Here is a 288,358-nt window from a genome sequence, read left to right on the forward strand (position 1 = left end):
ACTTGCTGATGTAATATGATGAAGTCCTTTTAATAAAAATGCATAGCAAAACTTTCACAGATCATTTAGGGATTCTTTAAAAACATCATATGTGAATTCATTCTTCCCTACATCGATCAGATAAGCTATGGATAAAGCATGGTTCAAATGTACTTAACCTAGTGTTAACTATGAGGATATTGTGCAGCTTTTATGGCTGCAGAGTATAAAGTCACAGTGTTTTTCATAAATCAAAACTTGTTTAAAAACAATGATTCTATGACACATATATTGGTCAACTGTGCTCAGATATGTTAAATATTTTGTCCAATAACTTATTTGAAATTAGTTACCAAATGAAATTAAAATGCTAGATTGATTTCAAAGTACACATTCAGAAAACTAATTGAATATCATTGTGCTGTGTAGAATAAAGCTTTCCTTTATTAACACATTTTTCCTTTATTTTTAAATGAAAAAATATTTTGTTTACCTTTCCTCCAACTAATATTTTACTTTTCTTCCTAAATAATATGAATTCAGTCATCCTGAAATATCCATTGCTCACAATGTCAGCCTGGATTTTGATGGTGTTAGTTTGTTCTAGTAATTTTGCAAGGCAGAATCTAGTATGATGTCTCTATTAGAAACATTCCTTCTAGAGGACATTTTTCATTATAGGCCATTCATTCACTAAATTACTTTATATTGATTAGAGCTCATGGATTTGTTATAATTAATCTTGACTGTCAACTTGTTTGGACTCAAAGATACCAAAGAGAATAGAAAGCCACACTTCTGGGTGTATCCGAGTGGGTCTTGGAAGTGTGCTCTTGGGGAATATATCTGACCCCTAGCCCTCTCTCAGGTCCTTCACATGCAGTTTGCCTATGAGATGTCATGATTTGAACAGTTTTCTTCCACAAGACCTTTCTGCTATTAACCTCTTATTCCTTTCATTATATGATTTCTGACTTGGAACCAGCTAACCATGGACTGAAACCTTTGAAATCATGAGACAAAATTAATTTCTTCTGTAAATTGTGTATGTCAACTATTTTGTTCCAAAAACTAAAAGCTGACTAACACAGAAAGCAGGTACTGTGAAATACAGTGGTTGCTGTGACTATACCTGACCGTATGTATAGTTCAGAAGTCTTTGGATTCTGTTTGTGGGAGTAGTTTGGAATGGTTTGAAGATGGAGCACTGGAAAAGCCATAAAATGTAGTTTGATGATTCTTGTGGGAGCTCAGAAAACCAGAATGTTGATAGGAACATAGATTTACGAGATTTCAAATGGAAATGAGGAATATACTGGGAATTAGACTAAAGATCATGCATGTTACATTATAGAAACAGTTGTTTACTTTTTTTCCATGTGCTGAGACTTTGTGAAACCTGAGCACAGTGGCAAGGGACAAATTCATCTGGCACAGGAAATTTCACAACAGCATAGGGTTCGGGCTGTGACACAGATATTGCTGGCTTCTTTGAGTCACATTTACACTAAGATTGAGAAGCAAAATGCAGAGCTAAAGAACTTGAAAATCTTAAAATTTGTTCAAGAAAGAAGCATGGTTTAACTTGAGGCCAAGGAAAGTGTGGTGAAAGACAAAATTAGTATGATTATAAAGCAGGAAATATTTCATACTGGAAAATATATTAAGAAGCTTTGATGGCATCTCAAAAATCAACAAAATCCCACTAATATGCAGAATCAAAGATGTGAAAGTGTAAACATTTCCTTTGAGAAGAGAGTCCCTGTGTTCTTGGTTTGAGAAAGGCAACTATAGAATTGGCTTCTTCACATTCACTTTACTATGTTCAGCCATCCAGGCACGTAGAACACACTCTGCAGCCATGGGCCGAAGACCTCAGAAATGGCTCAAGGTATTAACAAACCTTGATGTTGTACTCATGTTGCTGGTTTGGCAGCCATGCAGAATGCTAGAGCTATGGTGTAAAATTGCCTTCTATTCATTCAAAGAAAAGACTGGAAGCCCAGGCAATGTGTGACAGGGCCACAGTCCCCGACAAGAGGCCCTGAATGAGCAGTGGATTATGCTGTGGAAATGAGACTTTAGCTCCGATGGAGACTCCAGGAAGTTGGAGTTGTAATGGTTGTGGAACGGATGCTGAGCAAATGTACAGATAGCAAATGAAAATAGTCAAAGACAAAGGCTTAGGTTGCAATCAGCAAGGCTTAGCTCCCTGTATGTCACATCTCAGCACCATGGGCACTGGAATCAGAACATGGAACTACAGGATTTAATATTTGCCCTACTTGGTTTCAGTCTTGATTTGGCCCAATTCTGTTCTAGTCTCCTATTTCTCTCTGTGTGAAAAAAAAGGATTCTATCTCCCTATTCCTCTTTTTTCAAGTGGGAATATTTAGCCTATCTCACTGTGTCTTGGGAGCATGTTTCTTGTTTTTAAAAATTTTATAAGGAATACACAACTAAGATGTAGTTTTGAGTCTCAGAGAACACTTTGAAATTTGAATTTTGGACAATGCAAGAATAGCTACAATTTTGGGAAAGTAATTAGTGAGATCTTGGTTGTACACAGGATAGTTTTATCTCATTAGATGGAATTGAGACATTGTTATAATCTGTATTTGGAGACTAAATACAATTTTAAAAAATGTGTTTGGATGTCAAGTTGATAAGGGGTGGACTTGTGATGGATAAATGTGATTATCAACATGATTGATTGGCTTGAGAGATGCCAAGGTATTAGTGAAATACATTTCTAGGTGTGTCTGGGTGAGTCTTTCAGGCATGACCTTGGGAACTACATTTGGTCCCTGACCTTTAATTCTAATTTCTTCCCTTGTCTTTACTTCCGAAGTGGCATGAGTTGAACAGCTGTCTTCTACCCTACAATTCTGACATGATGTTTCTGACTTGGACCCAGGCAACCAAGGGCTAAAACTTTTGAAATCATGAACCATCAACATAAATCTTTTCTCCTTTAAGTTGCATATATCAGATATTTTGTCCCAGCAGTTAAAAGCTAATTCATGGCTCGACCTGAGGCACATGATAACCACAATTATATTTAATATCAGATATCCCTTATTTTTTTATTTCAGTGATGTCTTTTTTGTTTTTATTTTACGGAAGTATGGTGTTAATATTTCCTTGTGTTTTTTTATGTTAGGTTGTTTTCAAGCTGTTCTTACTTCTTTCGTGGAAAATATTTTTGTATTGTTAGCAAACCAAAATTATACATATTTTAGAAATAAAATAATTGAATAAGAATATTTATTGTCCGGAAATTGTAAAACTAAATTGTATCAGATGAATCTTCATTTTACCTTCAATATACTCTATATAAATTCTAGTATTATGAAAATGTAATATAAACTATGAAATGTATTCCTAAAGCACAACTGGTCCTCTTCCCAGATCCAATGTTTGATACAATTTTTAGATATTGATTTTCCAAACACGTCCTACAATATTGCTTTATTTTCCTTGTACTTTCACCCCTTATTCAAATGGCAATATCCTGTTGGACTCAAATATTCCAGCTATGTTGTAAAATAAACTCAAATTGTACATCTCTCATCACAGTTTATATTGTCCTGGTAGAAAAATATTTTTCATTGGCACTTGTCCTAGCCCTGTATGGAACACTTTATTCAGGAATTTCACAATAGCGATAGAAATCGCTGCAGCAGGTTTGTCCTTATAGGTGGGGAGAGAGATTAAGTCCAACTCTGAGTACAGCACCAACAGGAGCAGGTAGAAATTAACAGGAAGGAATTAACAGCAATGGCGTTAGTAGATGAAAAAATAATGAAAGAAAACTTCAGCAGTAGGGAGAATTCTGGTTTAGCTAAACTACAAGTGTGCTTGCTGAAAACAAACCAGAGTAATGAGACATTGACTGAGGGACCGTGGAAATGAGAAATACAACTGATATTGAGACTGATTAGATATGGAAGTTGGAGGATTCTTACTAAACTAACTTAACAAAAATCTTTGCAAAAACTGAATTTAAAAATTATTTGCTGCTGTGCTTGGTGTCTAACCCCTGCAACCCCAGGATTTGGGGGGCTGAACTGCAAGTTCAGGTTCAGCCTGGGCTAACAGTGGGTTTAAGGTCAGCCTGAATTTCATATCTAGACCTTGTCTCAAAACATTTTTTAAAAATTTACTTAAATTACATTTATGTATAACAGACACACAAAATTGTTGATTATATATAATGTAATTGGGTAAGGTGATGTTTTGAGGCAAGTATACATTCAAATCAGGTTAAAAATCTCTAGATCAATATTTATCATTTTCTATGGTGAAACTTTCAGAAGACTTTCTTACACCTTTTTGAAATTTATGATACCCTATTGTAACAAATTTAACAGGAATTGCACAGAGACCTAGCAGAAGATGCTAAATCCTGAATAAAGTTTGGTCAAGCCAAAAAAAAAAATATTTGTCAGTACTCACCTGAATTATTTGACATTTGTTTACATGAATTATATTCCCTACAAAATTTTCAGTATATTGTTGGCCACATTATTTCTTTATCCTTTCTTGTCTCTAAAAGTCCATATATTAATTTGATAAAGAGAAATCAACTAAATGAAGAGAAGTAAAATTTCTTCACTAATGGTCATGGAAAAAAATTCAAACCTAAATGTCTGATCAAGTATGATAAATTAGTATACATTGACTTAGGCACAAATTTACCTAATATATACTGTATAACATTTAACTTTATTTCTTCATTTGAATTTCATTCTATGAAAATTTCCCAGGGCATTTTAATTCATAAAAATAAAAACAATCATTTTTATGGTTCTGAAAATGGTTTATAGGTGATTACATCAATATATTTATATTGAAAAAAATCTAGGGATTTAATTTAGGTTAAATTACAATCCATTGTTAAACCCTTAGTGTCTCTCAACCAAACAGCCACATAGGGGAGCTCTAACACAGCAAAAGAATACTTCACCTGTTAACTAGATCATAAAATATTTTTCCTCTTTCACAAGAAAACTAAAGAGAATTTTAGCCTTTCAATATATTTCGAGTGCACTTTTTGCATGCCTCTCCGAAATATGTTTCTCAGAAGATTATATGTTACATTCAAAATAATTTATAGCAAAAGGCAATTTTTACTTCTCTTCTTTCCAGCTAACAGTTTTTACTTCAAAACGATTGTATTTAATGTAAATGACTGTGGATTCAAGCGGCTTCATTCATAGGCTGCAGTAATGATAAAAGGAATTGCTCGTAAATCAAATAAAGATGAAAGTATCAGAGAACATCTTTAATAATGCATATTTAATTCCCTTGGTAACAATTACTATTTTTAACCCTACACTACATGGAATTTATATTTTATCATTTCCTGTCTTACTGGTAATTTTAACTCAACTAAAATATTTGTTTTTATATTATAATATATACAATAAAAAGATACAAAATATTATTAATATATTTATTTTAGGTGACAGAAAATCATCTTTTAGTAATACAAAATTTCTAAAAATTTGTATTAGTTTCAACTCATTTCATAAGTGATTCTATACAATTTCAGCAAAAAGTACATACAGCTATGCTATTGGAAAATATTTTCTTAATAACAACGGAGGAATTATACAGCCTCTCTCAATGAAATAAGCTGAAACCACCACACAATTAAAAAAAATAATAAAGAAATTAGCTTTTAAATTACCTGAATTTTTTTCTAAAAATATGGAAAAAAAGAAGAAACATTTATTCAAGGTACATATAATAAATCTTGGTAAGAACAGTGAAGTCTACAGTTCTTCTGTCATAGTGCCTAGCTGAGGTCAAGATTAACAAGTCTACTCAGGTGATGTGTGGATTCCTCTCCTGCCCCCGCCTTCCAGTTGAGGGATGCAGTATCACAATGAGAAGAGAAGTAGATTACCATCATTTTTCAATATCCTCAACTTCACATTTCAAGAGTTAACTCCAGGTGAGTACAGCCAAGGAGCTGGGGCTCCAGTCATCTACCTAGCTCCAAGCTGTATAGGGCTGAGACTTCATCTTGGGTATAAAATACTGGAGCCCCTATTTTATAAGTCAGCTCAGTAATAAGATGGAGCTTCAATGGCCAGAATAAAAGCTTAGAATACCAGTAGCTATATATAAATAGACAAACAACAACAATAAGCCCTAAAGACAGAAGAGACCATTTTCTGGAATCCACACAATGCATTACCTAGTTTTCAACAATGGCAAAAAGGAAGATGAAGGTGAATATAGTCAGGAAACAAGGCACGGATAGAAATTACCTGTGTAAAGATTGCTTTGTGGGACTTAGAAGAAAAAAATATATAAAAATTAAAGATTCTATGATGACAATATCTCATGAAACACTAAATCTTAATAAAGAAATTATTTTTGAAAAATTGAAATTCTGGATTTGAATATTATTGTGTGTCAAAATTGAATTACTAGAAGTGTCAGTGAACTTTATGTTAAAGATTATACAATATGAATAATACAGACAACATAATAAAGAAAAATAAACCGAACGCTAGCGAGATGAGAGTTTTTATCTATAACACTAATGAGAATGATGTGAGGACCTGGAGGAGAGAAACAGATAAAGGAAAAAATATGTTTGATGAATTGCTGAAAACCCCCACAACATGATCAGTACAATAATCTTCCATAGTTTAAGGAACTATAAATCAGATACATACACATCGATCAAGTACAGATTTTTTTTTAAAGATTAAAACTACCAAAAGCCAAGATAAAAAGAAATTCCTTAAGGCACCAAGAAAAATTATTTATTACCTGTAATGGACCACTGACTAGATTAACTATTGTCTTCTTATTAAAATAAAGGAGGCCTGGACATGGTATGACCTATTCAAAATTCAGAATGAAAATATAACAAATGAAGAAATAAATTCTTTCCACTAAATATATTATATGACCCAAAGTCCTTAACAAATAAAGTTGACATTTACAGATAAACAAACATTGAGAAAATTTGCTCCTGGAGAATCAAACAAGAAATGCAAAAGAGAATTCTTCCAACTCATAGAAAGTAAATGACTCTAAATAGTTATTTACTCATTTATACACATAGACATACATATACACCGAGAACAATAAAAACCAATTAAAAATATGTATTTTCTTAACAGGTTTAAAAGGCAGCTTTACAAACAACATTAATATAATTAACAAATAACATTAACATAATTGTATAACTTATAGAAAGGGACCAGGTGGTAAAGCAGGTACAAAGCTAATGTAAAATAAGGAAATGATGTCAGACAGTCAAATACATAAGGAAAAATGAAGACAAATAAAAATGGTAAAATGACTACAACCAAATATATATATTCTTCTCTCAATCCAAAGGACAATAAACTCCATGAAGTAATAAATATAGCAATGTATTAGTTGGTATGTAATTTAATAAAAATGTTGTTTTAAAAGCTCAAAAAGGAGAAAAAATACAGAGCAATATAAGAACAATATATTTTATCTACTGGAATTAAATTACTGTACTCATGTACATTTTGATAAATTAAAATATATAGGGAGGAAATACAATAACCATTTAACCAAGTAATGCAGAAATATAGTGAATATCATTAAAGTAATTAAAATTTTAAACTAAATATTTGCTAATGCAAAAGAAAGTAGTGAAAAGGAGACAAAGGAAAATAAGAATGAGATATGAAGAAAAATATCATCAATCATATTGTCTACTAGAGACACACATTGAATTCAAATACGTAGAAACTAAAATTATGGAAAAGTATATAATACAGACAACAACTAAAGAAGAATGGGGGCTCTTCTACCAATAGAAAGAAAAACATTTAAAACAAATAAAAGGGACCAGGTATTTAACTCAGTGAATCTGCCGCCTGCCTCACAAGCATAAAAAGGTCCTGAGTTCGATCCCTTGTACCAAAAAAAAAAAAAAAAAAAAAAATCTGGAGGCAACATATTATAATACTAAAACATATATCCTTAAATATATAGCAATGATACACAAATATGGATCTAAAAAGAAAGCCAAGTTATAGGAAACAAAATAAAAAGCATTGAAGGAATATGTAATTCGAAACAATAGTTGTCTACTTTAAAACTGCATATTAAACAATGGGTACTTCAGGTTACCAGAAGAAAATGAAGAAAAAACATGATTAGAATACCTCTCAAACTCAAGGAATCTTAACAGGCATCTCCAGAACTTTTGATCCAACATCAATGCAAATTCTCTCTTACTCCTGAAACATTTCTCAGAATAGAGCATTTATTTATTTATTTATTTATTTTAAATTTCATTTTATTTTTTCATTTTATTTTATTTTTATTTATTTTTATTTATTTTATTTTTATTTATTTTTATTTATTTTATTTTATTTATTTTATTTTTATTTATTTCATTTTATTTTTTGGTTCCAGGGATCAAACTCTGGTCCTTGAAAATAGAGCACTTATTAAGCTATAAAGCAAACTTAAATGTATTCAAAACAATGAAAATCCTAGAAAAGTATTTTCTTTCTTAGTGAAATAACAGTTCTATAACAAAAAAAATTTGAAAAATTCATTAATATGTGTAAATTAAGATGAAAAGAAACAATATTCCTAAATAACAAATGAGTCAATAAAAGAATCATCAAAGAACTTAGAAATACTTTGAAGTGAATGAACAGCATATCATAACAAAATTTATGGGAAACAATTTGGTCAGTGAGAAAGTTGTAGCTGTAACTAGCATATTTTTAAAAAGAAAAAAGGAATCTCTAAAGTTAATAATCTAAACTTCATAAATTCATAAAATATGCTAGAAACAAAAATAAGCAAAAGCTCAAATACAGGAAAAAAAATAAGAAAGAGTGCCAAAGAAATAAAATGAATACAAAATAAAGAAATCAATCAAATCAAACTCTGGAATGTGAAAAAAATAGGGAAAATTTGTAGCTAACAAGATTGAGAAAAATATAGGTTTGTTGAGAAGTAGGAATGTGTTGATTTGAAACGCAAACAATTAGGCTTATGTTAATCTGCTTTCCATTGCTATGAGAAAATCAACTTAAAGAAAGAAGGATTTACATTACTTCCCAATAATGCCATCAAATTGTGAATATAGTTAAGGAGATTGAGAAAAGGATACTCAAATTACTTGAATTAGTTGATTTCAATTTCATAGGAATGTCTGGCATAGGGAAATGTATAGAAACAAATTTGATTATATGCCTGGAATCAGAGGTGGGAAGCATAAGGAGAAATGGAAAAGGACTAGTATTGTGTATGAGAATTTTTTTCTTTTTGTTTTGGAGGTTAGGAAGTAATATTAATACTCTGAAACCATTTGCGATGATGATGTGCAATTTTCAGTGACTTATTTATATATGAACTATGTCTCAGAACAACATAAAAACAGCATGTGTAATTATGCATCAGAAAAAGGAGATCACAGGCAGAGATAATGAAAGTTGTATAATTTCTGTCAAGATATACCTGCAATTCAGTAGAGGAACAGAACTTTATTCCAATAAAGACAAAAATTAAAGATTTAGTGATAGAAAATAATACATTTAAATATTGATATTTTATCACTGTAGCATTTAGAATAACAACCACAAACTGGATTTGCTCATAGAGGTAAAACTTAGCCATAGTATTTGGTTGTAGTCAGGGTTTGCAAGGGAATAGATTAAATATAGGACACATAATTTATAGGATTATTTTATAATAGTCACCCAAAAAGTCAAATGCAGAGGAGTGCAAGAGACCTGTCTGCCCACTAGAGACTTGAAGAATCCACCTGAGGGCCTGGATCCCACTGCAATGTCCTTCACAATTCCAGCTGAGAGCCTAGGGTCCAAAGCAATGTCCTCCATGAGTCCAACCAGCCTAAAACCTAAAACAGTGTTCTATGTTTGCCTGTATCAAAGATCTGCACCAGGAAGGCACAAAGGCCAGTGATGGAAGCTAGAAAGCCTGCACTGGTGGGAAAAAGCATCTGTGCCACCAGGCTGGGGAATTCACACTGGAACCAGGAAGCAATGCTCAAGGCAAAGATCAGGGCTCTCCTGACAAGAATAGCAGCCGTTCTCAAGGACAGTGAGGACCCGAGCTTCTCCAATGATGAAAACAGCCAAGTTCACACTAGGAAAACCAGCCACCACAAGATTTTCCAAGAAAATCAACAGTAAACAATCTTCTCCTCTAGTTCTCTAATTATGCTGTTTGCATCAATTCTTAGGTGTGTCTTCCACACCAGAAGCACACTGATTCAGTTTAGCTGGCCGTTCAAAGTTGGCCATTAGTTAATCCACCACAGAGTACATCAACTATTTAAATTAAAGAAACCAAATTGTTTGATGGTTGCAATTTTAGAAATTCATTTGAAAGAGAAGACACAGATCTTTCAATTCTGAAAGGCTAAGATCAAAATGGTATGCCATGTTTTATATGGACATTATAGGAAAGGAGATTAAGCTCAGGGATTTTTCCCTCACCAAATATGCATTGGGCTCTAGTTTCAATCCCCAACACTGCAAAAAGTAATAGAAAAATGCATATTATGGCTCCTCATTCATTAAATAATTGTAAATACATACCAGTTTAATGGGGCAATACTTTTTCACAATATTTGAAATCCAAACTAAATTATCATCAATATATTTGACAAAATCAGTTGTAGTGTAATAGATTATTAATTTTTAAAAGGGTTGTGTGTTGGATCTCGAATGTTCCCCACATATGCTGGAGACCTGGTCATCAGTTGAGGATTTGGGATGGTGAATGGATCATTAGGTCTCTGACTTCACTAGAGGATTAATCTATATATTCATCTAATCATCTGCTGCCATTGTTGGGAGGTGATGGAAAACTGGAGAGAGTGGCTACACTGAGGGATGGTTCACAGGAGGATGAGCCTGACTTCCATTCTTTCCTCTCTTTTTCTTTCCTTCCCTCTGCTTCCTACCCCCACCAGGTGAGCAGCTTTCCTCTGACATGCCCTCCTCCTATGCTGCTCTGCCTCACCTGGGCCTAAGAACACTGAAGCCACCTGATCGTGGATGAAAACCATTCTCCAAACTAATCCCTTTGTTACATCTGGTGAGTCTGGGATCTACGGGTCCCCAGACTCACCCTTGCCGGGATTCTCTCTCTCCGATGTAGAAAGAGGAAGAGGAGTAAGAACAGAAGACCAGTGAAAAGGGAAAGTAATTTTATTGTAAGTATTGGAAGAGGAAGTAGTGAAGAGACATTCCGGAGGAGTGGCTGGGCCCAGGCAGCCAGCCAACACCGCTGAATTTGGGGCTGTTATCTTGTTTTACTGGGTATGGGTCCCGTCTCCAGCCCTTTGAGGGTGAACACTTGATTAACTGGATATTGGGCTTGTTGCTAGGGGTGTGGCCTTGTTGACTAATAGGGAAATGTGGGTAGGCATGGCAACCTGCACTAGGAGAGACAGTGTCACCTCCAGGCATGAAAACCACAGACTTCAGCTCAGAATAACTGCGCGGAAGCAGGTCTCCAAGCATTCGGCTGTCAGCTCCACTGCTTGCTGAAATGCAGAAGCTACTTCCTTTCTCCTTAGAGGAGCCCAGTTCCCTAATCTAATCCTACCTAAGGGTCTCAACTGTCCATATACTTTTTTCCTTTAAATTGATTTTCTCATAGCAATGAAAATTAGAGTAACACAAGCCTATTTGCTTTGTAATATCAAAACCATCTAACTTCTCTCTCTCTCTCTCTCTCTCTCTCTATATATATATATATATGAAATTCCTATATATCATATATGTCTATTTATATGAAGTGGAAAAAAGAATTGAGATATGTTATGTATGTTATGTACTACGGGGGACAGGGACAAGTTTGGGGAAAATTATATGCAGTTTTTATTATCAACTGGATTCTAGCTCTTTTCGGCCAATGGAAATCCTAGAAGATTAGACTTCAGATGAAGTAATTCTAGCAATTCCTACTTCTGTCTTTCTTGGAATTATCTTTGCATCAACAGGAGAGGCATGGCCTATGGCAGTAACAGCAGTAGTTTCAGCTCCTGCAGTGCATACCCTCTTTCTTGGTCCCCCAGGAGAAAAGCTGTCCCACCTGCTGACGAGTAGCCCCCAAGGAAAGCCCTGGCAGTAAAGCAGCTGCATTGCTCTGTCATGAATGATGCTCTTGGTGATTCTGGCACCCCATGAGTGGTGCCTTCTCTTGAGATTTTAGCAATGCCTAGGCAGGCTTTTTTGGACCATCAACAGGGTCCAGTGTGATTTCAGGGGAATATCTCTGATCTCTTTTAATACAAACACTCACCTTTTGCTTTTCAGAACCAGAGCTACCAGATGTTTCTCAGGGTCATATCGCAATTCTCCTAGGGACATCGTCTTCCTTTCTATGTTTCTTCAACCTGCTAGACATTTTGTGTCCATACAGTATCACTCTAGTAAACCCTCCTATCCAAAACAACTGGACTGTATGTTTTGACCTTTCCAGGCTTGACTCCAGACTGGTAATTGATAAACCATTTTAGTGCCAAAACAATTTGAAAAACATTAAATATTTATTTTGTTAAAACATATCTAGGAAAAAAAAAGATTTTTAGAGTATGGCAAGTGGAACAATAAATACTTAATACTTTAGAATGATAAAAATAATTCAGGGTTGAGTTTACTTGATACACATCAGATAATGGAGAACTCTAGTTACACACTGTGGCATGTCTCAAGGTTCTTTGGTACAGAATATGTTTGTGAATACCACTCACTTGAAAACTGAAATCCCACTTCAAATATTTCATTATCAAGTTACTATTTTTACTATTGAAAACACCACTCTTAATATACAGAGCCCTTGGTTTTCAGCCAAGTTTAAGGTTACAGAAACATGTTTACAAAATACCTCTGATATATGAAATTTCTAATCAGAATGTTGGCTAATCAGCTCAAAATGTTTGGTTTCTGCTTAGAATAACTATTGAAATATATGGAATATGATATTATATATGTCTAAGCATATCAAGAGTAATAATAGATTTATAGTAAAAAATAATATCTGAATGTTTCACCATTTGTGCTTTTAATGCAACCCATAAGATACAATGTATTCAATAATATTAATACTTTATATTATTTTCATTTATGTGGATATGCTTGATTTGACAGTTTTTACATGCTGATTATTGACTTTAGTTTTTTAACCAAAATTACTATGATAGATAATGCTATTAAAGAAGTGGACAATAAACATGATTATTGAGACTTGTTTGTCTTTATGAGAAATATTTAAAAATTTTAAAAGAAATTCAAATAAATATAAAATTTTAATTTATGCATACCTTATATCCAGAAATATCTGTTGTAAAAATCTTATAGAGTTAAAGGTATCTATATATTAGAATATATGTTCAATCCTATGCATATTGATTGTAATATGTTTTTACTGGCATAAAAATGTATAGCAGTTATGTCTATAAATATGGTATTGATGACTAAAATCATATGAAATATTATTTATTATCTTATACAATATGTAACTATTTAATAATGTTCAGTAACTGTCTATCCATCTAGCTATATAGCCTGCTAGCTAGCTTTTTATAACTTTAAAATTATGTTTCAAGAAAGGAAGGGGTGTTATCAGCATTTATTTAATGCTCAATATTATTTGTTGAGGTAAAATCAATTGTTATCATATAATTCAGAAAATAAACTAAAATATGTTACATTAGTTTTTAAAAGTGTTGAAATATCTAATAAATAATTTAGGAATATTCTGGATTATTGCATTTCAAAGGAGAAATTATACTGAAAATAGGTTAAATAGTATTCGAGTTTCTGAGAATATTTCTAAATTATTAAAATTATTAAAATTAACCTCTTAGTGTCTTTGGGAGATATAATATTTTTCTTAAATCTGAAGCAAGCCTCTGTTATCAGGAAAGATAATTCTGTGCTAGTATTATTCATGGAATCAAATCAAATTGATGATGATCAATCTTCTATAATTACCACTAACCAATATTTCTTGAGTGAAGAAGCTGAACATTGTCTTTGTATACTACTTAATGTATCAAGAAAAACTTCTCTATAAACTGTTTTATGAGTGATTCCATCACTCTCACATAATGACCAAAATCATTGACACAAAAATGTTTACTATACTGCAATATCAATAAAAAACACATTTCCCCTGAACCCATACATCCATTATATTGTAACCTTAGGAATGTAAAGGAGAGATAAATTAGATAAAGACTGAAAACTCTTTCTGATAAGTTCTGGTTCACTTATTCAAGTGTGATTATATCAGTCAAATCAGAACAGGACAAAAATGGGATTTTACCTTTATTATTTGTCATTTCAGTATTTTTAAAAATTTTCTTTTAGGAATAAATAGGAAGTTGTGACATATCACATGCTGTATTGCCTGGGGTGTGTTATACTCAAAGGCCTCTGTTTTAATATAAAATGAACATTTTCTTTGAAGAGGAAATTTAAATGTACATATAAAAACTAATATTGGCATAACACATAAAGGTGCCATCTGCATATAAATGAAAGTAATCTTTCCAATAATTTTTAAATCAATATTTTCTGCAAACATTGCTAAATTTTAAGTCAAAACATTACCATGATTTTTCCATAAAGCAAGACTAGATTGAAATTTCCTCAGAATGGCCAAATTTTGCTTTGAGTTTAGCAAAGCTATAGTCTTGAACAACTAAATACATGAAATAAGAATTATGATACTCTCAAAATAGGGTGTTGTTAATTTTTATATAATGAGCTTTTGTAGGGTGTCTAATCATCACAACGGGAGTGTTTACATGTCTACATGACAAATATCTTTATTTCTTTCTAAGGTAAAAAATTCAAATCTCAGTCTTCACTATGAGCAAAAGAAGGTTCTTATATTTAATATTTTGAAATGCTGAAATATTGAAAAAATATGCACTTTTTACTGTAAGCATAAGCATTTGCAATCATAACCAAGAACACTGTTAATTTTTCATTAAAATATTAAGAAATCACAACTAATTAAGTAAATTAGAAAATAGACTGCTGATATGAATATTGTCTACCTAGACAACTGAATACCTCTAAGAATTTTATTATGTTATAGATCATGTTTCATGTAAAGCAAAGGCAGAGACCAAAATTGAGGGCTAATACTTTTTGAAGTTTATCATTCCAGAAAAGAAGACTGAAGCTACAGGAAGGAGGAGACAGATGGAGAGAACTCTGTGGTTGTTCTTTTGGTTGTTTCTATTCTAGGGACCTTATTTTTGCTATTCCAAATTTTTCATCTGAAGCATTCATTTCCATTCTCCCAGGTGATTTTGTTAAACATGTCCTGTTCTCCATTAATATTAAGCACTTCATAGTCTGATCAATATTTCTAGGTAGATAAGTACATTCCTGTGATTTCAGTGAAAGCATGTCAGCAGAAATTGGAAAAATATGTGACACCGATATGTTGTGGAAAGCTCTCAGTTGAATATGAAGTGTCCAAAACTGTTCAATGAAGTTCAATTTGAAATTAGAAGTAGGAACCAAGATACCTTGTTACCTTTCATATTATTTTTCTAAGAAATATTTACATTTGTATGATAGTGCTTTTTACAACTGATATGTACATATTGTGTCCTTTCCATATTTTTCTTTTCAATCTACTCCTTTTATATTTAAAGCGAATTTCTTTTAGTCAGAATAAGTTAGGGCATGTTTTCTAATTCATCTTACCAAGCTCTGCTTTAATTACTGATTTAAAACATATGTGTTTAAAAGAGTTAAAGATAGACGAATCTCTAATTTTATTTTTTCTTTTGTGTTCTCTTGACTGTGCTATCTGTTTTTCAGGACAGAGTCACCTACTTAAGTTGATTAAACCTATAATTTTTTGACTTTACAACAGTGTTAAAGCAATACAGGTTCAGTGGAAAACATATCTTAAACCTCGAGCACAGATCTATTCCTTGGTTAGTGCTAGCAGCCCAAGGGTTACTTTCTGGTGCTGCTGGGTCTTGGCTGTGGGCCAGGGCTCATAGGCAGCCACATGATCTTGGAGTATAAACACCTGACACTGCAATGCACTCTATGTTTCCAGAAATTTTAGGTACTGTGTTTGGTGTTTTCACATTTTATCATGTTCTGAATAAATTACATGAGTTACTGAACATTTTATTATGTATTAAATAATGTTGCTCAACTGTAAATTAATGTGAGTGTTCTGAGAATTTTTTAAGTTAAGCTTAGCTATGCTGTTTAATAGGTTGTATTAAAAGCACTTTCAACTTATGATACTTAAATCTTACAAGGGATTTATTGGGACTTAGTCCATTTGTAAGCTGAGTATCTGTACATTTTCTCTGTTTTTCAGATTTTATTACATTGCTCTATCTTCAGATTCATTCATTATTCCTCTGCCCTATTGTGTTGTTTAGCCCATTTACTCAGATTTTGAGTTATTTGATTTTTTAGTTCTAGCATTATCTTCTGGTTTCCTTGACAAACTAGATTTATTACAACACACCGTCCTAGTTTTTTTTAGCTATAATCACTATAAGAAACTAGAAAAATTCCAGGGTTCTCTTTGGATCATTTTCTATGATTGCATGTACATCTGCAATGATCCCAATATAGTTAATAAAAAAATAAATAATAAGAAGAAAGCAAATATTTGTACATTTTTGTATTATAATATTTATATGTAATTTTTTGTTTCTGAAATTGATTACTATAATACTGACTATAAACAATACCCTAAACAACAATTTATGGAAACTTTGAATTCATTATATTTCAAAATTTCATTTGGTAAGAAAATTAGGAAAGCCTCAGCTGCAAGATTTTTGCTTGGATTCGCTGCTGGATTTGCAATAAGATGGCACCTGGGACCACAATCAAGGATGGCTTGAATGAAAAGTAGGGGTTCAGTCTCATCTCTGGCAAACTGTTTTTTATTCTAGACTAAACTTTTCCTCTACATTTGTTCCCTCTATTCGGATTCTTGGCTTTGTTTTTGCTTGTTTTAATTGATGGTGTCTAACTTTCTCCAGAACCACCAATCCAACAATCAGGTTGGATGGATGCAATAATACCTTTTGGACCTGGTATAAGACATCATACATCAAAATTTCTTTAGTATTCTGTTCATCAGAGTAGGGAAATCCCAGTATTTCATGGGACAAGATGATAGAAGTCTATGACTATCAGGGACAAAAAGCTATTACTGTTATTTTAAATTCCCTCAATTAAAAGATTATAATTTCATTCAAAAATAAAATAATTCTATATCCATAGTTGTTTTAAGGATTTACCAAGATATTAGATCTTTTTTATATATAAAATTTACTATGCAAAAGTCACCAGAAGATTCCAGAAGGATACTGTATGTAAGAATTATATATGTAATGCCAAAATTAACATTGGTAAATGGGTATAGCATAACGCTTGGCTGACTCTTAGACTTAGAAAATTTATCACCAATAATAATTATGAATATGATTTAAAATAGAAAATCCATACTATTGGGAACGTAACATGTCTCATATTCTGAGTCTCACTTTTTAGGAGAAAATATATACAACATTTTAAAAAAATATTCAAATAACTATTTATAAACAGGTATGAATTAAATAGGTAGTTTCAAAATAGAATTCTCATTCCACATGTTAATGCTGTCTGGATTTTATGTTACTGGTTTCAGAATAAAAGGGTACACTTCCTGAAATAAATATATATGGGATATAATTGAAATGCATAGTGACTATTTCAATTAAGTCTTTATTACAGTAAGACACACATTGTCATTAATCCCCCTTGCTTCATATACACTTATCCCATCATTGCCAATTTCTGAAGTAGTCCTGAAAGTTCTGTTTTGTGAGTGTCTTTACCAGATGGAATTAAATACAGCGAGTGCTGTTGCAGAATGCTTTTTGAAAGGAAAGACAGGCTCATAAAAATGCTACAACTGTTCACGTGCACTTTATTCACAGTATCTGGGATGGTAGGACTTCTTGATATTCCCCAAAGTCAAAATCACCTTGAGATGTAAACATTTTGAATGGATTCAGGACATGCAGGCAGCTGTGAGGGAACAACTAAAGGTAAGAAAATGGATTTCCAGAACTGCTTCAGAAAGTATCAAGAATGACAGGGAAAGTGTGTTTAAAGTGATAGGGGTAAAGTAAGGAGGCTTCATTACAAAGTATCTCTTAATGTAATGATTTTTAAAATTTAAATATTCACTGTATTTTTTAAATCACATCTAGTGTACATACACTGACACAAAAGAAAAAGAAAATTAACCTGAAATTCTAAGTTAACAAAAGTGTGATTAAATTTCAGATTTTTCTGGAAATTATAGAGTTTATATCAAGGTCTTGAACATAATAGTTTGTTTTTCAAAGTATTGGTTCCCAGATACCTCAAAAATTAGTAACTGGGATATATTTATGAACAAACAATTCGGATATTTATTTAAATGTATATTAAATTATGTGATCCAATATAGTAACATTATGTAATTTGAAATTACAAAACAGCCACGATGCAATGTATTGTTGTTAATATACAAACATTATTATTCAGTACCTAATTATACATAAACGTCTATTCAAAGTTATTGGTATATATAGCACATTGAAATACAAATGACTGTAGCAAAGAATCATAATTAAGTTTCTGGTGTATGAAGAAAATTTTATTAAGTTCTTCCTACAAAAAATGATTTCTGCAAGGCCCCTTAGAAAAGAAACCAGCTCATATTCTAAAAGTTGAATTGTTAATTATCAGATACAGTCCTCTGCCATAATGCTAATTGCTTTCTTAGTGGCTGAATAACTAGGCTCAGAGTTGTCATCGTGCAAATAAACCAGAAATACTGTGATATTTTATGTTCTTTTCGTGCAGCACTGCAGAAGAATAGTGAAAACAAAGATTGCTGAATGGCGATTGACAATTCTAAACCAGATATTTTGTCTCTTTCCCTCCATTAAAATCTTTGACACTGTCTAAGTCTATACAAACTTCAAAAATGCCTCTAGAAAAGAATTCAGAAAGTTATGATAATTTTGACTTTTATGGTACTTAGATTTTTGGTTTTCTTCTTACATTTTAAAAGTAATTTCCTTTCATTATTCAAGAAATACATCTTACACAACAAGCTTCACAGGCTTCTATAATTTCACTTGATAATATGAACCTAAAATATGCTTATCTACCTGTTTATTTGGAACACATTACATAAAAATTAGGATAAATGTTTTCTAATTATTGAGCAGATCACAGAATTAGACATTCAAAAATGAGCCATTTATACTCAAATAGAATTATGGACTCTTTAGATTTTTACATATTATTAACAATGTTAGTAAGTTAATAAGTATAATTCATATAGGGAGACATAACAATGGTGATAATGAAGAAGGAAGTGTCTACTTCAGTTCTGCACTAACCACTGAAATGAAATCTAATTTATTTGGTCACCATTGAAGCCCAAAGTGATAACACTTTTCTTCTCTAACCTTAAAATTTTCTCCATAATTTTAGTGATACTCAGTATTTTAGTTATTAGTTTGCATATCTATATAATTATATCTATAATCCCAATGATTACACTTTCTAAATTTTATTATTTAGCTGGTATACTCATGCACGATTATATATACATGTAATTCCAAAATAAATATTAATATCTATATCAAAATAGAAAAACTGATAGAACATTTCTAAATATTTTAAATTTGGGGGCTCTTTTCATGTGATGTTATCTCAATAAACATATATGTAAGTAAAATGGGATCTGTTTCCTGATCCAGGGTTTTTATATTTCCTTTCAGAATTTCTGTCTATACATGATTATCCAACACTTGAAATCATCCTTAAATTATTCACGTTATAATTTTTTTTCTGTTCCATCACATGAATCTTTAATGACCATGTCAAACAGGTAGGTTAATTATTGATCTCCCCACTTGGTGTGAAGTAACTGAGGCCAAGAGAAGAAAAATTTCATTGGCTCCTCCTTCATCACAAAGCTAATAGAAGCAAAGATGAGGCCCAAAAGACAGTCTGATATCTAATGTAGCTCTCCAGCACAATGGTAGTAAAAGGTGCATAAAGTAGTGTTTTAGTCACTTTTCCATCGCTGGGACAAGATCCTTGACATACATAACTTAAAGGAGCAGAGATTTCTTTAGGTTCAGGTTTCAGTCCATAGACAGTGGCTCTAAGACAAAAACGGCTTGGCACAGGAGTCACGCATTAGGAGCTGCCTTTGGAAATCTTACCTCAGTAGAAGAGAGAGGGGAAGAGGCCAGAATTCCAATCAGTTATGATATTTTTAAGAAAAACAGTTCTTTTGTTTCTCTCTAGATATCTGTGTTTTATCTATGAAAGCTTTAATATTTTATATCACTTATGTTTTTAAACTTCAGTGGCATTGTCTAATATTTATAGAATTGCTTTTGTACATCATGAACGTTCATTATCTCAGACCATGAGTCTTTCTATTTACTCCACCATTGGAATATATGTTAAAAATTTTACATCTTTATCACTGTCTGATCATATCTGTGAATATGTGTGCTCACTCATATTTCAGGATTTTATTATTCCAATCAGACTATATAGCTATTTTTTTGTTGTTGTTATTGTTCTGGTTTGTATAGTAAATGTTCCCTAATAGCTCATGTGTTGAAAGCTTGCCCCCCAGCTCATGATGCAATCAGAAGGTGGTAGAGATTCTAGGAGGTGCTGCCTCATTGGTGGAAAATCACTTGGGGCATGCCTTTGAAAGTTGTAATTTCTCTCTCTCTCTCTCTCTATCTCTCCTTCCCTCCTTCTCTCTCCTTTCTGGCTCTCATGACTTGAACAGCCTTCTCTACCATATTCTCCTGCCACCATAACATTCCTGCCTTACTTCAGACCCAAACTCAGACCCACAGGCAGCTGATCCTGGACTGAAACCTCGAAACAATGAGCCAAACTAAACCTTTCCTCTTTTAAGTTGATTTCCTCAGGTACTTTGTCATTGCTTCAAAAAGCTAGCACAGTGGCCAATATTTTCATTTAATACTTCTACAAAACTAACTCTTTGCTTTTGTTTCCATTGATCATGCCATCTTTTAAATTGTAAAATAATAATTTGCATTCATATTTAATCAATTCGATCCCTTTCAGGAATATGGATGTTTATTATTTTGTTCATTTTATCCTACTCATTTTCTTGTCTTCTTCTGATGTCCTCAAATTTTTCCCTTTTAAATTTATCTTGACCTGCTTGGCATCCTCATTGCTTAGGCTAGTGATATCTTCCTGTAGCTATAAAGAGAAGACATCTAAGTTAGATTCTAAAATGTGCCATTCACATGACAAAAGGTGTGTGAATTTAGAATTTCTATATGAGCTAATCATTTCATGTAAATCTTGCTTCATAGTACTTCCAAAGTGATGCATCATAGACCTTGTTCTTAGCTGTAAGTATAGCTAGGCTCCTAATAATTCCCTACACTATAGGTTTGGTAAAATAGAATTTAAAAGCTTGCACTCCAGCCCCTTTCTTGTTCTTGACAATTCAGAATAATGACTGCACCAAACCTCTTTCATATTGTGCTTTCATTATACTGCTTTGTGGACTCTTGGTGTGAATGAATCTGGCAAGATTTGAGGATACTAGATCTGTTTCAATAGCCTAATGCGGGATATAATACTGAAACAGTTTTTTATGATTTTATAATGATATTTAAAGTTATCTGGTATCTATAATGCAGAATGATCAATATATATAGTGAATTTTAATTTAAAAATTCACATAGTAAAAGAATATATTTTCAAAATTTTCTCAAAATACTCACACTTGCCTCAAACATACTCACTCCATCATCCTTGTCACCTTGTGAACCAGTCTGAAAGTCTTCCTTTGTGAGTATTTTTGGGAGATGTTATAAAACTCAGCGAATAGTGCAGCTGAGTATCGACTATTGGAAAGTCAGGCTCAAAAACATTACACTATGTGCTCCTACACTTTCACTGCGTTTGGCACCCTGTGATTTCTGGCTCTTCTCCAAAGTCAAAATTATGATGAAAGGTAAACATTTTAAATAGATTAAGGCCATCAAGTCAGCCAGGACAGCACAATGCATGAAGGAGAACTTCCAGAGCTGCTTCAGTGTCAAGAATGTTGGGGTAGGGGCTGAGGATTTAGCTCACTGGTGCCACTGCCTGCCTCGCAAGCACAAGGTCCTGAGTACAAAAAAAAAAAAAAAGAGAGAGAGAGAGAGAAAGAAAGAATGATAGGGTATGTGTGTGTGTGTGTGTTTGAAATGAGGGTGGATATTTGGAGGGGATAGTAACGACAATGTATCTTTTCCTCTAGTAGATTTAAAAAAACTAAACATTCACCTTATTTTTTCATTGCACCTCATACACCTTTTACTGAGTGAAAAATACAAGCTGATATTTGCCAGTGAAACCTTGGACAGGTTTTCTGGTTTAAATTCACATCATTTTCTCATACTTTTAGATATTGGCACTCAGAGATACACTATGAAGGACACAAAGAGCAAAGTCTGCACATTTCTTCCCAAGATTATTCCTAGCATTTTAGCTGCTTGCTTCTTTCCAGCTCCAATCTGCTCTCGGGACTTGGCTATGCTCTCATTTTCATATTTGCAATCATTTGGATTTCATTTACTTATTTTCCATCTTTTGTAGTCTACTAAAACTTTCAATTTTGAGTGAACTGAAAAGGAACTGAAAACTGTTGCCTTTGCTGTTGCTAAGAATTAAATCAGAGCTTAAAAGCTATGTAGTGACTGGTAGACCACTGCATTTCTAATAAACGTTATGTCTACCACTAAATCTCAGGAACTGGTGTTTCTGGGAGCTATTATGCACTGCTCTGTGAGAGTTAATAAAATAGACAAATTTCTCACTTTTTTTGTCCTTTGAGTAACTATAGATCTGAAATTCTCTTCCTTAGTTCTAAGTTCTTTTTTTTTTTTTTTTTTTGTACCGGGGATCTCACTTGGGACCTTGCGCTTGCAAGGCAGGCGCCAGAACCACTGAGCTAAATCTGGCCCACTTCTAAGTTCTTTCTTCTTGCTCTTTCTTGAATATTGTATTTCAGTCTTCATAAAGCTTATCTTTAAATCAATATGGTTGATTCTTATAAAACATATTTGTGCTGTGTTCTTCATACAGGAAAAATGAAGTGTCATACCTGCTTTAATACCTCACTTGTATCTGCATTAATAATTTTCAACTTATTGGTCTAAGTTTGGATTCTCTTATGGCTTCACAAAATTATTTATCTTTTAAAGTAAACTTCTGTTCTATTTGATAAATATTTTAGTTAATTTCACTAGAGTTAAACAAGGCAAGTTGACCTAGATCATGAGTATTAGTGACCAGGGAAAATGAAGAACTGAATTATTTGTCTAATAAAGGTTCTAAAGAAAGTGGAATAGTTAACAGGTTTTACATAAGAGTACTCAGATGGTTGATTAGAATAAAGGAGTATGTTTTAGTTTCTCTGCTTCTTGAAACATACATACATGCATACATACATACCACTATTCAGAAAAGAAAACACTGCAGTTAAATATTGTATAGACTAAGCTTTGGAGAGACTCAGGAACTCTGGTTTTTGGAAGAGAGATAATCATCACCGAAAAGTGTGCATTATCATGGCAGAATGAGAGAGGAGAGGGGTGATGCAAATAGAAAGGAGATACATAGTTGATAAGAATTAACATGGAAACAGATCTGGAACAGAAAGGCATTCTGAACATTGTTAATTCAGGAACTATATTGTAAGATCGTAATTGACAAATTCTCCATGTTTCTAGTCATGGAAGTGTCTTGTTGTAAAGGGGAGACATTTTGTGAAGGTGGCACCTAGCGCGCTGCTTTCAGAAACAATACCTGTAATTTCCTTTCCCCTGGAAATCATAGAAAATATAGCCACACTGTTCTCACCATCATCTTTCATTGCAGCCCAAGGTAGCAAGCCCATTGAAAAATATATGCAGTAGGGCTGGGGATTTAGCTCAGTGATTCCGCTGCCCGCCTTGCAAGCGCAAGGACCCAAGTTCGATCCCCGGTACCAAAAAACAAAAAAGAACAAAAAAGTATATGCAGTGGTATTCAAATTGGAGTCCGAAGAAAATGGAGTTCGTTTTCCCTTTAAGACTAGTAGCTTTCATGGTCAGCTGAGGAGGGTAGGAAGAAAGCACAGGTGTGTGTGATTGGGGACAGGACTTAAAAGCCAGTCATTTGCAGAGTTTTGTGCTCTGCTCTCTTGAATGATCTTCTCAAAGGATGTGCAGAATCCAATGTCTGACTGGGTGCAGTGTCTGCCAGGGAATGGGATTGCCTTAAGCTAATCCATCCAGCTGATCTGCAACTGACTAAACTTGCCATTCCATGCTTACTGTACTGGCAAGTAGAGAAATTGACAGTTATTCAGCTGCTCCAATCCCACGTCACTGAAACCGTCAGCTTGGATAAGCCACACAAAATAACACACAGCTTTATTCTCTCTCCTCGAAGGGACACAAAAGCAGTGCACATTGGCATAAGTAGTGAATACTCACATTTGTCCACATGCTCAGCCATCCCAACAAGGACAATATTTTCATTTTTCATTAAGATATTTTTATATTCGCTCCTTGGTTTGGGAAGATACATATAATCATATATTTTTTCTTTTCATTCTTTTCTTTTAAATATTCTTATCTTTCAATAAATCCTTTTTCTTACTTTCTACCTTTTCTTCTCTTGGTAATATTCAAATTATTTTATACTCTTTTACATTTGTTTATTATGGCCTTCAATTCCAACTTTTCTCTTGTTTTCTGTATTTTCATCTTTTCGATATTGTAATGTTACTTTGGCTTTCATTTCACCGTTTTCTTCTTTCTTAATCAATTTTACTTTTATTTTCTTTAAAATGCTTTAGTTTATATTATTTCTGCTCCTATCATAATTGTGGTGATTGTTGATAGTGTTGTGGATTTGATACTAATTGTTCATTTTATTGATGTATCTGATAGAAAATAGGAAGTAGGAAGGTAGATCTTTTGCCAATGGAAAGGGCACAAGGAAATGGAAGAAGGAGAGGGGAAGAAAGAGAAAGGGAATAAAAAAGAATTAAGATGTGTGCTGTATATGTACCAACTCCCCATGAGAAACGTGATCTTTATGTCCCACAAATATGTACTAATAAAAATTTAAAATTGAAAAAAGTTAATAAGTGAAATAAAAATCTCAATGGAAATCCTCAGTAAAAGACTTCATCCAACAGAAGAGAGAATTTCAGAGCCTGAAGACAAGATTGATGAATTATTACATCCAGGCTATTATAAAAGAAAAATAAATTTTGAACAGAACATACAAAACCTCTGGTACATGATTAAGAGAGTAATTTTATGATGTTTTTGAAAAGGTAACCATACTGAGTTATAGCACAAAGACACAGAAAATATATTCAGTGAAATAATATCAGAAAGTTTCCTAAATATTGGGAAAGATGTGGACATCCAAGCAAAGGAGGGAAACAGAAGCTAAAAATACCTCCAAGCATCATACAGTAAGTAAAATGCCACTCATTCAGGAAAATCATATTAAGAGCTGTAAGAATGAAGTGTTGTCAGTAATAAAAGGAAATCAATCAAGTAACTGATGATCTATCAGCAGAAATTTTAAAAAGACAGGAGGGCAAGGAAAGATATACAGTATCTCAAGCTCTGAGATAAAATTACTGCCAAGCTATATTACTATAGTGACAAAGCTACTCTTTAGAATAAGATAAATTTTTAAAAAACAGGTATGGAAGTATATTAAAGATATTTATGACCACTAAGCAAAAATTACATGAGCTATTTTTAAAAATTTGGCTCTCAAGAGATAAAACAACCACAAAAACATATGAAAGAACAAGTCTTCTTAGAAAGTAGATAAACAAAGAATTAGAAAATATTCAAAAATAACATTTCAAAAATAACAAAATACAGCTAAGGATATAGCTCAGTGCTAAAAGACTAGCTAACACTTACAAGGCCCTGGGTTTGATTACTAGTATCAAAAATGATGGGCATACAGGTACATGCCTGTAATCCCAGAACTCGGAGAGATTGAGGCTGAAGAACTTCAAGTTTCAGCTATGTCTCGGCAATGAAGGAAGTTAGCAAGACCTAGTCTCAAAATAAAATTTTAAAACTTTCAATGCCACAAAAAAGAAAAGAAATGACAAAGTATTAAGTATTTTTCATTAATAACCTTACATGTAAGTGGTCTTAATTCTCTAATGAAAAGATAAACTGTCAGATTGAATTAAAAGAAAACTAACTCCACTGCCTTCAAAATGAACATCACCAGCAAAAGTATACACAAATAAAAAGCAACGGTATAAAAACTGATATTTCATAAAATGCAGTTTAATGCAAGCGTATCAGACAGGACAGATAAGCTACAATTAATTATAAGAAATATCTATATCTATATCTATATATCTCCAATATCTGATACCAATACTTTGTTCTCATCAATGGAATGATTACAAAGATAAAAATTCAACAAAGATACATTGTGATTATATAAATCTATAAAGTGACACCATAGCTCAAATGGAGTTAACAGACATCTGAACGATGTGTCAATGAATAACTGCAGACCACACAGTTTTTTCTGTAGCTCATGGAACTTTCTCCCAAACTGGTCATATTTTAAGAAATAAAGTAATGCTTAACAAGTACAAAAAATCAACAGCAGAAGAAACTACAAAAATTATAAAAATTGAAAAATATATACATTTGATAAATCACTGGGCCACTGAAGAAATTAGTGAAGGTTAAAAAATCCCAGGCTTCAAATAAATATGAAAATGCAGTACATCAGAATCTATGGAAAGTAATTTTAACAGGGAAATTTAGTTAGGATAACCTACATTAAAAATTTGAAAGATCTTAGACAATCTACTGAAGCATCTAAATGTATTTGGAAAATAATACCAAGGCAAAACCAAATTAGTAGAAAAAATAAAATAATAAATCAAAGTTGAAGTTAATGAATTAGACACTGGAAAGCATTAAAAGAATCAATGAAACATGCAGTTGGTTCTTTGAAAAGATAAACAATATTGAAAAATCCTTAGCCACACTAACTAAATGAAAGAGACTAATCAATTTCTAAGTACAAGAGGTGAAAGAGGAGATATTATTAGACATACCACTTAAATCCAGAGGACAGTTAGGGAGTATTTTTGAAATTTACATTCCCATAAACTGGAAAATCTATAAAATGGATAAATTTCTAGGCAGATATCAAAACAAGAGGAAATAAAATTAATCTAAATAGAAAAATATAAAGCAAGAGGAAATAAAATAAACCTAAATAGACCAGTATAGAACAAGCATTTAAAGGAATAATAAAGCATCTCTCTACAACAAAAGGTCAGACTGGACAGATTTACTGTTGAATTTTATCAGACCTTAAAGAAAAACTAACATCAATGCTCTTCAAAATAGTCCAGGAAATAAATAAGGAAGGAATCTTTCCAAACTTGTGTATAAATCCAGTATCATCCTGCATATGGACACAAAAACAACAAAAATGTAGATCAGTTTTCTTGATGAAAATGGACATTAAAATAAAAATTCAAAAACATGATATTACAGCTTCTGACCAGATGTCCCCCCAAAGCTCCATGTGGGCATAGGTGGGGCTGGATCCAGAGTGTGTGATGCTGGGTTTAAGTGTGTGATCTAGGATTGTGTGATATTGGGATTCAGGGTGTGTGATTACTAAATCAGTCCAATGAATGGTTTGGCATAATTCTGAGTGTAGATAATGGGAAGGCCCACCCTGGGTGTGAGTGCTACAGGCTTTAACAGCTTGTAATGTGTATAGAATATAAGGGACAGAAAAAGCGCTGCTGTCATCACTTGTTGCTTCCTTGCTATTTTGCTGCTTTGCTGCCTTCCTGCCTTCTGTGCACCATGAACCATTTCTCCTCTGTGATGTCCCTTTTCTATGCTGTCCCACCTTGGAGTCAAGTACCTATAAACTAAAGCCTCTACAAATTGTGAGCCAAAATAAATCTTTTCTCCTTTAACTTGGGTGTTGAGTATTTTGTCTCAGCAGTGAAAAAAATAATTCATACAAATATTAAAAAGCTCATAAACCATAATCAATTAAATTTCATTCTAAGGAAGTAAAGAGGGTTCAATATATACATCAATAAATATGTGACATAAATGGTATCAAGGGAAAAAATTACATGATTAACTCAATAGATGTTCTGCTCTTAGGGTGGAGTTTCATTTGGATTAATTTTGAGATCTCCCCCAGAGATTGGTAGAATACCTTTCTAAGTGTGTTGGTGGGGAAAGAGGCTTAGCATTGGAGTCTATGTCTTGTCCCTTGCCTATTCCTCTCTGGCACTTTTTGGCTCTGCTTCTTGGGTCTCAAAAAATAAGCATCTTTGCTCCACCCTGTCCTCTGCCATGATGTAGCCAGCCAACCATGGATTAAAACCAAAAGTCAAATTATACAATCTTGTTTAAATTGTAGGTGTTTAGAGTTGTGCCCAGCAATGGGAAATCTTACTGAGAGAATGGCTTTGACAAAATTCCACAACCCTTTATTTAACTTTTAATTGTGATGTATCAACTTAACTGGATTATGAAATGCTTAGCAGATTGTTAAAGCACAGGTCTGGGTGTGTCTGTGTGGTGTTTCCAGAGATGACTGACATTTAGACCAACAAACAGTGTGGAAGAGTCATCATAGTTGTAAGGGGCACCAACCAACAAGGCTTGCATGGACTAAAAGGGAAAGAAGGAGGATGTTGTTGCACCTTTTTAAAGAGCTCCAGTCTGCTCAAATGGGAACATCTTTTGCTGGATTTTGTTTGGACATCAGTCTCCAGTTTGCTTAGCTTTCCAACTCATACCAGTACCTTTCCAGTAGGCTTCCATGCCTTCCACTGTGGGCTGCTGCACCCTTGATTCTTCTTGTTCTAGAACTTCCATCTTTTTGTGTTCAGCAGCTACTGGATCACTTGGGTCTCCAGTGCAGAGACAACTGCTGCAGACTCTTCTGTGTCTGATTCTGTAAGCCTACATAATAAATCTCCCTGTGTAATTATATACATGTTTTCTATTATATTCTTTTAGAGAACTCTAACCATACACTTTATGATAACAGCCCTTAAGAGACTAGGCATACCTTGATATATAATAAAAGCTATATATTGCAAAATCATAGGTAACATTACACTGAATTTGGGACAATTAAAAGTATTTCCTCAGGGCTGAATGAAGAAACAGCCTACAGAATGGGATAAAATCATTCCCACCTATTCATCTGATAGAGGGTTAATTTCAAAAATATGTGGAGAACTCAAATAATTTAACATTGAAGAACAAGTGACCCAATAAATAGTTGGCAAACAGACTGAACAGAAAGTTCTCAAAACAGGAACAAATGGCCCATATTTACAAGAAAAAGTGTTCAACATCTGTAGCTATCAGGGGAATGCAGGACAAAACTATCCTGAGATTCTATCTCTTCCCAGACAGAATAGCTATTGTCAAGAAAAAACAATGCTGGAAAGGATACAAGTATCAATAAATCCTCATATACTATTGGTGAAAATGTATGTTAGTCCAGTCACTACATAAACCACTGTGGAGTTTCCTCAAAAAACTAAAAATAGAACTACAACATGATCCAGCTCTACCATTCTTCCATAGAGTCTTGAAGTTATCAAATTAACATACTATGAAGATATCTGGACATCCACCTTGATTGTGGTACAACTGACAATTGCCAAGTTATGGAATCAATGTACATGCCAATTAATGAATCAATGGTTAAAGAAAATGTAGTATAATTACACAAGGTTTGTTTAGTCATAAACAAGGATAAATCATGTCATTCACAGAAAACTTGTTGCAATTAGACAGTATGACGTGAAATCACATGTTTTATCCTGTAAGTTGAACTTACTGTAAGTTGAAAATATGTTGGCATGAAAGTTGAAAGGAAACAATTGGGAAGAGATAAGAAACGGGGGGAGATGGAAGACAGGGTAATGGGGTCTGAATGTAATAAAAATATATGGATCTATGAAGATATAATGAATCCCATTATTTTGGACAAATAATACACACTAATAAAATATTGGAATAATGAAAAAGAAAGCTTATACTTCACTGAGTAAAAAAATTAATAAAATTTACAATGCATATTTCATAGTATCAATAGTGTGGATGAACTAAAAAAATTATGCAATTTTCCTTCTTTCAAGGACTAGAGTTGATATTTCCACTTTAGATTTTCTCATGGCTGAGACATAGTTGTAATTTATAGATTTGATTATCATATTTCTATCACATCTGCCTAAGATAGTGAACAAAATATGGATAAATTGAAGTAGTGAGGATATTTAATCCAGAAAAGGAATGTCATGTAAAACAAAATGTAATGTAAAATAAACTGTGTGTAAATGAATGAATCATTGTTTGGTAACAATGACTTTTTTTGAACTCAGTGTAAATACTCAGAAAAGTGTAAGAATTGTCTAAGAAGCAGGTGTAATGATTCATACTTGTAATTTTAGTAACTGGGAGATTGGATCAGGAAGATCACACGTTCAAGGCCTGTGCTACAAAAAAAAACTCGGGCAACTGAACTACATGGTGAAACACTACTAGATATATAGATAGATAGATAGATAGGTAGATAGAGAGATAGAAATATTTCTGCATTGTTTATGAATATATCTGAAAATTAGACTACTATGAATAAAAGCAAACAAATCAATAATTTAATCCTACAAAATGGAGTAACATACATAGAAATCAAATATAAAAATCCCAAACATGAAATAGGCTCAGTGCATTCAGGTGCAATGACTACTGGCTACTGATTAGCAATATGTTAGCAAACAAATATGTGAAAATATGGCTAAAGAAAGTAAACATTTTATCAATGGCATCACATGAGAAAAATAATCTATGACACAAGAACCATGGTTATATGAAATCTATTAAGGTCAACATAAATGACAATAGTTTTTCAAATAGAAAGGACAAAAAAAAAACCCTACTTAATCACCTTAGGAATGTGCATTCTTTATTCCTGGTTGAGAGAAGAGGAAAGGAGAACAAAGTTTCATTAATAACCAAAAGCAAACAGATCCTTTGTGGGGCTTTAGCAACCCTACTTGGAAAATACATGAAGCTAAGCAAAGCAAGAGGAAGCTGTTGATTTTAAACTTATCATTAAAAACACACCATAGAATTTCAATATATTGTGATAGCCTCTTACATGCAGCCAAAAAGACAGTAATCTGATAATTTACTTCCCTGACAATTACTTCTCCCAAATAGTTTGAGCTACAGATTGACACTGTTATTTCATTGACTAACCTGCCATCATCCTTCAGGCTGTCAAGAGCTGTAAATAAACTATTAAAACAAGGTCACATAAACACTTGAAATCATCCACTCCCAGCAATTTCAAACCTATTCCACTTTGACTTCTACCCCATTGCCACACCAATATATTGTCATGGCCTGGAAACACACAGTCTCTGAAATCTTAAACTGTGATATTCTATTAGACTTAATATTTTTATCTGTTAAATTAATTTCTGACATATTCTCATTCCTATAAAGTAATTAAAAATAGAACATACACTAAAATATGTATAATTTAACATGCATTGACAATTAAAATATAACATGGCAACTTCAGCACCCAAGAACTAAGATGCAACTCAAGCACACAAAGATAACATGCACACAGACCTCCTGCCTCAGCCTCGCTGCATCAGCAGTGTTTTCAACTCATTCAATATTAAAGCTACATAAATATTATAAAAAAAGATTCAAGCACAAAAATGGATTCACACTGTTATGGTTTATATCCATGTCTCCTCAAAGTTTCATGCACTCATAGGTGGAGCTTTTGAGAGGTAACTAGTTCATGGGTGTGTGATGCTGGATTTTGGATGCCTGGTAACTAGATTATTTCACTAATAGGTTTAGCATGGCTGTGGATGATGGAATTACTGAAGAGGCAAGCCCCACCTAGGTGTGAGTGCCATCAACCAACATTTATATTCCTGTATGAATATAAGTGAGGGAAGGCAGATTAGCTGCTTTCTGCCTGCCATGCCTTGGAGTGTTTCTCCTCTGCCATGCTGAGGAGCTAGCCAACTATGGACTAAAGCCTTTATCAACTGTGAGATAACATAAACCTTTCCTCCTTATACTTGTGGGTGATGGGTATTTTGTCCCAGAAGACTCACATATAAATGCTTATCTCCAGTATTTTACATATGAATATATATCTCTACATAAATCAATACATTTTCTATACTCAATACACATTAACATATGATGTATAAATATTATGTACATAATGTTTGTGTTTATCTACACACATGTGTATTTCCAATGCTTTGGAAAATACCTCTATGTTATGTCTAATCCCAAACCCTTCCCAGGAATAGTAATTAATTTATACCACATTTTCTGTGTTCTAAGCACCATTGTAGATAAAAAGGAAAAGATAGAAATGTGTAACAATATTTGTTGCGATTACGATGATTTATATGGATTTTGGAAAAAGGAAAGCCCACAAAAATTACATAAAATGTTTTTTTTCCTATAAGGCAATGGCTCTTATGCAGAAAAGAAAGCAGGGGAGCTCCATAAGGAGTATTGTTTGTGAATGACTTGTGATTTTACAGAGACACTTCGCTGACAAATATAACATGTCCACGGGGACTTAGAGGCTGGACTTGCGGATGCCCCGTGAGTAACTGATAGCAGGATAAAGCTTTGCATCTCTGCCTTTATTTAGATCTGTCACCTTTTTCACCTTAAAACGTCAAGTCAGATCCCTGCTCAACTCTACATACAGGCCTGTTAATCACTTAGGGAATCCTTGTTTAAAACCTGGTAATGTATAGTTTATTAGTTCTAAAATTTCCTATTCTACCTTTTTTCTCTTAAAGATGAAGGACACCAAGACAAGAGTTATTAAGGCATTTTCCAGACTTGCAGGCACATTAAATGCCAATTTTTATAATTTTCTTTTCCAGGTCCCCTGGAGCTGCACCTACAAGTGTCTAGTAATTGTCCTAACGGCGCAGTCTCCTCGGGTTCCAGGAAAAGCAGAACTTCAGAGAGCAGATCACTTCATGACACAACTACACCATCAAGTGCAACCAATACCTTGTGAAGGAACAGAGGCTACTGCCACCACTGAGCAGGAACAATGTTGTCATAGGAACGGGATTGTTCCCTCAATCCAAAAGCTTTCTCTAGAGCCTCTTTGCAGAACTAGTGCTGATATAGTCTAAATCTGAAGAAACCCTGAACTGGATTATTATGTTGCCAGCTATGCTAAATCCCCAGCTATGTAATTACATAACCCTTGCCTTGTTCCCCTTTCCTATTGAACCTCCATGATCCCTTAGGCCCCATGAATACTTTGTAACTTTTTATCTGTCCTCCTAGGATGGCCATGCAGGTTAAAAATTCTCTCCTGCTCTTCAAGACTGTTCATCTCCTTAATTGTTATTTTGGCGTGGATGACCAAACCAGATCGGTCAAAACACCCTAAAAAGAAAGAAACAATCTTTCATAAGAATTAAAAAAAGAAAAACTTGGCAATTCCTGACTTCATAATAATCCTTGTCTTTGCACAAAATCACAGCAAATTTGAATGGTGGTGAAGAAAACTTCCATATTAGAATGACTACTATTGTAAGACAAGATGGCATACCTATCATTGGAGAACAATTACAGATAAATGAAGTCAGTATCAGTTTTTGATGATAAATTATGCCACTTAAATTTAAAACTGTCTATTAATAAGAAGATTGGGACAAATATTTGTGATATAAAGTACAATGGAAAAAAATTAAGATAAACTTTTCTTCATGGATTAAAAAAGAGATAGAAACATTTACAAAGAAAAATTACTTACTGTGCTTTGATTTTATTTACCCAATCAAAATTTCCTATGTGCTCCATTTAACCTTAATGAATTTAATTTTTCTGCTTCGTAGCTTTTCTTTCCAGCACATCATGAAATTTTTGAGCTACAGAACATCTCATAATTCCTATAGAAAGCAATAAATAAGTCATTAAATTGAAAATAAATGGATGAACATGCTTGCATTAATGATCCAAGGGAACCAGGCTTCAACCATATCATCTTTGTGATATAAGAAAAATATAACTTCCAAAGTGTTATATGTCAGATGTGCCAAGTTCCTGTTCTCACAACATTGAGTAATGAAGTTGCAGACCAAAGGTGGAAGTTAGGAGAATTTCATTGTAAATTAGGAAAAGAATAGCTCCTGGATTTGCTGGAGGGCTCCCAAGTGTGTGGCTGCCAAGACTCTGTCAGGGGTAATGTATTCTGCAAATCAGAAAATAGGTGCAATGTGGGTCAAACTACAATTAGCCCATAAGGTAACAACCACAGCCATGTAGCTAATATTGATCCAATAAAGATCCGAGTCATGTAACAGAGGCAGATGGAAAGAACAGAGGCATGCTGGGGCAAGGAAGGGAGTATGGGTCCAGATGTTCTGGTCCCCACCTCTGGGTCCGATGCCTGTGTGGGCCCAGTGGATCAGCTGGTGGTAATTACAGTATAAACTCAAGTTGTTGTTGTCTCACAGGCCTGGCAACTGCATGTCCATCCAGAGGCCTGTCTTTCTTCAGGTTTGGATCCAGCCATAATACTGCTGCCTTTGTTTTTTTGTTCTGACATACTGGAGAGCCCAATCCCTCTTTGACTACATATTAATTTCTATCTAACTTAGCTGCCTATGATAGTTTCACATTTTTTGAAATGATAAAACAATAAACACGGGGTTAATTTTCAGTTGTGTGTATGTGTGATGATACAAAACTTCAAAACTAAAAAAAAAAACTAAAAAAAAAACCTTGAAAACTATTTATATTTATTTTGTCAAGTCTTCAAATTTAATAAAAGAAATTCTCCTTATATATGTGTTATGTAAATTATTAGATTTTCACTTGTTTAAAATTTTTACTTTCTGTAATTCAAACAAATTTTGGTTAGTCAAGTATTAAAATATGTTGTCAAAGTTATTTGTCATATATTCATTACTTTCAAAGAAAGTAAATAAAATAAAAAAGAAAAGAAAAAGAAGATAACTGCTTCCCTTTGACATGTGAGCAGAAATTACTCTGACCACTCAGTGACACAAAATGCAATTGCTGAAACATTAACAATAAGAGAGCAGCTGAGAAAATTACTAGAATGAACAGTTACAAAATGCGTTTCCAGTCCATTTGAGGATGGCACATCCAGCTAGATTTTAGCAGATGTTCTGAGATTCTTATAAAATATTAAAATGCTTTTTAATTTGATTATAGGATTTCAGCTGAAGAAATGTCTAATTTACTGCACCTTTTTTTAGCTCACACTGAAGGTCCATTGAGGAAACAGTGAAAACACAAGGAAGGCTAGGCAGCTTGCCTTCTTTGGCTGCAGGCCAGTGCCCGCTAGCTTGCAGCCTGTTGTTACTGCAATGCAAATGGCTGGAAGCTGAGCACTCACTACATGTAAATGAATGGAGAAGAAAAACAAAAATAACAACAGCAAAAACCCACACTACCAGAATTACCATTTCGAAAACAAAGCCTGACAGGTTCGATTGTTTTTGGAGATTCTAAATAAGGTTTCAGTAGTGCGAAAGAAAAAACAACATACTGAATATACCTGAAGGATTTTGTAAGGCTGTAATGACTTAAAAACAGATTTAAAGAATAAAGTAATCTTTATAGTTTCCTTAACCCTACAGGCTATGTGATATATTTATGCATATATACGGTATTTTTAAGAATTAAGAGTTAAAGAATATGTTGATGAGATGCATTTGAAAATTCAAGAGCCAGGCAAATAAATGAAAATGAGATTATCTTAATTATTCAAGAAGATTGGTTACTATTTTCAGAGTAAATTGTACATTGATAACCTTAAAAATAATAAACCATTATTTATAATGCTAAGCTATTAAAAGTTAATTCTACATCTCAAGAGAAAATATGTCATTACTTACTATTTTACAAATTTCTAACATTATCTGAGCTTTATTATATATGGACAAAAATGAATTCTTTTAAATGTTCAACTCTTTAATCTTCAAATACTCTGTATAATAATATTAAATTTGAAAATACTTCTATATTTTAAACATTTGCAATAAAAGAAAATATGTGTTATGAAATAAAAACCCTAGATTCAGGGGGAGTTAGCTCTAAATTTCTCTTCATTCTTCATGTATTAGTTTTATTTTACTTTGTGGTACTTGTACCAAACCCTGATACAGTCATTACAGCAGTCACCAAGGATTTCTCGGTCAGCTCTTCATTTACTAGCACTGTTTTTGGTTCCCCCAGAAGTTAGGAATTCACCCATGACTTGTTTGGACCAATAGATTGATAGTTGAAGAGATGGGCAGCATTTCTGTGCAGCAACATTAAAAGCCATTAAACTATTTTTCCTAGTCCTCTTTTCATCATCTTGGAGGCATTGTCCCCTGGGAGGATAATATTGAGCAAAGCTTTTCACGTTGGACAAATATTGTGAACAAACAAAGTTTTGTTTTCCTAAGTAACTGAAATATGGAAGCAGTCTACTTACCAGCATGGCAGACCTCATCCTACCAAAAGAGTGGTGCCAGTACAAACCATTAGATACAAATACAAACAATGACTTTACAAACAATTAGAATATTTTGAAAGCCCTGCAGTGTGCAGAAAGTGAGAGAATATGTTAGTTTGGCCTGAGAAAAAATAGTGATTTAAAGATAGTGTGAAACAGAAACTGATAAAAACCATTATTTTTGATTATATGGAAGACAGATCAATTTAATGACCTTATTACTCTTAGGGAAAATTTCAGAAAAAATATTACTAATAATATCTATTTTATAGTGACTGTAAAAAAAGTCAGATATTAATTTTTATGTTTTCGAAGAAAGAAAAGAAATAGTCACCGAACTTGAAGATTTGAAGAAATGCTTGCTTTTTCATATTCTTTCTGAAATAAAAGTCAAAGAAATTCCTTGGAGGATAAAAGCATTTAAAACTGATCCTTATACCGATGATGAAGTTAATTGTATTCATGTCACATTTATTGTTTAAACCTCTATGAATAAAGAATTCTCAGATTAATGAACTAATCATTTTGTTTTCAACCAATTCTTTGTTTCCAACAGACAAAAATATCTTAGGGGAAAAGAAGACAATCATTCATACCATGCTAGCATTGCAGGCTCGAGTTATCTGTGACTGATTCTGAAAGAGAATTTGCAGAGTTTAAAGAGGAAAAAACAAGGACATATATACATAACTATGAAAAGAAGTTTATGAAAATGATCATGAATGTGACTACTGGCTTGTAATGCTGTCTATAGTTGAAATAAAAATAAAAGTAAAATAAGTTTTTATTTTTTTTCTATGTGGAAATCAAGTCTAGGGCTTCATGAATGCTAAGCAACGATCCTACCATTTAGTTACATTCCCAGCCTCCGACTGAGTTTTAAGCAAAGTTATGTTTGATTATCTGCATTAATGAGGATGCTAATCAGTTTTGAGATTTAATGGCCTCTACATCTATTAACTAGAAAAAAACAAAACAAAACATGTTCTTCACATTTTCAAGCACCTATAGGGCAAAAGAGCAATGTAAAGGAAGATTTTCCCAGAAGGTAGCAATAGTGATTATGGAGAAAAATAGACATGAAATCTAGGAAACAGCAAAGGGCTCATCACTTCCCCTTTCAATCAGAGATCCTGCATTCTGAGCTCAGGATCAAGAATGAATGAGGATTTTGTGTCATTAAGGAGATAACATAGCCTTGGATGGGGTAACCTAAACTAAATATTAACTGTCCAGAATTAAGTACTGTTCATAGTCATTCAACTATGATAATAGTCTGTTTGCAATCTTTTTTATGATAGCTATGTATGAGATCTCTTTGATGAAATGAAATGTGAGTAGATGTGGTAACTCCCAGATTTGACAGAACTCTAAGAGGAAGTATGCAGTTTCCTATCGTCCTTCGCCAAACTGTACATACTTGCAAGCATATGTTGAGTGTCTACTAGTCTGTGTTCTGGATAGAAGACCATGAACAGACACCCTCATCAATCCCATACATCAAGTAGAATGAACAGGACTTAGAAGACTTACTCCTTAGGTGTGTTATGTTGCTCTGATTTTGGACATTCTATGTTTAATCTTGACAATCACAGACAATATTTTATACAAAAACAAACATTCCTCTTTAATTCTTTAAGAAAAAATATAAATAACTGTATGCATTAAGTACATATATGTATATCTACATGTACAGTTATTGTATAAAAAGGCTAATAGCCAAAGAAAAACAAAATTGGGCAAAGTGAGTTACCCTTTTAGTTCTTCTCCTTAATTCATGTACTAAAATGGTTTTAGACAGCCTGCTTTCTCTCAGATGGTTAGTACACAAGAATGAAAGAGGTGCATAATACAGTTACCAAGCTACAGAAACATATCATGATAATCACTTTCTGTGCTACTCTCCTGGATGGTCTCTGCTCTTGTTTCTAACAATATAACATAATAGACACTCTGAAATTCCTCTTACTAAAAAATACAGGTAAAATTTTGAAGTAAAATAACTAAACAGAGTCATACATATACATACTCGTTTTCAAGAAAATAAAAGAAAACCATGAAGTGAAACAAAAACAAAACTCCAAACTTCAAATATATACTTTCATGATGTGGTACCCTAGGAAGTTCTTCTACCATAGCACTAGGTTGTTAGTGTTCACTTATTTATGCCTGACCTGTGTTTTGGGGAGGGGGTGTATATCAGGAGATAAACATGGAGCCTTCCATTATAAAGAATTACTTAATTGGGACTAGGAATAATAAGGGTTAACTCTGTATTGAAGAGTAGTCTAGACAAAGGAAACTTGCCTGTTTTTTTTCCTGAATTCCATGTGGAAAAATAAAGTGCACTTCAGAATTATGTACTTGAGCAGGCATGTAGATTCAATCTTTTTATTTCAATTGTATATATTGTTATTATATAACATGATATACATAGTTTGATATACATAGTTCATTAAAAGATTATAACAGTGAAGTAGATTAATATATCTGTCATGTCTTGTAGTTATTTCTCTTTGTGTTTACTTCGTTTTGTAGTATTGGTCTTCAAAATGAGAAGTTAATATATAAAGGGGCTTTATACTTGTGATACCTTTGATGTATTGGTAAAGGCTGTCACAGAAATGCTCTTGAGTAAAATATTAAGCAACTTATGATAAATGAATCCATTTGTACAAAAATCAGTCTTATAAGTAGAAATAAATAAAAATATAAAAAGGAAAATAGAAACATTTAGACAAATGAAGAATAAAATATATATTCTTAAAATATGTGAGGTATTGAAAGAAGAATGACACAAGAAAATGTCTATCTGAAATAATAATGTGTGACTTGAGAAAGACCAAACTGAAATTGAATGTGCAATGATGCGCTAAACAGCGAATCAGAAATGTTAACTAGGAAACTGGTCTAAGGACTACACATAAGCAGTAAGTAATGGATAATGCAAAGAAAGTTTATAAGATGTAGAATGTTAAAAATGTTCCATCAAAAAATGAATGTGACTGAGTACTTAAACCAATAATGCTAGAAATAATTCAGATAAAATAGAGCACATATATTTTTTTAATTCATAAAACACAATGATTCTTGACCAGAAAAAAAAAAGGGAGTAACTCTTCACCTGGACACTGTCAATATTAAATAGCAGAAACACAATTGAAATAAATATGCTTACATTTGTGCAAATTAAATACATAAAATACACATTACTTCTGATGTGTTAACTTTATTGACAATTTTCTTTAAAACAAAAACAAGAGCCGAAATGCAAGAAAAAATTTCAAATTTCTAGAAGAAATTTACTCATATTTCATAATTGTATAACAAGATGATCTTTAAATAAGAAAAAATGTGAAATAATAACATGTTAGATCAATATAGAAGGCTTACCACTGGCAAATCATTGTAAAAACTAGTAAACAAAGTACATTCATAAAAACAAATGGCAGTGAATATAGCTAGAAAACTAAATGTTTCCCTTATAAAGTGAAAGTTGAAGAGTGCATGAATAAAAGATTGTGTTAGACACATGGAAAGAAAGTGTAGAGATTCAATAACCAGTACTTCAGGCATATGAAAGGTCTTCATGAGCTGTAGGAAAAAGATCATGGTACAGAACTAGACTGTATTAATGCTAAGTCTGTATAAAACACTTCATAACAGTGAGAGAATAATGTCTTACATGTGAGTCCAGGAAAGTGTACCATCATGAACCACTCAATGGAAGAAGTAATGAAGGTCTTAAGGAGATTGCTGACATTTGGATTGTGTTTCAGAAGTGCAGATGTCACAGCCATTTTGGGGCTGTATTGTAAAAGGAGTCAATCAGACATGAAAGGAAGTTTTGAACAAGTCCTATATAAGAACAATGCTAAATGAGAGTGTTTTATATAGTGGGGACAATTTTTATAGAGTGGGGAAATTTTTCTTAACAAATATGTCAACGAGGAAAACTATTTAAAAAATTTAAAAATTTGAGTACTGGTAGGATGTTGATCAAATTTATCATAGTAGAAAATAAGCAAAGGGAAAAATAGGGTAAATGTGGATGAAAAATTCTTAAGTGCCTTAGGTGTGAGTGAGTATATTAGAATAACACAATCTTAGTTTCCAAGTAAAAATATAAATACAAGATATTATGCCATCAAGGATGGAGGGGTAATTGTTTTGTGCAAAAGAGACAATGGCTAGAGGAGATAGTAGGTCTGATAATAACAATGGAACAAGGTGATGCCTAATCAAATTTATTTTATTAGAAATATTGAGACCTCAAGGATTCCTATTCTCCCACACATGTAATCTTGGAAAAATCTAAATATAATGACATTTTTCATATTTTCTTATTAAAATTAGCACCAGTTGTATTATATAGAATAATATTTCATACATGAAGGAAAAATTACAGTATTAAGATTATTTCCTTCTATGTATGTAACAGATGAGAAAAATAACTTTTTAAGAAACATTTAGTCCAGGATTATGTCTCTTCAGGTTTGTAGAATGTCCCCATAAGGCTCCTATCTTCAAAGGTTGTAACTTAGGAAGGTGATCGGTTCATGGTGGCTCAATAGCTGACTTCCTGTTGGGTTGGGGGGAGGTGGATCACCAGGGGCTTGTCCTGAAACAATGGATTAATGTCCCCAGCTCCTTCCCTGCATTTTGCTTCTTGGCTGCCATGGATTGAGCACTTTTTCCTCCACTCTGCATCTCTGCAAACCTGTTTTTGCCTTGGGACCAGCTCTCTATGTCCTGAAATTGTTAGCCAAAATAAATTTCTCCTTCTTTATGTTGTGTTGAGCATTGTGTCCCAGCAATGGGAAAGTAATTAAGACTGTCAAAGAATTCAAACACAGAAATCATCAAAAGAGCACAACTTAATGTTTCAGTGGTTATGTATGTTCTTTAGCTACCTCTACTTTATGTCATTCTGCCCCTCGTGGGTGTCCAAACTTTGACTTGTCTAGGCCATATTGAGATGAGAGATTGCCTTTGGGCACATGTAAAACAATATAATATTATTAATATGTATAAGTAAAAATATTTCTCTTAATATTTTTATTATAATACTTAAAAATAAGGCATGCAGCCCACAGACCACAATGGGACACGCCTGCAGTGAAACTAAGGATAACCTCTTCCAAAGATGCAACCCAGCATTAAATACATAATGGGTGTTCAGCATTTACAAACATCTTTTAATAGTTGTCTCTAGGGCTGGAGATTTAGCTCAGTGGTTCCACTGCCTGCCTAGCAGGCGAAAGGTCCTGAGTTCTATTACTGGTACCAAAAAATAATAATAATAATAATAATAGTTGTCTCCAGCCCCACTGAGTTTCAATTGGCTAGGCTTTCACTTCCTTATTCTTAGTGACTGTGGAGCAAAAGATTATGTTGGTGCTTTGCACCCAAAATGAAGAAGTTGTAGTGAAGCATCAGAAATGTTGCTGGATGGAGTCAGCTCTGTGAGCTGAGCTGTTGCTTTCCTGCCCTGACCCTATTTACCAGCCTGTATTCCTCTAGCTCTGCTGTAACCCTCCTGTAATCCTCCAGCCCTGCTAACATCACCTGATACCATCTCAGAGCTTCCATCTTCTCTTGAAAATTGACTGTGACCAAACTGCAAGTTGTCCTTACACTGAATTCATCTAAGGCCCTGCAAATATGCAGATATCAGATCAGGACCCTCTTCCCTGGATGCTCCAGGCCTTGCCTGTGTTTCTCCAGCAGAACCTACATTTTTACTAATTTTTCTTCCGTTTTGTCTTGCTTTTCTAATCCTTTCTCTATCCTGCATTTCTTCCCTAGGTTCCACTCTCTTGAGTATATTTCCCAGAAAAATCAAATGAAAAAAATTTCCGCTTGAGGACATACTCTCAGATCAATACTGAGTTAAGCTGGCCATTTTTTTTTTTTTTTCTAGCATGAGCGATTCCATTCTGCTGCATTACAAAAATGTGAAAAGTTCTCTCAACCAAATGTGCCAGGATCTTCCAAATTAAATCTCTTGAATTTTCTCATCCAAACTCTTTCGTAGAGATTTATATTTCTCTGGATCATTGTCATTTCATTTAGGGAAGTAGAGCAGAGACTGTACCATGATTCAGAGATAGAGTAGTGACTGAATTTCTGAAATAAAGTTAATATTTAAGGGAGATAAAGTGATCCACATGGCTACTAGCTAACTGCAAAATTATACATGCAAGCCTTAATCTGATGATAATGATGTCACTTTATGTAACCAACATGATGTGGAGTTAAATGCTGGCCACTGAAATTTTCTGATGTTGTAAGAAAACCCTCTTTCATCAGTTTCTTAGGGTGGATTTCTAGTTTCTAATGGATTCCATTTTATATTTTTAAAGTTTTAGCTATCAAACAATCAGGTCTCACAAAAATGTAATTCTGATTTACCATTGATTCTCATTTCTCTCCAGTTATGTCACTGCAACATGTTCAATAGTAGACATATCATTTTCACACATACTTTAAATACTCTGATTTTTTTTTTTTTTTGAGACAGTCTTGCTATGTAGTTCAGGCTGGCCTCAAATTCACTATGTAGCCGGGTCCAGGCTTGAACTCACAGTGATCCTCCTGCTTCAGCCTCCCAACTGCTGGGATTATAGGCATGCACCACCTCATCTGGCTAAAGTTTTTTCTTGCTTTTCTTTTTTGGTACTGGGGATTGAACTCAGGATTTTGTGCTTGCAAGGCAAGGCAGGCATGGTGCCACTGAGATAATTCCCAGGCCCTGATTGATTTTTTAAAAGTACAGTGATACAAGAGTAGAAGGACAATGAACAGGTAAAAGATAGCATGTACTGATTAAAAAAAAGATGATTGAATTCCTTTAGATGAAAGGTGATGATGTTGTAGACTTTGAAATTAGTAGTAGATATATTATAAATGGTAATATAAATGAATTGCTATGCTGTTGAACCCGTTAGAGAACACAGGAAAATTAACAATCAGTAAAAATATGGGGTCAGTTCCAAGGGTGCAGTGTTTTCTATGTGAACACTGAGAAGACTACTCAACAATTAAAGATTAGCAAACAGTATTACACATACGAGTCTGTAGCTCATAGAAAGGCTATTTCTGATTGTAAATAAAATATTGGCTTTTAGATATTTAGACATGTTACAGAAAGCAAGGATGCTGTACAAAATGTGTAGGAAGTGACTGCAGACCAAAGGGTCAATGCAAGACTTGGGCTATTAAGGATTCAGATTTGGGGAAAGGTATCAAAAGACTGTATGTAGGAGATCATTTTCAAAAACTTTTAGAGAAGTTTTAAAACTTAGAAAAAAGGTATGTGTTGAAGGATAGCAACTGTAAAAGCAATAGAAATTTTACCAAAGCCATAATTCATCTGAAAGTCATTTAAATGCCTTGTAAAAATAATTGAGTTGGAAATGCTACTAGGGACTATACTTGCTCAAGTGAAAACATTTACTATTTTGGCCATGCTAGGAATGTGAGTTTCCTATTTAGTTTCAGATATTATGGCTCTTTCTTTCCCAGGTTCTTTTGAAAACAGTAGAGAAGGGATGAGTGAAAATTGTATAAAGCCTAAAATATAAAATAGGATTTCAAGGCTATGTAAGTCAAAATGAAGGAAAGTTTCAATCAGAGTAAAATTAGTATTACAGCTTTTAGTGTTTAGATAACATAGTATAAAACAGACATAGCAAGATGTATGGTAAAAGTGTAGCAAGAATCAAATATAAGGCATAAGGCAATATTATAAGACAGTATCACAATAATGAATATAAAATATTTGTCTTATTTAAAAATATTTTTGATTACGTACTTTTTCCAAAACATTATTGTGGAAAAAAATAAAAGGTCAAAAATGAGTTCTTCTCAACTTAATTTGGAGGAATCATATTTTTGAGTAAATAACTTTTTCATCAAAAATAAAAGTTGAATTTCAAACAGAACTACTTTCTTGTTTTTACATTAACACATTGTGAGAAATAATTTTGTAAGAACATTATTTTATAATTGTTTGAATAAATTATTCCACAAAGGTGAATAATATCAATTTGAAGTGTATGACCTTAACTTTAGGTTACTGATTATTTTTTGGTGTTAATTTTTCCTTGATAATTACAATATTCATTAAAAGTTTACAGTTCTGTTTTGTAATCACAACTAATTATTAAATTATTTTAAATCATTCTGCCTTTTATAATTTCCAAGGATCAAATATTAAACATGGAAACTTAATAAGCATTTGGTAAGCAAAGAAAATTAAGACCTTAGCTGCAAAGCTGTATTGTAAAGGTGGACATGACATGCAGCTCTTCATATTTTTGTCTGAAATTCTATCAGTTGAGTTAGTAAGAAAATAGTGATACCTCTATAACCTACCTCTATTTACATAGTATATAATTTAACTAGGGCAGATCTAAAGAATATTAAATAATTATTTTGTATAAAACATTTGAAAAGCCTCCTTGTTTGCAATGCCTGAGTTTAAATTTAATGTGGACTTATGCCTTCTGTTGATTGAAACATTTCCTATTAGCATTCTAATTACATCAATGATCCATACTGAATCTGTTATTTTGTACTTATTTCTATATAGAATAAATTGTAAATTATGTATAACATATTATCTCAGAGGTGTTCTAGGTCATGATATTAAGTACTTTAAAATCAGAGTTATATTTTTATACATTAACCACATCAAATATCTTGTATGGCTTATCTTTTAAAAAGTTAATTTCTTGAAATATGTATTTTTCTATATTAGTAAGCTTTGAATTCTAGAAAAGATTTTGCTTCAATACATAAAAATTAAACCAAGGCTGTTTCTTTCAATTTCTAATAGAATACAGATTATCCATTAAAATGCATAGCTTTCATTTAATAAGTTGAGCAGAAATATAATTGAAAAGAATTATAATCTTTAAAAGTAAATTACATGGAAAACTTAAGTGTAAATAGTATTTTTATTTAATTTTAAATTGGGGATATTTTCACTTAACTGTTTAATGTTTTATTGTCTTCCCTTAAACCTGGGTTTGACAATTCTGCATTAAGCCTATAATTTTTTTTTAGACTAGAACAGCAGTTACCAGAGGTGGGAAGTAGAAGTGGAAAGAAAAATTGGAGACTTTGGTCAATGAGGACAAAGTTATAGTTAGAAGAAAGGAATAATTTCTGTTGTTGTAATGCATATCAGGTTCACTATATTAATAATGTATATTTTAAAATAACTATTAAAGAAAAATTTATATCTTCTGATAATGAAGAAATGATAAATACTTTAGGTAATGGTCTTACTAGTTATCCTAATTTAAAAATTTCACAAGGTATACAGATATTAAAATATCACATTGTACTACATGTATCTGTGTATGTATATATATATAAATAAAAATTTAAAATGATAAATATATTCTGAAATTGTACTAATTTTAGATATAGAATGCAGCTTCAATAGCCATCAAAGCTAAATCCCATATAAGAAACACTGATCCATATACTTTGCTATCAAATCAATGTTTTCATAAATGGCACTAATAAATAAAAGGGGCTAATAAATGTCACTGCTTTGTGAAGCAAAAGATCATTTGTGAAGCAAGAAAAGAACGCAGTGAAGCAATTTATGTTTTGAAAGATAAACAAGTAATAATAACAACCACAACAAATAAAAAAATCAAGAACAAACCTAAAATTCTGTGCCTGGCATTAATGTCCTTAAAAAGTATAGGAGAAATATTTTTCTGATAAAATTCTAGGAAATTTAAAGCTAGGTTACTTATATTGAGGGAATGTAAAAAAAAATTTAAAAAGAATAAAATGATATGCATTATGAATGTGGTTCTACATAAAGCAAGGAAGAGTGTTAAAGTAGAAATATATAAAAATACATAAAATGTTTAATTTTCCTTCTTCTTGAGATAACTTTTTCAACGTAGTAAGAACAATTGCAGTTGGTTATCATAGAATGTGGATAAATGAAATAAATTATAGCAATGTTATAAGAAACAAATGAAAGGGATTGAGAATATGTGGTTGTAAATTACATGCACTACTTGGGAAGCAATATAATACTATTTGACAGGAGTAGCAGTCAAATTCACCTTACTATCAGAAAATACCCGAGGCAAATATCCTATAGTGAGGAAAAGTTTATTTACCCCATAGTTAGGAGTTTCAAGTTCCAGATTAGTTTTCCCCACTGGTTTGAGTTTATGGTGAGACATATGTCAGAGTAAGAGGTCACGTCTCAGGCCAGGCAGGGGAGAGAGAAGGGAAGAGTGGGAGAGGGAGAGAAAGAAGGAGGAGCAGAGAGGGGCAGGGATGTGGGGGTGGAGGAAGAGGAGGAGAAAGGGGAAGCTGAGAGGTACAGAATGAGAGCTGATTCCTACAGCCTTCTTTGAAGGCACGCCCTATCTAACTGAGGACTTCCCACTAGGCCCTATCTCCTAAAGGAGCCACCATCTCCCTGTAGTGTCACCCCAGAAATCAAGGCTTTAACTTTGATTATATATTTAGACACACTCAAATTATACTCTAACTATAGCTTTCTGAGCCTGGCCCAGAAGCTGATGCCATATCACATGCAAAATGAGTTTATTCCTCCCCCAAGAGTCCCAAAAGTCTTAATTTTTTCAATATTATTTCAGTCCAGTTGAAACTTTCCAGTTTCAAGGAAAACTGTACCGTCAACTCCACTAAAATGAAACAAAACAAAACAAAGTAAGTTATAGTCTTCCAAGACACAATGTTGGTATGGACACACGGTAAAACTATCTATTCCCAAAGGGGAAAACAGTGAAAGAGAAGGGAAAAGTCAGCCTAAAGGAAGACCAATACCAGCAGAGTAAACATGTCATCCTACATTTCCATGTCTAAGACACTGCTGAGCACACTATGGCAGCAAGAAGATTAAAATAAATAAACCAATACAGTAAATGGATGAGAGCTCCCAGTACACTCTTGAAGTCTACAGGTGGACATCTGCAGCTTTCTGAGTCTCATGCAGCATGTTACTGGTAATTAAATATTCCTAGAGTCTCCACTTCGTCTCTGACTTCTCTCCCACAGATCCATGAGGCAGCACCTCACCAGGAGCTCAAATCACACCTTTATCTGGCCTTCTAGCCTTACTTTGAAACCTCTAAGGAAGCCAACATGATCCTATAACTCTTTCTGCACATTGGCAAACTAGGATCACATGGAGAATTCCAAGATCTGCGAGAGCAGGAGATATACCTGGGCCTACTTGAAGCACAACTGTGGGCTCAATGTCCTTGATCAGCTAGACACATTCTGTGAGCGGTCTTGAACATACAGGGTACCCCAGAGCTCTTTCTTGAAACAAAGACCTGAAAGATCTTTGAAACAAATATACACTTCTATACCTCAGATGGAACTATGATGGCAAGGGTACCCTTGCAGTCTTTCGAGATGCTCTCTAAAAGTCTTTCCAATTTTTTGATGTAAAGTACTTGACTACTTTAGCAATTGCACTTTTCTTCACTACAGCCTTCTTACATTTTTGTTTTCTTCTTGGTTATACCGAAACACTTTCAAATATTTCCTCTTTTCTACCTTTTGTTCTGTGTAAATGTGAATAAAAAAGAGTGAATCATTCCCATGCCATAAACTGAATGATTTGGTGACTTGATATCTTCCCCCACCAAGTAAACTAGTAGATTACCTTTATACTTGCTCTTGTTACAGATGAATGGGCCAAAATAGTCCACGTTCTTGTGAAGACAAGGAAAGAATTGCCAAGCTTTCACCTTATAGTAAGCAGTAAGTAGCTATGTTTATTGAAGATCACCAGGTGGTAGCGGCAGGAACAGGCAGAAGGCCAAAGAGAAAAGGGAAGAGGAAGAGAAACTCATGGTCTTAGATGAACCTGCTGTTGGTGGTGGAGAAGATCTTGGTGAAGAAGTTGTGATGGTATTGACAGTATGTAAGTGGTCATGCTCTGGGTCTGATATGTGGGCTCGGGGCTGTGCTGGGCCCTGAGAGGAGGAGAAAAAGGAATTCTCCATGAAAACTAACAAACTTAGGTTTCCAGTATTTAAAGGGTCAGACCCTTCTGATTCCATATGATTCCCATTTGATCTCTCACTGGTGTTGGAACTAATGATCTGCTGCCTTGGGTATCATGACCTCCTAAGCTTAAACCTGGATAATCACCAGAGCTGTGATGTGCCACAACTGAATGAAGCAAAGGGAGAAGCTCACTCAGCTCCTCCATTTCTAATGGCATCAGTCCCTCACAAACCTCATATCACGAATAAGAGTTATTTCAATTCTTTATCAGGGCTTAACAATGGTAGCCTCTACATAATACAATCCTTGGTGCCTTCCAAAACCTAATCCCAATGACTTTTAACCATCCATTTATATTAACTTGTCTTCTGATCATTAAAATCTCTCGTAATGCTGTGTTTACAGCATGTAGACTTTCTGTAGCTGTTCCCCTAAACTTTGCAACCTCTTCCCATATACCACTTCCAAAGATCCTCCACACTTTTGGATTCATTTATAGAAATAACACTTCATTCATACATATTTTCTGTAAACCATTACATTTCTCCAAGGAAATACCAAAAGCAGTTTACTTATGAAAAAGTTTTTGTTAGCTATAATTTTGGATGTTCAAGTGAAAAATGAGCAGGTTCATTGATTTGGGCCTCTGGTAGGGTGTGGGATGGGAATTACAGCGATGTGTTTCAGAGCAAACACATCACAAGTCAGAAAGCAGAAAGAATCCTTCGATTCCTCTGGACAGTCACTCAGTCACCTAGGTCTCCTACTATTTTCCACCTCTTAAAGTTTCCATCAATATCCAAAGGTCTCTCTCTCTGGAGGATAACTCTTGAATAAATGTGCCTTTGGGGAGCATTTGAATAGCTTACAAAAAATATCATAGGAAGGCTCATATTATACAAAAAGGAATTATACAAAAAGTCTTAGGGAAAAGACTAACAATTAAAAAAATAAGTATAATTAGTTTTCTAATAGAAGAGACAAAATGCAATCATTAAAGATGATCAATAAATGTTAGAGAAGGTTGAAGAAAGAGGGTGGCATTGAAGCAAAGAACAAGGACAATGCATAGAACACAGTTACAAAATTTTAGATATTAATACATCTATGTCAATTATCATCTTAAGCTTGAATGGTGAGAACAAATTACTTAAGAGATAGAAACAAAAAATAACAAAAACAAAACAAAACAAAATAAAGAGATAAAAACAGCCAGAGTGGATAAAATGTAGAGATCCACCTGCAATTTTTTTCCCCAAGAGAGACTCAGTTTTAATTTAGTATAAAGATTAAAAATAAAGAGATGAAGAAGGCTATCCCATGCTAACATTAATAAATAGAAAACTTGGCAGGTGTATTCATTTCCTAGGGCAATTATAATATATGTACAACGGATCCTTTGATTTTTGCATAAGGAAAAAATCACCTATTGATGCATTTCTCATAACATATCCAGACTGTTAAATGATGCATGAATGTGCATGATATTCTAGAAAATCCAAAACTAAGGAAAGTAAAAAATCATTGATTTTAAGAGTGTCGGGAGAGGAAGAGAGGGATGAATAGCAATTTTAAAGCAATGAAACAATTCTGCATATTTTAATGCTGTATAGATAACATCTTACATCCATCAAAAACCTTAAAATTGCATAGGACAAAGAATGAGTATTAATGAAAAATGTATACTTTAGTTAATAATACTGTATTACATTGTTCTGTGATGATAACAAATGTAGCATATAAATGCAAGAATTAAATAATAGAAAAATATTATGTGTCATATATGGTATAGTAAGCTAAATGACAACTCTCTGTAATTTCAGTTTCTAATAAGTAGTTTATTGTCTTCATTTTTGATGAATTTCTTTTGGATTTTTCACCAAAAACCAAAAAATAAAAAAACAAAACAAAAGCCCTGTGCCTTCTACAAATAAAGAGAATTTTACTATTTAATTTCCATTTTATGTATTTTATTTTACTTCATTAATCATGTTATTATATTAAGTTATATTTCTTAGATATCTTTTAACATTTTGAGACAGTTTGACTCTATTTAGAGGTTGTGGAAAATTTTGTTTTGTTTTGTTTTGTCTTTTTAAAATAATACCTAATACTTCATTTGGGCTAATTCTTGCATCTATTGAGATAATCGTGTATGGGTGTTTTGTTTGTTTGCTTGTTTTCTTTATTGTATGTTTTGTTCCTTATTATTCTACTGCAGTGTTTTATGTTCATTGGTCTTCAGAATTTAATCCAGAAAACTTTCCTTGAATAAATCTTCTTGATCATGGTTCCTATATGTTACTGAGTTCAATTTATTCATATTTTTAAAAATTATTCAGCCTGTGTATATTTTGATGGATGTCAGTCTGTGTTTTCATTTCATATGATATCTTTGACTTGTATCCTGGCCTACTATAATGATCTGGTAGCCTATAATGAATGGGGAATTAAAAAAAAAAGAATGGGCAATTAGTTCTAGCATCAATATTTAATAAAATTATCTTGACTTTTCTTGTGGGAAAATATTTAATTATTGATTTAATTTTATTACCTGAGATAAATCTGTCCTCAAATTGTATTTGTTCATGAGTGAATTTTGGTAGTTTCCTATGTACTCAATTTTAAAAGCAGTATAGGTAGAGAGTAAATATATATCTTCCTCAAACCTCTATTAGAAATATTCAGAATTAACCTATTATGTGAAAATAAGCTACTTTTTATATCAAACTCAAAATAGGGTTCTTTATTTTTGTATTAAATTCTTTTACTGGTACATTGTAGGTATACAACACAATTACATTTCTCATTGGGAATTGTACCTTTATATAATGCATCTTGGTTCTTATTTTTTCCCCATTCCTAGCCCTCCCTTCGCGTCCTCCACCCTTCCCTATTTACAAAGACTTTATTTCTATTTTTTCCATTTCTCATCATTTTTTCCTTTCCCTTCTTTCCTTTCCCCTGTGCCTCCCACTGCCTCTACCCCTTTGGACCTTTTATTCCTATTTTACATTATCAATTATTCATTCTAATAATTGGTACATTTTAGGTATACATTATAATGACATTCATCATTGGAAATTTGCACCTTTACATAGCCTCTCTTGGTTCTTGTTTTTCACCCTTGCCCAGCCCTCCCTTCAACCCCTCCAGCCCTCCCTATTTGCAAAAATTTTGTTCCTATTTTTCCATTTTCTCATATTAATCCCATTCCCTTCTATCCTTTCCCTCACCTGCTCTTCCTCAGACAAAGTCTACTATCTCAAATGTATAAAGAACTTAAAAAGATCAGACCTCCCAAATTTAAAGACCCAATCCAAAAATGGGCATCTGAAATGAACAGACATTTCTCAGACAAAGAAGTAGAAATAGCAAATAAATACATGAAAAAGTGTTCAACGTCACTGGTCATTCGAGAGATTCAAATGAAAACAATGCTGAGATTCCACTTCACTCCAGAAAGAATGGCTGCTATCATGAAATCAACCAATAGCAAATGCTGGCGGGGCTGTTGGGAAAGAGGAACCCTGCTCCACTGCTGGTGGGAGTGTAGACTGTTGCAAGCACTGTGGAAATCAGTATGGAGATATCTCAAAGAACTAGGACTGGAAATCCCATTGACCCTACTATTCCACTGCTGGGGATCTTCCCCAAAGAATTAAAAGAATCATACCACAGTGACATATGTGTGCCCATGTTCATAGCAGTGCAGTTTGTAATAGCTAAAACTTGGAAACAGCCCAAATGCCCATCAACTGGAGACTGGATAAAGAAAATGTGGTCTTTTAAAAAATGGAGTACTACTCAGCCATAAAAAATGAGAAATTAGAGATATTTATAGCTAAGTGGATGCACATTGAGGCAATACTCTTAAGTGAAATAAATAGGACACAGATGTGTAAATACGTAATAGTTTCTCTGGTGTGAGAAACTGAAAGTGTAAATAAGGACTAAATGTATAATAGGTCATGTGAAATAGGAAGAAAAGGGGCAAAGGGGAAGGAAGTGAGAGGGCTAAAATAGGGTCCTTTAATCTTCAAAATATCCTCGGAAGATTTCTTCTCTTTTGAAAAATTTTTATGCCCTTTTCTGTATTTCAAAATAACACCAAAACAACTTAACTGATTCAATCACACTCAAATTTTTAGTCCTTTGAAAATATGGAGGATGAGTGAAATATAGAGATAAACACAAAATGCGATCGCTAAAGTTCCTCATTACATGCAGAATTCTCAATCTTTTAAAGACCCTGGTGTTTTTAAGGATAATTCACAATTCATCCCAGGCCTCCTCTTCCTATTCTGTGATCTATGTCATATAGGGTACTGCATAATCTCATGTGGCATGATGCTGCTTCTCCAGCTGAATCTTCTCAGGAACCCTGCCTCCACAGGGATCTGAACTCAACGTTTATGGGTACTTTCTCGTGACTGTACTGCAAGTGTTCGAAGTAGTCTTAGAGAGCACTGGTCAGGGGACCAAGAGTTGCTGATGTCAGCAAACAAAGTGTTTCCTTTCATTATTGTATCTGAGTAAAAGCTACTAAGCACTACTTTACACCGTCAAGCAAGTGTTTGATAAATACTAATTGACGTAACATCACCATCAGACTGAATTTGCATTTTGATCTTTCTACATTTTATGTAGTTTTCTCTTGTTTAATCACAATAAATATAACATTTAATATGAAAATAGAGAATTTCCCAAGGTAATATGGTGTTCAAGAGACTGTAGTAGAGTAGTATAACTTTCCAGATAAAATTTAGGTACACTTGACTTTGGTATATGTACATTTGTTTATGCGTACACCTTGCCTGTCATACACCCCTCATACATCAAAAATATAGATTTTATTTCACTCTATAATTGCACCTAATCTGCGTTTCAATCTTAAGCTGTCATTTCTATAAACTAAATTTCAATAACCTGGTGTTTCTGTTTAGTGCTTTCTCAGCTTGATTTTTGTCCAGAAATTGTAAATAAATTCCTAGATACATTTCCTACTAAATATTAACTTGAGATGTAACAATTAAAGCAATAATGAAATATCTATAAAAATAATGGACCTTAATATTTCAGAACTGGAAATATTTCATTATTTCTAGATTGCCAAACTATCATGTGATATACATAACAAATATATAATGTATAATATTATATAGAGTATTTAGATTAATATCTGTCCCAATATACCTATGCTCTGTTTCCCAAAACTTGTGAATATGTAAACTTACATGGGAAGCAGGGCTTTTTAGATGTCATTTAGACCTTAATTTAGGATTATTGCAAACACAAGGGTCCTAGAAGTGGAAATAACTGTAGAAATGAAAGACAGGGAACTGTGAGTTCTCAAGAGTGGTCAGAGAGGTGAGTTGTTGGCTTTCAAGATGAAGAGAAGAAAAATGAACACAAGAAGAATATTTAATCTAGGGAAGTTGAACAAATGGCTTGTACCCTAAAGTATCCAGAAATAAACTCTTTCAAACACCACTGTTATTTGCAGTAAACCTCTCTCCTATACAAGTAAGGTAATGAATTTGTGCTGGATTAAGTGCTACCTTAGGTAGCAAAAGACAAATGTCAAAGATTCTGTAGATACTTCTACAGAAGTAAACTTTGTGGGACACTAGAATGGGTTGTAAATGTTGTCACAGGTCACCATTTTAAAATGTTCAAGTGAAATGGAATTTGGACAAGTATTAAAACACAAAACTAATTGAGCGAATATACACAGACATGTAAAGTTACATGCTTTTATTTACTAGGCATTATAAGCAAGATCTATTTAAACTAAGTTTGAATATACTCATTACACCTTATTCTTAGAAGTATTTTTAATCAGTAAGTATACTAGTGAGAATAATATGAGTTTTTTTACTTCAGATATAAATATGTACTAACATAGTCTCCAAAGTAAGAAGTTCATTTTACATTTCATGAATTTTAAAACCTGTGAGAATGTTGTTACTATTCCAAATCTTATTGCTAATTATTATGTTTTGAGGATTTTAATGACTCATGCATGAATGGTGCAATTACTCTGCAAGTATTACCTATTTTAATATTTTCAAAGATAGTATGTTATACATTATACCACTCCAGTGTTAAGTAGTGAAACGCTATGAAAGAGAATACTTTGCGGATTATCCCAAATTCATATTTACTAAGCCTTATAGTTGTGAATCAGGTTCAAATGAACCATATATCTAGTACTGAATCAACACACTCCATATGAATTTTAATCCCACTTCTGCATCTTGTATTACTTTACTTCTCCTTCCTACTCTCATTACTCAATGTACTTGAAATTGCTTCTTGATTTACTGAATGTAAATTCTCTCTGGACACCTTTTTTAGTTATTATGAAAAACATTCAAATCTCCTTAAAGTACACAATTCTACAAATAATACTAAAGAAGTTAGGACAGTGGTAAAAGATCATAAAATATGTTTAGGTACAGCTAAAGGAAACATGGATATACACTGAATTATAGCTTTGATCATTTTGGTACTCTTTTACTAGAAAATTATCCTGAGCATCACCTGATTATTTTAAATTTTTTTACCTTTATTGAAGAGAGTATAGAAAGCACTGCCATTCTATTATTAAAAACAGATCATTTCTCTTTATTTGCCAGCAGGTGGCAGCACAGTCTTACTATTGGAAGTTAATTTTGCAATTCTAATTGGCAAAAATGATACAAGTACAAAAATACAAAATATTTGTAAACAATTTTAGGGAAGCAAAACACCTTCCTTCATAAAAACAGTGTTAATCATAGGAAGAAAACACTCCCTTTTATGACAGTAAATATATCTAAGTATAGTAAAAGTCAAATTAAAGATTGAAATTAGTTATACTTCAAATTACAGCATCCAGAATTCTCTTTGGGGTGCTGAATGAAGTTTTTCTTAAGATATTACTAAAATAATCTTTAGAAATCTATTTGCTAAATTAATGACATAGACATTATTTACTATAATTCCACAATTTACTGTGAATCCAAAATTTACCTTGGATGTTTAATTAATAAAATATAGCATTAGAATTCTTTTCAGAATGTCTAGTAAATCACAAAACAGAAAAAAAAAATCTTCCCTATCCAAAATAGCTTTTCTATTCTTTTCTCTAATTTAATTGTATCACTGTCAAACTGATTGTGTCAATCCAGTAAACTCAATTCTTTTCCACCTGGCCATTTGCTATTTCCTCGTTCCATGTATCCACTTCTCCTCTGCCTTGCCAATTTTGCCACTTAAATATTTATGGGATCTGTCTAGTCCTTTCTATTCCCCTGTCACTTCCCTGGTGTGGCCCACCATATCACCAGAACAAACTTATTGCCTCATAAGACATCTCCCAGATGCAATATTCCCATGTTAATATACCTCAGTAACAAAAGAAATCCATTGTCCAAATTGTGACCTACTATTTTCTTTTTAAATTCATTAAGAACTTCATTATTGCTCCTGAAATGAATACATTTAAAAATCTGTGTTCAATTAATTAAGATAATTTTAGGTGCTTAATACCAAATAATGATTAAAATAGAAATTGGTCTCAAGTATAGAGGGAAGGTATTTCAGATGACATGTCCTACTTACTTCCCTTATCATTGGACACAGTACTGGACACTCACAATGTAAGGAGGAAGCGTTCATTGGCTTGCAGTTAGTAGAGGCCTCAGTTCATAGTCAGCTGGCCCCAAGGCAGGGCACCATGGCAGAGAGGCATCATGAAGCAGAACTAGCTCATGGTGTGGAGGGGGAAGCAGAAAGAGATTGAGGGAGGAAGGAGGGAAATGGACCTTTCCAGGTCACGGCCGCAGTGACCCACTTGCTTCCACCAGGCTCCTTCTCCCAAATCACACCAAGCTATAAACTCATCAGTGGACTACTCCTGATGATTATCTCTCCTATAATTCAATCACCTCTCCAAAACTCCACCTATGACCGATGAGGCTTGGGGAGGAGCAGCTTGATATAAGCTTTAACATGAAATAAACAGCAAACAAATATAAAATAAATTTTACAACTTGAATGTGTTGGAGAATTTCAGGGTATCATGAGAGCACAAAAAATTGTAGAACTGTATGCAACTATACATTCTCCCAGGCTTTTGAGAAATATTCTGAACAGCTTCTAACTCATACCGTATTTGAACTTTATAGCCATTGTAAAATTTATGTGTGGAGAATTTCCTAATGAGTTTGTATTTTTTGAACAGAGGTTTGCTTTATGTGATTGAAGCTGAGCACAGTGAAGTACAAAGCAAAGAGATAGGTGAATAAACTAAACACAAGAGGAAGATGTTTCTAAACCCACAGTAGGAAATTGTGGAAACAGCACTAACAAGAAAAAGGTGAAAGAGGGCCGGGGATTTAGCTCAGTGTCATAGTGCCTGCCTTGAAAGCACAAGGTCCTGAGTTGTTCTATCCCCAGTACCTAAAAAAAGAAAAAGAAAGAAAAAGGTGAAAGAATTACAAAGTTTTCCAGAAAGAAGAGAGAGGACTCTGACATCAGTTCTGAATTAATAAGCTATGTAACTTGTGAAATTCTAATGCTATTTACCAAACTAATAAATATAGAACAGGACATATGTGTGTATTTGTGTGTGTTTGTGTACCTGACCATGACTCATGTTGCTATAACAGAATACCACAGTTTCCATTAATTATAAACAACAGACGTTTATTTTGCCTAGAGTTCTCGAGGCTGGGGAGTCCAGGACTGAGGCTCAGCATCTGGTAAGTGATGTCATGCTGTGTAATAACATGGCAAAGTCATCACATCGAAAGATAGAGCAAGCTTGCCAGCTCCAGGCTCTCCCATTCTTATAAATCAACTAATTTTATTGCCGGGCATGTAATTCCAGCACCCTGGAGAACCAGGCAAGAGGATTGCTGAGAGTTCGAGGCAAGACTGGGGTACATAGTGAATTCAAGTCCAGCCTGGACTACTAGAGACAGCCAATCTCTAAACAAACACCCAAACAAACCAATAAACACAGCTAATTTCATCATGTTGGCCTTGTCATTGAGACTTCATTCAATGCTAATTAGATTCTAAGGATTTTACATCCAAAGTCTATCAGCATATACATTTACAGGCTGCTCCCAAAACCTGAATTTTGGGGATATACACTTCAGTATAGCAACATGTACGTGTATGTTTGTCCCTGTGTGTGGGGGGAGGGCGTGAGGTTATGAGCTCAGGCTTATGGGTATAAAAAACTGAAAGAGATGATGTGAGTAATTTCAGGGGTGAGGAGGACTGATTAACAAATTAATTTTGGATATTTTGATGTTGAGTATCCCATGATGCTGCCACTTGGTTATCATGAATAGAGTTTGGATAAGAGTTTGAATGGCGGGCTACCGGAAGAAGGAGGAGGGTGAAGCTCACGACAGGGGAAACAGAGTTGTACAAATGTTGTAGAAGTAAAAATAATATGCTTAGTGTACTCTATCAAGAAATCTGGTCTTGAAAATATTGAAAGTATAGGACAGAAACAATGTGCAAAACTTTTGTTTCATGTTTTTAAAAAATTAATTTTAGTGGTACATTCTAGATATACAATATAATGACATTCATCATTAGAGATTTGTACCTTTACAAAATATACCTTGATTCTTATTTTTTCCCCATTCCTCTGGCCTCCCTTCAACCCCTCCACCTGTCTCTATTTACAAAGACTTGGAAGTAAAGTCTTTTGTTTTATGTTTTAAGATGGACAAGTTTAAATCCCAAAAGTTGAGATCAAAATGAAAATAAAGAATAATGGCTAAAGGATCTCCTCAAGGATTTATGTAATTGATGGAGCAACTTCTCACAGATAGGGAGGAGACTGAGGTGACCAGGAACCCAGGAACCACTGTTACACAGAGTACGAGAAAGTATGAGAAAACAGGCCTGGCCTTCACACGTGGTTGAGAGATATGTTAATATTTTTGTAAGCGAAGAATGAGGTAACTTTTGGTTCTCATTTCATCTGTTAAAATAAAAAGTAAATCTGAGAAAAAATAAGTAAAGCAGAAAAAAAGATAAGATGAATACGAGCTTGGGGCACAGTAGTAAACACATTAAAATTTAAAATATCTATGTCAGGGTAAGGAAGTGATCCAATTAAAAACATAAGGAAAAACTCAAAAGTAACTAGACAAATTATTTGCAATTTACATTTTAAAGCATTTAGAGGGGAAAAAAGTCAGCATTTGACACCCTAAGAGACACTGAGTTTATACAGTGGAACAAGAGGTGTTCAGAGTTTCAGTGGTAAGACATCTTTGAGTCACTATGATCATTTGAGAATAATGATAAGTTTAAAAAATAGATAAATGTTACTACCCACTAGAAAAGAACTAGTAAGAATAAAACTAGGAATTTTACTTAAAAATTTACCAGCCAAAATTGAACATTATGTTGAAACAATATCCCCATAAATTAGCATGACTGTGATGTAACAGTTGCAAGCTAACACTATTTGGGAAAAGTACTGCGCACTTCGAAACAGACTGCAAAATCCTACTGGTATCAAGATGAATGTAAAGGACAATAAAGCAGAGGAAGGAACATAAAAGTCTAAGTGGTTGCAAGAGGGCTTAGTTCTTGCAAAAAAGTTATGGAGTGAAAATAGCTAAATGCTGAGGAATGGACTAAAAATTCTCCTTCCTTCTGTCCTTTTGACGACTTTACTCCTTCCACTTTCTTGCAGTTTTTATTTCTCCTTTCAGCTTTCCTTTTTTTTAGCATCCTAGCTCCAAGTGTTCTTTTCCTTTTAAATTTGTACCATTTTTCCTTCTTTTTCTTTTTCTTTTTCTTTTGTTTCCAAGTATCTTCACATACAATCTACTTTGTTGTCAGTATTGTGCCTATTTTCAATGTACAATAATACAGAATATTATTTTAACTACAGAAATACCATTGATTATTTTATGCCTATATATTCTGAAGCTCAGGAATGTATGCTTTTTAAAAAAAAATCACTTTTATACCACAATAACTTCTCATACAACTATGGAATAAAAGAAAATAATTTAAAATTTTCATGCTAAGTAAAATTCATTTCTTCTTACTGAAGTCTATTTAATCATTGGAGATATGCACCTGGTTAGCTAAAAAAAGTCTTACACAGGAATAAAGGGAATATGTGCAGTTGTACTCCCAAGCAAAATCACAGGTTTCATACTCCTTTTCTATAGCCTGATATATTAACTGTTGAAGAAAATGTATCTGTAGAAACCAGTCTCAAAATTCTCAGCAATATACAGTAAATATAAAGCTAGTTCTTGAAGTCAACTGCCTGGATTCGTGACCTAAGTTCTGCCTGCACATTTATCTCTGTTGTGTTCACATGTTCCTATCTGGCTATCATTTGCCTAAGTGGCCTGAGTTCAGCTAAGCATGGATATTCTGCAGGAACTTCTCATGAGTAGAATACCCTAGATCCCTGAACTAACCAATGCATATTTTCCTTATAGCAGTGGCAGAAGGAGCCATATGCAGATAGAAATAGCAAGACCCCAGAAGAATATGTTCAAAATCACCCCATCCCTGTTTTTTGGTCACTCTGTTGGTAGAAACAAGTTGTATGGCTGAACTCAGTGTCAAGAGGTAGGAAAGTACATACTGTTCACACTTGAAGAAATTTTCAAGAGGCATAATCTATGGGAAAGTGAAGGTTGGTGCCAATAAGATAATCCACTGTACTGGCCAAACAAGAAATGGAGCTATATTTAGAGAATGAATATCCTGAGTCACACTTTGTTTGTTCTTCACTATAAATTAAGCTGAAGACTATCCCAACTAACTTAGGCTTTTTTCTATTAAAAATTTAATTGCTTCTGTGAAAGTTATCATAAATGGAAGATATAAAAATGACATATAAGATGATGCATATGAATTTTCATTCAGCAAAGTTTGTCTTCAATTGAGTCTGTTCTCTATATTCTAAAAATGAGTTATGAGTCTACTTCTTATTGAAAAACTGTGAATATTACTGATACTTTTCCATCAACCCTCCATTCTATATTCAGTCCATGATCTAAGCTTTATCTTAGTCCATGATCTAAGCTTTATCCATCCACTGATGTACATTATATACACTAATTACACTTTCGTGATGCAAGGAATTAAAGATTACATTGTGGCGGTGTTGTGGTTTATATCTACATGTCTCCCCAAAGCCTTATGTGCTCATAAGTGGGGCTTTGGGGAGGTGATTGATCATGGGGGTGTGATATTGATCAGTTAATTAGCCCACTGATGAGTTTTTAGCTAAATGTAATTTGCGAGGTGAACCCTACAACATGAAAGTAACTAACACAGGCAGCAGCAACTACATTCCGTTTCTGTTTCTGCAGTTGTAGTAGATTAAGATGGAGCATCAATACTCTGAGTCTGTGGCATCAGTGATGTAGTTGGTAGCGTCTATTCCAAAAGAAGCCTAGAAAAAGGAAACTATTTTAAACCCAAAAGAAACCCACAAGACATCACAATCTGGCAATACCTTTCTTGGACCTTTTACATAGTCTGATTTCTAAAAGTCAGTACCTGCATTACTGAGACAGAGGGCCATTTTTCCTTGAGTTTTGGAAAGGCTAATTTTCTACAATTTTTTGGCAGCAGGAGGGACATGTCAAAAAATGATAACATTTAGGAGCAGCCTTCAATTAATGACCCTCTGAAGTTGGAGTATTAAAAAAGTACTTTTCCTGTCACAAGTAAAATGGTAGTATGCATTTTCACTGTGTGCATGTTTCCCTAATGGATAAAGCCCCAGCATCACTTTAGAGTAGTTGGCTAATACCACATTCTTTGTTGATAATTTTCATTCTTTAATACCCAACTTTCTTTATCATTTTACTTTCTAAATAAACTACTTGAAACTAAAATTCTTGACTCTGAGCCAACTTCTTGAAGAATGAATAGCAAGACACTGGATTTACATTTTTGATGGTAAAGAGCAACATATAACTTAGAAAATGTATTTGTACCAATTTGTTATGAAGAATCCATGTATTATTCATTGAAAATATGTACTAAAATTAAATGTAATAAAAAAGAAAAATATAGTCACCATACAGGAAGAACCTTGAAAGTTTGAAATTCATTAAGAATCTGTAAAGCAAAATGTGATATCACCTAGCATTTGTAGAATGGTTATTTCTAAATGATAGCATGAGTTAGTGAAGATATGGAGAAGAACACTTGTGCAGTACTTTTGGCTCTGTAAATATTTTAGCCATTAAGGAAAACAGTATAGAGATTACACAAAAAGTTAAAGATGAAACTACTTTATGATCCAGTAATCCCAGTTCTACTTAAATATTCAAAGAAATTGAAATTAGTTTCTGAAGAGATATTCCCATTCCTCTGTTCACTCCAGCTAAGACATAGAAAAAACTTAAATGTCCATTGAAAGATAACTATATAAATAAATAGCAATGTGCATGTGTGTGCGATATCATTCAGCTCTAATAAGGAAATCTTGCCATTTAAAACAATATTGATAAACTTGAAGGACATTATATTAAAGGGAATAAACCAGCCAGGGATTTAGCTCAGTGGCACCTCTCCAGTCTTGCAAGTGCAAGGTCCTGAGTTTGATCCCCACTACCAAAAAAAGGAATAAACCAGACTATATGTAAATATATATGTATATGTGTATATATGTATGTGTATATGCATAATGTGTACTGTACATATTTAAGATTAGCTAAGGTGATTTATTAGATGAGGCTTACAGGACCGTCCACAATGGCTGTCTATAGACTGGAGAGCTAATGGCTCCAGTAGTTAGCTGCCAAGTCCTCAAAGTTGAGTCTCAGCACATGAGGGACCAAATGTGTTTTACTAATAATACCTTAGGCACTTCTCAATATAGTCACATTGGTAGTCAAGACTAAACTTCATGATGTAGATATAAAATTCATGTTAATAGATGATAGCGACCATGGAAATATTTTAATAATACATAATTTTAGGTCATGAAAATATTTTAATAATATATAAATATATATTCTATATTTAAAATATATTTAAATATATATTATATACTTAATAATATATAATTTGAGGGTATTTGTGGAGGAATAATGTAATTGGCTTTAAAATTAGAAATGAGGCTAAAAAAAAGATTTTTGTAACATTCATTTGTAGCAAGGTTAGGAAGAAAAGATTTCTGAGATATAGTGAAAGTTTTGAAGTGACAATATCCTTGGTTGAGATCCAGGTCTATTTGATAGAGAGGTTAATAATTATAGACTTTTCTGAAGATGGATAGTGAGTTCTAAATTATGTATTAGCAATATTTTCAAATTTAGGAAACATAAGAGAACAAGAAATAAATTCGATGCAGAAATAATATTAAAAATACAGATAATTTTGGACTATAAGTGGAAGTAAGAAATCATTAAAAACAATTCTGAGGCCTCTTGGGGTGATTTTCATAAACAAGGATAAAGTGTAGATAGCAGTCATGATACATTGAAGAATTATAATGGTGACAGTAATTCCTGCTGCCCTGCACCAGGAAATATGCTACCCTAGCCCATGTGTGGGCAAACTGATTTTACTTACTTTCAAAAGGCTTAGAATTTGGTTAGGGTGATACCAAAGTACAAGATTTGTTGGTAGTGAATACTGCTTATTGTTTTTTACTATAGAATTCACCAGCTTTACTATAAATTATCAAAATAAAGAAATAAAGGGTTCAAGTTCAAGGTAGCTTTCTGTATACCTTTGCTGAATAAAAAGCCTCATAATTTAGAATTCTGGCAGTATGTTTGCCGGTTTTCTTCTTTTGTGTTGCATTAAAAGTCCACATACTTGACCTTTCTGGAGAAGCAGATCTTGATGTGTTTTGCGGGGTGTGGTGGTTGGCTAATGAAAAGGCATTTTAAAGCAAGGAACACCACCATTCCCTTCTTTAAATAGCCAATGAGAACAGAACAAAATACACATTCATAATCTTCAAGTATTTGCTATACAGCTTACTGGATTTTTGTGATGATTCTTGGCACTTTCTCTAGAGAGTAAACTGGAAGGCATGGGGCCCAGGATGTAGAAAGCACAATTTCTAAATCTGCAACTGGATTTCTGAGGTGTTCTATATTAAAGATTTTGCTTGTTTTGCAAAGATCAGTAAAAATCAATCAGTCATCTGGACATAAACCAAATGAAGAAGATAAATATGTCAACTTGTAAATAGAGATTACTGGGGTATATGATTTTCAACACATCACTTAGTATGGCGAGATTGTTTATTATTATTTTATTATACCCCAAAAATTTAACTGTCATCACCCAGGGGGAATGTATTTCATGATTGGCAAATAAATTGCATAAGTATTTCCTAAGTATTCCTAAGTATTTCCTGAAAGTTGTTTGTCATCTAAATCATTCTTTGCTCTGGATCATTTGATATATTTCTTTCTAATTTACTTCCTGAGATTGAGATTTATACTTGAACCTTTCATGTTTCTAACTATGGAAAATAGAAACACAGAGCACTCTTTTAAGTGGAAACAAGTTATATTGATTATGAAGTTTCAGTATATAATAAAGCACTAAGCTTCAATTTTTAAGAAAACACTCATTCTTCCCTTCCTTCTCTTTCAAGACCATTCCTTATTTTCCAGTGAGTACCCATGAAGTCCAGGCTGCACTACATGTAAGGGGGTCCTCTAATACCTGGTGGATCTACACTTCTTAAATTATATGCATTTTAATTAATTGTGTTAAGTTCTACCAAGAACACTAAGTAATAACTTTTATATCTTGTTTAAATATTCATAAAAATGTACCATACCAAAAACAAGGTTCATATAAATTATAGCTCCTATATTTGAAATAACAGTTGAATAGCACCACTAAAATTACTAGTCAACACTTTTCAGGACTCAATTTAAACATTATTAGTGTGCAGACATGTGAGTATGGGTTGTGTTTTTAAGAAACAAACCTTGAGGTGATAATTTAAATTTGATATTTGGTTTATTGTTCCCTATCATTTATAAGGACTCAATCTGGCATTATGCCATTTTATTTCATGACTACAAATTTTTTCTGAGCAGTCTCCTATTCAGAACTCTAATGCTTCCTTTGGTTGGGATTTGAGAAACCAACTTTTCATTCTTGGTCTAAACCTTATAGAAAACATGCACAAGTGTTTGTTCGAGTTTTTTGTTTTCAACATGTTTATTTATTGTCTCTTAGGGCACACTTTTATAACTTTTAGTCTTTCTGAATGCTATAATAATGCTAACTCAACTTTTCATAATAAGTTGTTGATTGTGGATCAGTGAAAGACATCTACTAAATATATTTATTAACTCTTATATGGCTGCACAGCTAAACTTTCTGAGCTATTTAATTTCAAGTTACCAGTGCTTAGTATTCAACTATTTATTACGAGAAAGACCTAAGAGACCTAGCATGAGGAAGTGGATAAGAAGGTGGTAACCTGGCAGATCGACCATGCTGCCATGCAAGTTCAACACTAGGTAAAACTGAGAGAGGAGAGGGATGTATGTGAGAGCCCTAAACTGAGTCTCAGTCTAACAAACTTTGGCAGAGAAATTTGCAAGTTCTTAACAAAAAAATGCCTGTCAGAGGAGTTCTCTGTTTTTCAATAACAGGCCAGTTGGGAGTTCTTGCCGCTCTAAGTCATTGACTATGTGTGGTCAGTGAAAATTTTGGCTTACAGTGCAGCTGTGGGGGATTGATTTCAGAGTACAGCAGCAAGGGCTCCTGGTCAATGATGTCCCCTTTCCTGTGTCAACAGAGTTAATCCGTTTTTGCTGTACAGATCAGGATCTTGACATAACACGAGAAAACAACACCTGCATGTTTCTCTGAAGCACATTTCCTCAAGAAAAACATGTAAAAATGTATATGTAATATGACTGCAATTGTCATTGACATAATTGATTGAGAATATACTGTATCACTGAAACATAGACAATCCTTCTACCACTGTCCCTTTTAAAATCCTCCCCATCTCAGTTATTTTATCAGAAATGACTTGCTTGGTAGAGTGAGCTTCACCTTCATTCCTGAGAGGTGTCTTGCACAGGGATTTAACATGTGTCTCTTCACAGGTAAATGTGACTAAGGAGTACTAGTGGGGAAGGGTACTCCAATGGACCACCTGGATTCCATACATAGTCATACCCACTCCACTGCGTAAGACCAACCAGGCTTGCCTCCACAGAAAACATCCATTACCCTCAAAAATCTGGTAATTCCTCCTGTTGCTTAACGATCCCATGACACATAGATTTTGAAGTCATCTATTGGCAACCATGACATTTAGTTAAATGGTACATTTTCTGAGTTTCCTGCTTTTCCATTTTTCCTGCACCCTGTATGGAATTCCAAGACCATGAATCAAGCATTGTTCAAGCTTCTATGTGTAGTCCTAATTGAAATTTTTTGTGTAAAATAATCATATGAATGTGTGCAAAAGAAACTATTGATTTTTGAAGAAAGACTTCTTGTCTTTTCAGGAACCTACTTTGGAGTCCCTGGAGAAACAGGAAAGACCTGAGAATTGAAAGAACAGGAAAAGACCAACAGATTGTAACATGGGTCTGACCCTCTTGATGATGATAGCAAAAGAAGGTCAATGGAGGCTTTCTAAAAAATTAAAGTAATCTGAGAAAATTTCATCAAGGCTGTGGATGAATTCTAGAGTCAAACATGAGTATCAGAGGAGACGTATTGTTTCTGAAAAACATGTTTGTTCTTTGTATCAATACCACACTCCATCATTGGCTGGGAGACAGTTGTAGAAGAATGGCTTTGGAGCACAGCTGGAAATAAATTTTAGAGCATAGCAACTGGGGTTCTGGTCATTGATGCTTTCTTGGTTGGAAAGTAGCTCAGCCTATTCTCATTATTGCAGTACTTCTGTTCTTATTCAGTAATCAAGTAGTTCATGACAGATGATCAATAACTTTTAAAAAGTAATAAATAAAAAAGCATTAACTGAAATTGTTACAAAATTTTATTTGAATACTTTTTGGAACTGCATTTGGAGTCCATTTATCAAATGTGAAACAAATGTACAATTTTATTTTATAAGGATTTATTTTAATGTCTTATTCAGCTCCTATAGCTCTTCTATTGTCTGGGGTAAAAATTAAACTTTCTGTTATTGTTGTTTTAAAGACATTATTCAAAAAAGGTGATACATTTTCATCACTGAAAATGTTCTAAACCATTATAAGAGCATTTGTGGCAGGGCTTGGTGATGCACACCTGTCATCCTAGCACTCGGGTGGCTGAGGGAAGATTGCCGTGAGTTCCAGGTCAGCCTGGGCTATATAGTGAGTTCAAAGGTATGCTGAATTGCATAGCGAGACTCTGTCTCGAAATAAAAAAATAAATAGATAAATTAATTAATTTCTGCAATATATAGACTACACATGGATGAACTCCATGTGAGAAAGAAACTAACATAAAAAGAAACTAACTGAAAGAAATCAATATAAGAAATGAGGTACACTCTAACAATTCTATATATTTTATTTTAATATATTTGCATATTTAATATTTTATAAAAGGTATATTTTGTTGACTAAAATATTAAACATTTTGTAGAAATTTTCATAATTGATCAGTTTTTACTGCATGAAAATCCATACATTGTTATAAACACTTATTAGAAAAATTTTTATACAGAAAATTCTTTGAAGCACATTTGTGGATTACATAGATCATGCTCCTGTACCTTTATCCTTACACTTATCACTTTACCTTCATAAATTGATATTGACTGTTTACAGGTTACATTTTCAAATAAAGCATTCATAAACAACAAATCCTTGTTTATTTCATGAAAAGAGAACATTTTACTGATTTTATACTTACATATAAACATAAAACGATGTTTCTAAACTGTGAAATATCTATATTTATACAGATATTTATCTACTCACCTAAATCTCTTTGTATACACAGGAATGCACACTTATATAATTATTTATTATTTGGGAAATTCCTGGAAGAAATTTAAATGTGAAATAATTCAATGAATTGCTCTCTAAAATGTGCAGTGATGTTTTGTCTTGCATTCAACTCATTAAACGTTTCCCTAAATTCTCACTAGATGGTGCTGTAGAATAAAATTAGTAATTGCTAGTTATATTTATTATAGGATAGATCATCTTAATGAACTATCTCTTTTATTATCTTTTTATTATATTTAAGACTATAAAACAGAAGCCTAGAATTATATGACTTTGTAATGTCATTTTTGGAGAACATAATTGCCACAAATGATGAGAAGGCAGACTCAGAAAGTACAGATAGCATTACCTTGACAGGACTGTTAAGGTTGGTTAATGGTGCGTAAGACCAAGAGCTTATCAAATTCATCATGCTTCACACTCACCTTCTCTGTTATCATTGCTCTTTATTGATGACTAATTAAGTCATAATTTATAAATCCCACATAATTCTTCTCTTTTAAATGTGCAGTAATTATTGATATACACTAATTGACCATGCAGAATGGATCTGATGAACCATAAAAAATTGCAGGCTTTTCCTTTCAAATTACATATCACAGGTGTTATCAAGCTGAGTTATTGAGATCTCTGCCTGCGAAGGTCAAATGCAAATCTTTGAAAATCATAGAAGCATAAATATGACTTTTGAAAAAGAATTGTGTCACATTGATATCACTAAGTCATTTTTCAAATTAATAGAACTCAGATATTTTTGAGGATTCTGGCAAACATGTCACTACATATCAAAATCTTTAATTGCTGTAAGTATTTAAAAACTATTGGTTCCTGAGCCACATTATCTCCTAAAAATTGAAGCAGTTACTAATCTAGAATGCTTGCAGAAGATGATCAGTCCTCCCAAATCACAGAGGACCTGAACTTTATTTCACTTATGATTTAGGTATCCAAGCTATTTAAAATATATATATAAAGGAAAAAGTGGCTGTGTCCTTCATTTGTACTATTCTATTGACTATTTTATTTCCCCTATGACTTATCTTGGACTGTCTCCCTCAACTCAATTGCTACTGGTTTTCTTGGTTTCTCACTCTGTCCTCTGTGTGTTGAATGTTTATACCAGTATGTCAGATGTAATTGGGAACCATGGTGAATACTTACACATTAAAAAATAATTACCACCATAAAAGATACATTGCTGTTAGGCTCTCTCAAAATACTCTGCCATGATTCAAACACACTTTCTTCAATCATTCTTGCCACTTTCTGAAGCAGTTCTGGAAGTCCTTTTCCTGAGAGCCTTTGTGAGATTTGATGAAACACAGTGAATGCTGTTGCCAAGTGCAAATTCAACCAAAGATACTTACAAGTAAGAACTTGACCTTCTTTATAAGGTGATTGTAACAATGGAAAAATGAGTTCAAAAAGAGGGAGAGTACTTTGAGTGAGATATTTTTATTGTAATATATATTTTTAAAATTGAAATATTCACCACATTTTACCATAACACCTCCTATCAGTGTTAAACGTGTTTTTCTTCATTTCTATGAATTTTTGTTTCTTCCTTGAATACTTTTTTCAGATGACCTCATGTGTGGGTACTCCTTATCTAGTCAAGTTTTACTTGTCACTTTCACCCCCCAAAAATTGTTTTTTTTCTCTAAAACAAAGCCATTACACTAGTCCCTATACATGATCCAGTTTTATATGCTTCAAACATTAATAATTCTCAAAAAATAATTAAAGCCTAAAATTATTTTGAGTGCTTATGAATTTGCTATTTATTACTGTTAAGGTTTTCCAGAATTTAAGCTCCAAAAAGAAGGAGTATTTTGTGTTTTGTCCCAAGATTTATTTTCTGAAAACAGAGTACTGAGCCTTAGTCTTTTGTGATTGAAAGAATGAATGTATTAGCTAAAACCAAAGGCTCTTGTCATATAAGGTGTATTGAAATTATAGTAAATTGAGTTTAAATTAGGAAATACTGTTCAAAAATACATCTGGTTCTTTGTCATGTAAGTAGAGGCTTATGATTTTGTTTTGTTTGTTTTTGCATTAGAAATATTATATGATGATCAGCTGAGTTTCTAAATCCATCTTATTTTTAATATCATGTATTCTACAGTAATTTCTTGAGAGGAGAAGGAATGAAAGAAGATAGAAAGGAAGAGAGAGAGAAAAAGCAAAATAGAAAGTATGATCATTTCATTTGACATTGTTATGCCTTGTATCTAGTTGTTCCCCAATGCCCTACGTGGTCATAGGTGGAGCTTCTTGGAGGTGGCTGACTCTAGAGTGTGTGATGCTGGGATTAAGGATGTAATTTTATAATATATATATATATATATATATATATATATATATGGTAGAATTCTTAACCACAATTTTATAGAAAAGGTGCAGTAGTTTGTACCTGTATCCTTCTTTATTAGTTACAGTTTGTTTATGAATTTAACAGAAAGGGCAAAAGGAAGGTCTCTTCATAAGCAGTGATCTTACTGACTCTTGTTTTGCATGTGTCACAGGGACTTCTAGCCACCCAAAGCATTTTCTTGGCCAACTAAGGTAACTGGTCATATACAGTATTAATCTCATTTTTACACAGCCTCTAGGGAAATAGAAATTTACATTTTTCTCCCAAGGGCCCTAAGGAAGAGGCAAATGTCTCTCTCTTTGTACCGCTCTAAGCATAAATTACAAATGATATCACATTTCTCTGGGTATCATTACTGCTCATCAAGATCTCCATCAATATATAGATGGGTTCTACACCCAAATTTTTTTTTTTTGGTACCAGGGATTGAACTCAGAACCTTGTGCTTGCGAGGCAGGCACTGGCAACACTGAGCTAAATCCCCAGCTCTATACCCAAATTTTTAATTTGATTATTTCTAACTCACAATGCATTTATTGTATTAGAAATGGGTATAACTTTAAAATTGTCTCATTCCAAATGAAGTTAAATTACTGTTCTTTTAAGATTCTACAGATTGCAGTAAACTAGGGTTGCAGAGTTTCATGTGAATATGGGTTATTTACGTTAGGTGTTTAGAATTTGAATCTCTGTTGCTAATCTTTCAATGTTAATAAATTGATCAGAAAGATCATTTTATGGAATTTATATTTACACTCAAAGCTAAACTTTACAGTGGGGGCTTACATGTAATAAATGGTGCCTGTATAGTTATAAAAGATATTTCAAAACAGTAATTATAGAAAATAAAGTGAAATACAGGGTTTTTTTCAGTTAACTAGAAATTCCTCTTATGACTTATTTTATTATTAGGATGTCATAATGAGCATATCAGATTGCAGATTTTTATAGTTTTACTTAAGTAAACTTTATTTTGTTTGTTTGTTTGGTACTGGGGATTGACCTCAGTACCTTGCACTTGCAAGGTAGGCCACAGAACCACGGAGCTAAATCCCCACCTCTAAGAAAACTTTATTTTGAATCAGCTATTCTCAAGTTTACCTCAATTCTTTTTGTGTCTGATAATTTTGAGAACTCAGAAAAAGAAAGATTTATTTACCTTAGATCTAGATCCTTTGAACAAAATTTCCTTCACAACTGCTGGTAATGTGTTATTGAAGTCAATAATCGTGATACAACTTGCATAACACTGTTGACAGGTAATATAAAAATAAATTAATTTTATCTGTTTTTTTTCTCATATTTAATTTTAAAATACTGTACTTTAGCTATTGTGACTGAATGCATCATTATGAAAATTGAGCAAGCTTTATTTATTTATCCTCAATTCAGAAAACCTTTAATTATATATTTTCATTTCAAAGAGAAAACTTGTGCTAATTTAATGAGAAAGTATGCCTTTGCAATTTGAAGAATTAATAAAATAGCAGCTTTTGAGAATGTAGGCTAAGTACATGAAATTAATACTCTGTTAATATTTTACAATGAAATACATTTTGTATTAAAAAATCTCAAAAATGTCATTTTATTTCAAAGGTATCTATCTTTTAGAAGAGGTACATATGTAAATAGAAAAAAGTTGTTATATTTAATCCATAATTACATAATTCTCAGTTGATTTATAACTTGATATATCAAAAATTTCCACAATTAATTTATAATTGCCACCATTATCTAAGTAAAAGCAGGTTCTATGGTATTGTATTTATGGCCAGTGTTAATTCATTTAATTCACAAATGATATTTGTAAAATATTTTCTAACTTAGATAAACACAGTTATAAATATGGATTAATTCAATCAAACAACATTTTATAAAATGTTCCTGTTACACACTTAAGTATAACTGGATCGATCAACAAAGTAACTTGCACAGAAGGTGTAGACTTTCACAGGAAAATTATACTTGTTTTACACTTAATGAGAATGCCTGAAAACATTTTGGAAAAGACTAATGGTCTTAACTATTAGTGGTAACAACTTATTGCATTTTTTCTGCCTTATTTTTCAATTTTGTTAAGTAGTTGAGGGTTAAATTCTACTTTTCCTTTTATCTTCGGACTCTTCAGCATATAAACTTGAATGGCTGACACCACCACCCTGACAACTGAATTAACCACAGACCAGAAATTGACTCTATTAAAGTTGCTTTCTTGTATGTTTCGATCACGAGCTTCAAATGCTCTAAGCAGAGTTTGTATATGAACACTTTTGCTTACTCTGGACTTGATGCTGTTGATGGATTCCAGGATGTCGTCCAGTTTCATCTCCAACATATCTGTACCGGGAATATATTTTTTCCAGTCTTCTTGTTCTTGTGCCTATTCTCCCATATTATCCAGGATTAATTCAAAGAAAATTACTTTGTCAGAAATGGTGCTGAATGTATTGCCAAAGCAGAACATGTAATCACCAACTTCAGTTTCCACAGTGTGAACTCCATCTGATTTTCTTTGTTCAAAAGCTAAAGTTTTGCTTTCTGGAGAAGCAAGATGGAAATCAATATCTAATCCTGCTCCATCTAAAACTTGGTACTCAATCTCCAGGGAGGCCTTCAGCGGCATGGGCCGGTAGAAACACTTCTTCCGGAAGGGTAAAGGTAAAGTCGCTGTCTAAGGAAGGCATGAAGCCGGGCGCCCCATGACAGGAGCCTTAGGGGCAAAGCGACCAGGAGGAGCAAGGGGAAAGGCAGCCAGATTTTGTCGCCCATACTAGCTGGGACAATATCGTGCTGAAGGCCGGGTGGAGACGTGGGACACTGGCGCTTTGGCTCAGCTTTTCCACCCTGAAATCCTAGCGGGAGGGAAGGCCTGAGTCTAAGAAAACTTAAGGTGACGGCCGCAATAGCAATGGCGGGGGTGGCAAGTGGTGTCCTCCGAAGGGCAGAGACTGAGGGCGAGGCCAGCGGTCCCTTTCCGCACCCTTCTCAGGCTTGCAGCATGTTTTAATTTAAAGCATAAAGTATACAGAAAGAAATGATTTTGTGTTTTACATCTTCTTTTTACCTACATAAATAATGATATTGATGACAGGGTAAAATGTGGATACTGAAAAGTGCAAACAGACAAAATTTAGGAGAATGGCAGGATCCAAATGAGTAATACATTTTTGGTTTATTGATTCAAATGTGATTGCAATTATGAATATAAATGCAATCTAATTCAAGTCTATACTGATTAGATCTGCATAAATTTTCTGAAATTATTCAATGGTGTGTTGTAGAGAACAACTATATATGTAGATCCTTACTGTTAGCAAACTTGGGTGTAAAATAGGATGGTACACTTATGTTTTCTGAAAATCGAATTTTAATGTATGAGTCTTTGATGGTTTACTTATTGGAAATTAGTTGCTTTTGAAGGGTCTGTCATACGTTCTTCTACAAATCGCGTTCTGGGAATAATGTCCTCTGCCAGGACAATAATGACAATAACAAATCGCATTCTGACAATAATGTCCTCTGTTATCATTTCTTAGTGGCCTTATCTAGCGCTGCACCCTGACACTGGAGTCGGGGAATGTGCTCACTCCTCTCTGTGCTTGCTGGTGAGAGTAGATTCAAGAGCCAAAATTTCAGACTGTTTACTATTTCTGCCTTAAGTATGTATTTCTTAAATTCATGCAAGACTTATCAGTAGTACTGGGAGTGTTACTAATGTCATTAACACCAACAAAGGAATTGCTTGGCTTTGCTGTTTCTGTGTAATTGACTTCCACTTTGCCAAAAGAACTTGTAGAATTCTTAGGACTGTCAAAACATTATCTAAACACTCATCCCAATCTTCTAAATTATTAGACTCTAGTCTATAGATAATTCTTAGTTGTCTCCAGCATTCTAACACTGACAGATAATTTAGTTGTTATGAAATGAGAATACTCATTTCATCTCTTACAATTCATAACAGTCAGCCATATGAACAATTTGAAAATATTTAGAAATTAAAACAATTCTGAATAACTTGTGAGGCACAAAATTTTGAGAGAAATTATAAAATATCTTTATAAAAATGAAAACACAACATATCAAAAGTTGGAAAATCAGCTAAAGCAGTGCTGAAGCAGAAACATATAACATGGTATTTATATTTTAGTATAGAATATAGTTCCAAATAAATGATCCAATTATAAACCTTAGAAAAATATATAACAAAATATAAACTAATCCCAAAGCAAGTGGGAAGGAAAAATATGAGAAAGCAGGAGAAATCTCTTAAATTGAAAATGGACCCCAAAAAGACTAGTGGGGAAAAAAAAACCTTCTGTTTTGAAAAAAGTGGTAGAACTGTAGCAAAACTTACCACATATGCAGAGCACAAAATCCTGATGTCAGGAATGAAAAAGAGTATTCTGACTAAACATATATACATAAAAAATATGATAGATAAATATTATGAAAAACTTCACGACCATAAATTTGATAACTTTGAAGAAACGAGGCAAATCCTTTAAAGCCACAAGGTAATAAAACATACTTAGGTAGAAATACATTATATAAAATCTGTTACAGTTGTCTTAGTTACTTTTTTGTTGCTGGGACAAAATATTTGACACCCACAAGTTAAAGCAGGAAAGGTTTATTTTAGCCCACAATTTGTAGAGGTTTCAGTCCATAGTCAGCTGGCTCCAAGGCAGGGCAGCATGATACGGGGACACTGCAAAGAAGAAATGGTGCGTGGAGTGCCAGGCAGGTAGCAAAACTTCTTTCGTTTTCTCTTTTTATTCCACCCAAGCTACAAGCCTATTGAGTGGTGACGCCCACATCCAGGATGGATCTTCCCTCTTTAGTAAATCCATCATCCACACTCAATACTGTGTTAAGCCAGTCAGTGGACCAATCCAGTATCACATATCCATGATACAGTCACCTCCCTGAAGTTCCACCTATGAATGCATGAGGCTTTAGGACAGTGTTGGTGAACCTAGAACAAATGTGCTCAGTGGGCTGTTTGTATTATTGAAAGCTCTAAAAGGTTCACATCATGGCTTTAGGGGATCATCTCTAGATCTTGTCAATTTGCCTGGATTAAGAAACACCTAGGAAATTAGTGAAAGAAATTTCTTGGTGTGTTTGTGAGGATGTTTCCAGAGATAATTCACATACAGAATGGTAAACTGATGGGGGCGTGGCTGAATCAAAAGTGGCTAAAGAAGGAAGCCCATCACCTGCTCAGCTCTTTTCCTTCTACCTGTGATGTGAACTTCTTAGCCACATCACACGCTCCCATCCTGATTATCTGCCTCATCATGGACCCAGAACCAACACAGCAAAGGGACCGTGCATTGACACCTCTGAAACCAGGAGTCAAGATAAAATTATTTTCTCAGGTATTTTATCACTGTGATAAAAGCTGACCAATAAAATCACATAAATTAAATTCTTATTCAGAATTGTTAAGCGAGCTCAACAGTACACCCATAAGGGTTCACTGTTAAATTCTACAAATATAATTTTAAAATATTTTGAAAAATGATAAAGAGGAATATTTTTCAATTTATTTTATGTCAGTCCTAACTCATATCTCCAAATTAAAAAGCAAAGAAAATCACTAACCTATTAATAAAATAATAAATCAATCTAAAGTAGACATACATACATATATGAAAAATCATGTATAGATATAAGGGCTGAAAGACTAATGAGATATTTAAAATTCAATGGTATTCACCATAATGACAGAATTCAGAATAATAAGTATATCACTTCAATAGATTTGGACAAAGACTGGCTAGTCTCTGATCTTCATAATAACACCAAAAAAATTGCAAATATAATTTTAGTTCCTTACCTGGTACTATTAGATAATTAAAGACTGAGAAGTTGCTCTGAAAGGTCAGGAACGAGAAGGAGACCAACAGTTGGAAGGAGCGGGGAGGGAGAGGAAGGGTAGAAGATGAAAACCCAACAAACAAACTAAAAAAAAGAGAGAAAGAATTGAGATGTCTTACTACATGTACCTTTTTTGCAAAATAATCATGATCATCATGCACTGAAAACATGTACTAAGAAAAAACTTAGATAAAATAACCAAAGTTATCTCACCACCTCCACTGATTATTATAGAAAATGTCTTAGTTAATAAAAAAGGGAGGAAAAAATGTGGTTGGAAGGAGAAAAATAAAAATTTCAATAACTAATGACAACTTGAGTGTCAATAAATTCAATACAATCTACCCCAAATATCCCAAACATAATGGCAGTTTAGCAGATATAAGAGATAAGGAGTTTAGCAAAAGCAGATATGAAGTCCATATAGAAATAGCAACTGATTTGTAAATATTACTTGTGAAAAGTTAGTTTTCAAATTTATAAAAAGGTAAAGAGCTGGATACAGTGGACATAACTATAACCCCAGTTACTCAGGAGGCTAAAGCAAGGTTGAAGTTTAAGTCCAGCTTGTCCAATTTAGTGAGACAATGTGTCTATGTAAAATAAAGTGGAAGGGAAAGTAGCTGGGTGGTAGAATAGTTGCCTAGCATGCATGAGGAGCTGTATTTAATCTCCACCATCACACAGGAAAACACACACACACACGCACGCACACACACACACACACCCAAGCCCCAAAACAAACAAAAAAAGTAAAGAAATTTGAAAAGACAGAGAATAGTAAAAATAGTTTCTTAAGAGGAAAATACAGTTGAAGGACTGTATGATTTTCAGACTACAATAATGAGGGTAGTGTGTGTGCAGAAAAAAACATCCAAAGAGCTCCACTGAATATGCAATAGAGAATCTTCAAACCAACACTCGTAAAATGGTCCATTTACCTTCAAGGGTGCAAAAGCAGCTCGGTAAAAGAAAGATTAACTTCTTTAAAAAAATAGTACTATGCTTGTACATCTGGATGGAAAGAGAAAAATCTAAACAAATAAAACATTCATTTGTTATAAGACTTCAATATATTAGAAATAGACCACAGACATAGATGTGACCTTTAGAAGTGTGGAAATATTCAAAACTAAATTCAGGAGATATTTTGTGGTTTGATGTTTCTAACTTTGCAATCTATGAGTATAGATGAATAATTTCCTTACTGTTCACCCATGATCCCTATGTTTTTCTTCAGTTTGGGATTATTACAAATGACACTGCTTTGAATATCAGTATCTAAATTTTCTGTGACTACTTTCCATACCTCAGAACAAATGCCTAAGTGTACAATTTCTGGGATAAAAGTGATTTTAATCTTATAAAACTTATTCAACGATTTTGCTAGGTGGGCACTGAAGTTTGCTTTTCCATCAGCAAGGCATGAAAAATCAAGTTATTCTGTCACCACATCAGTATTTTGTATTTTAATTTTTAATTATCTTTTTAAAGGGTATATAGTAATATCTCATACTTTTAAATTTGGTAATGCCTTATTTATTTAAACATCTCTGGAGGGTTTATTTCCCATCTTGAAATTTTCTGCAGTCAAATATCAGGTCAAATCACTTGACCACTTCAGAGTTACACGAGTTGTCCCTGGGAACACAGAAAGGTTTCCTGAGATCTGAACAGCTCTTTATAAACTCTGTGCCCATGATTTCCAAAGACAAACACTAAAGCCTGAGCTACTCCCTCCTGCACCTCACTCTTGCTTGTCAACACATATCAAATTATGTATCCCAGAGCTGATAGCACCCCAGCCTCCATCACATAAAGCATAAATTTAAACTGAAAGTTTCAAAAGAGCAGGCAAAGTAAATAGTGTGTATATTTTAAAAGTCAAGGATTTATTACTTCCTGCTTTCTTTTTCTACAGTGCTGAGCTAATACATTGTTTATAAACATTATGAAAATCTCTGGAAACATCCTGTTCAGTGTTTGCTAGAGAAAAACTGGATGAAAGCTAAAATTTACTTAATGTGCTAGATATAAAGCTCCTAGATTTATGCAAGAAGCACTTTTAGAGTAATATTTTATCATAAAAACCAAGAGACTGTGGTACAAAATATGGGTTTCTTTCTCCGAATATAAATAATAGACTTTTGCATAGAAAAGTAATTCATTTAAGATGTTAATTTTTAAAATTTTTTTTAAAAAATATAATTTTATTATCAAACACACATATATACAAAAATTAAAGTTATTCAAAGAAAAACAATTCAATGGAAAAAACCTATAATAATATTCAAATATAGTAGAACTCAACCAAAACAAAATTGAGAAGTACTTAAAGATTTTTCCATATAATATAAAAAAAATCTCAAGCATTAACAAGACACCAGAGGATGTGATTTGCTTTAAAAACATTTTCAAAACCAATATTGAATAAATAGTGGTCTGGAAAACAAATTCTAGTTAGCTAGTAGACTCCACATAGGCCAATTTTTTAAAATTTAAATTTCAATACAGTCATATGACACATGATGGAAATATAATCAGAGAAATATGTTATTAGACAATTTCATCCGTGTGTATCACAAAACACCACACAGAGTGCCAACTTCTAAGTGCAAACTGAAAAGCTGTACGTCAGTCATCTGTGATGGCCTCTTGATATTATCCAATATGCAGTTAAGCACGAGATACATGAGGCTACCACTGGCATAGCAGCACACTGTTTTACAGTAAACTCTATTATATAAGTAGAGTTATGCTCTAAAAGATGAAAAGCACAGCATGTTATGATAAGTACTTAAAACAGTAACAGTAATTTATCACACTATCAAATACTATGTACTGTACATAGTTGTATGTGCTTCTTCTGGAAACACACCCTTCTCTCCTTTGATCTCAGTGACTCTTCCTTCCCAACCCGCTGATGAGCTCCAGCCTAGTCTCTAGCTGCATCTCTTCCTGTAATTTTAGACACAATCTATATATGGATTCTTTCCAGATTCCAGCCTGTAACTCTCATCTCTCCCCTTCCCCTCTTGCCATCCCTACCCCTTTGAACCTTTTCTTCATATTTCAGATTAATCAATTATTCGTTTTAATCATTTTAATCCTTAATTACACTTTCAGTTTCTCACACTAGAGAAACTATTCGGTATTTACACGTGTGTGTCCTATTTATTTCACTTAAGAGGATAGCCTCAATATGCATACATTTAGCTATAAATGTCTCTAGTCTCTAAGACGTTAATTTTTGGTACCTTTTTTTGTACCTTTTTTTGGTATCGGGGATCAAACTCCGAACCTTGCGCTTGCGAGGCAGGCGGCTGAACTACTGAGCTAAACCCAAGGCAAGATGTTAATTTTTAATATTGATTTTAACTTAATAATATGAAATACCCAATCTCAAATTCAAAGGACACTGTACATCAATAATTTACCATGAAATATTCCTTTATTCCATACCTACGTTTATCATAGCATCTGATCTCTGAAAAAAAATTGTTGCGTTTATTTACTTTCTTTACTCGATAAAGCTTTTCTTAATATAGAAAGTATATGTTTAATGTTAGAATTGGTGTTAGCTATCATACATTTTGCATTTAACAAGTACTTGATAAATAAGATTTGTATAATTCATAAAAAATATTATGAAACAAACGGCACTCGAGATAAAAAGTATATAAATTCAAGAAATACATAATTTAACTGAGTACAGTTACATAGTCTCAATGAGTTAACGTTCTTACCTTTGCTTCTTTCTGAGCACTTGAAAATTTTGATGATTATTTTCTTATTGGAATTCGAATAGCAAACACAAATGCATCAACTGTAATACTGTTTTTATAATGCCAGAAGAGAAATGGCTGTTTTCTAAAGAGCAAATCTGAAATACTTGATAAGAAAGGGGGGTTCATAAGTTGTGTTCATTAATCCCAAGAGAAAGTTTGCCTTATTTTTTCCACAAGTTTTATTAAAATTAGAAATTTATGAAGATGAGCATGAAATAATACACAATTATTTTTCATATATGAGAGAAATCATATTTTTCATCCCAGTTTTAGCTTTGGTTCAAGATAATTTATTTCCCTTTGATTCACTCTTAGTGAACTAATACACAGTGACATGCATTCTAATATATTTAATGGGGATGAAAAAGTAATTTAAGCTAATAGAAGACAAGACACTGAATTTAATCTGTTTAATTCTTGCTGTGCCCTAATGACTTTAACTTGTATCTTAATACCTAAAAAAGTTACATATGCATGCTAACTTGCAAATCTACAATAAGGTTACTTAAATAATTGTGATGATTTATATAATAGTATTTTACTACTTGTTTTCTATTTTTGAAATCAGTGCTTAATATTAATCTTGAAAAAAAGCATTTGACATTAAAATTTTTTTTAAATTCTTGTTGGTGTTCTTTTATTTTAAGGAAGCAATTTTTTAATGGTAAGTAAATTTTATGACAAAATTAAAAGCCTGAGTTACAGATACAAGCAAACGTGACTGAATTAGTTTTTTAATAGTATGTAGTCAAATTATGGTTATGTGTAAAGGAGGATTAATTCAAATTTCAAATGTATATTAAGAACTATAATTTTCTGCATGTAATGCTGAATCCTCTTCTGCTTTTCTCAATTTTATTTGGATAAATGATCCTGTAAACCAACTCCCAAGTTTAAAATATTAATCTTCAAATCTTCTGTAGTAAAAAAGGCCAAGATTAGTCAGTGATTTTAATTACATTTTGTCAGTGGACTTATGTTGAGCTTTGTTGTTCACTACCATGGAAAACTGAAATTACAATGACCTCTGAAAAACTTTGATCATGGTAAAAATTATAGAAATAAAACCTAAGAACATGCAGTCTAGGAAATGGAATTATATTAATGAACCACTGCATCTGACCTATTGATATGTAAGGGGACACAATTGATGAACACTTGCAGTTGTAAGAAACTGTCAGAATCTTGGTTTTTCTATTGCAATTTTATTTACAAATTAAACATGAGTTCCACTTGTAATTGGTGAGAATAAGAGTCTGAGAGTCCCATTTTGAAAGCTTCTTGAAAATATGATATGTGAGTCACCTTTCTATGGGTGAAGGTTTTAAGCAGAGTAACCTGAAGGTATGCTTATACAATGAACCAAGAGTGGATGTTAGTTATTGCTCATAAATCTCTATCATTTACATGGCAGAAAGATAGATCAAACTGAAGCTTAAATTCTTATGAAGTGTTACCACACATACATATCATTCTGAAAACATTTCTTTGGCAACACTGTCATGAAATATGCTTTATCAATTTATTCTCTCTTTTATCAGAATGGGCCAAAATGCTTTTGTTGTGCAATTTTCTTTAAATAGAATACCTTACCTCTAATTGTATCAGGGGTTGATTATTATTTTTTTGTTAAAAGAGCAACTGATTTGTTCTTAAAATCTTGACAATATAATATGCTGCTGCTGATGAGTTGGCAACTTACTTTTTAATTATTTACAATTTAAACTTTCACTTTCACCTAAATTTTAGTTTTTTCACCAAAACAAGGTGAGTAAAGGAAAGACAAAAAGGTTAATTGATGGGCAGTAATGGCAGGGTCTAAAATGAGGAACAAAGCTTTTTACATATCAACTTGACAGACTTCAAAGATATTCCATTCTTAAGTACTTATTAGGTAGATGACTGTAATTTGGGTGGAATTAAGTTTAAAGAAATTGAAAGTTACTGACATTATGTTTACAGAATTTTCAAGGATTTGAAAAGTGTTTAAAAAATTACAAATTTCTCCTTTCAAATTTTGCTGAAACTTGTTTATTAAGAAAAGAAAAAAGAAAAAAAGCAAGCTCTAAGGTAACTTTCTACTTACCTATGAATCTTTTCCTTTTATCTTTGCATATTGCCTAATTGCCTGAAGAAATGGAAAGTGTAAAAATGTATCTGTCATTAAAATACCTTTAAACTGAAAGGAACAAATCTGTGTTTTTCATTTAGGTGGCAGAAGAAAAGTAAAATCCTATATACTTACTATTCAAAAGTGAATTTAATGATTTGAGAAGATCTATCCTAAGATCTTCAGAGAGAGAATGAGAATACTTGGAAATAATAACAAAAACTATGCAAATTGTGTTTGAAAAATACGAACCAATCTAGTATAAAATTATTATTATTTGTATTATTATGACTGCTGTTTTTTTGTTTGGAGACAAGGGCTCAGTGTGTAGCTCAGGCCAGACTTGAAATTGTAGCAATCTTCCTGTCTCTGCTTCCCCAGTGCTGGGATTACAGACCTGCACCACCAGGCTGGGCTGTAAAACTAATATTAATGTAATCATATATCTCCCAAGTGTGCTCAATAATGGAAAATGTTGGCAATAAAAATTTCTAAAGAAAATCTACAAATTTGTTACTGATTTAATAAAAAACGGTAACAAAAGTGCGATGTCTGAATCTAAACATAAGATAATGTACCTGGAAAGCAATCACAATTAAAAGAGTAATTTTTTTTTTTTTGTACTGGGGATCGAACTCGGAACCTGATCAAACTCGGAACCTTGCGCTTGCGCGGCAGGTGCCGGAACCACTGATCTCTATCCCCGGCCCCTAAAAGAGTAATTTTTACTACTCAGATCACTAGAATGATAGAATTTTTAAATATGTTTATTACGATTTGTTCTGTTTCCTACTCCTTTAAACAATAGCTTTATTGAGACTAATTACCCACATTCAACTCAAGGGTTTTAGTACATTCACAATGTTGCACTACTCTCCACTGTTTAATTTTAGAGTATTTCATCACTCCACAAAGAAATTACACACACATTAGTAGTCACTCCGCACTCATTACTTCCTTTTTCTCTCAACATTTAGCAACCACTAATCTAATTTCCATCTTTCTGAATTTGACAATATATTTTTTTTTTTTAAAAAATGGTATCCTAGATATGTGATTTTGTATCTGGATTTGCCCATTAATATAATATTTCTAAAGTTGTTCCATATTGTAGTATGGATCGTATTTCATGTATTTCAACCCAAAACATTATTGTATTCCATGGATAAATGACTTTTCACTTGTAGATTCAGAGTTGTTCTGCTTTTATTATTAAATAAAAAGTTACTGCACATTTGAAAATTGTTCATTCTCACTGTTGTATAATTCCTCTTGTGAAGATACCAATATGTTCATTTCACTGTCGATTGACATTTAGGTTAGTTTAAATTTTGTTCTTAATAACAACGTTGCTAAAAACCTTCTGCTTCATTTTTTGATGAACACATCCCAGTGTTTTCCAGGCATTTGGTTAGGGATGGAATGATTAAGTCGTATGTATAGGATGTGTTTATTTTCGTTAATGTGGCCAAAGCTGTATCATGAAATCAGTGTTTGTGACAAGCCTTATTTCTATGTTCTTGTACAATGTGAAATATTTCCTGTGCAAACAATTTAGTTATATGAATAGTTTTATGTTGCATAGCAACCTATGTTTTCTACTTTCTTTTCATTTGAGAATATAGATTCAGAACTACTCATGATACCGGTAGGAATATCAAGTCAGTTATTTCCAATTTCAAATCATCATCTGATGCATAAGGCTATTTCTGATATAATAATATTTGGAAAAATTAATATTTTAGAAAAGGATAGAATTTGTGACTCAAATTTTATTTTAGAAAAGGATACAATTTATGGCTCAAATTTTACTTTAAAACATTATCTGAAAGGAGTATACCAGAGATAAACAGTGTTGAGGGGGCATTTTTCTCCCTTATATTTTTCTGTATTCTGGAGCCTATTATACCAGCAGATATGTTGATGAAATTTAATAAAACTACTTTCATTTAATTTTTACTGTTTCATACAAATCAAGATATTTAGTTTTGTCTATAATGACATCATAGAAGCTGTTTTCAGTGATATTGGATTTGTTATCAATACCTCTAAAAAACTTGGCAAGTGGGCTGTATCTGTAGCATCACTGTGCTCATCTGTCACTGAAGCAGAAATTGAAATTAGCAAATTCACTGTGCAACTCTTTTTGATAGAGCTTTCTATTTTTTTCTGTTTTGTCTTGGTATAATCTGGTTAGACAAACTGATTTTAGAAAGCATCTATTTTTTCTGGACAAATTACATTTGAAATGCATTACACACATTGCTTAATATACTCCCCATTATTAAATAAGTTTTGATATTTTTGGAATGAGAATCACTACCACATAACTAGCTTTCATAATGGTACATTTGAGGTGTAACTTTAAAATAATTTTGTTGAGATGACAAACTTGCTTTCAAGTTCTGTTATTTTGTGTTTACAAAATATTTCATGATATCCATCAAATTTGGCAGTATGATTTTTCATATAATGTCTTTCAAATTGTGATCTTTAAAAATTGATACAAATTCCTTACAATTTGAGCATAGTCCCTTAATTCTTTATCTAAACACAAAACTACTCACCAATCTAATTTTTCTTGAACGTTCTTCTCTCACCCATGATTTGTTTTGAGTCTTGGAAGTACGAAAGGGAGGTAATGTAAGACCAATATATTCTCAACCCAAGAGCACAAGAAAATATACATTCTAACTCAAATACTGTATCACATACATCTCTTTAAAAGCCAAAGAAGATCATAGGAAGACAACTGTTACATGTATACTGATTTAAACCTCCATACTCCCAGCTTTGTACTGGTGATTCCTTGCTTCGTTAGTAACCCTTAGTGTTTTCAGGGGCATAACGTGAATGTATTCATAACTCCCCAAGCAACAATGTGAATTTCGTTCAGTTCAGGCTGCTCATATCCTTTCCGTCACCATTTTTCATTAGTATCTAAGTGTTACTGTTCATTTTATCTCGCTGATAAGATCTGTTCTTGCTTGTGTGATTGCCAGTTGCAAATTTTGTTCCCTCCAAAATTTAACACTTCGCAAATCTTTGCAGCTCATCACAGGTAGTTTTATTCCCGAGGGCATTTTCTTTTCACTCTGCATATAAATTTTATCACATATATGTATCCCTCAACAGGCTATGAAGACACCCAAGACTTCAGAACAAACAGGACATTAGGATTGGTATTTGATTCAGAAGAATCTTGGTCCTGTTATATTAGTTGAAACTACATACCTATGTGAATAAGCAGAGATTAGAAATTGTTTAATTCCACATTACAGGCATACGTGGATCTCAGAGGTAGGCAAGCCACCATAGGGAGCCTACAATTCATACGTGTTAAGCAATAGTAATTTTTGCTATGGTGATTAGTCTGAAGATGATAAAAATAGAATAACGTCTGTGTTACTCTGAGAATATACAAAAACTTTTGTAAAACCTCACACTGTTTAACATTTTACATTGCTTTTAAAATTTGTCCAGTAAAATTATTTAAAATATTTTCGTATATAAATTTTAGAGAGTATATTACATGCTCTTAACATTGATTAGTATGAATGGAATTACTGGTGCCAATATATGATGTTAATGACATTGTCAGAAAATTTTAAACATGATATATAATACCAGGCACCTCTTATTAAAGCTTTGCTAAGACTTGATGGACTAAAACTATGTACTATCTTTTTGTCATTTATGGTTACCATTTCATGTGACTACTGTATTCTTTTCTACTAACCATTAGTTTTTCTGTAATGATTCGTTTTTTCATCTCTGTTTTGTACTTTGTGTAATTTTTATTCTTCTCTGTGGTGAGATACAGTTTTTCATGTATACACATCATTAATTTTTATTATTGTAAATGCATACATAAAATTGACAATTTTTATGTTCAGTTATTTATAAAATGAATTTAATTTTGGTATTATGTCTAACTTTTCACAGAAATTCTTCAAAATTTCATTTTAATCTTTTTTCATGGTGTTTTCTGCTCCAGTTCTTTAGAGCCACTGGCTCTTTTGTGCGACAGAAATGTCTAAATCATTCTCCACTTTTTACAAAATGAAATATTCAGAGTGATGCTTTGCTATGATTATGTAAGATGGTTACACCTTTGCCTGGTTCTAAAGTATGTTTTTCCAGCGATCAATTCTCAGTCCTTGTTTTATTTAATCACTCTACAGTGTTTAATCACATGAGCTTCTCTGTGCATTATCTTGCTTATTTTCTCTCACAAGACAATCAAGCAGTGTCTCTAGTGCTAGCTCTTCCTCTTTTATAGCCCTCAAAATGTTGATGTTTCCCAGGCCTGAGGATGACATCCTATTTTCCTAGTCTACGTTTAAGACTCTATTTATGACATAATCTATTGATGGTTTAAATAACTTTTTTCTTTCTCTCCTTCCTTCCTTCCTTCCTTCCTTCCTTCCTTCCTTCCTTCCTGTCTGTCTCTGTCTCTCTGTCTCTCTCTCTTTTTCTCTCTTTTCCTTCTTTGTAGTGCTGGATATTGTATGCAAGGCCTTTGCAATAGGCTACATTCCCAGTACCTTTTTAGTTATTTATAATTTTCAGACAGGGTCTCACTAAGTCAATAAGTTGCCCAGGGTAGGCTCAAACTTACAATCTTCCTGCCTCACACTTCTGTCTCAGAGTTCTGGGATTACAGGAATCCACCAGCACAACTGGCAACAATGCTCATATTTTCTATGTTTGTCTTTATAGCCTAGCTTTTCCTATTAATTTCAGCCTTAGATTCTGTACAGTAGAGCCTGAATGAGGGATTCCCATGCAAGGGACTTACTAAGGGAATACTGTCATGAGTAATCTCAAAGAGCTTTAGGAGTAGGATTAGAGAAAAGAAAAATTTAAGCAAGTGTTTGTAGCTCTAGCCTGATGGTGTAAATTGAAACTGAAACATAAAGTTTGCTTTTCTTGGAGGAAAGAGAAGGTGGCTATTGATTTTGATTTGTCCTTGCCCCAGAAGAAATTGTCTAATGTGAGGGTCTACAGTACCCCAGGGAATTTATAGAAGGTACAGGCAATGCATGCAGCAGCTAGAAAAATAGTAGCCCTTGGTCAGGAAGGAGAATCTTAGAACTCTTGGTGGTACAGCAGCAGGTTCCGCCTCTATTCCACCCTGCTTATGGATATCTCTGTTTTAATGTATAGGAGTCAGAAATAAAGCAATCAGTTTTAAAATGGAATTTTGTTCCTTTAATTCACTCTCTAAGTTTTAAGATTACCCACTCTTTGGTAACGCATAAATGGTATGATGTTTCACTCACTTATCCAGACGAGATAATTAAGAGATGTATTTTGTTTATTTTACCAATTTTTTTATGTTCAAGGTTCTTGTGAGACCTGTCACTCAACATGTAAAGTTTTCTTGATTGTCACATTATTTTATGATCTGAAGGGAAAGTAAGGATAAGTATTGTAAAAGTACGTAATTTTTGTCAATCCATGCAAATATATATTCACTTTCTGGTTATAGTAATATATTACAATGGCAAAGAGATAAAAGGAAAAATAAAAGAAAGCAAGCACTTCAAAGCAGAGTGTTACATTATGAATATGTGTTTGATAGGTGGGTTACCTTGTTCACTGCACCTAATAATTGTCACTTTCCTGCATAGAGAACATAATTGCCATTTGTCAAAAAAAAAAAGACATCAATAGGAAAGCATGGACACTTAAGCGAATACACTCATTATTTTGACAAATTAACACTATATTTCAGTGTCTCTTTTCCTTCTTTTTTGCAGCTGAATCATCTTTCAGAGGTATCTGAAAAAGAATTAGGAGGGAAAATGTTTCTAGTCAAATTTTATAGTTTTTGTTGATTTAGACCTATGAACTCATCAGGTGTTAAATTATCACAGGTAAATGGTAACTTTTCAAACTTTAACAGTTCTCTCTGCATAGGAGTAAATTCATGCAACTCCTCTGACTTTTTCTGTTTCTTTAACTGATGCTGGAACATCTAAATAATACAAGAGTTTTATCTAATGAATCAATGATTACATAAAAAATACATGAGTGGTACACAGATAGATACAGAAAAGAATCATAATCACAATTTGAATTTATCCAGTCAGAAATTCAAACCCAAAATCCAAGAACTTATTAAATAGAGCAATATAACATTCATTACTAAAAGCATATTTTCATTTGAAGAAGACAAAAAAGACACACAGCTATCTTCTTGGCTACGCTTTTTGCATGTTTTGGAAGTAGGACAAAAGAACAGAGTTTTTAGTTCCCTAAGACTTTTTCTCAGTTGGCTGCTTCAAAGTAGCCTATTTATTTTTAATGATTCAATATTCTGTCTTCACTGGTTTTAGAAGGTTAAGTTACTTTTACTTTTATATTACTAAAAATACTGTTGAGCTTAAAGGACTAGTCTCAAGAGCTGCACATATAAGCAGAATTAATGAGTGGCAGTGCTTTCCCACCTTTAGTCCACCCTGGAATGCAGAGAGAAGCTTTTAAGGGTCATAAGAACTGCTGCCACCATGGGGTCCCTACACAGATCTGCCCCTTGGTAGATCTCAGCAGGATGACAAAATGTGTGTTCAGGTTAAAAACTAAGACTTCAAAGTCTCTAACACAAAGACATAATGATGAACTTTTTTTCCTTTGTGGCTGGTGACATTCTTTTTTTATAAAGGAAATCAATAAAGGCCAATGTTGTTAAGTAGAAAATCCACCTTGAAGCTACCTTTTCTTCAATAAATACATTGAGTGATTGGTTATTTATTATTTTTATTTGGGATACCAAAAGAATCTCAAATTTATGCTACTAAATCATTCCTTGACCTGCCTCATTTTATATATAGAGAGAACAAGTTTGAGAATTTAACTGAAACTGAATTTTCGTTAAAATCTACATTTGTCTTTTTTTCAGAAATGTAAATGTTAAAGGAATGTATTATAAATTATTTTAAGAGATAACCCCCAAGCTCAGAAATGACAATCATGTGTATTATTTCTATTAGTTTTTGAATGTTCCAAAATAGTAAATATAGCTCAAATTTATTAATGATCATATATCCATTATCCTATTCTAAAAATGTAGTCAGTGGTATGAATGCAGCCTTATTCCTTTAGTCAAATGTTTTAATTTTTACTCAAACACAAGATAAATATTTTTATAAAATACAAAACAGCATATTTTAAATGAATTATGAAAGTTTTATATCTAATTGGTATCCTATTTTCCACTGATGACTATATTTGGTGATGTAATTTTATTTTTATAATTATAAATTATATAATTTTAATAATTATTTTTATAATTTGTAATTATAAAGTATATGTTTCAAATGGTAAGAATTCCATTGTGTAAATAGGAAACATTTTATATAGTAGTTCTTCCTTTAAAAACTTGGGCTTCCTCCCTATTGTTTCCACTATCACAATATTTTTAGTGTCACCCAGTAAACCCTCAGGCCTATGTGTCTTGTACTCCTGACACAAATTAAAAAGGGCATTCAACTAAGAGTGAAATGGTGAGTCAGAAGTGGTGTACCTTTTCAGCTTAATTAGATGCTGACAAATTTCTCTCAAAATATTATAAATTTAATCTAACAGAAGCATTGAAGGAAAATAACTTTGTCTTCATTATTACTATGATCTTCGTCTGTCATACTCTATTTATTTTTGCCAAAATTCTAGTGTGAAATAATAGTTTTGCATTGCTTTAGTTTATATTTGCATGATAGCTTGTATGATTGAACTCATTTTCTATGTTTACTTACCCAATACATTTTTAATTGTAGGAGATTTCAATTTCTTATGATCTTTTTCACAACTCTGTAAGTTGCTTATTTTTATATATTTGGGGTATTAAATTGTGTATTACAATGCAGTTTTCTCAAAATGTGTGGCTTTTGTCTTCAATGTTTTTCCCTTACTTTTAATCTTTTCTCTTTTTCCTTGATAAGAGACTTAGCAACTACTTGTATCATGTATCTCCAGTTAAGCAAAGTATGAAGTGATTTACACATTTCTGTAAATTTTTCACTAATATTAGGCTAATTATATTAGGCTAATTATATTAGCCTTCATAAATATGTTTTTATTGTAGATATATTTGCTTGATATCCTTTTATTCTTTTAAAAAAACTTTTCAATGTTTTCTTATTCTGTTTTTATTTTGCTGTGCTTTTATTTGAACAATTTTTTGCTATTGGTTTTTGCAATTCATTAACTTCACTTTAAAAAGTTTAGATATAACTTATTTTTTAATTTATTCTAGTTGATTTTATTTTGTTTTCTATTCTTGTTAAATAATCTTACATTGCTGTTTTTAGAATATTATCAAATATCTTTCCAACTTTTCTATGCACAGTTTTTGTTTGTTTATTCAGTCTTTCAATGATTCAAATGCCAATTCCCTGGTAATGTCTTGAACATAGTGATAGAGTAAATAGGTAAGAAGATAAGAAAGTCCTTGTCCGGTATTCTAATTGCATGTGATTACTTGAGAATTATTCCATTTGTTGATTATACACATTACTTTTTCATTATTATACATTCTACTATTTCACAATTTTAAACAAGACTATGACAAATGTTTCATTTGATATTTTCTCCAGGAAGTAAGTGCTTAAGGATGTGGAAATATCCTTGGGGGTACGCTTTTCCTTAGTTCCATAAACAAATTACAAAGAATAAAGATCTGTTATGTATATGTACCAACTCTCTACACTGAATATAATCTTTATATACTATAAACATGTACTAAAAAATTTGACAGAAAAAATTGTGGAATAAATTTAAAGAAACTATTTCCCTTAACATTTTCATGGTTTAAAATTACAGCAAATGCAAAACCGCTATATGGTCAATTTTTCCTCGTCTAGATGATCAGAATTTATTTCTTTACATCAATTCAAAATGTCATACACATTACTCTGTATCATTAGATTATGGTGAAATCTGTATATTTAAAAGCAAATTAGCTCTCCTAAAATTCCCAAACAAAAGTATTATTTGGCCTGGCTGGGTAGCACACACCTGTAACCCCAGCATGCTTGGAGGCTGAAGCAGGTGGATCAGCAGTCTGAGATTAGCCTGAGGAATTTAAAGACTTAGTGAGATGCTATCTCAAAATAAATATAACCAAAAGAGTTGGAGATATAGCTCATTGGTAACCTCTAATATTGCAAGGAACAGCAAAATATATCATTTGTACAGAAGTAATCCCAACCTACATTTAGTGAAAATTACATGGATAAATAATATCTTTTGTTAGAGTTAATAATTTTTTTCATAATTTTTCATTATCAACATCAAAATGTTTTATTTCGTTCTTTAAATAGCATTACTTTAAATATAATTTTGACATGCATTTGTTTTAAATGTGTGTAAAATATTAAATAATGAAGCCTTAAGATTTGATTAAGCCATGGGTAGGATTGACCCTTTTTTCTAATGTAATTATATTTTCAACAACAGAAAGTATGTTTTTGTTTGTAAGTAATAAAAATTATCAATACAATAAAATGGTTAAAATTTATTTTAAATTAAATTTTAAAATGTAATGAAAACTATCAGTCCTAAAGCAGGTTTAGTGTTCAATAATATTTAGATATTAAAAATTCAACTCATGATTCTAAAATAAAAATATAAAGATTCAAAATTTAAATGTTTCAAATATTTAAAGCAAAATATAAAATGAATTCAAATATTTATATATATTTATATATATTTCCCCATGGTTCTGTCTATGCGATTAATCTACCTATTGCATTTCTGTGATATTTCGTGACCTAACTACATCTTTAATTTCTGTTCTAATTTAGTGGTAATAGAGAACATTATGGTAATAGTAATTTTATTAGTTAGTATGAATTCAATGGTCTCCACCTGGGTTAGTGATTATAAACACATGATTAATGTGATAGAAGCAACTCCCTTTATCAGAAAGTGGCATTTTTGCTGGCACTGACACTTCATTTTGCCAGTCATCTCCAAACATAAGGTCACAGCTGTTCTGTGGCATTTTTACACAATGGAAAACATATTGTTCCGTGGAGAAATAAAAAGAAATTTAATAGCCTGACATTTGAAGGAAGAAATAAGCTATTTCAAATACAAGTAATTTTACATGGATGTTATGTGAAAACATCATTCTAAAAGAAATATAAAGGAATATTTTCTTAGGCCACGTATAAGACATGAACTTAACAAGGCCATCATTGTTAGTGATTTTCCTGTGTGCAAGACTGATATGCTCATGACACCCTGCCAACATCTTACAACTATGCAGCCTTCTGCGGGTGAAATCTACTATTTATTTATAAAAGTGCTTTCCAATATGTTCTGTAACTATCCTGCCAGAGTTGACATAAATAGGTGGATCTTAACAAAACTACAAATTTTACCTGCAATAAAATATGACAGCGATTATGACAGTATTGGATCTGGTACTGACTGTTTTCCAATCTATGGATTTGCCTGTTCTATTACCATCATCATGCAGTTTTGATTATTTTGAATTTTTCTTCCGACTTAATTTCTAACTTGCATATATTATATTTGCTGAATGTATATTATTGCTATTTTGTAAGTTGCTTAATAATTACTAAACTATAAAACTGCATCATTAAATTTCATATGGATTTTAATATTGCTTCTATTTTGTGAAAATATTTGTACCTCAAAAACTGTAGTTCATATTATAATAATGATATATTTGGGATATGACTTTTGATCTAACTTGAATATTTATTCATGTTAGGTATGACTTTCTTAAAAGGGAATGTAGTAAGTTATTAATCAATAATTGATGGTTTTAAAAATATTTTGCCCCTATTTGACTTTTTATTCTGTAAGATATTGAAAGCCATGGATTAACATCTTTTTTAAATCTTTTGGTTTTATTTGATCATGTCTGAAACACATATGAAGAAGAAAAGCAGTAAAACATACCTTCTTGTTTCAGGATATAATCCAGTGCACTACATGTGACTAATGACAGGTGGTGTAATATTATCTCTAATTCCATCTTTTCTACCTTTTTTCAGTCTGAATTATTTTGAAAAGGCTACATAAAAGTCTCTTAATTTGTTTGTCTGTTTTTATTTTTGCCTGTCATTATTAGATAACAGCCTGAGAACTACTTCTCAACCCTAAATCATATAACACAATTTCTACTTCTAAAATATTCGGATAAATTCCATTATAACTTTCTCCATGTGAAATATTCTGATAAATTGTTATTATAATCATAATTAAAATAAAAATAGTTTACCTTGTCTTCTTGGGTATTATATGACTTGGATTAAATCTGCCACTATAACTTCATGTGCTGTAGCTACCCAACTGGTGTTCAGAATTCCCTGGCTACTTTTCGTGCTCTTACAAACACCAACCTCACTTAAGTTTAAAATTCTACATGGAAACTTTGCCCTAGACTTAGAATTACATTACCTATATTCAAATACTGTTTCTTTTATATTGTATAGGTTTAAATTCAAATGTCATTTCATCAGAGAACTTTTCTCTATTAATTCCAGCTAAGCCTCCATTAATATCTGCTGCAACACCACTTTGTTTTATTTATAATAGACTGGTATGAAAAATTAGTTTATTACTTTTTGCCAGTCTTTTCAATAAGATAGCATTTTCCTTGAGTTCAAGAATTCAAATTATGACTACATTGTATTCCTCAGAAAGAAACTGCAGTAATACAGGAGTTGTTCATCACACATTTGTCAATTTACCAATATAATCTAGGAAAGTAGCCGTTATTCTGTACACATTGCTTGGCTAACCAAGCAAAGTGGTAATTAGGGACAGAAATATTTCTCAAAGATATTTCAGGGTACTTATTTCACTATTGCAGCATTCACTCTTTTTCAATATTTGTAGATGATTTTCTGGTGTGTGTCTGTAAATTTTTTTTTTGATACCATGGAATAGCAACCAGTGACATTTTTAAACAAAACTAATTGGTATAAATTTTTGTGAACTAGGAGGATTCAATAATCACTTTCCATTTATTTACTATAAATTCATGAAATATTATTTATGATGTTGATAACCATAAGACAGACAGTGTCCAAGGTGCTGGTGGTCTAACAATGAATAGCAGAGACAAAATATCTGTCTTCATGAGTTTTCTGCTGAAATGAGAAAACCTCAATTAATAAAGAATTCAATATATTCATATGATAAATGAGGTAAAGTATCATGCACAAAATAAGTATGATAAATAATATGTAGAGTTTTCTAAGAAAATGTTTAGGGCATCTGGCGATACACTTATTTATATAATAAATTTTAAGTGCTGAAATCTTGGTATTGGGGCCATGACTCCTATTATATTTACAGAAAAAAAATGTCCACGTAAAGAGAAAAAGGAAGGACCTGATAAAAGAAGATAGTCTCTCCTACGAAGAACAAAGATTCCAGTGTTGTTGTGCCATATCATTATCAATATCCTTTGATGGCTCCTTAGTATCTTACCACCTGTAAGTTATAACACACCCCAGGGATCATAACTAGAATGTGCCTTGTTTTTCTTTCTTCATATGTAATCATTCCAACCCTCAACATGTTTCATCATTTTTTTTCATATAATCATTGCTCCAATTTCCAAATTTCAGTCTTGTACATGAAGCTATTTACTTGATTTTTCCAGTTGGATATCTAATAAGCATACAAATAGATCTAATCCAAAATGTGATTTCTAATCTCTCCCACTTATCCTTGGTTCAAACTTTACAATATCTCCCTCCTGGATTATTATAATAATCTTCTAACTGCTTCTCTTACTTCCACTTGGATACAAACGGGGCTTTTGAAGTATATTTCAGATTATGTTAGTTCTCTGCATAGACTCTTCTAAATGGTTGCTCATCTCACTAAAAATAAATACCTAAGTCCTTTCTTTGGATCATAAAACTCAGCATGACTCAAACTACTCTCACCACTACTGGCTCTTCTTTTTACTCACCAAGGTTATTTGGTTCAGTAATGGTGTTGAAAGTAGCCAGTTATGAAAATTTCAGTTTTTGTTTTTATTTGTTTTGTTGATTGTTTAAGGATAAGTGGGAGAGATTAGAAATCACATTTTGGATTAGATCTATTTGCATGCTTATTAGATATCCAACTGGAAAAATCATGTATAAATCAAATACCTGCTTTAAATTGAAAGTCTGGGTAATGAGTATATGAAAAAATTGATGAAACATGTTAAGGCTTGGAAAGATTACGTATGAAAAAAGAAAAACAAGAGACATTCTAGTTATGATCTCTGGGGTGAGTTATAACTTACAGATGGTAAGATATTAAGGAGCCATCAAAGGATATTGATAATGAAATGGTCCAGTAACTGTGGGAATTAAGAAGCAATACTATTTGAAAGCTAAGTAAGGAGATGTTTTATAAGTGAACATTTGCAATGAGATTCCTGCTTCTGGCTATATCAGAGGAAGTGGTACTAACTTTGGTAAAAACAAGTATGAAACAAGAAGCAGCTTTTTTCAGGATTACACAGGTTCAGACATTAGAGCTTTTAGGGAAGAAGAGAGAGAAAGCATAAAATGAGACTGATTGTTAAATTATGATTACCCACTAGAACCCTGTTCTTCCTCCTGCGAACATTTAATTGTCAGTGTGTTGGAAGAGGGAACCCAAGTTTAGCAGTGGTCTTGTTACACTAAGGAAGTGAAGGATTGCTTCCATGATTGTACTCTGTCAAGAGAGTGTAGCACAAAGAAGAGGACCAGTCATCGTTCTCCAAGGTCTTACCTGGAGCCTGGGCTGGATATGTCCAGAGTAAAACTCCATTAAACTGAATTTTGTGCCTGGCTCAGGTGGCAAAACAGTGATCACGTGTACCTGACCACTGGACAAAAACAGGCAGAATTGGGAATATCTTCAGAAGATCACTCGAGTATTCAAATTACAGACCAGTATATAATTTTGAGAAATTTCTCCAAGGAAGAGTAATGAGCCATACAAAGTATTAAAAGGAAAAGTCCCTGAGCTCACCTGAAGCTCAGACTAGACAATGTGGTAAGCTTCATGATACAAGAAAATTAATCAGCATGCAAATAAATCTCTTGTCTTTTTCCTGGAAAAATTAATCTTAGAATAAACAAATCTTCATTGATGTACAGCAAATATTAAAAATTCCCTTTCTGCTGTATAAAATATTAATCAGTTTTTTATGTTATGACTGACCTGCAAATGTGCAAAAAATCCCTTTATTTTTCCACAAAAATAGTCTTTTGATGATGTTACGTGTTTCCTTTTAGCATTTATACCTAATTTTGTTTCTACTATTTATTCATGAACATTTCTAGTGAATTATTGAAGAAAATTTTGATAGAAAATATTCATTGCTTGTATCTGAATTTAAAGATAATACTTTTAACTTTCACCGTTTTCTCTGTTTATGGAATCACAGATTACAAAATTTGTGTCAAAAAATTTTACTAATGACTGAGTTGTTACTCAGAGAACAAACTGGAAGTAAAAGAAAAATAATGATAAAATCTTTAATTAGAAATAAGTAGACATTAGTACATACCACATATCCTCTAGAATAGCCATAAGCTGAGAGGTGTGAGGGCAAGGAGGCACTACAATGAATGGAAGAGTGCCTAGGGTTGGTGGATTAGAGCATTAACAGATTCAGATAACCAGCACCAAAGGACTTTTTAATTTACATGTTTTAGCTTATTAAATCACCACTTTATAGAATTTAACCATGATCATGTGGTCTTTGAAGCCAGATCTCATTAATATCATAGTAATGAAATAAGTATTTAACTATTCAGAACTAAGTAATTCAAATCAAGAGTTTGTTTTTTAAATTAATTTGTTTAGTTTCTACAGTGCTGGGCATTGAGCCCAGGACCTTTTGCTAAAAAGGATTTTTCCTTTTGTGTGTGTGTATTTATTTTCAATATAATTTGATAAAAAGCACAGTAATGTACTTGGTAATCTTTTATGTAAATGCTAGCTTATCATACTGGTATGTAATAATAACTGAAATGGATGTTATGCATCATAATGTCAATATATAATAGACTTGCTAATAATGTATTTGTGAGGTATATGTTTAAAGTATCTTATGACCTTTTAAAATTCATGTGTCAACAAGCATAATAGAAAGTTAAAATACGCGAAATTAAAATGCAAGAATGTTTGCATTTACAATTCCTCTTTCCCTTGTTTTTGATTTTGTGTTTTACTGAAATTAAAAAATATAGTCCCTCAGACAAAAAAGGACAATGTGGCCATATTCATACTTTTTGAATTTTAATAGCATCTAGTAATTTGGATTCTTTCTCATGTTTGCAACTTTAACTGCAAGTTTTGCCTTAGGTAAGACACAGTATGGATTTACTGATCCTACATTTTTGGAGTAAAAGAGAATAGTTGAATTCCATTTATCTATGATACTATCATATTAAGTATATCGAAATATTTGGGTTTGGTATTATTCCACATCCACATTTTGAAATATATTTTTTGAATTTTGAAAACTTTTGGAGACCTCCAGTTATTTGTGTTCTAGTTATTTAGTCATTCTTGTGTCATTAGAGATTATAAGCAAGCCATAACTCCAAGTTTGTCATAAAAGCACATTGTTTATGCTTTAGAATCTTTCTACTGATGAATTATTAATTTTAATTTTATGAGTTTTATTATATTAAACAATGAGTACTTATCAGGAAACTATCAAGAAATAAAGTATTGAATTTTTAGCATTTATTGATTGTTTATATAAAAACAAAATTTTCAACATTGACTGTGTTTTGGTGTATAAAGTCTAGAACATAACACCAGAAATAAGTTTCTATATGAACTATAATGAAAATGTTCCATGCACTAGTGTTGCTTACACTGATAGCACATATATTTTGTTTTTCTGTCCTTTTTGAGGGGCACAGTTGACATCTTTTTGGATTTCCAGTTGTCATAGTAGGTCTTTGTGATGTTGTACCTGCCTATATACCTGTCAACTCACCAGTGTGCTCCACAATTTTTTTGTGTAGTTCCCTGGGCAGACACATTCTGTTCTTCCTCTGTGGTAAATGATCTCTTACGAGTTCCAGTCCCAAACCTGTAAGAAAATTTCTCCATGGTATTTTGCATGTATTATTTTCTTTCTAAACTATCAAATTATTTATGCCACACATGTTTAAAATTGAGTAAAACAACCATTGACCAATGCTCTGTGTTTTTAGTGACATCATAGTTGCTACATAACTCAACAATATCTACTCTGTGTTTGGTTTTGTTGTAAAAAGTTAGAATCTCAGTCTTCAGTTTTGTCATGGTTTTAGTATAGATAGAAACAAAAGAACTGAGTCATTTCCTTCCCTTTGTTTAACTATAAATACCACACCAACCCACACTACCTTAATATACTGCCTAAAGCTATAGAACCGATGCTGTAAGATGTTAATAGTCATGTACTCAGACTGTGTACAAATTTCTTGACCTTTTGAAACAAAACTCTTGAACAAGGAGTGGATAGCATCCAGATTATCAGTTCTTTTTCTTTCTTGTCAGGAGGTTTTGTCAGCAAATTTAAGGCAAATTTGAAGAAAACAAAATCTCAGTATTATTGTCATTCTACAAGCCTCAAGCCATGGGAGTCAGTCTAACGAAGAAAGTAAAAAAACTTTTACATTGAAAACTACCATACTCTGAAAAAGGTGATCTAAGAGGGTATCAGAAAATGAAAAGATGTCCCTTGTTTTTGCGTAGGAAGAACCAATATAATGAAAATAGCCATAATTCCAAAATTGTTACAGAGATTTAACATAATCCTGATCAAAATACTAATCACATATTTCACAGAGTTTGAGAAAACAATCCTAAAATTTATTTGAAATCAGAAGAAACCCAGAATACCAAAAGTAATTCTAGACAGCAAATATAAGGTAAGGAGCATCACAATCCCTGACTTGAAATTACACTACAAAGCTACTGTGAAAAAAACAGCATGGTACTGGCAAAAAAAAAAAAAAAAATCAAACCCAAGGATCACTACAATAGATTAGAAGATGCAGAAACAACTATAAACACACTCAGCTGTCTTACCATTAACAAACAAGCTGAATAGCTTCACTGGAAGAAAGTTGGCCTCTTTAATAAAAGGTGTTGGAAAAACTGGCTTTCCATAAGCTGAAGATTAAAACTAGACCCATATCTTGCACCATGCACTAAACTAAAATAAAAATGAATCAAAGATCTAAATATTGAAAAAGAAACACTAAATCTGCTGGAAGATAGAACAGGTAGAACTATTGAACACATTGGTGTAGGAAAAGACTTCATGAACAAAAATCTGATCACACAGGAAATATCACCAAGAATCACCAACTGGGATCTCATATAATTAAAAACATTTTGCAAAGCAAAAGAAACCATTAATAGAGTTCAGAGACAACCCACAGTGTGGGAAAAATTTTCCCAGCTTTTCCTCAGACAAAGGACTAATATCTGGAATATATGAAGAACTCAAAAAATTGGATTCTCCAATTTTACAGGCCCAATTCAAAAATGGACATGTGAAATGACTAGACAGTTCTCAGACAAAGAAGTAGAAATGACAAATAATTATAGGAAATAATTTCAACTTCACTGATCATTCAAGAGATGCAAATCAAAACAATGCTGTGATCCCATCTCACTCCAGAAAGATGCCTATTTTCTAGAAATCAATCAATAACAAATGCTGGTGTGGTTGTGGGGAAAAAGGAATCCTTCTCCACCACTGGTGGTAGTGTAGACTGGTGCAACCACTGTAGTAATCAGTGTGGAGATTCCTCAGAAAACTATAACAGATGTTCCATTTGACCCAACTATTCTCCTTCTTGGTATCATCCCCAAAGAATTAAAAGCATCATACCACAGCAATATATGAACAGACAATCTTATAGGGGCACAGTTTGTAATAGTTAAATCTTGGATAAAGCTCAAATGCCCATCAACAGATGAGTGGATAAAGAAGCTATATATATAGTAGAGTACACACACACACACACACACACACACACACACACACACACACACATATATATATATATATATAACAGTAGAGTACCACTCTGCCTTATATAAGGAAGGATACATTTGAGACATTTCTAGCTAAATAGATGCATCTTGAGACCATACTCTTAAATGAAATAAATCTGACACACATGTTTAAATACTGCATTGTTTCTCTGGTGTGAGAAACTGAAAGCATTAATAAGGACCAAAATGCATAATATGTATTGGGAAATGAGAATAAAATTTTCAAATGAGAAAGGAAGCAAGAGAGGGGGGAGGAGGAAAAGAAGAAAAAAGAGAATAGAAGGAAAAAATGGAAACAAAGCTTTTATAAGTAAAGAAGAGAAGAAGGTTTAAAGGGTGTAGAGGAAAAGGGGAAAAAAAAAGAATCAAGACATTATCATGTACAGGTACAAGGTCCCTATAATGAATGTGATCATTATGTATGTCTAAAATGTAACAATAAAAAATAAATTTGAAAAGATAAGTTGTTCATTAAGTTAGCCAAATAATATATCATGTATATTGCTCCAGTTGTTTTAAAGACTGTTAAATTTAATATCTTAGCTAGATTGAAGTCATAGCTCACTGGAATTATAAAGTAAAGTTTTAAATTAATACTCATTTTCTCTTTTTCTATAAAGATCTAGTAATGAGCTTTGCCTATTGAAGAAAAATAATTCATTCTTAGTGATCTAAAAGTTATAAATGAATCTCAAAAATCATTACACACATATTTTAGGTTGTGTCATACACATTATGATAGGTTTTTCAAGACATAAAGTATTCCATAGCTTTGTTTGGACAAGTGAAGAAAATAATATATGGACATAAACATAGAACTGGAAAACTGATAAATGATTACGCATAGTATGCTCTGTCTATTAATGAAATTATAATCAAGTCAAGCAACTACTCTAAGGAAAATATGATTTAGAAATCTTGAGAAATGCAAGTTGAGCACTTAGAATTTGTTAAAAATGAAACAGATAAAAACTAAATAGTAAAAATAAATGTCTAAAGTACAACAGTTTCCTTCTCTGGACGTCGGCCGGGCAGGCTGAAGCTCCTCGGCTGTGTTCCAGTTTCTACCCACGGCACTGTGAGGTCCCTGGAGTGGGTTGGAGCCCTGCCTTTATCAGGTGCTTCTCTCTGCTGGTGGGCCAAGCGTCCTGAGGCTCCTTGGCTATGCTCTGGTTCCTGCCCACTGCACTGTGAGGTCCTGGGAGTGGCTTGGAGCCCCACCTTCATTCAGTGCTCTGCTTAGCCATGCAGGTGCCTGCAAGGCCCAATTCCATCCCCCACCCTTAAAGCTCTTTTGCTACCTGGTTCCACACTATGGAGGCACAGGGGGTTATACTTCAAATAGTTAAATGTGATAGATTAATAACTACCACAAATTGTCATTTTCTAAGCTGTGCTTGATGCTGTGGTATTGCTGATTGTAACATTTGGCCTAACATGTTGTGATTGATCTAATCAGTTTTCCTTCCTGGTATAAGGAAAATAAAATAACCTCAGAGTCATTAGAGCCTCAAAACCTAAACACAAGCCATATCTGGAAGACACCTCTGAAAAGCAATCATTCCACAAGGTTTTTAAACACAAGCAATAAAGATACCTGCATTAAGCAATTTTGAAATATCAACCTAGGAATTAAACCAAGGACAGTACCAAAAACAAAAATCAGAGGACATTTAAGCAAGGCACAAAGGCAGGCTTCCACATCACAGAAAGGAAATTCTGGGGGAAATGAGGTGGAAAAGTCAGATAATCAACCACTTGGACACCCTGAACTGATAGCACAGGAAGTAACAAAGCAGATACGTGAGGCTCTAGAAAAATTCAAAGCAGAAATAATCTCCCAGATAAATACAGAGATGGTGAGTAGAGTGAAAAGACATGATTAGAGGCTCTAGAGCAGAAACATATAAGAAAATAGATGAGATCAGAAACATGCTGGAAGCCACGAATGCCCAGCATAAGAAAGAAAAGGAAACCATTATCATCCAACATAAGAAAGAAATGGAATCCATGAAACAGATTCAAACAGATATTTAGGAGGTGAAAAACTCCATTGAAAGCATGCAGAGCAGACTAAGAGAATCTAAAGACAGAATATCAGATATAGAAGACAGGATCACAGTTAAGGACCATGAAAACAGAGATTTCTTAAAGATAGTAAGGGTCCATGAGATATCAATCCAACAGCTGCAAGATGATGCAAAGAAGAGAAACATAAGACTGATAGGATTACATGAAAAAACAGGAGAAAGTAAAATTGACATAAAAAACTGTTCACAGAAGTAATAGTAGAAAACTTCCTAGACAAAGGTGGAGAATTGGACACACAGATAAGTGAGGCATATAGAACTCCACCCAGCCACAATAAAAAAAAATCTACACCTAGACATGTAATAGTCAAGATCCCAGAAACCCAACAGAAGAACAAAATTCTACAGGCAGTTAGAGAAAAGAAACAAATTACCTACAAAGGAAAACCCATCAGAATCACAGCAGACTTCTCAACACAAACCCTCAAATCAAGGAGAGCCTAGAGTGAAGTATTTCAAGTCCTAAAAGAAAATAACTTGCAACCTACACTGTTGTATCCGGTAAAATGATAGTTCAAAATCAATGGGGAAATTAGATACTTTCATGACAAAGAACACCTGAGAAATTTCATGAACACCAATCCAGCACTCCAAACAATTTTATGCAATATCCTAGAAAAAGACAATGAAGATCACAACTCCATGAGGAACAACAGAGAGAAGACACCATGCAAGGTAAGGCACTAAAGGGAAAGGGGGAAAAATAAGAAAAGAGCCAACAACAATAAAACATCATGGCAAGAATGAGTCAATATCTCTCAATTATAACTATCAATGTTAATGGCCTCAATTCACCAATCAAAAGAAACAGACTGGCAGAATGGATTAAGAAGCAAAACTCAGCAATATGTTGAATACAAGAAACACCTAACTCAAAAGGAAATTCATAGCCTGAAAGTAAAAGGATGGAAAACAGTTCTACATATGACAGGATCCCCCCCAAAAAAGCAAGGGTAGCAATTTTATTTGCAGACAAGGTAGATTTCAAACCAAAACTAATTAAGAGAGACAAAGATGGTCATTACATCCTTGTGAAGGGAACCATCCAAGAGGAAGAGATGACAATCCTGAATATTTATTCACCAAATACAAATGCCCCCAACTATACAAAACAAATATTAATGGACATGAAAAACCAAATAAATAATAACACAATTGTAGTGGGGGACCTCAACAACCCTCTATCACAAATAGACAGATCATCTAGGAAAAAAAATTAACAATGAAATTGTAGAACTGAAACAAGCTATTGAACAAATGGACTTAATAGATGTTTATAGATTGTTCCACCCCACAATATCAGGATACACATTCTTTTCAGCTGTACATGGGTCATTCTCCAAAATAGATCACATGCTAGCTCATAGGGCAAATCTAAGTAAATGTAAAACAATTCCAGTTATCCCCTGTATATTATCAGACCATAGTGCAATAAAATTGGAGATCAATAACATAAGAAACTGCAAAACACCCACAAACACATTGAAATTGAATAACACCCTCCTGAACAACCAATGGGTCATAGAGGAAATTAAAGAAGAAATTAGACAGTTTCTACAAGTAAATGATAATGCCAGTACAACATACAGGAATCTGTGGGACACAATGAAAGCAGTTCTACATGGGAAATTCATAGCGGTGAATGTTCAAATTAGGACAACAGAGAGAACTCAGTTAAATAACCTAATGCAGAACCTCAAGCTCCTAGAAAAAAAAGAGCATAACAAACCCAAACCTCATACAAGAAAGGAAATTATAAAGATCCAAGCAGAAATCAATGCAATGAAGACTAAGAGAATGATACAAAAAAATCAATGAATCAAAGAGCTGGTTTTTTTTGAAGAACAAATAAAATCGATAAACATTTAGCCTACCTTATCAAAAAAAGGAAAGAAAAGGCTCAAATCCATGCAATTGTGAATGAAAAAGGTGAAGCCATAACAGATCCAGCAGAAATTCAGAGGATCATCAATACCTACTTTGAGAAGCTGTATTCTAATAAAATGGAAAACACAGAAGAAATAGACAGATTCCTAGATACATACAAACTGCTAAAGTTAAATGAAGAAGATATAAAAATTCTAAACACCCCAATAACAATGAGTGAAATTGAAAATGTAATAAAAAATTTACCACCAAAGAAAAGCCCAGGTCCTGATGTGTTCACTGCTGAATTCTACAAGATGTTTAAAGAACTATCACCGTTATACTTTAAACTCATCAAGGAAATTGAATGGGAAGCAAGGCTTCCAAATTCATTCCTGGAAGCAAGTGTGACTTTGATTCCAAAACCAGGGAAAGACCCAACCCAAAAAGAGAACTACAGAGAAATCTCCCTTACAAACATAGATACAAAAATCCTCAAAAAGATACTGGAAAACAGAATAGAGAGGGTCATCAAGAAGATCATACACCCTGACCAAGTCTGATTTATCCCAGTGATGCAAGGATGGTTCAATATTCATAAATCAATAAATGTAATACACTATATTAACAGAGTCAAGAACAAAAACCGGATGATCATCTCAATAGACGCAGAAAAGGCATTTGACAAAATCCAGCAAACATTCATGATAAAAATGCTACAGAAAATTGGAATAGAAGGTCTTTATCTCAACCTGATTAAAGCTATCTATGAAAAACCAACAGCCAACATCATACTAAATGGTCAAAACCTTAAAACTTTCATGCTAAAATCAGGAATAAGACAAGGATGCCCACTATCACCATTCCTGTGGTGTTCAATATTGTTCTGGATACATTAGCCATGCCAATTAGACAAGAAAAAAAAATAAAAGGAATAAAGATATGAAAGGAAGAATTGAATCTGTCATTATTTGCTGATGATATGATACTTTACATAGAAGACCCAAAAAACTTGGTCAAAAGACTTCGAGACCTAATTGACAGATTCAGTAGAGTAGCTGGATATAAGGTCAACACTCAAAAAACAATAGCCTTCTTATATGCAAATAGCAGACTCACTGAGAGAGAAATTTGGGAAATAATTCTTTTCACAATAGCAGCTAAAAAAATGAAATATCTAGGAATCAATCTATCAAAGGAAGCAAAAGACCTCTACACTGAAAACTACAGCACTCTGAAGAAGGAAATCGAAGAAGATATAACAAAATGGGAAGATATCCCATGTTTCTGGGTAGGAAGAATCAATATAGTGAAAATGGCCATACTTCCAAAAATACTATACAGATGTAATCCAATACTGATTGAAATTGCAACAATATACTTCACAGAACTAGAGAAAACAATCCAAAAATTCATTTGGAAGCATAAGAAACCTAGAATAGCAAAAGCAATTCTGGGCAACAGAGACATGGCTGGGGATATCACAATCCCCAACATGAAACTATACTACAAAGCTACTGTGATATAAACAGCATTGTACTGGCAAAGAAAGAGACCGGAAGATCTGTGGAATAGATTAAAAGATGCAGAAACAACTCCAGACATACTCAGTCACCTCATCTTTGACAAAGGAGCCAATCACCCTCATTGGAGAAAAGATAGCCTATTTAATAAATGGTGTTGGAAAAACTAGATTTCAACCTGCCAAAGATTAAAACTAGACCCATACTTATCACCATGCACTAAACTAAGATCAAAGTGGATTAAAGAGCTAAATATCAAGACAGAAACAGTAAACTTGCTGGAAGATAAGTTAGGTAGAACTCTTGAAGACATTGGTATAGGAAAAGTCTTTATGAACAAAAGTTCAGTAGCCCAGGAGCTAACACAAATAATCAACAACTGGGATCTCATCTTATTAAAAAGCTTCTGCACTGCAAGAGAAACTACCAATAGAGCTAAGAGACAACCTACAATATGGGAAGAAATTTTTAGCAGCTGTACCTCAGACAAAGGTCTACTATCTAGAATATATAAAGAATTGAAAAAAAATCAGACCCCCCCAATTTCAAAGACCCAATTCAAAAAAGGGCATCCGAGATGAACAGACATCTCTCAGACAAAGAAGTAAAAACAGCAAATAAATATATGAAAAAATGTTCAACATCACTGGTCATTCGAGAGATGTAGATGAAAACAACACTGAGATTCCACCTCACCCCACAAAGAGTGGCTGCTATCAAGAAATCAACCAATAACAAATGCTGGTGGGGGTGTGGAGAGAAAGGAACCCTTCTCCATTGTTGGTGGGAGTGCAGACTGGTGCAACCACTGTGGAAATCAGTATGGAGATACCTCAAAGTAATAGGACTAGAGGTCCCATTTGACCCAGCTATTCCCCTACTGGGTATCTTCCCCAAAGAATTAAAAGAATCATAGCACAGCAATATATGCACACCTATGTTTGTAGTGGCACAAAATAGCTTATAATAGCTAAGGTTTGGAAACAGCCCAAGTGCCCATCAACTGGAAAGTGGATAAAGAAGATGTGTTTTTTTTTTTTAATAAAATGGAGTACTACTCCGCCATAAAGAACAAGAAACTAGAGTCATTTGTAGCTAAATGGATGCATATTGGGGCCATACCCTCAAGTGAAATAAATAGGACCCACATGTGTAAATACCAAATAGTATCTCTAGTGTGAGAAACTGAAAGTGTATTTGAAATAGGAAAAGGTCCAAAGGTGGAGCAGTGGTGGGAGGGGAAGGGGAAAGGGAAGAAAGGAAAGGAAAGGAAAAATTACGTGAAAGAGAAAAAAAATGGAAACAAAGTCTATGTAAATAGGGAAGGATGGTGGGGGTGAAGGGTGCACAAGTAATGGTGAAAAAATGAGAACTAAGATCCATCATGTTCAGGTACAAACATCCAATTATAAATGTAAATGTATTGTATACCAAAAATGTACCAATTAATATATAAATAAAAAAAGAAAAATAAAGTATAACAGTTTCCTAAAACAAATAGTTGTCAGAATTTCAACCATTTAATTTGATACAATCTCTTTCACCTCACTGCATTGAACCCATCCCCCCAAGGCTCTGTGTGTTTGTTCAAGTGGAGCTAAATTCAGCTGAGATCTTGCAAATATCTTTATGATGGCTAAATGAATCCAAAGTTTAATAGATTGTCTACTTAATGAAGTTTTAAATTTGACCTCATATAATACATGTGCTACATTACTCTATAACTTTAAAGGAGATAGGAATAAGTTTCTATAAACTGAAAAAGAGAGACCGTAGAAAATATACTTCTCCTTAAATGAATTATTAGTGGTATAGAAATATTCAAGTTTTAGAATTTTTGTTGTTCTTTTCAATATATTATGGTAAATTTCAAAAACATATAAAGTCAAATGGTAAAATGAACATTAATATATCAATCACGAGGGCAAACTAATATCAAAATATAAAAAGTCTTGTTACATCTATTTTTCTCTGCTCAATCACTGCTATCCCACAAGATGCTAAATAAGTCTGTAACACTGTGTAATTGCATAGTATTTTAGTAGTATTTTAAATGAGCATTTTGTCAACTATTGCACAATTTCATTGCCCCTAAAATTAGTGAAAAAAGAACTCTAATTACCATCTTATAATACTGTTACAATAAAAAGAAAAAAGAGCTTTGTATTTTAATTAGCTATTATTATTTTAAACACATTTTGTGATCTAAATGTTTCCTCATTCATATTTTTCTTCAAAAATATATAGCATGTTCATAGTGGAAAACACATTCTATCTGTCTGTCTGTCTATCTATCTATCTATCTGTCTATCTATCTATTATTTTAGTGACTACAGTACTCTGACTTTCTATTTTTGACTTACATTGCTATCATTTGACCCATGCATCTCTTGCTCTGAGTTTGCTATGAATTAGTAGTTCAGTCCAGATTCTAGACAACAATCAAATGTGATATTTTGGCAAGAATTTCTCACAGGACATTTTCACTGTGTAGAAAATGTTTATTTCTCTTTCTTTTTTGATATTAGAATCCACTTGTGATTATTTCCCCACTTACTCATACACAAACGGGTACAAGATGTTGACACAGCAATTTACTTTTATGCTACTATAAATGTATAAGTCCCAGTCACCTGTGTGATTATGCTGAGTGACAACCTATAAAAGACAGGTAAATGCTTCATACTTGTCTTTCTACTTACTATTTTTAAAATGAATTATTTACACACTTAATTCTCTATCCTTTTTATTAATATCTCTATATACACTGGAATTGTAATTATTTTCTATATTATATGTATTATTTAAAAGACATAAAAAGATTTTAAAAATTATAAACCCATAACATTATTTTATATATTATATTCAACCAATTTTAAGTATAGTAAAGCATTTTGTTTTGTTTTGTTTTTATACCAGTGGGGATCTCTTCACAGAAATTATAAGTTTTTTCAAAGATTTCTATCTTATTAAATTCTAATCCTCATTTTTAGCAATAAAACCATTACAGGCTATTAATGACATAGTTCCTATGTCATATATGGAACTTGATATTTGCGCAAGGATTCCTTTTGCTCAGGCTTCTATAGGAAAATGCTGTGAGATGATGACATAAACAAAAGAAATTATTTCTCCACTGTTCTTGAGACCAGAAAGTCCAAGATAAAGCAGCCTGCCCTTTCTGCTGATAATAAGAGATCCCCTCCTCCCTTGCCCTTGCAGTTGCCACCTTCTTCCCTGACCTTGTGTAACAGAAGAGTAAACTGTTTAGTTTTCATACACACACACAAACACACACACACACACACATACATACATACATACATACATGACATTAATGGCCTCATAAGGGATGACACATTCTCATAAGCTCACCTAAATCTTATCACTGTACTTCTGAAAAGCCCCATCTTGAAAATTATCATCACCTTTTTACCATGAAAATTGACTTTGACATATGGTTTTTGAAGAGACTCATTCCATTTAAAATAATAAGAAATATTTAATGGATTAAATATTTGCTTACCTCATTTTAATTTCTTGGACTTTTCAATTCACATGGTTAAGATATATATATACATATGTATATATATATATATATATCACATACCTATATGCATTGTATTATATATATGTATATGTATATATATGACTACTCTATAGACACTTCTTATCTGTAATTTTCATTCTAGAATGTATAATTTTGCAAAAGTTTATATTCCTGAACCATATTTGGCTTTTATTTCATTCATTTAATTGTTTATTTTTTGTATTGTTCATATAAGAGAAACCATGCAATGTTTAATTGATGTAACTGACTTATTTCACTTAGCATTTGTGGAGATGAGGAGGGGACCTGGAGGTGAGGGGAGATGACAAGACTGGGAAAGAAAGGCAAAGTAAGAATGCAATTTGTATACACAATTCATGTATGTAGCAAAACCTCAATATGGATGTAATTATTATTTATTGCAACCATGAAGTAGAAAAGAAATACATAACTTTTATTTAATTTCATTGACATTATAACTTAAATCCTTTCAGTCAGCCAAAAACAAGCATTAAGAAAATGTCAACACATTTTCTTACTTTATCCCACAATCCACACAACAATCTTGTGTTAATATCGACACCACTATGAGAATTATGATTTGTGTTATTATTTTTAGGATTCTCTTGTTGTTATGTCTGATTTTCCTCACTTAGGAAAAAATATCTTTAAGCCAGTATACTCAAAGTTTTGCCTCTTAAAGTCGCTGAGGTATTTACTTTCTTATGTACTTATGTTGACAGATTTACATATGTACGTTTTGTACAAATATATGTGTGTGTACAAGAAGTTATGAAATACATACACAAACACACACACATATAGAGAGTGTGTCAACTATTATATCTTCGAAATTTTTGTTCTCTTACACAACAGTTTTTCATTTTCAAAAGTTAAAGGACTGTGTGTATGGCTCAGTGTTGGCCACATGATTAGCATGAAAGGGGTCCTGAAATCAATCTCTAGCATAAAAACCAAATAAATTTTATTAAATGTTTATAACATATGGCTTTACTAAATCTTTAGCATTTTTACTGAGAATTTTGGTTTTCCCAAATATGCAATCATTTCATAGCGATTAAATAGAAAAACCTTTGTTTAATTTTTATCACGTCTTAAGCTTTTAATTTATTTCTTTTGTTCAAATGCAATAGCTAATAACTCTAGTAAAATTGTAAGTAATAAAAGGGATAAAATACATCTCAGTATAAGAAAGTGTGTTTTGTGTTTTCTCATTCAGAGGGGATTTGACTTGGGATTTAAAAGTAATATTTGAAGGTATATGAGAAACTATTCTTTAATCTACTTTGTTGTGTGTTACATGAATTGTTCTAAAATTGTACTGGATTTATTTTCTTCAGATCTGTAGAAAATCATGTAATTTTACTCCTTAGCTATGTGATGAATTATGACTTTTCTTGATACAGAGTACAATAAATCATATGCTATTAATTCCATCAGGTTTTAATGAATAATCATGATTTTTACAAGTATTTTGCCTAAGAAATTGTTACACACAAATGTGCATCATTGGCACTTTTGTGTGTTTGTGTATAAGATCATTTATTGTTTGTGAGCAATTGTTTATAGGTTTGAGAATTAATATTCTACTTCATTCATAAACAATTGAAGATTTTTCACTGTTTCTTGCTCTGATACAGGACAACTAACACTGACCTCTTTAAACATGTGTGAATGGAAAATAATCTATGAAATATGTGACCCTTAAAACTGGTAAAAATTCCTCAATTTTCTGTTTTGAATTGTTTTTGTGTGTAGGGACTCTATATTCATATTTTCCATTTCTTATTCTTAGGATTGATACACAATTTTGGAAATAAATATGTGTTTCTTAAGGCTATTGTATCTTTCCTAAGTGATGATTATATTTTCCTGAAAGTCTATCAATTTAATCTGTTTATTTTTGCTTTATTTTACTAGATAGTGCAAAGTAGTCTCAAGAATTTTTTTAATGTTCCTGTGTCTTGGAAATTATTTCTTTAGTGATTTCTTATTGATATGTTTATGTATTTTCTTTCACATTTTTATTCTAGTATCTAGAGTTTTAATTGTTGGATTATTTTCAATTTTTTGTTTTGATATTTGTTAAGTTTTTCCTGGTGCCTTGTTTCCTCATTCATTGATTTCTACTTTCTTCTTGTTTCTCACTCCTTCCACATGATCTGGACTGGTTGTATTTTCCAATTCTAATATTATCGATCTTAAAAAAATACTATAGTAGTTATTTTAAAGATAATTACTTATAAATTATTAATGTTATTACATGTTTTGTAATTCAGGTGGGGAAATAATATATATTTTTAAAAGAAGCAATTAGTTAGGTATTTTTTAAATATCATGTTTTCACCTATAATTCCTTATGTAAAAGAGGTTGTCTATTGACAGTAGCATCACATTAAAAGGTTAGACTTTCAGAAGATGCAGCTCTAAGAAAAGGGAAGAAAGAGAGAAATTGTATGAAATTATATTAATGGTCACCCGTTTCTCTCCATGCCTGTTATTTTTTCAGATCTCAAGCCAGTAATAATCCTCAATCAAACAGATTTTGCCAAAATATAGTATTTTCTGTTTAATTTCATACAATACTGAGGAAAGTCAGTCAAATGAGTAACACTTGGGTACATTTCTTCATAAATATTGGGTCTAATAAGTAATCCCTCAGAACTATGTCATTTATCAAGTCTGTAGTATCCAGCATGTTTAATATTAGCTATTCGTGGGTATTGCTCAGAAAGAATACTGCCCAACGAATGGTCACTATTATGTACTGAGCTGTGCTCAAGTCAAAAAAGTACAATGGAATTTGAAAACATTTCAGAAAATTTTACCATCTCCAGAATTGTATTTTGATTATATGTAGATAGTGCCCCACAAACAAGAGAAGACCGTGCTAGAGCTTCAATCAGAAAAAAGAATTTTATTTGTTCTTGACCATAATGAGTGTTCAACTCAGGTATTGTGATTCTTAAAAGATTCACACTTGGGCTGCGGATTTAGCTCAGTGGTTTCGCCGCCTGCTGCTCAAGCGCAAGGACCCGAGTTCCATCTCTGGTACCAAAAAAAAAAAAAAAGAAAGAAAAAGAAAATCAAAAGACTAACACTTTCACTCACTGTAAGTGCAGTATCAGTGTAAGTCTCATTACCCAATTCAGGTACAGCTGGAGTAGCTACAGATGAAACTGCAGTCATATGATCTTAAGCTTTAATGGATGCAGTCATTAAAATACCAGATACATCTCTATGTAATTTTGGAATATGAAATATGCTTTCTAAGGAAGGAAACCTAAATCAGAAGCGTCTTCCACAAAGCATTTTATGGACATAGCTATTTGAAATGAGTAATAGCTCCTAGCTAGATATCATAGTAATGAGCAATGCATTAGCTAGAAGATAATGAATATAGATTTAGAGTGGATTTACATAAAAGTTCTACTGAATAAAAAGGTGATCATGTAGTTTTTCATGTTTTCCTTAACATGTGAAGAGAATATTGTTGAAAATTGTTAAAAGAACATTTTATTTCCTGAAGGAAGATACAATTAATTAGAAGATATTTTCACTCAAGATTTAGGAGAGTATATTGCTTATTAGAAAATAAAACTAATCAGATAAGGAAATAGATTACATTTACCAGTAGATGGTACATGTTGGAAATTTGTGAGTTTAACCAGGCAGAAGAAAAAATGATAAGGTAGTAGTAATAACTGTAGTACTTTATTACATCAAGGAAGCAATCAAAACCATAATTGTAGGAAAAATTTCAGTTGTTATATAGTGTATACAATTAATTTTTTTCTCAATAAAATTACAGTGGAAATATACATAGTGTCCAAAAGACTCTAATTAAAATATAAATACAAATATCACTACGTGGTCACCAAAATGCCTATATATTAGATTTTAAATTGTGTGGCTATTATTGTAATAACATATTCCTTAAGAGAGGAGGGAGGTCACTGTACAATTTTTCACGGTGTAGTAAACAAAGTCTGACCAACATGCAACCTCTGCTTTCTCTCATACGCAAAACCCAGTCTTAGATATAGCATATGCAGCCAGTATCATAGGAATGGAAATATAATGAATATGTTACCAGTAATAAGTTTTTGTTTTTCTCTTTTATTTTGAAAAATGATTTGACATAAGTATTATTTACTTGGCTCTTTGCTCTTTTGCCCTTTTATTGAAATAAAGGCACGGCAGTAATCTTGAGAGTTTGCAGACAATAGCACAAATGGTAAGGATGACAATTATTACATAAGGACAAAGAGGACTGGTGGTTGTTTTTTTTACTTTTAAAAGTGATTTTTAGGTGATAATTGAATACATCTATGGGGAATAAGGTTATATTCCAATATGTGCATAAAATGTTATAATCAAATCAGGGTAATTGGCATGCAAATCAAACAAACAATTTTTTGTAGCTATTTTGAGATATACAGCTAACTGCTAATAACCACCATTACCTATTGTGCTACATTTAGTTAGAAGTTTTGTTTCCTATCCAATTCTTCCCTTATCTGTTTACCATTCTGTAATGAAGTAGATGCATGGAAGCCAGCACACTAGTGTTAAACTGATGAGCTATAATTTCCGTAAGCAAGTAAAAACTTCTTATTTGTTTTCAGTCATTTGGTCAGATGATTCAAACAATAAAAAAGTGTAATGTTAACTTGCTTTCTTAATTGCCCACACCAGAAGTGGTATCATTATATTTTTGTTCCAAAAATTGTAGGCAAATTGCTGATGGAATCACTAACATTAAAAATTCTTGATAGAATCATTAAGCTATTTAAAACATAATAATACTAAAACAGAGGTCTATAATGCCATCATAATTAAAGTAATAACTCTGTAACACTATAAGAAGGGCATAACATTGTAAAATCTGCACAAGCTTTTTTCTTTATCCATGTATCCAAATATTTTCTTGGAGGGTCCTTAAAATGTTGCATTCATAAATATATGTGTATTTCCGGTCTAGAGTATTTCAACATCATCACAATAAGAATTTCATTAAGGCAAAAAAATTCTACACATTTATATTAAATCATTGAAACCGTACTCATAGTCAACCAAGAAAATGATTGTGTAACAAATTTCAAATCAAAATTTGACCATACCTGAAGTTAACAATCCTCCTTAAAGTAATATTTGGAAACCAAATAGTCTTTTTCTAGTAGTGGTAATCAATAAGATTACAAGAGCACACTTTCTTGCTTCTGACAAAATCTTCATTGTACATTTATCAAATGATTCTTTTCTACTTTAAATTTGCTACAAATAGCTTTTGAAATCTTTTGTTACAATGAAAAATTGTTGATTAGTCATCTTTCCATATTTTTTAAAAATTTGACTTAGCTGAGCAAACACATTTGATTCAGCTAAATCCTAGTAAATCAGAGGCTGTAAAATGTGCTACAAAAAATCCGGCTAAAAGTAAGTTATTTAATAAATATCCAAAAATCCTTTTAAATTCAAGTGTATAAATGGAAATGCATACCTAGAACACAATCAACTTTACTGCCAGGAAATATCTGTCAAACTGAATAAATATATGGTGATGAACTTTTTAAACTACCAATAGATATTATTACTGACAGACTTGTGTATTGCAGTATCTTAAGTAGACTCAACATTAAAGAGCACGTTCCTATGACAGTACAGTGAAGAAACTAACAATAAAATCTATGTGAAAGATACAGTAAGATATTGAGTTTCATATAATATGTACTTTGTCATTCTTACATGAAATTTTGTTTCTGTGTATAAATCTATGTATTGAACATTATTAAAAATTAAGAAATATGGTAAAAATAAAACCTAGGAATTTCAACATTTTATGAATCAATGTAACAAAGCAAACATCTGAAATAACATAAACATGTATTTTTCTTTTTTATGGTTTTACTTTTAAGCAAAAAGCTGAAGCCAGAGAAAATATTAGCTCTCCTATTTTACTTTTTTCCCTTTGACTCTCATATGAGTGGAGGGTCAGTTGGATATCTTCATGAGTTGCCTGACATTTATGAAACTAGGATTAGGGAATGTAAAAGAATATGGAAAGTTACGTGTAGAAAAGTACTGATTGCTGAGTACTGAATCAGTCTTGAAGTTTTCCCCATAAGGAGAGCTCTAAATGTAGATACCTTGGCTAGGAATGCAATAGGAATGAAAGTATAACTGAGCAAGAGATCAGAGTCCTTGAATGAAACTCCTCTTACAGACTACAGTCCATAAACTATGTAAGGCATCTCCTTTGGGGAGTGCAGCTTTCTCCTGAGAAGCCTTCAGGATTAAGCCATTTTCCATAGCTGTGCATGAAAGAAATCAGACAAAAAAGCTTTTGGCCATATTTTTCACCATCTTTCTTTTTTTCCTCTAGAATTGAAACATAATAATTTGTTAATAGTTATGTAATAAAATATGCTGTTTTGAAGTTACATTTCTCTTCTTCCAACTCCTCAAAATTGTTTCTTTGGTTGTACATATTTATGTAAAATATTTATGTCCACACTATAACGGTCGTTGTGCTTATCTGTCCAATATACATTCTTGTTTTTTATTTTTCATTTTGTAGAAGTAATATCTTTGGAGAAAATGTTTTTATTTATAGAGATAAGTCAACATAAGTAAATCATATTAAAATTGATTTTAGTTATTAGTTTATGGCCTGGTGAAGCAAACAAACTCAAAATACTTCTAAGGGTGACTTATTATTTCAGCAGTGGATACCTGACCTGTGTTTATCTTATCAAATGTAAATGAGAGGCTTTTGTTCACTGTTCACAAGAATAAAAGTCTTTCTTTAAATCTGTAATTTATCAAGGATTATAAAGGCTCAATTGCTAGAACAACCATCATATAATCATGAGAAAAAACAGCATTTACTTACTAAGTGAGTCATTGTTAATAACATGAAGATATTGGGTTCATGAATGCCAAAGCCTACTCTTTCTCTATACATTCTAGTGTCTTTATCAGTGCATGTCCTCACTGATTAAACCAGTCAGCATTTCCTTCTGTTGCATATTGGCATCCCAAGTTGATATATATGTTTGTAGTGTATTTAGATGGGGAAATAATATAAGATAATGTCATATATCCCAAGAATATGTAATTTAAAAGGTACATTCTTCTCCCCCAAGGAAAAAAAAAGGCTTATAAGGTTATAATATTGAAGTATAGGTATTTTATTATTATCTAATGAAATATTATAGAAATACTTCAATGTGGTGCTATTGAAAATGAATAACAATAATTTACAAGAGCCAAGATTTGTAATCAATAGAAGTGTTCATCCATGGCTATTGCATGAACAACATGGGCAAATATACACAATGACCTATTATGCAAAGATAGAGATGAAAAAAATTCTGTCATGTGTGCCAATATCAATAAGCCTGAAGGACGTTATACTAATAAAATAAGCTAAACACATGATTTTACTCAAATGTGGAATCTAAAAATGTTGAACTCACAGAAGCAAAGAATTGAAAATTATTAAACCTGGGGCCATTTTATTTGTGTTGTGGGGACTGACATTGAAATATCAAAGGATACACAATAACAGTTAAAAGGAGGATTAAATTTAAGACATATTGCATAGGATGGTGAGTGTACATAGTAATGACATAGTGCAGCGATAGGGAAACTTTTAGAGGTCAAATGCCAAACTGCAACCCACTTATTTTTCGAAAAGAGCCAAAATTGCAATTAAACTTGAATACTGAGATTTGTCTTAAAAGAAAAACAAATGGCATATGTTCCACAGGTTTGCCACCACGGGTGTAGTGTATTCTTGAAAAGTTATAAGAGTGAATATTTAAATATTTTCCTCTCAAATGATAACCATGTGATTAATGCATATTTAAATTAGCTGGATTTTGCCATTCACAATGTATATGTACATTTTAAAATATAACAATGTGATATTGTATAACAATAAACACATGATTTTATGTCAATTTTAAATAAAAAAATTAAAAGAAAAGAAATGATTATATACACTGAAACTTCATTAGTAATATTAGTGATTTTTCTTAATAACAAAATTTCAAAAGATCCTTCCAAACCATCTCAAAAGAGTTGGATTCTTAAAATATACAACAAACTTCATATATTGTTCAGGCCACTCAGATTGAAGAGAAAATGACAGATGTGCATGACTTAAAGACAGCCAGGGTATGGATACAGATGACATATGAAGTTTTTCAAAAGCAAAAATTACATTAAAGAGGAGCTAAACATAATGATTATGTAATATGAAGATGTTTGATTATTAGTTACATTTGACTTTAAAAATAAGAAAAACATAGATAATAGTTGTCTAGAGAATACAAAAATTTACATGAAGCATCTCTGCAATGCCTCCATGTTTAAAGCCAAGCAAGAATAAAAAAATGAAAAACAAACACAGTCTTCAATATGATTCAATGTTATACTTATCCAAGATTATTTCCAAGTATAACACTACAGAGGCACTGATGAAACTGTATGTTCTTTCACTTATAACTATATGAATGCATACATATATATGTACAAAAAGATCTATCTACTTAAAACACATGAAGAGAGCTCATTGAAAACATGACAATCAGCACATATTGAATTGTCAATAACAATGCACTAAGAAAGAATCCAACAAAATTCAATAAGTAGAAAGCAAGAGAAAGTGAGAAATAATGAAATTACTCTGACTTTCTCAACTATCTCCTTGTTTTGTCATATTACCAAGTCAGTAGATATAGTAAATATATAGTTTACATACACATATAGCTTATATATATATATATATATATATATAGTTTACAGTTTATATATAGTATACATATGATATATATAGTTTAAAGTCAATCAATAAATACCAGAGCTGAGCATGGAAGAGGCTTCTGGGTAGGCATGCCACAACTCCCAGCACAGAGGAGGCCTCCAGGTCGGTGTCCCACGGCTCCCAGCCAGGAGGAGGCTTCTGGGTAGGTGAGCCACAGCTCCCAGTGTAGAAGAGGCTTCCGGGTAGGAGTGCCTCAGCTCCCAGCCTGGAGGAGGCTTCTGGGTAGGTATGCCACAGCTCCCAGCACAGAGGAGGTGAGCCACGCACTGCTCCCAATGTTGAAATGAGAAAACAGGTAAGCTAGCCTCAAAACCAGACTTCCAGATCACCTATAGCAACCCCAAAAAGAAATGAGATGGAACTCTGATAATCAACTACCTGGACTCCCTGAACTAGCAAAGAAAGAGGATATGGGAAAAATGAAATCAGAAATAATATCTCATATAACAGCAAAGATTGTGCCCATAGTGCAAGACATGATTAATAAATCAGAGAGGATACAGATAAAAAAATAGAGGAGCTGAGGAACATGATGGAATGCCAATGTGGGAAACAAATTGAATTCATAAAATAGTTGCAAACAGATTTCCAGGAGATTAAAAACTCCACTGAAAGTCTACACAGCAGAATGAGCCAATATGAAGACAGAATTTCATATATAGAAGATAAGATTGTAATTAGTGACCAGGAAAAGAAAACATTCTTTAAAATTGTAAAGGACCATGAGAAATAAATCCAGCAGCTGCTAGATGATGCAAAGAAAAATAACATAAGACTGATTGGAGTCAATGAAGAAACAGGAGAGAGTGCAAATGACATAAAAATATATTTACAGAAGTGATGGCAGAAAACTTCCCAAGCAGAGGAAAAGAATTTGACATAGAGATAAGCGAGCCAAATGGGACTCCAACTAGCCTTAATCAAATAAATCTATACATAGGCATATAATTGTTAAGATTCCAGAAATCCAACAGAAGAACAAAATTCTACAAGTAGTTAGAGAAAAGAAACAAATCACATACAAAGGAAAGCCCATCAGAATTGCAACAGACTTCTCATCACAAACCTTGAAGGTAAGAGGAGCTTGGAGTGATGTGTTTCAAGCCCTAAAGCAAAACAGCCTCCAACCCAGATTGATGTACCCTGCAAAATTATCTTTCAAAATTGATGGAGAAATAAGATATTTTCATGACAAAGAGCACCTTAGGAACTTCATGAATACCAAACCAGCACTCCAAAAATTTTTTGACAAAATCCCAGGAAAAGACAATGAGGATAACAACCCCAGGAAGCCCAGCAGAATGAATCCATCAGGCACAACAAGAAATTAAAAGAAAAGGGGAAGGATCAAAGAAAAAGAAAAATTGATGACAATGATAATTCAATACGTATCAGATATAAGCATCAATGTTAATGGTCTCAACTTACCAATCAAAAGAAATAGACTGGCAGAATGGGTCAAGAAGCAAAATCCAACAATATGCTGCATATAAGAAACACACTTCATTCAAAAAGAAACTCACAGACTGAAACTTAAAGGGTGGAAAGAAATACTCCATGTGACGAGAACCCCCCAAAAAGCAGGAGTAGATATCCTCTTTGCAGACCAAGTGGATTTCAAATCCACACTGATTAAGAGAGACAAAGAAGGACACTTTATCCTTGTAAAGGAAACAATACAAGAGGAAGAGAAGAAAATCATAAATATCTCTGCACCAATCACTAATGCACCCAACTATATAAAACAAATATGAATGTACATGAAAAACCATATAAGTACTAATATAATAGTAGTGGGGGACCTCAATACCTCATTGTCACAGACAGATAGATGAACTAGACAAAAAACAAGCTACAAAATACTAGAACTCAATCAAACTCTCGAATGTATGAACTTAATAGATGTTTACAGAGTGTTTCACCCCACAAAATCAGAACATACATTCTTTTCAGCTCCACATGGGTTGTTCTCCAAAATAGAACACATACTAACTCATAGAACATATTTAGGTAAATGCAAAGGAATAGAAGTTATCTCCCATATATTATCAGACCATAGTGCTCTGAAATTGGAGATCAATAGCAAAAGAAATAGCAAAAACTTCATAAACATATGGAAATTGAACAACACAATTCTGAATAACCAATGGGTAACAGAGGAAATTAAAGAAGAAATCAGACATTTCCTTCAAATGAATGACAATGACAAGACAACATATTGGAATCTATGGGACACAATGAAAGCAGTCTTACGAGGGAATTTCATAGTAGTGAATACTCATATTAGGAAAACAGAGTGAGCCCATTAAACAACCTGATGCTGAACCTCAAGCTTCTAGAAAAAGAAGAGCAGGACAACCCCAAAGCTCATACAAGGGAGGAAATTATAAAGATCAGGGCAGAAATCAATGAAAGGGCGACTAAGAGAATGATACAAAAAAAATCAATGAAGCCAAGAGTTGGTTCTTCAAAAGAATAAACAAAATTGACAAACCCTTAGCCAACCTTATCAGGAAAAGAAAGAAAAGGTCCAAATCCATGCAATTAGGAATGAAAAAGGGTGAAATTACAACAGACCCAGCAGAAATACAGAGGATCATCAATACCTACTTCCAGAACCTATAGGCCAACAAGATGGAAAACACAGGAGAAATGGACAGACTCCTAGACATGTATGAATTACCAAAGTTGAATGAAAAAGACAAAAAAATTCTAAACAACCCAATATCAATCAATGAAATTGAAAACTTAATTAAAAACTTACCAATCAAGAAAAGCCCTGGCCCTGATGGCTTCACTGCTGAATTCTATAAGACATTTAGAGTGGAACTGTTGCTACTCCTGTTTAAACTCTTCAATTAAATTGAAAGGGAAGCAATACTCCCAAATTCATTCCTGGAAGCAAGCATCACCTTGATCCCCAAAGCAGAGAAAAACCCAACTGAAAAAGAGAACTACAGGCCAATCTCACTAATGAACATAGATGCAAAAATCCTTACTAAGATACTGGCAAACAGAATGCAGAAGATCATCAAGAAGATCATACATCCTGACAAAGTGGGATTCATCCCAGGGATGCAGGGATGGTTCAACATATGAAAATCAATCAATGTAATACACTATTTCAACAGAGCCGAAGACAAACACCATATGATCATCTCAATAGTTGCAGAAAAATCATTTGACAAAATCTAACCTGCATTTATGATAAAAACCCTACAAAAAATTGTAATAGATGATCTCTACCTCAATCTGATAAAAGCTATCTATCAAAATCCAAGAGCTCATATCATACTAAATGGTCAAAAACTGAAATCCTTCACCCTAAAATCAGGAACAAGACAAGGATGTCCACTATCACCACTCCTGTTCAATATAGTTTCGGAAACATTAGCCATGGCAATTAGACAAGGGAAAGAAACAAAAGGAGTAAAGATAGGAATTGAAGAAGTCAAATTGTCATTATTTGCAGATGACATGATACTCTATATAGAAGACCCCAAGAGCTCCACCAAAAGTCTCCTAGACTTAATAACCAAATTCAGTAAAGTAGCTGGTTACAAGGTCAACACACAAAAATCAATAGCTTTCCTCTACGCGAATGACAGACTCACTGAGAGAGAAATAGGGCAAATAATTCCTTTTATAATAGCATTGAAAATACTGAAATACCTAGGAATCAACCTAACAAAAGAAATCAAAGCCCTCTTCTGTGAAAACTATAGCACTTTGTAAAAAGAGATTGAAGGGGATATCACAAAATGGAAAGACATCCCTTGCTCCTGGGTAGGAAGGATCAACATAGTGAAAATGGCTATACTTCCAAAATTGCTGTATAGATTCAATGTAATCCCAATTGAAATCCCAGAAGCATATTTCACAGACCTTGGGAAAACAGTCCAAAAATTCATTTGGAACAAGAAGAGGCCCAGAATAGCAAAAGCAATTCTAGGTAAGAGAGACATGGCGGGGGCATTACAACCCCCAATGTGAAACTATCCTACAAATCTACTGTGATAAAAACAGCATGCTACTGGCAAAGAAAGAGACCTGAGGACCAGTGGAACAGATTAGAAGATACAGAAACAACTCAAGATACACTCACCCACCTCATCTTTGACAAAGGAGCCAAACTCACTCGCTGGAGGAAAGATAGGCTCTTTAACAAATGGTGCTGGGGAAATTGAGTTTCAACTTGCCAAAGACTAAAACTAGATCTATATCTCTCACCATCCACTAAACTAAAATCAAAATGGATTAAAGATCTAAATATAAAAACAGAAACACTAAACCGCCTGGAAGAGAGTTTAGGAAGAACTGTTGAAGACATTGGTGTAAGAAAAGATTTTATGAACAAAAACTCAGTTGCCCGTGAACTAGCACAAACAATCAACAGGTGAGATCACTTACTAAAAATCTTCTGTACAGCAAGAGAAACCATCAACAGTGTGAAGAGACAATGCACAATGTGAGAACAAATTTTCACCTGCTGTTTCTCAGACAAAGGTCATTATCTAGAATCTATAAAGAACTTCAAAGAATCAGACCTCCCAAATTTAAAGACCTAATTCAAAAATGGGCATATGAAATGAACAGACATTTCTCAGACAAATTAGTTGAACTAGCAAATAAACATATGAAACAATGTTCAACATCACTGCTTATTAGAGAGATGCCAATGAAAACAATGTTGTGATTCCCTTTCACCCCAGAAAGAATGGCTGCTATCATGAAATCAACCAACAATAAATGCTAGTGGGGCTGTAGGGAAAGAGGAACCCTGCTCCACTGCTGGTGGGAATGTAGACTGGTGCAACCACTGTGGAAATCAATATGGAGATACTTCCAAGAACTAGGACTGGAAGTCCCATTTGACTCAGCTATTCTCCTGCTGGTTATCTTCCCCAAAGAATTAAAAGAATCATAGCAGAGTGATATATGTACACCCATGTTCATAGCAGCACAATTTGTAATAGCTAAAACTTAGAAAAAGCCCAAATGTCCATCAACCGGAGACTGGATTAAGAAAATGTGTGTTTTTAAAATAAAATGGAGTTCTACTCAACCATCAAAAATGAGAAATTATAGACATTTATTGCTAAATGGGTGCACATTGAGGTGATCCTCTTAAGTGAAATAAATAGGACACACATTTGTAAATACTGAATAGTTTCTCTAGTGTGAGAAACTGAAAGTGTAAATAAGGACTAAAAGGTATAATAGATAATGTGAAATAGGAAGAAAAGGGGCAAAGGGGAAGGGGAAGTGGGAAGGGTAGGGGAAAGGAAAGAAGGAAATGGAATTAATATGAGAAAATGATAAAAAAGAAACAAAGTCTTTGTACATAGGGAGGGATGGAGGGGTTGAAGGGAGTATACAGGGGAAGGGGGAAAAATAAGAACCAAGAGAGTATGTAAAGGTGCATATCTCCAGTGATGAATGTCATTATATTGTACACTTAAAATTTACCAATAAAAGGATATACAAAAAAATAAAGATAAATACTAGAGCAATGATACATTGGTGCAATTATACCTCTCATTGCATTATTTAAAAAGAAATAACACTGATAACAAGGTTAAGTTAACTATATTCACTATGAGAGTGGATTTTACATCTATTTTGAATTCTCCTGAATTATTCTGGATTACTTTATACATGAAATAAAATTAAACTTTTATTTTTCAAGAGTAATAATAGCTTTTGTTCACTTTAACTGCAAAAGCATGAAAAATTCAAATAAATAATTTGAAGATCTTCCCAAACAAGTTGTTCAAACTAGTTGGTATTGACATATCTGTATATTTTTAAATGCTATAAAAGTTTATTGAATGTAGTGATAAGAAAAATCCTGGGATAGGGTACATGTCTTTACACAGAGGAGATAATGACAAGGTTCACATAATTCTCCATAGGTAGTGTCATTCTTGAGAAGCAATATCAATAATCCTTTGTATTAAAAGAATAATTTTGGATGCAAAGTATGAAATGAATGTAATCAAACTCTGACTGAGTTAGTTATGATATGTTGGACTATAAAATGGCAGATGTAGAAGATCTGAATTAAAAAATACATTCATTCATCACTTTCATAACAAATATAGCAGTAGTTGTGTGATGAGAAAGTGCTTTAATCTCTCTTCATTTGATCCACTAAAAAAATTTCCATATAATTCAAGTAGATAAATATAGGAAAATGTAAAGATAAATATCTTACCAGAATACTTAATACAACAAGACAAAATTACAAAGTGATCCAGGGCACTAACTGTGGACAGATGAATCCAGAATGAATTTGAGCTGCATTATTTACAATCAGCATGATCGTGTAAAAGACTTAGCTCTCTATATCTTTGGAGTCTTGTCAAGAGAATAGGATTAAATGAGTATCTATATTTCACAAGTGATACGTAAATATTAAATTGCTTTTTCATTAAAATAGAGATCTATTAAATGCCATGGTAGATGCCTGTAATCCAGTAATCTGTGAGGCTGAGACAAGCTTGCAAACTTCAGCCCAGCCTGGGCAACTTAGCTACTTAGCTATTTGTCTCAAAATGAAAGCTAAGAAAAAGGCCTGGGGATATAACTCAGTTCAAAGGCCTTGAATCTAATCATGGTGCCACAAAATAAAAAAATTAGAGAAAATACAAAAAAATAATATTTTTTAAAGTTTTCATTATGGAGAAATGAACATAACTCAATATAATAAGTGAGAAAACATGATGAATATTTTAAAAAATCAATAGCATATTTTCATTTTCTCATGTTAATTCCATTCCCTTCTTTCCTTTCCCTTACCCCTCCTACTTCCCCTTCCCCTTTGCATCTTTTCTTTCTATTTCACATTATCTATTATACATTTTGATAGGGGAATGGGGAAAAAATAAAAATCAAGATATATTATGCAGGGGGTGGGGTTTTAGCTCAGTGGTTCTGCCACCTCCCTCACAAGCACAAGGTCCCAAGTTTAATCCCCAATACCAAAGGAAAAAAAAAGATATATTATGTAAAGGTACAAATCTCCAATGATGAATGTCATTATATTTATACCTAAAATGTACCAATAAAATTAATTTTAAAAAATCAATAGCATAATGTTATGCACAACACAGGTGAAATTCACATTTTAAAAAATGAAGCATTTTCAACTTGAAAGCCCATATAAGGCCAAACATAAATAAAAAGAAAAAAAGTACATATAGTAAAACTCACTTAAGAATTGAAGAGGCAATAATACTTGATAATATTCAACAGAAAAATAGCAAATTACATACAAAGAGCTTAGAATCCAATACAAACTATTTTGTTAAAGACAAGTTAACTTGAGAAAACAAAATTAATTTGAAAATGAAGTGAAGGAAAGTTAAATAGAATCTAATAATTTATTCACAAAATTTATTTCAATACTAGTGTAGAATGAAAATATTTTTAACTTGTAAGAGGCAGAGAATTGAGTAAACAATGTCTTTAAAATATTTTCTATAATTTTTTCAAAAAGGAAAAAATTGATTTTGTTTTACAAGATGAAAATGAAATTAAGCTTATGAAATGTTTGTTTTTTAATATTTTATAAGCAATCACTAATAAGAAAATAAGAAAAGCAGTAAGATAAACTAGAAATATATCCATGGTAGTCTATCTTCTAAAAACATTAAAATTCTGTGTCAGCATCACAATACAAGTGGGCAAAGAACAAAGAAGTCATGCTAAGCTTTGCTTTCCAGTTCTTTTTTTTTGTTTTTAATAAACCAGATTATATTTTTTGACATTTTTGATATACAATTCATTGGAATTAAATACATTCATAATGTTGTGCAACTATAGTCACCACCATGTCTTTCTGTGACTATTCACCTTGTAAAACTGAAACTCATTAAATAACTTCCATTCCCCCTGCCACAGCCCATGGCTCCCACCTCCCCATTGTTTTCCTTAAGCTTTATGTTCTTGTGAGTGGTTTAATTCACTTAGCATGAGGTCATCAAGGATCATTCATATTGTAACATATGTCCCGTTTTCTTTCCTTATTAATGGAGAATAGTATTTTTGCATAAATATGTATTATTTTTGCTTATCTATTAATTCACCAATGAATATTTGCATTAGTTCCACCTTCTGTCTACTGTAAATAATGCTGCTTTGAACATGAATGTACAAATATATCTTTAATAATTTGCTTTTAATACTTTTCAGTGTACCATAAGTGGAACTGCTGATCAGATGGCAATTCTACTTTTGATTCGATGTCCCACCATCCTGTTTTCCCCAGTGAATATACCATTTTATATTTTCATTGATTGCACAAAGGGGAACTAATCTCTCAGCATTCCCACAAACATTTTTAATTTTACATTTCTATGAGAAACCTTAACGCATGTGAGGTGATATCATAACTTTGATTTTTTTGATTTGCATTTTATCAGTGATTACTCATTGAGATCATTGATTATTTATTCATTTGCTTATCACTTTTATAATGGAGAATTTCTGTCTCTCTCTCTCTCTCTCTCCCTCCCTTTCTCCCACACTCCTATAATTTGTTACCCTATCTTCCAGTCAACTGATAATTTTCTCATGTGTTCAGTCTACATACTAGTGAGCCCATCAAACTCTTTCTTCAACCCTATTATGGTGATTTTCACACTGCATTTCCATTTGACTCTTTCTTATAGGTTTTATTGCTCTCAGGCAAACAACCTATCATTGTTATTCTTCACTGTTTTATTAGCGCTTTAACTTCTATTTTTAATATTTCTTGTAATATTATATATGTTACTAACATTTTTACCATAAGTTCCAGTACCTATACATTTGACCCTTTATTACACTTTCTGTGATAAAACTCTGATTTTAATCATTCACCTTTTTTTAGCTAGTATTCTCAACATGTTTTACTTAAAATAACAATTATGTCAAATTCTTTAACATATAGTTCCAGAATCTATGTCATCTAAGAGTCCAGTTTTTGATAAGTTGGTCATTTAGCACTGTTCTTGCCTCCCTTCTCACATCTATTATAATTTTATGAGAATCAGACATCTTGTGTAAAATGATAGAAAATGAAGTACATTTAATGTTAAAAAATTAGTACAACCTTACTTCCACTCACTCTGTATTGTGATAGTTTGAAGTAATTTTTTCAGATTGAGTTCATTGGCGTCTGTTTGCTGTTACTCTGTTTACCTTTAGGGCAGCACAGATTTCAAATTGCTCTAGCATTATCTAACATTACAATGTGGGCATGTTGGTTTGAAGGTTTTTCTAAATGCCTGTTGACCCTTGTTATATTTTAAATCAGTGTCTCCAAGGACTCATATATTGAATATAATGTCCAGGGGATTAATGCTCGGGTAGGGCCTAAGAGATGATTCAGTCACAAGGACAATACATTTATCAATGGACTAATCCATGGATGAATTCACAGCAGAATGAGCTGTTAAAATGTGGGGATTATTTGGATGAATTAGATCCCTTGGTATCTCTTGTCCTCCGCTTCTTTCTCTTTGTCTGGCTTTGTCTTGCTCCCTCTGCTTCCTGGTTACTTTGAGGTGGACAGGTATTTTCCTCCACATCTTTTCTTCATGATGTTTCCGCCCTGGATCCAGCTAGTTACTGTGGACTGAAACCTCTGAAACTGAACCAAAATAAATCCTTCCTCCTTTTTCTGAGGAATTTTCTATGTTATTTTTCTCAGAAATTTTGTCCCAAAGATGGAATGCTAACTGACACCAGCACAATTTTATGTCTGACTTCTCTTTGTACTTCACCTCAGTGAGTATCTGTTGCTATTCCTTTATCGGTGCATTTTAGATATATAATGAATTTATGCTTCTTGGGAAGTTGGTACATAGACATATCACATCTCTGACCCCCATTCCTAGATTTCATTCCCATTTCCTAAAAGTTTACTGTCTAAAGTGTCTTTTAAAAAATCATTGTTTATTGATACATTTTAGGTATACAGTATGATGACATTCATCATAGAGAATTTGTACCTTTACATGATATATCTTGGTTCTTATTTTTTTCCCCTGCCCTCCATTCAACACCTCCTCCCTCCCTTTTTACCAAGACTTTGTCTCCATTTTTTCCTTTTCTCATATTTTTTTTTTCTTTCCCTCTTTTCCTTTGCCCTACCTCTTTGGACTTTTTCTTCGTAGTTCACAGTGTCTATTATACATTTTTATATTCATTTGTCCTTTATTTTGCTCTCTACATTATATATATTTTGGGTTTCTCATCCAAGAGAAACCATGCAATATTTAACTTTCTGTGGTTGATTTATTTCACTTAGCATTATGGTCTCAAGGACTATGCTCTTGAAAATATTTCTGCCATATTTGGCTGATAAATTTAGTCAATACTTTTGTAGTCTGTTGCTAGGTAGCAGTGAGTGGGTTTATTTTCTGGTTTTCCAAGACTCAGTTTTAGTGAAACACTTTGCACTTGTGCCTCTGGAATATGACTTTATTGTGCTTTTGCTTTTCTAGCTTTAGTTGTGGGCCTAGAATTTTTTGTGTCACTCTTCCAATACTAGATAATTTTCAGGTTCCTTTCTTTAACTAAATTAAGTTGTTACCGTTTTTGAACAGTGTTTTAGTTTGTTGCTATTCCTCCAGCCAGTTTGGGTTGTGATACCTAAGAAATAGGAAAGAAAGTTCCAGACCGAGTATTTGATCATCTCACAGTATCCACTGTTGTCCTCCTACAGGCATGATCCATGAGAATATTTTTCAGGACTCTGCTTATCTTTTTTATTTATGAATGTTGGGTTAATAGAGCATAGATTGAAATACAATGCACATTGTTCATGTATTGTAGACCCTACACAATTTCTCAGGAGGCTATGCTCCATTTTCACCAATCTGTTTATTCATCAGGGCATGGATAGAAGTATACAGCTACATCTGTCCCATGGAAGCAAGTGCATTATTCTATCTGAGTTTTTTTTATGCAGTTGATTAATAGTTTCTGTGGATTAAGGAAAATTGTGAAAGCCTAAAGCTAATTTTGCTATATATTTTTATTTTTTTCCCATTGGAAGTGATATTATATTCAGGTTTCTATATCCTAAAAGGAAAGGGAAAGTCTAAAGAGCTATTTCTTAAGGTACTATAAGTATGGTCAGTTTCCAGAAAGTGGTTATGTAGTCTACTGCTGTAAGTTCCAGTGTCAGAAAATGGAATAGTGGTAATGCTCAAACCCACACACTTTAATTTGGTTTTATGCTTTCATTCAAAAGTACCAATTCCAAAGTGAAAAATCTTCTGAGTAATTCATTTATTTTATTCTTCAGTAAACATCAGTAAGTTTTCTAGATGCTTGGTTTTAATTTAGCTTGCTTATTAATGGCTCCATTAAATTACAAAAGTTCTAACGTCATGTTCTTTCAGTGAAAAAGTTAACAGGCAAGTATGATTTATTTATTAAACAAATAAATAGCACTCTGTTCTTTTAAACTTCAAAGAGAAATTAAAGAATAAACTGCAAAAATACACTTAGAAAAATCACAGATTTAATTTTGAACATTTATAACTATAGAAATAAGAAACAATACAATGATTTTAAACATTCTGGTTATCTTTATGCATTATACTTAGTTTTTAGTGTATTTCCAAAATTGAATATTTCCAAACTGCTTTGATACTTTCTCTTCTTGAGCTTTAAATTTTTTAGATGGTTTATTTTAGATTGAACAATTATAAAAGTTGGTGTGGTGCAGTGATGTGTTGGGGATGTTTGTGGACTGAGTTCACAGTGTCACGATTTAGAATTCTATGTACTTTCACACTTCCATGCTATTTGCATAATAACCGTCTGCCTTTTTAACATACTAACATTCTTTCACTGAATAGTTATAAAGGAAGAGATTCTTAGAATTTTTTTTTTTTTTGATCTGTCAAAATGAGAAAGGAGAGCAGGGGAATGGGAAAAAAATAAGAGCAAAGACATCATGTAAAGGTATAAATTCCCAATGATGAATGTCATTATATCGCATACCTAAAATGTACCAATAAACTTAATGAATAAAAAAATCAGCTTCCTTTGTATAGTGATGTAGTTATTCATGTTGTGATTTGAATGTGTGACTTGAGGACGTTGGAGAATCTAATTATTTTCACTCTAAAATTAAATCTCAGTTATCAAATATGGTATCAGACTTTTTATAAATTTTCTCCCTATTTTCTCTCTCAACATGTCCTTCACTGTCTAAAACTTCGAGAGCAAAACTCGGTTTCTTGAAGTGATGTGATCTGGAGTGAAAAGCTTTATTCTATTTTGAAAAATTCTCTTTCACTCAATATTTAAAAGCAAACTCAAAGTAAACACCATACCTCCAAGAAATTGTAAAGTTAAAAATCAGGATTTAATTATTTTCTTGGCTTTCCTACAAATAATTGTATGAGGACAATGAAAATAGAAAATAAATACTATGGGGATACGTTCTATATTCAGAAGTGAAGGAAAAAAAGAACTATGTAGCAACTTAAAAAATTCTTTTAGATTAAAATAGTTCAAGTTAGAACTATCTAATCCTCCTATAAATTTTAATCAAGGGGCTTTTAACACAAAACTGCCTGGAATTACTTATCCTTTAATTTCCCATAGTATTGCAAGCAACAAGAAATATACAAACAAAATAAATATTTTCAGAATATACCTGATGACTAATATGAAATAATGTTGATAAAATAATTAAGAACTGAGGAAAAAGAAAAACACCAATATTAAAAAAGTAAATTGAGTAACATTCAAAATGGCAAAACAAAAATATATTATTAAGAGACAGAAAATATAAGCCAATAGCTTATGACAGCACCCCTACTTATAAAGAGCCTGGGAAAAATTGTTTTTATTTTCCACTATATATTAAATCAAATTTCAAAATATTTAAATAATATCTAGTTTGAAATGTGAACATAACTTTTCTAATCATTTAATCCTATCTAAAACCTCATTGCATCATGAATGTATTTTATTCCAATAAATTTAATGTCAATAGGAAAAGAAAAATAATCTAAAGCTAAAATTGTGTTTTTAAGTAAGAAAAATAAATACAAGTCTAATTTTAAAGGTTGGAATTGAAATTTGTTGTTGTTATCATCAGCTATTTTTCAGACAGTCCTCCTTAAATGCTATATGTACAAATATAGGGAAAGTTAGATGTAAACAACTGCTTTAGTATAATTTACATCAATCATCTAATTTCATATTTAAGGCAACTGTTTGAAAATGAGTAATATTTTCTCTGAGATTTTTCTCTGTTACTATTAACTCATGACTTTCACACTAAGTACATCACTACTCATTTTTTAAAAAAATCTTTGACACAAGGTCTCATTAAGTTACTAAGTTGCCCAGGCTGAGATCAAAAGTGCAATTCTCCTGCCTCAGTTTCATATATTTATCTTAAATTCTCAATGAAATGACCATCCAAATATGAAAGCTATGGGAAGAACAGGTTACAACTGTAGATTCTTAAATTTTCTGACTATATCTTCAAATGTAGAAGCGTATACATTTTTAATGGATATTTAAGAAAATATTTAAACATATTTTCCAGACCTATGGGAAGATTTTAAAAAGTAGAACAGCTAGCTTGTCAGGTTGACACGCTCAGAAATAACACCCGAATACTGCAAAATAACTGGTAAGTGACTCAACCAATTTGCCCTGTCACTCATAGACAGTTACATACAAAATGGATTTAAGGTTAGAGTTCTGAGATACCGGATTTGATGAATGACTTAAACGGCATGTCTTGTAGTGCGGTGTTACATAAGCACCTGGAGCTTTCGACACATTTCTAGCAACGTGACTGTCTGACAATGAGTTATAAAGGGAATTTCAGACATGATAGAAATAGGTCAGTGTTCTCACTTGTTTGTCCATTCACAGAATAGAACGGACATCTGAAAAAGGGTCAGGTTAATTTTATTATACTTCTCCATTTTTTTTTAAAAGCCTTATTCAGCCAGATACCAGTAGTTTGATGCTGAGAGGAATAAAAGTGTGCTCTTCTTGATAATATATGAAGAAATCCTCCTCAAAAGCTATAGTGAAAGAAAATGTCATACAAACCAAGATTTCGACCATAATTAGAATTATTACATAAGCTATCTGCATTTTAGATTATCATTGGTCAATTAATTTAGCAGTTAACAAAAACAGAGATGAGAAAATGATTAAATAACCTCAAACTTTCTTATAGTTAAAAAAGCAAAACAAAAAAACACACCAAATACTCATCATCTTGTCTTCTTCCCCTCCTCATGTTGCTTCGTTACACAGTGAATTTTCAACATTCAATTCAGTTTTAAATTGAGCTAAAGCCCATGTGCTGATATTAAGTATTTACACAAACACTGAAAATATGCTAAATTAAAATATTTACTCTCCTCAAGGACATAAAAACAAAGATGTTTGGGAAAATGAAGACAATTCATTTTAAGTTTACATGAGCTACTGAATCTAGGGTAATGTTACATTTCTGAGAGATGTATTAAATTATAATGAGACGATTTCTTTAAAAGAAAGCACACAAAGGCTGAAATAAAAGGATTAAAATATATTTACTTTCCATCCACACAGAATTTTGTAAAATAAATTGAATCTCCGTGTAACACTCTAAGCAAACCTAAACACTCTTTTACTTTGAGTTAATGTTTATTTATTATCTTTAGTCACAAAATATCTGAATGTTTTTGATAAAACCTAATAGATTGGAAATGGATAGTACTAAATAGTTATATTTAAAGTTAGGAGGCACTGACTAGGCTCCTTAGCCAATCACATTAAGGAGATGATTAAAATGTTTAGAGATCAATCACTGAAAATTTGCAAACATCTAAAAATGCCATAAATTTTTAAAGATTATACACAATGAAGGAAAGTAGAAAATATGAAGTGTAATTATGAATAAAGTCATGGAGGACAAGCTCCAAAGAAATGCCTTTATGTAGTACTATTCACGATAAAGGAAGTGTTTTTTGGGGAATGAATTTTGTTTACTTGGAAACCATAATCCTATTTGGTCTGAAAACCTATACTTCCAAATTTTCTTATCAAAGTGAAAAAATAAAATAAATTAGAAATTTGGCTAAATATTCTTCACTATCTAAATAACATTCTTCCCAAGTATCAGTATCTATTTATATTCTGTGTATTTCCATTAGTATGTTCTAAGAATCTATAAAATAGATTTGGAATTTCAAATATTATTCTTACTTTGCAGATATTAGAATGAAATCCATATATTAACCAGCAATTAAAAAGCATGTCACAAATATTACAGTTATGAGTGCATGCTAGTACAGGTAAATATCAAGAAGGAAAGAATATTATAGAAGAAATAAATGAAGCTAAAGAGCTACTAATCACACTGAAAGTCTATCGACCTTTGGAATTAGTCCAGATTTCATTTAGAAGAATCAGGTTTCTCCTCACTTGAAAGCTTTTGTATCTCAAACTTGGTGTAAGTTGTCTCAGGCCGTAGAACTGGGCAAGAGGGTAGATAATACCTACTATGGTGACTTAATCAATTTTCCTACCACAATGCCTGCATATTTTCTTCCTGGGTATTTTAAGCACCATGTTACCAGACTGCTCATCCATTTCATTCTACAGTATTTATTATGTGATCAAGTAGTCAGTATCACAGATCTGGGCAGTTTGAAATATTCTGATTGTTTTATCTGTTTTATCACGGTGCCCTATTATAGTAATTATGTATAACATTTCTCTGACATTTAATCACTGTCAAATTGCCTATATATCCCTCAGATTCAAATATTCCAATATAGATCAGAAAATTAAACATAACTGTAGTAACCTTCATTGTTATCTGTAAGCTAATGAAAAAAGTCACAACACTTAAGATTAGCTGGTAGATCCTTCTTTAAGGCAAATTTTTTTTGGGGGGGTACCAGGGATTGAACTCAGGACCTTGTGCCTGCAAAGCAAGCAGCAGCAACACTGAGCTAAATCCCTGTCCTTGATAGATCCTTCTTGTAAATACATTTAGTACACCCCATTGAGTGTTAAACTTATGGACCAGCTAAAATAATTGCATATTAATTCTATCTTTTTAAATTCTCTCAGATTTCATATTCCTTCCCATAAAGTATGCCAAGGAAACTCCAGAATTTCAACTTTATTCTCTTGAGGTCATCACTGAGATCCATGAACTAACTTACAAAACTATTAATTTCTCTCCTTTCCAACATGCTATCTTGTTAAATTAATTCATATCAATACATTCATGTAATCAGTTTACCATCTTCCTTGATCTAACATTCTCAGAATCAGAATTTGCCCACTTGCTATACATATTATTGGAACACAAACTGCTGACGTCTTCTGACATGTTGAAAGTCAGGCTGTGTTTTCCTGGATAGGACCTTCAGCTTCTTCATCTGGGCTATGCTAGAGTACAAATATCATTGTGTACAGGAAGGTCAGGAGTAAATGCAACTAGTTAGTCTTGTTATTGAAATAATTTTATATCAGGGTAGGCGAATTCCTTCTGCTCAGAGATGAGTGGCTGTTTCTGCAGAGAATGAGAGAGATTTGGGGTGGGAGCAGGTGGAATAATCACATAGAGAGTTTAATAAAAAGGCTGTTTTGGAAATTGTGGCAAGGGTTAAAGGGAATAATGAAGCATCTGTAATCCAATAAAAGGAAGGAACAGGGAGGAATATTTATCCAACACAGTGAGAATAACATTACTTGCATGACACAATTCTTGACAGAAGCTGTGTATTTTGATAGAGGAAAGTAACTCTCTTGGAAAAACATAGAAACTAGTAGAGGAACACATACTTCAGACTTCCCTACCTCTTAACTTCTAATTGGCAACAACATAATGATGCCCCTTATGGCAATGCATACAGCTTAGACACACTGGAAATACGGTAGGTAACAAAGACATGAAGTATAGAACTGAGGGAAAAATGAAAAAGAATGCAGAATATTTACCTTTGTTATCCTCTATTAATTACTAAAAGAGCATAAAACAGAGATTCAATTTTAGCTAGGGAAAATGATCTGAGTGTATAATAATAAAATTGTAAATGATGTCAGTAAATTTATCCTAAAATTCAAATTTAGCCATATAATTATTACTGCATATATATGACTCCATTAATTTTAATAGATAAAAGTCCTAAGAAAGACTTAACTAAAGTTTGAATAATATAAGATTTCATCACATATTTGAGTAGAGTGCTTTAGAGTGATTTATTTTCATATTTAAGGTTATAAATGTATTGATTATATTTAAGAAAATTAAAAAATTTTCTACAAAATGTGATCTGTTACATTGCGTCTTCAATACCCTTCCAAGTATAAAAATGAACATTACAGAAGGTATATATAAATTATTATAAAGTAAACAGTCTCAACAAAAAACGGTTTAATTTCACTTTGAAGGGACTTTCATCTAAATTGTTTTCTGAAATTGAGATTACTTGACACATAATCTAAAAGTGAACTCCATCTCTTTTTACTTATAATCTTGCAGAAAATGTTAAAGTAACTATTAAAATGGACATTTTATCCAGTTATATTCATAGTACATCATCTCCTTCTGACCATATGAATAAACAAACAAACATTTACTCCCTATTATTAGCTTCTTTCATGCATGCTTCCAATTTGGTTATCTTTATATGCATCATGTTTGTTTTCCTTTTAAGTCAGTTTATCTCCAAATGTGCTTTCTTAAATGTCGAAAGGGATGATATATCATCAAATAAAGTAAAGAATTGCACTCACGCTGTTAAGAACTGTAATCCAACATATATATTATTCATTCCTCACAGTAAGCAAATTTAATTTGATTCAACATTTCAAACGGATTAAATTAAAATAATCTTCCTTTAAGTATGGGATTTAGCCTGGAAAATCCTAATGCAATGAACTCAGCTTCATTATATGTGAACACAGACTTACTGCATAATCTCTAATTCTCCTCTTTCAAAAAAGAAACAAAAAAAAGTCTAAAATAACCCTTTGAAAATTCACATCGCTAGGCTGAAGTCAACACGTTAATTTGTGGATATGTAGGTTCATGGTGTTTCTTTATCTTCTGTTGTGAGCCAATAGGTGAAGAGTTGTATTTTCATTACCATTCCTAGAATCCTCCTCCTTGAATCTGATTTCATAAGTTTTATACATTAATTTGTTATTGTTACTGTATTACCTAAAAACACAGAAGTTTTCAGTAATTTCTTTTACTAAGAACCTTAGGTGAATTTATTTGCCTGTTTATTTAGTTACTTATTTTGGGGTCTGGAAAATTGAGTTCAGGAACTCATGCATGCTACACAAGAGCTGCAATGCTGGAATATTAAAAAGAAATCTATTGGGAAAATTCTTTCCCATGAACTATAATATTACACAGAGCAATATTTTCAGTAATAGTCCCAATTGATTTTTGACTCTCTTTCTTAAAGGTATAAATAATAAGAATTTATATACACCCAAGTATTCATTCATTTTATCTAGAGTTTATAAAAAATTCTGAAATTATAAATGTGAATTTGGATTTTGTTATTTTTTATTGCCATATCATAACATATCACACAAACATCACACATAATAAATATGTATGCAATAAATATAGTGGAAGAAAAACACAAAGAATTTTATTTATTTATTTATTTATTTATATTTGGTACCAGGGATTGAACTCTGGACCTTGCGCTTGTGAAGCAGGTGGCAGAACCACTGAGCTAAATCCCTGGCCCTACTAAAATATATTTAAATGATCAAGTATATATCACATCTGAAAATAAACCCACATGAAATGTTAACTGATCAAATATATACCCATATCCTTCATTAACAGAACTATATATAAAAAGGGTGCTTCATAAAAGTGGAGACTGCTGCTGTTTCTTCACATCCAATATCACAAATAATTATAAACAACTTTTTTCAAAATTAATAGATGTAGTTATTAAAGGTAAATATGTATCTGTTATGTTATAACCCTAAAACTACACAGTTTTTAAAGGAATTCAATATTTAAAATATATTTATACACATTAATTGGTTGTAACTTTTTCTGGAGAAAAGAAAGGATATGAAAGACTTTTAATAGCAGAGTTTTTAGAATTGATTCTACTTTTCCTCATATGTTTTACATTCCCAAAATTTTAGTCTCTCTTCCCCCCTGGCCACCATTTGTTTCTGTAACCAATTTTGTTGTAATGATGTTGACAGGAACACTGCTAGAGATATGGGAATGAATCCCTGAGGAAAACATAATTCAATTTCATGTATGAGTATTTATCTTGAAACAAACTTACTAAACAAGGCTAAGTTTTTTAAATGATTCCAATGTTTAAAAAAGTAACTGTGACTCAAACCAAATGATAAAATGAAAGACAAATGTCTACCTCTTCATCAACTTTTCAGTAACAAGAGTTGATTAATGCTACTATCAAAAACAATGGGAGCAAATAGAATTTTAAATATCAAATAAGAATAAATCCAGATTTCAATATTTTTCTGTTATTTTATTAATCTAAATTGTTAACATTAGTATTTTTATTATTTTATTTTGTTGATGTTTCTTTGGTTACCTTGGTATGCTTGTAAGGTTTAGTTTGTAAATATTTTCAGTGAAAAGTTTCCATGAGTCTGAGTGAACTCCCTCCTATGCAGTCACAATTTTCTTCATGACAAATAGACATCAGATATTTTTACTGTAATTCCTTCCACATTTATCTATTTTAAATATCTTTTTGGATTTATCTGAGGATGTATATAAACAAATCATTAAAACAAAAAGAAACAAGGATTTAGCCTGGCATGGTGGTGCATACCTGTAACTCCTGTATTCCACTAGGCAGAAGTAGGAAAATCATTAAGATGATTCTACTCTGAGCAACACTGCATCTCAAAATAAGATGTAAATAAAAATGTTCTTGGGATGTAGTTCCGGATGAAGGCTCTAGGTTTAATCCTCAATTCTGCAAAAAAAATCAGATAAGTTAAAAAATACACACATACAAAAAGAATTTTACACAAACTATCATTACACACAATTACAGAATTATAATTATGCCTTAGAATTTCCTTTAACTCTGAATGAAAATGTCACTTTTTTCTTATTCATTAAATTCATAGGTACATTTTAGATATAAAATATGATCTTACTAATCATTGGGAATTTGAACCTGTATTTGATATATCCTTCTACCCCTCCACCCCTCCCTATTTAAAAAGGCTTTCTTTTTCCTTTTATTCTCATGTTTTGTTCCTTTTCCTTCTCTCCTTTCCCCTCCCCCTCCCCATTATACTTCCCCTTCTCCTTTGAACATTTTCTTCCTATTTCACAACAGCTATTATGCATTTTGGTCCTCATTTACACTTTCAGTTTCTCACTCCAGAGAAACAATTCAGTTTTTACATATGTGTGGCCTATTTATTTCACTTAAGAATATGGTCTCAAGGTGTGTTCATTTAGCTAGAAATGTCTCTAGTTTATCTTTCTTTATGGATGAATAGTACTCCATTTTATTTAAAAAAAAAAAATCTTCATTTTCAGTCTCCAGTGGGTCTTTCCAAGATTTAGCTATTACAAACTCTGCTGCTATAAACATGGGTGTGCATATACCAAATTTGTATGATGCTTTTAATTCTTTTGAAAAGATATAAAGAATAGTTGAATCTAATGTTGAATCTAATAGTTCAGTTTTGTTTTTTTGAGGAATCTCCACACTGATTTCTACAGTGGTTGCACTAATGTACACTCCCACCAACAGTGGAGAAGTGTTCCTTTTTTCCCACAGCCCTGCCAGAGTTTGTTATTGGTTGATTTATTTTTTGTTTTTTTTTTCCTTAGATTCTTTCTATTGGTACAATTTCGGTATACAATACATTTACATTTATCTTTGGGTACTTGTACCTTTACATGATATATCTTGGTTCTTCTTTTTTCCCCATTTCCTGCCCTCCCTTCACCTCTCCCACCCCTCTCTATTTACAAAGACTTTGTTTACATTTTTTCCTTTTCTCATAAGTTTTCCTCTCCCTTCTTTCCTTTCCCCTACCCCTCACACTTACCTTACTAATTTGAACTTTTCTTCCTATTTCCCATTATCAATTATTCATTTTAATCCCTATTTACACTTTCAGTTTCTCACACTAGAGAAACTGTGCAGTATTTACATTTGTGTTCTATTTATTTCACTTAAGAGTATGACCTCAATATGCATCCATTTAGCTATAAATGTCTCTAGTTTCTCATTCTTTGTGGCTGAGTAGTACTCCATTTTATTAAAAAAAGCACATCTTCTTTGTCCAGTTTCCAGTTGATGGGCACTTGGGCTGTTTCCATGCTTTCGCTACTACAAACTGTGCCACTGTAAACATGGGTGCACTTATATCACTGTGTTATGATTCTTTTAATTCTTGGGGGAAGATACCCAGCAGGGGAAGAGCTGGGTCATATAGGGCCTCTAGTCCTAGTTCTTTGATGTATTTCCATACTGATTTCCACAGTGGTTGCACCAGTCTGCACTTCCACTAACAATGAAGAAGGGTTCCTTTCTCCCCACACCCCGCCAGCATTTGTTATTGGTTGTTTTCTTGATAGCAGCCATTCTTTGTGGGGTGAGGTAGAATCTCAGTGTTGTTTTCATCTGCATCTCTCTAATGACCAGTGATGTTGAACATTTTTTCATATGTTTATTTGCCGCTTTTACTTCTTTGTCTGAGAAATGCCCGTTCATTTCAGATGTCCATTTTTGAATTGAGTCTTTACATTTTGGGTGTCTGATTTTTTTTAAGTTCTTTGTATATTCTAGATAGTAGTCCTTTGAGGTACTGCTGCTAATAAATTTCCCCACATTGTAGGTTGTCTCTTACCTCTGTTGGTGGTTTCTCTTGCAGTGCAGAAGCTTTTAAATAAGATGAGATCCCAGTTGTTGATTCTTTGTGCTAGTTCCCGTGGTACTGAGGTTTTGTTCATAAAGTTTTTTCTATCCCAATGTCTTCAAGAGTTCTACCTAACTTATCTTCCAGCATGTGTAGTGTTTCTGTTTTAATATTTAGATCTTTAATCCACTTCTATCTTATTTTAGTGCATGGTGAAAGATACGGGTCTAGCTTTAATCTTTGGCAGGTTGAAATCTAGTTTTTCCAACACCATTTATTAAATAGGCTATCTTTCCTCCAATGAGGGTGGTTGGCTCCTTTGTCAAAGATGAGGTGGCTGAGTATGTTTGGAGTTGCTTATGCGTCTTCTAATCTATTGCACTGATCCTCAGGTTGGTCTCTTTGCAAATATCATGCTGTTTTTATCACAGTAGCTCTGTAGTATAGTTGCAAGTTGGGGATTGTGATACCCCATTCCATGTCTCTGTTGCCCAGAATTGCTTTTGTTATTCTAGATCTCTTTTTGTTCCAAAGGAAATTTTGCATTGTTTTCTCTAGTTATGTGAATTGTATTGTTGGAATTTCAATTGGCATTGCATTGAATCTATGTAGAATTTTTGGAAGTATGGCCATTTTCACTATATTGGTTCTTCCTACCCAGGAGCAAGGCACATCTTTCCACTTTCTTATGTCCTATTTGATCCCTTTTTTTCAGAGTGCTGTAGTTTTCAATGCAGAGGTCTTTTGCTTCCTTTGTTAGATTGATTCCTAGATATTCCTTTTTTTTGGATGTTAGTGTGAAGGGAATTGTTTCCCAAATTTCTCTCTCAGTCAGTCTGTTTCTTGTGCACAAGAGGCTATAGTTTTTTGAGTGTTGACCTTGTATCCAGATACTCTACTTAATCTGTCAATTAAGTCGAGAAGTCTTTCAGCAGAGTTTTGTGGTTCTTCTTTATAGAATATCATATCATCAGCAAATAATGACAGTTTTAACTTCTTCCTTTCCTAACTTTACTCCTTTCTCTTGTTTAATTGCTGTGGCTAATGTTTCCAGAACTATGTTGAATAGGAGTGGTGATTATGGACATCCTTGTCTTGTTCCTGATTTTAGTGTGAACGTTTTCAGTATTTGACCATTTAGTATGATGTTGGCTGTTGGTTTTTCTTATATAGCCTTAATCAAGTTGAGATATAGACCTTCTATTCCAATTTTCTGTGCTGTTTTTATCTTGAATGGGTGTTGGATTTTGTCAAATGCTTTTTCTGCATCAATTGAGATGATCATATGATTTTTATCTTTGGCCCTGCTAATATAGTGTATTACATTTATTGATTTATGAATGCTGAACCTTCCTTGCATCCCTGGGATAAATCCAACTTGGTCAGGCTGTATGATCGTCTTGATGACCCTCTGTATTCTGTTTGTCAGTATCTTGTTGAGAATTTTTGCATCTATGTTCATTAGAGAGATTGGCCTGTAGTCCTGTTTTTGGGTTGGGTCTTTCCCTGGTTTTGGAATCAAAGTAACACTTGCTTCCAGGAATGAATTTGGAAGCCATGATTCCCTTTCAGTTTCCTTGATGAGTTTAAAGAGTAATGGCTATAGTTCTTCTCTGAATGTCTTGTAGAATTCAGCAGTGAAACCATAAGGACCTGGACTTTTTTTGTTGGTATATTTTAAATTACATTTTCAATTTCACTAATTGTAATTGGAATGTTTAGAATTTTTCTATCTTCTTCATTTTAATTTGGCAATTTGTATGTATCTAGGAATCTGTCCATTTCTTCTGTGTTTTCCATTTTATTAGAGTATAGGTTCTCAAAGTATGTATTGATGATCTTCTGGATTTATGCTGGATTTGTTGTGACTTCACTTTTTTCATTCTTAATTGCATGGATTCAAGCCTTTCCTTTCCTTTTTTTGATAAGGTAGGCTAAAGGTTTATTGATTTTATTTATTCTTTCAAAAAACCAACTCTTCGAATCATTGATTTTTTTTTTTATCATTCTCTTAGTCTCATTGCATTGATTTCTGCTCTTATCTTTATAATTTCCTCTCTTTTACAAGCTTTGGGTTTGTCATGCTCTTTTTCTAGGAACTTGAGGTTCAGCATTAGGTTGTTTATTTGAGTTCTCTCTGTATTCCATATATGGGCATTCACTGCTATGATTTTCTCACGTAGAACTGCTTTCATTGTGTCCCATAGATTCCCATGTGTTGCACTGGCATTATCATTTACTTGTAGAAACTGTTTAATTTCTTCTTTAATTTCTTCTGTGATCCATTGGTTGTGAAGGAGAGTGTTATTCAATTTCCATGTGTTTGTGGTGGTTTGGTGGTTTTTTTATGCTACTGATCTCCAATTTTCTTGCACTATGTTCTGATAATATACAGGGAGTAACTTCAGTTCTTTTGCTTTTACTTAAATATGCTCTATGAGCTAGCATGTTGTCTATTTTGGAGAATGATCTGTGTGCAACTGAAAAGAATGTATAGTCTGATTTTGGAGGGTGAAACACTCTGTAGACATCTATTAAGTCCATTTGTTCCAAAGCTTGCTTCAGTTCTAGAATTTTATTGTTGATTTTTTTGTCTAGATCATCTGTCTATTTGTGACAGTGGGGTACTGAGGTCCCCCACTACAACTGAATTAGTGCTTGTTTGGTTTTTCATGTCCAATAATATATGTTTTCTATGGTTGGGGGCATTAGTATTTGGTGCATATACATTTATGATTGTCATCACTTCCTCTTGGATTGTTCCCTTCACAAGAATGTAGTGACTGTCTTTGTCTCTCTTAATTAGTTATGCTTTGAAATCTATTTTGTCTGCAAATAAGATTGCTACCCCTGCTTTTTTTATGGGTTCCTGTCATGTGTTGAACTGTTTTTCCATCCTTTTACTTTCAGTCTATGAATGTCTTTTTGAATTAGGTGTGTTTTTTGTATACAGTATATTGCAGATTTTGCTTCTTAATCCATTCTGCCAGTCTCTTTTGATTTGTGAATTGAGACCATTAACACTGATAGTTATAATTAATAAACACTGACTCATCCAAGTCATGATGTTTTACTGTTGTTGGCTCTTTTATTTTTACACACTTTCCCTTCAGGTTCTTGCCTTGCCTGGTGGCTTCAACTCTGTTGGGCCTCAAGGAGTTATGACCTTCATTGTCTTTTTCTGGGATATTGTTTAGAAGTTTTTGGAGTGCCGGTTTGCTGTTCATGAAATTTCTCAGGTGTTCTTTTTCATGGCAGTATTTAATTTTCCCATTGATTTTGAAAGATAATTTTCCAGAATACAACAATCTAGGTTGGAGGTCATTTTCTTTTAGGGCTTGAAATACTTCACTCCAGGCTCCCCTTGACTTGAGGGTTTGTGTTGTGTAGACTGCTGTGATTCTGATAGGCTTTCTTTTGTATGTGATTTGTTTCTTTTCTCTAACTGCTTGTAGGATTTTTTTCTGTTGCATTTCTTGGATCTTGACTATTATATGTCTAGGTGTAGATTTTTTTTTTTTTTTTTTTTGATCATGGCTAGTTGGAGTTCTATATGCCACACTTATCTGTACATCCAATTCCCTACCTCTGTTTGGGAAGTTTTCTATTACTACTTCTTTGAACAGTTTTTTTATGTCATTTGTACTTTCTCCTGCTTTTTTTGTGGACTCCTATTGCTCTTATGTTATTCTTCTTTGCATCATCTAACAGCTGCTGGATTGATTTCTTGTAGTCCCTTAGTATTCTGAAGAAATCTCTGATTTCATGGTCACTAACCTCAATCTTGTCTACTATATCTGATATTCTAGCTTCATATTCACTCAGTCTGCTGTGAATACTTTCAATGGAATTTTTAATCTCCTGGATTTCTGTTTGAATCTGTTTCAGGGATTCCATTTCTTTCTTATGTTGGGCGATTCATGGTTTCCATTTCTTTCTTATGCTAAGCATTCATGGCTTCCAGCGTGGTTCTGAGTGCATCTATTTTTTTATCTGTTTCTGTTCTAGAGCTTTTACTCATGCCTTTCACTCTGCTCAAAATCTCTGTAGTTATCTGGGAAATTATTTCTGTTTTGTATTTTTCTAGAACCTCATTCATAAGTTTTATCACTTCCTGTGCTATCAGTTCAGGGTGTCCAGGTGTTTGATTGTCATATTTTCCACCTCATTTTCCCCAGAATTTGATTTTGGTGAGCTGGAACTCTGTGTTTGTGTCCTGCCAAGGTGTCTTCTCATTTGTAATTCTGTTGTTTGTGTTGTTTTTTGGTTTATTTCCTGGGCTGATACTCCAATATTTCTTATTTTGAGTATCTTTATTACTGGTGTTTAGAGCCCCTATGGAGTGATTGCTTGTCAGAGATACCTTCCAACTATAGCTGGACTTTTTAGGCTTTGAGTCTCTAATGACTCTTAGGCAATCTTGTTTTCAGTATACCAGGGAGGACAACTGATTAGATCAATCACAACACCTTAGCCCAATTGACACATTCAGCATCCAACACAGCTTAGAAAATGACAATTTGTGGTAGCAGTTTATCTGTCATCTTTAACCTTGCAAGCTAGATCAAAATCTAGTGCCAGCCCAAAATATGTTTGTCTAAGTATACATTTCAGTATGGCAAATTTACTCTTCATGATAAGGATTTAGCAGGGGTTGGTTAGGGAGGGGTAGAGAGATAGAGGGAGAGGGAAAGGTTAGAGTTGAGACTAGAGGACACAGGAAGATCATGCAAATTGTGAGGATCTTTTGAAGACAAGAGGAAAAGACCAAGGGAAAGAACAGAGACAAGTACAGAACAAACTGACAACAATAGGGAAGCTAGAAATTGTATTTACCTTCTCATAAAAGTGATAGTTGACAGGACAGAGAGAGAAAAAAAATTCAGAATGGGCCAGGAAGAGGAACAAAGAGGGAGAGAAATATAGAGCCAGAAGGGATAAAGAGAAAAAGAAAAGAATATATATATATATATATATATATTTATAAAACAAAACAAATTAAAAAAAAGGTCTCTCTCAGGATGTCTCCACTGTCCTGGTAGGCAATGTGAGCAGCAGTGTGAGGGTCTAAATTGATTGGCCTCAGCAAGCCAACTATAGCATACTGAGATTCAGACTGATTTCTGGCTGCAAATTCCAAGTGGAGGACCCTGACCTCCTGCATGATTAAATTCTGCAAGGTTCTACTGCAGGTTCCAGCTGTCCTCCCACCATGGGAGTCTGGGTTTCTATGGGAGGTGCTGTTCCCACCAACTTACCAACTATGATGGTCCAGTGTGCTTTTATTGAAGAGTTTTTCTTCACTTTCCCAGTGGGCTCCAATTTTCATTGAAGAGTGTCACAAAGGCCCTCTCTGTTGTTTACTTCTGCTCTATCTTCTTGGGCTCATAACCATGGTCTTTATGTTTCTCCTGGCACCTCTGCTGTGCAGATTCAGATGCTGCACGTGGCATCCATGCTGCATGCTCTCCAATGGGGTGCAGTGTCTGCACAACCTGGGGTCTCCAGTGGTGGCACAGGCTGCTGGTGTCTGCACGACCCCGGTTGATTTCTTGAAAATAGCCATTCTTTCTACAATGAGATGGAATCTCACCTTTGTTTTCATTTGCATCTCTCAAATGACCAGTGATGTTGAACATTATTTCATATATTTATTTGTCATTTTTACCTCTTTGACTGAGAAATGTGTATTCATTTGAGATGCTCATTTTTGGATTGGGTCTTTAAATTTAGGGGTCTGACTTTTTTAATGTTCTTTATATTTTCTAGATAGTAGTCCTTTGTCTAAAAAACAAGTGGTTAAATTTTTCTCCCACATTATAGGTTGCCTTTTCACTCTGTTGGTGGTTTCTCTTGCTGTGCAGAGAATTTTAATAAGATGAAATCCCAGTTGTTATTATTATTTTTTTTTTTGCTGGTTCCAGTGAGGCTGAGCTTTTGTTCATAAAGTCTTTTCCTACACCAATTTCATCAAGAGTTCTACCTAACCTACCTTCCACCAGATTTAGTGTTTCTTAACATTTAGATCTTTGATTCATTTTTAATTTTAGTTTATTGCATGGTGAAAGATATGGGTCTAGTTTTAATCTTTGGCAAGTTGAAACCCAGTTTTTCCACACCATTTATTAAAGAGACTATCTTTCCTTCAGTGACAGTGTTTGGCTTCTTGGTCGAAGATGAGGTGGCTGGGTGTGTCTGGAGTTGTTTCTGCATCTTCTCATCTGATCCACTGGTCCTCAGGTCTGTATTTCTTCCAGTACCCTGCTGTTTTTATCACAGTAGCTTTGTAGTACAGTTTCAAGTTGGGCACTATGATACTCCTTGCCTCCACCTTTAATAAATAATTTTCTACTATGGATCTGTTTTAAAATAATCTATATGTTAGTTCATATCTTCATAACACTTATTAATTAAGAAACAGAACACACTCTATTTTTGTCATTTAAAATTATGAATATATAGTATATTAAATGTTTCTTTAAAATCTTCTAGACAATTTAGTGGCATACTGTTAGTATTTTCTTATTTTAAGACATTCATAATTAATTTAATTGTTCATTTGTGTTTGTTACTGTTGTTACAGAGGAACTTTAACTTGCAAGTTGGCATTTTCTGCATGTTGTATTCTAAAATTTTCATTACTAGGACCTGTGAATGAAGGAAAATGCCAGACTGGGTTGAAGAATAAGTCAAAATATCATTACCGGGTTGATAAAGCTTCAGCCAACTCAATGAAAAGCTAATGTATGACTAACTGTTCCTGTAGGAATTGTCAAAATATGGCTGAAAACAATTATTTTATTGGTTTGCTCATTCACAAAACTTGAACTATTAAATGGAAACAAGGAATCCTATACAACTTTACAAGTTTAGGACTTAAGAGTAAAATAGTAATTGTTGAAATATTATCTCTGGGATTTCTGTTCAACCATGTAAATAATCTAAAGACCTGAGTTTGTGATGTTCAGCAGTCCAATAATAAGCCTTCTGAGAGAGAATAGTGGCTATGTGCTGCTTTCTTTCCATCTCTACCAAAGTGTTAGACAAATAAGGGAAGCAATTTCAAACTTAGCAGAGCAGTCTACATGCTAACTAATCACACTGAAGGCCTTTAGTCAATCCTACATGTACCAAGTCTATAAAAAGTTAACATTAGCTAGAATCAAATAGCTTTCAAGATTCTAGATTTGGAGCTATTTACATGAAAATATAAACGTAGACCACATTATCTGTATCAAAAATACTGTTCACATTTTTTATCCCTATGGATAATTCATTGCAGATAGCAACTGGTTGAATGGAAAACTATACTGCACAAAATTGTATGTGTGGATGTATTGTTAATTTCTAAGAGCAAAGTTCAATTGTACTTTATGTTAATAGAAATATTAACTGCAGTATACCATGTAAAATATTAAAGTCATAAATGTAAGGAGATTAAAAGTCAAAACTTCATTGCAGAATTTTAAGAAATTATCAATAAAATTATATATTCATTTGTTTTAAATATAGTCAAATGAATCACAGCAAACCATTTCAAATATTAAGACATTTTATGAAAATCAAATATTCAAATTCTTTGTTATGAATCTGGAGTGCACAGACCAGCATTCCAGTAACTAGACGTACCGAATAATTTTCAGTTAAATGAACTACACAAAAATAGAATGGTTGCTATTGTACAAAGGAACTTCAAACAAAGAGAAAAATAGAACCTTTATGATATCTGGTATAATTTTTATTCTGCAATAGAAGTATCTAATATAACACTAGAATGATATGGGACTTTAAAAATAAACCTTTAGTTTTATTATGTTTTGCATGGACTCTACAGAAATAGACTCTACCAGTACATGAATCTTTCTGTGTGTTTCTATGTGTGTTTTGTGTGTATACAGTAATGCTATGTAAAATAAAAAAGAAATATACTTTACTGTATCGTGCTTTTCCTTTCACAAGAACTAAGCTACTGAAAACAATATAGAGAATGATACTCAATCTTTTACCTTGGAATAGAAGTAAAATAAAGGCATTCTATGTCCTCGTGTGTATGGATTCCCTAGATACACATATAAGTGATGATGTTTGATTCTGTCACTTACAAATTTAAAGACCTCGCTTGGAGGAATAAAAGCCAAGTTGTCCTGAACTGAACCATGATATCATAGCCTCTTACTTAAGAATAAAAGCACCAAGTACTCAGGCTGCTATGCTAGTCTGCCCAGAGTAATGCTGAAAGGGCAGAATGGTAATTAAGAAGCTGTGAGTGTATTAGCTTGAAAGATACAAATTTTCTTTTTTTTCTTTTTGTTTTACTGGTACATTTTAGATATATATGATGATAACATTTATCATAGCAATTTGTACCTCCACATGATATATCTTGCTTCTTTTTTTCAAATTCCTCTCTCCCCTCTTCAACCCCCCTCCTTCTTTATCCACAAAAGCCTTGTTTCCATTTTCCTCCCATTCTTTCTTTTTCCTTGTCCCTTTTATTTTTTCCCTCTCCCCCTTCCTCATTTCCCTTCTCATTTGAACATTTTCTTCCCATTTCCCAATATCTATTATGCATTTTGGTCCTATTTACACTTTTGGTTTCTCATACCAAAGAAACCATGCTATATTTGCACATATGCCTGATTTGATCTATTTCACTCAAGAGTATGTTCTCAAGGTGCATCCATTTAGGTAGAAATGTCTCAAGCTTATCCTTCTTTATGAGAGAATAGTACTTTATTGTATTTTTTTTAAATCAACGTATTTATCCATTCATCACTGAATGGGCATTTGGGGTGTTTCCAAGATTTAGCTATTACAAATTGTGCCCCTATAAACATGGGTGTGTGTGTATACTACATTGGTATGATGCTTTTAATTCTTTTGAGAAGATATCAAGAATAGTTGAGTTGAATGGAACCTATAGTTTTAGTTTTTGAGGAATCTCCACACTAATTTCTATAGTAATTGCACCAATCTACACTCCCAACAACAATGGCAAATGGTTCCTTCCCCTGCCACAGCCCTGCCACCATTTGTTATTGGTTAATTTCTTAATAACAGCCATTCTTTCTGAAATGGCATGAAATCTCAGCATTGTTTTAATTTGCATCTCTCATATGACAAGGAATGTTGAACATTTTTTCATATATTTGTTTGTGTTTTCTACTTCTTTGAGAAATTTCTATTCATTTCAGATGCCCATTTTTGGATTGGGTCTTTAAATTTGGAGGGTCTAATTTTTTTGAGTTCTTTGTATATTCTAGATATTAGTCCTTTGTCTGAGGAAGAGTTTGCAAAACTTTTTGCCCACACTGTGGTTTGTCTCATTATTCTATTGGTGGTTTTATTGCTGTGTAAAAGCTTTTTAGTAAGATAAGATCACAGCTGTTGTTTCATTTAAATGATAGGGTTTTAGAGTATCTTCCTGCTTATCAAATGGTCATAGAACAGGTACAAGGAAATCTTTAATAATTCAGTGGATGATTTCTTCTCATTTGTCTTTCCTTTTTTCATTCCCTTTTATACTAATATATTATTAAAATATAAATTTAGAAATTCAAAATTAAGTCAACTCAAGAAGATGTTTGTAAATATCTAGTTGGGTATTTTATCACATAGAAAACTATTAAATTAACCACCTATGACAAATGTATTGCTTTAATTATGCCAATTTTAATTTTTAAATTTAGATGTTTAAAATTCCTTTATTTCCTTAACAGAATATATTTAACCATTAGAAAATTAAATATATTTAATATAATTTTACTAAATATATTAGAATTAAATATATTTTCTTGATGTTTCTTATACATGTAAAGTATTTTCCTGTAAATCTATTTCAAAAGGTGAAAGTGATCAAATTGATTTTGTTTCTTCTTCTCAAAAAAAGTAGCAAGAACTTACAAATCTGTTTGATGTTAGACACTTTACCTTCACACAAAGGCTCCATTAACAGAATACTAAAGTGGTTGTACCTCAAATTAATTTATTTGGAGAATAGTTATATGATGAAATTACTATTTTATCGTTTTACAGCTTCTAAAATAAATTTCAGAGAAAACTTAAAAATTATACTAGACAATTATGAAGTCATTTTATAGGAAATGGGGTGATGAGCTGTAATTGAATTTCAATAGTTACATATTTAGTGATTACTTAGAAAAAATTAAAATTTGGCCATCATAATTCATAGATTATATTCATCATTCATTCATATTACCAATTTTATGGGATTCCTACCTTGTCCTAAGCTTAATAGGGTCTTGAAAATAAGAATTATGTGACATTTAATAAATGATAATCTATATGAGACAGAAAGAAATTTTTGCTAAATTTTTAACATGTAGAGTTACATTTTACACATAGTATGGAAAAATATACCATAAATTTCAAAGAAGTATTTTTTTCAAAAGATTTTATAGAGAAGCTTTGTGTTTATATGAGCTTTGAAAGACAAATAAAGTCTTTGTTGATAAGAGATGCTGACAAGTGATATATACAACATTAAATATGAATTATGTCACTACTACAATTTAGTAAGTTTTGTCAAAGAGAAATGATGACAAACAAAATAGTATACCTCTTTTATATCACATGCAGCACATTACAAATATAAGGGTTTTTCAGTTTACAGTCATTGGCTTTAAAGCTATGTGACCCAAATTTTGTCAACATTTATGCCTAGGTTTTTGAAAGTTAATAGTTTTGTTATCTTCAGTAATTATAGATGACTTATTTTCCATAAATGTTGTGCTGTAAAATTTTTTTTCTCTAGTTTCCATTTAACTCATTATGAAAAGCAAGTATAAATTTGGTATTTTAGTATTAGTCCACCCATTAAACAGGACATATAATAGCTTTTCCTTGTCTATGTATGCATAATCATGGATTGTTTATACTCCTAATGGAAAGTGAAGTGTAGAATGAAGAGCACATACAAAAAAAAGTTAAAATAAAACTGATCCCAAAAGAATTGTATTATTTCAAGCTGTTCATTGGAAGTACCTTTTTATATGATAAAGAAAATACCAGTGAGTCAGCTTTTGTTATGTATCATCCCAAAATTTTTTCCAATATTTATGGTTTATTATGTTATATTTGACTTTCACAGATTTTTACTCTAAAATTTTTACAATTGTTTGAATCTTAGAAAAGTCTTGGTAACATGTATCATATTTGTATGATTTTGCACAGTAAAATTTTTAGAACTCTGGCAAATATGTCTGTTAAAGTTAGAAGTGTCATCTAAAATTGACATTCAGACAAGACTTTGAAGTAGTCAATAAAAAATAGTATGGGTGATAACTTGATAAATTTCCCAGTCACCCCTTAAATCAGGATCTTTATTGAGAATATTTTTTGTCATAAATCAATAAGTTTGAATAACAATTACAGTTGAGTTTATTCCTAAAACTATATTCGCAGTCTTGACTTCTGTATTCATGGCTGTGACATTTATTTGGTGATCTGAGCCTTCCTATAAACAATTTATGATATGAGGTTCAGAAAAAAAAATTCTCTAAAATTTTCCTCAAAGCCTGTGTGAGATTATAAATGGCTTTCTCAGAATTCAATATTTTGTTAATGGTCTAGTCTTTCACCACATATAATTTTTTAGTTAATGAAAAAAGGAGTTATTAGTAACTTGCAAATTGAAAGAAAGCTAACAAGTTTATTTTTCAAAATTACGTTGAATGAATAAGTTTTAGAGGGGAAAATATCAACATTAATCACATTCTTGTCAGAATTGGCTCACTTTTTATTATCTGGCACTATATTAATTTGCTGAGTAATTTAAATATTTAACTGAAATAAATTGACATAAAATGAAAATATTTTGCTATATATATTACTCTGTGCTTTAAAATGATACATATTATTTAGATTAACACTTAATTTATAAACACAATTATATGGAAATGAGTTTGATCATTACTTTTAGCTTGGTAAATACAGACTAAAAATTCTGGATTTTTTTTTTCAGTTTATTCAATGTTCTCTAATAATATACCATTAACTAGGAAGCTTATTAGTCACACAAATTTATTTCTTACTTTCTAGAGGGTGAGTAGTGCAGGACCAAATCCTAGACAGATTTGTTATCTTATGAGAGGCCACTTGTAATACAGAACATTTTCTCACCATGTCTGTATGTGGGAAAGAGAAGAATTAACTCTCTTGGGCTCTTTTTACAAATGTGCTAATAATATTCATGAAAATTCTGCCCTTACGACCTAGTCACTTCTTCTTGATATCATCACTTTTGACCTAAGATTTTAACATATGCATTTTATGGAAGCACAGACATTCAGACCATAGTATAACTTTAAAATGAATAAGCAGTAGGGTCAGGGATTTAGCTCAGTGTTTCCACTGCCTGCCTTGCAAGTGCAAGGTCACGAGTTCTATCCCCGGTACGCCCCCAAAAATGAATAAGCCGAAACATTAATGACAATAGGGAAAATATTCAGTCAATTTTTCTTATATGATGAAAAATATCCTGATGTTTAAATTTCTGAACACTTTTTAGAGATCCAATCTAATAATTTTAAGAAATATCAATAACTTTTCCAGACAAAATAGCTTATCAGGACCCAGCATTATCAAATCTGTTCCATACTGTTACTTCACGTCAAAATATTTCACTTTTTAGTGAACAAATATTTTTACCAGCATTATTTCATTCTGAATGCACAACAGCAAGTAAAACAAATATAACATTCATTTTTCCTGAGAGTCACATTATACTTGAAGAGAGTATGGAATTAATGTGCTCTCTTTGAGAGAAGATAATGGACAGAGTAAAGGAGGGTAAGAGGAATATACAGTTCTGCAACATGGGAGTTCATCCATTTTCAGAATGGTCAGCATAGTTTCTAAATTTGACATTTTTACAATGAAATAGAGAATGTGAGAAAAGGATTCGTGTAAAAAAATAGCAAAAAGAGCAAAGCAATAACATCAGTGTAAAAGGCCTATATTTTTATGAAATAGTATGATGCACATTGTGTCTGGGACACAAATGAAGAGAGGGAAGAAAAATAAGAAATGAGCTAAGAGAGGTTGTGATAGAAACTTTTGGAACATTGTGGAACGCTTTTATTTTACTCTAGAATATATGGGGTGAAATGTATCGTTAGGATGAAGAGGGGCTCTGGCTTTTATTTGGGAAATATATTTGGGAAGTTGAGGGATGAAAATGATAGTTGAAAGATTGGGGCAGTTACAAAAATCCAGGGGAGGAAGAATGATGGCTTCAACTATGGTGTTTGTAATGACAGTGATGAAAAGTGGGCATGCCTTGGATATATTTTGTAAATAAAACCAATCTAAATTCCTGATAAGTTTAGTGGTGATATGAACAAAGGTGACTTCAATGTTAGTTCCTAGCTTGAGTAATTGAAAGTGTATAATTTTCATTAACAGAGATGGATTAAACCACGGGTGGAAGAGTGAAGCAGTTAGATGTGATCAGAACCTCAAAATTTGAAATTTTGTTACCTTGATCGATATCTGAATGTAGTCTTTAAAGAGACCTTGGTAGATAAGGTAGAAGTCTTGCAATGATCGTTTTACTTTGAAAAGCAGTGGGAACATTTTTAGAAAAGTTAGGCTATCTTATTATTGGTCAACGTGCACAAAACAGTACTCTATGTAGAGTATCCAAAATCTAATCAGTCTGAATTTAAAAATAACATGTTTTACATAGCTTTTTGGATAATCATCCAACATGTCTCTTTGTCACCATCATTAGAAATACAGGTGCAAGCTTAAATTAAATGACGTAAGATTTTATTCTTAAATGATGGAGTTGCATTCTTTCAGTTGAAAATATAACATAATTGAGGTCAAAATGATATAAATTGTAAACATAAGGATCAGAAAGAGAGATAACCATCTACTTTTTGGTTAATAACTCCTCTTTTAAGGGAGGGCTAAAAAAATTTACCTGATTGGAGTCATTTTAACTTTAAAATTAAATCAGAATCTGATAGTCTGGCAGAAGGTAGAAGAAAATAAAATAACGGCAACATCAAAAGCAGCATGTTTTCACTAACATTTATAAGAAAAAAGTAAGAGAAAAACATCCACTTGTCCCCAAAATAAAATTTTAATGTGGAAATAGACAACCCAAGCTGGCTCTCAGTAGCATTCCCCAATTTTCAAGAAAATACACATTTAAATATGCCAGAAGTTAGTGGGAATTATTGACTAGTGTCTTAAGTTGATGTTGCAATGTTACTTACATATAATTTGTAAATTCCCTTACATTCTTGCCAGTCCAATCATTTAAACATGGGATAGTCAAAAATTGCATATTTTTCACTAATTTTATAAAATAATATAACAGGAAATATAAAAATGACAATTGTATCAAATGTATTCAACAAGTTTTCTATACATGGTATTTCTTAAAGCATCCAATGCACGTGTAAGGTTGCAATCTAGACAGTAGTATCCATTCTCTTTCCAAATTTATCTTGCATTATTTTCTGTCTTTGAACAACACATTTTATACTGTCATCTTGGCCCTTCATTTTTTTCCTGTGGGTAGTATAATTTCAATAAAGTGTTTTCCCACAAAACATAATGGTGAAGATATTGATGATGGACATCCTGATTGGTGTTTTGCTATCCCGTAATTTTTTAATTATTTGGTCTATTAGATGTATCTAAATTGTAAGTGTTTTTGAACTCCCTTGTTTGGAATAAATAACAAATGAGTTCCATACTCTTTGTTGCAGAAAGTGAATAAATATTTTATAATAATATTTTCATTGTTTTTTTATTACACAATAGATTGTTAGATGTTGATCAACCCTGTCAGCACCACCCATAGAATTATTATCATCATTGAACATTATTGGAATTATTTTAGTTTTGTTTCTTCTTTCAAGTTCTATCATTTCCATATTATGAATAGTAAAAAATAAGGAGACATCTTTTCTGTCTTTCCATTTTGTAGCACAGGCTTTTCCTATCTGATATGCTACCATTTCTCCCTTTTCAAGTTTTTCTTTTGCAGATCTTTTGGCACTTCCTGTTGAGTCTCAGTGTCCCAAATGTGTCCATTTTGTATTGTAAATGAATATCACTGAGTTCTGGAGAAGTATAAAAATTATACATAATGTATTTATGATAAGAGTTTTTTTAGAATTTGTAGCATAAAATCACAGGTTACTTTTCACAAATAAAATTACATGAATTAGAAAAAGAAAATAACCAGTGCTTACCATTAGATTTCACTAGAAACAAATATCAAAGGTGAACACAATGTTTTAAATAAACAAGTATGCAAAAAATTGTCGATATAGAATAAACAGATGTTATGTGTGTATCTTGTGCAAACGAGAACCTACTGCTTGAAATGACATCTGTCTTAACAGCACTTGGGATGTTCAGTACATAAGCAAACGTGCTGCCTAAGTGATATTTGGAGCAAAATTTTAAGTGATTAAGAATATGAATACAGGGCTGGGGATTTGGCTCAGTAGTTTTGCCCCCTGCTGCACAAGTGCAAGGACCCTAGTTCGACCCCCAGTACCCCCCACAAAAAAGAATATTAGTATAATTATTGACATAGCTAGATATTTTAATGTATCATTTATTCTGTTAACTTTTGGGATATTCATTTTACTTGGAACTTCTTTTAAATAATATATTTTAGAGAACATAAAATACAATTTTACAATAAACACAATTTAATGATTATTTTGTAAATGATCTCATAATAGGTCACTTTTGATATTCTTTATGACAAGGGAATCCTGGTCGAATGGAATTACAAAAGGTAATTGTCTGAGCCAAAGCTTTATTGGAAAGCATGACTGACGGAACAATGAAGTGGATACAATCAATGTACAAAGTCCTTTCCAAATAAGTATATACCAGGGATCAAAGCAGAAAGCCAATCTGTTTCCACATTCAATGAGGAGATGATGACAGGAAATGCAACGTGAAATTCAAATATCAGATAGACAGGTAAACATTTGAATAGCATTAGAAGCCAGAAGCACCCAGAAGAAAATATTCATGAATATTGCATTTAAGGGATATCACAGATGAGACCCAGATAAGAGGACTAATATATCTGGGGTGCTGTTTTATTTTCTCAAGGTTCATTACATTTTATATGTGAATGCATAGAGGACAGAAATACTAAAAACAAGAAAAAAAATTCATTACTGTCAATGATGTTTTCAAAGTTCTAGAAATGTAATGAGACATAAAGAAAATACACAGACATAAAAATTCGTATATCTACTTACATATGTGCAGACATATATACAAAGAGTAATAGTACATAGAACTTTCAGAGTTGGGGGAAATATGCATAATAAAATATGAATTTATTAAGGTGAATACATTTAACAAACCTATGAAAATGTAATTTTTCTTGGAGAATGATACCTTAGAAATAAAATTTAAAAACTGATTCAGTTTACTACTATAATTATTTCATTGTAATTTAGTTTATTACAATTAATTGAAGTCACATTTTATTTAGTTTATTATTACAATTAATTTAAGTCACATTTATATTATAAATATATGAGAAAAATTTCATTAAAATTTTAGTAATATGTGTCAATACATGAGGAAGAATCACAGTATCTAAATGTAAAAGTTAAGTGTCAGATTATAAAACTGCAGTAATTAAAATATTGAATTAAAATATAAATTTTACTATGCAAATAGTAATTAAAATATGAATTTGCATTTGCATGTAAATAAAGGAACTAGAAATATAATGAAATAAAATCTGCAGAAATTGAGTGCTACCTTTTATTTGAACATCATTGTGTCAAAAAGACTTAATAATAATATAAAATTATTATAAAAGAGAATAATATAAAAGGCAATGTAAAAGAGAAATATAAAATAATATAAATATAATATAAAATTTAAATAAAAATAAATATGAATATAAATAAAATAAAAATACAAATATTGAATAATATAAGAGAATATAAAAGAGAAGTCCATCCTCCACATTTTCATTTAATTTTTTTATTTTTACATTACAGTTTTTATTACTAATTGCCATAAAACTCATCTTATTTGTGTGTTTTGTATGAACCTCTATCTAGAAAAATAAGCACTTTGTGATAAAAGACGTTTCTGACACACTTCTTCACACTACTTTTTTTCTTTTTGTTTTTAAATTTTAATTTTATTGGTACATTTTAGATATACAATATAATGATATTCATCCTTGGAGATTTGTACCTTTAAATAATATATCTTGATTCTTACTTTTTCCAATTTCCTGTGCTCCCTTCAAGCCCTCCACTCTTCCCTATTTACAAATAATGTTTCCATATTTTCATTTTCTCATGTCAATTCCATTTCCCTTTCCTTTCCCCTACCCCTCCTACTTCCCCTGTGCATGGTTGCTCCCTATATCACATTATCTATTATACATTTTGATCCTTATTTACACTTTCAGTTTCTCACACCAGAGAAACTATTCGGTATTTACATGTGTGTTTTATTTATTTCACTTAAGTGTATGGCCTCAATGTGCATCCATTTAGCTATAAATGTCTCTAATTTCTCATTCTTTGAGGCTGAGTAGTACTCCATTCTATAAAAAAAAGCGACACCTTTCTTTATCTAGTCTCCAGTTGAGAGGGAATTGGACTGTTTCCATGTTTTAGCTCTTACAAACTGTGCCGCTGTGAACATGGGTGCACATATATCACTGTGGTATAATTCTTTTTATTCTTTTGGGAAGATACCCAGCAGAAGAATAGCTGGGTGAAATCCTAGTTCTCTGAGGTATCTCCATACTGATTTTCACAGTGGTTGGAGCAGTCTGCATTCCCGCCAACAATGGAGAAGACCTCCTTTCTTTCTACACTACTGCCAGCATTTGTTATTGGTTGATTTCTTGATAGCAGTCATTCTTTCTGGGGTGAGGTGGAATCTCAGCGTTGTTTTCATCTGAATATCTAGAATGAACTATGATGTTGAACATTGTTTCATACGTTTATTTGCTGCTTTAACTTCGTGTCTGAGAAATGTCTCTTCATTTCAGATGCCCATTTTTGAATTGGGTCTTTAAATTTTTGGGGGGGAGTCTAATTTTTTTAAGTTCTTTGTATATTCTATATAGCAATCCTTTGTCTGAGGTACAGCTGCTAAATTTTTTTTCCCACATTGTAGATTGTTTCTTACCTCTGTTGGTGGTTTCTCTTGCAGTGCAGAAACTTTTTAATAAGATGAGATCCCAGTTGTTGATTCTTTGTGCTAGTTCCCATGCTACTGAGGTTTTGTTCATAAAGTCTCTTCTATGCCAATGTCTTCAAGAGTTCTACCTAACTTATCTTCCAGCAAGTTTAGTTTTTCTGTTTTAATATTTAGATCTTTAATCCACTTTGATCTTAGTTTAGTGCATGGTGATAGATATTGTTGATTTTTATTTTTAATAAAGGTCTCTCTTGAGGGAGTCCTGGAACCCCAGAAAGCATCGACTTTTAAAGAAAGAAAAGGAGACAGACTGGGGGACCAACAGCAGTTTAATTCCTCTGACACTGTTCCACAATCACAAAGGAAAGAAGCAAGGCTTTTATACATGTAGCAAAGCAGCTTAGTTATTCTGGCTATTGTCTTTCTGATTTTAACCTCTGGTGACAAATGACTTTAAGTGACTCATAAAAGCTACAGGTGAATTCACAAGTCCCCTGTTTCCATTCACCAATCCAGGACATCAAAGAGCACACCACAGCCCTCTTCTTATCAGATAGTATCAAGAGAGCAGGAGGACTTTAGCCAAAAATCCAGCCCACCGGCCTACCATAAACATCACAGATGTGCATAGTGAGTCCTATCTCTCTTACCACCCATAGTAGAGTCATTGGGTCATGGTTCTCTGATCCCAGAAAATGGTAAATAAGAAAACTAGGAAAACCTGTTTTTCTCCTATGAGACTTTTACAAGGTCTCAAAGTTTTCTGGCATTCTTTTAACAAACAGACTTGTGGAATTTCCCAGAAATTCTCTTAGTTAATAAATTTCTTGTGACCTATTCTTACAACTAGATAGCTGAATTCTACCATTTCCCACAGATATGGGTCTACTTTTAATCTTTGGCAGGTTGAAATACAGTTTTTCTGACACCACTTATTAAAGAGGCTATCTTTCTTCCAATGAGGATGGTTGGCTCCTTTGTCAAAGATGAGGTAGCTGAGTATGTCTGGAGTTCTTTCTGGACCTTCTAATCTATTCCACTGATCCTTGGGTCTGTTTCTTTGCCAGTATGATGCTGTTTTGAAATTTCATTGAATCTATATAGCAATTTTGGAAATATGGCCATTTTCAGTGTATTGGTTCTTCCTACCCAGGAACAAGGGATGTCTTTTCCATTTGTTGATTCTTTGTGTTAGTTAGGTATGCATAGGTTAGGTCTGCAAGAATCTCTGGCCTAAATATGTGACAAGGAATTTCTAAGACATAGTGTGAAAAGGAAATTCCTACAATACTACAAAAGCAGAGATTACTCAAATAGTAAAGATGGATTGCCTTTTCAAAGATATAAAAATAGTCTAACAAAGTTTCAAAATATAGTTCAATGAAAATAAATGATATATTTTAAAACCTCAGTAGCAGAATAATTATTTTTAAACATAGCTAAAGTACTGAAATATCTAAGTATAAAAATAAAATAAATTATGGAAAATTCCAGAAATTTTAATTCATAATTACCTTAATTTAAACTAATCTAGAGAAGTATTTGAAAGAGCGTTGATCTTGAAAGATACTGAATACAAAACTTATGGTTAATTTAATATTTGTAGGTTTATTTATTTAGAATAGTAGCAGTTGAATGTAAGTGTAATAATAAAAATAACAATTATTCTTTATGTAGACCTGTCAAAATAGCATTTAATTAATATTTAGGATTTGTACTTTACAGGCAAGAAACTGATGACCAAGAAAATTTTGTGGAAAGTTAATACCTCATGGGAACTTGAAAACAAATGTCAGCTGATAATCTATTGGTTACATTAAAGAAGGAATTCTTTGGAGATTAGAACAGTGCTCATACTTGGTATCAAGGACTGTTTAATTCTTTCATAGTCATGATCATATTTAAAAGCCTGGTCTTATTTTTATTCAAATCCAATGTAAACAAATTAAAATCTGAACTAAATTATTTGTTTCTAAAATTTAGAAGAGACTGAATCCCTTGTACGGTGGACAAACACTTACAGATGCCAATGCCCACATGCTCGTTATTGGTTTCTGTGATTATTTCAGCTCTTTTAGGTCCAAGTCCTTCACCTGTCTCATCAACCTGTTGACCTATTCTCAGAGTCTCCTAAGGAAAAAGCCATGGCTAAATATCAACTATTTCTTTTATTGTGCAATTTCCTTCAAAACTGTGTGAATATCTAATATGACACCCTCAGTGACACCAGGATGCCAATTATAGTCTTTGTCTTCATGAAGGAGTGTCACTAAGAAGATAGATCTTAAATATAGAGAATAAATCAGCAAATATTAAGCCAATATACACATTACCTGTCAGAATTTGGAAAAGTCTCTAAATTCTTTAAACTTTTCTTCACAAATATACAATTATAAAAATTAAAGCATATTGTCTGCCCTAGAAATGTACTGTAACTAATATATTTCAAAAACATATTTTAGCTAAGGGTATTTGCTTATGTAGTTACAATCAATGGGATGTTTGACATAAATTACACAAAATGGAACACACAATAAAGAATTCTAAGATTTAATTATATCATATTTAATTATCTGAATTTGGGAGAGCTTGTTATATATTTTGTATGACCTCAGGTATGAAGACTGTTTTTAGAAGATATTAATTGGAATTTTAAAAAGCACTGAAGCATTATTTTTCAGCCTTCTCTTTAATGATAAAGGAGAAATAAAATATAGACCAAATATCTCATTCAAAATATGTATTTCCCTGCTCATTTTCTGTCTTTAAATCTCTTTTTGTCCCCTTCTTCCTCTCATTTTTGGGTAATTTCTGTCTTTTTAACCCTGACATTCTAAGATATACAATGAAATACATTATTTGTTAAATTAATGAATACTGAGTTTCCAAAAGACATATAACAAAGTAGATTCTATGGAACTTCATAGTTTATAATGTATAGAATAACCTACCACAGTTTACAGCTATGCTGAATTTTGTAATAAAAACTTAAACAAGTCATGCTATGCAACACAGTATGTGACACATATCACACAGTAGGTGATATAAATTGAAGGTGAGTAATATTAACCAAGACTAGTATAGATATCTACAAGAATCAGAGGCTTGGATGTCAGTAAGAAAATATTTTATGGATGGATGATAGTTGTATTTGGAAACCCTCTGCAGAATTTGATTGGTAAAAATCCAGAGAAGTAATGGGAAAGTGATATGAATAAAGACAAAGAAGAGTAGTTCATATTGTTCTTGCCCTGTTCAGCAAGGTTTCACATTTGCCCCTCTATAGATAATAAAAATACAGTGTAATAACAATTGTAAAATAAAATAATCAGCAACAATAGAAAAGTACATTTGTGCAATAAAAATTTGACTGATACTTTTTTATTTGCTATTGAATGGGATATTTTCCAGCAGTATGTTAGCAGTATGAATTGTAGACTGCTTTGTTATCATTTACAAATTTCTCACAAATAATGCTAAACCTAACGGAGATCCTGCTGTGCTTTGCCTTTGGCAGAGGAGCAGCCTGAATGACTGCAAAATGCAGAAAGAAGGAGTTCAGTTAATATAACCCAATGAGTGTAATGTTTCCTACTGTTGCTAAATATGTGCCCTACATCTCAAATCTATGAATGTTAACTCCTTGGATTTACTGAAGGGATAACTCCTTATTTCTTGAAAAAGGAGTAAAATTGTAGTCCAAAATAAACTGATGATTTATGTTTGTTAATTATGATATTTGTGTTCATATTTTATTTTGTATGTTTGTCAAGTATCTTCATATGTTTTAGTCTTTAAAAAGAGTAAAGAAATATTCTTTCTATCTCTGCTGATCTTATACAAAGTAATTTTAAAATAAACTTGGTGCTTTTGATCACCATCTCTAATAAAATTTGAGTTGATTTAGGATGTAACAAACAAAATATTCCTCCAGGAAGTAAATTTGGTTTATCTTTGTTTGGCTAGCTTTGAAGTTAGGGCTCAAGAAATGGAAAATTCTGGGTTACATGAGACCTTTAAAGCAATTTCCTGCCACAATACTATATAATTTTCAAGTTATCCTACTCTTACTTGTGTGTAAGGGACAGATACCAGATACTTTACAAATACATAGTTTTGATATAGGGAAAGGTGAAAAGAGCTGAAAAGCATTGATTTAATCAAGTGAAAAGAAAGCATGTGTAAAGCAGGGAATGATACACAGAAAGAACTGTCTTTTTTAAGCATGAACATCAATATAGCAAGTAAATAATCTTTTACTTATTTTACTTTTACATACATCGTTGAATGTCTTTAGTGACCAAATATCCATGACAGCATAATGGATGAGCTCATTTTTGCATGCTTGAAGTTATGTAATGTTGTTGTTTAATGATATGTCTTCATGGTAAATTTCCATTGTCACATCTCTAGGCTGGGTGGAAGGAGTATCATTTGCCAACGTTGATTATCCTATGAAGACAATCTATGAAGTAATTTGTAGCATTAGAATTTTGTTTTATTGTTTTGTATCATTAGGCTCATTTTAAATTTACTTAGCTTTCTTCACAGGTCACATATGGTAAACAATTACTTAGGTGTCAATCTATAAAAGTATCAAGGGATGGAGGGAAGGGAAAAGAAGGAAGGAAAAATGGATGAAAAGGGTACTAAGATGTGTTATGTGCATGTAAGAGCTCCACAGGAAAAGTGTAAACATTGTGTACTGAAAACATATACCAATAAAAAAAAGTAGATATGTGAACGTCATGTAAATAATGGATGAGAATTAAAGATTTAAATTTTTTGATAAAGTATATTACTGTAGTTACAGATATTATAGAAAATGATGTTTGACTTTTAAAACTAAGTTTCAGAGAATATTTTATTTTGTTACATTATTTAAACAGTGGTTCTGTGTTCTGGATGTGCATTAAAATAGCTAGCAATGGTAGAAAGAAGTTTAAAGAAAAGAAGCTAACAGAAAAGCATGCATCATATTTTGAAGCTCTCAGTTCAATCTAATGTACAATCCTGACTGCAAAATATTAGTCCCAAAACTGTTGGATATGGGACAGTTGAGGTATCTATAATGCAATTATTCAGGGCACAATTTCTTCGCTGTAAAACTAATTCAGCTTCTTATATTTTTCTATTTTATATCTCACATGGTCAGTCTCCTGCCACATTAGAAATTAGCATTACCTTCTATCATCCCAATTCAACTGTCACTGATTCAAACTCATTCTTTAGCTCATACTTCCTAATTGAAGTTTAATCACAATGAATAATCAACTCTCCTAACACAGTTTCCATGACAACATTGAGTACAAGAATGTATTTAGCAAATATGCTCGTATCACCTTATGTACTTTTTATAGTTTTGTTAACAATAAATGTGTAGGTATTTCATGTAAAAATTGAGATATTTCCTTCAATAGCTACGAAAAAAGCAGAAAATTGACTATCAAGTTATTTGACTTTTAAATGAAGCACTTCCCTTTGCCTTATTTAACTCTAAGTGATCGACGTAACTTCTATAAAAGCATCTTCAAAATCTGATACATTTGCTTAACATATATATGTTGGGGAATTTAAATGACTATTCTGCCCAAATCTTCTCCCTCTCACAATTATATTGTGTTTTCTTCTTGAGTGGTGTTTTGAGGAGCTGCCTCTGAAGCTCAAATCATTTTTCCCTTGAGAACATTTTAATCACCTGCTAATAACTTATATAGAGAAAATTTGTGCATATCTATTTGTGTGTCTATTACCTGTACTGTATTAGGATATATTTAAGAACTGTCTATCAAACAAAGATACTCTCATTTGGAGCAGAATCTCGTTGATTAACATATGCACACACATACTGACTCGCATATGTACATGTTTTACACACAAACACAAGTAGTGTATATTTTAAACTGGGAAGCACCAAAAAAGGGAGCAATGGATTTCTAGGTAAATTAATGTTGCTAATTAAGAGACTGGTTTTTCACATAGATTCTCATCTAAAACTACATTTTCTCAATTCATTTGCATTCTGAAAAATGAAAGCACCAGAATCAGACAAGAGCAGCTGAAAGTTTTTACTATAACCCCTGAATGAAGCAGTGAATTCTTTGATTAAGATGGCCACAATATCAAGACATGAAAAATAACATCAATAAAAAAGAATTTGGTTATTTACAAAATCTAATTGTTAACTGACCATCACTAGTTGTGATGTTTTTTCTAAACTGTTTCCAGGAATTTAAATTATGTTTTAAAATATTGTGTGTGTCCATATAATCAAATTTAAGTATTTGGTGATAACATACAAATTAAACAGCCCTTCCCCAGAACACGAAAAGAAAGCAATAGATAGGTGTTCCTTCATTCACACGAAAAAGCAATTCTTACCCAGTTGAAAACAACCACCCCTCTATGGTCTATCAATGTTTTGTGTATTTCACAGAATACTTAATTATTTAAGCTATACATATATGTTTTCTATTATGTTCCATAATATACTTCTGAAGTAAAAGTTCTCAGGTTATATAATATTTTTATATTCTCTATATCAAATATTAATTTTCTCTGGAAATATTTCTATTGCTGAGTTTCTTTACTCTTTAGTACACAAAATTTTTGAAATGATAAGGAAAAAATTCCTTGTATGTGCTGTTGATAAAGTTAATATTTCCAACTGAAATCCCTGGTATTAAAACAATGTATGAAATAAGATAGATATAAAAACTGCACTTTATACTATTAAAGTAAGAAAGTAGTTATGATTAAGCTTACCATTATACTTTCACTCAATTCCTATATAACACAATTCAAAATGAGAATTTCCTAATACAATTACTTTGTCAATGAACATGAATTTAAGTGTAATCAACATCTACTACCGCATATATTTAACTAGGAGTGGTTTCAAGTGAATACAAATGCTAAAAAATCAATTGAATTAAATAATAAAAGATAAGTATGTCTATGATCTCAAATCATAACCAAATACTAATATTTATTGTATGTCTTCTAACTCCATGTAAAATATATCTTTCTGGGGAGTGAGAAATGAACTGTTAACAGTGAAATTCAGATAACTTTAATTCAAGGAGAAATTAAATTGAATAGTTTCAAAGTATGACATTGAAACTAGAAGACAAGGATCTCTAAAGCTGATAAATTCAGGTGGCATAATGTCTCGTTGCATTAACTTCAGAATGATCCAGCCTACATGAGGGTAGCTGTAGCAGAATTCATGCTAGCTTTCAAAGAATGAAAAGTTAAGTTGAATAAATGAATACTTCTAAAAGACATGGTTTAATTTTTGCACTAGATTATGTAAATGTACCATGAAATTAATTCTTCGTATACATTTATATGGCTGCAACCTCCATTAATTAGAAATAATTTTCTAGTGTAATGAATTATCTAAAGGAAATAAAATCCATCTTAAAATATTTTCACATCCACACACAAAGATTTTTTTTATTTTTACACACATACACATATGCAGACATGCACACACACACATATGCACACGTGCACACACACACACAGACACACACACAACTAACCCAAAGGTAAAATGCAGTCCATCAGATGACTGTATACAGAGGGACATAGACATATAAACAGAAATACATCCTAAATGTCTTTTATTTTTAGCTAAACACAAGGAATGTTAATGGGGTAAGGAAAAATCTCATACTTGGTAGTCAGACTACAATGTATTTGACAAATAATTTATAAATATTATTTAAGAAATTGACTACCTTATTTAAAATTATTATCATATTCCAAGTTCAATATTATAAAAATTCAATGTAGTATTAAATGAAGATCTAAAAAAGTAAAATATACATTATAATAATCAAATGAAAAGATTTATGTACATAGTTTAATATAGTTTTCAAAATCAATACTAATTTATAAGTTTAGTCAAAGAGAATTATAAATATTATTTGATTAAAATTATATCATTGCATCTATTTGAGCAGAATGATTGGTGATTTTTATATAAATATTTTACTCAATAGAAGTTTATTATTACATAGTAACATTTTCTTGCAAAAAATTGCATATCCTATTAAAGTCAATCAAAACTAAAATTTTAAAAAGCTAAATATTACTATGAGTAATTACTTGGGTGTAATATTTGAATATTTTTCTTCTTCATAGAGCTCTAAGAACTCTTCAGGTGACTTCATAACTTTGTCTCAGGAAGAATGAGTTTTTTATTAGCAAAATACTAATTTTATATCAACATATATTACTATCAGTATGATATATGCTCATTTGTAAGCTAGTAGTGAAATGTTAAATGAATATGTGATGAAGTCAATGATAATTATATGATTTATATTCAAGATGCAAATTTCAAACACTTTCACTTTGTTTTAATATAAATTAGCACCATTTTAAATATTCAAGTGTAATGTATTTTGTAAACCAGTTTTCCTATATTGGCAATTCCTTACATGTTACAGCCTCTCTTCTTCATCATCAATTCAGAGTAAATTTGTATACATTTTTGGGAACCATAAATAAATATTTTTCATTTAAATTGAATTAAAATATTTATTTTTTAATATTTACTAAAATTGGGTATTGATGTTAAAATACCAATATATTTCATTAATGGTATATATTTATTTTTGCTTATATATTACCTGTGATATAGGAGAAATATAATTCCCAAGTTGCTAACTGTCAGATGTGTCCAATTAATGTCCAATGAAATCAAAGAATGAATGTCAAAGGACAAAAGAGGTGAAGAATAGGAAAGGTTTATTAAGATATAGCTCCACCCAAAGTCTTTGTAAATTGGGAGGGGTGGAGGTGTTGAAGGGAGGGCAGAGGAATGGAGAAAAAAATAAGAACCAAGATATATCATGCAAAAGTACTAATTCCCTATGATGAATGTCATCATATTGTATACCTACATTGTACCAATAAACTTAATGAATAAAAAAAAGAGAGAGAGATAGCTCCTGAGAGACAGGAGGGGTCCCAGAAATGGGTTGCCACTGAGGTCATTTGTCAGGATTAATCTATACAGCAAAGTCACAATGGGGTGCAACATGGGTCAAACTACAATCAATCTATAGGATTACAAGTATAGCCACTTAGCTAATATTGATCCATTAGGTAAGCAAGTCATGTAGCAAGGGTACATGGAAAGAACAAAGGGACTTTTAGGAAGGGATGGGTCTGGATGCTCTGGTCACCCACCTGGATAATTGATGTCTGTCTGGACTTTACTGGACCGGGAAATATGAATCAATTTATTGTTTATCCCTCAGGGAGGCATGTAGGGCTGGTCATTGCATCTTTACCTGGAAGCCTGGTCTTCAATAGATGAACCTCCATCCATAGTTAAGATGTGTTCTCATGTTTTGCACTGACTTCCTTGAGGGCCAAGGCCTGTCTGGCTGCTTATTAATTTCTATCTAAACTTAGCTGCCTATAATACCTGGACTATAGTTTCTGAATCAGTACCACTGAGATTTTTGTGTCAGATAATTATTTCTTCTTAAGATTTTTAATGTATTTTTTGCATATTTAACACATTATCTCTGGCTTTTAGTACTGCTTGTAATTAAAATTCTTTGGAAATGTTTTGCAACCTTAGTTTGTGAATCACCTCCCTAGACTTCCTATAGACCTTACATAGCCTTTGTTAAATACAAATGATGTAATGTTATTATCCTGGGCTTATACTACCATATTTTTACATTTTAAAAAACCCAGATATGAAATCAAAATAAAATAATAAATAACACAGTGGAATTTAATGAGCTACAGAGCCAGAAAGTAGCCTAGAAACAAGGATCTAATTCTTCATTTTCAATCACCCAAGTGTATGAGAAAATGAAAGTGAAAAAATGAAAGTGGATATTAACGTATTTTTTCAAAGTCAAGTGTTTTAATACTACAAAGCCACTGTGATAAATAAAATCACCATGATATTTGCAAAGAAACAGACCTGAGGATCAGTGGAATAGATTAGAAGATGCAGAAACAACTCCAGACATACTCAGCTACCTCACCTTTGACAAAGGAGCCAACCATCCTCACTGGAGGAAAGATAGTCTCTTTAATAAACAGTGTTGGAAAAACTGGATTTCAACTTGCCAAAGATCAAAACTAGACCCCTATCTTTCACCATGCACTAAACTAAGATCAAAGTAGATTAAAGATATAAATATTTAAACAGAAACACTAAACATGCTGGAAGATAAGTGAGGTAGAACTCTTGAAGACATTGGCATAGGAAAAGACTTTATGAACAAATCCTCAATAGCACAGAAGTAGCACAAAGAATCAACTGGAATCTCATCTTATTAAAAAGCTTCTGCACTGTAAGAGAAACCACCAACAGAGTTAAGAGACAACCTACAATGTGGGAAAAATTTTTTACCAGCTTTTCCTCAGACAAGGGTCTATTATCTAGAATTTATGAAGAACTAAAAAAAAATCAGACTCCCCAAATACAAAGACCCAATTCAAAAATGGGCATCTGAAATGAACAGACATTTCTCAGACAAAGAAGTAAACGCAGCAAATAAACATATGAAAAAATGTTCAACATCACTGGTCATTCGAGAGATGCAGATGAAAACTACACTCTGATTCCACCTCACACCAGAAAGAATGGCTGCTATCATGAAATCAACCAATAACAAATGCTGGCAGGGTTGTGGGGAGAAAAGAACCCTTCTTCATTGTTGGTGGGAGTACAGACTGGTGCAACTACTGTAGAAATCAATATGGAGATACCTCAAAGAACTAGGATTGGAAGTCCCATTTGACCCAGCTATTCTTCTACTGGGTATCTTCCCAAAAGAATTAAAAAGAATCATACCACAGTGATATATGTGCATCCATGTTTATAGTGGCACAGTTTGTAATTGCTAAAACTCGGAAATAGCCCAATTGCCCATTAACTGGTGACTGGATAAAGAAGAGTGGGGTGTTTTTTGTATAAACCCGAGTACTTCTCAGCCATAAAGAATGAGAAACTAGAGACATTTATAGCTAAGTGGATGCACATTGAAGCTCTACTCTTAAGTGAAATAAATAAGACACACATGTATAAATACCAAATAGTTTTTCTGGTGTGAAAAACTAAAAGAATAAATAAGAAGAAAAATAAGAATTAAAATGTATAATTGATATTGTGAAATAGTAAGAAAATTTCTAAAGGAGTAAGAGAAATGGGAGGGGTAGGGGAAAGGAAAGAAAGGAAAAGAAAAAATATGAGAAAAGGAAAAACATGGAAACAAAATCTTTGTAAAAAGGGAAGGGTGGAGGTGGTGAAGGGAGGGCAGGGCAATGGGGAAAAACCTAACCAAGATATATCATGTAAAGGTACAAGATCCCAATGATGAATGTAACTATATTGTATGCCTAAAATGTACAAATATACTAAATGGAAAAAACAAGTCAATCGTTTTAAGTGATCTAATATTTTATGTAATATGAGTTACATGGACATTTAATTTTTTTTTCATAAATTGTGTGTATTTTTACTTTTATACATCACAGTAGTTGATGTTTCCAAATGTATAAAACAGTTTTCTGATTAGAATTCCAACTCTTTTTTCATGTTTTAAGTTATTAGTGCTTTGTCTCAATGTACTATATATAGTTAACATCTTTTAGAAAGGTATTAAACAAAACTGAATAGTGATTGTAGTTACTGTAACTGATTGAGAGTAACAATGATTGATAAATATATCGGTCCATAATTTCTTGAGGTATGGGGAGTTTGAACCAAAGGCTTCATACATGCTTAGGAATCAGCTCTACAGGTGAGTTATTTCCCAGTCTTTTTTTTTTTTTTTTTTTTTGGTACTGTGGATTGAACTTGGGACCATGAACTTAGGCGGAGGCGGCGGCACCACTGAGCTAAATCCTTGGCCCTACCCAGTCTTTTTAAAATTTTATTTTCAGGCAAGGCTTCACTAAGGTGTCTATGTGGCCTTGAATTTCCAATCCTCCAGCCTCAGTCTCCCATGGAATTACAGGCATGCAGCACTCTGTTATTTTTACTGTCCTATTATTTTACATTTTGTTTCCCATTATGTAACATAGAGATGCCTGATCAATATGGCATAGGTTCTCCAGTGCTGACAAGTGCCCCTTATCATTTCCAAAATCTGACCCACTGCCATGGACATGAACATATCTGACTCACAATGGCTGATTCTTGTAACCCAATAAATTCAAATTTAATTTCATAAACTGATCCACATAAAAGATTTTTTTCTCATCTCGCACTCATGTTTTATTCTAATATTTATAATTCGAATTTCTAACACATTTCCACCCAGGGATGAAGTTGAGTCTTATGAGAATTTAGAACTGGAATATAATCTAGAAATGTAATATTTACAAACCACAATCACATGATCTCCATTTATTAAATGTCTCAGGAAATATTGTATTTTCAAGGAAGAATATGATCATGAGAATTGTCTGTTCTGTTTAGCATCAATTCTTCAAGATATATTAGAAATGAGAATGGGACATTATACTGTCACATCAATGACAACAGATGAGTGATCCTACTGAAAGGGAGGGGATAAAGAACACCTATGTTGGTAAAGAAGATATGTTTCTATGTTTATATTCATATAAGTTTTTCTAAAGTTAAATTATAAATTTAGAGTATTACAATTTTTATGAGAATATTTTTACAAGGTATTTGTATCCACAGAAAAAAGTTCACAGCCTTTTACACAAAATTGTGTGGTTTGATTAGCAAATGTTTTCTCTCCTGAAGACATTTTTTTTCTTCTTTCCAATTTTATTCAGGTACACTCAACAAAAATTGTATACATTTAAGATATAGATACCTGATTTTTTCACATATTTATTTACTTTGTGAAATGATCACCACAATCAAGCAAATTAACATATCCATCAACTTATCTCAAAAGTACAAGATTAACATTAACTTTATTAGCAAATTTTAGGTGTACAAGTATTAAAAACTTATTTTTTCTTCATTTATTAGCTTCATGAAACTAATGTTATTCAAACTTTAGCATTTTGAACCTTTAAAATATTATTCTACTGAAGTCATAATGATTTAAATCTTATTTTAAATTTATATATTAATTGGTACATTTTAGGTATACAAGATATTTACATTTATCATTGGGTGTTTGTACCTGAACATGATGTATCTTAGTTCTTATTTTTTTCCCCATTACCTGTGTGCCCTTCACCCTTACCACCCTTCCCTATTTACAAAGACTTTGTTTCCTTTTTTTTCACATAATTTTTCCTTTCCTTTGGTGGGAGGGGAAGAGAAAAGGGATGATTTAAATCTTTCAAACTGGACATCTATTAGTTTATCAGTAACTTAGATCCTGTAGCAAAGGAATGAAGAATTTGCCAATATTGCTGAGATTAGACATATTATTAGAAACAAAGCCTGCTGCCTAGGAGAGCTTTACTATTGGATAGGACCCAGCAGGAGACTCTTGACACTAAACATGGCATAAGACCACAAGTGTCTGATTCTGGTGATTCAGGGGAGGTGCATGAATAGCAGGGGCCAGAATATGAAAGCTGATTCTCATTTGAAAATGTAGCTCTCAGCAGAATTGGCTTGGCCGCAAAAACAAATACCAGCTGTAAAAAACAGTAGAGGAGTCCACAAAATTCATCCTCAAATCCAAACAGAACCACATTTTTTATTACAAAAGCCACATTTTGTACTCAGCTGATACTTGAAACCTAGTTTGGAATATATTTCTTATGTAGTCAGAAACCAAAGTAATAGTAAACAATGAAAAATTTACTCCAGAAAATAATTTGTTTATGGAGCAACTTTAGCATTGATCTCATAGTTTGGACTTTAAAATAAATTGCTACTTAAACAGAACAAACATTAAATTTGATGGTAAAACCAATAATTTTATACCATGTCTTATCAGGGTGAATATATCTGAAATACCTATTCTTTTATATAAAGAAAAAACCTATATATGGCAAATTTATAAATAGTAATCAGAACCACACATGGTTCTAATTTGCAAGAAGATAATATGTATAAGATAATATGTATTAGAAAGAAGTTAAGAAACAATTTATATCCTCTACAAATCTTCCAGAATCTTCAATTAAAAATCAATGACATATCATATTTTGCAAACAAGTTAGTAACCAGCTCATAAATACATAAGAACATATGGATACTTATATAACAAACAAAGGGGAAAATGATATTTCAACCAACATATGTCACATAGACACTTCTAAGCAAGTTAAAAATATTCATTTGCTCATTGAATGCATGATTTCCTCTATAGACCATGTATTTTTCTGGGTATATAACAGGAATATGTGATACAGGGATTAGAATTTATTAGGCAGTAAGGACAGCTGCCCCAAAATGGAGTCAGGAAGTCTAAAATGGAGTCTGCTGAGTCATGAGCCTTCAGGGATTTTACAAAAGCAGCTGCCAGGTGTCCTTTGGCTGTCTATCACCTCCCTGGCTCATGATCATGCAGGCCTTTCATTTAAGGTCATATGGGCCTTGCATACTGTATGATTACTGCATGGATCAGACTCTAAGAAATATGTAGTCTCCTTTAGGGTAGAGATTATATTGCTTTCACCATGGCTTGAGATCCCTTCCATACCTCTTAACCGCCCCCATCCCCCTGACAGCCTTCTCAGGTGTCCTACTCAGAACCCTTTCCTCGGCAGCAGGAGCTTTAATTGCATGTGTTTATATCTTGTATTTTCTTGACTTTATATATTTTAAATGAATTTGCTTCCACCCTAATTTATCCTTTAATGATTTCATTCTTAGTCACTGATGGACACTGTCAGGTAAAAGGGCCGAAGACCAAGACCAGACCAGGCCACAACAAGCCTTTATTAGGGGACTAGATCTGCCGGGCTGTCTCTGAACAAAGGAGAGACAAAAGCAATATGGCCGGGGCAGGGAGAGTCTTTCATAGAGACTGGGGTGGGGTTTGTAGGGGCTGAGGTGGGGTTCAGTGAGGTAGTGACTAGGGAATGGAGGAGCCGGTGATGTCACTAGGTGGTAGGTGGTGAGCGAGTATTAGGTTACTTTCTAGGTGGGAACAGGGGCATACTGGGAAGAAGGGTTTATTCTTTGGTGGGAGAAAGCATCTTGGCATGATGTCACACAGGGCAGGGGGCAAGGCACGATAGGAAGAGGGCAGCTACTGTACATAATAGCTGCTGAGGTAGTGGGAGACCTATCAGACACAACCCTGATGTTCCTATAACAGGTATGAGTCAAACAATAATGATTACAACATACAAAATATGCCATGTGAAGTTTGAAATCTATTAGGAGAAGTAAGAATGATTTAAATTAGGAAAAGACAGAGCAGAATAAAAAGTTTATATATTCTCACTGATTGACATTATTGCAAGTTGATTATTGAAATTGTAAGAAGAAAGGTTGTTGGTACCTTTAAAAGATGAAGTTTTAGTGGTACTTTATAGAATAAAACAAATGAAAGTAGCTAATGGGGAGGTACTAATTATATAATATATTTTCAATTAATTACCTTATAAAGAATATAAATTGATGAGAACAGTGGGGGAAAACTATCTATCTATCTATCTATCTATCTATCTATCTATCTATCTATCTATCTATCTCAGGAGTATAAGGTCAGACTAGGCACCAGAGCTAGACTGCCAGACTTTGGACTAAAAAGAAAAAAATGAATCAATGAAGAGAGCAAGAGAGAGTGAATATTAGTGTTTAAGGAGATAGAAGATAAAAAGGGAAAATTAACAGAGCAATGTCCATGAGCAGGTGTTAGGAAATGTGATGCTAAAATAGGGAGAAGGGCTTATTTAGGTGACAGTTTATTAGTATATCTATTAATTATTGTTTATGAATAAAAATTAATCAATACAAAAGAGATTTGTTTTGCCATTAGAATGTAACCTTTCATCTTTTTCTTTCTTTCTTTCTTTTTCCCCCAGCACCTGGCATCCAACTCAGGACCCTGTGCTTGTGAGGGAAGTGGCGGCATGACTGAGCTAAATCTCCAGCCCTGTGACCTTTAATCTTGATGTCAACCTGCTGAGTTAATAAAAGTGTAGAAGATTAATGAAGCAACATTGTGGGTGCATCTGTGAGGATTTTCCACAGATGGTTGACATGTAGGCCAGTAAACTCAGGGGCAGGACCTATTTCAGTGTGTGTGGCACTAACCAATAACCTTGTAATGTGGCTGAAATAAAAGGGAAAGCAGAAGGAAGGTGGTGGCTTTGGAAGGTTTACATTCTGCTTGAGCAGATGTGTCTTTTTCTGCCATGACTTTCGCTTGTGGATGACAGGCTCCAAACTCCTTAGCCTTCCAATCTGCACTCAGAAGAGTGACTCTCCAGGAAGCTTCTAGGCCTTCCCTGTTAGCTTGGTGATGTATCCTCATTCTCTCTCTTCTTTTTTTTTTTTTTTTTTGCAGTTGGCAGCTTCTTGGTTTAAGCAATTGCTGGATCCTTTGCCCTTTCAGCATGCACATGGCCACTGTGGACCTTCCTGCCTATGATCCTGTAAGCCCACCTAATAAATCCTCCTCATACATAGTCATGCATCTTTTCTACTGTTTCTGTTCCCACAGAGAAGCCTAACAAATATAAGGAAATTAAAAAATATGAACTAACAGAATATAATTTTGTACTTCTGTCACAGATCTGTCAATCAATAACTTGGGAACTGGGGAAGTTATGGATAGATATTTTCTTGTCTTCATTCAAACTATTCTCTAAAGAGAGCCTGAAAACAATAACACAAATTAAGATTCAGTTGCTCTTCTTTACTGGTAATGTGTCCTCTATGATACTGTGGGTGCTTAATAAAAATTTTTATTTTTAATTGATGATGTTTTTCTGTTCTGCCAAAAATATTAATTTTTTTCTTTTTTCCAATTATACTTTTTGCAGTATCTTTTGTTTATATTTTCTCATTTCAAAGTACTCAAGAGTTAAGGTAAAACTACTAACCTTTACCAATGCTATCTAAAGGTACATTTTTTAGAAGAATCTTTTGGATTTTTAAATATACATTATTATGAATTGAAGCATTGCTAGATGACAAGAGAAACCAGGAAATTTCAATTGAACTATGGAAGAACTTCCAAATATTTTTCATTGTAATCTATACCAGTCCTTCAAGTAGTCTCTGGATCAACATTAAACTTGTATATTCTATTGAGCCGTACCTATGCACTGGTGATTTTCTAAGAGCTTTCCATAAACCAATATATTCAAATTCTTACAGAGACTCTGAGGAAGCAAATAGTATATTACCATCACTTTCCCTATGTAATAGATATAGAAGCTAGGAAATTGAGAACATAAGCAAATTACCCAAGTTTGAATGCAAAATTAGATATGGAGAGTGCCTAGTTTTGAACCTATGGAGTCTCCTTCCTAGATGAACTCAGTTTCCACAGTTCTCTGATATTACATTATATAAAATCATTTTTCATTTTGGTAGGCTGCAAATATATAAATTACATAGGGAACCTATCTTGGTAGGCATGTTTTTCCCTATGGCTAATCTATATACCTGGTTTATCTCTAAGTATTTTGTAAACATTGTGTATGTACTGTTGATCATTTACATAGTAAGAGTTTTGCATTTTTCATTTTCTCTTTAATGTTTTACTATATCTACTTTGTATAATACCCTCTCACTACAGATTATATCAAAATGTAGCCATAAAATATATTCCTTTTGTTTTTTAAATTATCAAGTTGATATCATTTTTTTCACTTTTCAACCATTATAATTATTTTTAATTTCAACTTACAATACACTAATTCATGTGGACAAAAAATGGTTTAATAAGAATAGTCCCAGAAACACTCATTTCAATTTTACATTTGAACCATATAAATATTCATGTTAGTAATAAGAATCTATTCATTTAAAACATCATTGATAAGGCCCTGGAGATAACCTGTTTCTTCCTTTTCTGTTTACAGTATCTGAAATTTCATTCTAATGATAGCCAGATAGGAGGGTGGATAGATGATATACATAATATATACAGAAATATGTAATGAAAAATATATTACATATGCTTTTTTGCCTTTATAATTAGACGCGAATACAAAAAACTCAAATGATTTCAAACACATTTTTATTCTGTGAGATATACTAAAAGAAAAACATAATTTACCATTGTACAATGTTACACACTCATGTGAAAACTCACATTAACAGCACTGATGAAAATAATCTATTTTCTTTTGGCTGTAAATGCACGTATTTGTAGTATGGCAAATTTTTCCTTTGCTTAACCACAAGATATACCCCAATCTTATTTTCTGACCTAGTTGTTTAGAATCTTAGGCATGACCATACATTTTGAGCTTTTTTGAATAACTGCATGATTTTAAGTAAATAAATAAAAAATAAATAAATAATTTAGGAAAAATAAAATTCTTCCAATACATATCTGATTCAATGGTTAAATATGTTATCTTACTCAGTTGTATTAGTATCACATGGTAACTGTTGGAAAGCTTAAAAATCTATAATCTAATAAAGATATATTGAGTTTTTAAAAAAGTATATATGACGTATTAATGGGATACCATGTAGTTTCAATGTGTGTATACATTGTATACTTAAGTAAGCTTAATACTTTTTAAGCTCTCAGATATTTTCAAGACACTTGAATAATTTTCTTTATGAAAATGTTAAGATCTTTTCTTCTCACTTTGAGTTTATTGTCTATAGTCACCATGTTCTAATATAACGTATCAGAAATTTTTACTCTTGTCTATCTGTAACTTAATTTTCATTGATCAAATTAAATGAGTTTTAAAAATAGGAAAGTATATGCTGTACTTAAATCATTGGATGATAATATCATTTTGGTGATACACAACTAAAAATTTAAATACAAGGAGGAAAAAAGAAAATAAATTTTAGTTTTAATAAATAATTGTAAAGTCATTACTATTCTTAGAAAACATTTATCAATAAAATTATTTCCATATTTTTTGAATCTTCTATGAATGCACATATATTTTATCACATAGTTTTAAGTGAGTAGATACAAAGACTGAGTTTCCCTAATCTCATGGGGTGTAGATTCAAACATAGAACAAGTAATAATGTTAGAGGATCATTAAAAATATTATCAAAATTTTTGTCTTGTGTACTCATGGTTACAGAATTAGCTCAAACCTTTTTTCAGAACAACAAAATCCAAGGAACAGGAAAAAATTCCCTACATGTATTTCAAGACAGGAAACAATAATAGATTCAACAATGTAATTACTTAAAGAGGACACAAAGCACAATTAAATGATACTTAACATAAAGGAAAACAGTATATTAATGATAAATGAGTGAAAATCAGCAAGGAATATAATTGTAATTGCTAATAGAGAAATTAAAAATCACAGGCAACATAGATGAAACTATTTCATGGTTCAGTGCATCATTGGCTCTGATTCTTTTCTCTTGTGTTCATCCTTGAATTTCCATTTCCCCTCCCTCAAGGCACAGAGTTCTTTTCCCTAACCTTTGACTCTTTGGCAATTTTAAGCCTTGCATTTGGTACTTTTGCATATTTCCATTTGCACTGTGAAGCTATTTACAAGTAATAGGAGAAGAAGGTGCCCAAGGCCAGGATTAGCTCACTCGAGCCAGATCATTCAATCACCAAGCTACTCATAGAAGTACTGAAATAAATTCTTTCTATGTTATTGCAAAAGGGAAAGAGACCAAAAGATGGGGGGAGAGGGCATAAAGGGGAGGGGAAAGAGTTGAAAAAAGAATTAAGATGCATTATGTTCCTGGACCATCTCTGCAGGAAGAATGTAATCATTATATACTAAAATATCTACTAATAAAAAGAATAAATAAATACAAATGAAAATTAAAATATTCAGTTTTTTCAACAAGTATTTAATACAAAGATAGAAAAAAATAATTCAAATGACAATATCAGAAAGAAAGTGCACAGAGAAAATATGACCAGTGATAACAATAATTGTGTCTTAATTATACAACTTAATAAATAGAACAGAAATATAATGCACACCTATAATATAAAAAATCTCATCCAGAAAAATGACAGCATTAAATATAAGGATTGTATGTGGATGTATAAGATGATAAAAATTATGATAAGATAATAAAGAGGTAGATAGGAGAGCCCTACAGAAAACCCACCATTAGTAGCATATAACATGTTCTTAATATTGAGTATATGATTTAGTCCTTAAAAAATTATCAAAACTAAAGTATGAAGACAAATTTTAGGAGCCCAAGGAGAATGATTCAAATAATTTAAAAAGAAAGTCAATTGTCATTGCACTTATTTCTTAATTTTATTTTTTATTCTATGAAAAATAAAACAAAATTCCATGAAAAAATCATGAGAATAATAATACTTGATACACAGTGTTTCATTATCTTTTAGTTAATCAGAGACAAGAAAGATTCTCTATTTCAAAAAAGAAGCAAATGGATAATAGCACAAAAACTTTCTTTTCCATGAACTAAGTGAAACTAGTAGTTCTCGAAAGCAAGTTCAATGCCAGAAGCCACAGTGCAATGTGTACAAATTTCTTCTTTTGATAAAAGAAAAGAATGATTAAAAAAATTATATGCCCCACCAAAATATCAGGCAGTAGGAAATGATGATTAAACTCCTTAATACATCACACAGAAAATACTTCCATGGGGAAAAACCGCTTGTTGAGAAAACAGCCAAATGGGAAAATATTAACCCTTTAGGAATTGAAAAACCTAGGTAAAATGGTTTTTCAGAAGGTTAATTCAATTTATATATTTCTACACATTTATTGAAATAGATGGTTCTCTTGGAACTGTGTGGTAAAGGTACAGAATTTAAATGCCATAAATTTTAATGTCATAATAATATTACTGATATAACTAAGGGGGATTATAAAGAAATGTGGGGGCATTGATATCCACATCTTTTCATCATATTTGTATTTGTATCTATCTAAAACTGGAACATTGTTTATAAAATATAATATCCCAAATACTGCTGTATTTATTATCTCTTCTCTTAAACTGGAAGTGATGATACTTTAAAAGAACATAATATTCTTAGTGCTTAAAATGAATATTTAAAAGTATAATAAATGTTTATAATCACTTCATTAGTCTTTTTCATTGAACTAAATTAATGTTTACCTACATTTCCTTTCATATAATGTACTTTTTTGTATTGTAGCTTGAGCTAGAGAATAGTTACATGGGAATATATCTATGTAAAAATTTACTTTCTTGTATAATTATGATTTTGAATTTTATTGAACATATTTGTTTCTCTAATAGGAAAGTCAAATTGTCCTAAAAATATTTATCATGCTAAATGTATGTTAATTTGATGTTTATGACTATTAATTCTGGCTAGTCTACTTAGTATTTTTTCTTTTAGAATTTATAATTTTCCCTATCCTTTACATTCTTTGAAGTAAATACTTGTTTTTACTGTTGTATGTACTTTAACTATACACTTTAAACTGCGTGCTTTAACAGAACAACCATCAAAAGGGAAATAATGACAGACCTCATTTAGTCAAGAAAGCCTGAGTAAACAGTAATGTTTATCAGAGGGCCTGGCTTCCTAATTTTGTGAACCAGATTGTCAGGGAAAACATTTGAATAAAGTGAGTTAAAATATATGTTAGTACTTTTAGAAAATAAACTAGTACTATATATGGTTAAGTTAGATGGGTCATAATAGGGGGCTCAGGCCTGGAAGGAGTCAGTGCAGAAGAGGAGACATCAAAATTGTAGCTGGAGATGAATTTGAAGAGACCCAGGCTTGCAAGCCTCGCTGGAGATAAATAGCAGTTTGAGATTGTACTGGAATTTGTACCACGCCATTGCACTGAGCCAATCTAATCCAGCGAATCACACAGGTGGGAGGCCAGAATACCTTGATCCATACTCCCTTTCCTTCCTAGGTTGTTCTTTCTGTTAGAAGTTATAGATTAGCAAAAGTTAATGACCATCACCAATATACCCTTACTACATGTGTTGCTTCCAAAGTAGATCAGTATTAGCTAAGAAACTAAACTCGCAGTCCTATAGATTGATTGTAGTTTGACCCACAGCTACCCAAGTTGTGATTTTGCTGAATAAAATACCCTTGACAAAGAGCTTTGGAGGCAATTCCTTTTCCAGATCCCTCCTGCCTCTCAGGAGCATTCTCTCAGTAAACCTTTGCTACTCTTGGCCTCCTTTGACCTTGAGTCCATTCTTTGGTATTGAAAGACACAGATTTGGGACATTTGACATTGGATTTTGCTATATAGCTGTCTTCAAGACACTGTGGTGAATAAATACAAGTATACAATCATTTCTTTCTGTAAACTTCTTATAAGTAGTTAATAGTTAATAAATATTTAGATATTTGGCCTAGAGATAAGAACAAGGAAAGTCACTGAATTCATTGAAAAAAATTAAGAGAAACTTCTGACTCTCATGGGAGAGTAGTGATAGGTTTCTGTGCAGCCTGGAGTGTCAGTGAGAGCTGCATGTGAATTGACATGAAAGGAGCATATATCCACTGATAAATTTCAGCCCAATTTCTACAATTCTGGTTAACTTTAAATAGTCAGAAGATATGGACTTGTCCTCAAGGTATTGGACATATCTTTGCTTAGAATTACATTGCAGTTCAACTTCTGCCTATCTGGGTTTACTCTGCTCTTCACAGATGTAGGTTCTGTGAATAATCCCCTAATAAATTTCAAATTTCCATCTATTCACCATAATATGTTTCCTGAGGAACCTAACCTCTATCCATTTGTGCTGTGGTCATCCTGGGAAGTTTGGAATAAAATGCGATCTTGAATCTATATAATCAATGATTTATGTAGCACTGTGGTCCCTGTTATAACAGACACTAACTCGTTATGCTGTCCTGGCTTACTTGTTCAAACTTTTACCAGAAGAATGACAAAGCTCAGAGGATAATTAATCACCAGATTAATTGAATGGGAAACCTAGAGAGCCTCCGGGACGATGCAGACACATTCATACAGCCAGAAGACAAAACAGTTTAAAGTCATCAGGATTTAATTATAAGGTTAGAGAAATCCAAAATAGGTTGACTTTTCAACTGTGCCAAGTTTGCTACTCAAAGGACAATCTCATTCATTCAGAAAAAATAAGACCTTGAGGTTTGGAACATAGCATGTTAGTTTATGAATTCATTGATGAAAATGTTAATCCTGATATTCCTCTAGATGTCTTGCATATATAGAAGTGTTCTACTCTTCTTAATTATAATTTAAAAATCACCTCTCCATTCATACTTAAGAACAATACAGTGGTTTTTTACTTACAAAGCAACTAAGTCTACCTTATCATTTCTCCTGGACAATAGATTATCTCATAATTTAATCCAAGTTTAAAATGTTTTTTCTCAGAGAAGAGGAAGTAACAATATGCCAGTAATAATATGACTTATGAAATACAACAAAGAACTAAGGGAATATATGTGGGCCTGAATCCTAAGTATCTCTGAGTCAAAAAGGACAGAAAATAAAGCTGTATAACAGAGTTTGTTCATATGGTAGTGCTCTCCTTTGACAAGATTTAAAACCCTTAGCAGACCAATGGAAGTATTAGTAAACTCCAGTGGCTTTTGGAAGATTAGTAAAAGTCATAGTTAACACAATGTGATTCATAAAGATTAAAATTTCTATTGAAAATTCTGGAAAGTGAGATCATAAGGTATGGAGTTGTGGATGTATTAGCAGTATAGCAAAAAAATCCATCTGCTGCCTATATTCTATGACATGGTCAATTTATCAAAACAATATCGTATTCATTAACTAGGGGGTCATCAGATTATTTGGGTTCAGAGATGGCTATCTCCTGTAGGCAAGAATGATGGTAAGTGTTGACATGATAGTCCTGGAAATTTTGATAATGTTAGACTTAATAAGATTCTAAAACTAAGAAGCCAGGTGACATTTAAATATCAAAATAAGAGTGGGTAAAATTTACATAATAGGTTAGTGTGACACCTAAGAGAAGTCTGACCTGTTACAAAATTGATAGGGTATAATTATTGAGAAACACAATTTGGGGGAGGCAACAGTACTGGTTAGTTTATATAATCAAAAGAAAATAAATGATGGATGATGAATAGGCTGAGAAAAGCCACTCTAAGAAAAAGCGGTAATTTACTCTTTAATTTCCAAACATAGGCCAGTTTTTAGATGCCCACTGACTGAAGGAAAGGCTGCTGTTTTTCAAGAATGTATAAACTAAAATTGAAATGGATTAAAGATCTAAATATTAAAACAGAAACACTAAACCGACTGGAAGAGAGGTTAGGAAGAACTCTTGAAGACATTGGCGTAGGAAAAGAGTTTATGGACAAAACCTCAGTTGCCCATGAATTCGCACAAACAATCAACAAGTGGGATCTCTTCTTACTAAAAAGCCTCTGCACAGCAAGAAAAACCACCAACACCGTGAAGAGACAACCCACAATGTGGGAAAAATTTTTCACCTGCTGTTTCTCAGACAAAGGTCTACTATCTAGAATATATAAAAAACTTTAAAAAATCAGACCTCCTAAACTTAAAGACCCAATCCAAAAATGGGCATCTGAAATGAACAGACATTTCTAAGACAAAGAAGTAGAAACAGCAAGTAAACATATGAAAAAATGTTCAACATTACTGGTCATTCGAGAGATGCAAATGAAAATAACACTGAGATTCCACTTCACCCCCAAAAGAATGGCTGCTATCATGAAATCAACCAATAACAAATGCTGGTGGGGCTGTGGGGGAAAGAGGAACCCTACTCCACTGCTGGTGGGAGTGTAGACTGGTGCAAGCACTGTGGAAATCAGTATGGAGTTACCTCAAAGAACTAGGACTGGAAGTCCCATTTGACCCAGCTATTCCCCTGCTGGGTATCTGCCCAAAAGAATTAAAAGAATCATACCACAGCAATCTATGTGCACCCATGTTCATAGCAGCACAGTTTGTAATAGCTAAAACTTGGAAACAGACCAAAAGCCCATCAACTGGAGACTGGATAAATAAAATGTGGGTTTTCTAAAAAAATGAAATGGAGTACTATTCACCCATAAAAATGAAAAATTAAAGATATTTACAGCTAAAGAGTTGCACACTGAGGTGGTACTCTTAAGTGAAATAAATAGGACATACATGTGTAAATACCGGTTTCTCTAGTATGAGAAACTGAAAGTGTAAATAAGTACTAAAAGGTATAATAGATAATGTGCAATAGGAATAAAAGGTGCAAAGGGTAAGAGAAGTGGGAGGGGTAGGGGAAAGGAATGAAGGGAATAGAATTAATATGAGAAAAAGGAAAAATGGAAACAAAGTCTTTGTAGATAGGGAGATGTGGAGGGGTTGAAAGGAGGGCAGAAGAGTGGGGAAAAAATAAGAACAAAGATGGATTATGTAAAGGTGCAACTTTCCAATGATGAATGTCATTATACTGTATACTTTTAATGTACCAATATAATTAATAAAAAATGTATAAATAATAAAAAATGATTGCGGTGCAAAGAAAATTAAGAAGCTGAATATGAGAATCTAGGGTAATGACTGTGTCTAGGGGATTAAAGGATTCTTGTTGAAAACTAAAAGATTGACTTGTGGAAACACAGATCCTGTTTCTATGTGCCTGGAGGTCTTCACCTTGCCACAACAATGTAACACTTGCTTTACTGACAGTGGTAATAACATATCACTGTCATGCTCAATAGACACTGGTGAAGAGAGGGAACAAAAGACATCCCGGGAGAAATTTTACATAGCATGTTATTATCTTCCATAGTAGAGAACTAACAGTCAATATTGTGGCTTTATGATAGTTCCAGAAGTGCAGTCATGGCCCAAACCTGTTAATAGTAAGAAGTCTAAGTTTCTGTTTGACATACAGGATTTGCCGATAACCACAGATATTCTCAGACACACTGAATCAGAGAGAGAAATATACAGTATAAAACTTCAACATTAGTTTTCAAATAGCGCTAAGATTTCATTAATAATTCAGTGAGGAGAGACTTGTGATGAGAAAACATTTTGTGATTATAGAGACAGAGGTTTCAGGTGAACAGACTATGTTGCAAACCTCAGTCTCATGGAGAAAATGAATGTTCACGTGTAGTATTAGGTACTATTCCTGCTTTACATATCCACTGATGGTCCTGGGATATATTTCTTGTAAATGAGGAGTGACAATTATTTTTGTTTTTAAATCATTTTGCTGGATTTACCAGTAAGGCAATATGTGCCCTGGCTTTTCTTTTGGAAAGTTTAAAATGGCTACTTCAACCTTATTACCAGATAAAACTTTTCTCAAGTTTTATATATTTTTTGAGTCGGTTTCAGTAGTTTATGTTTAACCAGGAACTTTTAATTTTAGGTTCTCCGATTTGGTGGTACAAAATTATTTAAGTTATTTTTCTCCCATTCAAAATCAAAACTACACTATTCTGGAAATTAGATCCACCTCAAGATTTATTATCACTGCTGTCTGTTTTTTTTTTAATGTTGCTATTATAATTGTTGCTGTGATTCACAGGACTCATTCAGTAAAGTTGATATTTTTGTTAGGTTTGGCTACTATTGGCTCTATTCAGCTAGCAATTTTTCAGAAATTTTCTTAATTTCATTGATAATGCATCTGTTAGCTTTTCCCAAAAGATTCTATGTGAGTGCTGGGGATACTTCAAACTTTGGTATTTTACAATTCTGCCTTACCTTTATTTTTTGCTCATGAAGAACTTCAAGGTCTATCAGAAATGAGACATTGGGGTTTTATTCATTCAGGGTTACTAGCCATGTATCTAGCTTGGCACATGTGACTATCTGGACATCCAGAAATACTGTATGTTGAAGCTTTTCACTGGGCCCTTGGACACAGCATTCTCTACTTTCTTTGTAATTTTCTTTTGAGTGGGTTATTGAGTTCCACCATGTTAATCCTTCCTAACCAGGTGTGATGCTTAGCAATATGTTACATTGTTTTTTAAAGAGTTCTTGCAGATAGAGTTTTTTCTATGCAGTAGATTCTGAGTTAGATCACACAAAAAATAAATTCTATTACTGAAACTTCAGGGAACTTCTAAGTAGGCAAGGTAGAAAAAATATTATTTAGACAATTCTGAGATGGTAACAAACCCACTGTGACTTCTCCAATGTCCATAAGGCTGCAGTTCTTCACAGATACCATAGCTTCAAAGCTGCTGGATTTTGAGTGCACCATGTAACTGGGGAAAGTGAAAAGAAATGAAGTGAGTTAGAAGGTCACTAGACTAGAAGGTCTGAAGCAAGTTAGAAAATCACTAGTGCTAGAAGGTCACTGATACTATGGATGATTATTGAAATCACTGTTATGACTAATAGCCAGCCAATATCTTAAATGGATACTCCTCATGTTGTTGTAAACATTTGTTTAATATTCAGAATACTTAAAGAATTGTTTTGGAAGCACTTGTCAGTGCCTGACTGCTTTTGTAAAGGATAGGATTTTCTTTGTCAATAAAGAAATACTTTCTCAAATCTTTTTACAGATATCCTCTCTATACTTTATTAATTATCAATAACTAATGCAACCATACATGTTCTGGTTAAATAAGAAAGACTGTCCTAAATGAATATTTAACCATTTTTAAAGACACTAGTGGGCTAACACACATTTAATTTACTGCTATAAAAATTATTCACGTTAATAGTTATAAGGTAAAATTACCTGGCAAAAAGGACCATGAAATGCTCAAAAACTCGTGACTGCAAGTACATCAATTTTAAGCAATAGTGAAGAGAAAAAAATTAAATATAAATGAGGAAACATATTAAACTTTAAAAGTATTATTTTATATGGCATTTGCTAAATATTTTCCCCACTAAATATTTTTTCCCATTCAGAGTTTCAACTCATCAGTCATCTAATTAAGGATATGCTTTAGGATATCAACTTTGTCATTCAAAGCAATGAATTATCCATGATAGTTATCATAATGAGAAATAACATATTCTTTGTTGTTTTTGCTAGTTCATGTGCTTATTTTATCATTTTGCATTATTTTTTACTATGCATGGGAGAGGTCGTAGAGTAATATAACTTTTTCATTGTTTAGGGCTCAGAATGTCTTCTAGGACTTTGTAGATAGTAATCAGAAAGTAACAGACTTTTATAATTCAGAATCTATTTCTAAAATTATAATATTACCATAATTATGAATCATGAAATTTTTCTCTATTTTCCCCTGTCTTCTTGGAAATACTGTTTTCAGATTCATCTAATATCAGACCCTTTGATCAGAGCATTTTTCAATATTAAGAATATAAAATAGTCAAAATATGCATGAATAAGCATTGGTAAAACAAAAAACAAGGGAAAAAGAGCAATATATTCCAGAAAATAATCCACAACACAATCTTATCTTCAAAAAGAAGCTCCACTTACGTTAGAAGCAAAACATTCATGCGTGTTATGTTAAACCCACTTATTAATGATCTGGAAATATAGGTCACATTGAATGTTTTTGGTGGTATGAATAAAGACTTAGAAGTATTTATCCAAAAATATCTATTTTATTTTACAGTTCTAGTATATTCACTGAAGTGCACACATGTGTATACACACGGATGTGTTTACTATGGTGAGCTTGTTATAAATCAATGGATACTCAGGAAATATTTTAAATGTCAGGTTATCTTAATAGTGAGAATTCTCTATACTTTTTAGAATGTTAGTTTTATTACTTCACAATGATGGCGATTTAAATAACATGCAATGGAGAAATAGAAGTTTACTATTCTAGTAATATTATGCTATCCTCTGTTTCTATTTAAAAATATTCTTGACATCTTGTATTTGAAAAATTAGAACATGCAAATAAGAACTCAGATACACAGAAATTTGTTGAAAACTGATTGAAACTAACACTTGCTTATTTATGAGCAGGCATCTTTCTCATTTTTATGTAAAAATATTTTCCCATCAATATTGGACTTTTTCTATAATTTTATACATGTGCACATGTATTTTGTATTGTAGAAGTTAATAACATTGTTACTGGAAAAATTCAAATTCTATGATATAGAAAACAATATTGAGTAAATCAGGATAAAATGAAAAAAATGTGTAAAATATATGCATATAATTATAATTTAAACAGTCCTTAGTTGAAAACAAAGTTTTAATCATATATATACAATTTTTCAGTATATATTTGAGTTATTTCAATACTATCAATAATAGTTCAGATGATTGCAATATTCAATGCATAGCTTTGAACAAATTATAGAAATAGTCTTGACATTGATATAATCTGCTGAAAGAATTTACTCATATTTTGTGCACTTATGTAGTATTTCAAAATGTATAAAATAATTTTAAAAGACTTTTTAAGAAAGGTATAAAGCAGCTAAACTTAAGGTCAGTTCATAACTAGTACATTAGATATTTTATGACTTTTAAATTCTTACTAGTAGAGATCAACCTACTAAAGTCTTTGAATTTTATGGCAAATCCCTCATTTTTTTCAGGTAATTTTTAGCACGACAAACAGACATAGTCAGATCTCACTGGGCTCATTATTTATTTTGTTCTGCGATTCTGTGGGGCTGATCTGAACATAAAAATCACACTGGCTTTAAATAGAGTTCCATAGAAGGCAAAATGAAGTGAAGGAAAAGAAAGAAAAAGATCCATGCACATTCTATACGTGGCGTTCAAAGGGGAAGCATTTTTACCAAGTGATTATTTTTATTTAAATATGTTCTATAGTAAAAATATAATTTCGCTGGCTGAATACTTATAGTTGAGATTCTAAATTTGTAATAACTCCAAATGTATATGGATTCACAACCTTAATTTATAGGGATAGAGATACATGTGCAGATTGAATAACAAATTGATTATTGTCTTTATTATTATGGTGTGACATAAGGATACTAGGAAAGCTTAACAGAAAGTTGTCCAATCTTTATGAATATATTTTTCTCTCCAACGTTAGTAAAATTATTTACAAACACCCTCCCACACACCGTAGTAACTTGCTATTGAGTATATCAGAAAATAATATTCTCATTAACAGTTCTTTGAATCCTGGAAATTTTCTTTTAAATGCATTAAGTATAAAATTGTGGATTTATATGGATAAAAGAATATATATGGCTTCAGAATGGTTTCTGAGGGTCAAGAACCAAAGCAAGTATTAATTACTAAGTATTATTCTACATTCATTAATTATAAGTCTATGATTTTAGGAATAATGGATGTTACTATGAAGCTAACTTATTGAGCAAATCAAGTTTTTCTTTTTTTTTCAATTTTATTTTATTTTATTTTATTTTTTTCTTATATTCTTTTAATGGTACAGTTTAGGTATACAATACATTTACATTTCTCATTGGGAACTTGTACCTTTACATGTTGTATCTTGGTTCTTATTTTTTCCCCATTCCCAGCCCTCCCTTCACCCCCTCCAACCTTCCCTATTTACAAAGACTTGGTTTACATTTTTTCCACTTTTCACAATTTTCCCTTTCCCTTCTTTCCTTTCCCCTTCCCCTCCCACTTCCCCTACACTTTGGACCTTTTCTTCCTATTTTGCATTTTTATTATTCATTTTAATCACTGAAAAACTGAAAGTGTAAATAAGGACTAAAAGGTATAATAGATAATGTGAAATAGGAAGAAAAGGGGAAGGGGGAAGGGGAAGTGGAAGGGGTAGGGGAAAGGAAAGAAGGGAATGGAATTAATGTGAGAAAATGAAAAACTGGAAAGAAAGTCTTTGTAAATAGGGAAGGATGGAGGGTTTGAAGGGAGGGTAGGAGAAGAGGGAAAAACAAGAACCAAGAGAGATTATGTAAAGGTGCAGATTTCCAATGATGAATGTCACTGTATTATATACCTAAAATGCACCAAATCAAGTTTTTCATTGAGAAAGACCTTTCAGAACATGTCTCTACTTCTGCTTTTCGTAAGTCTGCTCTCATATCTGTGGTTGGTCCAAATGACATCAGAAAACATATCATCAATATTCATGGTGAATCATGTTCATAGAATGACACATTTAGAAGTCATTAAATTCTTTTAAATCACTATATGTTTAAAGAAAGACAAGAAAACAATTACTAATACACAGAAAAACAAAATCTGCTTTCCATATTTGTCCTCTCTAAAATAGTAACATTTCTACCTGTTTCTTTTGCAGTTTTTAATACAATAAAATAAGTAAATTAATTATATTGATTTATAAATTTTTGACTATAAAGTGTAAACAATTTATTTTTCTCACTAGTAATTTATCATCTTTAGGGAATCTGTCCTAAAATAAATAGTCTGGCATGTGATCCGGCAGAATTACCCAAAGGCTATTTTGGTGTTTATAGAATTAATTTCTATGAAAATATACACCTGACACCCAAATCTTCAATATTTCTTCTCATTGAAGTAGAACTTGTTAAACCAAATGATATTTGTTTAGCATATGAGTAACTTTATATGCCCCAAATTGATGGCAGAGTAAGATTACCCTGCAGCATACAGTATGGGAATGAGAATAGCAGGATTTCTCTTAGTGTTTCAGCTAGTAGCACTTTTGCCTGGTTACTATTTTCATCATATATGTATACACACGAATGCACATACACACATTACATTTTTAAAAATCTAACAAAGTATGCTAGCTTTTGTTGATGTAAAGAAATTAATATGAAACATGTATATCATCTGTAGAAAATACTCTAATGCTGGTTACCTCCAAATAGTTTGGGAGAATTTTGTTGGTCTGACAGTGATCATAGATTTTGATATCTTCTTACAGTAAATCATTAAACTGAGAATTAGATTCAGTAATAATGTAATGTAACACACTTAGCAACAAGAGCTCAAATTCTATTCTTATTTGACTTCTACATCAAAGCTTTTCTACAACACATGGGAATTAAAATCTTTCACTGTGTATAGGGAAAATGCATTTCTCACATCTTTTTATCCTCTACCAAAATGATTACAAACTTAATTAGCACAGTCATAAAATATTTTATATTCTGTTGCTGAAAATATTTGAAAATTGTATTTTTAATTATGAAAATCTTAAATTGCTTATGTAATACCAATTTTTAATTAATTTAATTCTCATCTATCATCTATAACCATTGCCTTCTCTACCTTTTAGTTTTGAACTTTTTATTTTCAATGGTGTTAGAAACCAATAATACAAACACAAAGAAAACAGCAAGGATTGAGATTGGGGGATTTCTTATAATAAACTGTCCCTATAAGACCCAGTGTGAACATGAGACAGATGGATATTTTATGAGAAAAATATTTTAAAAGAATTATTGCAAATAGGATAAAGAAAATGACTTCTCTCAAGGTGACACTTTTGGCATGTGTGCCCTGGATGCTTTCCCAGAAAGGAGGAACTCAAAATACTCCATATCAGTCAAATAATATTGGATTTTATAATGGTAGAAAGGTTAAATGTCATTTACTGACCAGGAAGCAGAATATTTTCTTAGATGCTTACAAAGAGTTAGTATACTTAATGAAATCTAAACCTAAAATATCAGTGATTCCAAATTAAGGGAAGTTGTGTGGCACACAGAAAATATTCATACTTTATATGCAGAGTTCCATGTATTAATTTTTATATTTTTTTTACTTACTATCTTCTTATTATGGCATCTTAAAATGATTATAAAAGTACATCCTACCTTTCCTTTGTGTATTCGATGATATCCTGGGAACTGAGCATTCCAAAAGTTGCAGGGGAAAAAAAGACAAATAAAATATTTGAATTGTATAATGATAATATTCAAAACTTTTATGTGAAACTTTTTTTGCCATTCTTATTTTGTAGAGAATCTCAAACTTTAAAAATGATATGAATGAAATACTCTTGGGTTTGTTCATTTTCTACTTTTATTCTCTTTTTATCTCCTATTATATAGAAAATGTCATATTCAGTTCAACAATTTTCCAATACATAAAGTATATTAATTTCTTGTAGTTGTTGTAATGTTTTATTTACCTTGAAATTCACTTATTTTCTGCTGCAACATGATGATACACAATGAAAAACATTTTCTTAAAAAAATAGAAATCTAAGAATTTCTATCTTGGCAATCATATCTTCATTTTTAACATATAAGTAGGTTGTTTTTACTTTCTTCTGTCTAAATGCTTTAAATTTCTTTGTAAGCATTTTAATGATTACATAAATAACAACTCTATGAATTTCCCAAGTATTTCATCATTTAAATACTTGTCATAAGCATTTTAAATTGTGAGACAATTTCCGACATACTACAATGCCTACATCGTTGTGAATAGGGTCTAATGATGTGATGTGTTATAATAGGCATTAGTTTAAAACATAAAAATAAACTTTTACCTGTAGCTTCTGTCTATTTTCTTAGGAAAATTATTTAACATATTTGTGCTTCACTTTCTTCATTTATAAGTGAATAAAACACACAACAGTTCCTACCTCAAAGACTCTATTAGGTTTGCATGAGAGTGGATGTGAATTTGCTTAAAACAAAGCATTTTTAGATATTAAGCACCAACACATAGTATATATTGCTCTACTTAATGTGTAGGTGTTCAAAAGTCAATTCTATTTTTAAACCTCTATTGTGGATGAAGTAATAAATACAGAATGAGGTTAGGTAAACTCCTCAGGTTAATACACATAACTTATTCTAAACCTACAATTTGAACCCTCATAGTCCATATTCACATTTCAACTTCTTAAAATTTTTCATTGTCTCAATAACTAGATTCATTATCATTATCAATATATTTTGACAAATGTCTATGGAAGTCTATAATTTTTAGGAACACTGGAACTGGAGAACTAGCTTTAGAGATTAGAGGAGAAAGTGATGAAACAAAATTACCTTTATATTTCAACTAAAAATTAAGTAAAATCATTCTACCAAACTTAGTCATATCATCTTACTATTACAGTTTTATCTCTGTATTTTTTAACATATCCATACTCTCATTTCCAAATGTCTGTAATAGAAAATTGAAAGTAAGTATAAAAATCGCAGGATGTAGCATTATCATAAAATGTTATATTTATATTTAACAACTTTCTTTCAAGACAATTGAAACCTAGGTTTTTCTACGTGATGCACCTTAACATCAGAAATAAAGATGATCTTGCTAATCTGAGGCAGAATGACCACAAATCAGAAGCCAGCTTGGGCAATTTAGTGAGACACTATTTCAAAATTAAGAACAAAACAGCAAAAAATAAAAAAAAAGTAAAAAAGTAAAACAGACTGTGGTGGTAACGCAGTGGTAGAGTTCATGTCCAGCATACACAAGCAAAAAAGGAAAGAAGATCAAGTACTAAAATTGGGTCAGTATGGATTCCTAACCAAGACTGGCAAAAGCTAAAAATCAGTGGTGAAAATCAAGAGATTACCAAATGGCTCTTCAGAGAAAATGAATGTATAGACTGTAATTACTACTTGTCTATATTTTAGACAAACTTTTAGCTTCATGAGTCTTGTCACATTTAAATTTTAGTATTATTAATTGGGAAAATCTTAAGAATACTTAGAAAACTCATTGCTTCTAAGCCAACTGAGAACAAGAAAGATGCTTATTGGGAAGCAGTGAAGCAGTCATTTATTTAAAAATGAAAGAAGACAATCTTGTATTTCCAAAGAAAATATTATTTAACATATTTACACCAACAGAAGAATAGATTTTATTATAGGAAGTTTTTTTTTTTTTTTACACTGTACATTGTTTCAAACTACCAAACACTGTTCAAAAGAAGGGAACTGTATTCAGGTTTTGTAAATGTTAATCCTGATGTGGCCTAATACTTTAAGCAAGGAAAGCGAATCTGGATTTATGTCATCTGAATAATGTTCTTTATTCAAACATGGTGTAATCTCTTATGCACTCTACAAGAAATCACTATGCCTTCCTTCTTTTCTTCTTAACTGTGTTCTTTTTCCTTTCCACAAATTCATTAACATAGCCAAGCAACCAGAAAATCAGTAAAAGAGGTTAAATAATAAAACAGCAAATGAAATAATAGTGATATCATAATTTCACATAATTAGAATTGGCTTTCCATTGACTTTGATCTGTATTTCTAGTTTACATTTTTTTCCAGCTGCATTTGATTTTTAGCTCCATTTTCCTGATTGATGCACAAATCAGTAAACATTTTATTGTTAAAGTGACAAATAAAAAATTTAAAAAATTCTCTTAAGTAATATTAAATAATTTTATATTTTCAGTCACTGTTCTGAACTAGATATTTTTGGAGGGTTTATCTATTTCTCTATGGGAATAAACGTTCGGATGATTTTTATTATATGTAGCTAATTTTGTTTAAATTGAATAGAGCTATAATGATATTTAAAGATTTTACTTACCAAATTTTTTCACATCTGCAGATCCTTATTTAATGCCAGATACAGGAACTTTTTCTTTCTCCAAACAGTATAAAGTTTTATATCAAGTATTCTAAATTTGCAAATTTGTCAGGCTATAACACTGACCATTTTGCTCCTTTCTCATCGTTCTATGAACTCATGAATAGAGATAAATAACTGTAAAGTATTTAAATATATGTTTGACAGCATATATTTGAATGCACATCTTCGAATTAATAAAGATCCATGATTGTTCAAATGTGCTACTGGTTTCTTAACATTTTCATTTTAATTGTTTTTTTAGCTAAAATATTTTTGAATTTCTTTATTAAATGAAAGCATACATTACTATGTACAGTATACAATAAAATAGACTCAAGTTTTTATAAAATTCTGAAGACTAAATACTACATATACAATAAGGATTTTGTTTGTATGAGTGGACCAATAATACTACTTTGCAATCAGTACTTTTATGCTATTTTCTCAGAAGATTCCAGAGAAGTGTTGGACCCCTGATCATAAACTTCATCAGCCTGTTACAAAAACTGCTATCAACTTACTTATCATCAAAGAGATCTGTGTCCTATCTGATTATGAAATGTCGTCCATTTCCCTTGTTTGAATACATTTTATTTAAAATATTCTATATCTCAATCTTATGAACATGGAAACTGTAAATCACATTTTAAAATTAGGTAGTTTTAATTTTTTTTCTATAAGAATTCAGTTATCCAGTACTCATAAAATGGAAAACCGTTCCTTTGCCTTTATCACATAATTACTGTAATCTACTTTTTTTAAAGGAAGATTTTACATTTTCTATTGGAACTGCTCATATTAGGACTTACTTCAGGTACTAAAAGTCACAAATGAAATACAATCAGGTCAAAATGAGGGAAATAAAACAAAACAGAACAAAAATATATTTTAAAAAAGCATTCAGCACAACATTATTGATTTCCTCATTGCATAATATTTATAGTGTTTCATAGGAAAAATATATTTAAAAACTTATCTACTGATCATTTGTCATTCAAGATGCCAAAGATGATTGTTTTAATAATCAAGTTATTGTCAAATATGACAATGATCCTTTAATTTAATTCAATTTGTAGTTGCTTATAAATTAATATATTGTGAAAAGTGGTTATTAATTTTCAAATGGAAGAAATTTGTAGAAAATTTTAAAAAATGGTTCAGAAAATAATTTGACTTTTTCCAGAGAAGAAAGGGACTAAGAGAACCTTAAAAAATGAATCAAAACTGAAGAATAATTTCTGATTCTTATCTGTACGATAGAAAAACTATTGCTTAACATAGTCTAAAATGATTGAAGTGTATGAAAGTCCCAACAAATAAAAGAGAGTAATAGTTGAAGAATTGTAATTACTTATTATCCCTATTTGATGATTACACATTGCTCATTTCCTCAATTCCTGTAATGTAAGTCATGAACATTACAATTATTGTATCTCAACATAAAAATCCTCTCTAAAACAAAAGAAATAATGACATTTTCTCATTAGATTTATGAAGCTATTATTTATCATTTAAGTTTTTTCTGGTTATTTTGTATGACAAACAGATTAAGGAAGATAAAGACAAGCATAAAATTGGCACATACACAAAGAAAGTGATTGAATAAGTAGAGATAGATTGGTTTAACACATAATGCCCCATGAAAGATCAAATTTGGATATCTGAAATCTTCAAACTCTTGGTTCTGCAGATTAAGAACAGATTTTAGGACCAATCACATAATCTGATTCACAGGAGAGCATAAGAAAGAAAAATGATTCAATCAGACAGACTTATTACTGAATAAAAAGAAAATACACAAATAACCAGTAAATGCTCAACATCACTTATAATCTTGGAAATGCAGATAAGAATCATAGTGAAATAGTACATTACTTTCATAAAGAAGACAGCTAGCATAAAAGAAATGATAACCAGTGCTGTAGAAGATGCCAAGAAAAGAGAACCTTTGCACAGTGTTGATGAGAAAATAAATTTGTACTGTATTTTAATGAAAAACAGTATAGAGGCTTTTCAAAAACTTAAATACAGCAGTAACATATGATCAGATGATCTAAGTTGTTTTTTGTTTGTTTGTTTGTTTGTTTGTTTTACCAGGGATTTAACTCGGGACCTTGCCCTTGCGAGGCAGGTGGCAGAACCACTGAGGTAAATCTCCAACTAGTAGCACATGATCTAGTAATCACATCCTTGGATCCATATCTAAAGGACATGACATGAGTATGTTGAAGAGACACCTGCACTATCATGTTCATTACAGCAATAGGGACAATAGTTAAAGTACAGAGAAAAAGTCTTTCAACCAATGAATGAGTAAAGAAAAAAATATATATATGACTATAATTTAGCCATAGAAAATGAAATTCTGTAATTTGAGGCAAGATGGATGCCACTGGAGATCATCATGTCAAGTGAAATATTCAGGCACAGAAAGGCAAGTACCATATCAACTCACTCATGTGAAGAACCTAAAATTGTTGGTCTAATAGAGTTGGAGAATAGAATGGTAGCAGATATGAAAAGTTGGCGATGAGGGAGAGGAAGAGATAAGGAAAGGTTGATTGGTTCGTAGGTTCAGAGGTGCACAGTAGAATGACTACACATAAAGTTAATGTAATGAATAATTCAGAGAGCTAGAAGAAAAAATGTTGAATGTTTCAACATGAAGAAATGATAAATGTTTAAGAATAAACATATGTTTACTCTGCTTTAGAAATTTTACAATGTATTCATGCATCTGAGCATCTAATAGTGCCCCACAAACATGTACAATTTTTGTGTTTTTATATATCAGGTAAAATAAATTTAATATTTACTTCCTTCAATTGTCTTCTGATAGATATTACTCTATTAGAAACATGAAAGCAAGATATTTCAATGTTATTTTTTTCTTATACCATGAGCTTTTTTCACAAGAAATATTTAAAAGAAATGAATCTTGATGGAAAAGCTTTAAAACTTTAAATGTATAATACAAAAAAAATCTAATAAGCATATGTTAGCTGTAGTTAAATATACTTAATGTTTTAATTAAAAAATTTATTACACGCAAGTATACACTGTCATTAAGCCCTCTCAAAATACACATCCATACTTCAAACACAGTAATGCTATAGTTCTTGCCACTTTCTGAAGCAACACTATAGTCATTTTTGTATCTTTATTTGCACTGTCATGGCTGCCTCAGTCTTGAATTGATTCAAAATATTTATCTTTTATGGTAATTTTGATTTTATTTAAGAGCCAGAAATCTCACAGTACAGATCCAGTGAAAATTGTGGAGGAGGACACAGCATAATGTATTTAAGAGCCTAGTTTTCCTTAGGATGGCACATAGCAGCAGCATTCACTGTATTATTTAGCGCATCTTATAAAGATAATCATGAAAGAGGGCTTCAAGAATTGCTTCAGAAAGTAGAGCAATGGCATAAGTGTGTTCACAACAAGGAAGAGTATTTTGAGGGAGTTAATGACAATGTGTTTCTTACTGTAATGAATTTTCTTATTTCAACATTCACCATATATTTTTATCTTTGCTTGTAAATATTCAGATATGAACATCGCTGTATTAAATTTCAAATTAAATTTTTAAATGGTTATTATTGCATTAATGTGTTTTCTTTCTTTCTTTTTTTTTTTTTTGGTACTGGGGCTTGAACTCGGGTCCTTTGGCTTGAGAGGCAGGCATCGGAACCATTGAGCTAAATCCCTGGCCCCATTAATGTGTTTTCTAGTGTTAGGAATTTATTGTTTGCTCAAGTTTGTATAATAAGCAATATTTCTGTACTTTAGCATACATGTAGAATGGATAAACTTTACTATTAGTTTGAGGATGCAAAGCCCAAATATAAGAAGGAGCAGGCCAGAGTATGTACTGGTCTGTAAAATGAATATATTAAGACAAATATAGCAATTAAAGATTTCCAGGCTGTCTGTGGAGGAGAAAGTATAGCTTAGAAGGATATTAGGCTAACAAGAGCCTGAGGCCTATAGCCCTAGCAACATTATCAACATTATGGATCTACTTCAAAATAGAAGTCCCAATAGAGGTGCCCATTTATTGTGTGGTGGATTAGTGGTCATTAGTGACTCTACTTATCTCTACCTGGAGCAGTACTGCAGTCTTGTTTTTTGAAGAGGAGCCTCAAGTCTTTTAGAGGTTTTGGGGAGCAGCTTTCTTCTTCTGGGTGGTCATTTTCCTCAGAAATTTCAGGTGGAGCTGGCTTTATAATTTCCACTCCTCTGCAGGTTTGCCCCTCACCTCTGTACAGGTTTGAAGAAAGGAGCTGGTCTGAGTTTGACTGGGTTAGTTGGCAAACTATGTAGTCCTGTCACGTGCTCACTGCTAGTCCTAGTCCTGTGAAAACTTTAGTGACCATCCCCTATATAGCGTTTTTATATCTTTTTATTGTATCTCTTGAGGAAGCATCAGAATTATTCCTCAGCTAATTTCCCAAAGAGATTTTAAATATATTACTTAAATGATAAAAATCTGCTTTGGAAAAGAAACTGTACCTAGGAGATGTAGATACATTTTAGATGTATTTTCTGCTTGTGCTTTATAGATGACTGATTTATAGATGTTAGAAAACCCCTTCCTTTCCAAATTGCTACATGAGCATGTAGAACCAGACAGGGACACTAGGTTTTTTAATGGTAACCAAAATATTTGTGTTCTTAGCAAATATATGAAGGAAAAAAATCATTGTTCATATCATATAATATAAATTTATCTTTAAAAAATGTTCTTTTCATCAATAATATTCTAAACATAGTTTTAGTCAATAGATAATATAATATACAAATAATAATTTGAAAAAATATTATTTTACTTTATTATAATCTTTTTACCTTTGAGATAATTAAGAATACCAATCTCAATTATAAAAACAGTACTGCTTAATATGGATATCCTTTCAAATTTTCCTTTTTTTCATTTTATGTCAGAACAATTAGATATGACATGAGCCAAAGCAAATTTGATGAAAACATTTTACCAAAGATAACAACCATGTTCTAGAGTACATGGTCATCACAATGTTATCTCTGTGCATTTTATCTTACTTCACCGTGTATGTGTATATTCTCATCAGACAAGAAAGAAAAAGATAAACCAAATTGTCTCTCTGGTTAGAAATTTGATATAATCTCAATAAGGGAATTTAAATATCAGCATATTTTATATAAGTTTATGGGTGGTACAGCTCTAATAATTTTCAGGAATTGGTAAACTATGGCCTTGCTATGTGTTGCTTAAAATTATTTTACTAAATAAATAAATCACACTTACTCATCTACTACTCTTTTTCAGCCTCTCTGCTACACTTGCAGAGTTAAGTTGGTACAAATAAAGAAAAACGAGCACCTAGTAGCCTTCAAACTTAAAATATTTAATATCTGGACTTTTATTGGGGAAGTCTATGATGCCTTTACAGTATATCTAAATTAACTTGACTCTGAATCTTTTGTAAAAGTAATGTGTTTGATTGTTGAGGAAACATTTGATTGACTATGTTATTCATCAAAGTTTAGTTGGCATAAATTTATCAAAAATATATGCTCTTGTGATTTTTTTGGCTTTCAATATTATAGCTAAATGATATTTTAATAGCTCTACTTTTACTTGTGAATTCTTTTCTATTTTGCCTCAATTTAAACAATGAAGTTATAATAATTAGTGTATACATGCTTTAAATTTGTTTTGTGCATTTATATTTTAAATAATAATAATATGACAAATAGATGTCATCTTGCTAGAAATAGGAAATTGCTTTTTCTTCAAATAACTGGAATTAGTTTTGTATTTCAAGCTTACAATTTAGAACAGCTTTAAAAAGTGGCATTGAGAAAATATATGCAGAATCTAACATGCCAATACAAAAGGATGCACTAGCATCTTTCATATAAACACTTACATACACCATAGATTATTGGCTGTGTCAAAGATAGGAAACAAAATTCCCAAACCTGTTTTCCTACACTAATAATGCAACACAAAATGCTTCTGAGTCCAAATATCTATGTACATTTTCTGTCAATATTCTTCAATATCAGGTAGATGAGCCAATACCAGGTGATTAATTCTAATACTACCCACCTGGAGGTAGCATTTAACTGACCAGGTTAGAGTTCAACCCATAAAAATGTCTCTGTGTCAATTAGTGATCACTAGAGGAATAAATTTAATATAAGGTATATTTAATATATGATATTTATAAGGATTTATAAGGTAAGGATCCAATGTTCCATGCAGAATAAAGGGTGGAAAATGTAAAAAGTCCCTTTTAATGCTAGACATCTAAAAGGTCCAGTCAAAAGTTCAAGGCATTGAGATTACTGCTGAGACCCATATAAGTCCATATAAGGAAGTAAAAGTGTCTGTTCTAGAATGGAACATCCAAAGGCAGTAGTGAAGACCTCACTACTGTTGCCTCAGGAGCAGCAGAAGAGAGACTTCCTTCTCCTTCCCCTTTTTATTCCTTCCAGGCTGCAAGCCTATTGGTTGATGACATCTACACCCAGAGTTCCCTCCTCAGTAAAACCATCGGACACACCCAGAGAAATGCTAATCAAATCAGCTGCAAATTCCTTACTCAAGTTGACAACACAGTTAACAATGACAGTCTCCCACCATTTTCAAAGTAAGATCCCAAGTTTTCTAAACTGCCTTCTCATTCTCATTCATTTGAAAAGAAGCTTAAAGTACTAAAATACTTTGATTATGTTTTTTACTTTATTATGAAAAATATGACAAATAATACATATGAACAGCCTAGTGGTAGAGATACAAAGGATAAGTTACAAGAAATAGGACATTGAAGTTTATGCTCTCTCCAGAGCATGTCATCCCATACATTCATAAACCAAATATAGATGGTTTATAAAAGCTTCAGCATGTACATATCATCAATTAATCACTCAATAATCAGACTTTATCCTTCTTAGAAAATGAAGGGGCTACTGGGGATTAAAAATTCTAAGCTTCTAGTCAAGATTTTGTCTTTTTGATGGTCAGCCCCTATCCAAGGGTTACCTTATTAAAAGAAAAGATGCTCCTATCACCCAGGAAATTTGAAGGGTCAGAGACTGGGATCGAAGATTAAATTCTAGACTAAAGGACTCAGAGACAAAATATATATTTCTTATTATGTCACAATAATACAGCCCGTGGAAATCTTTTGAGAGGAAGTTCCTGCAAAGTTGGGGTAAGAAAGACAGTGGTGACAGATGTGATTAACATTAAAATCAAGCTAAGTACTCTGTACCAGGTCAATAGTAAACATGACTTGAAGGCATTGCAGGAATCAGTAGGACCCCACTCATCACAAATTTAAGGATGGAAAATTATAAACCTTTCATTTGAGAAGAGTGTCCTGGGACACCTACTCAAGAAGGGCCTTGCAGAGAATTGGTTCCCTGGGATTCATTTCACTATGCTCAGCCATTCTAGCATACAGATGCTACTGTTAATGGGTCCAGACTACTGCTCAAGCTGACAGCAGACCTTAATGTTATCCTCACGGTGTTGGTTTTTTAAATATGCAGAATATAGGAGTGTGGGATTTTTCAGGCTTCCACCCTGATTTCAAAAGAAATCCTGACATCCCATGCAAAATATGGGACAGTATCAATGTCCCTGCTATCACTGAGATGATGATGTAAGAAGATGTCAGAGTGAAGCCAAAAGTACACTGGAGAAACTAGGAGGCTAGAGATGCCAGGAACTTGGTGTGTTTTCAGAGGAAACCCACAGGCAGTGAGGAGACCCAGGCCAAGAGCAAGGTCATGTGAACTACAACCTACAGTGCTATAGAAATATGGCCACTCAAATCCTATAGAATTCACATCTTGCCACAACCTGAGCTGGGCACTAGCCTTGCAGCTACAGGACTTAATATTTACCTTCCTGGGTTTCAGTCTTGCTTTGTTTGAATTTCTTTTTATTCCACTTTTCCTCCTTTTTGGTGTGGAAATGTTTACCCTGTGCATGTTAGAAGTATTTAACTTTCTCCTTGATATTTACAGGTGCTTACATCCAAAGTTTGCCTTGAGTCTCAGAACAGACTTTGGACTTGTGCTTTTCAGTACTGTAGAAACTTCTAAGACTTTGGTAACTCTTAGATACTAAATCCATTTTGCATAATGCTTTTGATTTGAGCTTTTTGGGAACTAGGGATGAAATTGGCATCTGAAAGTGGAATTTTAAATGTTAATTTTTTTTTCTTTAAAGACCAGTGTCTTATCCAAACTTCCTCGGGGCTAGGGCATAAATAGCTACCCCACCTCTCTTCAACCCAGATGAATGGACAAAATATGCAGATGCTGGCCCTGGAAAGAAAGAGCACAGATTCCACTAGACACAATAATAAGCTGAAGATAGCAGAAATTGGTAAAGTAAGTATAGTGATATGCATCATCTGTCTGCATCTCCCTTCCCTCTGCTCTTTACTATAAAATTATCTTACCTGCTTATACTGCAGGAGATGGTGATTTCAGGCCAATTGAGCCCTCCATCTCTTTGGAACTAGCTTTAAATAAACAGTTTATCTTTTCATCAATGTAAATACCCTCATTTGATTTGGCCAACAGCAAGCAAATGGATTTGATAATATAAACTGGAATAACTTGTAATAGAGGCAGAGTAATATGACTTAGATCTAAAATATACTCTCAAAATCTCAAGTTCAGAAGTGGAGTTTTTGACAGTTGATTGGATCATGGGGACACTATACTCATCAGTGGATGAGTTCATTGATGAATTTATGCTTCACCGTGTTATTTATTAATGGTACCAGTTTGGAAAATGTAAGTCCCTAGGTTTATTTTTTGGAAGGATATTTCCTTGTTCCCAGCTCCCTTCCCCTTTTCCCTGCCTACTGGAATCCAAAATATAAGGAGCTTTTCTCTGTTGTTCCCTATCACCCTGCTATTTATGTTTTGGAGCTTACTGACTATGGACTATAACCAGAGAAACTGTAAGAGTAAATAAACCTGCCTTTTAAAATTAGCTGGTGTTAGGTATTTTTGTCCTAGTGATGGAAAATCTGCCTAAAATAAAATTATACTACAGTTGCATTTATTACTTTGACTATTCAGTATAACACATACGAGTTTTTTGAAAACTTGGGGCAAATCAGCAACAAAGTATAATTTTGTTACCTTCAAAATCCAAACAATTAACATATCTATTTAATATAAAGTTTTAATTATCTCACTTGTTTTCCTACCAATGATTGTCAAAAGCAGATTCTATTTGTGATAGAAAATTAAGAGGAAGAAAATATTTGGCAGGAAGACAGAAGTATTAACTTTCAGATTGTTGTATTTTTATAACAAATATTCAAGTAAATACATCCTGTGGTTAGGTATTTGTTGTTTAGCTTTCAAGAAAATAATGGTTTACAGAAAAAAATTGGAAACCATCAACACCCTCTCCACACACACACACACACACACACACACACACACACCTATAAGTAATATTTCTGTTAGTGAATTAATTCTTTATGAGAAAAGATATAAATAAAACCCAGAAAAGAATTAATATAATACATATTTCTAATTTATTTTATGAAATTCCCACCAGTTTAAATTGTAGTTCTCTGAATTAGATAGAAAGGTATTTGTAAATGGCACAAACATTTGACTTGGGCATCCATCTGAAAAAGAAACAATCTGTTTCTTACTGCCTTGTGTGTTTATATTCAGCAATTTTTAATATTCAGGACTCAAAATGAATTTGTGAATGACACTTGTACATCTTAACATTCAGCTTTTTATTATCAAAGTTCAAAAGATCACATACACAAATCTACTGAATTATCAGGTAATGGGTTTCAAATCATTTTACATTTTCAGTTTACTATGATTATGACAATGTTTTAAATAATTGTTTAGGAAATTTGTAACTCTGACAGGAGAGAAAATTTCTGAATTTACATGTGGTTAATGCAGTCACAAGAAAAATATATTTATATAATCTTATGATTTTTCAAAACAACAGTTTTCATGTATCTGGTAATACTATAAATCAATCCTGATGATGAGAATTAGTATCTAATAAAACCGTTTGTAGAAAATAAAAACTTAAAAAGAACACTAACTTTATAACTTTTTCTAAAGTTCTATAGGCTTGTAACTATTGTCAGATTCAGGGACTCATGGTAGAATTGCATGTTTTTCTAGACTGTGACCTTCTGGTAGCTATTTAGTAGCATGCTTGAGTGTCTGACCAAACCAAACAGTTTTTATAGCTTTTTCTTACACACATTCTTCCATATTGACTGTAGTAGTACTGAAAAACAGAGATACAGAAAGAAAGATCCAGAAATTAATGGGGTTTAAATTAAGGAAACAAGTACTTTAAATTAAAATGTAAAAATTAGAAATCATAATTGTACATTATGCAATTTTGACCTTTTGGGAGACATCTCTAGTAGAAATAAGAAAAATCACATAATATAAAAACTAGTATTTATTCAGGATATTCAGCACTTGGAGACTTTAAATTTGGTTTAATCCCTGCCTTAGCTATTATAATATGCAAGAAATTAAGTTATTTAACAAATAAATTAGCAAAATTAGAAATTTATGTTGTACAATGGACCCTTGATTTACGAACTTGATCAGTTCCCGAGGGCTCATTGTAACTCAAGTTGGTTGTAAGTCAAAACAGCTGAGATCTGGATGTTTACCTGAGTACACACTATAGATAACAAGAGGAAGATGAATCTACCATTAACTGAATTAACCCAAGTTGTTTGAGTGCCAGGACATTTGTAACTTGAGGGTCCACTGTACATGTTTTAAGCTTGAATACTGTGTTCTATCTTGTTTCTTCTCTATTTACATATTTTAATATTTGAGATGAATTCTCTCTATATTACCCAGGCTACTTTCCTAACCGTGGACTCAAGTGATCCTCTTTCCTCAGACACCCAAGTATCTGAAATTACAGATTTAAGGCATTATACCCAACTTTATCTTATATATTTTTTTATCACCACAGTATCACACTGTTTCTCTTCTTCATAAATTAGGTTCAGTATATACAATATTTTTCAAAATGCATAATGACAACCAAAAAATAAATTCATATTTGACGATATAAAATCTTTGATAAATTCACATAAATGCATTAATTTAGGTAAAAATTAAGCAATTCTCTAAATTTAGTTGATCAAGTCTGTAAATTCTCTAAGACAATTAAATTTAAGTTTAAAAATCTTCCTTTAAAAAAGATTGCAAATCTGTTTTAAATATATTATTTATAAATATAGTTCTTTGCATGTAAAAATACGTTAAACTGTTTTAGTTGGCTTATTGTGCTTATTATATACTGTTTTATGTGACAATTAAATTATTATAGATGATTATGCTGTTTTATAAAATTGTATGATTTTGTCACAAGTCCATTCATCACCAAAAGCTGAAAATGAAAGAAAATCCTCATACTGTTACTATTCTTGACTGTCTTTAATTTTATAATCAGATGTCCATTGTTTTGGCAAAAAGAGAAAGCATGAAATGTCATTTCATATGAATGTGTAGATATATTGGGTCTGAATGGTCAAATGCATATGTAAAACAAGTGAAAAGAAAGAACATTGTTTGACAAAACTTGATACTCCATCACTTCAATAATTAATTCATTATATAGCATATGAATGAATGAAGTAATTAAAGAATTTAAGAATTTAACATTGTTGGGCCAGGCATTTAGCTCAGTGGTTTCGCTGCCTGCTGCGCAACCACCAGGACTTGAGTTCGATCCCTGGTGCCAAAAAAAAAAAAAAAAAAGAATATAACAAAGTTTTAAAAACTAATTATTGAATTTGAAATTAATTATGATTTAAATAAAGATTAAAGTTGAGAATAGTTGATTATTCACCATATTTATTGTGCTGGTTTTCTGTCACTTTCTCAAAATACCTGAGAAAAGCATGGTTTTTATTTTTTATTTTTTATATACCATATGAATGATATTTATTCAATGATGAATCATAGCTAGCCTTGATGATAATTTTCTGTGCTAGCTTCAAGATATCATCTGAAGTTTATTTCAAATACTTGTGAATTTTCCTCAGATTGTTTGAATTAGAATAGCTGAAATAAATCAAGTTGTTATTTCTACAATATAGCTATTAACACTTTTAGGCTAATTAATTTTATGAAATGTATTAATTATGCACATATACAAAACATTGTAACTGAAATAGAGTCATGTAATGAAAGAAAGACAAATCAAATATCTTAAGAGGTGTTGAGTTAATTCGGAAAATTATCCTGGGTACTATTTTGTACTAAGGACATTTCCTGCATTTCTCTCAGAATGGCTATGAAACAATATTGGAGTAAATGAAAAAATAATTAAAAAAAAAACCCTTTGAACAAGTGAGTATAGAATAGTAACAATAGAGGAAAATGACCAGAAAGGGTCACAAAGATGGCTAGTTCCTATCAGTGTAAAGCCATGTATAAGTTTTCTTTTGAGAGAAGTTGGAGGATCTGTCACGAATGGGACTTGTTTCTCCATCTTTAAATTAACAGAGTAGTAAGAGTGGATGGTGTGCACATTATTTTTAGATGAGATGTCCTAAGCAAGTCATAAAGGTTGTATACGTTTGAGAGAAGTTTGAAAGTATTCATGGAAGAAGCAGCCCTAAATGATGGGAAACATGTATACATGCATAGATTTTGAGTTGTGTTATAATTCTCAGGTTTTAGTATATACAGCACATTCACAAATTAATGAAAAAAATATTTCTAGATGCAATAAGAGATGATATCTTATACCTTTCCAAGTACTTCCTTAAATCTGTTTGGTTTGTCCTTCCCTGAAACTACTTTCCCCATTTACCTTTTTCTTTCCTACATCAGGTTGTTAAAACAGACACTTAAGTATTATTATTATTATTTTTATTAATTATTATTATTATATGTTCTTTCACTTTCAGCACCTGCTCTTATAGTCATAGTTTAAGTAATTTTCTTAGAGTATTTTTTTCAGCTGGGTTACTCATTTGGGCAATTTTTGTCTGTACATTATCAATGGAATTTTCACTTATTCTTTTTAAGTTTTTGTAGCTGTCTCACTCTCTGATACGTGCAGTAACAATAATAATGAGAACTAACAACACTGGCCTCCTACATACTTCCACAAATACTTTAGATTTCTGATAATATCTACCTTAATGTCTATATCATAAAAGGAAATGGGGGTCAATCTTTATTTCTATTCAGTAGACAAGATCAGTGAGCTTCAAAAAGTTAAATTTACTCTCCTAATTTTTTTGAGTTCTGTCTTCCAGAAGCTAAAGTCTATGAATTCTCTGTTACTAGATTCTCTGAATATCTCTAGTATAGTCAAAAGTGCCACGCTTAAAGACTGACATAACTTCCTGGGCCTTTTTATGTCTATATGATAGTATTGAATACTGCAGGCATTTACAGCATAAGTTGAATACATGAAGGAAGAAAAGAATATACTTTTACACCTTAGCCCACAAATATCAGAAGACCAATTTGCCAGAGTATTATTTTTATAAGAAAAATAATAAACTAAATTATTTCAATAAACACTTTTGTTTGGATAGACCAAAATAGTGAAATTGATGACCCAGCAGGCAATCTTTCTTTTGTTATTTTTTGATTTTCCAAAGTACTTTGTGTTGTAATATATGTCCTTGGAGAAACTCTTTAATATTTAGACTATTTAATATTTTAACTCTGAGATATTGTTCATTGAAGCAGAAACTTGGATAGTAAGGTTATGTAGCAAAATCCTATTAAAAAGCTAAAGAATCTACTTAAAATTTTAGAATGTTGATCTGGGCCATTTGCACTGAATTGCAATAAAGCAGAAAATGCATTTTAGAGGTTGCCGTAGTAAATAAAATGGAAGTACTTTGCTCCAGAAGAAAGAGGTAATGTAATTTTTTCTTTTGCTTCATAGACAGTCTCACTCACTATATGTTTTAGAGTCACTTGGCTTATATAGTGCTTATCTATGTAGTTTTAGTGTGACTGTATTTCATTAATGTTAGATCTGGGAGGACTTTTCCCCACATTTATTAACAAACAACCCTCCTACCCACCTCACCTCATCATCTTTTTCATCTAAATCAATTTATTTCTTTTTCTGATCTCTGTCTTTAAAACACTTCTTGATCTCTTGTTGATAAGTCACTGTTTATGCTATGGCAGTTGTCACATATTTACAGCTCTGATCTGAATGCTTTGTTTGTATAAAATGTCATTACTTCACATTTTTCCATATTTTTGATACTACTATATCAGGTAATTCTATTGGTGAATTTTATCAATTTTCTTATACATAAATGAAACAAAATTGAAAAGGCAAGAAAACCTAAATATGAAAGAGGATTAAAGAATGTGGGTTGTGGGATTCCAAGGTGAAAGCATAGAGCTTTTCAGAACTTAACTGATGGGCTCTTTCATACTAATTGTAGCTCTGCTTAGTTTGGTTTTGCATACAATCATTTTTTTTTTTTTTTGTACCTGAGATCGAACTTGGAACGCAGGTCCTTGAGCTTGCGCAGCAGGTGAAACCACTGAGCTAAATCCCTGGCCCGGTGTTGCATACAATCTTAAAGATAGCATACAGTTTAAAATATCAATACCTTATTTAATTTTACTGCTGAATATTGTTTCATTGTTTGGGTAACTAAAGTTCATTCATTGGTTCATGAAAATTTCTGTGGCTCCACTTTTAAGCCATTAATAAAAAGCTTTATTGAACTTTTATGTATAATTAGTGGTATGGATATACAACTAAATAGCTCTCGGTTCTACAGTCAAGAGTGGTTTTACTACATCATACTGTAATTAGGTCTTTAGCATTTTGAGGAACTGAAAAATTGTTTTCCAAAGTGGTTGAAACTTTCTCATTCCACAAAATAGTGCATAATATTCTCATTTCTGCATACTCTCAATAACACTTGCCATGGTCTATTATGTTTATCCATCCTACTGAATGGGAAGTGCTATTTTCTTGTAGTACTATTTATAGAGTATTTATTTATAGAAAAACTTCAGTTCATGATCTTTAATTCTTCTATGATTCTGGTTCCAAACTGAATTGGATGAGAACCAACTCAAATTCAGTATTTAGGTTCAATGTTGACTTTGTGGGGGAATTTGATTCAGTTCTCATCCAGTTTGGTTTGTGAACAGAATCATGGACAGAATTAAGTTTGTGAACTGAGATATCACTGTACTTCCTTTAGGATTTATGTTGATAAACTTCATGCATGCACACACACACACACACACACACACGCACACATATATAAATGTTTTGGGAAGTATTTGTACAAATCCTTTTTCACATTTTTAATTTTGTTACATAATTTAAGGAATCCTAAGATCTCTTTTAGGAACCTCTTAAGGGAACATTTTAAAACTCTATTTCTGCTCAGTGGTTCCATCGTCTGCCTCAGAAGCACAAGGTCCCAAGTTTGATACCCAATACCAAAAAAACCAAAAAAACCCAAAGAAAACCTCTATTTCTTCTTTATAGCTTTAAACTCTACATAGGCTTATGTATTTTTAAATTGTGCATCTCCTTTTGTAGTGTACATTTAGGTCAAAATAATTTTGTGCGCTTGTTCCTGTTAGAAAAAAATCATCAATGGTCTCAGTGATTTATTGAGGTTCCTTCTTATATTCATGAGTTTTCAAGCAGGAAGTCAAAGATATTAAATTACCATATATTTCTATACTTATTCAGCAGGCGACTATGTTATAAGATTGAAGTGAGATCTAGAACTCTATACTTTGTCTCCAAAAGACATAAATTTTACAAAGAAAAACCTATAACTTTGTCAAAGTAAAGTGGATTACCTAGGACAATATTTATCCCAGGAAGTTGAAACTTTATTCTGAAAGATTATAAGCTATTTCAAATTTCCCTCAGAAAGTAACTAAAAGACAATTACAGAGGGTTCCCAAGTCTTAATGACTATTGCAAATGATGGATATAGAATGACCCAAATAAATTACCACACTATCCTATGAATTACCTTTGTTATCAGAAAATCCACCCTTCCCTTCCATTAAGGGTTAAAAGTAGCTCTTCAATTCCTCTACACTCTTCACCATAAACATTACATAATAACATCAGAAATCTATCCAACTGATCCCCAATTTCATTTTACCCATCCTTCCTTCCTAATTTAATCGAAGTGTTCATTGTTTGAATCATTCCACCTATCTAAACCACATATATTTCTCATTTTATTGTCCTCTTCATTGAAAATCCAAACCTAGAAGAACACAGCCAGGCAATAAGTTATGTTAGAGTAAATCACACTGCATGACCAACAGGCACTACAGTGAATTTTGTATGAACACCAAAGTGTTAAAACACCAATACAGACTGATTTTTTACATGAGTTTTTATTTTCATCCACCTATGAGTAACTGTAATCCTCTAACATATTTAAGTTGATGACTAAAAGTTTCATGCATTTATTAAATTACTAAATGTAATTCTTGAAATATATAGATATTTTATATTAAAAAATATAATAAAATGTTAAAACTTCCAAGCAGTGGAGTTACCTTGGTCCATACATGGAAAATGTATAACATGTAGATTAATTTGCAAAGGCCGCCTCCATAGTCAAAACAATTAGATAGATCAGAGTTGCTGTCTGTCAAAAAACCTTTTACTTCATTTTTGAATTTGAAGAGAAATGCTAATACGTGCTTAAATGGCCAGCACACTACTTTTTATTTCTGACTGTAATATACTTATTTACCAGTTAAAGCATGAAGACTTGACATGACTTGTCATTTTGATGAAATCAGATACCTTTACTTCAATTTTTTGCTTTTCTATAAAAAGAATGTCCTTTAGAAACAAATTGTTTGTTAGTCTAAAAGTTTCCAAATATGTATCGTTTGAAGTTTGATAGCAGGTATGTTTTCTTTGTTTTTTGTCTGTTTGCAAAGAGAAGGGTGATTGTAAAAGAGGAGATGAGAAAGCACTGAAAAAGGCAACTCTTCAGGAAGATCTCTTTGAGGGTTGGGGTTAGGAAAAGATTTTGGAAATTGATTCACTTGATATTAATTCAGCCAAACTATGCCCTCAAAACTCTGTTTTTTATCTATATACAGCAGCTTTGAAGATCACCATGATCCTACTACATTCTTTTGTTAAATAGGTGTGTTGATCTACATAAGTACTTTTTTGATTCGCCTCACAATTCTATCAGTGTTGATAATTTTGTAAGTATTTTTATTACTTTATTTATTATTATTGCTCTTAAAATATAACTTTACAAATTCAATGACATATTTTCTCATGTGGGCATAGTAATCTTTGGCAATTATCTTTGAATATTTTTTGTCCTGTTAGGTATGTATTTTTTTAATTTAACATTGACCTATTTTTGTATAAGTTTTGAAGAGTTACATATATCTACTAGCTTTGTGATAAATCTGAAAATTCTTTTGTTGCATTTTATAGTTTTCAAAGTGCCATGATGAGCATTGTCTGCCACTCAGGAGAATACACCACAAAATCCTGGTAATGTAGATTGAGAAAAAAATTTGAAATAGCTAACATTAAATAAATTATTACACTGTGCTATGAATGAACGTGGGATTAAATTTATAGTTAGGCCCATTCTCTCTGTATTAAAATATATTCAAGACATTTATGCAATGTACAAAGAGAAGGTTTACCATATATTTCCCATACCTAACAGCTTTTAAATATGGGTGAAAATTAGTGTCCAGAGCAGACTTATTGTATCTAAATGATAGACTAGGGTACCACAATTTAATAGGCCACATTAAGTAAATTATGAGAAAAGTTCACATAAGCATAGGGACAGATTTAATACTCCAGTTCTACAGGTGCACCTATGGATACGTCAATGACTAAGAAAAATATTAAGTAGAGCTAACATCGGAAAGATTTTAATTACTTCAAATGAAATAATTAATGCATTATTACATGACATATATGAAATGTATGTACACATTTTGATTGCTTAAATTGGAAAGCTTTTAATAGAGAATAATGATAGGTTATGATATCATCTGCATAGGAAAGAGACCTCATATAAGAGGGGTTAAAAATGGAAAGTAATTTGTCTGTCATGGAAAAGGCTGAGGTGTTAAGTCACCCAGTTTGGAGTCGTCATCTGGAGTCCAGCTCTTCCTATGTTGTGGTTTACAGTCTCTGTGAAATGTTTCTCACAGTACAAGAGAGATCACCAACTGGTCCTCATGGCAGCCCGCTGTAAGGCGAAAATGAGAAATAAAACTCATAGGCCTCCTTCTAAAAAGACAGGAAATTACACACTTCAATTGCTACTTATATCCCTTTGCAAAATAGAGTCACACTTATCTGCAGAGCAAACAAAAGGAACTGATTTATAGAATTTATGTTTTGAGTAGACAAGTATATAAAATAATATTCAGCACTATGGAAAGGAGAAAATGAATTTTTAGGTACAATTAGCACATTCTAAAATTTGGAAGTTAACTCGAGTTGACAAAATCACCAAGTCAGGAAAGTGGGTTTTTTTTTTAATATTTGTAAGCATTATTTTTTATACTTTAAAGTGTAAGTTTGTACTTCTACAGGAGTATTGTACTTGCTTAAATTTTTAAAAATTATATATATGTTAATGTTTAGAAGTTGTAATGCTTTTCAACTCATTTGTAATTTCTTCTTTATATGCTATTTTACTTAAAAGATAGAACTTTAACTTATAAGTCCTCTGAAAAAGATTGTGAAGATATTTTGATAGGATTTCTTTACTGATCTTAAAGGATTGCACAAATGGTCATAAGGGCCTTAAAATTACATGACTACATGGCTATCACAGAAAATGTAATGTAAGATATTTAAAACAAACATTAATGTATAATTATGTTTAATATGTTGAATATGCACATATATTTGTACTCAAGAAGTTTATGTGTACTTAACAAGGTATCTAATGGAAAACATACACAGTGCTTACCTACTATTAAATATCTGTTGATTGGCTTCAATATATCCAGTATATTACAATATATTAGAGAACAGACGAATAAAATACTGTTTAATAAATATTGTCTTTTGTTAGAAGTCCCTTAAATCTAATAATATAAAATTACTTATGAAAAGTATAAATAAATGCATAATTCCAAAGTGGTATTTTCACTACTACATGTCCATATAAATATAGAGAAATATCTTTATTTCAGTTAAGACTAGGTTATATCTTTTTTCTTCTCTCTTTTGTGTATGTGTGGTACTGAGGATTAAACCAAGGTCATTTGAACTAAACTATTATCTCCAGGTATTTTTTTTAATTTAGTGACAAAATCTCGTTAATTTCTTGCATTACTAAGTATAGGCTCAAACTATACTAAGTATAGTATACTATACTTGGTGTACTAAGTATACTCCTGCTTCAGCTGCAAAGAGTGCTGGGATTACAGGTGTACATCACTACACATGATTGCAATGCAATATGTATTGCAAGTTAATTTTCATCCTAGATTTGAAAGATAAGTAGCCAGAAATAATATATTCTTAAAAATTTGAGAAGAATAAAATGGAAAACAAGAACTGGTCTTTCTCTGCATGATAAGAGGGAAGATGAGGGATTTGTGCAACTGTAAGTCTCATTAGCATATAGAAATTAATGGAGATGGAATGAAAGGTGAATATGGATGTGATGATGGAGACCAGATCACTCTGAGCCATGAAATTCTTGTCAGTTAATTTTGCCTTTACCTTATGAGAACTATAACTTAGCAAGGGCCAAGTGAGGACAGTCTGAATCCTCTAAAACCTAGAGCCAAAATAAATATTTTCTCTTGGCCAGATCTATCAGTGACAAGATGCCTGAATAACTCAACTCTTGATGAAGGCCAGTATCCATTGTTTATGTAAGTAAATTGTAAAGCAGAATAAAGGTCATGAGTTGAAGTATAATAATTGATTCAGTATAATTTCATTATTATTATTATTTTTTAAATAATAGTACCAAAGTAGTTAATATTACTTGGCAAGGTTTCTCTAGACAGTTAATAAAACTATGCATATAAATACTAATGTCAACATATTTAGAAGAATTTTTTTGTCAAATGAAACATCTTTTATTTATTATAATTTTAATTTTGTTAGTCTAATGACAAATCATATTTCCTAATAATGTGCTGTACTAATAAAAGAGAACATGTCTTACCAAGTTAGGCTATTGAAAGATCATGCAGTCATTTTGAATGTGTTTTTGATGATTTTTAAAGATTACAGCAGTGACAAAGATTAAAAATTTAAGTATATATATTCATAATATATATGAACTTCAGAGTAAATACTCTATAACTACTCACTTTTATTTAATATATCATTCTCCTGTACTTGAACTTATTTTGTTTTGGAAACGCTTTCAAATTACTTGTACAACATATTCAAACATAGATCATGGTAACAAAAATTTGTATTAGGAAAAAAAATTCTAAACAATGTATCCTAAATTGATATGAATAAAACTGAGAATATAGTGTTTGTTTGTTATTTCATTTATGGTAAAGTATTTATATCCTTCATAAACTTTATTTGATAAATTATCCAAGGGAAATGGCTGAGCAAGCAATAGTAAGCAAGAGTTAAAAGGCATTGTACATTCTGCCATAGGTATGTTTAAAAGGTCTTAAGATCCATCCAAACTTATTCAGTCTTCATTGTGAAGAAGACACATTTTATTTTCTTTATTCATCTTTATACTTTTTCTTAAAAACTGAAATTAGAAAATAGATTAGGGATTATTAAATCAGCAGGATACTATCATCTCTAGTGCTCCCTTACTGGTCACTAGGCTGGTAAAAAATGAATAATTACATGGACTCCAGAATGTAGGTTGTCTTGGGATTTTACCAAGCCCCAGATGCCCTACTTGTATAGAAATATTGAATTCATTTTAAATGTTCTACTGATCCTTACTATTTTGTTTTCACCCATTGTTAATTGGTTTAATATAAAGAATTATAACATTGTAGATGTAAAGAATGAGAAATCATGTAAAATATCCTTTTAGAAAAATATAAATTCAAACTTTTACCAATATTCAATAATTTTAACAGTAATTAGTAACATTTTTGATATCTCTGTATTTTTCTAAGAATTACACTTTATTAATGCCTAGGTTTAATCATAAAATTTCCAGACATATTATGATTTGCTTTACTGACATAAATAATACTAACATAATGGCTTTTCTTGATCATTAGTGCCAACAGATTCCTACCTAGTTTATTTTTTAAACATCTATCATAAGTGTAAGAGATACTTTTATGCTACTATAAACTTAAGTCAATAGCATTTTTATAATAAATAAGTCCATTGAGCAAATATTTGGCCATATAGAAACTTGTCTAATCAGTTTACTTAAAAGTGAATGTTACACCAAATAATATTTGAAATTATTGTTTTAAAGTATTTATCGTATAAAAATTTTCCATTTGAGTGATGTTAATTTTATCATTCTTTAAGAAAATAGAGAAAACAGTTTAATTACTAGCATCCAATAGAACATGGAGTTGTAACAGCTAAGCACCTCAATATAATTATATTGATTGAATAAGTGAAGATAAATAGCACCTAGAAGATGAATAAGTTGTAATTGACTTTAGTTATTCCTGGTAAAGTATTCATGGACCAAAGAAATCTCAGAAAAATTTTATTTGATTAAAGTTAGGAAAATACTTCATAAAAATACATACATTTGCAAATCATGAGTATGTTCGTATTCCTGACTTTTATTCAAAGACAACAGGATCACACTTTCAGTCCTCTTCCCACAATTCCCCTACCAGGGCTTTATCTGTGCAGATGTCTGTTAGCTTCTCAGTTCTCACTGGGCTCCTGCTACACAGCACTGTTTTCAAGGACCACATGTGCTTTGGGAAACTGAAGGCTTAGTAAAGGAGGAAGGCGCAGACACAACATTTTAAAATCCAAACCACTCCATTTTTCCAGGACTGGACCTACATTTTATAATTATGTGTTGCCATGGTGAACCTGAATTAACAATAATTATGAGACTTATTTGTGAATCTTAAAGAGGAAGTGCTCCATAAAGGCAACAGCAAGAACAATAGCAACAAGAAAATAAACCCCATATGGGAAGAGATGGATAGATTCGGGAAGGAGGAGGAGAGAAAAAAGGTGAGAGAGAGACAGCGCCAACCACCAGAAAAAGAATGAAATGCAGTTATAAGGCTCTACACAAAATCAACTTGCAGCACTATATTGTGGAACATTTGAGGAAACAGAATTCCGTGAAAAATAACAAAGAAAATAAAGGATTAATTATAAAATAATATAAAATGATATATGTTAAATACATTTAGAAAAGCAGAGTAATATTTCTTGTCAAATAAAATTGTGAAAATAAACTCATCAAACTGAAAGTATGAGTGAAAAATTTCAGAATATTTAATCTTCTTGCCTCTTTGTTTCAGAATTGCCCATGTTAACTGGAAATGCCTGGCAAATGGTGCCTCAGTTTTTTTGGGGGGCGGGGAGAGGGTGGGTACCAGGGATCAAAATCAGGACCTCGCGCTTGCAAGGCAGGCAGCAGCACCAATGAGCTAAATCCCAGACCCAGTGCCTCAGTTTTGACCAGATATTTTCCTCATAACTGGAAGCCTCTTTCTCTATCCTGCCTTTGTCCTGATGAAAATAGTGATGCCCCACTCTTCTGAGTGAGGTACCGCAAGGTACCCACGTGGATCCTCTAAATGTAGCTCAAATCTTTGTAAAGATCTGCTTTATTCAATTGTCTTCAAATTACGCAAGTTGAGCTTGCCATCTGTTTCTTGCTTGGAAACTTACCAACTCAAGATTTGGTTTTGGAAATGACCCCAGTTATTAGTCCCTCTACAAAGTGATTTTGAATTGGTTATATATTTGAGACACTAGCGACTCACTCTCTTGATGGAGGAGAGTAGGAAACCGTTAACTTCTAATGACTGAGATTAATCCCAGAAAGAAGGAGAAATTGATGATTACAAATATGTAACTCATTGATGTTGCCTTTCCTGGAATTATTGCCTACATTTAAAAGAAATCTATAATGTATATCCATCCAAGCACCATTGAAGAATTTTCATTATTGAATAAATAATATGCTCAACCTCACCAGATCACCCAGCCTAATATAAAATCAGAGGTAAGGAAGGAATAGGGACTTGAGATATGATTAAGGATATTTTGAAAAAAAATAGCTAAGATTAAAAACCTTAAGGTTTGTCACTCAATCCTTATTTGGCTCAGTATTCAGGAGACTACTTTCCCTGGCAGTAATTTGCAAGGATTATGGGCGGTTGTCTCATGAGTCAATGATCTTGAAGATCACAAACTACGAAACTTTATTACCCGAAGCCCATAGAGTGATTCAATTCCAACATATCCATATTACAGAAAAAACAAAGGTGACAGTAGCCTTTTATACAGTGCGGTTTTTTTCCCTCATAAATTTATGTGGCAAAGGTAAATTTCCCAGCAAGAAATTGGTGAAAAATTGACAGTAGATATTTTGGAGCTAATTTAATAAAATAAGTATTTTCAAAACTTCCAGGTACCTTTACAAAGATCCACAGTTCCCTCTGGTATTACTGACTCTGGGAGAATAGGCATTCCTTGATGATAGTGTGATTGAGTTTCCCAATATTAAGAGAAGTAAAGTGATTCTAAAATAGTTGAGGCTGGATGATACTGTTAGCCATTGGTGGCAAACAAGAGTGCAATTACCCAAAAAAGCCATGGTCACAAAGACCTATAATCAGAGTTTGGCCTATCATGCATCTGTGGATATGGCTAACCCTTCACACATCTGCAGATGTAGTCATGAGTTCAAAAGGTATGTAAGCAGTGGAAAAGACTACTAAGATTTGCCTCATATACATTTGAAAATAGTATGTAAAAACAATTAATGAAATTACAAATCAATTTGGAAGACATAGAAGGTGGGACAATAGTTTGGATATATTTTGCTTCTAATCTATTCAAAGTCTTAACTGGATAACACAATATCAGACCTCTGAATACAGTAAAATCCAGAAACATAAGAAAGTACTCTGTAACCCTCCTCAGCTGCACACCAGAAAATTTTCCTCTATGTTATATTTTGAAGAAAAAAAGTGCTCAAAACCATTAGGGGTTATTACATGCCAGCTCTTTTTTTAAATTTCCTTAAGTTTATTGGTACATTTTAGGTATACAATATGATGACATTCATCATTGGGAATTTGTACCTTTACATGATGTATCTTGGTTCTTAATTTTTCCCCATCCCCCTGCCCTCCTTTCAACCCCTCCACACTTCCCTATTTACAAAGACTTTGTTTCCATTTTTTCCTTTTCTCATAATTTTTCCTTTCCGTTTTTCCCTTTCCCCTACCCCTATTACTTCCCCTTCTCCTTTGAACCTCTTCTTCTGATTTCACGTTGTCTATTATATATGAAATAAATAGGACACACATGTGTAATTATCAAATAGTTTTTCTGGTGGGAGAAACTGAAAGTGTAAATGAGGACATGGCAGTTCTTAATGGATGCTAACCTTCAATGATTCAAAGACCAATGTAAACCATGGAGGATATTTATGAAGATTAGATGACAGATATAGCACTGACTTCAATCTTCTCAAATCTGTCAATGATTTCAGTGAGATTACACATATTTCTTGCAGTTAAATTCAGCCTCAAGATTTGTAGTAGATATATACTACATGCAGAAGATTTTAATATTGATTTCTAACCTAGGAAGAGATGATCCGATATATGACAGACAGGTAATAAATGTAAATCTACCATTGGGTCAGATCACTGTTCAGTATATTGCAACCACAGAGCTATAGATTAGTTAATTATCCAGTCTCTAAATGTGATATTAGAATAAATGTACTGATTAATCAAAACAATCTCACAGTTTGGAATCTTTACACAGTGGTTAGGATTGAATACAGTGAAGAGAGCTAAGTGGAACACACTGGAACAGATTTTAAATAAAAATAATACTATTTCCTTAGAAGAACAGCAGAAATCAATTCAATTATTTAAAAAAAGGATGCAAGGGTACTAGTATCTATGGTATTTCAGTTTAATTGTCTATTTTTGTCCCTGTAAAAACCAGAATGGTCCCAAGGATGAGGTAGATTGCCAAATGAATATCCAAGGAATAAGTTACAATTACAAACATTGTGCCAGATGTGTTATCTTTAATACAGCAAATTCAAAATGGCCACAAGTTCATTGGTATATGCCTACTGATTTGATAGAAAATTCTCTTCCATTCCTATTACAAAAATAATTCAGAGCCAATTCTCATTCTCTTGGGATGAATAGCAATTTATAACTAGATTCTTGATTTGGGGGATTAAGATATCATAGTTCTACTATTGTAATAAAATGAAGGAAATCTGAACTGCCTGGCTATCCTGAAGAACAGTGCATTAGTCCACTATATTACTGTCATCCTGATAATCAGAATTGTTGAGTAATATGTGCTAATTCTGTTGAGTTCATGTAAAATACTTGTTGGTCTAGGGTGGAGCATTAATCCGATCAAAAAACTAAAATATCAGTAGAGATTTTAGAATTTTGATTATATAGAGTATATTTTTTAGAGACATTTACACCTGGGCTTAATTAGATGTAAGAAAAATTGTCATTGCTAAATTTCAGCCATGAAATACAGGAAAAATATATACTGATAAGCAAGACAATGCACAAATAATTTGCAATATTTTTATGCAATACTTAATATACAGAAACTAGACATGAATTAACCAGAGCACAATTAAAATTAATGCAAATAAATCTAAAACAAATTAAAAATGATTTTAAAATTAACATTACAATAAGAACTAAATTTTAATATGGAAGACAAAGTCTCAAGAAGTGAAATTCAAAGAGAGATTATTGTTATTATATTAACAATTTTTAAATTTGAAAACCAGTTTCACGAATACACAAATAGTTGCTAAATTATATAAGAATAGACAGTAGGTTGAAATATCTGTAATTTTTACAGTGGTTACTTTTGGAACACAAGGCAAATCTGTCAGGTAGAGTATAGTTTCCTGAAGGACATCAAATATGTAAATAGAATATTTTATATAACTTAAGATAGGAGTAAATCTTCCAATGTGTAGTATAATGTCAATACTTTATTAGCTCAAATTACAGAAATGCAGTTCTTTGTTCAATTATTTTAATTTTTGTTTATATATTTACAATACATACAATGAAATAACTATAAAATAATTTGAATTTATGAAGCACAATATATTTCACAAATTTGCTATCACAGGGAAAGCAAGGCACTGTTTGTTCGGTATCAGGAATTGAACTCAGGACCTTGAGCTTGCAAGGCAGGTGAGGTGCCACTGAGCTAAATCCCCAGCCTAGTGAAGCAGTTTTTAACTTTGTAATCTCAGTGCCTGCAGAAGTACTCCTAGTGTTCTGTTTCTGAGGACTCAGCCCGTTTCATACCGTTCCTAGATCACTATTCTAGTTCCGTGGTCCTCATTGACCCCTTGCGTTTTCATGGTGTCACCATCTTCCAGAGTTGATACATCACAACATTTACAATTTAATTTTACAGAAATAGAAATAGTTTTAACAGTACTTCAGACTATTCATTTTATGACAAATGACACAGGATAATAGGTATTTTAAATAAATGTCATTCTTACTACATAGTTTATGGTTCCTTCAAACTAGTATTTTTAGTTGACCAAAAGAGTGTATTGTTTTTCATTTTTATTGTATTTTTTTATAAATTAAAGTTAGTTTTAACTATGTTTGGATTAAGATATAGGTACATGTGAAGTAATTCTCGTCTCTGTAAAATACTTCCATAAATCAACCTACTTATTTCCCCATTCCAGAATTCCAGGTTCAATTTTAAGCATGAAAGACTTAAATATAAGGTAAAATTTATGTTCTTTTTGGAGTTTCACTCTAGTCTAAAACAAAACTAAGCTGTTATCTCAGGTGCTAACAGCATAGGTAATTAACAAGCAGACAATGTATAAGGGATGTCTTTTGTAAAAGTCTGTCCATTCAGTTACTGTATCTTATCACATTTCTGTGTAAGAGAAAAAAAGAATTAGCTCTAGTAACATAATTTATGTTCAGTCAATAACAAGCTGCAATGTCAGACATAGCTAGGAGAGTTTTTAAAAAGTATTTACACATTACATGAAAGTTATTTTCATCTAACTTGGGTTTTAATTTGAAAGCAAGTTTGCAGCTTATTTTCTGGAGCTAGAGTCAGTGCTTGGGATAATGTATGTCGTGCGGCATGTAATGATACATAGTCACTGACACTCAAAGCATGAATTTAAACTATCATCCCACACTGCTCTAACTTAGACAACAGATATTGTCTGTTAACATTAAATCTGCTTCCTTGTTTTAATTACTTCCCCAACCAATTTCCTAATATTTGTTTGTCACTGTCTCTCTTTGTCTCCATCTATGGCATCAAGTGAAACTGTTATTTGAGGAAATCATACAGATCTTAGAGTCTCTTACAACTTCAAAAATATCTGCTGTGGACCTCATTTTTCCATTAAGTTATAGACGACTTACTGATACAATGAAAAATCTAGGGCTTTAAGAGAGAATTACTTGACCTTTGTCACTCTAAAAGGCTTAACTTTAACAGCAAAAGCCTTAGAAGATTTGCTCAAATGAGGGACAGTATTAATGAGAGATTCTTTATGCAGGACTGTACAATTTACACTAATTTAAATACTGCTGTATGTTATAAAACTTACATTATGAAGTGGAAGCATTGCACACATTATGCATATATAATGCATTATATGTATAATATGCCTCACCTGTTATTTTCTATATGATGTTGAAAAACACCTTTAGTTGAACACAGGCATTTTACCACATAAGTTCTTCATTTCTCATCTCTTAATCATGCTATTCTTATTGCTTCTGTCAGGTCTGCATCCGTTACAGATGGATAACATTCCTCACTCAATTCACATATTCAGACCTAACATATGGCCATAGTTGTGGAGGGAACTTTGGGATTTAATGAGATCAGAATGATGGGGAAATGGATTTGTGCTCTTATGAAAGACCCAGTAGGACCTGCTAGTTCTCTTCCCATAATGGAAGGATCCAAGAGGTTAGCCAGTTTGAAATGAAAACAGGATTCCCACCAGAATCTGACCCTGTGATACCTGACTACCAGCCTCCAGAACTGTGAGAAATTAATTACTACTGGTTATACCACATGCAGTCCACAGCCATTGTTACAGTAGCCTAAATTGGCTAAGTCAACGCATGAAAAGTATATAAAGAAGCAAGTTTTATTTTTAGTAATTTAAAGAATATGTTAAAGCCAAATATTACAGATTTCTTTCGACATTCACAACTCAAAACAAAATTAATCTAACCAGTGCTGAACATTACCTTCCTGGACATTCCTACAAATAAATAGCATTGCTTTTATATTTCTTCCAGAGTCAGTTTCATTAATTTGTCTACCAAGGTACTTCATAGAAGTTGTCAAATTTATTTCAAAAAAGATTTTTGTACAGTGCTTTCTATATCCTTTTAAATTCTGTAAAATCTGTGGTAATGTCCTCTAAATCTTGACACTGCCATTTTAAAAAATGTATAATTGATATTGTGTAATAGGAAGAAAAAGTCTAAATGAGTAGGAGAAGTGGGAAGTGGAGGGGAAAGGAGAGAAGGGAAAAGAAAAAAATATGAGAAAAGAGGAAAAATGGAAACAAAGTTTTTGTAAATAGGGAAGGGTGGAGGGGGTGAAGGGAGGGCAGGGGAAGGGGAAAAAATAAGAACCAAGATACATCATGTAAAGGTACAAGATCCCAATGATGAATGTAACTGCATTTTATGCCTAAAATGTACCAATCAACTTAATGGAAAAAAATAAATAGCATTGGATAAACTATCTCCCCAACCATTATTTTTTATTCAACCTTTTTGATCTTTTCTACCATGCTGCTCCATCCACCCCTGTTTGTTTGTTTCCTTTTATGGAATCATATTCCTTTGCCTTAGCCCTTGTTTTTCTTTCAGTATCTTCCAGTCGCCTTCCTCAACCCTCCAATCTGTGGCCCAAATCCCCTTAAAGCCCTTTATTTTTTGATGCACAGTGTATAGTATTATAGTAGCAATTGCTGGCCACTTACCATGCTGATTTGGAAATAGAGGATCCCATATATCTGAACTTGTGAGCTTCATAACCTGCCGTTCTGCTTGCTTTTGATACTGGAGGCTGTGACTCATAGATTTAGCATGGCCACTAATTTCTCCTTGATACAGGCTGGTGTCAAACCTTTGCCTCCCATACATCCCTGCTATAGAAAAGGAATGGACTCTCCTTAGCTTAGTGCACTGCCAGAAGACAAAGTGATGGAGGTGCAAACTTTTCCAAAACACCTTGACAGTCTCTTGGAGTTCATCTTTTTCTAATACTTTTATAGACAGCTGGAAACCTTGCTTACTATGGTACTCAGTGGAGAGCAGATGTTTTTCATCCCTACTACTTTTTAGCCTTGAATTGAGGCTACTTTACTAAAGGGGAAGACCTAATAGATACAATTGGACCAATTTCAGGCAATCTTAGTGCTGGATAATCTGACCAACAATTAGCCTCATTTATACATTTTCAAAAATTCTTGGGCCACTGCCTTAGAGTTACTTCCTTTTACGTTTAGAACATTGAGAATATCCTGCCTCACAGGAATCAAATATGTAAATCAAAGCAACACGCATTTATACATATCGTAAATGTACTAAAGAGACCACAAGGACATCTTATTGACTTCAGACTTCTGGAAGTTATTGATGTGACAAGCAACACATTTCCTTTCTCAAAATACCCAACATGGAGATCTACAGCATTCATCCACCTTTCTTATTTGTCCCAGGCATCATGGAACATTTTAATGGCTTATTTAAATACCTCCAAACTCAATGAAATTAAATATGGCATGTTTCACTTATAATATTAAAAAAAAGACTAACAGAGTCTGAGACTGCTGTCAGTTTTTAATTTTCTTCCTTCTTTTCCCTGTGAACAACTTGACAAAACAGTCTAGGTATTTTGTTCTTTCTTGCTGGTGAAAGAACCGAACTATATATGAGCCTGCCTGTGCAGGAGAAATCTCATCCTCCATCCTACTTCTTTATTATAATAAAAAAGCCTTAACCCACCCTCCTTCTCCTGCTCTCTTAAACCAATTATTTGGGGGCATCATGGTAAATTTTTTGAAAGGCTCATTGTAGAGGGTGTATAACTCTCACCAGTTTTTTTAGGAGTCTTTCTATTGGTGAGTTTTCAATTTTATGAGTTTTTATTATATTAAACAATATGCACTTAACAGGAAAATAAAATATTAATAAGACAAAATATTAAAAATTTAATATATAATTAGTATTTAAAATAAACATCAACATTTTCAGCATCATCTTTTTACCTGTTTACAGGATCTAAAAATTAACAACAGAAATAAATTCCTATGTGAACTACAATGAAAATACAAACATAACTACCATAAAAATAATCTTTGGTTCAATTATCATACGTAAGGCAGTCTTCACACAGGAACAGCATGTTCCATACACAGGTATTACTTACACTGATAGCACATGTGTTTCGTTCTTTTTGCTACATTGGTAGGATATATTTGACATTTTGTTGTCTTCCTGTTTTCTTAGGTGGTTCTTGTGATGTTTCACTCGTCTTCTCCATAATTATTTTGTGAGTTCTTTGGGCAGATACATATTGTTCTTATTCTGTTGTAATTATCATTTAGCAATTCCAGTGCCAATCCTTTAAGAAAATTTCTCTGTGATATTTTATGCATGTTATTTTCTTTCTAACTATGAAACTATTTATGCCTGACATGTTTAAGATTGAGTAAAACACAACCACTGGCCAGTGCTTTATATTTCAAGTGACATTGTAAAGGGTGCATAACTCATCAACATTTACTCTGTCTTTTGTTATGTTATAAAATGTCACCATTTCTGACTTCATTTGTGTTGAGGATCCATCATCATTTTTTTTTGAGACATGGTCTCACTATATAGTATATGCTGCTATGAATTCACTATGTAGCATAGGCTGAACTTGTACTCATAGGATCCTCCTGCCTCAGTCTCCTGAGTGCTGGGACTACAAGTGTATACCATCATGCCTAATTTCACTGTCAGTTTTATCATCATGGTGTACCATCTAGAGTATCAATACTACTTTGTGTTTCTCCATCATAGAGGAGGCCAATGCTATTTCTTTCTGAAACCCAAAGATTGCACTATATATTCTGCTACTGTAAACTTTCAACATTTTTTTCAGGAATCTCTACTTTGCTATTCTGAATAGTTACTGTGCTGGTAAACTTTTTTTTTTTTTTTCAGATATAACATTAATGAGTAACTAGTGTACCAATTTCCAGATGTGAAATTTGGTTACTTTTTGAAATAGGTTCAACAAGTCTGTTTATAATGTTATACAGTTTATTACTGCATGATAAAGACTTGTTGACTAAGTTCCAGGATAAATTTCTAAATTCAAGGTGTAAAATGTCTTTGCATCTACAAAGGCATAACTTTTATACCATATTTGAAAGTTTATTTGCCACATATTGTCAAAACCTTCAACAACCAAGAAATGATGCAAGTTTTCTTCAATTGTCACGTATTTGGACAGTGTATACATTGTTTGATGTATTAAATATATTTTTGAGTATTACTACTGATGCACATACTTACTTAAATCTCATTATTAAAGTATTTCAAAACATCTTGTAGCATAGTATCTGTTACAAACAATTTCCAATCTTGAATTACAGTGTTGGCATTCCATCCAAAAGGTTTCACCCCTGACAAGAACCTAGCAACATTTTCTGACCTAGTTCTAACATTGGCTGGTTCACGTATACATGATCATTTTGTAGCATTTTGAGTAGTCAAATTATTTACTTACATTACTGTTTTCTTCCACATCTGAATCAAGATCTCCATTCTTTATTTCTCTGTCTGTTATATCTTGCTAACTTCTTTGGCTTACATGATCCAAGTCATCATTGGCAGCCTAGTCACATGATGGCTCAGTTTCAATCTTCTCCCAAAGTTCCAAAAATGGATTTTCATGCAATATTTTATTTAATTGTGCTAATTTAACAAGAAAAATCAAAATAAAACATTTAATAAAAAGTTATAAATACACAAAAAGATAACATGGTGCAAAGCGTGGGTAAACTCACCCTTTTACATTTTTACACACAACCATACACCTTGCCATTCATAGTACCAAGTAAGTGAACACAAATATTGCTTTCTGTATTCCCCTAGCACTACTACTGAGAAGCACTGCTGGCTACCTTTATGTTAGAGTATTTTTCATTAGAAAAGTATGGTAGGTCTGTGTTTGAACTACCATGATGCCCTTAGGGTAGACCTGTTTGAAAGACCTTCCCTATTCTCCCAGATTTTAAATGTGCAGGTCATAAAACCTTCCAACCCCTCTTGGTGTGTGTACTACCATTGGTATCAACATCTGTACAGAATTTTGGGTACTAATGTGTTCATTCTGCATATTAATGGTGGGCACACCAGAATAATAACAAAACGCTGTGCACATTAGATGAATTAAAATGTGTGAAATATTGAAGGACTGTGTCCACTATAATAAATGTATATCTTGCTAGCCTAGTTTCCAACAGATATTTTGCAGTTTTCCCTCCTCACAGTTAAAGTGAATATGGTAGGTTTCCAGAGGTATAAGCAATTTAAAAATTATTTCCAAAATTTTGCATGCAGCAAATCTCTCCAGAGAGTATAAAGAAATACAGTAGAAACTTCAGTTGCAGCAATAGAACCCCGTCTCACACCTTTCATTTGGAGTACTAACACCTTTTGAATTACCAGTAATATGAATTATGTATATATCCAGAACTGTGGCTCATTTTCATCAGTTCCACTTTTTACTTACAGTTTTCCTGGCTCCACATTTTCAATTTGTTACATCAGGCTTGATCTCAGATACAGGAATTTATATAGATATTAACCTCAGACCAATTACTCTTCCAGGCATAAAACAAAAAACAAGGTACAGAAGTCTTAGTTGTACCTCACATCCTACAGTGTTAATGTTGAGCAGAACTACAACAACGGAGAGAAGACACTCTCTTAGCAATTCTACTGACACAGTAGCCCAAACCACCTGGAGGCTGAATGATTTTTCTTTTTTCTCTCTCTATTTTTTTCTCCACCTTAAATAATCAGGTGAAGCTGACCGCTTAGATAGGTTTGCTCAAAATTTCTTCTTAACTCTGTCCAGCATGCTTGAATTCTGCATATAATTTATATTCTATTAAGTAATTTCTCTGGTGTATGACTTGGAATTCTCACTGGAGTTAGGGAGGGAATGAGAGAAAGAAGCACCCTATTTGCAGATGTAAAACAAGTTATGGTGGACATGATTCTGTGTCCAGAATTCATAATAGCATTTCCTTATCTTAACAGGAAGCTCTTATGGTACATTCTACAGCTTCTTATATTCCACAGGCTCATCTGACACTAAGGCATCCTTTCTGCAGTATAGAGTGGAAGAAGTTCTGGAATATTTGATTTAGAGTTTAGTCTCTTAATAAAATCTTTCAACAATAATTAAAAATTTTAAAATAGCAAAGATTATTTTCTCCCTAAAATTACCTAGACTGCTTTCGTTTTTGAATACCTGTACTCTTTCCTATAATGCAATAATACAATAAAGATTCTTAAAGAAAATAATCTAAAATAGATTTTTTCGAGCTGGGTGATTTTGTAAAGAACAAGACTTTTGTACACATTGATAGATGGAGACTGCTAGTGCCTAATGTGTGCCTTAGCACTTAGGTACTTTTACTATTACTATGGTTATATGAAATAAAAAGCATAATAAAGTACAAATTCTGGCAAAGTTTCTAGTTCCTACAATAAACTAATTCTCCAACAAAACCAAGGAATATAAGACCTGTAGAGTGAAGGAGAAATTTTCAATGCCCATGGTTTAATGAAAGAAAATTACAGACTAATGATTTTAAAAGTTGGTTCAAGAATGGTCACTTTATCAGGATGCTTGAATAACTTTCACTTGATTATTTAGTCCTAAGACTCATATAGCAAAAAATAAGACGCTGAATATAGTCCTTCAAACTTCTGGTGAAAACTAAATTGATTTGCAACTTCATAACAACTGTTAAGTTCCCACCAGATAATTAATTGGGAAAAGGTTGAACACTGAGAATTGGATGAGGTTTTAAGGAAAATTGAGATGATTCTAAATAATGTAAATTCAAAAGTTCTTCTAAACCTTTTCTTTTTCCCAACTAAAGCTGATCTATTTTCCTTGTGTGGTAGACTTATTCTATTCTAGTTTTATTGGAAAAATAAATAATGCCATTATTCAAGTATATTGTGTTGTAAGAAGGATTCCAAATATTTTATCATAGTTCCATTGCTACCAGCTACTATTTTGTCTACATCTATGTATCATGAGTCAGGTAAAGTATATTTCAGTGTGGCAGGACAAAATCTAACTCAAGAATAAAAGAAAGCAGAGACTTGGAACTCAGACAAGGATGAAAAATCTCATATTTAGGTAAAAATATTCCAAGTGTGGTGGGTTATTTCCAGAGTCCCAGCTAATTGGGAGCTTGAGACAAGTGGTCGAAGCCCAGGAAGTCAAGACAAGCCTGGATAACAAAGCAAGAACACCTTATCTCAAATATATATATATATATATATATATATATATATATATATACACACACGCACACACATACTATATATATATATACTATATATATAAACTATATATATATATAGTTCAAGAATAGGAATGACTGTAATTGCTCAATTGAAACATTAAAGCATTTAATTCCTACACTAAATGTAGTTGTGATGCCAAAAATTACTCTTTGCAAATTAGAAGAAGTCTGTCTGAAGAAATGAGGAATGATGGAGGAGTATTGTCATGTACTGATCAATATCATACTACAAACAATATCTGTGAAGATTTTAAAAATATTCCTTTAAGTATATAAAGAGAAATATATTCATAATAAGAAAATTGGCACACATGAAGATTTTTATAGCAATTTCTTGAAGCCATAGATGAAAGTGAATATTATGCAATTAAAATACCTTTCAGAATTCCAGAAGTAATAATGAAAACAAGTTTTTCAGAAGCCAAATGGCAGCACTTACAAGCAGCAGTGTGGCCCAAGGTAAGTTTAGAGGCAGAAAACTTGACTGGCATTGAGGATACATTACCTAAATAGTTACTTAGTGGTAACTAACTATCATAAGGAAAGTAGGACTAAAATAAATTATGTCCTTAGCTAGTACAATGCAAAATAACACTGTGCTTGGTAAAGGAAGTCTTTTGAGTCTACCTAAAGACATGCCGACTTTTAACTGTTAAGATGATCAAACTTAACGGGTATTTAAGACTTGTCTTGCATAAAACTCCAGTGAAATAATGTAAATGTGTTAATCCACAAAAAAGGGAAAAATAAGAAATGTGAAAATAGAAACAAAATTTGGAAGTTGGAATTAAACAATTAAGACTCATATATCTGAATATTATTGTCACAGTTGTCATAGATACAAACCCAGTTCACCATAAAGATTCTGCAGTTTGGATGCATTTTAAAGCAATTAGATTTATATATTTTCTTCCCAAGGTATGACAAAAGATGACTACACTGCACTAGCATTCTGGAAAGTTTTTCTCAGAAAAATGATTCATTGTATAACAGGCAATTTCCATAAGATTAGCAGTGGATTCCTTAGCAGAGAATATTTAGGCCAGAGAGAAGGGAATCACATATTCAAATTTCTGTTATCAAAAATATGATTGTCAAGTACTATATTTTGTAAAAATTTATTTAAAAAATGAAGAATTTAAGGCTTTTCTCAAGTAAACAAATTCTATTGTTCATTATTATTATACTTTCTCTACATGATATGCTAAAAGAAATCTTTTAAGTTAAGATGAAAGGACAGTAGACAGAATCCAAAGCCATAAAAATGGGAGCTTCTCAAGGAAATACCTGGACAACACACTAAGTATGCCATAGGAATATTAACATATGGTATTTAAATGATAAAAGTGTTTGAAAAACTGGGTGTAAATATTCTTCTTTATGAGACATTAATGAAAATGTAAAAATATTATAATATACATCTCAATCAAAATATGTAGGTAGATTGAATAAATGTTTAAATATAAAATAAACATGCAAAGAAATAAAACCTGCAGTTTAACTACCAATACTCTTTGCCCTAAGATGGTAACTCATTGCAAATTAAAATAATACTTTCTTATTAATAAAACAGAGTTTAGAAACACAGTATACTGTAGAATCTCAGTTGTTTAACTTCTGGATTACATAGTTCACTGCCACTGCCAGCATCAAAGAGAATATTACTGGGGACAGCAATAGTTTAGGAAAAGTTCAAAATTCAAAATTCGAAGTGTAGTCTCTATTGAGTGCATATGACTTTCACACCACTGTAATGTCAATAATGAAGATTAAACCACTGTTAAGATGAGGACAGTCTGTACATATTGTCAAAAGAAACTCACTTTTGATCTAAGGACAGTCATAGACTGAAAGTGAAAGGACAAAAAAAGTCCAAGGACAAAAAAAATCCATACAAATTATAACAATACACACCATGACTATACTTATATGACACAAAATAGACTTTAAATAAACTACTGTAAGAGGAAAAAAAGATATTTTATTAAATGATAAAAGGTTTACATTTTTCAAGAAGTTATAATAATTATAAACATTTTACACTGGTCCTTAAAGCTCCTAACTATATGAAGTAAACTGGATAATATAAGAATTAGACACTAGTACATTCATAATAGAAGGTTTCAATACTACACTTTCAGTAACACATAAAATTCAGAAAATCAAGGTGAAAACAGAAAACTTCCACAAAACTATGGTAAATACAAATTGTGTTAATAGAAATGAACAGAATATTCTACTAAGTATCAGCAGTGCATACACTCTTGTCAACCACACGTGAATATTTTCCAAAGTGATTTAATGTTAGGCCCCAAAACAAGCCTTAAAAATTCAAGAGTTAAATCATAAAAGTATTTCTTCTGAACAAAATGGAATGGAACTAAAAACCTATAGCACACAGAAAACTGGAAGATTGAAAATATGTAGGAACTAAACAATTCAGTCTTAAATATTCTATAAGTCAAAGAAGAAATGACAAAGGAAATTATATAACAACTTGGTCAGTAAAATTTCTTGAAGAAGTAACCAAATAAAAATGACAGTGTTATGTTTTATATCTAGATGTCCCCCCAATCTATCAGGTGCTCATAGGTAGGTCTTGTAGGAGGTGACTGGATCATAGATATGATATTGGATCATATGTGTATGTCCATCAGTGAAATTTTATAGTATTTGTTCTTTTGTGAGTGCCTAAATTCACTTAGCATAACGTCCTCAAAGATTGTCCCTGTTTTACACATGACAGGACTTTCTTCTATTTTAGGGATGAATTAAATCACGTTATATCCATGTATATCCATGTATCACATTTTGATTGTCTATTTATCACCGATACTCAAGTTGCTTTTACTATTTGTCCCCTATGAATAGTATTGTTTTGAATATAGGTGGGCATATATAATTTGAGATTTTTTTCAGAGATATGTTAGATTTATAAAAAAGTTGAACTTCTGAGCCACATAGTATATCTATTTTTATACAATCCCATGTTGTTTGCCGCAACAATCATACTACCTTATAGTCTTGGCATCACTACACATACAAATGTTTCAATTTCTCTGCTCTTTCAGCAACATTTCTTATATTCATCATTGCTAAGAATTTCACTTATATGAGGTAACTAAAATAGTCAAATTTAGAAAAACAAGAAGTAGAATGGCTGTAACTAGTGACTGGATTGCGGTAAAGACAGAATTATTTTCAATAAGTATAAAATTTCAGATTTTTAAGATAAATATTTCTAGAGATCCATTTCACAAAAATTTGAATATTCTTAAAAATTTGAAATGCATAGTTAAAATGATCAAGGAATCACAACAAAAATCTGGAGGAATATCTATACAATTTCTAATGATGAAATGGTTTTGTAGACCACAGGGTTTTCAGAAATGAATGGTTACAAATGATATACTCTAAGTAGATCCTTTCAGAGCAACCTCTTTAAATACATATTTTACAAAGTCAGAATTGGAAGTGGGCCATGGATATATAAGAGCCAAGGAATGGGCCTCTGAAAGAGAAGTTAGATAATCACTATTCCCAAGCTGATAGAGATGGTTTACACAATCATGAAAGCAATGTACCAAGATGTTATAGGTCCAAAAGTCTGTCATCAAAATCTGTGAATAGCTCATAAGATATTGCTTCTAATTCCTCCATCAATGAATCATGCACAACATTTCTGAACTGGAAGATTTTAGGTGATACAGATTTGTATGAATAAAGAAAGCAGTAGAATATGAGCACATTCATTTTAAATGAAAATCATCATGTCTTGATGTGTGAAAACTGCAATAGATGTGAATTCCACTAATAAACTGAATTTACATGGAAGATAAGTGTCCAGCAACCATCACAAAAATCCTTCCTAGAGTAACAGAAGGAAATTGAGCATGAATTCATATAATCAAAATAAATACTACAGTAAAAGAAGTTATTCTTTATAATAGCACTTTTTATGAGTGGAATAAAATCAGTAAGAGCAGAAGTAGATACTCTGAGTCAACCAGTATATGATGTAGTATCAGAATTATCCAGACTGTAGCCCAAAAAGACACGAATATTGGGCCGGGGATTTAGCTTAGTGGTTTCGCCACCTGCTGCACAAGTGCAAGGACCCAAGTTCAATCCCTGGTACCAAAAAAAAAAAAAAAAAGACACGAATATTACGCGTCAGTCATTTGTTGAGTTTGGTGCTGTAAATGGTTCCTTTCATCCCAATCAGGACCTGCATACATGCTGACTTCGCAAACAGCTGTAGATGTTAGTGTTGATGTTTGTCTCTTTCCTCTTAAAATATGCAACCTATAGAACTTTGCTATGTTTGTGTATGTGCATGTGCACTTGTATTTGCTTCTCTGTGTGTATGCATTTGCACATGGGTTAAATAATACTTTTGAAATGTTTTTATTCTATATCTAAATGTGGAGCAATGTTGATGTTGAGCTGAGTCTATATGTGCAAAAAGGAGCAAAAAACCTGATGAGCAAAAAAAGCAATTTGTTTTTCCTATTTGTCACTCACAAGAAGAGTTCATAATAGCTAACACTAAATTAAATTGATTATAAGGGATCCCATAGATTCACTGCATGGATGCTATTTTGAGACTCACATCCCTTTATTTTTCCCTTTAACAACTTTCTTCTTGCCCTTATTTTAACAAGATAGATGTCATATTGTGATCTTTTTCCAGTCCTTAAGCTTGCTTGCAGCTGGAATTTGTAAACTGGTGATGCATCCCAGGGCTTTTTGGTTACATGTGGCACTTCAAAGGATATTCAGAGGGGCCAGTTGAGAGGATCCTGAGAAAGCCATAGAATGGTATAGGATCAGCATGTGAGGTGCTGTCTTTGAAGAAACACATGGCACAGTGGACGTCAGAGCTGTGGTACATGTGGTACATTTTATTTGAAGAGCCAACTTAATGTACAAACTGGAACCTGGGAAGAATTACAGCCCCAAAGAGTCAGCTTTTCTTAGATGGAAAATAATGTTCTTTGTTATTTAAATATATTCAGAAAAAAACTTAATAGGACTTAAACAGGAAAAAACAGCAAATAAAGAGAAAGATATAAAAAGAAAGGAATTTTGGGGAAAAACCCTGAAGCTGTATGTTACACATTTCCTGATTTTCTGCTAAAATAGTGTTTCTAACCATCAAGAGTTATTTTATTATTGTGCAAAAGATAAAATATTGTATCTTTGCTTTAATTTTTCCATTTTACAATGCTTCCATTTTTACCAGTACTTATATAATGGAGAAAATATGCATAAACCCTTTCAGGTCAGTAACCAGCATGCTCCACACAACATCTAAGTGTTTACACATCTGCACCTCATTTCCTTACACATAGTAATTATATTATGACTGAAGGAGACTATAAATCAATTTGAGAAGAGGTGATTTCAAAACAGTTGTTTGGTTTTGGACAATTAAATAATTAATTGCCAAATATATTCAATTACATCAATAGACTTTTGTTCATTAAATACATTTTATACTCTTTGAAGGAATTTTAGGTCAATCTTCATAAGAGATGTTAAACTGCAATATTTTAGGGGAAGATAAATTATAAAATAAACAAGCTCATAATATATGGAAAAATCAAAATTAACAAAAGTTTATTAGGAATATTGAAATGTGATATCAATTATTCCAATTGTGGTGACTAAATTTCAAAATGAATTCACATTGAAAAAATCCATATTAGTCAACATTTCTTATAGTTAAAGTTACATTGTTGTACCTGGACTGAGCACTGTCTCAAAACTTTTTTTTTCACATTAGTATCTAGAAAAAAATATATACCTATATACTTATCAGGAGATTATTTGCATAAATAAAAGAATAAAAATAAAACATTTATGAAAACAATATCAAGAGTATAAAGATATGTATTAAGCAGAATAATGATTTAAGCAGCTAAAATACCAAGAAAAAGCCTCACAATGAAAGAGATCTCTAAACTTTGTTTTATATTAGAGAAGATATGAAAAAAATCATTTTGCAAAGTTTTAAAATTCTGAGATACATAGAAACATTTTATGTTCCCACTCTGAATATAAATAATTCTGTGTGATATTGTCTTCCTTTCCTCATCATTGGAACAAAACATTTGACACCTACAGCTTAAAGAAGGAACAGTTATTTTGGTTCAGAGTTACAGTTTATGGTCATCTGGCTCCAAGGCAGAAACTGCATGGCAGAGGAGCAAAGTGGGGGAAAGCTATTCATGTCATGCCAGTCAGGAGCAGAGGGAGAAGGAAAGGTCTGGGAGAGAGATATGTTATTCCAGGTAATGGCCCCAGTGATCCTACTTGTTATACCAAGCCTTTCCTTATAACATCACATTCAGCTATGAAACTCCCATGCTTCAATCACCTTTCAAAAGCCCTGCCTTTTAATACATGAGAGCTGTAGGTGTCATTGTTGATCTAAAGTATAAAACATGTGTAACCAAAATGAGAATTGACTGATATGATTAAAATCATTAAATTGTTTTTCTAAATGCGCATACATTAGTCAGCTTCTCAAATGATGCAACCAAAACCTAAATACCACAATTTAAAAGAGAAGAGATTTAATTTAGTTCATGATTACTGAGAGTTCAGTCCATGATTGGCTAGCTTCAAGGCAGACACATCATTGCTAAAGGACATGGCAGAGGAAAGCTGGTTAGTTCATGGAAGCCACAGTAAACAAAGTAGAGAAAAGATGGCAATGAGAAAGGAGCTTAAGATCAGATATTCTACTCAAGGTCACACCTCTGTGACCAACCCAGAGATACCCAGAGGCATGTTTTACAAATCACCAGAGATTGGCATCTGTAATGCCAGTTAGTTGGCATTCCAATGTTTGTCACCTCAACACAAAAACACATCTTTAGAAATGTACTAAAACCAAAAAAAATTAAAAAAAGACAGTAACAGGTTCACAGTTCCATCTAGCATTATTCAACTATAGAGTGTATAATGGAAAATGAAATAATCCCTTCTCAAAGTCTGAAAAGCTTAGAATTGTTCAAAGGTCCAAGTCCAAAATCTCTTCTAAGACTATAGGCAAACTCTTATCTGTGAGCCTCTGAAAAATAAAAAATAAAAAAATAAGATGTATGAATTCCAAGGTAAAATAGCACGTGGCAAATATTCCCATTCCAAAAGGGAGGGATAGAGGGATAGAAAGATATAGGCCCATAGTAAGACCAAAATCTTGCAGAGAAAATATGAAATCCTATAGCTGCATGTCAGACATCTGGGGCACATGGTAAGATGCTAGTTATAAAAGGCTTGGACAGTCCCACCCTGTAAAATCTGGCCTGTTGTAGTGCATGTAGCTGGTTTCTTGGTGTGGGTGGTTGCTTGGTGTGGCTGGTTTCTTGGTGTGGCTCCACATGCAGCCTGTAGCTTCACTTGTTAGATACTCCAACAAGATATATATATATATATATAGATACATATAGGTATTCCAAGATACATTCCTAGTATTTTTGACTTTCTGCTGCACCTTTGCTTTTATTCGCACAGCTTTATGCACTACCCTATCAGGGGTTTCTGCCAGGCCTTTCTTTGAAATATGAATGGAAGCATCCAGGACCTGATAACTTCTGCATTCTGCATGCTTGAAAAACTTGCAACACCTGAAAAATTCCAAGGCCTGCTTCCAACTCCAGCAGGGGTTTCCCACCCTCAACATAACTGCAGGGGCCCCTGATTATCTAGAGTGTGGGAAATGAATCCTTGGGGGTGGATGCTTTTGGCATGTCTTCTGGAGAAGGGACCCAGGAATCTTTCTTCTCAAAAAAAGACATAATTTTTCCACCTTTCAGCCTGTTGTGGCTCTGTTCTTGATTCCTATGACACCTTTAATGCACCTTTCTTCTTTTTCCTCTTTCAGATAATTTTTTACCTTTTATTGGTGCTAATCTCTTCAATTACCACACTTTGGCCCCAAATTTACACGTGGTTCCTTTTGGACTAAATATTTTTTCATATATTTTTGCTCTGGTTTTTGTTCTTTTATCGCACTACAAATCTGGCAAAAAGAATCTAATTATATTCATGCAACAGCTCAAATACTGGACTGATTTAAAAGTTTCTTTTCCAGATCAATTAGTCCACTGCCTTTGCCTCCAGCAAAGTATCATGAAATTGGCAAATATAAACAAATTTTCCCAGAGTGTACCAGACCTGGCCCTTAGTCCATTTGCAGTGTACTCCTGGTTCCTAGCAGAAACTGTATAAGCCTGGCCTTTACTGCTCCCTTTCCTATCAGCATTTTGATCTTCTGAGCTCCAACTGCTTATAGCATTCTAGGGCTTCTCCAAGACACACCTCCAATCTTTTCCAAACTCCTTCTACAATCCAGCTCTAAAGGCTTTTGAGCCATATGATGAATGAGGAACCCACTCTTCATACTAATTGTATGTGTTATTGCAGGGAGAACGTACCTGATATCTGCACTTTAATCCATTCCTGCCAGCTGGAACCATACATGACTGTTCTAACAGGCAGCTTGTATAACTGGTGGTATAAATGGATCTAACCACTTTTATTGGTCTTTTTACTAATTAAGTTAATAAAAAAGTCTGTAAATGGACTGAATCTAGTTAGTTGTTGAATTTGAATAATTACTGATCAAATATAAATATTAATTTTACTATTCATACCAATTAAACTATTATAACGAACAAATTTATTTCATTAAATTAGAAGGAATTTGTTTATATTCCTGAATAGCTTGTCAATAGTGAATTTTCTTAATTTTTACGTGGAAATCTTACACAGACCCCATTCCTGGTGTATATGATGTGCACACACAACTGCTTTTCCACAAATTAACAGTGTTACAGTTTTTCACTGCATTTTAATGTTTTCCTTAAGGAACTGTAATATGATAACATCTGGTCTATTAAATCAATGCTGTTTTTTCCATTATGATAATACAAAACTCCCCAAGAAGCAGTATAAACCATCCAACAGAACAGTCATGCATGTACCATCAGTGGTTCAAACTAGCAGGAAAGACTGAATTCAATAAAAGCTGCCTTGCAGTAAGACAGGAATTATAGTGCTGTTGTGGAACGTGGAGTAAGGGAAAGATATATATTGTTAGGAAGCTAATCATTTAGCCTCCTAACATAAAAATGCTCTTGGCCTATGGTTATTAATGTACTGTCAAGTTTAGCATTTTTTCAAGAAAAGAAAAATACACTGAAAGTTAAACATTTAATTATTTTACATATAGTATAGTAGGCTTTGAGTATCTTAATATAATATTGATTAATAACATAAAAGTACCATTTTTAATGTCAAACTTCACATTAACAGAGACAAAGATGGTAAATGAGCCAATAAATGCCTAAACAGCCAGATATATAAGCTGTTAGCTCTGTAGATTGATGTAGATAAAAAGCAAGGAAACCCTAGACTGACCTATCATTAAAAATCCTTGTTTTATAGTATTCCAGAAGGAATTATGCCATAAAATAAATGCTCTATTAACCTTTCAAATAGTATTATTAATTTTGTAGAAAAGTATATAATAAGCAGAGACACTATCAAACACATAGTTCTACAAAAGTTCACATGAAAATGATGATCTTGCAAACTAACCCCATACAGTCAATGCTGAAAGTTTCTGACAAAATTTAAAACATACAGAGAAAAATAAGCAGCTCAACTTACAACAAGCCATCTTTTTGTAGTTTGTCAAACCCATCATTTTGTAGTTATAAGAAATTCACTTTATCAGATCTACTTATCTTCTACATCATCAATCCCTTGTCTCTTCTGACTTATGTTCATTAGAAAAATTATCCCTAATGTAAGATAGTACACATCTTCAATTATCCAAATCTAAACATCTGAAAAACTCTGAAAGGTTAAAGAATAAACAGTCTTTCACAAATTTTGTGCTGAGAATTATTTTGCCCATAAACCTATTCTGAATTGATGTGAAATCATTTACAATCTTTATTTATCCTGGTTAGCATGAATATCTTAAAATTTTGTTGCTAAAGTATTAATGTATTTATTAGCAACTCATTTCAGATCTATTAGAGATGTTTCATGTTTGAAAGCTTAGAGATCATATGGTCAGCAGGTTAATAGCTGATGAATTCAGAGTTCTGACTTTTAGCTGGCCCAAAGATTTAAGAAAAGTGTTGTTGGTTGTAGCTCACTTGTGAAACACTTGCCCACAATACACAAGGCTCTGGGTTTCCTCTCCAGCATTGCCTGTACACACACACACAAGCACACACATGCACACACACACGCACACAGAATTTTATGGACCTGTAATGGTTAGAAAACAACCAAAATATCTTTTTTGAGTCTCTTCATCTCTCTGAATTTAATTACATTCTTTTCTCTTTGCAAATGATTTTTTTTTCATTTCATCTCTGTGTTCTACTTTCTCCAGTTAATTTTCTTTAACTTTGCAAGGTTCCAGACTTTAGCTTCTTTTTCCTCCAGCCACTAATATGTACAAGTGCATGTGTGTTTTTATGTGTATGTGAGTGTGTATGTATACATGAGTCTTTCCAGTTATTTTCACCATGATTTCTCTCATATATATTTTTTTCATTTTAAACTTAATATTCTCAAAGGTCCCCAATTAGCAGGTCAAAATTTTACTTGCCACTTCTAATATTCTTCTCAAATTTAACATTTCCAAATCCACTCTTTAGTGACACTACCCTCTACCTTCAAAGATCTTTGCTCATTTCATAACTTCATACATTGCTTCATACTTGTTAGGTCTCATTTATCAGTTTATGTCTTATTTTCTCATAGATGCATTTTCTGATCATACAAAGATTGTAACTTCTGTCATATTCATATAAGAAATTCTAACCAAAATTGATAATAGCATTATGCCACTTAAATATATATTATTTATTGTTATCCATTCTTTTCTCAAGAGGTTAGGAAAATGCTTGTCTTAGTTAATATTACATGTTCTTGCCCCATTTCTAACCAACTGAAGCTGTTTTTATGAATGCTAGTTAAATGACAAGCATTTGTTTAAATAATATATCAAGTAATATTGGAATAAAAATTTACGCCTTTCTACCTAATGGAATAGTTACAAATATTCATTTTATAGAAATAAGAATGTTTTACACTTTCACAAATTATTTACTTTGTCCTGAATGCACCAAATATTTGCAAGAAATTTTTAAATTGTAGTGCTCTACAAAGTAACTTTTCTCATGTGATATCCTCATTACTGTTTTAAAGTTTAAGTAGATATAGTATGATCTTATGTTATTATGTTATAGAAAATTAACCTCTTTAGACTAAATTCTTCAGTTGCTATTTTAAAATCACATAATATTTTACGTAATTATAACATATAAATTTTACAGCTAATTATACTATTGCATGATAATACCAACCTCCTTTTTAGACCTTAAGACACACACACACATACACACACACTCACACACACTCACACAGAATTAAAGTAATTCAAAAGCTATTTCTAAAAATAAAGTAGGACTGCATCTAATAATTTAGTTTCTACCTATCTTTGGATCTTAGAATTTATTCAGGAAAGAGTTCAACTTTGCTGGAAACATCTGTTCAAGTGGAACTAAGTGAAGTGTTTACCATCAAAAGAAACAAAAATAGTACAGTGTAGTCTTTCTCCACTTCCTGTGCATTCCAGACAAAAGAAAGGCATATCTTTGATATATTACACAGTCACAGAAAGTCAGTATCTTCTTTACTTTTTTTTCTTACACTATTTTCTATAGAAGAATTTTCAAAGGTGCTGAACAAAGATAGAAAAACGTAAACTGGGGAAAATGATAAGAAGCATGTAAAAAAAAGGAGGGCTCATTGTTTTTCAAATAAAAGAAAAATATAAAAGAAAATCAGTAAACAATGATTCAGAAACCATATACATACACGCATATGTATTTACTTATATTTGAATCCTGGTTAATAAATATTTCTTTAAAAATATCCTTTGCTTGCGAATACAGTAAGTCCCTTACTTACAAATGAGTTCCTTCCTGGAGAACATTTGTAAGTAGGATTTGTTCATAATCCCATAAAATGAGTTTTATAACATATACCTGTGAATTTTATACAGTATAGATGTGAAAGTTTGCAACTCCAATATTTGAAAGTCAAGGACTCACTGTATAGTCACTATTCGTGACTTTTTTTTTTTTAATTACTATACATTTTCAGTACGCAGCAGTTACATGAATGGAGGGGAGTTGGCACCTTACTTAACACATCTCAATTCTTTTCTTTAGTTTTTCATCCCCTACACCTTTCCCTCCCTCCCTGTTCCCTCCAATTCTTAGTCCCCTTCTCATTTGCAAAAGCTCTATTTTTATGATTTTTTTCACTTCAATTTGTTTTTTTATTCTGTCTTTTCCATCATGAGTTTTGATAAAAATTAATTTTTATTTACAAGTATATTTTTCTGTTACTTATTTAAAAGTTAATATTCTCTATGCAAAAATTAACTATTTAGTATATGATATTTATTTTCTATCCATCTTGTACTTAGAAATGTATAGAATATTTATATAAAGGGAATTTCAGAAAAAATAAACCATCTCAAGAATGAATGATTCAATTATAATCTTTTGAAGTGTAATATTTGCTTATTAATTAAGAAAAATTTACTTTTTGTATCTCTGTAAAATTACTTGGCATGAAATTCATTTTTGAAATTATTAGATCAAGTGAAATTCTTCATGTACATGTACTCTTTATGATCAGCTTTCCATTTCTAGGCGAAAGTTCTCTGTATGTGTGTGTTTAGAAAAATACTGTGATTAGATTCATGCTGCAAAACACTGACAAGCCACACTTCCCTGGGACAATGTTTAAACTCAATTATTGTATAAAAACCAACTAGTGTAGACAGGTCTGTATTTACGAAGTGGCCAGTTTTGTTTCCTACAGTGTGAGCAAAATGTTTTCTTGGATTTGGCGTTCTTCTCTGGAGATTCTCAAATAAATTCCATTGATTTATCTCAAAGAATCAGAAGAGTGAAAATAAAGATAGAAACAGTACAATATTACCTCATTTGTCTCCACTTCACAGTGAAACATACATAAAACATAATGTATCCCTGAAATTTAGGAAAATCATACACATACTACTTTATCCTTCCTTAAGTTTCAAAAAAGTTGAGTAAATAAAATATATATATATATATATATATATATATATATATATATATAACAGTAACTTTAATCTAAATTTAATGTTATTTTTTGCCATCAACAAAATTTACAAGTGCCACTGTAAGGAGTCCTAGGAAGATATTTCAGTAAAAAACTGAAGTGTTGAAAAGCTATGTCATAGCTGGATAAACTAGATGATTATTTAATCTAGATAATAATGTTAAAACTACCAATTGAAAAGTCTTAAGGATTCTTCAAATTTTCTTATAAGAAAAAAACATCACATATCTAACTAATAGCACAGCCCAGGAAGCTGCTTGTTTGTGATTATTGATTTTGACATTAATTTATTTCATTCAAGTTGGAAAAAGTTCTGAGGCAGCATACATAGTGCACATATTTTATGTGATCGGTATTTCTGTTTACTTTAATGTTGAACGTTTACATGCACTCTTGTTACTTAATTGCATGAATTATTTACATATACATAAAGGAGTGATTCCGGAACAAGGGAGAAATTGTCACAAAAGAGCTAACATGTTTAGATAGCTTTCAACATATTGGATTTTTACTCTGCAGAATTTTCTTGGCATGGAAAACATTCCATTTTTAAAAGTAATAAATAAGTTACTAGGAATCTACACAATTTTTTAAAAAAATATACTCCTTTTTCCCCCATATTCACTCTATCACAATCTCACAGGATGTGAATTCTTCTTAATGTTTTTTGTCATTACAAAGGAATATTTTTACACCCTCCACAAGTAATACCTAAAATGCTGCTATATTTAAAATGCTGAAGTATTGAATATCATACAAAATCAAATGATAACACCAGAATGGCATATCAGAACTTATGGGACACAGTGAAAGTACTCCTAGGAGGGAAGTTTATAATAGTAAATTCCCATATCAGAAAAACGGAGTGAGCTCAAATAACCTAATGATGCATCACATGGTCATGTAACCCCTCCCCGAGATGACTGTAAAGTACATGAGCTGCAAACATGTTCTAATAAAATTTTTTCAAAAAGTAAAATACAATCCCAAAGCTAATACAACAAAGAAAATTGTAAAGATCAGGGTAGAAACTAATGAATTTGAGACTAAAAAATACAAATGATCAATGAATAAAAGACTATACAAGAGTTCTTTGGAAGATTAAAAAAAAGACAAATCCTTAGTGAATCTTACCAAAATAAGGAAAGAAAATACTCAAATCCATGCAATTTGAAATGAAAAAGATGAAATCACAATGGCTTTTGCTGAAATCCAGATTATCTGTAACTACTTTCAGAACCCATCTCTGATATAGTGATACCTCAGTTCACAATTTGATATAGTGATACCTATATAATATAGTGATACCTCAGTTTGCAACCTAATTTGTTCCATGATTCTAGGAACCATGGCCATATTTGTGTTCATATGAGAATGATGACAGCAGTCATGTTCATCAACTTATGCAGAGTTGGTAAACCAAAATAAAAATTTTCCAAATTGTTGAAAAAAATTGAACCAAATTGTTTGCAAAGAGAAGCATTTGTGAGCCAAACTATCACTGTAAAATTCAGAGGCAATGGATAAATTTCTATAAACATTTGAAATACCAAAGCTGAACCAAAAAGATATAAAAATTATGAATAAACCAATGTCAATCAGAGAAACTGAGAAAGTAATTTAAAAAACTGTTCAGAAAAGCCTGTTTCTTGACAATTCACTGCCAAATTCTACAGAATTTTAGAAAATATCTAATGCCAATATTCCTCAAACTCTAATGAAATTAAAATGGAAACAGTATTCCAAAAGTCATTCCTGGAAGCAAGAATTACCCTGATTTCAAAAACCAGAAAAGGACCCAGCCAAAATAGAGAACTACAGGCCACTCTCTATAATGAACACAGATGCAAAAATCCTAAATAACATACTGGCAAACAGAATGCAGCAAATCATCAAAATGTATGCATTATGACCAAGTAGGATCATTCCAATCATGCAAGGATAGTTCAACATACAAAAATCAATAAATGTAATACACCGCATAAATAGAAGCAAGGAGTAAATCACATGATCAGCTCAGTAGATACAGAGAAGCATTTGACAAAATCCAATATCCTTTCATGATAAAAAAAAAATTGAAGAAAACAGGAATAGAAGGTCTTTCTCTCAACCCAATAAAAACCATCTATGATAAACCAATGGGCAACTTTATACTAAATGAGAGAAGCTGAAAGTTTTCTCTCTAAAATGAGGAGTAAGATAAGGATATTTCTTATCACCACTTCTATTTAATATAGTTCTCAAAATATTAGCTACAGAAATTGGACAAGAAATAGAAACAAAAATGGGTATGGATACAGAAGGAAGAAATTAAATTATCATTATTTACTAATGACATGATCCTTTACATAGAAGAACATAAAAATGCCACTAAAACTCCTAGAACTAATATCCAAATTTGACAATAATGAAGGACAAAAACTCAATGCTCAAAAGTTAATTCCATTCCTGTATACCAATAACAAACTCACTGAGAGGGAAAATAGAGAAATTATACACATCACAGTATCATTAAGAAAAATGAAATGCTTAGGAATTAATCTAACCAAGGAAGTAAAAGACTTCCACAATGAAAACTACAATATTCTGAAAAAAAAGATTAAAGAGAATATTAGAACATGAAAAAATATCCACTCTTCCTGGATAGGCAGAGCCAACATATTCAAAATGGCCATATTTTCAAAACTATTATATAGATTTAATACATTTCTAATAAAAATACTAATAACATTCCTTAAACAGCTGGAGAAATCAATTCTAAAATTCATATAGAACCATAAAAGACCTAGAGTAGCAAAAGTAATTCTGGGTAACAAGAGCAAAACAGAGGGAATCTCAATCCCAGACTTCAAGTTATACTACAAAGCTACAATGATCAAAACACCATGGTATTGGTAACAAAACAAAACAAACAACAATGACAACAACAAAAACAGACTTGTGCATTAACAGAACAGAATAGAAGATATAGAAACAATTCAAGGCTCATTTAGCTATGTTATTTTTGACAAATGGGCTAAATCCCTTCATTGGAGGTAAGATAGCCTCTTTAATAAATGATGTTGGGAAAATTATCCACATGTCAATGGTTTAACTTAGACCCATATTTCTTACCATGTCCTAAACTGAAATCAAACTGAATTAAATATTTAAACATTAGCACAAAAACAATCTGGTGGAAGACAAAATAGGTAAAACCTTTGGATACATAGGTGTAGGCCAAGACTTACAGACAAAACCCCATTTCCAAAGAAAATAATACTAAGAATCAAAAAATGGGATCACATCAAATTAAGGAAGTTCTGCATAGTAAAAGTAACCACTAACAGAATGAAGAGACAACCTATAGAATGGAATAAATATTTTCCAGTTACTACTCAGAGAAAGGACTAATATCTAATATATATAAATAACTCAAAAAAATTAAACTCTCCAAATTTACAGACCCAATTAAAAAGGGGCATCTGAAATAAAGAGACACTTCTGAGATGAAAAAAGACAAAGGGCCAATAAATACTTGAAAAAATGTTCAACAGCTCTGACAATTTAATAAATGTATATTAAAACAACAATGAGATTCAATCTCACTCTAGAAAGAATGGCTATCACGAAGAAATCAATCAATAACAAATGCTGGTGAGGCTGTGGGGGAGAAAGGAATCTTTCTCTACTTTTAGTGGAAGTGTAAACCAATAAAACCACTATGGAAATCAATATGGAGATGTCTTAAAACACTAAAAGTAGAAATTCCATTTGACTAGCTATTCTCTTTCTAGGTGTCTTCCCAAAAGAATGAAAGACACATACCACAGTGATGTAGGCTTACCTATGTTTAGAGTAAAGCAATTTAAGATACTGTAGCTAAGTCTTGGAAACAAGACTATATGTCCATAAGCAGTTGAGTGGATAAAAAATGTGGTATTTATACACAATGGAGGACTGCTCTGTAATAGAAAAGATAAACTTGACTCTTTTGTAGGAAAATGGATGCACCCCATCCCGGCAATCCTGGCCCAGAGGTAGGGCCTTCTGGGTCACTATCTGTCCCATGACTCCTGGCCAAGAGGAAAGGGCTTCTGGGTCGCTGTTCTTCCCACCATTCCGAGCCCAGAGGAAGGGGCTTCTAGACTACCATCTGGCCAGGCTTTCCCAGAACAGAGGAAGGGGCTTCTGAGCTGTTATCACACCATTCCAAGCTCAGAGGAGGTGAGCCACATGGGCACCAACACTCCACCCCAGGTCAAAATGAGAAGACACATTAATAAGTCTCATAACCAAACTTCCACATCACTTACAGCTACCCAAAAGGGAAATGAGATGGACCACTCTGATACTCAACCACCTGGACCCACTGAACTGGCAACAAAAGAGGATCTGGAAAAAAGAAATCAGAAATAATTTCTCAGATAACAGCAGAGACTGTGCTCTTAGTGCAAGACATGATTAATAAATCCAGAGAGGAGCTGAGGAACATGATGGAATCCCAACATAGGAAACAAATGGAATCCACAAAACAGATGCAAATAGATTTCCAGGAGATCAAAAACTCCATTGAAACTTTACACAACAGAATGAGCCAAAGTGAGGACAGAATTTCAGATATAGAAGGTAAGATTGCAATTAGTGACCAAGAAAGGAAAAATTGTTTCAAAGTTGTAAGGGACCATGAGAAATCAATCCAGCAGCTGCTAGACAATGCAAAGAAGAATAACATAAGATTGATCGGAGTCAAAGAAGAAACAGCAGAGAGTGCAGATGACATAAAAAAAAAAAAAAAGCTGTTCACAGAAGTAATGTCAGAAAACTTCCCAAGCAGAGGAAAAGAACTTGACATACAGATAAGTAAGGCATATAGGACTCCAAATAGCCTTGATCAAAAAATCTACACATAGACATATAATTGTTAAGATTCTAGAAACTCAACTGAAGAGCAAAATTCTACAAGCAGTTAGAGAAAAGAAACAAATGACATACAAAGGAAAGCCCATCAGAATCACAGCAGACTTCTCAGTGGAAACCATGAAGGCAAGAAGAACTTGGAGTGATGTATTCCAAGCCCTAAAGGAAAAGAGCCTCCAACCCAGGTTGATGCACCCTGCAAAACTATCTTTCAAAATTGATGGAGAAATAAGATACTTTCATGACAAAGAGTACCTTAGGAACTTCATGAATACCAAACCAGCACTCAAAAAAAACTTTAGACAATATCCTAGGAACAGACAATGAGGATCACAACCCCAGGAAGCAAAGCACAATGAACCCACCAGGCATGACAAGAAATTAAATGTAAAGGCAGAGAGCCCAACAAAAAGAAAAAGTCATGACAATGATAAGTCAATGTGTTTCGATTGTAACCATCAATGTTAATGGTCTCAAATCACCAATCAAAAGAAATAGACTGGCAAAATGGGTCAAGAAGCAAAATCCAACAATATGGTGCATACAAGAAACACTTAATTCAAAAGGAAACTCATAGACTGAAAGTTAAAGGGTGGAACATAATACTCCTTGTGACAGAAACCCGAAAAAAAGGAGTAGCTATCCTCTTTGCAGATCAAGTAGATTTCAAACCAACACTAATTAAGAGAGACAAAGAGGGACACTATATCCTTGAAAAGGGAACAATCCAAGAGGAAGAGATGACAATCATAAATATCTATACACCAAACACTAGTGTACCCAACTATACAAAACAAATACTAACAGACATGAAAAGTCATATATGCACTAATACAATTGTAGTGGGGAAACTCAATACCCCACTGTCACAAATAGATAGACCAACTAGACAAAAAATAAGTAATGAAATACTAGAACTCAATGGAACTCTTGAACAAATGAATTTAACAGATATTTACAGAGTCTTCCACCCCACAAACTCAGAATACACATTCCTCTCAGCAGCACATCGGTCATTCTCAAAAATAGACCACATACTCACATATAGAAGATGCTTAAGTAAGTGCAAAGAAACTGAAGTTATCCCCTGTATATTATCAGACCATAGTGGGATGAAATTGGAGATCCATAGCAAAAGAAACTGGAAAAATTTCATAAACAGATGGAACTTGAATGACACACTTCTGAATAAGCAATAGGTCACAGAGGAAATTAAAGAAGAAATCAGACAGTTCCTTCAATTAAATGACAATGACAATACAATGTATTGGAATCTATGGGACACAATGAAAGCAGTCTTATGAGGGAAATTCATAGCAGTGAATACCCATATTAGGAAAAGAGAAAGCCCAATTAAACAACCTGATGCTGAACCTCAAGCTTCTAGAAAAAGGAGAGCAGGACAAACCCAAACTCATACAGGGAAGGGAATTATAATGTTCAGGGCAAAAATCAATGCAATGGAGACTAAGAGAATGATACCAAAAATCAATGAAACCAAGGGTTTGTTCTTCAAAAGAATCAACAAAATTGACAAATCCTTAGCCAATCTTATCAGAAAAAGGAAAGAAAAGGCCGAAATCCATGCAATTAGGAATGAAAAGGGTGAAATTACAACAGACCCAGCAGAAATCCAGAGGATTGTCAATACCTACTTCCAGAACCTATACGCCATTAAGATGGAAAACACAGAACAAATGGACAGATTCCTAGATACATATGAATTACCAAAGTTGAATGAAGAAGACCCAAAAATTCTAAACAACACAATATCAACCAATGAAATTGAAAATGTAATTAAAATCTTAACAACTAAGAAAAGCCCATGCCCTGATGGCTTCACTGCTGAATTCTACAAAACATTTAGAGAGGAACTGCTGCCACTACTATTTAAACTCTTCAATGAAAGTAAAAGGGAAGTAATACTCCCAAATTCATTCTTGGAAGAAAGCATCACCTTGATCCCCAAAGCAGAGAAAGACCCAACTGGGAAAGAGAACTATAGGCTAATCTCACTAATGAACATAGATGCAAAAATCCTTAATAAGATACTGGCAAATAGAATGCAGAAGATCATCAAGAAGATTATACACCCTGATCAAGTGGGATTCATCCCAGGGATGCAGGGATGGTTCAACATATGAAAATCAATCAATATAATACACTATATCAATAGAGCCAAGGACAAAAAACATATGATTATTTCCATAGACACAAAAATAGCATTTGACAAAATCCAGCACGCATTTATGATAAAAACCCTACAAAAAATTGAAATAGATCATCTCTACCTCAAACTGATAAAAGCAGTCTATGAAAAAATAAACAGCCAGTATCATACTAAATGGTCAAAAACTGAAATCCTTCACACTCAAATCAGGAACAAGACAAGGATGTCCACTATCACCACTCCTGTTCAGTGTAGTTTTGGAAACATTAGCCATAGCAATTAGACAAGAGAAAGAAATAAAAGGAATAAAGATAGGAAATGAAGAAGTCAAATTGTCATTATTTGCAGATGACATGACACTCTAAATAGAATACCCCAAGAACTCCACCAAAAGTCTTCTAGACTTGATAAGCAAATTCAGTAAAGTAGCTGGATACAATGTCAACACAACAAAATCAATAGCTTTCCTGTACACGAATAACAGACTCACTGAGAGAGAAATAGGGCAAATAATTCCTTTCACAATAGCACCCAAAATATTGAAATACCTAGGAATCAACTTAATGAAAGAAACCAAAGACCTCTTCTCTGAAAACTATAGCACTCGGAAAAGAGTGATTGAAGATGATATCAGAAAATGGGCAGATATATCCTGCTCCTAGTTAGAAAGGATCAATATAGTGAAAATGGCCATACTTCTAGATCTGTTATATAGATTCAGTGCAATTCTAGTTAACATCCCAGCAGCATACTTCATGGAACTTGTCATAACAATCCAAAAATTCATTTGGAACAAGAAGAGACACAGAATAGCAAAAGCAATTCTAAGTAACAGAGACATGGTAGGCGGTATCACAATCCCCAACTTGCAACTATACTACAAAGCTATTGTGATAAAAACAGCATGGTAATGGCAAAGAAACAGACCTGAGGACCAGTGGAACAGATTAGAAGATGCAGAAACAATGCCAGACACACTCAGCCATCTCATCTTTGATAAAGGAGCCAAACACCCTCACTGGAGGAAAGATAACCTCTTTAATAAATGGTGGTAGAAAATTTGGATTTCAACTTGCTAAAGATTAAAACTAGAAGTATTTCTCTCACCATGCACTAAACTAAAATCTAAATGGATTAAAGATCTAAATATTAAAATAGAAACGCTTAACTGGCTGGAACAGAGATCAGGCAGAACTCTTGAAGACATTGGTGTAGGAAAAGATTTTATGAACAAAACCTCAGTTACCAGTGAACTAGCACAAACAATCAAGAAGTGGGATCTCTTTTTATTAAAAAGCTTCTGCACAGCAAGAGAAACCACCAGCAGTGTGAAGAGACAACCCACAATGTGGGAAAAAATCTTCACCTGCTCTTCCTCAGATAAAGGTCTACTATCTCAAATCTCTAAAGAATTTTAAAAGATCAGACCTCCCAAATTTAAAGACCCAATCTGAAAATGGGCATCTGAAATGAACAAACATTTCTCAGACAAAGAAGTAGAAATAGCAAATAAACACATGAAAAAATGGTCCACATCACTGGTCATTTGAGAGATGCAAATGAAAACAACACTGAGATTCTACCTCACTCCAAAAAGAATGGCTACTACCATAAAATCAACCAATAGCAAATGATGGCAGGGCTGTGGGGAAAGAGGAACCCTGCTCCACTGCTGGTGGGAGTGTAGACTGGTGTAAACCCTGTGGAAATCAGTATGGAGATACCTCAAAGAATTAGGACTGGAAGTTCCATTTGACCCAGCTATTCCCCTGCAGGGGATTTGCCCAAAAGAATTTAAAGATTCATACCACAGCAATCTATGTGCACCCTTGTTCATAGCAGCACAGTTTGTCATAGTTAAAGCTTGGAAATGTCTATCAACTGGAGACTGGATAAAGAAAATGTAGGGGTTTTTTTAATAAAATGGAGTGCTACTCTGCCATTAAAAAGGAGAAATTACAGACATTTATAGCTAAATGGATCCACATTGAGGTGATACTCTTAAGTGAAATAAATGGGACACACATGTAAATACCGAATAGTTTCTCTAGTGTGAGAAACTGAAAGTGTAAATAAGGACTAAACGGTATAATAGATAATGTGAAATAGGAGGAAAAGGGGCAAAGGGGAAGGGGAAGTGGGAAGGGTAGGGGAAAGGAAAGAAGGGAATGGAATTAATATGAGAAAATCAAAAATAGAAACAATGTCTTTGTAAATAGGGAGGGGTGGAGGGGTTGAAGCGAGGGCAGGGGAAGGTTGAAAAATAAGAACCAAGAGAGATTATGTAAAGGTGCAAATTTCCAATGATGAATGTCATTATATTGTATACCTAAAATGTACCAATGATTAGAATGAATAATCGATAATGCAAAATAGGAAGAAAAGGTCCAAAGGGGTAGGGGTAGTGGGAGGTGCAGCAGAAAGGAATGAAGGGAAAGGAAAACTTATGAGAAATGGAAAAAATGGCAATAAATTTTTTGTAAATAAGGAAGGGTGAAGGGGTGAAGGGAGGGCTAGGAATGGGGAAAATATAAGAACCAAGATGCATCATGTAAAGGTGCAAGTTCCCAATGAGAAATGTAAATGTGTTGTATACCTATAATGTACCAATAAAAGAATTTGAAAAAAAAAAGAAAAGAATATGGATGTACTTTGAGACCAGAAGCTTAAATGAAGTATCTCAGGTAAACTTAAATATCACAAAGATAAAGAAAAGTAAAGATAATTGTAATCCAATGTACACAATATATCTAAACATGTACCTTGACTTAGTAGAATTATCTTACATGTTTAATATGTTCTTTTGCCTGTTAATATGATCTTCATTCTGTGTATATGATAATTAATATTATAAGGTCTTATAAATAAAACTTGAAGCTGAAAAAATAAAAGAAGGTGGAGGGAAGGGGTATAGAAAAAGAAATTGAAATGAGTTATGTATGTTCCAATCCTCTACAGTGAATGTAAACATTATGTACTGGAAACATGTACTAATAAAAGTTTTAAAAAAGAGCAGAAAAAATATATTTGCATGTACTTGATCATAAAGAAAATCATCTGTAAAGAAGCACAAAATAATGCTAGGATAAAATTTCAATATTCATTACGTCCTAGTTTTTCCAACACAAACACACACACACAACTAGTATTTGCACTTGATGATATTATATTCATATATATTTTAAGAAATTAATAAGTTCATATTATTGCATAGAAATTTACTCAACATCTTTATGGTTAGAAAATCACACACTGCAATTGAGAATTCAAAGAAAAATATAAAGAAAGTTTTCTACTTAATTGAGATAGATACATTTATAATTTTTAGAGGTCAACCTAGCTTCTGAATAAAAAATAGACGACAGAGAGTTCTGAGTCAAAGTACTGATATTTTAAGATGCTTATATAGTAAGCAAGGTATAAATCAAAAGTGGTGCCCCGAAGAATGGAGAAAAAAAAGATATTTGAAATAATTTTTCAATTAAGCCTTCCTGATTTTCTCTTCATCTGTTATGAGTTCTGTTAGGGAACCAATTTTGCTTAAGAGAACCAGGCTTGGCAGTGTGTATAATTGAAGGTAGGCACATGAATAATTAAATACATGAATTTTTAACTTAAAGTCAATGAATTTTGATTAAATTCATGGGTTAAAATTAAGGACATCAAAACAATGGGTATAAAATACTAAATCTTTATTTTTACTGCCATGAAAATATATTTTAGCATTTCTTTTATTATATAAATAAAACCCAAACACAATAATCTTAGTTCTGTTTGGGAATCTGTCAGCCACATAAATTTTAGAAGTTTTAAAATTTTATTTCCTTTTCTATATTATCTATTGTTTAAAATCTCCTATTGCTTCCCCAACATTGAAATTACACCGCTGATTAGTGGAGCTTTGTTCTTGCAATACTTTGGGTTTTGAATGCCTTTCAAAGGCCCTGATGTGGCTCAGCATGTGGTGTGGTGCTATTGGTCAGGATGGAAACATTAAGAGCAAACCCAAATGGATGGTCTTCTGAGGATTCAGGGTGTGCCTTTGGAAGGAATAGTGGGACCATGGTCTTGTCATTCTCTTTTTCTTATCATGACAATGAGTTCAGTGCTTTTGCCATGTGCTTTTGTCATTTTGTTCTCCCTCCCCACAGACCCAAAAGGTATGGAGCCAATTAAACATTAAGATGGAATCTTCCAAGCTGTAAGTCAAAGCACCCCTTTATTCTGACTCATTTGTGACAGAAACGGAAAGCTGGATAACAGATTTTTTTCTGGGTCGGGGAATGAGCCATGAGACATGATTAAAAAGACTAAACGGAGTGTTTTCTTGCTGAAAGAAGAGGAACGATTCTGTAGAACAGCTCATATCAAGATTCAAATTTCTCCTGGCATGAAAGGACATGAAGAAGAATGTTGTCTGGAATAAAATCAAGCCCAGAGGCCACAATATCCCTGATGGCGACTGAGTTGGAAAGTATCTCTAAAATTTAAAATATAATTTTCTTTATTTTTTTTCTAGATCTCTTGCTAAGGTACACTCTGTATGTCCAGAGCAAGAGTTACTATTCTGTTTTTATCCTTCAGGCAAAAAAAAATTAATAATAATCTTGAACTCTTACATTTTGACATGGTATCTGTTTGAACTTGAATAATAGAATTAAGATACACTCAATATCACGGCAGCAAAACTGTGACCAGAATTAGCAACAGACCCGCGCTAGCTGTAATAGTGGTTCAAATACTGACGATGAAGAATGTGGGTAGCTAGAAATATCCATTTAAAACTAAACTTTCTAAGTAGATTTGATATTCAAAAAATAATAATTGTTGGGGAAAATGTATCTTAGAAAACTCATCAGGAGTGATTATTAGAGTGAACAAAGTCCTAAAAGGCCGTGCAGAAGTAAGAATCGTGATATTAAAAATAAAGAAATAAAATTTGTGCGTACATAGTGTACTCCTTTGCAGTGAGCGTTCTGAAAAATCTACATTTTAATGGAAATATCAATATGTACTCAGTTGAAATTAATATAGATGCAGATGGTTACTTTTAGAAATATTTATATAAGTGTAGATATCAGAGGTAAGTATGTACATGAGTAGTTTCTTGTTCTAACAGCTGAAATGATATAGAAGCATCAACTATACCTATTTCTCAGTTATCGGTTTCCAGTTCCATTATTCAATAAAAGACACAGATAAATGCTTCATTCTGGGGCTAGAGTGAGACTATAATAGATGAGAATTTTATAATATCAAAAAATAAGTATGTTGGCCAGGGATTTAACTCAGTGGTTCTGCCACCTGCCTTGCAAGCGCAAGGTCCCGCGTTTGATCTCTGGTATCAAAAAAAAAAAAAAAAAGCTCAAAATTAAAGCGATAGAGCTACTGGACAGAAGAGGCTGTGGAGGCTCCAATGGCCAAAATTTAAATAATGTCCATGACAAAATAAACATTAATGTATAAACCCAGAAGGAAAATAAATTACCCATGAGTTATTACTGATAGAAATAAATGATGTAATGAATAAATAAAGAATAACCAAGGCAGAACAATTTTCTAAAAATTGGACACTCTGCCCTCAAAAAATATAAGCAAGCTGATCAGGCTGAGACAGAAAGATTTGAAAGTTCAAGCCCAGCCTGGGCAATTTAGCAACTTAGTGAGACCTGATTTCAAAACAAAAAAATAAAAAACATTTAGGGATGTAGTTCAGTGCAAAGGCCATGAATTCAATCGACAATACACCCCCCCCAAAAAAAAGGAGAGGAAGCATAACTTTGAGATCCTCACTTTTTTTTCCACACGGTGTCTTTTTTATACTTTGTGAAATGAAGTACAAAGAGTAAAATGAAAAAGGATGGAGGGAAAGCAGGCCTATCTCACTAATCAGTTATAAACCTTTCCAGAGCATACAGCCAACAGCTGTCATTAGATCTATCACTGGATGCACAAAAGGCTGGAACTTTATCTTAACAATGGATAAATTCTAGGTATAATGCGTGCAATAGGCTATTCATCATTGATTTGGGCTGTTATCAGCAAGACCACATTCTTCCTTAGTTTTTAAATATCCTCTATCATAGCTCTTTTATTCCTTTCTATACAGCACTCACTCAATAAATCTCTTGTACAGAAATTCTCATTTCAGGTTTACATTGTAAGAATTCAAAACTATGTTAACAATAAAGAAAAAGTGAGAAGCACAAACTCTGGGATTGTGTTGATTGTAAACCTGGGCTCATCCTTAGAAGCAGAAGTCTATTAAATTAAATCTCAAAGTTCTGCATTTCTACATGTGCCTTCAGTGAACAAGAAAGATCCTAGTAATGTGATAAAGTAACAACATGCTTTTATGAAATTTGTAGCAAATAATAACAATAATAATAATAGGGAAAACTGTAGCCTCTTTCCACTTTCATTTCATTTTCAATATTTTCTTTTAAATAGTGTTGAAAAAACTAGTGCATTTTAAAAAATAAAGATGAGTATTATCACAAATTTCACCAATTCACCAGAATTGTATTGTGTGAATGCAGGCCTGAAGAATGGAAGGTGATTATGAATTGACCATTCTGATGAACTGGTCTTACAAATGCAAATATGTCAGCAATGAGGAAAAACATTTGAAATACATGAAGTCAATAGCTAATATGAGGAAAACTCTTGTATCTGTAAAACTGCAGGTCTTTGTAACTTTATTAAAGGATAATAAAAAACAGTTATATTAGAACTATAATTTTAATAATGAGATATATCATAATGTTACATGTATTTTTCCTTTTTGAAGCAATTTTATGAAGCTATAATTATCAGAACTTCTTTATAAGTTGAGTGCAAACTTATACAAGTACTAAGATTTAAAAATTTGTCTGTGAATGCTTTTTACTTCATATATACCAACAATTTATAATTAAAAACAAATTCAAGGAACTCTAATATCTAAATTATAATACTAAATTATTTTTATCTTCTTAATACAAATTATAAGTAAAAAATGTTATTTGACAACAAATTTAAAGTTTTTCAGAAGCTTTTGTAAAATATTATAAAAAATGTATTTGAGAATTATTTCAAAGATTACTTTCCTAGACTTTGTGATTTTTGCAGCACTGGATTTTTAAAATTTGAAAATTTCATCTGCTTTTGAAAATGTTAAAGAGAATAATGTAATGAAAGAAGTAGCGATAAATACAGAATAAATACTGAATTGGTACATTAAAGCCTAATTGTTTATAATTACACAAATGACTGCCTGTGTTGTCCTACATGATATGTGACTACTTAAATTTGACATAATTAGATGTTTTTAAATAATAAAAATTCAAGTTCTCAAGTTCTCAGATACATTTGGCACATTTGAAGGGCTCACTTGTTAGCTATACTAGTGGCTTTCAGATATTACAATATAGAATAGAGTATTTCGATCAACACAGAAGGTTCAGGTAAACATTTGTCAAAACATTTCAGTACTAAGACAGGAATTGTTAAACTGGATAAGACAGCAAGACTAAATGAAATGCCATCAAGAGAAAACTCTCTTTAAATTTAAAGATCCAAAAAAGTTAAAATTTAAAAGGGAAAACATTCACAGACCAAATCCCTCATCTCCTTCAATCAAGTCTGTACTCAAATTTCTTTTCATTGAAGTCTACCTTCACTAATCTGTTCAAAATTGCATTCTGCTCTTCCTATACCTATATTCGTATTCCTCATTTTCCTGATTGTATTTCTATAGTTCTTTTGATTACATTTAAAAGTTATATGAATACAAAATGTCTCTTTGCTGGTAAGTAAATTATATCATAGTAGCTATTTTTACTTATGTATCTATATCTGAGATATTAAGAAGCTAGCACGTAATAGGTATCCAATAATTATATGTTTGATTAATTAATATATAAATCAGAAACAATGTAAAATATTGTTGGATAAAAATACAATTGTAGGGGGCCGGGGATTTAGCTCAGTGGTTTCATCGCCTGCTGCGCAAGCGCAAGGACCTGAGTTCGATCCCCGGTACCAAAAAAAAAAAAAAAAATACAGTTGTAACTGGAAGTATATATGAAGGAAACAAAGAGAAATCAGTTTCTGGATTAACTCCTAGTGTATTATACAAAGGAGCTAGTTTGTAATTAATTTTTTCTCTAAAAATTTGTATATTAGATTTATTGTTTAGAAAGAAAATAATTACCTGAATTGAAAAATGAATGCACTTAAAAGAAAGTAAATAGTATACAAGATAGTGTATAGTAGATTTTTCATTAAAGCAAGAGGGAATGGAGGAAAAAGTAGACATAGAATTAAGATATGAATGTTTCTACATTTCTTTGCCAATGAAACTCTCAACAACACTTAGAAATAAGAGGGATATCACCAAGACTGGTTTTAAAAGTAAATAGTTTTATTTTCCCTTAAGGGATTATCAAATATAAATAAGAGAACCTCAATATACTCAATATAATACTGATGAAAATCTATATATAATACTTCAAAGTCCACACTGAGTTGATAGAAGTTACCGAGAAAAGTATTATATCCAGAATAATTAGGTCTACTGCTCTCTTTTTCTAGTGATAGTCTTCAACTCACTGAGCCCTGAAAGAGGGAAGTCTAAATGTTGTTTAATGGTGAGACAAATGGAGCTTGACAGATTCTTTCTTCCTCTTTCTCCATCAAAAAATGAATATATTGGAGAGATTACAAGATTGGTGGGGTTGACTTTCTTTCTTTCTTTCTTTCTTTCTTTCTTTCTTTCTTTTTTTCTTTCTTTTTCTTTCTTTCTTTCTTCCTTTTTTTTCTGCATGTCACAAATTGTTTCCTAGTGAAATTATTAGTAAATTGTCATAGTAGAACTTCTGGATTCAGTAACATTAGGAAGGTGATGGATGAAGTGCGGGGGCCCCGTTACTCTCACCACCAGCACTTCTCCCAGCCAGAGAGGCCACCATTTACCTGGAAGCCTTCATGGAAGAGCTAAAACTGTGCTGTTCCTGGGCAAAGTGTTCTCTTGTTATAAAACACAAAACAGTCATCTATAGATGGAACTATCATTTAAAGGCTCCTGGGATTTCTACTAAAGAAGCACATATAAAGTAAAACTTTCCTTTGAAAACAAGTTTTACCTGCCTCTAGGCATTACAAGCATAATCTGTCATCTACACACAAGCAATAATTGCTAATTAGCAAATTTGCAGAGAAAGAAGCTTTTTCAAAAGTATGTGTGTATGTTTTTATGACTAAAATCAAACATTTGGGAGGACATAAGGTGATAGACTATTATACTAAAATATAGGTAGATTGAATGTTGTGTTTCCTTAATAGGCATGACCATTGTTCATGGAATTTTTTTCCTTTCCTCTTGTTCTTCTGTCCACCTAAATAAAATATGCATCAAAAAGTCATGGGTGAATCTTAGTAACTTCAACTATGATAGAGGTTGCAAGGTTTGTGTGTTTTGGGTAGAAAAGATTGTTTTCTGCGTCCTCATTTTCTCATGTTACTAGGGAGACAAAAGAAATATAAAAGCTTACCTTACTTAGTGGTATGGACCCCAGCTGGTAGAAGAGTCATTTTATGCTCAGAGCAATGTTCAGATTTGGTATTTGTTTGTTTTCATTAGTAGGGCAAGTGTCTTTACCTGAATGAGAGAAGACTATCTTGGCCAAGATTTATGTGTTGGAGGAATGCTGTGGGAACAGAATGTTTTACCAAGAACAAATGTCCATTATTACTTGAGTTCTACTTGTGCTCTCTGTGGGAGAAGTGGAAAGCACCCTGCACTGCTGAATCTTTTAAGTCACTGGGAAAGCCTCACAGAGTTCAGAATGTGGCAAGGTCTTCCAGGATTTCTGGGAGCAAAAGGGGTACCTTAGACTGTAATTTGGATCCCTATGCTTGGCCAAGCCATTTATTTCAATTATAGACTGTACCATAATGAGACTATTTTTCTTACATTGACATCTTAAAACAAATAAGTTAACTTTCTCTTAGTTCTGGAGACTGGATGCTTGAGTCCAGACTGAGTCCTTTCAGGGGCACAAGGAGAGAACCAGTTCCTTATTCAATTCCGCCTCTGCTGGTTGCTCTGGCCTTGTGGCTTCATGACTCCAATCTCTACTACTACCTTCACATTTCATTTTTCTCCACTGGTATCTGTGAAATCTCACTTTGCTTCTCTCTTTTAAGAACACCTGTGATGTTGCATAGATATTCCAGGATGAGCTCTTCCTTCAGTCTTTAATTTTATCACATATTTGCATGGTGACAATTTTAACAAGAAAAAAAGTAAATTGTCTTGAGAAACTTGATTCATCAAAATTCAGAGCAAATCAGAATTGCCACTTCTCTACATTTCTCCTGTTGGTTTCTTGCTGGCACAATGGTCAAAGCAAAGACTGGAGGAAATGTGGGCCTTTTCAGTACAAACCTGCCAATGATCCCTTTATGTTCTCTGTTCAGATTTCCAGGATGCTATCCTTTCTGTACAAGGATTTGAAATTTAATATATTTATAGCATGTCATAAACCCTTATATATGCTAAAAATAAGAGATTAATAACCACAGGTGACAACCCATAAAATGGTATATGAATATGAGTATAAAACAAAATCTGTATTTTATCATTGCCTTATCGAAGTGTTTATGTTTGATGAAAATAAGTCTGATATAATTGTCTTGACATAGTATTTAAAAGTATACTAATATATTCTGAGATATATAATCAGTTAATACAATCAACTTAGGAGGAGGGGTTTATTGTTTCTACTTTACAGATGAGGATTGTGATATGTGAAAGAAGGGAAGTAAAATAATGGTATATTCATGTCAATTTGCTTAAAATCCTATAACATTTGAACTCAAACATGTCTCTTGGTTCAGTCTTTCTAAATACAGAGCTAGAATAAAGGTGATATTACTGAAGCCAGTAAATGAGACATGATCGTTTACCAGAAATATTTCAATTTATTTATTTGGCAAAGGACAGCTATAGCAATACCACTATACTTGTTTCTTATTGAAAGCCCTCTTCCTACTCCAGTATTGACCAGTGAATATATTTAGTCCTTCTGTCAATCTTACCACTAACTTTATATTCAAATTAGATTGGAATAATAGTTGTTACGATGTCACTTTTATTATTATTGTATTTTTACTTCAGTGTTTTATAGGACTTGTCAACATCACAAAAGCACTTCAAATTTTAGGATGCAATATATTAATTAGAAAAATTGACTTGGATACTAATATTACAGACTATTAATTATGCTTTAGAATAATACAACATGCACTCACATGCAAACTTATGGTTGTAAACTAACCATATTATGTGTAAAATTCTCAGAAGAAGCAAAGAAAATGAATCTTCACTGGGTTCTTGTTATATTCCAGGCACTGTTGTCTGCAAATAATTTTTTCATTAAGTTTCATCACTTCAATACTCTCTCAAATTGCAGAGAAAATAGGTAAATCATTTATTAAAAATTCATTTCATATACATATTGATAAACATATATGATTAAAAAGAAAAAAAGTGTAGAAAATTAATTTTAATGATTATATACATATGTACTAAAAGAAATAAATTTGTATATAGTTTAAAGGGATAGCTAAATGAGATACAGATATAGACAGAATGAACTTCATTTAAAATGCAGTAAAAAAGAGAATTATATTATTTATAGTGGATATATACAACCACATACTCACATGAGTTCTAATCACATTAGTGATTTGCTCATATTCACATTTGGGGTTTCACTCAAATTTCAACATCTAATAAAAATATCTCAAACACATTAATATAAACCTCTCAATAAGATGAATATAGCTATTGTGATAGAAATTCTTTTTCTACATTTTCCCATTATATCTAGTTGTTTTCCTCAAACATATTTGAGTTTAATGTATATATATATGTGTGTGTGTGTGTGTGTGTGTGCGTGTTTGCACAAAATCCATAAAAATGTTGAAACATGTAACAATATACTTTTGTATTTAAATTTTTATACCAAACTTATTCATTGTGCCTGTCAGGATTCTCCAAATAAAGTGAGATAGTAGAAAAAAAAAGTATATGTATATGTGCATTCTACACATTATCTGTCTGTCTATAGGAGTGATTTTTGTTCCTATCTATATCTATGTATGCATCTATATTTTATATAATATAAAAATTGATATATATAAAAGAGAAAAATTGATTTTATTTATGTTTTGAGGGTTGAAAATATCAAAACCTCTAAAGCAGCCAAGGAGCTTAACATATTAGGCCAGTTTCTGATGTTGCCAAATATCTTCTTCACCAAGGAACCACAGTTTGTTCTCAAGGTCTTTGACAGATTAGATAAAATTCAAATATATTATTACCAATAATGTCTTTTCCTTAATGTCATCAATGGTAGAAGTTGACTGTGTCTACAAAATTCCTCATTGCAAGATCTAGATTAGTGTTTCAATGAAAACACATGTGCTATATTCCCTCCTCCTTGATACAGGAAAGTAACTATCAAATACATTTTCTTTACATGATGGAAATAAATGTATGCACTTAAAATGATGTTTTCTTCTACCATAATTTCCCCATTCCATTTTTCCTGCTGAATGAAAAAGAAAAAAGGAGAATATTTGATCAGAATATCAGTTTTCCTTTTCTGTTACATGCTATACCTTTGTCACTATCTGATGTTATTCCCATGTTTTCCTTTTTTAAGAGCAATGTCTTCCAAAAATAAATATACTTGCTTCTGTTAAAAGAACTAAGAAGCAGAAATCCTTTTGTACTTTGAGGAAGAAAAGCAACACAGATTTTGACAGTTTTACAAAGAGGTGTGTTATACCTGGTTCATGCATCTTTATTTTTTTTTTTCTCCTTAGGTTAAATGTAATTGGGATTCTGTTGCTTTGAAACATGCTTTGCTTGTCATATAACATTCAGGACTTGCCTGCTGTCTTTGTTCAACAAGCTTCAAACATGCAAAGATATAAGATGTGATCAGTTCCATAACGACTAATTTAACAATGAACCGTAGGAGGGTTAAATATAGGCATCAGCAGGCCATTATGTATAATCAGTAACAGTGGGTACAGTAAGAGCATGGAAAATAGCTGTAGGGTAGGTTTATTATAAGAATCATGGTTTGAACAAAGCAGAGGAAAGAATGTTGTGACTGATGGAGTCTTTTTTTAAAAAAAAATTGCCTGTGGAGATAAAAAAGCTAAATTGGTTTCAATCATGTCTACATCTTTAGTTATGCATGCACACTGCTTCAGAGTTTGCTACAGTAGAAAACAACAAAAATGAAAAAAGTAACTTTCTCAATGTCATGAATGAAGTTGTTTGTAAAACAAATAAATGTGGGATTACTATATGAACATGTCTTCAAAGTAGCCATATTTGGATAACATTCACCAAGTAGCATTCATTCCCAAACAATATTCATTTAAAGTATTTAAAATTATGTCTGTATCACATAAGGATTAGATTCTTTTAAATTTTTCGTAAAATTAATTGATACTTCTGAAAATTTAATTTAATTCCTGCTTTCCTTTTTTACTCTCAAAATAATTCAAAAAGCTATGATAAATCTTATATTCATGATGAAATAAAACAACAAAACAAAATAATTTCATTCATTGGCCACCTCATTCCATCCTTGCCCTCTGAGCTTTCAGATGGTGAGCACATGTACTCTGTTCTCTGAAGGTCTCAGTGAAAATCTGTGTAGAAAACTCCTGATCTCCAGTTCACCTCCAAGTTTGGAATTGTGTCCTTACCTTAAAATCAGTTTTGTAGCTCAAGGTATGTTTTTAGGAAGTCATACTGTTTGACTCGGCAGTCTTGCTTCAACGTCTCTTAGCATGTGAGTTTGAACGATTATTTCAGTGCCTTCGTTCTCACCGCTGTCATCTATAAAATGTTTTTATGTATAAAAACACATAAAACCTATCCAAAAAGAATTCAGAAAATTTTCTCCTTGCCTTAAATCTGTGCCATTTTAAATTCTTTTAGGGAATGAAATTCTTTTGCTCTTTTAAGCAAGTTTAAATTCCTGGGAAATTAATAATTTAAATCACTTGGTAGTCCTAAAAGAAAGGATGACCTGATTAAGACTAGCTCAGCCCATTCTTAGAATCCTACTGGATACTCTTTTTTTCTGTAGTCATCACTGCCCTCCTTCTTCACAATATTACTCTGTATTAGTAATTAATATATGATATTTTCTGACACTTTAATGCAGCAGGCACTATTCTAAGAATACATTTCATCCTCCTAATGATAAAATATGAGCAGATCTCTTTCTCTTTCTTTCTTTATTCCTTCCTTCTTTCTTTCCTTTCTTTTTTTTTTTTTTTCTTTTTTGAAACAGGGTCTCACTACATAGTTAAGGCTGGCCTCAAACTCATTATGTAGTCCACGATGGCCTGACACTCCTGGAGATCCTCCTGCCTTGGGCTCCTAAGTGCTGGGGTTACTGGAGTGGCCCACCACACATGGCTGAGCAGATGTTTTATAATCCCAATTTTATAAATCAGGCACTTGCCTGAAGTAAAGTGGTTAATTCAAAGCAACAAAATTTTATCCACACTAATCATAGAAAACACTACTATATCCTTTTATATGCTTAAATGGCATTATTGCAGTCTTTTTCTTTCACTTGAGCCACACCCTTTGTCAAAAGTCAGACTATCTTAGAGTTTAGGTTTCTTTGGAGAACTGTGTCTAATAACACTTACATAGGCATACAAATGCAGCATGCATCCCTGTCCAACATCTGCTCTCTTCGTCCACTTCCCTTAGTCTTTGGCCCTGATTATCTGCCCATTGATCTTCGCCATTGTTGGCATCACAGTGATATACAACTCCTCAGTGTGGCTTGCTTTAATATTTTGGATCACTACTAAAATATGCTATCTACAAATAATATCCAAGCATTACTAATGATTTTAAAATAATGTATTAGGATATATTTTTTGGTTAGAAATTCTAAAGTAGATGAAATAATATTGCAGTGTGGAAAGGCGTGAGTTAGTAATGTGGGGATATTAGAGTCTCCATTTTGTACTTTTCATTAAAAAATAAACATTCCTAGGTGCTATGTCTGTATTTGGGGCTGAAAACACAAGAGTAACATTTTTATCTAATTATATTTTCTTCACAGATAAAATATTTTCAAATACAGTCACACAAGACATATCCTACTAGCCTAGCTTGTTACCATACTATGGTAATTTATTAAGACTATAGCACATACACTGCTGCACTATTCTTAGAAGAAGCATGATATTCAAGTACTAAAAAAGGCAAAATATGGCTATGGATACTAAAATAAAACTTAAACATGAGTGGCTGCTTCCAGAATCCCGCATCTTGTGTCTATTTTTCTATGTTCCCAGATAGTCTTTAAGAAATATATTAATTTTCTCCTATCTTTTACCATTTAACCTCTTTTAGGAGTAGCTGTTATTAATTTCACAGAAGGGGCTGCAAGTTTATGTGAACCATTTTTACACAATGTTTTACATGGAAGGAAATGATTTGCATACACTTAAAACTTTGTAAAGTGCTTTCATAACCATTCTTGCTATTAGGTATTATTAAAATAGTGTGTGATTATAACAATGTTTATTTTCCATCTAAAATAAAGTTTCTTAAACAACCCTTCTCAGCTGGTTTTGATTTATTCTTATACATGCTAGACTAAATTTTCTTTGAAAACCCATTATCATATAGCTCCCTGCTTAGAGTACTTCAGCATAATTGCATCTCAGGAGTGAACGGCTTTCAGTGATTTCTATTTTAAAGTTAGCTATGGGCTAATGTTTCTTATTTAAATACATATGAAAACTGGAACACATTTCTTCTGCTTACAGTCTGGGTGACTTGCTGGCAGCCAACTAATGAGGCATTTTTTCATAAAGGTTGCATGAATCTTACTATAGTGTATGGAAATCTTAGATGTTAAGGTATAAGGAAATGAAGCAATTCCATCGGCTTCTTTCTCACAGCTCTAAGTTTCAGAAAATGCATGTGGACATAAATAGGACCAAGGGGAATAACTCATATTTGTATAAGTATCTTAACTGGCCATGAAATAAAAAGTCAATATAGAAATGTTAATAAGATGTTATTAAAGATATGTTATTCAAAATTGAGTTAGAACTTGTATATGGTTCAAGTTTTATGTCAGAATGAGGAAAAAACTGCAAATCTCAGTATTTTTAGAAAACCCATAAAAGAAAACTATTATCATTCCCTTTCAATAAACAATAAGCATTATATTGTTATGATATATTCAAATGATATAATACAAAAATATTTCTATAAATTGAAAGAGAATATGAAAAATGAAAAATCAATTGAGACCTAAGAAAGGAGAAAAAATGATGGAATATATGTGCTTGTTTTAAAATAAGGACTATTGAAGTCTTTGGGAAAAGGCTTACTAAAGTTCAGTCTAGGACTTTAGCTCATATTTTTTGAACATTTTGAAATGTTCAAAGGTAAATCTATCAAAGCTGTGAAAGTAAATCAAACAAAAAGTATAAAATCTTTTCTGTAAAAGTAAAGTGGAATATATGTTTATGATTTTTCTTAAATATATATAATTTTCTATATATAATTATAGAAATTTATAATAATTTTCTATTTTTCTAACATTATTTACTTTTTGGTATCAGATGTAATATTATGTGGTGGTAGAATTCTATTCAGTAGATGACCTTTTAAGTAAAAAAAAATACAGTATTCATAATATATCCGCATATGAAGGTGAACTTTAACAACTTCATGGGTTGGGAATTGCATGGAATATTATTAGAAAACATACTTCTCAGTGTGCTTGAGCAAGGCATACAGGCTCACCATAGGGTCTGCATTTGATCACTGGCCTTTTCCTCTCTGGCACTACTCCCCTGCTCTACTTCTTAGCCAAATGAACTGAGTAGCTTTGCTCCACCATGCCCATCTGCTAGCTATTAATTGAATTCTCTGAAAATATGAGAGAATTAAACTTCTCCTGCTTTAAATTGTATGTGTTCTTTAAGATGTATCAGGTATTTTGAACCAGCAACTAGAATATTAATAGAGCAAATTGGTATCAAGAATGGGGTCACTGCTGTGACTATACCTTACCATGTGATTCAGAAGCATTTGGTATAGGTTTTCTGGAGGAGTTTGGAAAGGTTTGGAGACATAGCAAAAAAAACTTAGAATGCTACAAACAAGGCCTGATGAGAGGTTCTAATCAGAGCTCAGAGGACCATAATGTTGAAAGGGATATGAGTACAACAGCCAGGCCTTGAAGATTTCAATTGGGAACAAGGACCTCACTGGAAATTGAACTATAGGTCATGCACAATACACTGTGACCAAAAAAATTCTCTACATGTTGCCCATGTCCTGAGATGTCAGCAGACTGATTTGAAGGGCAATAGACTAACTGATCTGTTGGAGAAAATTTCAAGGCACCTCAATAGTCAAGCTATGATCTGAATAGTGTCAGATTTATGATGAGATTTAGGGACAAAAAGGAGAGCAGAAAGATTTGAAAAACTTAAATTTTGGTGCAAAAGAACCAGGTGTGAGAGAATTGTGCTTGGGTAAACATAAATCAAATACAGAATAGGTCAAGTACAGAAACAAGAAGAAAGATGCTTTAAGTGCATCTAGAAAACTAACCAGATCTCACTCATCACAGTCTCAAGGGTACAAAAGTTTCAAACTTCTATTGGAGAAGTGAGTCTTTTTGACCCTTACTCAAGAAGGGCTTGCTCTGTGGTTGGATATTCTGAATTCATTTCACTGTACTCAGTCATGCAGACACTCTGAGTCCACCACAGACATTGTCCATGTGGGCCTTCTTACTGCTTTTACTGACATTAGTCATTGGTAACGTCTTTGTGATGCTGGAAAACCAACATGGAAAATCCAATGTTTGTGGGTCAGGATGGCTTCCAGTCAGAGTTCAAAGGAAGACCTAGGAGGTGAGAGAAGGAGCCCCTGGGAAAACAGTTGGTGAACTTGTAAGAATGATGTCACAGCAAATAAGCAGTGAGGATCCCAGGATGTCAGATACCAGAAATGTGAAAATTCTGCTTTGTAAAGCTGCAAGCCACGAGGAGAACCAGACCAAGAGACTGGCCATGTGATGTTCACTGCTACCACCAAGGCCATCACCTTGGGGCTGCCCAAACGCTCTGGAACTGACATGTTATCAACATGTGCCCTGGACACTGGATGGGCACCTACAGGACTTGTGTTTGGTTTGCCTGTTTTCAGGCTTCTTCTGGTCTGGTTATTTCCTGTCCCATTCATTTTCCTTTCTAGAATGGGAAAGATTATTGTACTTTGGAATTATGTAATTTGTTTCTGATTTTTACAAAGATTCATGACTAAACAATTTTCTTTAGTCTTAGAAGAGACTTTGGGGAAGGGATCATTGTGTGTTTTCTCCCTACCTAAGGTAGCATAATAATGAAATAATCTATATAATCTGAAAGTGAGCATGAAAATGATTAAATATGAAGCAATGGAGTTGTATGCAAGGTACTTTTGTCATATTAGGTAGAATTATGAAGTTATTATTTTAAGATTAATTGTGGCGTAAGGAGATAATTGAGCGTCAAGTTGCCAAGGAGTGGAATGTGATGTTTAATCTCAATTGTCAACTTGATTGTTTTGCAAGTGGTCTAGGGGATTTATGAAAACCAATTTGGGATGTAGTCTGTGAGGGTTATGGATGCTTGCCCTCGGCTACCATCTATGATGCTTGGACCCTTTCTCTCTGGCACTGTTCCCCTGCTTTGCTTCCTGGATGGCATGCAGTGAACAGCATTGCTTACCATGTGCTTCCACCACGATGTTTTGAAGTTCCTGAAAACATGAGCCATTAACCTCTCTTCCTTTAACTTGTGGGTGTCAGATATTTTGTACCAGTAAGGCAAAACTAATATACCACTTGTAGATGTAAATGTAAAAGGACTAAATTTATGAATAGTGACATAGATTAATAGACCAGAAGAGATCCAAAAATTTTGAAAATTGGAGAGAATGGTCATTTCTGTAAGGGACGTATATTCTGTCTAGGGCATCAATTAAATGAAAAATACTGTATATCTATAAAAAACTAATAGTGAATATAAAATGAAGATATATCAAGTAATTGATTTATAGAGATTTCATTTACCCATTAAGTCAGGTGCCCAACTAACCATTCTAGAGTATATTTTTCCCAGTACAGAACAAAAAACATTGCCGTTATAATGCAGAGAATAAAACTAAAATATACTGTTGCATGAGTTTTTCCTTTATTCTCATTAGCAAAATAATCTCTTTGAAAGTACTTCTATGAGTTTGAACTGAATTTGATATCTATTCTTCTGTAAATTATCAAATTCATTCCATACATAACAAAATGTTGTTTATTTTTAACATGTAACATTCAAATTTGGAAGAACAATAAAAAGGAAATTCACTAAATCATCAAAACTCATTCAACAAATTTTTGATCTAATGCATACTTCACAAATAAATTATTTTTAGGGCCAGGGATTTGGCTCAGTGGTTCCACCACCTGCCTCTAAAGCGCAAGGTCCCCAGTTCAGTCTTCAGTACCAAAAAAAAAAAAAAAAAGAGAGAGAATAAGTTATTTTTAGCCTGGCATGGTGGCAAACGCCTGTAATCCCAGCACTTTGGAGGCTGAGGCAGGATAATATCACCACAAGTTCAAGGCCACCCTAAACTACAGAGTGAGTTCCAGTCTCAAAACCGCCCCCCCAAAATAAAAACAAAATAAGTTATTTAAGATATAGCTCATGATACCTCTGCAATTTCTAATGTAAGAATAAATTTTCATGAAATTTATCTTCTAAACATGTTATTTCTGAGGCATTACCTGTAATTATTTTGTGTACTCATTTATAATTTTCTGTACATAATTGAATGCAATTTCATAAATTATTTGATTATTTTCTTTCATTTTACAAATGAGAAATGAGATAGATTTTGTCATTTTCTACCCAATAGAATAGTTGAACTTAATTTATTTCAAATCTTGTTCAATAAGAATTCTCCACTAAAAAGAGTTAATATAATATATTGAGGCACTTTATGATTTTAGAAAATAATCACATCACATAGGTTTGAAAATGATCATTTTACATTCCGTCAAACAAACACAGGCTCAGAATCATATTGTTTGAACTTGTCATAACTGATTACTTAAAATTGATACCCCTGTTATAGATGTGTTCACACATTCCTGCCCATTTAGTAGTCAAAGTACTTAATTGAAATTATGTACTCCCATTCTTGTATTATTTTCAGTAAGTATTTTAAAGCATCAGTAAAATGTTAAGTAGACTTAATTAAATTTGACATGTTTTATAAATAACTATGCTGATATTTTTACAGCATATTTCTATGACCCTAGAATAGAGTGCTTTCTGATCATACTTAGAGTGCTTACTGATCACATATAAAGCATAGAAATAAGCAGAAGAAATCTGATTTATTTGCTTACACTTCACTTTTTTCTATAGTTTGTTACATTAAATCTTAAATCAATAACTACGTGAGGTAGACATAATTCACTGTTTAAAAATAACATGCAAATATTAAATTTATGTTTTAAGTCAGTCAGTCATACAGCTAATATTAGCAACAGAGATCTTTAGTCTACAGGTCTTGACTTCAATTCCCTTATACAGTGATATTTATTCATTGGCATTTTCATGATCCCCTGGGTTCAAGAACTTGATCTTAGTTATGCATCAAAATATTTTCATAAGAAAGAAAGATTAAGGTCAACTGCAGGACATGATTTTATTGTACATTAAGTCATTAGTTTTCAACATTTTCAAGTAATGACCAAAATTTATGGGATAAAATAATACATATTTTCTAGAGATTCTATAAACATGCAATAATCTAAGTTTACTTTGGTGAAAATTTAAAATAGGTTTACATTTTATGGCTTCCTCATAATTATTTGTATGAAAAGAGAGTAACAAAATAGTCAATCTGTCATTCAACATATTTGAGTGTTTATACAGCAATAGAAAAATGAATAATGAATATATCCAATTCACTACCCTTTTTGAAACATACGTACACACACTGCCATGCACAAAACTAAATTTACTGGAGCTAAGAATGAAGGAAAGCTAAATATGATAATAAGATCTTTCTCTTTCTAGTTTTTTTTCTTTCATCCTCTTTCTCCATTTCTTCTTTCGTATCTTTCTTCAGTCTTTCTTTTAATTGCATCCTCAGCAACTGTAGATAAACATATTATAGACAACTGCATATAGAGATGGATGGTACACAGACAGTGATGGAAACAAGACCATATTTTATTCAACTGCTTTGATATGTTTGAATTATTATATCATTAAATATAAATGTTAGTCTCTGTACCTTCTTCACTTTATCTCGACCATAATGGTGTCTCAGAAAATTTTTTAAATGATTTTAAAAGTTGTGTGGAAGACTGGGAAGATCTGTAGAATAACCTTCACCTAAGATTTGTCTACTGTTTTGCTCAAGGTTCGGATGGGCTTATATGTTTTGCCGAGGCACAAAACAGAATTGAAGTAACCTTTTCATTGGGTTGTATTAAAATGAATAATTACTACCAAAACTTAGCACACATTATTCTAATATTAATCTCTAGGTTCAAGTAATGTTAGTATCCCCACTTTCATTTACAGTTTTCTTTTCCCTTCCCTCTTTAAACAGAAGCCACTGTGCCCAATACAAAATTAAGAAAATATGCATAGTTAATTCTTGAGGGCAGAGTATTTACATAAATTATTTGGAAAACTGCCACACTGAAGATTTGTCTCTCCTCCATATGGTTATTCACTTATTTGTTTATAGCAATGTAGACACATACCTAGGTATTTTTCTTTTTTATTAGTACATATTATAGTACATATTGTTTACATTCCTTGTGAGGAATTGGTACATGTATATAGTATATAGGAATTCTTTTTCTAATCCCATTTTCCTTCTTTCATTTCCACTCCTTCTATCTCTTGATCCTCTTTGTACTTGTTTGCTATCTGTAATGTTTACATTTCTTGAATGGAGTTAGTACACGTACATAACACATCTGCATTATTTTTTTATCTTTCTGTCCTCTCCTTCCTGCCACGCTTCATCTCTTGATCCCCTTCCATTTTGACAAAGATCTGCATCTCTACTTCGTATTACCTCTCTTCTTATTTTTTACTTTCAACTATAATCTAACACTACTCTTCAAGTTTTTCCAGTTCTGACCATTGAGGTCTTTCTTGACCCCTATGCTCCACTGACATACCCCCTCATTGCTGTGCTTGTTTTGCTTTATTTTCTGAATTTTATTACTTTATAACACTATAACATGCTTCATATATTCATATATATATGTTCCAGTCTTAGAGTCAAACATTTTTCTATAGCTTCCCGTGTTCCTCTGTCTCTTTATTAAAAACAGTATTGTAAATGAAGATCTGGGAGCAAGGTATATTTGTTGCTATGCGGTGTCACTGCTTCTAGTTCAGCTCATCTGATAATGCAAAGAATAGATTTTTCACTCACAACCATAAGATCTCTCTCTGTCTCTTGTAGCTAGATATAGCTATACTCATATATATAATCTATTTGTAATTATCAACTTTTATATTGTTAAACATACTTTGTATCGAAATCTGCTATTCTAATCAATTTCCACATCGATCATTCTAGATTTCTCTTCCTTGTCTGTAAACAACAATACCAATTGAAAAAAACTTGATTGCCATCATTCAACATACATTAACTTTATTGTTTATTTCAAATATATACAGTGGCAATATTAGAATTGTTATCTCAAATAATTTTGGAAAATTGTCAAATGTAATACAGTGCTTATGCACAATTTGTTTTGCACTTAGTAATTCAGATTCCTCCCATTTCCAGAGACACTCAGGTGAGAATGTTTTTCCTTATTCCCTTCAATGAATCTATTGCAAAAATTTATAATGCAAGTTTTTCCAAACACTAAATTCTATCTTGGTATCTCCACAACCCATTTTTTTCACTATTGGAGTTTGAACTGAGGCCCTTTACACTAAGCTTCATCTCCAGCACTTTTTTTTTTTTTTTTTTTAATCTTGGGATGGGATATCACTAAGTCTGTAAATAGTCTGGACAGTCTGTGAACTTGCATTCCTCCTCCAATTATTTGCCTTAAAACTTATTCTTGGAGCTGTTAAATTCTACAACCTCTATACAATGCAGAACATCAGGTATACATCTTTACAGTATCATACTTTATAGCTCTAGTACCTTAAAAATAAATCTGTGCTTCACCTATGAACTTCAGTCTACTGCTCTCAAACAACCTTGAATCATTTTATGTTCTCTTTGTTTTTATCTTTTTCCAAAAATTATATACTTGAAATAATTCATTATACAGTTTTTTGAGGCAAAATTATTTTTACTTAGCAATGTTTAAGATTTGCCCACACCTTTGTGTTGATAGCTCGATTTTAAAAGTTAGCAATACATTTATGCATGTCATATATACCTCACTTTCTTTATTCACTCATTTCTGTGATATACCCATATATTTTTAGTTGAGTTAGCCTTTTTTGAGGGGAGTGGAAATAATAATCTCCAAAGTATCTGCTGAAAGCAAAAGTAATATCCACATATTTTATGTTTCCTATAAAAGTAAATATAGATGTAGACAACAAAAATGGAAAAAAATAAAAATAAACAGAATCAAATCCATTTCTCAGAACATTGTACTATTCCAATATGATTATCATAAACTCCAGTGATTGTGACAGTTAGATAATTATGGACTACAACTAAAAGTTTTATCTCAGAAACTCCAAGAAATTAGTTTTATTTTGATACCTTAAGAATAGGTCTAGTAAAGCCACAAACACATTTTTCTTCCAGCTATATATTCATAAATATGTATTTTTCACAACAACTGAGATAATCTTTATCTTGAAATACTAATGTTCCATGTGTTTTATTTTTGTCTCAGTAACCCTAAACACATGTTTTATAAAAGAAGTTAGGTGAATCTTGTTATTAAAAGTAAAGTAAGCATATAAATAAGCAAATTGCTTCCCAGATAATACAAACTAAATCAATCAATAGTTATCACTGGATTTAAGGTATTCATTGAAATACCTTCCAAGCAATATAAATCTTGAAAATATGTACTTCTTTCTTTGACATCAGGTCCAAGATGATGCTTTTCATCTTATTTCCTAAAATTCTCTGTTGGTTTGTATTATTTTAACATATATTTAAGTTCTCTGATAAAAATGTGATTGCTCTCAGAGTTCTATTTGTGATATGTCTTGATGACATAATTTTTGTACTATTGCTAGACCCTTTTTGTAACTACTTATTTGGTATTGATAGACCTAGAATATAAATAGATTACAGATGTATTAATTGTATTGTAGATGTATTAATGTATGTTTCACTTGTATTTTATTTATTCCAAAAAATATCAAAATTTTTGACAATTGGTTACCATTTTAATATTAAAAAATAACATCTGCTACAATTATTGTCATAAAAAGGTATAAAATTTTAAATATTACACATGTAGGATTTGAACAATAAATAAAATAATTTCACATCCCAAAATTCTTTTATTAGAATATATCCCTGGAGAACATTTTATTACCACATAAACTGGCTGGTTTACAAAATAAGAGTAAATCAAGTACCAGTTTCATCATGTCTACTTTGCTTTACTTTCTAAAATCTCTACAGATTTTATAGCAAATTTTATAATATAATTTACTTTCTTCCATAAAATTTAGCAGAGCTAAATAGTTTAGTTAATTTACCATTATCAAAACTTTACTTAGGAAATAAAATTAAATGTTACTCTAATGGGTAGGGAAATTTAATGGAATCCATGAGACATTTTCTGCTTTATCTATTGTAGCTCACTGAAAGAGTCAATATAAAAGTGCATACCTGTTATTGAAAGTGCTAAGGTGACAGCACATTTCTCTGGATCTTTGTTCATTATGATTCAAATTGCACTTTTCTTCTTTATCCTTACCCTCTTTCTGTTGTACAAACACACACACATGCACATATGCACGTGCACACACACATAGAATATGCCATATATGCAACAGTATTCAATGCACAATCACTACTTTCTTTACTAGCATACATTGTTGATTTAACCTAAATCCAAACATGATGCATCTCTGATTCTTCTATAAGTAATTTAAATCATATTATATTATGAGCTTTCTGTAAACCATACAAGGAGCAATGTCTTTTCTTAATGTTCTCTACCACTTTCCCTTCATGTGATTACATGCATCATCACAATATTAAAATACAATTTTCCGTTTACTTGGTTCCTTAATCTTTACGTCATGTACTTCAGAGAAGTAACTTGGTTTTCTTTCCCCTCCAACTATGTTATGTATATTATTTTTTTTTCTTTCTATAAGTGATTTGAGTGTGTGCAATTATTACTTCTTTATCTTTTCTAATTATGTGTGGTATTTAAGCTATTTAAACCTATATCCAATTGTTGACACTTTTTTTTTTATCTGATGGCCTTTCCTTCCTTATAAATCTCTATTGCAAGAGATCACATGTGGGGAATTATTCCATGTGTTTCTGAGTGTTATAATTCACTGAAGTAGGATCCTGATATTGAATAATTTGTTTAAAATTGTAGACATTATATACAACCTCCATGTAAAAATTTACTGGGATTCTATTAGATGAGCTTTATTAAGCTGTGAGTGAAAAATGTAGTGAATGTTAAAACTAAAAAAAGTTTGACAGTAAAAGACATAGTGCCACTAATGTCCCTCAAAATGTCCTCTCACTTTGAATAAATTCATCCTATCATTCTTGCCATTTTCTGAAGTAGTTCTGTAAACCCTTCCCTCACCATCTTTAGTTGTGCTATTGTGTCTTCCTGAAGGTCCTGAGTTGATTGAAAATGTTTACCTTTCATGATCATTTTGACTTTGGGCAACAGCTAGAAGTTGCATAGGGTCAAATCCAGTGAATAAGGTGAATGAGAACATAATGTATGTTTTTATGAACCTGTTTTTCCATAGAATGGAAATTGTCACTTAGCAGCAGCATTCTCCCTAGTTTTTTTGTTTGTTTGTTTGTTTGTTTTATTACAGCTTGTAAAACACAAAAGACTTCTATAATTGCTTCAGAAAGTGAGAAGAGGGCCAGGGATTTAGCTCAGTGGTTTCGCCGCCTGCTGCGCAAGCCCAAGGACCTAAATTCGATCCCGGTACCAAAAAAAAAAAAAAAAAAGAAAGTGAGAAGAACGATGAGACCAGTGTGTTCGAACCAAGAGGGGGAATTTTGAGGGGATTTAATGCCAATAAATCTTTTATTGTAGTTTTTTTAAAAAAATCTAACAAGCAATATTTTTGATTGCCTGTTGTATACGTCTCAATTTTCTCTTGATTCTCAATTACTTATTTCACATGTTTTGAAATTTTTTTAAATAATAAAATTTTATACATTCAAGTTTAACAACATGATGATTTGATGTATATGCGCCTTCTCTATACGATTACCACAATCACATAACAGAATTAGGGCAGTGCCAACTAATCGCTCACATGTGGTGGTTTAGTAATCACACGCTTTAACCCCAGCATCACACATTCCAGATTTAACTACCTCTGAAAAAGAAAGTCCCACCTCATCTGCATGAGGCTTTGGGGGGACATCTAAAGACAAACCATAGGACCATCTTTCCAAACAGAAATGATATCATCCTGTTTGTCTTTCAATGTCTCCCTCACATAGCATAATGTCCTTCAGGCTCACCAATGTTGTCACAAATGTTAGCGTTTTCTTCTATTTTGAAGCCTAATAATATTCTATTCTATAACTACACCTCATTTTGTATCTCTATACATCCACCCATGCATATTTAGATGTTCTTCATGGCTCGGCTATTGTGTATACTACTGCAATAGGCACTGATAATACACACATCCTTTTGATCTATTGATTTCCTTTCCTTTGAATATATACACAGAATTGGAATGAATGGATCATCTAATACTATTATATTTAAATTCCTGAGGAATCTCTTTCTGTTCTCCATAATGGTTGTACAAATACACATTTCCCTTAACAGTATGCAGTGGTTTCCCTTTCTGCATATTCTTGGCAACACTTATTATCGCTTCCCTTTTTAGTAATGATTATTCTAGCAAATGTGTGATAATAGCTTTAATATGCATTTCCTTGATAACATAAATAAAACGTAAATTTAAGTAATGTTTATCATTCCTTTAAGTCTCTTAGTGGTCATTTATATGTCTTCCCTTGAAAAATACCAGTTTAGCTCACTTTTCCATTTCTTATTGAGATATTTTATTTCATTGTCTTTTTGCTACAGAATTCTGTGTATTCTCTATACATTTTGAATATTAACCTCTTATCAGATACAGTGAGTTCAAAACTTGTACTCATTCCATGGTAACCTTTGCATTTTGTGGAATTATTTTTTTCCATGCAGAAAATTGTTAGCCCCACTTGTTTATTTTTGGTTTTCTTTCATTTGCTTGACTTATAACATTCAAAAAAAGTGCTAAAGTCAACATGATGGATTTTTTTGTCTTCAAGTTGATTGAACAAATCTGTATGCAAACCAGTACACTTATTTACATTTGTTTTCATTGATTTCTATCAGCCAGCTCATGTCAAAGTTCATTAACTGACTTGAATAATTTTATGGTTAGGACATGAAATAGGTAGCTTAGCTATGTTACAATGGTCTTAATATTATTTCATTATTCAACATTGAACTATTTCTTAATGAATTGGTTCAATTAGAAGTAATTGATTTGAATTTTAAAGTATTGAACAAACAGGGAACACTTTAGTTATAGCCTTGAAACTATGAATAAATATCTTTCTGAAATATTTTACTAAAACATACGGAGATTTAAAAAATACTATATTATTTTATTTTTATTATTTTAAATTTTTATTTATTTATTTATTTATTTATTTATTTATTTATTTATTTTTTGGTACCTGAGATTGAACTCGGGTCCTTGAGCTTGCGCAGCACGCAGGAAAACGACTGAGCTAAATCCCTGGCCCCAAAATACTATTTTAGTAGAGTAAAACTCAATGTCAATAGTTTACTAAACTTCATAAGAAATTTACAGAAACTTATAAGGAAAATCATAAAATATGTTGAGAAGATACAGGTCTTCAGAAAAAGGAGAATTTGAAGTTAGAATTAATAGGTTTTCCAGAAATACTCAACTCCAGCACTTGCTTCCAGTCTGGATCAGTAATCTTCTAGAAAACTGTCTAATCTGCTTATCTAAGGAAATTACATATGACTGGGATGTTAAAACCGTATTTTTTATGACTTTTGTACTTAATCACATCCACTTTATACAATATACTCATGCAGATTTCATTCCTTTTGTTCATGTTTGTACTCATGTTAGTTTTAAGGTAACTATTTTGTTTTCCCAAGCACTTTGACTTGAAGAACAGAGACTATTTTTAATAAAATATAAACAACCAAGTTTAGTGCATATACAAGCTTATGAATAATCATCACACAGTGAATATAAAACAGTCTCTTTGGACATAAATTTAGCATCTTAATTCTTTGCTTTTATATTTTATGTGTTAGAAATTACAAATACCAGGTGGCTCTTTAAGGGTCAAAGGAAGAGTCATTTTAAATGAGGTTTTAATATTTTAATTAAACTGGAGTAAAATTTTCACAGCTATATAGGTCATCTAAATTAATCTCACATTGTGTTATAGTTTTAAATAAGTTTCTCTATTTTCTATTTCTATTACACATAATAAACCAGTGAAATTGCCTGTCAAATCAATTAGTTTTCTACAAATCTTACCATTGTAAACACTGAAAATCACATATACATTACATTTAAATTCAGATCAATTCCTTATAACTGAGCCAATTTTAAGAATGATTCAAAGTGCATAATTATAAACATGTTTTCAATTTAAGTAAACTGTTTCATGTTCTTCTCTACTATCACATTCTTAAGTCAGATAATGCAGTGAATTAAACTGGCTGGTAGTAATTAATCAAAGTAAATATAAATATTTAGAAATCGTGGTCTATAAGAGAATTTAAAAAGGGATTTTACGTGTGCTATTTTTTGCAAATGTATGTGTTTTCATTTGAATTCTAATATTTCTATGCTTAATCATACAATCAAACTTATGGCCTGTCCAGGATCCCTTTCCTTTGACTTCTATACAATTATGGGCAATATTCTGAAGTAGGCAAAGCACCCTTTTCTGACCTATGTATTCACATCTCACAGCCACCTCTTAATGTCCCCTCTATTATCATCTCCTATCTTATCCATGTCACCCACTACCTTCATGGCCTAGATGTCCCAAGTTAATGTTGCTCATTCATTCACCATCCTGGTAGAGTTGAAAGCTATTAAGTGTTGTGTTTAGATGCCCTCCCAAAGCCTCATACAGTCATAGACGGGGCCTTTTCCAAGATGCCTGGATCTTTAATGGTGCTGGAATTGATTTATGATCCAAGGCTAGGCTCAAGGGCACTAGGATTAAGGGTGTGAGTGCTACCCATCCTAAGTAGTCTGAATAAGATATAAGGGATAGAAAGAGCTGTGGTCCTCCCTTGTTGCATTGTTACCTGTTCCCCACCATGAATTGTTTCTCCTCTGCGATGCCTGTCTGCCATGCGACCCTGCCTTCCAGCCAGCTAATTATGGACTGAAACCGCTACAAACTGAGCTAAATAAAACTTTCACTCTTAACTTTAGGTCTCAGGTATCTTGTCTCAGGAATGAAAAAGTAACTAAGAATTTGGTACCAGAGAAGTGGGGTCATTGCTGTGACTGTACCTGACCATGTGGTTTAGAAGCCTTTGAAGCTGCCTGTGGAAAGCGGAAGAGTTAGGAAAGTTTCAGAGATGCCAACTGAAAAAGTAGAAGTGGAACACCTTTGGCTGTACTTGATGAGAGATTCTGATCAGAGCTCAAAAGAAAAGAGTGCTGATAGAAATGCTACTGGTAAAGACTTGGATCTGGAGGTTTCTCCTGGGAAGAAGGATTGCATAGGTTGTTGGTCTCCAGATGATATGTATTATGGTTTGGCAGAAAGTTTGTCTGCATTTTTCTTGTGTCCAGAGACTTTGGCTGAGCCTGAGGTTAAATGTGGTGAACTAATTAATCTGGCAGAAGAAATTTCAAGAGACTCTAATGTTTAAGGTGTTTGCATGGCTACTCTTGGGGGCTTTTAGCCAGATTTATGTTGAAAATCAAGAACAAAAAGACCAGCAGTGGGCCGGGGATTTAGCTCAGTGGTTTCACTGTCTGCTGCGCAAGCACAAGGACCCAAGTTCAATCCCTGGTACTAAAAAAAACAAAAAAGAAGACCAGAAGAATGATTCAAAATATTTTGAGTTTGGCCAGAAATGCTCCAGTATAGGTGCAGCCTGAAAGGATGGAACCAAAGAGAAATTGTTAAGAGCCATTCTACATAATTTTTGGGAAAAAATTCATTTCACAATTAAATTATGATTAGGGCTATATGAGGCCTAGTCTTCTTGCAGGCCAGCTGTGGCATGATAAAACAGAATGCAATGTTGCTTCTGGCCACAGCTGAGACCTCAATGGTCCTGTGATGCTGTAATGCTCAAGGGAAATAATGTATCAGCTGAAGACATCCTGAGTCTTTGAGAACTGATTAGAAAGGTTTCACATGGGAAGGACAAATTCCTTATCAGCTTAACTCATCCCACCTTTTATTGTAAGAATGTTTTGCTCATCTCACAGTCCTAATCAACCTAAGATCATCATCATAGGATCCTCATGTTCATAGAATTACCACCACCCTCTGAGTCATCTGATACTTCCTCTGATTATAAAATCCTTGTCAATTTAGAATTATTGCTGCCATATGAGTCATCTGATACTCCCTATGAACCCAATAAATGGTTGTGGTAAGCTGGAGGTTCCTTTGTCTTTGCTACCTAGAGCAGCACCAATCAGGTCTAAAGCTCAGCTTCTTCTCTAAGTCTCATTTCCTGTCTTTATTCTTTAATTTCCTTTGTGTTGTAGCAGCTTACAGGAGATCAGGACTCACTGTAAAGATTCTGATAATGTTCCCTTTCAGGTTCCCTACAAAACTGGTCACTGAAAAGACTAACAGGAAAAAGCCAAGTATTTCAGCAGAAGACAACAGAAAGGATGGCCTGAGGGCATCAAAAGAACCAATAGGACTCCGGCTTCTGCAGCTTCAAAGGTCCAAAGGTAAAAGATTTCACTTTGAGAAGAGAGACCTAGAGTACCATGTTCCAGGCCAGCAGCAACCCAGGGAAGTCGTTCCTTGGGATTTGATTCATAGGCACTCAACTCCTACAGCCAAGGGGGAAGAAATCCTGGATCCTGCTCCAGCTGGTGCCACACCCTGGCATCATCCAATTGGGGTTGGTTTTAGGTTCACGGAGAATGCAAGAGTTGTGGTGTCAAAAAGACTTCCACCCAGATTTCAGAAGAAGTCTTGGGAGGAGAGGCAGTGTGTCCCTGAGAGGGCAGTGTGTGAAGCTGTTAGTATGAAGCCAAAGGTTCAGTGGAGGCCCCAGAATTTTGGACAAGCCAGGATGTGGATCATCTGAGGAAAAGTGCAAGGAGGGGCCAGAGCTGGCCCCAGAGAGAAGCCATTGGACCTACAACCACTGGCATAGCTGTATGGGAAGCTCTTTGGAGTTCACAACTTGCCGCAGATTGTCTGGGATGCTGGAAGTGGAGTTTTGGGGTTTAATATTTGACTTGGTGGATTTTGTTCTTGCTTTGTTCCCATTCCTTACTATCGCCCTGTTTGTAACTTTTGGAATGGAAATGTCTGCCTTGTGCCATTGACTGTTGGAAGTTTTTGACTTTCTTTTTGTTTATACAGGGGCTTGCAGCTGAAAGTTTTCCTTAGTCTCAGAAGAGACTTGGAACTTGAACTTTTCAGCAATTCCAAAATTGTTAGGACTTTGGCAACTCTTGGAGCTGGACTAAATGCCTTTTGCATAAAGAAATGTCCACGAGTCTTTGGAGGGCCAGGGGAGGAATGTTATGGCTTGTGTTTAGATGCCTGCTGCCTTATGTGGTCATAGGTGGGGCTTTTTCAGAAGTGGCTGGATCTAGAGTGTGTGATCCTGGGATTGATATGTGGTGCAATGCTAGGCTCAAGGGCACTAGGATTAAGGGTGTAAGTGCTACCCACCCCAAAAGCCTGGATAAGCTATAAGGGATAAGAAGAGCTGTGAACTTTTTCTCCTCTGTTTCCCCTCTGCCATGCCTATTTGCTGTGCCACCCTGCCTTGAAGCCAGCCAATTAAGGACTGAAACCTCTACAAACTGTGAGCAAAGTAAACTTTTTTCCCTTAACTTTTTCAGTGTTTGGTATTTTGTTTCAGAAATGAGAAAACTGAGACAAGTGGCTACAAATGCATATCATACAGGTAAAGGAAAAGCTACATACTTCATGGACTCTCTTCAAATATCTAGATGAATAACAGTATCCATTATTAATCAATATTTTATAGAATAGAATGATATAACTCTTCTATATCATACATATGATTAATTTCTATGGTATCATAAGCCAATTTATATAGGATCAGTTAGATTTTGAAAAATAAATTCATCAAAATATATTTCATCACATAAATATCAATTACTTAAAATACATTTAAAAACAATTCATCATTATATCCAAATATTTTGGAATGATACGTGAAAAGAGTTTGAGGATTTTCATGTATATAAGAAATACAAAATTATAAATTGTACATATACTTCTTAAATATAATGTATCATAAAATAAACTTACTGATTAAAAGCTCTAAAATATAATCTTTGACATTATTTTCTGAAGTTTTGTAATGAGTAAAATGAAGAAATGAAGTCAGCTTCTTCCTGTACATTTCATAGTTCATGTAATACATAACTAAATGTTCATATGTTAATATAGTTAGTCATCTACCTGTTTAATAGTAAGAAAATATTTTAAATTGAGCAATCTGTGAATGAATATATATACATATATTTCACAATACTTGCAATGAAAGAATTAGTTATAGAACTGCTTATGTGTTCCGAGTGTTCCTTACTTCTATAGTCCTTACCAAGAATCTTTAAAGACATAGGTTTGAATTCCAACACTACAACACAACTTAATTAATTAAAAACTTTTCTTTTGGACTACTTTTGCTACTCAGAAAAAGGGAACTGAAACACAATAACTCAAGGAAGATCAAAATGTACTCTCATTCATAAAAAAGTACAAAGGTACCATAATTAGTTTTCAACATCAAAACAAATCTTCCATGCTCAAACCTGGTTTGTATCTTTGTGGCCAGAAATCCTATTTCCCTTTATCACCATTGGGGTGAGGGTAACAGGTAGATTTCAAACATTCATTTATCAGTGGCTTCTGTTGCTGCTTATATCTCATTAAACAGATCTTAGTCACACCAAGAACAAATGAACTTAAAAATATAAAATCAAATAAATTGTACATTTGGCCAGTAAATAAAGGGAAGTATCAGGATTAAATAAATGGAACCCAAAGATTGATAAACAAATTTTCAAACTTGCCACTTTGGAAGCTGAAACAAAATCTCAGATCTTTGAATTTTTACCCATAAGTGGAATTTTTAAACTATTTATTTCAGTATTTTTACAATAGCAGAGACAGGAAAATAACCTAAAAGTTATCAACACATTAATGAGTAAAGAATATGAGGCATACTTATACAACAGAGTATTAATATATTCAGCCCTAAGAAATGAAGCATGCCATTTATGACAACACATATAAAGCTAGAAAACATTATACAAAGTAAAATCACTCAGATTGATAAAGAAAAATACTGCTACATATCATTTATATATAGCGTCTCTAAAACAGTTAATCTCACAAAGTATTGAATGCTGATTATCAGGGTTTGGAGGGCAGGAAAAACAAAGAAATGCTGGTCAAGCAGTACAGAGTTTCAGGAATGCAGGATAAATAAGTTTGATGACTTTATTATACAAAATAGTGACTATATTAAAACTATTATATTGTATACTTGAACTTCCTTCGAGAGAATACTTTGTAACTTGTGTTGCCCCAAACACCAATTCAAAGGAAAGCAAGATGAAGCAAAGTCAGAAAAAGAGAGAGGGAAAGGAGAAACATGGGGAAAAGGGAATAACGAAAAGGAAAAAGAAGACTGGGGAGCCTAATAAGAGGAAGGAAAAGAAGAAAAATAAGAAAAAGAAGGAGAAGGGGAAAGGAGAGAAGAACAGGGGGAGGAGGAAGAGGGAGGATAAGATGGAGGGGAAGAAGAAGGAAGAGAGAAGAAGAAAAAAAAGAAGGCAAAAAACTAAATATTTATGTGTGAAGTGAAGGCTATATGAATTAATTATTTTTATTTTGGAAAATATGTCATGTATATCAAATCATCAAGTTCTACAAATTTGACTCGTCAACTATCACAATAAAGCCAGGGAAAATCAGATCTATACAATTACAAAAGCTATATTCATCTTCTACAACAGACTAATTCCACGTCCACTTACTTCTTCGAGGTCATACTACATCTAAATTAAACGTTTTATATCATTTATCACATTATTTCATACTAATTTTAAACACCTGAGTTTTCCCCTTCACTGTTACATTTTTGAGGATGGAGTAATTGTTTTATATATATTTCACATATCTTCATCCTACTTAACAACAGCAACTTAATAAGCTGTGGATGAGAATGAATACTCTTATTACCTGAGTAATCATTTTGCTCAATCCATTTTTTTATTTCTGTTATTCATTGATACTTTGGACAATATAAAATATAAACATTTGTGCTTGGATCCTTTCTGCATTCACATAGTACATTGCATAATGTAAAATGTTTTGGAAAAATGTTATTGAAATATATAATTAGCTCTTTAAAACAATACTGCTTTGATTAATGTGTAGTGGCATGATTTCATATATATATACTAAATATATAAATATATAAATATGTAAATATATACATATATATATATATACACACACACACACATACACACTATATATACTAAAACATTAGCTTTGGAGATTTCACTGGACTAGGTTCAGCCGTTTTTCCCAACACCAAAGAGAAAAGCAATGGTAAAGGCAGGAAAGGGCTTTTAATCAGTGTGGCCATACTGAGAATAACAGAAAACATCTGGCCACTTAAGATCTGTCTTTGAGAAACTGACAAGAATTCTGAGGTTTTATAGAACAAAACAACAAAGGCAAGAGACACGCTTATATGACTGGGGAATTAGTGTAGATGGCAAATCAGGTGATCATCCTTAGGAGATGGTCTGGGTGGTCATTATTTCAGGAATTCTGCGAAGTCTGTCAGTTGAGGGGGAAATTGAGTTTCCATCCTGAAATCATTGTTCCTATTTAAGAGAACAGTTTTGTTAAAGTTACAGTAATACCCCAGCTCATAAATGCTTCTTTTGGTGAACAATTTGATTTCCACACTGAAGCATTCAGCAAAAGTTTGCTTCCATTTGTGAACTCCACATCAGGTGAGAAACATACTGCTGCCATCTTCTCTGCAGGAACATGAATGCAGGCATCTGCCTGCCCCTCTTTGACATGTAGCCAAGATCGTGGCTGCAGATAGACCTGTAAACACTTGCTGTGAAATATTCTGTGTGTATTTTTAGTAATTATAGTACTGTATAGTATTATCCAATCCAGAATGTCTCCAAAGAAAGTGCAGAGCAAGTATGTTGGGAAAAAGAAAGTACAGAAAAGTATTGATGGTGATGAGAATTTACAAAGCAATAATGAAGGTAACTAGTATGTGCAGAGTGGTAATGAAGGTGATAAGAACGTGTAGAGCAATAATGAAGGTAACAAAGAAGTGCAGAGAGAGAATGGTAAGAAACAGGTTTGGAAGAAAATAACCATTGAATTAAAGAAGGAAATTACAGAAAAGCATGAGTCTGTTATTGCTGTGGCTGATCTGGCCTCAAAATACAAGATGAATATATCAGCAATCTCAACTATTTTGAAGAATAAAGATGGCATCAAAGGAGGTGGCATGACGAAAGGAGTAATGATGTTAACCAAGCAGAGAACACAAGTGCTGAAAGAGGTGGAAAGTTTTTTGTAGTATGACTGAAAGAAAAACAGCTGGCAGGTGATAGCATTGGTGAAGCTATGATCTGTCAAAAAGCCAGGAAATTGCACAGTGATTTACTGGAAGAAAGCTCCTCTACAAGTACAAGTATTCAAGCCAGTAGAGGGTGGTTGGATAAATTCCATGAAAGGAAGTGGCATCAATAGTGTGATAAGACATGGTGAGTCTTCCATTTGTGACATGGCCACTGCAGAATCCTGTAAGAAAGAGTTCATGGAATTGATGAAGGCAGAAGGACATATCACTCAACAAGTGTTCATGTTCAATGAAACAAGGCTCTTCTGGAAGATGATGCCCAAAAGAGCCTATGTCATGCAGGAGGAAAAGGTACTGCAAGGGCACAAGCCCAGGAAGGACAGATTGGACTTTTTGCTATGTGTAAATACAAGCACCAATCTGAAGATTAAGCGACTACCAGTGTACCACTCCCAGACCCTCCATGCATTTAAGGAACAGAATGTGAACAAAGACAGACTGCCTGTCATGTGGAGGGCCAATGAAAAAGCTTGGGTCGCAAGGCAATTGTTCATGGGAACAATGAGGTTATCACACCATTAAGAAATACCTTTCTGACAAGCAACTGCCTGAAAGGTGACTTCTCCTGATATACAATATCCTGGCACAGCCCCCAGCCTTGGTGGCTGATAAGGTTGCTGAGTATGACTTCATAAAGGTCAAGTTTGCAGACCTCCAACATGACACCTCTTCTGTATCCCAGGGACCAGCAAGTGATCTGCAACATCAAGAAAGTATACACAAAGGTGCTATTTACCAGATCTTTTAATGTCACTGAAGAGACATCCTTGACTCTAAAAGAGTGCTGGAAGAAAAATGTCAATGTCCTACACTCAACCTCACTGACAAAGCCTGGGAAGTTGTCATACCAGGCCTTAAACTCAGCCTGGAGGAAACTGTGGCCAGAATGTGTCACTGAATGTGATTTTGAAGGGTCCAATCCACAGCTAGTGGAGGAGACTGTGTCCAAGGGAAAGACTATGAGTCTGAATGTCAATGAGTGAGAAGCTTGCAGAGGAACATAAGGAGAATTTGATGATGAAAGTTCTTATTGAACTCCAGAGTGAGCAGCAGAAGGTTCTTGTTAAGGAGTATTCCACAGAAAAAGAATGAAACAGGGAGGAGGTTAGCGGTGGTGTCATCAAATGCATTATAGAAAAAAAAGTAATGAGTGCCAGGATTTCTTTGAGAAGCACCACCCCAACGTAACTGTAATGAACAGAGTGTTGAATCTGATAAACGATAACTTGGTCTCTCATTTCTGAAGGGTTATGCAGCACAGAAAAAAAAACAAAAACAAAAAAACAAGTGATGCTAGACAGATTGTTCATCAAAATTGACCTTGCAGCTGAGAAACAAAGAAGAGAGGAAACCTCTGAAGATCTCCTTGATGCCCTCATGGAGGGGGACTCTCCCTCCAAACAGTAACCTCCTCTCCACCTACCTTCCTGTGCTCCATGTCAGAAATAGCCTCCAGCAAAGTTAGCTTTCTCTCTTTTCCTACTATACTATAGTTTAATTCATATTTCTGTAGTTTAAAATACATATGGTTCAGAATGGATTAACCTTATTTACAAAGAACTTTATGTGGAAATTTGATTCAGTTTGTGATCAGAGTCATGGAAAAAATTAAGTTTGTGAGCCGAGGTACCACTGTATAGTGTAATTACTACTGCTTAGGGGTACAGTTACATTATGGCTAAATCTCTTTGAAAGCCTCTGCTCTTCCTGGAAGATTTAGAGCTATCATTGGAGACTTTTAGGCAACACTCAGTGGGTCTGGAACAGAATGTTGTGATACCTGGAAGTTGAAAATCTGTTGATTATGATGTTCCTCTAAAATTCTCATTACCCTCAGTGTCCTCAGCCTTATAGAGAAAAGATGGGCAGCTTTTGGTGAATAGTCACTACATGATTGGCATGCTTTTGTGCAGATTTGAGTAGGCATCTGATACAACATTTAAGGTAGCAAAAAGAGACACAATGAAGGTAGAGATGCCAAGATTTTGATTCTGCCTTTAGTTACGCATCAGACATCTGTGGACCCAAGTAAGGAGTCAGTGTTTTTATTTAATGCAACCTCTTAGTCTTGTCACAATTTAATATCATAATGCATATCAATTTTTGGTTTGAAATGTGTTATTTCAGAAGTCAATGAAATATTTCTATGAAGATATATATCCATCAAATGGCAAAAAGATTTTCTTTATTTTTTAGTTGCTTTAACTTCTAACTTCTCTGAATCTGGCAATGAATAAAACATGTTTATAGGTAGTTTATTTTCCACCTGAGTTATTTTTAGATGCTTTGTATGCATAGTTCTTGAGGCTGGTTACACGTCATTTCACTTGGACACTTTTTTTACTTGTTTGTTCAAAAACATTCTGATATACCCTTGCTGAGAATTTGGAGTTCGAGGCTATGGCATGCACAATATGATTATTAGGCAGACCCAAGGCTGATCTTTATTTAGAACTAGGCTTGAAAACAAATTCTTGAACATAAAGAAAAAGGAAGACTGGAATTAACTCAGGTTGTGGAAATCATATATTGAAGAATACCTTCTAACTATACAACTCACCAGGTATAGATTGAATGAATTTACTTAATCTAAAAGAAAGTATAAAATGGCTTTGTGAGGCAGGAGGTAACTAAGGAAAAGGCCTGAGAAAAAAGGAAGGTCTCCTGTGAAACTTGATTTCTAGGCTAGATTCACCTTCTGAGTCAAACATTAGCCCAGCACCAGGGTATTCAGGTTAAATTCAATAGGAGTAAGAAACCAGGTAACCCAGTTTATACATAATAAGTTGCTAGGCATGTGTCCAGTGGTCTTTAGCAATTTGTGGCCAACCTAAATCCTATTTATATGTCATTATGCAGTTTTGACTCACCAGCCCTCTGGCTTTGAATGTGATGACACTTTCTCCAAGGAAAATAAATTGTCAAAACTTCATTGCCCAACAAAAGGGCAAAGACAAGACTATTATTGGTAGGAGCAAAACCTTAGACCAACCCTTCAATCCTACTTCAAACCTCAATGTTTAAAATGATCAGCACAAAACAAACATCCAAACAATGAGCTCTGCTCATTGGTCCCTCCCACCCTGTGGAGTGCCTTATCATTTTCAATAAATCTTTGCTCTTGCTGTTTCTTTTGTGTGTCTTGCTCAATTATTTGTTCAGGAAATCAAGAATCTAGATAAGTCCTCAGTTTGCTAGCATTAGTGCAACACCAGGCACTTAGCAAGGAATGAAAAATCTGAGATGTACTATTATTATTTATTTATTTTTTATTATGGTGATGTTTAAGAAACATTTTCAGAATCTATCTTAGCAACTATTCTGCATTATTTTATTTTACACAGTATTACTGTACACATTTTCATTTTACCCCAACTCTTTTTGTTAAAAGTACATTCAATGTTGGGACAAATAGGAAATGTAAAGGATCTCTAAGCTAGTCATTGATCAAAAATATTCCTTGTATATAGCAAACGTTTCATCCCTGCATTAGGATTGCTTCCAAGAGTAAAACAGGCAAAAATCTCCCTGCCTCTATGGAATTTGCCTTCTAGTGGGTGATAACAGAAAGGAATACAGATAAAGAATTTTTAAGAATAAGAGTTA

General features: G+C 32.7%; 1 pseudogene; it reads right to left on the reverse strand.

The window, feature by feature from the left end:
* Window positions 1-72,278: 72,278 nt before the first annotated feature.
* LOC101712417 (transmembrane emp24 domain-containing protein 5-like) lies at window positions 72,279-72,854 on the reverse strand (annotated as a pseudogene).
* Window positions 72,855-288,358: the final 215,504 nt, after the last annotated feature.

Source organism: Heterocephalus glaber, unplaced genomic scaffold (genome assembly GCF_053883595.1).
Source record: "Heterocephalus glaber isolate CG9 unplaced genomic scaffold, H.glaber_assembly_v1.0 deba00001577, whole genome shotgun sequence".
NCBI lineage: Eukaryota > Metazoa > Chordata > Mammalia > Rodentia > Bathyergidae > Heterocephalus > Heterocephalus glaber.